The following is a 288,358-nucleotide window of genomic DNA, read 5'->3' on the forward strand; positions in this document are numbered from 1 at the left end:
GCACTTCAACCTCAAGAAATTCCTGTTGCAATTGTTGCAGTAACCAACCGGTAGCAAGAATCCTTTTCCATTGCATTTTCTCATTTACAGAGAAGGTCTCAATATTAATCACTTTCTCAGAGTCCATGTTCATCACAACTCCACCACAAAGTAGGCTTCTCATGGTACCATGTGTCATGGATTACTGGGAAAATGAAATTGCTCTCATGGCCAGTTATACAAATGTCGGAAATAAAATTTCTGACAAGTTAATAAAACTGGTCATATGAGACGATCTCTTATTTCTTTATTGTTATCTTTTATTTTATATTTATTATTATTTTTATTTTACTTCTAATACTCATAAATCTTACACACTACTTTTGTGCCATACTCTTGACTTCAGCCATTTGATGGGCCGATCATGAATACTATTCATATTGATATTGAAATAAGTTGAACCTTTTTCTGCTGTTAAATTGTGCTCCAAGGAACGCTTTTTTATAAGTTGTCTTTCTCTTCCCGCTTGGGATTCTCAAAGCTGCAAGGCAGCAATACAATTGACTCGCATATGTAAATCACACAGAAATTGTGTCATGAAGATAAACTGTAATGAAAGAAAAACCTGCCAGGTCACAAATGAAATTATTTCAAATCATGGTATATGGAGCCAATAATGACCTGACAGAATACTGGAAATGTAATGAGGAGGGCTCCTTCACATATCTCCTCTATAATGTTCAAAGGAAACATGGTCTGAAATCCAAAATTATAGCTGGGTATGCGTAATAAGCATTCACCTCACCAATGAAATGAGGGCTCCTTCACGGATCTAATGTTCAAATGAAACATGGCCCTCAGCAAATCCAAAATGATAGCCGGGTATGCGTAATAAGCATTCACCTCACCAATGAAATGAGGAGGGGTCCTTCACGGATCTACCCCACAATGTTCACATGAAACATGGCCATCAGCAAATCCAAAATGATAGCCGGGTATGCGTAATAGGCGATCACCTCACCAATGACGTGAGGGGGGTCCTTCACGGATCTCCCCCACAATGTTCAAATGAAACATGGCCCTCAGCAAATCCAAAATGATAGCCGGGTATGCGTAATAAGTGTTCACCTCACCAATGAAATGAGGAGGGGTCCTTCACGGATCTCCCCCACAATGTTCAAATGAAACATGGCCCTCAGCAAATCCAAAATGATAGCCGGGTATGCATAATAAGCGTTCACCTCACCAATGAAATGAAGAGGGGTCCTTCACGGATCTCCCTCACAATGTTCAAATGAAACATGGCCCTCAGCTAATCCAAAATGATAGCCGGGTATGCGTAATAAGCGTTCACCTCACCAATGAAATGAAGAGGGGTCCTTCACGGATCTCCCCCACAATGTTCAAATGAAACATGGCCCTCAGCAAATCCAAAATCAGCATTGCTGTGCACTTCCCTCATGTATTTGGCTTCAGATGGATGTCTGTCAGTCACCAATGTCCCTATCTGTATACCACAGGCATGAGAATTTTCAGTTTAAAAACTGAATTCAGTTTTTTTTATAGTCAAAATTTCCGCAACTTTATTTAATTTCAGCCTGTTTTTGGTACTTTTTGCCCAATTTCACGCGCATTTTCAGTTTTTTCAGTTTTTTTTAGGAAAGTGCAGTCTCATGCCTGATACCAGCGTCTTTGATTTTAACAATACTTCGCTTCAAACCCTCTAGTTCCATAGCATTTGCGCTTGTTATCCTTTGTACTCTGAAACAAGATAAGCAATGAACAAACAAAAAATTTATACATTCAGCAAAGTAAAGTAATTAAAACAAGGAAGATGTGATCTAACTTTACCATATGTGTTTAAAGCTTATCCAATGTTTATTGTGATAAATCATTTTCAATGCTTTTGAAAGACTCAAGTTTGTACCTAATTTGAGAACACCATGATAAAGACACATAACTCCTTCTGTATGATCTTTGGGAGTCGTCATTTAGGATATAACACCTTCTGCTGCAAGATAATAAGTGTAAGACATGCTGTTGCAAGTAAACTTACTTGAACCATTTGTAGGTCAATGACCTTTCCTGATCATGTCAACTCCGTTAATGAATATGATCCAAACTTTGCACAGTAATACCCTCTTTATTGTGTTAAAGATGTGGTTCTGCTGTCTGGCCCATACTCTGGTAATGGCTGGTTGCAGATACAGTTTTTAGTGGTCCAAAAATGTATTGTAGCTTATTGCTTCCAAGTTCATATGTCTGAAAATCTTCAACGATTGAGTTGGGCTAGCCCCAGCGTATAACATAGCAGCAGATAGGAGGATATTCCCAGCATAGAGGTTGCCTATTTTTGGCTGGCTATACCAAACTTTCTCATACGTGCACAAGTTGCAAGTATCAATGATTTTCAATTGTGACTCAAATGACTTATGTCTACACTGTTCTACATGATTGATTGATTGATTTTATTTGGTACTATAAGAATAACATACAAATTACACTACATATACAGTATTATTATGACAAAATAAAATATATTGCACATCAAAATTGTATAACGAAATTACAAATCAACACAAGTACCAAGGATAGCCCAAAAAGCCTTGGGAAAAGCTTATTTCCATTGGGGTCCTTTACAAGCAAGAGAAATATAGGAACAAACTGGCATACAAAAACAAGAACAGAGACAACGTGCACAAAAGACATCACACGTTGCACTGCATTTGGGACACACTTTAAATAGGTCCATGAGGCATGACTCGAACACAATGTACTTTGGCTCCATCCGTTTCACGTAAGGAGACATGGCCCTCAACAAATCCAAAATAATAGCTGGGTATCCATAATAGGCATCTTTATCACTGACTTTGGCATCCTAGGGAAAAAGAGGACATTAGTCCTATACCTCAATGCTAATGAAACCTAGGTGCACACCAAACTATATGGCAGCACAGTTTCCATTGAAGAGCAACTGGTGATCTCCATGTTCCAACTGCTGAATTAGTTCTCTTGGGAAACCATGTCTATTTGTCATTACTGTTCCACAAAATATTGTGTCTGTATGTAAATAACAAGTGCTCGCAAAATATGGTAGGCACTAATCTCTATCTCTCAACAAGTTCAATTACATCTCTGCCGCAAGAAGAAGATACCCACCACATGCACAGGTGGTTGCGGATGGATGGGATCCATGGACCAATCATCTGGCAGTCTTTCACTACAACTTCCGTGCCATACTCTTGACTTCAGCCATTTGATGGGCGGATCATGAATACTTTTCATATTGAAATAAGTTGAACCTTTTTCAGCTGATAAATTGTGGTCCAAGGAACGCTTTTTTATAAGTCTTTCTCTTCCAGCTTTTGATTCACAAAGCTGCAAGGCAGCAATACAATTGACGCACTTAAATGAATGACACTCGCGATCGTCCTTATGCGGGAACACTATCAGCTCCCTGTGCGTTGCCTATTCCTAAATCCCCCCCACTTGGATGCCTAATGTTTGGTGCCCCCATGATTTCGCTCCCTGCCATCCCTAGCCCTCTCCCACCTTGTGCATTGCCTATTGCCAAATCCCTCCCACTTAATTGAGTGGGTCTGGGGATGACCTTGTAATGAAACTAGAAATTGTGACATGAATATAAACTGTAATGAAAGAAAAACCTTCCAGGTCACATATGAAATTATTTCAAATCATGGTATATGGAGCCAATAATGACCTGGCAGAGTACAGGAAATGAAATGATGAGGAGTCCTTCAACCAGTGAAATATGCATATGTAAATGTTGCTTTAAACATGTCAAATGAACATGTTTCAATAGATATGACTTATTTACATTTATTTTTTTTTAGTGCCACTACAGATGACCATAATTAGATTGAATACAGTAGTTAATCAATGTTTCAGTTTCTGTTGTCCTGCTAGAATATAACTTCTTAGGAAGCAAAATTCTTCATGTTCAGTGAAGAAACACTGTTGAATGTGTCCCGACACAAAGTATTTGTACGCTTTATTGTTTCATGGGTGTACTGTACTCGCTTGGTCTTTCTATAAAAAAAGATGAAGTGTTTTCAAATTTAAGCAGCAGCCATCTTTCATATGCAGTGCTTAGCCATGAATCTTCAGGAATAGTGTACAGGTCTGGCAGCTTTCCCAATGTCGTTTGCAGCCAAGTTGTCTCGTACCCCTCATGATTCTCGGCACTCATACCAGCAACAATATCTGGTTTCGGCTTCTTTTTCAGACGATTTAGACTTGAATTTGACCCTAACTTTTATGTTTTGTTTGTTGTCAATAGCAGTCAACGTGTATAGCGAAGCAGAGTGCATCGTGACCTCATCCAAGTTTTCTCCTGTTTTGGGTTGTGTAGGTTGTCGCTTTGACCTGCACACAGCAGACAAGTTTTCAATGCTGCCACAGTTATAACATTTTCGACCCACCGCTGCGCGCTGGACCCTCGAATAACTCTCCTCCACACACAAAGCGCTTTTTCTGGCTACTACTACTACGTGTAGATTGTTGTGAATTATTTCCTGCGCGTATCCTATTGATTTGCATGTCGCGTTCCGGTTTTTCAGTCTACAACACGAGCACATGATGTAGACCTACATCTTGTGTTTTTCAGTCTACAACACGAGCACAAGATGTAGACCTACATCTTGTGCTCGTGTTGTAGACAGTTTGTATGCGCGGCCAAGTTCAAGGAATTTTTCCAGCGTAATATCCTTTTCAAATGCTCTTCTGCAGAGCCGTTGCGATGTGCACGTATCGATGAGTTGTGTCAAAACGAATCGCCATTTTGCGCAATCTGGTGCAAAACTGATCCACGCTCTCTTCTTGTCTCTGACTCGTTCGTCGAAAGAGAATAGACTCATATATAATGTTCTTTTTAGGAGAGAAGTGCGCAGTAAGTGCCTCAACTGCTTTCTTATAATCATTGGCATTTCCCGTATCCGGCAAGGTACTAAAAGTTTCCTTCAGCGATTCTCCACCAAAATAGAGTAATAACATACGTTTACGCTTGTTTTCTGTTATGTTAAAACCCACCATTGCAGTTTCAAAAGTTTCCATCCATTTCTCCCATCGGATACCTAACGAGGACACTTCACTAATCACCTCAAATGGAGGTACATGTGGCATCCCCAGTGCCATTATTGTTCATGTAAAAACCCACAGTCCACCAATGAGAATATATACAAGTATCAAGTCCACAAAGGCAAATTTTCCACAGAGATAATTCACGAAGAACTTAAAATGAAGAGCATGAGTTATTAAGATACTCATCGCCATTATGACATGATGAGTAAAGACACAGGAATACAATTCATATGATTAATATGTATTGCCCATAGCATGGTCCTGCATAGTCCAACTGTGCCTACGTGGCAGGGTGTATATAAGAACAGGGGTAAGTTCAAGTTTCAAACCCTTCAGTTCCATAGCATTTGAGCTTGTTATCCTCTGTACTCTGAAACAAGATAAGCAATGAACAAAAAAATTTACACATTTGGCAAAGTAAAGTATTAACAAGGAAGATGTGATCTAACTTTACCATATGTGTATAAAGCTTATTGTGATAAATCATTTTCAGTGCTTTTGAAAGACTCATGCAGTTTGTACCTAATTTGAGAACACCATGATTTAAATGAAGACATAACTCCTTCAGTATGATCTTTGGGAGTCGTCATTTAGGATATAACAGCCTCTGCAAGATAATAAGTGTAAGACATGCTGTTGCAAGTAAACTTACTTGAACCATTTGTAGGTCAATGACCTTTCCTGATGTCAACTCCATTAATGAATATGATCCAAACTTGCACAATGACCAGGGCTCTCCGCCTGGCTATCGCCACCCAAAGTTATGGCCTTATTGTCCCTCTTTATTGTCTTAAAGATGTGGTTCTGCTGTCTGGCCCATACTGTGGTGATGGCTTGTTGCAAATACAGTTTTTAGTGGTCCAAAAATGTATTGTTGCTAATTGCCTCCAAGTTCATATGTCTGAAAATCTTCAACGATTGAGTTGGGCTAGCCCCAGCGTATAAAATGGCAGCAGATAGGAGGGTATTCCCAGCATAGAGGTTGCTGATTTTTGGCTGGCTAGTGGCTATACCAAACTTTCTCATTCATGCAAAAGTAGCAGTGATTTTCAATTGTGACCCAAATGACTTAGGTCGTCTGCACTTTTCTACATCACATGTTACTCTGCATTTGGGACACACTTTAAATGGGTCCATGAGGCACGACTCGAACACAATATGCTTTGGCTCATTCCGTTTCACGTAAGTACCCCACAATGTTCAAAGGAAACATGGCCGTCAACAAATCCAAAATAATAGCTGGGTATCCATAATAGGCATCTTCATCACTGACTTTGGCATCCTAGGGAAAAAGAGGACATTATATGTCATGAGCATGATGTCATAAATTTACGACTTATAAACAAGACAATCAAAGCATGCAATGGATATGTTATTAGTTTTCATGCCTCCTACCAACAGTGTACTGCCACGTTTACTTGAATCTTTTTTTGGCAGATCTTAATGCAGTGCATGTTATTTTGGCAACATGATTGACACATTCCTCTTTATTTACAGGGTGGTCGTCACCAGAGACATTTAAATCTTTTAAATACTTATTACCCCTTTAAGAAGCCAGACATTGATGGCAATAGGGGTCTATATGCCAAACCTCTTGATGAATGGTCACATCTTTTTTCCTCTTTCTTTGCCTTCATGCACTATGTCTTTGGTTAGACACTTTATATCTCTCTTCGCCTTTATATCTCTGTGGCGGTAGTTCAGTCTCTGCAAGGTAATTTATAAAATGTCTATGAAATGCTTGTAATGCTCAAAAGTCTTGAATTTGATAACATGATTAAGTCATTCCCTGTAACATGAAACATTTTACATTTGGATTCATGGCTGGATCTAGGCTTTACAAATTGTTTTATCAATTGTCTTTTTAGTTATAACTGAAGCATGTAGAGATAGCCATATCACTACTGCACTTAGCATACAGAGTGCTGTAAGGGCTGCTTTTGTTTAATTCCTCTAACATTTTGTTAACAATGTTATCGATTGTATCAACAATCATCGAGCATACTGTTCTGTATTAAACTTAAGTCATATCATCACATCCCATAGAACCTTAGCATGTATATTCTAATTAATTAAGACCGGAATACAATCCCTACCTGTCCCTTCTTTATACTACTTTGCAGAAGTAATGTGGTCCCGCCACACATACAAAGACTTTGTAAAGTTGAATTCCTCAAAATAATCCATGGCTGCAGCGGTGGAGTGGAGAGGGTACTCCTCCTCTTCAGCTGTTTCCCAATTGGGTAAGCACAGTTGCTTCATGAACTGGACCTGCCTTGCCCATCTCTTGATGATGGCCTTGCACTCCAAATTGCATCAGGTCTGTGTTACCATATCCAACAGTTCCTGAAGCAACTGGACCTGACAGTCACTGTCTTTTATCTGTATGAAATCTTTGGAAAGGTAGGATTTTAAGTCCCCTCCACACTGCAACTTCTCGGGCTTAGTTTCTTAGCTTCCCCAATCTCCCCATCGTTGTACGCTTTATACACCATCAGCAACTGGTCATAAACACTCTCGTCTAGGCTGGCTAGGTCTACAATCATTTTGTCATTTCCACCCTTCTGTCAAAGGAAAATAAAATCCGACAAATAAAACATTATATCTTATTTTATTGTCTTCATGTCTATGTGTCCATAAATAGCAAGAAGGCATGGTCTGTCCAGAAGAATTGGTTAGAAATGCTTAATAAAAACCATGCCCAGTTGTGTGTCCTCACATAACTGGTAGGATGCAGCATCAATTGATGTTCAAATGATGCTGCTGACATCTCTAGCACTGCAAACCTAATTGTAGGCTGTCTTTAATTTGCCCACAGTGGCAGACTTAAGTATTTTGCTGGATCAAGTTGAAATTTCCACAGCAACACATTTTCCAATTGGGTAAGCACAGTTCCTTCATGAACTGGACCTGCCTTACCTGTATGTCTTTTGATACAGCCTTGCACTCCAGCTTAAATTGCTTTAAGTTCAAACCCACCCATAAAAATTACAACCACCCTTTTGATCCACCCCTTCCTTAATTGCTTTGACATAATGGCACATATTTTTTTCGGCACTCGGTCAGCATTCTTGCCTGCAATGTTGCGTACAATTTGGCGTTCACTATGGCTATCACACCCTCTGGTTTGCTGGTCCCACATAGATGGTGATAGATGAGTAAGGGCTGGCCATCTGACTAGTACAGCATTGGCGTTATACTTATTGGAAGTTTCTGGTACACATGTCATTGGGAAAGTGGTCCCCATGATGGGTCTGACTCTGAATGAATGATAGCTGCAAAAGTATGGGAAAATGGATTTCATTATGATTGAGTTTGGACCATTAGTACGGTACCTGAGTAGACATGTACATGTATTTTACCCAATTAATTTTATAATACATGCAGATGCAACATTGAAAATTGTACGTCATATGTCACTTGGAAAATTTAATAGTTCTTGTTCAAGGGGAGGGTTTGAAATAGGTTGCACCTGCTATGGTATGGTATTGTGACCAAGCTAATTATATGCACCAAAGATGATTAACAAATATTTGGTATTAAAGTAATATTTAGTAGTAGTAGTAGATAAAGAAACAAAGGTGTGAAGGCCAGTGATCAGTGAATGCACTATCCATCCATTCATAAAAATATGCAATAAGTCTATTGAAATGTTCTCTTCATAATAGGAGAATTGTGATGGTTAGTGACGTCAGAAGAGTTGGTCAGAAACTTCTTTAAGGACCAGGTATTTGCTGATACTTTTAACATAATAACTCTTGTTTTATTTCCAAGTAACATTTTATGACCAACAATTGTAAAGGCCCTTTGTCTCAAGATTATGTACGTGTGTCATCCCATACATTTCTTGCACCATCATCATCATGTGCACATGAAGTGATTATTAATATTGAATTATGTAAATTCATGTTAATTTGTTAGACTGACCATTACATCATTGTTAAAGATTACTTACTATTGAATGAAATATTAATATGGAGGTTGGACTTGTACTTACTCTCCAAAATATACGATTGATACTTTTGTAGGAAAGAGACAGTCTTGGTACTTGACACTTTACACATCACAAACTTTAACTCTACTGTGAGAGAAGATAGTTCTGACAATATGTAGCATCTATAATAAACTTCAACCTTTGGATCGACCCCAACCTCTACAGACTGGTACAATGTTCTTATTTCTACCGAGCTAATTCCCGGCGTAAAGTAACCAACGGTCCAAACTAGCAGACCAAACACCCCCAGTTACAGTATGCCTTTGCATAACTTACAAAAAGCTATACGTTTATTTGTGCTGTTAATACTACTACTACTACTGTAATTGTAATATCCGAATGCAATTACTCACAGTCTATGATTAACTTTTTCTTATTTCTCACAAACTATGATTGCTTACCGAGAGGAAGCTTTCATCCAGAATTCTCGCAATCTATAATTAATTATGCCAATGAATGGTCATACCTTTTTACCTCTTTCTTTGCCTTCATCAGGACAAGCTCTGCCCCATTGAAGCCTTTGAAATGTTTCTGCACTATGTCTTTGGTTAGACTCTTAATGTCCCTCTTGTCAACATAGACACATGTGTCCTCCTCACCTTTATAACTCTGTGGCGGTAGTTCAGTCTCTGCAAAGTAACATTGATAAAATGTCTATGAAATGCATCTAATGCTCAAAAGTCGTGAATTTGATAACATGATTAAGTCAGTCCCTGTAACATGAAACATTTTACATTTGAATTCATGGCTTAATCTAGACTTTGAACATATATAGAGATAGCCATAACACCACTGCACTTAGCATACAGAGTGCTGTAAGTTCTGCTTTTGTTTAATTCCTCTAACATTTTCTTAACAATGTTATCTATTGTATCAACAATCATCGAGCATACTGTTTTGTAACTAAAGTCATATCATCACATCCCATACATTGTAGAACCTTGATTTTTAACCATGTTGGCTGGCATGTAGATTATAATTAATTAAGACTGAAATACAATCCCTACCTGTCCCTTCTTTATACTTTGCAGAAGTAATGTGGTCCCCCACACATCATACAAAGATTTTGTAAAGTTGAATCCCTCAAAACAATCCATGGCTGCAGGGGTGGTGTGGAGGAGGTACATGTACTTCTCGTCAGCCATTTCCCAATTGGGTAAGCACAGTTGCTTCATGAACTCTACCTGTCTTACCCATCTCTTGTTGATGGCCTTGCACTCCGCGATAAATTCCTTAAGGTCTGTGTCGCTATCCAACAGTTCCTGAAGCAACTGTACATGGCAGTCAATGTCCTTTATCTGCAAGAACTCTTTGAAATGGTAGGATTTTAAATCCCCACCACACTGCATCTCCTCGGGGCTTAGCATGTTAGTAGCTTAGCTTCCAGAATTTTTCCGTCATTGTATGCTCCATACACCATTTCCAACTGTTCATACACACTCTCGTCTAGGCTGGCTAGGTCTACTATTATCTTGTCATTTCCAAGCTTCTGTCAAAGGAAAATAAAATCCAACAAATAAAACATTTTATCTTATTTTATTGTCTTTATAAAAAGCAAGAAGGCATGGTCTGTCCAGAAGAATTGGTTAGAAATGCTCAATAAACCATGCCCAGTTATGTGTCCTCACATAATTGATAGGATGCAGCATCAATTGATGTTCAAATGTTGCTGTTGATATCTCTAGCACTGCAAATCTCCTTGTAAGCTGTCTTCAATTTGTCCACAGTGGCAGACTTGTTGAAAGAATGGAAGATGGCTTCTGCTACCATCGGTTTGGAGTGGCGATCTTCCTCAGCATGAAGTTGGCACAGCTGGGGGAGGAAACGGCTCCAAAGATATTCACACACATGCGATAATCTTGAAGTTTGTTGTTTAGGTTCCCATTGGGCCACTAAAGATACCTCAACATATCTCTGTCATCTTCTTCCACCCTTACTTGATAGAACATGCTCTGTATATCGGCTAATACAGCTACCGGCTCCCTTCTCCATCTGGTTATGACTCCACTCAGCCTGTTAGTGAGATCTGGACCGCTTAATAGTAGTTTGTACACCACTCTGATTTTCTCAGGCTTGCGTTGTTTAAGTTGAAATTTCCACAGCAACACAGACCTTATGTCCAGAGACTCGGTCTTGGGCTTCTTTTTGGCTCCTCTTCCAAGAAACAGTGCCCCACACTTTCCAGACCAGGATGAGTAGAACCACTGAATGACAATGACCTCTTCCTCCATGTTGACTTCAAGTACCTGTCCAATCAGGGGACTGGATTTACAGAAATGTTTAACATACACTGCTACCATATTACCTTTCTCAAAAACAATATTTATTCTCTAAGTATTTTTAAAACCTTTAACCTTTGGTGACTAAACTCGGTGTGTGTACGATTACATCAGGAGAACTTAAAATCCTAACTCTAAAATTTCAATAATCAAAATACCTTCATAAGAATTCTTCACCTCAGCATCATGAATGTTTTCATCCTCTTTCTGAAGTGGATCCCCAATCACTTCTTCAAAGTTGTCATCTTCATCATGTCCTATGATTGTTAAAGTCATGAATTCTGATTAATTTGTGTAACAGCAATGAGGCATTCAAAATAATATAGCTTGATTATCTATCTGTGAGCCACAGCGACAGCATCTATATTTAACAGAAATTTTATGTGGAAAATTGATCATCTCATAATTCTTCTATTCTTGTTTTTCAGTTTGTCCAAGAAAGTCAGTGGGTTCAAATGGTCTGTGAACACTAGGATGGGGAATGCAGCTGAGCTCAAATAAACTTTTAAAATGTTGAACAGCCAAAGCTAAAATAAATTTCAAAATGTTGAACAGCCAATAATCATTCCAAGACACTTGATCCATTTCAACAGTACTGTAGTTCCTCTGGGGCTTGTTGAATTTTTCTGGACAATAGCCAAAGTTTTCTTGGAGAGAACTTGATATGGGTGTTTCTTTGTACTCTGGTGCACAAGCATTAAACTCACTTGTTGGAAAAGGGATTTTTTTCTTCTGTATAACGTCCCTCATAGATAGTTAATTGACTTTTTAAATGTAATCTTTTCTGTCATTTCTGGTCCACTCAATCTATGTGTCAGTTGGCACCTTCAGGTGTTCAGCAATGTCAGAAAGTTCATAGTGCTCGCTTACAGATGCCACTGCCAATGCAAATTCATTTGCCTGCTCATCATATGTAAGGCTTCAAACACATGTTTGACAAATCCTACCTTGCTTAGGGTTCTTCCGTGGGGTTCCTTCTTCAAAAGATGTCTTTCTTTGTCTTTGTTGCTTTGTTTGGAGATTCTGACCCATTTGTATAACAACGCCTTGGTTTGCCCTTCTCATATTTTGGGAGGCATGCCTTTCTACAGGGCTTTTCAATCATGTAGTTCCTCATTGTAGTATAATTAGCTTCTAGGTACTGCATATACTTAGACTGATATTGAGAAGACTTCCCAAGTAGCTCCTTTTACTTTCTTCATTTCTTTGTTTACTTCATCTAACCTTTTTCTCAAATCTTTCTTATTTACTCAATCTAGGATGCCCTCTGTTTTCCCTTTTACTCCAAAAGGCTTTTCTATAAAGAATGCTTGTTCATTTTGTTTTTGAATCCCTGTATGTTGTGTAGTTTCCTTGTACAATTAGTAGCTTCAACAACTGTTGCATTGAGTGGCATTTTTACATAGACTTTGGACATCCAGGTGTTCTTGCCTTTTGCAAGTTCACATTTGTAAAAGCACCATGATGATTCCCCATCAGGGCACAAATGATGAGGTGATTTGTTGGTGCTCTGAGTCTGACCAAGCTCTGAGTATAGCATTGACAGCTCATTGCCCATTGCCGTATGTCTACATGTTTCCTGATGGCACTAGTGTAGTATGCGGTCAGTTTGTTTATAGCTCCATCAGTCAGTCTCTTGAGAAAGACTTGCCTGTGAAGATTTCCACTGCTTCAGCTGCTGTGCACTTTGATTGTCTTAAAGACCGCTTCATCCGCTGTGCATGTTGATTGTCTTAAAGTCATCTTTTTGCACCTGGGAAAGACTTGCCCATGCAGATTTCCACTGTTACATACCGTAAAATTCCGTCTACAAGCATATATATGCCTCTAAACGAGGTTTTTTTGACACAAGAGACAAGAGCCAGACACTCTCAACAAAACGTTATTTGGAGTTTAAACAACTATATTACTGATAAAGGCGGCTGTACAAACATGTATATTTGTAAGACCAGTCTATTGCAATGTTTTTGAGAAGGGTATTGGCCTTTCATATCTTTCGTTAAAAAAAAACTCGTTTAGAGGCATATATGCTTCTAGACGGAATTCTACGGTATATATCAATTCATCTTAAACATTGTTTATGATGCGAGGTAGAAATAAAGTCTTGAATATACCTGAGAAGTCCTCATTGTCCGCTTGTTTTATATCTGAGAGTTAGGATTCATAATCATAATCGAGCCTAAAGGATATGGAGTGAAGTGTGTCAAGTCTTGATGTCGATCCTTTATTAGTTTATACTGTGAAATTAATATTTCTTTTTAAGTCTCTTATTCCTTGGTCTTCTTTTTCTTGTTCAGTTCTTCCCATGCTTCTACTATGTCCCAGGTGTCGTCATCTGGTTCATACCCTGCCCATCTGACACGATATTCTACCACCCTTTTACGCTTCCTCTTACCCTCTATACCGACTGCATCATACACATCGTCTCCTCTCAGCCTGTTACTAGCAGGCATAAAGGTGCATCTTAATCATCATCCATGTTGGTGTCTGAGTTGGCAGCAGCCTCATTGTTCATGTTGTTGGATATTAGTGGTTGTAAATTGGGTATCTTGGGAATGGTAGGTGTGGTTCTTGTAGTTGGGTTGTTGGACTCCATATTTGCTGTTGGTGGTGTTTCATTATGTGGGGTGCTGGTGTGGCTGCTACTTGAAGTATTGGTGTTGGTGGCATCTGTTAATGTTGCTGGGGGTATATCAGTTGTAGTGTGGGTTGTGTTGGTGCTGGTGCTGGTAGGAGTTGTATGAGACAAGACACACTATATAGTAGAAGTGTTTGCTTGCATTAGCTGCATGAGGTTTTGTGAAAGCACCATTTGGTATGTTTATATATAACTTCTTTTTTTCCCAGCAATCTATGTCAGCTTGATGAAGTGCCTCGATTACAAGCTACAGGTGCATGATGCAGGTGAGCTATGTTGCTACCTATATTAAGCACACAGGATACATGTTTGAGATGATTGATCAGCTTTTTTCCACAATGGACAGAGTCCTGGTCTGCAAATTGACATGGAATGCGAAAGCCTTGTACAGTGGTAAGCTTTCCACTCATCTTGTTGATGTGATGACATTCTCTTTCTTCCGACATTGTGTTTTCTAAGTGGAGCTTTTGGCGCCATGAATCCCTGTCAGATGCATTTCCAATCCCTGTCAGATGCAGTTCACCTCGGAAAAGAAAATGAATCAGAACAGGTGTTTGTTATGTATGTTCTTGAAATATTTAAAAAGGGGTGCTTTTGTGAAAGTGTACTTAAAATGCAAAAAATAGGGGTATTTTTTAAAATAGGCCACAAAGGGGGATTTAACCTGGGTGTGGTAGCAGATAGTTGCCTTATAATTATAGCTTATATAATTATAGCTTTGTTTTCATTACAATGGATATGTATGTTTTCAAATTTCTCATAAATGACAGTGATGCTATGCACATTGGGTTACGCAGCTTTAGAATCATTTCTTTTGTTACCCCAGCAGAAAATTTTCTTTTTTACTTGTTTTATTTATTTGGCAGCACCCCTCTTATTGTATGTTTGATTGCTAAAACATAAAATAAGCATATATGTACATGATAAATTACACTATAAGCTTACCTTGACCAAGAATTGGTAATAAGACATACCAATGCAGGCACGCTTTAATAATGTCATCCCTTCCTGCCCTGCTTCTATCCTTGTTCTTGGCTTGACCAAACTGTTTTTGAGGTACTTGATCTTGGAGCTTACTTCATGCACTGGAAGCCACCCTTGACTTGTTTATAGCCTTTCTATGATCATCTGATACGCCAACTGATTCCTTTTGATTCGGCCATCCAAAATTTGTTACACATCGGCTTCCCGATTTTTGTAGCACCAGCCCATTGCTCTAAAACATCTGGTAATATACTTTTACGATAACTTTCAAATAGTTATGAAATATTTCTAAGTGGCAGCTTGTATGCCCAAGGAGACAACCTGGCCTATCGAAGAGAGCCCAGCTAATCAAATCATATCTTCCGATGCCGTGGTCAGTGGATTAATCACAACTTGTGGGTGTTGGGGACAACTGCCGGAGGTGTTTGAGGATGAGTTGCTGCCGGGGGTGGAGGTTGTACTGTTGGGTGTGATGGGATATCAGGAGGCTCCTGAGGATGGGGTTCTGATGCTGGGGGTAGCTGAGGTTGTGCTGGGGGTTGGAGCTCTGTTTGATAGGCTGGATCTTCATGGATCCAATGGTGCCATTGGTCATTAGCATGTTTTCTTTTTTATCATGCCAAATAGAAGATTGCGGGCAGGTGTACTTCGATAATCAGACAAAACCACACAACCTGTGAGCAAAAGTAAAATATCATAAATTATATCACTATCATATGACTTCAACCTTTTTGCTAAAACCTGGTATAAAGATGTCAATCTAAAATAATTCCTTCATTATTCAGTGTAATTTGTATATACCCTAAAGGACCACCCGTATTTGAAAATGATCTTCTTGATGGCACTAGCCTAGCTTCAAGCTGCTGTACTTTTAAACTTCTCCCCAATACCTTTCCACCACTTGAATTTTGCATGCAAAATTTGTATTCCCTTATCATACACTGCCTTCACATACTCCCGCCTATTTGTGTATATTGCTGCATGTTTAGTTGCAGCGTATCTGATTCAAGCCTGTATAATAATAAAAACAGTACATAGTGTTATCAGTGCAGAATTTATAAAGTTAGCTCTATTACATAAAGCCGTATAAAATTAATGTTTTGGTTCTTGTCCCCTCCCGCCGCATTTTCTGGGACTTTTTATTTTAGATTAGGATTCTTTTAGAAATTTAGTCCTTTGGGATACAAACTTTATACATCAGAACAAGTTTATTAGAGAACAAGGATCACTTCAAAGCCTTGTTGTTTATCTCTCAGAATGTCACATTCGCTTGTAGTGTACCAATTTACCTGAATCCGCATCCCAAAAGCATGGCACATATAGGCCTACCTGTGTCCAAGACTGCTGGACAATTTGTTGAGCTAATGTATCCGTTTTGCATGTTTCATTCTGTAATAAAACAAGAGTAGTAATGCTTATTATAAGCCCAGAGACCTGCCACCTGTCTTTTGGATGGGCAGTTTCTAAAGAGGACTCACTCATGTATAAATAATCGATTGACATCGCTCTGTTCTAATACTTTTGGGCAAGTTTCAGGCTAGTACTTTAACAGAAAATCTTGCCCAATCAGGCAAGTAAAAAGAGTAAATATATTGGAGCCTGCTTCTGAGCCCGCTCATTTTTGCAATCTTGTGACAGATGGATTGTAAAGGAGAGCAAATCTGCCTGTATTAGCCACTTGCAGTTCCGCCATTATGCACTATGTGCGGGAGAGCCTCGAACTGGCAGCATACATGAATGGGAATTGAACCAGTCATATAACATTCTGTGTAAGGTTACGTAATTCTTCCTTTCATGTATGCTGCCAGTTCGAGGCTCTCCCCATATAGTGCATAATGAACCGCAAGTGGCTAATGTACACTCTTTTGTGTCTTTGGTTTACTTCTTATTCTGTTGGGTTTGACTGAAAGTTGTGATTATGATTTTAAACCTGTTCTAAAAGTGAACATACTATGAAAGATGGAACTCAAAGTGATCAAGATTATTTGAATTATTTTTGAGATCCCCAGATTAATAGTACACAGATGCACATGCGCATCTATTAATGAATTATTTGGAACATTTTGTAAGAGTACATGCAACTCCAATGTTCAGTTCAAAAGTTTAAGGAATTGATTCATCTGCCTACATGTACATGACTACATGGTTGGGTCATTAAATTTTTACATTCTGCTCAGGTGTACCCCAATCAGGGTCAGAATTTCGAATGCAGCAGTAGGCCTACTGCTGTTATTCCTGCATGCCTGAACCCAGGGCCTGAACGCCTGAGACCATGCATCTCGTCTCGTCAGATAATCAAAATTATTTTATAGTATTATGATCATGATGATTTGAATTCATGAATTAATTCCACCTACCTCTTTTACTTCCCCTTGAATTGTTACTATTGCCTTCACAGGCGACTTCTTGGCAACGTCGATGTTGCTCATGAGTGGTGCATCTGGTGGATTGACCATGATATTTGCCTCAGGTAGAAACTTGCTCATCAAGTGTTTGATTTTTGCTGCTGCAGTTGGTCCTGCTGGGATGAATTTGCTGGACCGTGTTTTACTAGCGTTATAGTCGTCTTCTGGTGTTCCTCTTTTACTATATAATTTTTGATAATATAATCTTTGTTAATCTTGATTTTGTCGAAGCTATCAGCAAACATGGTCGCTCTGCACACCGCACTGTTGTCCGCTACTGCCAACTGCATGCACTGCTTAATTTTTCCACTCTTGGTATACTCTCTTATCCTTCCCATTGCCAACACCGATACTCGCAAAACGCCGTTGTAGGGTTTGCTTTTGTCTAATGAATCTAAGGTTTGTACCTTTTCTCAAAGTTTCCCTCTAGTCTTGCAGATTGTTCGGTTCGATAATTAAACAACCTCTTCTCTCGGAAGATTTACCTGGTAACGAAATGTGTGCCAGACAACAAATTGCAACGCCTCTAGGAAAGTTGTCAAATTTGATCTTAATCTTCTCTTGTTTTCCTAAAATACAATGAATATTTACAAACTTGTTGTCTTACAAATCAGAATGCTGTGACCGGACGTCTATCGCGAAGGAAGCTAAGATCACAACTGAAGCGATCATGTGATGCGATTGTTTGATAATATGGTTGGTGTTTCCCAAACGCGATGGGGAGGGAGGGGGGTAAATGCTGTTGTGGTACTCGCCTACGATTATTGACTTGTATTAAGTGTTGTATGAAATTTGATGTGGTATTGGCACCATGTGCAACATGGCATTTCCTGGTTAAGCATGAAGATGTCATGTTTGCAAGGGGATCATGAATAAACAAATAGCTGAATTTGCTTTACTGTTGCGATGTCAATTGCTGCATTGGATTACGGGATATAGGTCTGATATCTATTCTTGGAGATTGTGGACTGTTTTCCTGAGACCATTTCATATGAGCAGTAAGTATTTGCATATTGTGAACATACACAGTAAGCATCCATCAATTTGAAAACCTACCTTCAGTCTCAAAATCACTCTGCAATTCTTCTTCTAAGTGTTGGAATCACTTTCAAGAAATTTCTTTCCACAGTATTTGACCTGTTTAGATAAGTCATTTACTTTCAACATCTTTTTCTCTTCTGTATTCATTGTTAATAAGTTAAACATATTCCAAACTTTAGGGTCAAGCTTACCCAACATATCTTCATACTTCACTTTATCCAAATCCAGAAGGTTTTCTTGATGCTTGAAATGAGTTGTTATTCGGTTTGCCTGCTCACGCAAACGCCTATTAATATCAATTGCAGCACAAAATAGAGTAGAGTTTTCCTCGTCAACTGTCACAGTTTCTTCCACTTCTTCTGGATTTGTTTCAGCAAGAAATGTTTGCTGCTTAACACGATTTTTGTACAGAAGTTTATGTAAGACCGGGGTGGGATTAGCATGCTTGTAAATCAATAATTTGCTCTCTTTAGTAGCTGAAGAGCTGTGAATTGTAATAAGTGTATCAAATATTCTTTGAACCCCCCTCAAAATCCATGTTCCTTTTTTTTTAAAACTTCACAAGAAGCATCAGATGCCAATTTCACAACCCGAGTGTTGAAAAACTCGCAAATTTCAACAAACAAAATTGCACAATTATTTTGAAATACATTACAAAGTTTATGACATGTGTCATTTAATGCCATTTCTAAAATAGATTCTGGGTCTGATTATACATCATCATTGTCATCCTTACAATTACCATACTAAATATGCTAAGACATTTGTCAGGGATGTGGGTTTCTTATGGGATACAATATTATAACATCTTGGTCAAAGCAAACTTTGTTCCGTCAACTGCACATTTTCATACACCGAGTTAATTTTGAAATTAGCACTGTCAATATTCAATTCCTTACAAGAAATTGCCTTTTTCTTATATTTTACCCTTAGGCTTTTACTACAAGCAGCACACTCTCGTTTAGTTTCATAAGCATAACTAATGGGTTCTACACAGAGGCACTTTTTCTGGTATGGGAACATGACTGTCAATTGAAAAAACCTCACGAAATTCATCTGGATTACTCACATATTTATGAGAATGAAAGATATTGTTACACTTGTTTATAAAACAAGATGGCTTGGCAGCACGGATACTGGGTTTAGAAATTGGCTTGCCAGCTTTCTTTTCATTGTGTAGCGCTCTTTTACATTTATCACAAATACAACTATTCTCAGGAAATTGTGGGTATGTTTCAACAATAAATTGTTTTAAAGAGCTAGGGCCATCTTCAAGATTACACAAAGGGTGATATTCAACATGAGGTAAATGACACTTTATACAATCACATTTATCTTGAAGGCAAGGGGGAGGAGCAGACTTTCTTCTCGCCGTGGACTGTAATTGAGGGTTCTTTTTAGCTCTTCTTTTGCGTGGGCTTGGGCTGGACGGAGGATATTTGACCGTTTTGTTACTTAAACGGGAGATTTCGGGGACACACCTTCCGCTTCCAAGTTGTCCCCTAAGCCTCTTTTCACCCCAGCGACAGCTCAATAGCCTTCGCAATACAAAGTGTACAACATATAAAAATTCTCACTATGTCACTAATGACCTTTTCATTGATGGGGTTGTGTTGTCCTGAAGAATTGGTGGTTCCCTGTTCAGATGTGGCTGTTTCTGTGGCTGCAGTAGTGGTATCTTGGATGGGTTTCTTACAGCATTTTTGTTGCTTGTGATTATGAAAAAACATAAAAAGATAAGCTCATAAATCTAAGTGTTTAATAAATTCTAAATAGAACTTGCAAATGATCCAGCTGTGGGTGTAACAATTTTCTGTGAAATGGTTAATTTACTTCCTTCTTGTCAACTGGTATTTTTCCACCATGGTCAGATTGATCCACCGAAATCTTTCTTTCTTGGTCGTGGTCTACGACAAGTATGTACGCTATTTGTAATCTGGGGCTGTGGTTGCGGTAGATCTTGTACAGGCACCTACAATACAAATGTTATGGTACAATGTTAACACATGAAATGCACAAATATACGAGTACATGTATGAATTTACAATTTGTTTTAGGGGTTGTTGGCCATTTTTTTCTTACGTACAAAATGTAAGTGGGAGGAGGGGTAAATTTTGTCCATCTTTATCCGTTAAGTCAATTACAACCGGATCTACTTTCGGAGAAGTAACCATAATAACATCTCCTTCGTCATCCAGCTTAGTAACATCATTGACATTATCCCGTATAGTAAGGGAACAAACCAAAAGATCGATGGCGTCCTTTAAACGTAACTGGTTTCGTTTCTCAGCCGACCCCCTCCTTCCCTGCCAGAAACGTAATAATGAAATGTTGAAAATTTTGACATAATACTAATAATGACACCCTTTTTAGACCGATGTTTTGTACAAACGTAATCGAGTATTTTTACCCCCTCCCCCCTACACGAAACTAGTTTCGTTTATAGGACGTCATCGATCTTTTGGTTTGTTCCCTAACATCATCAGCAATGTTTTCTTCGCCCGTCGAATCTATCAAGGCTATGGAGGACGTTGGTACTGCTGGGTCTTGAACACATACTTTTACGGGCTGATAACACCTAAATAAGCGCTGGATGTCTAGTCCAGACTTGTATAGATATTACCAGGTGGTGGTAATGGATTCGTCAACTTCTTTTAATCTCTTACGTAATTCATCGAGCCATAGAGTCTTCAGACGCTTTCGTTCGGCATTGACCCGAGTTTGCAATGTCGCCCAACAGCGTAAGATTCTGTCCGGTTTGCATAGGAGACAAATACTGTGTTGAACCTGTAAAATACACACACAAAAAAAAGACACCATTTGTAACTCATATATAAACATTTGTTATTAACTTACAACAATTTTTTTTTTTAATATCGTTACATTATCTCATACATACCTCGGATGCCTCTGTTACAATACTGCAACCAGGACACATCTCCTTGACAACATCGGGCAGGAGGAAATCGAGCAGACCGACCAGGCATACGACCAATTGTGATCCATGGCAGCAAGTCTGCTTCTAGCAACCATCCCTTCATACTTGAAGCCTCTGCGCTTCAGACTGTACTTGATGAGCATACCATTGAAAGTTTCAAGTGCACCAGTATGGCAGAAGAGGCTCAGCTTAATTCACTCCTTCCAGTAGTCTTTTTATCTTCAAAGATGCTGTTGAGAGCTTTATGCAGAAACAAAGTTGCATTTTTTTACATAGGGATTTCAAGTGCCAGTTAAACAACTTGTGAGACCAAGGTTGGAGGCCTTGCGGCCCAGGCTGGTTAACTTGTGGCCCAGGTTGGACGACTTGTAACCCAGACTGGACAACTTGTGGCCTGGGCTTGAAAGCTTCTTGTTTTGTTTTGCATGTACTAACTGGAAACGTTTCTCTCCAGACTTACCGTTAACTTCTTCACAACTGCCTGTTTTCTTCCCACATTGAAATTGTGATCCATGGCAGCAAGTCTGCTTCTAGCAACCATCCCTTCATACTTGAAGCCTCTGCGCTTCAGACTGTACTTGATGAGCATACCATTGAAAGTTTCAAGTGCACCAGTATGGCAGAAGAGGCTCAGCTTCTTCATTCCTTCCAGTAGTCTTTTTATCTTCAAAGATGCTGTTGAGAGCTTTATGCAGAAACAAAGTTGCATTTTTTTACATAGGGATTTCAAGTGCCAGTTAATTTTCTGTCTGTCTCTGCTTTATTCACCATTGGCATGTCTTGTGGAACGAATGTTACGTGTGACCAACCATGTGTGACTGGCCCGTGGCCTCAAATTCATTCCTCAACTTCCTCATCGCTTTTGGAACAACACCCATCCTTCATGCCAAATCTTTCTACTGGACTATATTTCTATCACCAATATTCACATATATTATGTTAATGTTAACTTATACATTAAAAACGGGTCTATACCGCCCCGGTATACTACTCTTGACTGTTAACTTCTTCACAACTGCCTGTTTTCTTCCCACATTGAAATTGTGATCCATGGCAGCAAGTCTGCTTCTAGCAACCATCCCTTCATACTTAAGCAGCTGTGCTTCAGACTGTACTTGGTGATCGAGCATACCATTGAAAGTTTCAAACGCACCAGTATGGCAGAAGAGGCTCAGCTTCTTCATTCCTTCCAGTAGTCTTTTTTATCTTCAAAGATGCTGTTGAGAGCTTTATGCAGAAACAAAGCTGCATTTTTTTACATAGGGATTTCAAGTGCCAGTTAATTTTCTGTCTGTCTCTGCTTTATTCACCATTGGCATGTCTTGTCGAACGAATGTTACGTGTGACCAACCATGTGTGACTGGCCCGTGGCCTCAAATTCATTCCTCAACTTCCTTATCGCTTTTGGAACAACACCCATCCTTCATGCCAAATCTTTAATTGGCACACCTTCATCACAAGAAAAGCTATTGCCCTTTAGTTGAGATGACGATTAAATCTGCAAACAGGTATAATCACTAGACACACCACACACACTGGAGCTTGTGGACTTTCTCCCCAGGTTCTTTGTCGCAGATCAGTATGTCAAGGAACTCCCTTTCATCTGCTATCTTTGTAATATTGCAAGATGAAGTTGTAGCAAGATTGAGAGCATAAAGTTTAAATTTTATGTTAATGCAGTACGGACAGAGACAGTACCTCCTTCGCAAAAGAGATAACAGTTTCACAGGTCTGGGTCTTAATGTGGAAAACTGGGTAAAACAGATTTTTATTTGAGGGTTTTCTTTCAGGAATAATTTATGCAGATGTAACCGTTGTCTGCATAAAGAATGCTGAAGCATGTTTTGTTGCATATCTCTTATGTGGCATTATCTATGTCTTCCCTTGTTAAAAATTCTCAACAGTTGTACAAGGTAACATTTTTGGCTCCCAATTTTTGGCTTACTCAAAGAGAGTAAGTAGTGCATGATCGTATTGGCAATACGATCATATACCACTTACATTGTACTCTCTTTGAGTTACCAATACAAGTCATGTTTGTGACAATGTTAATGTCATAACAAGTACCTGTTTATAGATTATCTTCATAAATGTCATAGCTCATCTTCAAAGTTGCCCAGTTGGCAAAACCCCACTAACTTTCCTGACCCCTTCTTGTATACCAAATTGCTTTCTATCTTCATCTCATCATGAACAATAACTACAAACTGTTGGTATTCTTCGCGTCCAGCGATGAGTACTTGAGTACCTCTCTGCACATCTGCAAGGCAGCATCACAAGTAAATCGCAATGCACTGGTCAGTCCAGTGGCAAAACCCAACTAACTTTCCTGACCCCTTCTTGTATACCAAATTGCTTTGTATCTTCATATCATCGTGAACAATAACTACAAACTGTTGGTATTCTTTGCATCCAGTGATGATGAGTATCTCTCTGCACATCTGCAAGGCAGCATCACGAGTAAATGATCTTAGGGTTTATTCGTGTGGTAGCTTCAGGACACCAGAGTTACGGATGTTTTGATATGCTTTATGTGATTACATTCAAAGATTAATGCACCAGTTTATTTAATATCACTAGATGCTATCTGATGCCTCGTGTTCATTGCCTGGGTTTGTTCATCCCAAAACGGTCTACCAAATGAGCCAAGTGCAAATTTATTGTTCACTTCTGGCATATTGTCTTTCATTGTTTGCGACAAAGCTTTGGAGAGCTGTGTGTCTCCAACATCCACCCCATCATTCCTAACTGCTTCCTGGAGTTTACTCTCCAAAAGCCGACTTATGCGTTGCTTGCTTAACTTTATCATCTTGGCCATATTTTTTGCCCTTCCCAAAATCTCATTATGCATAAGAGTAGTGAGGGGTGTCCTGCTGTCAGCCCTGGTACATACTTCAGAGGCTTGAGATTCATGACGACTTTTTGTAGTTCTTAAGTTTTAATTGCCACACCTGATAAGTTCTGTTGTCAACATTCCTGTGCAGTCATTGTGATGGATGGTACCATTGACAATTTTTCTATTACAGTTTTAAGCTACCAAAAATGTTGCTTGAAGTAGTGTCTTGATTTACTGGTTTTCACTTGAAAAAGCTTCACCCATATTGTAAAAACAAAGAAAAAATTCAAAAATAGGAAAAACAGTTACTTGTATATGGTGAAAAACAAAGTCCAAAACATGTGACATTTAGCCATTCACCGTTGTAGCACGTCTTGACAATATTTGCGCCATTGTATGTAGTTATGGCTACAATGTACTTGATTCTCCTCTCCCAGATTCCAAAAGTCTAACATGTCTGAACATCACTATCACTAGGTTATCCTCGGTGTGGTCTTCTGGCAGATATCTGGTCCCATGATTTCTTTGCCATAGTACCCAGTCAGCGTCTATCCAGCCCAAGTATGGAGTAAGTCAGTGGCTAGATCACATGTCCAGCGGTGTTGTGTTGTTTTTAGTCCTTTTGCTGAATGTGGACTTGACCGGCACTTGCTACCGTAGTTCTGCAGCCTTCATTAGATATTTAAACCCAGAACACTCCACCAAGTTGTACTTTGCAAGAAAAATGTTCATCACATTTGTGATGGTCTCATACCGCTTCTCTCCAGCCTGCATTTTTCTTCTACTTTCAAACACCGCTGCTAAAGTCTGTGGATACAGGTAATCACTCATAGTTGCGTTGTTTAGTTCCGAAGGTGGGTGAGAATGTTTTGGAGCCAATCATGGCATGTTTTGCTGGATGTGCAGTTCTCAAATTAACCAATAAGTTTGAGATGTTGCCTCCCTTGTTCTTGAACATTTTCAGGCAGACCTGACATTGTGCTGAATCACCAGAGTTCTTTTTAAAGTACGTCCACACTGTACTAGGCATGGTGAACTGCCTATTAATTCCAAAGAGAGTTACCAATGAAGAAAATGATGACGCTGTATAATACAAGTTACTTTGTTTCAACAGGATCAGCATCTATTGTAATTTTTTCCATGAAAATATGTATTCACTGAAATTAGTCTTTGTTATAGGGTGCTTGCACAGATGCATGTTTTCTTAGTTTACCAATTGACACTGTAGTGTCCTTGAATGATTTTCTAATATCGTCATGTTCTTCATTGATATCAGCCATTACTCCAACCTTTACGTTACTCCAAATTTTACGTTCATGCTTGGATCAGTCACATAGATTTTGTTGTTGCTTGGCCTTTCCTTTTTGTGACCTGGGTGCTTTTTTGGCATTTTATGTTTTGTTTTGTCCATATTCTTTATAAAAAAAAAAGGGTCTGAAAGAAGGTGACGATCTGAATTTAGGAGGTGGGCAGAATTGAGGTGAACAACGTAGGGCAATGTGGTGCCTGATGGTTCCATGCCCCACAAAGCTGACATGCAGGTCCAGAATTTTGCTTTGCGTCATTTTCCAGTTCTGCCAAAGTGTCTTGAACCTCTTTCAAAACTTTCACTTTGGCACTTTTGGTATTGATACCGGCATGCAGATGATGAAATACTCGCCACCTTGGATGCTACATCCAGTCATCCTCCGGCATTTCCACTACATGTACATTTATCAAGCACATTCATTCCACTGCATCTTTCAGCTAGGAAAACGGATTTCATTGAGATTAACTAATTTCATACAAGTTTGAACTGATTTTATTTCTCAAAATGTTGTGATTTTGACAAACAACCATAACTTCGCTTCTATGTTGACTATTTTTTATGTCAAGAAGAAGGCAAAAATGCCTTGGATATAATCAGTCACAACTGAATCCATGTTTTATCAGGTATTCCAATATTGCATTTTGAGACAATGATTTATATACAGTTTTTTATTTACACTAAAGCATTTTCCACCTAATGTGGCAGTGACGTCAAAGCGTTGAGGCAGCTGTTTCGCACACGCATCTATGCGGCGTCTTTAAGCATGTGTACGTCAGCGCCTAATGAAATCTGCACTGACGTCACTACCACATCAGGTTGGAAAATGGTTTACATGTAATTGATATGATATGGCAATATGTTGGTTTTTTTCTGTATGTTGCTGTATGGACCATCTAAATGGACAACCAACCATTTATCTACACAGGAATATTGAAGAATGAATTAAATTTGTTGGATTGGTGTTTTTTTAAAATAATTTTTCAAGAACCATATAGCTATTATGTACCTTTCTAAGATTTTGGGGGATATTGCTCCTATCATGTGAAACATTTTTATGGGTATGGAGGCCGATGCAATGGTGTTCTTATTTTAAGCCATAATGTACTTTTCCATCAAATTTTAATTTTGTTTTTCTTTACCCAAAACGCTGAAATAATATTAGTAATAACTGCCAGGAAAGGTTTCTGTCCATTCTAAGCCGAAATAACAAGGTAAAGTTCTTTCTTTAGGTAAAGTGAAAGAAACCCCACTGGCTATTCGCTGTAGAAGTGACGTAAGGCTACCATAGAAATAGATGAATACAATTTTTGACTATGTCGTCCTGCACTACAACGTTCACACGGTACCTATGCATTGAACCATAGATGTCAAAAAAATGCTGATCACTCGCACCTGTAACTAGTGTAAGATTAGTATCTTTGAAGAGAGTGGTATTGTATTCAATCTATGATTGCAGACATACACAGGTGATGAGTGCAACCTGCTTGTAGTGCAGGATGATCTATTCAAAAATTGTATTCATCTATTGCTACAGTAGTTAATCCAATTATTATGTCACTTCTACAGCGAATTGCGACTGTCTAACATGAAGATATGTAGTGGATGACATTATGTCAAAATTGCTATGTTGACCTGACAAACACAACAAATTTGGTTGATTTCATATAGTGTTAATTTAGGACATATGCCAACAAATCAGGATTGAAAAACAAATTTCATATTAAAAGATCTTACATTATGGCTTTTACACTCTTATATAGCACACTTTTAAAGTGATTTACACACTGCAAAGTGGACCACATTGGGTTAAGATCAACAAAAACAAACAGCAGTGCAATAAAGCAAAGCAACTGTAGCCTGACAACAAAAACATTGAATTCAAAGAAAGTACAGCCAGATTTGTTTAGATGTATATACCACTTGGATCACATTCTGTTTACCAGATTATGTAAACAACCAATATACAAACAAAGCAACTGTTACAAAAACACAGTCATCATGTTCAAAGAAAGAAAAGCAATAGATATCAGATGGTGACATACCACATGGACCACAGTTTGTTTTGAAACCGCTTCATTCAATGTAATTTATGATTTCCAATAACTTATTTTTGTTTTAGTTGACTAATGAAATGCTTTCTATGTATTGTATATGTGCAAAATTTGAAATAAAGGATGTGTAAATAGATAAACTGAATGTGGATTTAGTTGCGTTTGTGTCATGCTGTTTCATTCTTTTAGTCAGCTGTATAGACCGTACAGCACTTTGAGATTTGCTATTTATAAATCTCTTTATTACTGTATTATTATTTGAAGTTGATAATGAGGCAAAGTGGTAAAGGTTAAACACTTGTGTCAAATTTATTCAAGGACATCTGAGGTCAAATAATACAGATTAATGGATTTCATGAAATTTGTGAAAATGGTTAGCAATAAAATCATTTTGTTGTGGTCATTTCAAGGTCAAAAGTCATCTGAGGTCAAATACATAAAGATTGAGTGACTTTCATGAAACTTACCACATAGGAGGAATGTTAACTAACCCAGGTAACGAAACACCTGAGATATGGCAGACTATTGTTTGGTTTAAATATTTGTTGCCAAGCGGAACAATTTGAGACCACATACATCAAAATCGGACCACTTGATTTTTTTTTACGCCTGTGGACAATGATGGAGTCCCAAGACTTTGACCTTTATGGTATAACTCAAGAACTGTACACCAGAGATAGGTCAACCTTCACTTTTTCTGAATCCTAAAACCGAGAGGAATACTATTAGATGAGGTTTTCTTTTTATCTACTAGTATATTTTTTATCTACTAGTATTTTTAAATTTGAGACCTGCATTAGCAGCCATTTTGGATATATGCAAATTACCATTTTCTCCCAGTTCCTTTTTTTCTGCATAATGGTGCAGCATATCAAATTCATTGCCTTTTTCGGAAAAGCACAGAAGTTGGCACAGATGTAGCTCTTAATATGCATGCTTAACAAATCTGGAGTAAGGGCCACAAATAATTTCTTTCCAAGATGGTGGAAAAAGGAAGTTTATACAGTGGTCACATTCAAAATATCATATCTTGTTGAAAACCGAACTATTCCTCTAGTCATAAGGATTCAGAAAAATTATAGTTTGACCTATTATAGGGGACACGTTGGCGCAGCGTTACGGGCTCTCTCTTGTAATCCGTGGATTGCAAGTTCGAGCCCTGGCTGTGCCATCGTGTTGTGCTCTTGGGCAAGGTACTTTACCGTACTTGCCTCTCTCTACCCAGTGGTGAAATGGGGAGCTGTTATGAATATTGCCCATTGAGCGCCGCCCAAAGGTATGAGCATGCCTTGGGCATTGTATGGCAGCTGACATTTTCTAAGATAGGCGGAATAAATGTAAAGCGCTCTGGTACATGTGCACATGTGAAAGGCGCTTTATAAATACCAACATTTTATTTTTTTAATTTAATCTAGACGTTCGGTTCTCGAGTTATAAGCAAAGAGGTCAAAGGTCATATTTTGACCTTCAAGGGGTCAAATCATTTAAAATGTTCCTATTTTATATCAAAATGGTCTCAATTTGTTCCTCTTGCAAAAATAATTCAAGTAAAGAATTGCTTTCCCACACTCAAATGTTTCATTATCTAGGTAACAGTAAATTATCAATTCGCAATTCCCCATTGATTCGTGACCTATTTTGCGATGTTACCTATGTAACAAAACATCCTAGATTGTTCAAACTATTCTTTGTTTTTGCAAAAGGAACAATTCGAGATAATTTTGGTTAAAATCTTGAGCACTTTACAGATTTGACCCCTATGGAAGTCAAAATATGACCGTTGACCTTTTTGCTTTTAACTCAGAACCGTACATCACAGATAGGTCAAATATGCTTTTTCTGAATCCTTACTATAGAGGAGTTGGTCTAGTTCACAGCACCCATATTTTTCTTAACTATTTCTTCGTAATCCTTTAAGTCCCTAGTACACAAATTTTGTTGTTCCCGAAACAATCCCATGGGTGGGGGAAAGGTCATTAAACTGTACATGGAACAAAACAAATAATCAAAACAAACAGTACGCTTCGACTATACTTAAAAACACGTATTTATAAATACGCACGTGACCACCTCCACGCTGCCATAACAGTTTGCAAACAGCAAGTCTCGAAGTGACCTTCTTCTAACAGATGGTCTTCCTATACGTTTGAATGCAAAGGCGGTAAACAACACGAGACTGTGCAGCAAGATTTTGTCTATTTTGTTCATCTTTGTGATTATATTATATTTCCGTCGATAAATATTTTTTCCGTCGGCAAATACTTTCAAAATATTGTTTTTGATAACATAAATACAAATTCGGAATCCCCCCATGTGTGATAATTTTGCTATTTTAATACTTAAATTTGATGATATTTATCTGAAGAATTCCTATCCTTTTCAATGGCATGATATGAGTATTTGGTCACGCTTGCTGGTCTTGGTATGTCGTGCCCCTGGGTCACGTGCGTATTTATAAATACTTATTTATAAATATAGTCGTAGGTAGCTGCCAAATGGAACTTGAAATTGCCTATAAACAAAATAATATACAGCAGGAAAGTAGGCTATTAGAACAAATGGAAACCAATCATGCAACAGTAACAAGAAAACACAACAAGGCAAATATCAAAACAAAAACGTAAAAGACAAACCAAGACCGCAACAACAATAAAATACACAAAGAAAGACCTTGTAAAGTATTCGAAATAGTAATTCAAAGAGGGTTGATGTACGGGTATTTTTGTGATTGGTGAATCTAATATGGAAGTAGCAATTTGATATAGGATGGATGTATGCCAAAACAGTAGGAACATCTTTTTAAACCGAATTTCATAATGAGCAATGCGCGTCGCAATTAAGCGGCTAGCGGGGCACCTGGAGTGCCCATAGATGCTCCACGTTTTTGCACTTTTCTTGGCTCTTTTTTGCACTTTTTTGCAGCTTCTAGTAACTTTGGACACCCTTGGCTCTCTTTTCGTCACCTTAATGAGCCACATACGCTGGAAGTGGAACAACGCTAGCCTGGCATTTCCAAAATTCAGCATAAATTATACAAACAAGGGAACAGGCTTACGCATCGTACATTGGAACATGGAAACATTACAAACTAGCGCACGAGATCAAATTAATATCGATTAAGAATAGGCCTAACCATGATATCGATTAAGCATCAAGCCGACAAGAGAGAGGTCTGGGGCCTGGGGGGGCACTCACATTTCCCAGCTATACGGGTATGTGCCGCGGCGACGACCCCCTTTTTCAGAGCCGCTAGCCGTTCCTTAGACCCTCTGAATTCATTGATTGCCCGCTCTGAAGCCCCGAAATTTTTCTAGCCGTTCCATAGACCCTCATATCATCGATTTCCGCTCTCATTGGCATCTTGACAGGCGTGTTTTCTGTCCTACTATTTCAAGCCCAAAAGCTACTTTTGCGAGCCCAAAAGGGAATTTTCCATAAATTTCTTCCCCATTGAAACACATTGTATTAGGAATAAGGTGAACTTTGGGCGGGATTTTGGGCTCCTTTAGTAGTGGCAACACTGGTTTGTTTATAAACAGCACTGCACTGCCCAGTGCCTGCCGCGATGCCGATGCCTTCAGCTGATGAACATTTTGCTAGAAATAAATGATTTTGAGATCTCTTTTGGGAATAAAATTGCCAAATATGAGGAAAAGTACCTCAAATAATTGTGTGCACATCCTTGCAGCTGGCCATAACAGTGAATTAAAAGGTAATTTACGATCTACTGGTCTAGTGGAATGGTGTCAAATTCTGCACACTTCACTCAATCATCTCATGTAGTTCAATGTAGTCAAAATGTTTTTCTTTTCGGCACTGAAAAAAATATTCTTGTGGGTTTGTTTTTATGGTGGGCTTTTATGATTATCAGTAGGCTAATATAGCATAGATTGTAGGTCTGCAGGGCCAAATAGGCCAAAACAGACCTATTTTGATTCAAAGTGAAATCGATTCCTTCAAAAATCTGTGGCAAAAACGCAACAAAATTGAACCCTGGTTTGGCCTGCATGGTTTAGTTGCCGAGATTTTTCAGATTTTGGCGGCTGATCAGTTCCCAAGACCCCCCTTTTGGCCGGTCAAACAGTTCCCAAGACCCCCCTTTTTGACCGGCCGATCAGTTCCCTAGACCCCCCTTTTTGACCTGCCGATCAGTTCCTTAGACCTCAAGTTCGAAACTGGCGGTGGCACACCCCTACCAAAAAAAATATTGAGTGCCCCCCCGGGTCTGGGGTTCAAGTCACCACACAGACAGGTAGGCCAATGTCCGAAATTTTCACTCTGGTTAGGCCTATATATCTGCCTATGCATGTCATGTTTCCATTTGTAAATTCATGTTTAATTGTGCTATGTGCGATGCGTAATTCTTATAATAGTAAAATAAATTAAAGTTTCACATAATTTTGGGAAGCAGTTACAATTTACTTTCAAAAGTGGGTTACCATTTTTTTTTATTAACCACCCTGTATGGTGATGCCCGTTTACAAAACAATCATACACAGTACGACTCGTGACCCGAGCTGGTTCCGCCGGACTAACAGTTAATGCATGTTTTACAAGCAAGCATTATATAGAGTAACAAAATCTTGTCTGCGTCAGAGACAACCAGCTGAGCGAGTTAAATTCTGCCTCAATTGTCACAAGCAAGTAAAATGTGCATGCGACAACAGTATCTATATATCATTTTAAATAGCGCCTTTTCAGTGATGTACTGATCACATTACGCCGGGTCATATATTAACACTATTAATCATTTTTGTCAGTCGGGATTTTCCTACGATTTTGCTGTCATCGCAAACATTGAAAAATATCTTTCAATTTTTTTGCTTACAATAACGAGCAAAATTCTGTGTGTCACTTAAATACCGTATTTCGATAAGTATTTATTTTAGTAGAATCAAACTATAAAACAAGTCAATGGTATCACTGTCACTGATGTTATTTATATAAATAGCCCCGGGTAAATATAACTGTTGCTTATAAGCGCCTCATGCCTATGCCGGTAATGCATCTACCTACCACCGAAATTAGGCTAAGTAAAAAATAAAACATGTTTCACGTCCGGGTTTTCGAAAAAAAGGAGGAAGAGGGGGCTTTTTATTTTCTATTTTTTATCGCAAAATTGGTGTAAATACCCATACTTAGAGCTGTTTTAGCGTACAATCCGTACATACAATAATGCCTGGAAAAAGGAGGAGGCCCTTTTTTATTTGTTGTTCTGAGAGTTACACCCCCTCTAATGATCACAAAACCTTCCTAAAATGTTTCTTGTATCTTAACAAGGCTATAGAAAGCATCCCAACTTCCTAGACATATTTTTTGAAAAGTTATAACTGAATTTCAAAAAATAAAAATTTATTTGAGAAAACCTCAAAAAAGGAAGCGGGAGGGGACGTGAAACATGTTTATTTTTTTATTTGGCCTTACCTGTCTTGCATGCTTGCTTAAAAAGTAAAATAATCCATTGAAGACCCTATAAGTCATTATTAAAGCAAAATGATCATCTACATTATTAGCTATTAATAACCTTGTAGTGTTGTCTACATGCATGCAATCATTATTCTTAGCTTTAAAAAGAAAAGAAAATTATGACTATCCAGGTTTTCAAATAAAAAGAGATATTTTTGTATATATAAATATTATTGTGATGAGGTTAGAAGTTCATGGCTCAATGAAAAGAAGTCTATACAAATATGTTGGTACTATCAGCTGAGGGATATGAGACAAAAGGGGTTGGGGAAGTATGCCCAGTTGTCTCATATGCCTGCTACTATTTTAAAATGTACTCTGTGCAGTGGGAATGACCTTAAGTATGTTAAGGGAAGGTATACATACATATCAATTATGCCTTTAAGCAAAGTGAAGGTATGCATTATCAATTATGCCTTTAAGCAAAATAACCTCCAAATGGCTGCGTCTGGAACAATATTTGTAAGCCAGATATGAATTATTCCAAAAGCAGCCTGAAAGTAGACCAGACAAGATGAATAATGAAACAATAGATGATATGGGCAGCCGCGTGTGTCATTGTATTAATTAAGGATGACATTTTAACAAATGAATGTTTCGAATGTTCTCATTTAAAAATATTATGAACTGCTCAAAACTGTCATAACGTACTTTACGATATTAGTTTTCCGTAAATTGTAGGATTTTACTCTATAATTTTTATTTTTATTAATGCTTTTTAAATCTTAAATTATCACGTATTTAAAAAAAAAAATTAGGTATAAAGTTATACCCACCAGTCTATAGTGTATACCCATTGTTTCATTTTATTAATTCCTTTTGTCCGAATTGCTAACATAAATATACGATTCTATTGTATCAAGAAAGGCTTTGCTTTAAAACATTAACCTTTGCCAACCAGTGTAGTCAGACTCTATCAGATACGTACGTGTCGATCTACCACGCACATAATAAAATATTTTGTCTGTGATATCGGCTATTTTTAAATCGTTTTTTTGCCTTTGTGAAATTTATGATTTAAAATCATATTGTCGATATTTTATGCCTGACGTGACAGTTTCACATTTCCTAAATCATATTGCGTCCATGTATTTTGATCAACTGATTATGCTATGTGCAATTTAATGGGTTAATCCTTATTTTCAGCTGCGGTTTTGCTTAAATATATGCAAGTTGTTTATTCATCCGTTAAAAAATAATAATAATGAATAACTTATATGAACCGCTGATATTCCACTAACGCTAGGTACAAGTACCCATCATTCTATAGTGTATGCATTGTTTCATTTTATTAATAATGAATAACTTGTGCAGCGCTGATATCCAACCACCTTAAAAGACACTGTTAGAAAGATGGGTAATTTTTACACCACAATGTTTGACTATGAACATAATGTTCATTATTATTATTATTATTATTATTATTATTATTATTATTATTATTATTATTATTATTATTATTATTAGTAGTAGTAGTAGTAGAAGTAGTAGTAGTAGTAGTAGTAGTAGTACTATTATTATTTTGCAACGGATGACTAAACAACTTGCATACAATATTTAAGCAAAACCGCAGTTGAAAATAAGCATTAACCCATTAAATTGCGTTGTATTAAATTATATAGCATATATCAGTTGATCAAAATAGAAGGCTACAATATGGTTTAAAGGAAAGGTGAACCTGTCACGTTAGGCATAAAATATCGACTATATGATCGTGATCTTAGTGATGACATTCGTTTGTCGCATGCACAAATATTTGAACAATATCTGTCATAATAATTAAATATTGTACACTCAGCCAGACATATTGGAATGCGGATGATTTTCTTTTAAAAATAGATTAAAGAGGACAGGTCTAGTTTTTTGTATTTGATTCTCGATGTTGCACATTTTATTTACTTTGCAAAAACCAAATAATTCTAAACATTAGCATACTTTATTCATGTTATATAACATGCGATATTCACAGATGCTGACTTTGGACTTTATATAGCGAGTGTTAAAACGCTCTATTTATGGGAACAGTAATTGCAATGTACATATGATGGTAAACGTTCAAATCGGCTAGATCTGCTTTAAAATTTTTAATGCAGTTGCTTTTAGTAGCTTTTAGTGGTGATAAAACTCATACCAAATTCCAGCAGATATAAACATAAATGACGTGTTTTATAATGATTTTAATACGATAACATTAATGAAATGTGGGTGATAGATATTGTTAATATTTTAAGCTGTTAATGCATGCAGTTATACACGTGTAAATATATTTAACACCTGGAGTACCGTTACAACCAACATGCTCCGCAATCAGGTTTAAATATAGATGAGTAAGAAGGTTGCACAATTTTCAATATTTAGGGAAACCACTCACCGGCATTACTAGTATTAGGTTTAAATGTTTCGTATTGAATAACAAACGTTTTAGTAACAACTTCAGTGACTTATTATCGGTTCCAGACTTGATGGACTTAAAGTGCTACACTGTGTGAAACATTCGAATTGTAAAGAGAAAAACAACAACATACCGCAATGTATTAGGCCTACACTGCAAAAACAAGTGTTTATATTTAAACACCATATTGTGTTTATCAGAGCAACACTTAATAAACACATAATTCATGTTAATGGTCTAACAATGTGTTTATTAAGTGTTGCTCTGATAAACACAATATGGTGTTTAAATATAAACACTTGTTTTTGCAGTGTACGATGTGGATAAAAAAAAAGTAGGCCTACTTCTGTTATTTAAAACATGGTTAAATTCTGAATTTGATAGGCAGCTCGCTCTATTGGAATCGGGTTTGCTTGTTATTCCTTTTGTAGAAACCAGAAAAAAGACGAAAACGTTTGTTTAATATTTAATAATCAAGGCAAATTACCAAAGTGTTAATCGAGCCAATTGTATACTTTCATATCCATATTTTTGTTCTCGTTTCAATGGTGGTTCAGGTTTTCTATTACATTTAGACACTATATAGGCCTATTATGTCATGTGACATAGCTTTCATATTTTGTCACATGATGACTTGGTTTGTGAATTACAATCCATAAGAAACTATTTTTAAAACCATTTGTAGATAGTGATTTTCATATTTGGGCAATTCCACGGTAACGGAATTACAATTCAGAGACATTTTTGGCCACAATGTAACATGCTATGGATTAGTCTTAAGGCCTAACTGAGAAGTTTTATCTGCTTAGGTGATACCCCTGCTATCATATCAAAATGAAAAATGGGAAACTTTCTGCATATGGAAGGGTCCAAGACTTAAAGAATGTTGGTAGGTTTTGGTAACGGAATTACGTCAGAAAATTGGGTTTTATTTTGCCTTAACTTTCAATAGAATTTCTAAGAAATCTATCACACATTGACCTCAAGTTGATTCTGGTCTTTATTACCTATGTTATCAACTATATCCTGGCAGGAATTTATTGTGTTATATTCTCACGGATACTCCATACTAAATCGTTTTTCCAAACAGGCCACGGTAACGGAATTACACAAAAATGGTAACGGAATTACTTCTGAAAATTACCTGGATAAATGTTGATTCTTGAAATATCAGATTATTTTAAATGGCTATGTTAACACTTCACATGTTCCCACATTTAATATCAATCATAATAATGTTACATATCATTGATACAGGGGATCAAAACATGTATGTTTGCATTTGCAAAAACAAAATTTTGGGCAGAAAATCACATTTTTGAAAAAAATCAGTAGTAAACGTATTTCAGTATAACTGCAATACCCATCAAATTAAAGATATTGTTCTACTCTATCATTTGATACCAAATTTGTAATTGTGGCACCAGTGTTTTTGGAGATATTAGCAATTTTCACCATTTGGAATTTGCTCTCTCTCATACGGAATTGCCCATTTATACTTGAGTTGTCATGCTCTTTGCGTACATTATTTTCATATAAATTTATTAATTCATCATGTCTGAAGGATAGATTTGTGGATATGGTTGCTTTATTCATTATATTTAAGTTCCTTTGGGAATTTAAAACGGGAAGATATTAATTAAACCAATTTTGTGCATGATCAATTAAGCATGCATGCCGTAAGTATACAGGGTGTGTAATAAAAATTATTGTCATGACACTGATGCACTCAGGTCGTTTTGCAGGAGATATCCACTTTGTACTTAGATCTTTTCATGAAAAGTAAATAAAAACTCATTCCAGGCGAAATTATCCTTGTAAGTTGTAGCTATGGTATCATCTCGAGTGACATGCTAATCATGCATGCCAAATGTAGTCAATATTAATGTAATATTATAAAAGTCCTGATTTCGCATAATGACGAATGCTAATTACCATAATCAACCTTAAAATACCCATGATACTCGATTCGCAGAGTGCGAACAATGGCCCTGGTTCAATTATCTGCCATTCGTCAGCTTGCATAATCTGACTCTCTATTAGTACTTCTAAAGGCCGCTACAGACTCCGAGTATTCAACGTAGAATATTTAATGTAACATATCCACGTTATTTAATCTATTCCCATTCTATTTCCAGTAATGTTAAAGCTCTAACGAATGTTTGATGACGTAAAACCGATAATATGTCACGTATAATATATGGTAGAATATACTATCGATTTTATGTCAAAATTCGTTAGAACTTAAACGTTATTGGAAATATAAGGGAATAGATTAACGTAGATATAGTATGTTACCATGGTTACACAACATATTCTACACCCACTAAAAAGTGTGTGGTGTCCTTTACAGCTTAAAAAAAAACCCAGATGCTTAAGTTGTAAACAGTGGTAACAGTTAAATTAGACTAAGTTGCACGTTGTTACATACATCACATTGAAATAATCAGTGTTGTGTTGTTTTCCTTGTCTCTGTCCAGAAAAAGCCTCGTACTTCTCAGTTGTCTACAGCGCCAGTCGTTTTCCAACAGAAGGAGAAGCCCAGTTAGAACTCATTCCTTTTGACAAAGTACTCTCACAATTCCCCAAAAACGTATACGACACATCCAGAGGTGTGTTCATCTGTCCCAAAAACGGCGCTTATATGTTTAACTTTTCCATGAGACCAGATGCACCACCAATACAGAGTTTCAGCGTGCAGCTCATGAAGGAAGAAGAAGCGCAGGTGAGCTTATATGCTAACCCAACTCCAGATGGACATGCAGGACAGAGTTCGCAGAGTTGTATCCTGAATGTAAGGCAAGGAGAGAAAGTCTGGCTCAGATTGGTTCATGGAGCAATTAGAAGTGATATGAGAGCACCATCTGCGACATTCAGTGGAACATTGCTGAGGCACATTAAGAATATGGAATAGACTACATTGAGATAAGGCTGAAAGACATGGTTCTGTGTTTGTTGAATTCAATTGCATACTTTGGGTGTTTGAATCAAAATGGACCAATGCAAATGAATTGGGAAACAAAAACTATCTGTTAATATCAGGTGTTCATAAAAATGTGTCTAAACTGTGTGAATTAGAACTAATGGTAACTACTTATTACCAAGTGATCAGATACTTCTTGAGTGCGAGTTTTTTTCCTACGGCTAATCAAGTAGTGAATTCCGAGGATGGAAATTGGATGTGTTGGTTTAATACGTCAATGTGAGAACTCGTATATCGTAAAAGGTAACAGATACTTTATGATCCAATAATCATGTTTAACACATTTAATGAACACAAAGTAGTTAAAGAAAGTTTACTTCTCGCTGTTTGTTTGGGACACTCTATACATATGTAACATGTGTAAAGTGTTTCAACCTATAAATGCCCATGGAAACACAAAAATGTTTTAAAACGTTATAAACATGTCATAAACACGTTTTGGTTTGGGTCAAAACGTTTTTGTAACATTTTAAATGTCGGGTTATATAAAGGTCATGAAAACATTTTTAATACGTTTTATATGAAAAAAATATTACACCGGCGTTTTGAAATGTTGTCAAAATGTTATTGCAAACTATTTGTTGGCACATTTGAAAACAAAATTTGGTCAACACTTATAATATGTTTTGCATTTAGCTTTTAAAAATGTTTTCTGAATGTTATTAAAACGTTTATAACTCGACATTTACACGTTTTCTGTAAAACGTTTAGTGATTGCTGGGGATTGATCAGAGTCATGTAATGGTATACCTGTATGGATCCGTTGACCTATTTTCCCATAAGATATACCAATGGTAACAAGCGGTGAATTACCCGTGACGTTTCTCAAGAAGATGTCACCCTCTTGGTCTATTAATAATGCGTATTTTGTCTACTATATAACTTATAAGGCACATAACTTATAAGTTGTTTTCGCAGAGAATATATTCGATATAGAAAACCAAATATCTTATTCATTGTTAACAGTTGTACAAACATTGCAATTGTAAGGAGAAAGTGGTTCACGACAGCACCACTCCTATAAGAGAAGTTGAAAAACGTGAAACGTGTATATACACCTTTTAATGGTCACGTTTTAATATGACATTATCTTGATTATATGAATACATTTATAAGAGGCGATAGTCATATTGTTAATATGGCATAGGGGAAAGTGGGGTAATCCCGGGCACCTTTCGTTAAGGCTACACAGGTGCAAGATTAAATAAAGTTCATCAGTGAAAATCATATCAATGCAAAGTAGGAGTAATGTTCTAACTAGTAACCAGTTTTTAATAACTCAACATCTATAGTTAATAAGTTATAATTATAAAAAAAAAATGGTAAAAAATGATGGGGTAATGCCGGACACGGGGTAATCCCGGACACATGATTGCTGCTAGGAGGGAAAGTGGAGTAGGATGATAATCCCCTAGAATGTATTAGGTACTTCTGTTACCTCAAGCACACAACTATGGGAGCTGTTGTTGTTGTCTATATTTTCGAAATAACAAGTGTCCGGCATTACCCCATCTGTATAGAGACGCATGTGTGTCCGGGATTACCCCTCACGGTCCCGATTTAATTTTTCAGTGCTTGTTCTACTAATCCATTTTTAAGATACCAAATTTCATACATCCAGCTAACAATCAAGTATCAAACATAATTTTCATCCATACTTCATCTGTGTCCCTTGTCGCATTAACTGTCACCCAGCTAATAAATCACTTTTCAGATAAAAAGTCAAAAATGACAATTTCTGTTTTTTTCGTAATTTTCACGAAGAAAGACGATTCCCAAAGCGCTGGTAGTAGTACACGTGAGGTGCACCTTGAGGTAGCTAATACCCTAAGGTAGTATAATAGTGCCACCATTCTCCGTTTAGCTGCAATCGATGTGTCCGGGATTCCCCACAGTCCGGCATTACCCCACTTTCCCATACAATTATGCAGATATTATCACTATGTGATATTCAGGTGTATAGAATATGGTAACACTAAACAATGCATTAATCTAAAAGGTACTTCACTCATACCATGCAAATAAATTGCCACCATTATGTGTATCTAAAAATGTTACAATCCAAAGAAAATAAACTAGGGTTGTCTTTAATAATCCAACTCACGTGTCAGTAGAAAGCAGATATACATACTCGACACAATGGCTTTTATCTCATCCCAAATCATCTATGTTACATCCAAAGATACGGTGATTTACTAGGCTCCAAAAACTGTGTTTAGCCATTGAACACATTTTGTGCATTCACTTTGAAAACAAAATAAGTGAGGGCAAAAATATGTTTAGAAAAGTATAACGCTAAACACTGTTTTTGCAGTGACATGGAAAATTCTTGTTGGTATTTAGCGCAGTGTGATCAATATTGCTTGGTTATGGCTCGATGTATATTAAACCACCAGGTGAATTTTGGTATGTACCAGTAGATTGATTGTCACTTTAAAACAAAAACTCTAAAAACACAAATAAAATAAAATCCTGAACTTTAAAACGGAAATTGCTGGCAATAAATATCAAACAGTCATAATTGGCGGTCATTTCAAATCATCCCCAAGTCAACGAGGTTTAAGAAGGTTCTCTCATTGTTAATTGCTGGTTATGCATACCTATACAAATAACCCACCACTTGAAAAGGATTTAGCAAAATCAAACAAAGACCAGAGCTATTAAAAGTTCTATAGCCATCTAAGGTAGAAGCTTATTATCCACTTCAATAATAGGATTATTGATTGGTGTTGTGACTATCAAAATAAGACAGATGTCGCGCCTGCTTAAGTGACCGATGAATACGACCTTCGTACACATTTTACACCATAACTCAGAATACAATTTAGGGAATTTACGGCTCGTTTGTGCTGCCGGGTCACATATTATGTTAAATTTTCCCTTTTTTAAATATTTTCAAAATTGTAACATTTTTTGAGATATACCCTGTATATGTTATATGTTTATTAAGTACATTAATATGTTTTCATGTAGGTGTTAATCCAGTCGTTTTGTACCGGCCTACGATAGATTTTTTGTAAAAGCGTATAACCTATGCTGTATATTTAAACCAGGGGCCCGATTTCAGTGCAAGTTGTTTATGGAATTGCCATAACATATTTAAATTGTAGATACTGTACGTATTTACTCGACCACCCCATACAAAGAGGTTCGGGAGCTTTATGTTTCTCTTGTTGAAACATGGGTCAGATAGTTATGTTAAGATTACATGAATAGTTCGTTGCTAAAGGTCTTAGCACATTCAGGTTCAATGCCAAGCAGCGTTAAGGTATTTTTACAGCAAGTCTTTATCGGTTGTTGTAAAATATCAAAATACCCTTGGGTGGTTGAAACCGCTAGCTGTTAGTTGTAATAACGCAGAAGCGAAGAGTTACAATTACGCCAATTAGCTTTTGTTGTTAAGGCGACTATCAAGTCTCAGAAATGCATTAGTTAAGGTTATTAATTATTTTAAACTGTTGTGATTTGGTAGTTCACAGCATCTTACGAATGGTAGTGAGCTTTGGCAAAACTGCATTGCTCAATTCATAGCGAGCGTGTAGAAGAATTTAAATATCACAGATATACTTTATAGGTGCTGCGGTTCTTGAGTTACGTTATAAAGAGCGCTGAAACAACAACACTTTTGTAAAATGTACATAACTCATTAACAACAATAAATTAAGCAAGTTTGCAAAGTATACGATTTGTAGAATGGACATTTGCAAAACATCAAGGTGTTTTCAATAATATATTGAACTAGATAATGAAAATCGATTTTTAGGTTGCTTCGACCAACAATACCTCGTCTACCCTTAAAGTGTTGCAACTTCTTAATTATTCATGCATAACATTAAAAATCACACATTTTTTCGAAAGGAAATAATGAAGGAATCTAAATATGATCATAGATTTAGTGTGAAATCTATCATTTTTGAGAAAATCACTAACAACGTTGTTTCCATTTTTTGGAAGAAACTATAAAATTGTTCAAAATTTGGCCTGTTTTTTTGGGTTTTTTTGTGTGCATATCTTGATACCGTTTCTATGTTTGCTGGATATCGGCCATATTTTAGCACCAAATCTGTGTTAATATGTAGACTCCTTTGACTTTTTTTCTTTCGGTATGCTTTGATGCCGTGTCTTGTGTGAAAGATTAAGAAATTACGACACTTTGCATTGATGAGACTGGACAGGTGTAAACATGGTAAAGACAAATTTTAAAAATCTAATCAGCTATTTTCATTCCTATCCTTTTAACTATATTTTTCGATACATCTTGCTTTTTTGTAGATCTATAAGATATTATTGGAAATTCAATATTTCCACGGCAGTAGGTATACGCTATAATCAGAAATTATTTATATGATTGTATTTGTTATGATAAGGATAATGAACTGAGTGCAATGCATTCGTCAAGATAATCGCACGCGCCGTGGAGTTATTGCATTTTGCAATAACTCCATGGCAAGTGCAATTATCTTGACGAATGCATTTGCACGAGTACATTATCCGTCATACACTTTGAGTGTAGGCCTATTAAAACAATAGGCAATATTAATTGCTGCATTCATTATATTAGTTTTAATATTAGGGAAAATATCTTACATTTTAAAAACACCGTCAGGATATTGACCAGCTACGTAGCATTTAACTGGTAAAGAAAATCAATCCCTGTAATCAATGGTATCGATTGCGCCATACGTCATACTTAGGTAACTTATTCACGCATGGTTTAATTGACTTGACTTTATGTTGTGATCATTTAATATTGTGGTTTCGAACACAGAGAGCACTGAACCAGTTGGAAACGATCGATTTAGATGTCAGACTAGTACTACGGTGAATATCAACTGGACTTTATAGTATAATTTGAACTACTTATATTAAAACACACGACATTGGGATTTAACAATGTGTTCAGTATTATCATAGGCCTTCAAACACATGTGTTTGAAGGCCTATGGTATTATAAAGCATGATCATGATATTATGCGCTAGTGTGTGTTTCCGGGCCCGGCTATGTTATTTTAGATATAGGCCTACATGTATTTCATTTGTAAAATGCTGAATATTTTGCAATGGTGTCATCTTGTATAATTATGATCCACCTGTTTTTGGCCCTTTTTAATTAATAGAAGCTCGATTATTCTCATTTGATGTTTGATTTATTTGAGGTCATTAATCATAATTTATGACAATGATATTTGCAAGGGTGCAACTCTACTAGTCTTATTACAAGACTGCCCTATCCCAACCCTAATCCTAAACTCCGTAAACGAGGACTGGACTCAAGTCTAGCGAGTTGCACCTTATTCGGTAATTGTACACTATTATAGAACACCGTTTGTAACTATACCATTTTAACACCACAGAATGTATATTTGTACTTTTTTGTTGGTATATATATCGAACAGACAAATATATAGTTATGTGATCTCTGTGTCTAAAGCGCCACCTAACTCTACTTTATGGTTATGTGAAAGTAGTATTTCTAGTATTTGAGCGTGCACGTATTATATAGAATCTATTGTTTAGCGTGCAGGTTTTAGATAATGCATTGTTTAGCGTGCAGGTTTATATAATTTGGGCTGTGAAGGGTAGTTCGCGAAAATAATGCACGGGAGAAGAATACATAACGATGAATAGAAACGGGCACTAGAAGTGTATATGTATGTAAATGTATGTTATGCCATATCTATCCTTCAAAATTATGTTATTGCATATGGCTTTTATGTACACACGTGGAGTTCCAATTTCCACAAGTAGATAATTTCGATCGCACCAAAACACGTAAACCTCTGCGGATGAAATGTAATATTAAAACCATCTAATCACTTATGTAATGAACGCTGGAGCCACAAAATTTAATAATACACCTATTCGATATTTCCATGTAGTTCCCCGAGACTCTCGTGATACCGCACGTACATGGATATTATAGGCCAGGGACATAGCTGATCGAAACTGAATGCAAATTGCTCGAAGAAGACGAAAATACGATTGATTCAGTTTCGCATCGTGATCCAATCGTATAAACCAGGAACAAGTTGCATATTTGATAGTTCATGATTTGAATAAAAATGTAAGCACTAGACAATAAGCTTTAAAATGATACCAAAATTATATGCATAGCATTTTTTTGGAGCTGGTCAAATATAATTTTGAATATCATTAAGAAGGGTGTTTTTCAACAATCTTTTAGGGTATACGTAAACATTAATGATAGTTTAATTATTCATGCATGTTTTGTTGCTATGATAATGAGGGTGTTTTTCAACAACAAAAAATGAACTCCCTCCTTTAACGTCATGTAGAGTCTGAGTATTTACACCAAACAGTAACTTTATTTTTATACGCTACAATGTACTTTACTTTACACAGCTTCTCTTACTTGAAACTTGTTTGTGAGCACATCACGCAGCCAATAAGTTATTGTATTTTTTCCATAAATAAATCATTTATGAAAATGATTTCATGTGGTCTACATAGTTGTGTTATATTTGTGTGGGTGCATGCAGGGTTGTGATTGTGATCTATGTGGTGGGGGTGTGTACGATGTGGGGTGTGTGCGAGAGGGTGACGTGTTTTTTTTCTCGGGGCCGCTCGATACTATGACACCCTCCCCACCTTATTTTTCTTGTTTGCCTCCTTGGTTCCTTTTTTTAAAGTCCGCACTGAAAGAAATCCCTTTATTATTATTTATACTTTACTGCTGGTGGTTGGCCATTTTCAGCACAAGAGCCCTTATTTTTCAGTCATTACATGTATCTCTGTCTTGGCGTGGGGGTTTGTGTATGTGGGGTGTGTATGTGCATGTATGTAACTTGCTGCAAATCATTATTTAAACATACAATAATGGTTTAAGCTTTGACAAAATATTTTACAAACATGTTTGTTCAAAAATATTTTACTATAACATTTAGACATTATTTATCAAATGTTGTAGTATTTTGACACATAAAACGTTTTAAAAATGTTTTGATCTTTAATATATAAGCCGACATTTATATGTTGTTAAAATCTTCTGAAGCTATTGATAGTTACTAAGTTCATATTTGGCCAGTGACCTAAAGACAGTTAAAGGCTTACACGAAGTACAAGACCGACCTTACAGATTTGCTTTGTCATTTGTAGATATAAAAACGCACTATTATTATGATTTGTATTTTGGTTATCTGAAATATCTATTATCATATTTCTATGAGTGGAATATATTTCTTTAAAACATCTTTTTAAAGATGTAAGCAAAGTATGTTTATTATCACGAAAATTTAAGTGAATGTATATCCTCTTCAAATGAATACACCTTAAATAGGTCAGAGTCCCTTTAAAACCACTCATCTCAAACTAGGCAAGGGAAATAAATTCCCTCTCAAAAACAATGCAGTGTCACTGGATATGGTGCTCGCGGCATGAATTCCTTCATTCTGTATAGGTGAAGATGGAACACGAATGTAATTACAGAACAGACGGAAATTAGTGAACAGGTGACATAACCAACGACTGGTTTGTCAGTGCTTTTTTTTTGGGGGGGGGGGGGGGGGGGGTAATAACTCACGTAACATAGGCATATACATTGCTACATATATGTTTGAATAAAACTTCCCTTTAATATCGTTTATCGTACTATGTACAAAAGCAGAATATTTTAATCTCATGAGGTTTGGCTAAATGAGATTTGAGAGTGAAAATGAAACTGTCACGCGATCTTTCTTAAAATCACACAGTTTTATTCCCATAATGTTTACAATGATTCAGCACGTAATTTATTAAATTTGCATCATGTAGAAACCATACAGGATCCCAGAAACCTGTTTTAATTCCAAAAGTGCCAGTGCCAAAATGGGGTAGGCCTATTCCAGAAAATAAGTGCACTCACCTCCTATTGAGGAGTAACCGCTTTTCAATATAAGAAATGTTTGGATTGCCAGGTTTGTTTTCTGAAAACGACTGGAATTCCGATTTATTGGAAAATGCTTGGAAATACAATTAAATTAATGAAAAATCACGGAATTATCAAAATGAGCCTCTCAAAGTGAAGGTTTTCATTTCCGAACTAGAACTATTTTTTTGCTAGATTGTTTTGCCATTAAAAATCTGGATTTCCAACAATTATGACTGGACAACAAGTCCAGAAATCCAAACTGTTCTATAGGTAAAAAACAACAAAGGGGACGTGCATCTATTTTCTGGAATAACCCATCAATATCATACATGTATCCATAACCATAACAAATTTGAGTAGGATTTTGTACCATGTACAGTACCACGGAATGTTATAGTGATCCTTTGTTTTAAATGATAGTAGTGTTTGTCTACGGCTATTGTTGAGCGTAAATTGAAACTTTGCCATAATGTGTCTTACAAAATTGTTTGCACTTGCCCCTGTGGAAATAGCTTGCTTTCCCCAGGTAAAACTAATATTTTCACGCCCCCTTTTCTAAGCTCAATGGATGGTTCAATCTCCAGATCCTCGTGTCCGGGACGCATAATTTTTTCTGCAACCATAACGGGACGCAAAAATGTTATAACCCATGCATAAGAACACATATGAAAGGGTTAGGGTTAGGGTAAGTGTTAGGCTTAAGTTAGGGTAAGTGTTAGGGTTAGGGTTATGGTTGCATCTCTAACCCTGGACCACTAACCCAAATCTTAACCCTAACCCTAGCGCTATGTGTTGACGAAATAATACATGTACAATTTTTGTCAGAGCTATGCGTTCTTGGATCATATTTAAGTGACAACAATTCTTTTCCGTCTTTCGGAACTTTTAATTAACCCCAGTCTGACCTCTGAATCAGACTCTTCCTACAAAATGGACGGCTCTACGATTGTTATTTGGCTTATTATTATTATCCTAATATCTAAACGCTTTTTAAAAGCAAAACTCTTACCTCCAGGACCAATCGGCTTTCCAGTTATAGGAAATTTTCTTAACATCGCATGGGCGTGCTATCGACAAAAAGTTCAATTTTATGAGCTGCTATCGCAATGGGCAAAACGCTATGGCAGAGTGACAAGCTTTTGGCTCGGCAATCAATTAATTGTAGTTATAAATGACGTGCGATTGGCAAAAAAGGCGTTTACAGGTGATGACATAGCGGACAGACCTGCGAATCCTGCATTTGATAAACTCACGAAGGGCACTGGTAAGTTTTAATAATTTTAAAAGACAGAAAAATAACTTAACTTAATATAGTAGATTTTGTGTTTTTACCAAAAGTTCAATTTTACGGATATTTTATTCCTCAAGTAGAGATTTCTCTATTTACAAGTTTTCACATGGGCTTAGTGCTGATTATATTCTGTAAAGAGGAAAGTTATTCCTTTAGAACAAATCTGAAAAGATTCAAGTTCATCAGGACTGTAATATTCCAAAGTAATTAAGCATTTCTTCTACACAAGTCCAATTGAAACACTTAATATACATGTATATATGAGACGTTTAAGGTCTGCTCAATTTATCAGTCAGATGATGCACTGATCTGCTTGAGTTGTTGCCAGTTGTTGGTATTGACATGATTGATTGAGGTGACCCTCTCATTACCAGAGATCATTACATCATAAAGTTGGCTTAATTTGAATCATACTCCAGTTACTGTCCGTTTTCCTATACACAATACACAGTGCTCTCACCATTGACGCGTGACCCCTACAAATGATGTATGTTGGGAGAATGGACACTTGCCTAGTTAACATCACTGTGTGAAAAATAACCAGCCAATATTTTATTTATTCTCCAAAACTTCTAGCAAATATATTTCTCTAACATGACCTAAAATTACAGCTAGGTTAGATGTTCAGAAATGGTCGCACTTTTGTAAAATATGAGTGAGGGCAAGGCATAGCTAGCCAACTCCCCGTGTTATTTGAATGGAGATTTGACCGAAAATATTGGTATCGGACCGCTCACTTCTGAAGGATGCCACAAAAAACCGGTAAAAGCTACATTTAAATTATTCTAAATAGGTTCTAGAAAATAAAGTTTTGTAACATGTCCTAAATTTTTAGCTAATGTAGGTGTTTGGAGAGGGTCGTACTTTTGTGTTTTAGGAAGGACATGTAAACGACAGATAACACCAAAAATATGAAGAAATTATTTCTAAACCGTGTTAAGTCAAAAATCATTATGTTGCTCATTTTCAAGAATGCTGGTTTACAAAAAGCACGACATTGTCTGATTTCGTGAACAAAGCCACACATAACATTGTTTCCTTTCGTTTCCTTTATAATCGGTTACCCAACTGAAGCTATGAATACCAGCTTTATTGCGATATCGCACATGAAAACAGTCACTTGTGCACAACCAGAGAAGATCCGATTTAATCAGTTGAGCTGTTTCAATGAGTGTTATCTTGGTTTAATAGCTTTTAATGGGGTTAAGTCCTGCAAAGGTCGAGATGAATTCTACTGTAGACATGACTGCATCATGTGTGCCATCAACTCTGTTCAAAGATTACGTGCCCCGCCTCCGGATCCAGATGGATTCCTTGACCCATCAATTAAAGCAGTATACAGACTTTTTATTGTACGTACAATATTGTATGTACAATATGTACGTTATTTAATCTATTGCCATTCTATTTCCAGTACTGTTTAAGTTTTAACGAATGTTTGATGACGTAAAATCGATAATATATTTCTGCTAGATATTGTATGTAACATATTATCGATTTTTCGTCATCAAACATTCGTTAGAACTTAAACATTACTGGAAATAGACTGGCAATAGATTGAATAACGTACATATTGTACATACAATATTGTACGTACAATACTCGGAGTCTGAAGCCCGCTTTAGAGGATAGCGATAGCGATACACGAGATGGGTTAAGGAATCTATGAACAGAGTTGATAGCACATTCAAATTGGTGACGAGAGTGTTACTTCAATCAATACCAACAAGAAGTCAACTTGCAACAACTAAAGCAGATCACATACATCATCTGGCTGATGAAAAGAGCATATCTTAGCTCTTGAAACGTCCCATAAAATAAGTGTTTCAATTAGACTTGTAAAGACGAAATGCTAAATTAATAAATCTGAAAAGAGTTGGATTGATTCAACTTGACATTCTTCCGTTTCTAACATCGATACACTGTTAAGGCTCCAAATTGTCACCTCTTCATTTCATTTCTTGAGATTCTTGATTAACGTGCATGAATCATAAGTTTTTAACACATCGTAGTGTGAGTAACCCCGGTCGTAAAGCCGTTTTAAATATTTAAGCCTCTATATAGCCTATACGATATGTCTACCAATCGTAAATCTGAAGCGGTCTACAGCTTGTCACTTTTTTTCTGCACGTAAAAGTTAAAGGAAAATTTACAAAGGTTCATTTTTTGGTAAAAACGTTAAAATCAGCCCTTTTTGTATGAAAAATTCACAAAATGTCCACTTTTGAGCCCCAGCACACTTAAAAGAATAATTTTGGCCCGGAATTTTGGTTACATTACGAGCCTGAGTAAAATATCGTAAATGAAGGGGAAGTTACGATACTCGATACATCGTAACTTATTATCGATTTTGAGACGAAATTTCATATTAAATTTTAAAGTGAAACACCACGTCCCTTTTTGTGGTTCAAAGCTGAACGAATGTTTCAGTTTGTTTTTGTGAAAAGCGTATAGAAGGCTTAACGGTTTTTGTAGGAAATTAAGTAACATGAATGAAGAAACTGATATTCTTTTCTTTAGGTTTAGCTTTGAGCTCTGGTCCTGCCTGGAGAGAACAACGCAGATTCTCGATAGAAGTATTCGGAAAACTTGGCATAGGAAAATCCTCATTTGAGCATTTGATATCTAGCGAGGTGGAGCATCTGACACGAGAATTTCAAGGCAAGGTCAAGGAGAACATTTCCTTCAACCCACAGGTAAGCCGCATTGTCATCTCACCATCTTGCAGTCGAGACGTGTGTTTTAACAAAAATGTTCAATCTATCTATAGGTTTGTCACCAAATTTGCCAATTATTTGAAGCACCAATTCAGAACACCTGTTTACCAAGATGTCTAAGACTAGTGCCTTTCGCTGCCCTGGTACAGTGGGCACCATAAGTACGGAAAGCCAGTTGGTTGTATTTTGGTTGTCTTAAGGTTGTATAATTATGAAAGGTTACGGGGACGCCAATAACGTTATACTAACGTTAATGTCAGCAACGTTGTGATAACGTTACAATGTTAAATGAACATTGTAGGTGTAGGACAGTTCACTGGGTTACACCAAAGATCCTAAAATTAGGATCTCTGGCTAAACACCTAAAAAGTAAGCACATAAACACAAAGAGTCAGCACATGAGCAGGTCCCGGGGGGGGGGGGTTCTTCGAAAAATTTTCTACGGGGGTGTGCCACGTAGATTTTCGGATGCTGACTTTCTCTATACCTACTTTTGGTATTGGTATCCACTGAAAACCCACCCATTGATATACCAAAATCGCTGAAAAGGTACCCCAAAACCGTGGCACATCTCCGTATACCTTCAACCAGGAAGAACCCCCCCCCCCCCGGGAGCAGGTATTCAGATTCTAAATATTACCATTATGACCATGTTTACTTTCAAATAATATTGTTTAGAAAGTAAACACAGCAAATGTTGAGCAAATATTAGGGGGCTGGCATTTTCTTCGGAAGGGAGGGTCCCAAAAATACTGGGGGGGGGGAATTTTCAGACCAAAAATAATTTTTTTAACACCCAAAATAGGGGGGGTTATAGAATTATTTAGGGCTGGTGACTTAAAATTTTCGCGAAGCTGACCGCGCATTCTTCAACTTCGCAGTCGAAATGTGCGTACAATCTATGCAAAATTTTTACACGCTCCGCGCGCCTTTTTTACACTTACAATAAAAATTTTACCGCGCTCCACACACTTTCTTCACTTTTAAGTTTTGACGCGCTCCGCGCCTTAGTTCCGGCAATGAATAATTTATCTTGAGTCTGTGTAGTTGGAAGGGGGGGGGGGGGGTCATAACATTTTTCGACCCGCGATAGGGGGGTCGTAAAATTTTGCCCGCGATAGGGGGGGGGGGTCATAAAAAAATTGACTCCGGTCACCGACATATTTGGGACCCCCCCCCTTCCGAAGAAAATGCCAGCCCCCTAAACACATACATTTTATTAAATCTCACAGGAATTGTTCACCAAAGCAGTATGTAACGTGATATCGTCCATTGTTCTTGGTCAGCGTTTCTCCTATTCCAATGAAGAATTCAACAATGTGGTCCAAAGGATGCAGAAGAACTTTCATATCATTGGTTCCGGCGGTGCACTTCTCTACGTACCGTTCCTAAAATACACACCAGTGATGTCAAACTTGCTTAATGAATACTCTGAAAATTTGACTAAAAACGTCAGTTTTTTAAAGGCTATAGTGGAAAAACATAAATTTTCCGATGTGGATGACAAGCCAAAGGATTTCATAGATGCGTGGCTGATTGACATTGAGAAGAGGAAAACTGAAGGGACAGACGCCTCGTCACTTTCGGAAAACAATTTGATTGTAACAATTATGGACCTCTTTGCCTCTGGTAAGTTCAATATTGTTTGTTTATTCGCTTGTTTGTGTGTTTCTTTGCATTAAATTATTTTCATTAAATTTACAACTGTAAATGTAAAGAGAATTGGCCATTGCTCATTGAAATGAATCTAGTATATGGACAATGTAGGTGTGCTCTTTCATTTAATGACATACAATTTGACAAATATCGTAAGTATCACTTGAGGTTTTGACCTTTAAAACCTACATTTTGGTCCAAAATTGTGCGTGAATAGGTTGTTTTCAAAAGATTTGCAACATTCGCCTTGCTATAAACATTGAATTGTGTCATCTGTTGACGTAATGAAAAAACAACGTTTTTAGCGGGAAGTGTTAGCTTTCTTTCGATATAAAAAAATATTCTAATTAGATGAAGGGAACACCTGAGGTTTTGACAAAAACCAATCACAGATGCCTATTTTCCACAAGTCACCTGCTAGAAATTCACATAGCTCTTATGATGCTATGCACTCAATCGTGTTGAGTAAACACAGACTATGTTCTCTGCAAGGTACTGCTGCTTGGACGAAATTGTGTGCTCAGGTGTATCGAGGTAGAAACTGCATAGATGCGTTCATATAAGAGATTTGTAGTATTTTACTGATTTCTGTCCCAATTCTGCAAAATCTGGTGTGTTATCACGTAGTTTAGATAACTAATTTACGCCATATTCATATTTAAAGCTCTCCAGAAAACTTTAATTGCAGTTCCATTGTCTATAAATCCAAATTGCATATTTTTTTTATACTAGGAGCAGAAACAACATCCGCATCATTGTCATGGTTCTTCCTCTACATGATCAGATATCCTGAAGTACAAAATAAAATCCAACAAGAAATTGACTCAGTAGTAGGACCAAAACGTCTTCCTCAACTCGCTGACAAACCAAATCTTCCCTACACCGAAGCTACAATATTAGAAGTTATGAGGATCCAAACGGTATCACCTGTAGTTCCACATTCTGCAGCAAGACATACTATTATACACGGTAAGCTCGTGGTTCGTCAAAAAAGTCTTTTAGATTACCTTTTTGCAAGTCGTCTCTGTTTATTTGGGAACTGATCCTGGCTGCTGCGGTTATTTAAGATAATAGTGTGGTTAGGATACAGCGTCTGTATAAGCCCGTATCCCTGATTAGTGCTCTTGATGCTTGCTATTTCAAGTTAAAGAGAGGTCCATGCTTTGAAAATTAGTTTGGTATGGATAATTTACAAAATATGTTGCATTTTACCTTCGGTCCTCAGCACAATTTTATCTTTCAAATTTTAACACGCACAGTGCAAATAACACTATTGTTCTTCTGATTTCAGGTTACCGTATACCAAAGGGTGCTGTAGTTATGAGTAATATTTGGCACATGCTACATGACAGTGAGGTATGGGACGATCCCTATGAATTCATACCAGAAAGATTCCTGGACGAGGATGGGAAACTCGACAATAAAGCGGATGTCATGGTACCATTTGGAATAGGTAAAAGCTAACTACCGTATGACTGATATGGGCATGATGGGTTGATACATGGACAAAAGAATATTTCAAGCATCTATACCTCAGATTATTTGTGACATGCTCATATCGTGTTGCATAGCAATGGGTACAACCACTTTATATTCCCCTTTACAACGACACCACATTTGAAACAATCACTTTTTTCACGGTTGAGTACGCGTCTTGTGAATGTAGTGGGGACTCAAGCAGAATATGCCAAATTGACCATTATTCTGTGATCAAACTACGCTTGTCACTAACCTCAACGGGTGGAAAAATCATACGCACTACAGCAGCCAAGCCCTCCTACTAAGGCTGCTCATCAGCCTGGGCACACGTTGCTGTGTGATGACATTCCATTATTCAACCAAAATTCGTCGCAGGTCATTCAATGTGGTTGCATTGGCTACTCTGGCACGCACAACTCGACCTACATGACCAAGCTGGTCCCACAAGTGTTCAATCGGGTTGAGGTTTGGGCTGATGGCAACTCATTCCATTCCCTCTACTGCCATATTCTGTAGGTAGTCTTTGACTACCTTGGCTCTGTGGGGGAGCGCTGTCATCTTGGAGGATTGAATTAGGTTTTAGATTCTGAAGATATGGGATTGCAGCTTGCTGCACAGAAATAATGTGAATTTGGCACATCTGTTTGAGACACCACTACATTTATAAGACATGTACTCATGCGTGAAAAATGAATTGCTTCAAATGTGGTGTCATTGTAAAGGGGAATAAAGTAGCTAACCATTGATATGCAACACGATATGAACATGTCACAAATAATCTGAGATATAGATGCTTGAAAAAACATGTGTACAGGTTGAGGCCAACTGCTATGGCCAGAGTGGACGCAGGGATCATTTCCACAGTAATTTCCACTTCTACCATATTTGAGTGGCGGCCCGAGAGATTGAGGCCAGTATAGTGTTCTCATACCTAAAATATTTTTGTTAGGGTTACGATATCATGTTTGGGGTGACTACCACTATTCTGAAGTTGCTCTTACCTGTTTATTAATAAGGCTATTGGTATTGTTCTGTTCTTTTCTAGGACAACGATCTTGTCTTGGAGAGCAAATAACAAAGATGCAACTATTTCTATTCATCACCCATCTGATGCATCAGTTGACCTTTGACCTACCCAAGGATTCTCCACCTATTGATATCAGAGGAAGCAGTGGAATCACTAATATACCCCAAGCTTATGAGATATGTACTACAGCTCGACGTTCAAAAGTACCGAAAACGAAGTGAGAAAATGATCGTTAATGCTTATATTTTGGCAATAACGTTCAAGAGGAACAATTTTGATTTACGGACATGATATTCAAACTTACAAAGTGTCCTCAATGTATTTAAGTGGACTCATGATGTTGATTAATTGATTGATTGATTGTTGATTGATTGATCGGTCGATTGATTGATTTTGTGATGGTTGATTAATATGTTGATTGTGTTACGAGCCTTACTGACTTAAGGCCAAAACACCTTTTCCCAAATTCACTTCCGAATGCACAACAAAACACACTGATTAATTAAGTTAACAATATCTAAGTCTTTATAATCAAAAGTAAAATATGATTTGACAATTATACTGTGAGTGAACACAAATACATATAATCAATACAATCAAATACACTGTTTAATAATTCTACTTAGTCTTCTTCTTGGTGATGATTGTAAAGTTCTATTTCTCAACGTTCTTGATAAATATCCTGATTCACTTGCTCTGCGAAGATCACTGTTCAGCGTAATCCACTGTTAAACACTTGCATTTATAATCCTCTGCGTAAAATCCTTTGCGTATAAAATCGTCGCTCAGAAATGGTTCAGAAATGGTGCTGCTTTCTCCACACTTAACTCCTTGCGCTGTTCTCCAAACATTTACTCCTTGCGCCGTTCTCCAAAATGGTGCTATTTTCGCCTTTCACACAATTTCGTTAGAAAGCAGGACTGCGTTGCAGTTGTCCCCCTGTGCCCACTTATATTGACAGATGTGTTGTTTCATAAACCAGAATTCAACAAGTCGACAGAAGAATATATATATTCCTTTCTTGGAAGAGGACGCGCTGTGACGTAAACTAGATCTTCCCCGACACTACTGTCAGGTAGTAGTACCTTGAATACATAAAATATTTATGGTTCGCAATTTCCATTCTCTGAAGGAATTGGACTGTAAGCACATTAGCTAGCCCAGTACAAGCACGGGAAATCCAATATTATAATAGCCAATTGGTATTTTACAACACACGATGTAATCTTAGAAGGTACCAAGAACCATTATAAACATCATGAACATTAACCTTTCACATTACATCACTTCTTGTTGCTCAATTGATTGATTGGAGCAGAACATATTTTGCTCTATCATCCCACCTGTAAAACCTGATGGAAAAAAGAAACATCAATAATGGTCTCGATGGGAAAGGGATCAAGAGCGTTTTCCTCATTTTTTTTACCGCCTTTTTAAGGTCATTTTTTCTCATCGCTCTTTTTAAAATATTATTTACAAAAACACATGTGACATATTACTCCGTATAAGAACAACGACATATTTAATTCGTACCGGCATAACACTTTATAACAAACACATGCAGTTTACAATCTATTAAATACCGCAGATATACATTATATGCAAGATATTTGAAAATTACTTCCATTTAAAAGAAAAAGACAACGAATAATAAAATATTTTTTATAAACTGTAAGAAAATAAACATATATATAAATTTCTTTTTCATATGAAACAAAATGAAAACAGCAAAATGTAGTAAGAAAACAACTGAAAGCAAATTGAGAGAAAAGTATCGTATTGCACTAAGTCTACCGCATTCTATACAATTTTATTTACAATAAGATTTGTAAACGGATATATTGCAAACGATTAATACCTTAGTTAATCAGACCAAAAGTCACACTATGCATTTCATCTTGTCAAAACCAATTATGTTTTACTGACCTGACAGTTTGGACCTTCTTGGCGATGGTCGTCTTCAGAGCGATGTTTCACTTTCTGAGGTGATTACCCCTCTCGTCTCTGTTCATGGTGTCCAGTGCTCTCTTCCAACTGTACCAAGATGGACGAAACTGTTAAGTCAGTAAAACAAGCACAATTGGTTTTGACAAGATGAAATTTACAGTATGAGTTTCTACAAATCTATAACGAGAATAGAATAAAAGTATTAATAATTTTAACACAAATTACATGAATTAACATGTTGAAGTGCATTGCTAAGTTGTAACATGTAAATTATGTTAAATCAATCGCTTGCAACGCCTTTTACACTCCAAAAACCGTATCTAGCCATTGAACACATTTTTGCCTTTACCATCAATGTTCAATGGCTAAAATTGTCCATCAATACTATGCTGTTTAATATTCAAACACGTTTACAAAGGGAAGGCAAGAATGTGTTTAGAAAGGTGCTTCGGCAATGCTAAACACTGTTCATTCGCAGTCGTCTATCATTTCACGTGCGTAATGCATAGATTTAACATGTTAAAGTGTTAACTGTGATAGTTGCTATAGTAAATGATATATCTTTGGTAATCAGCTGATTTGAGCAGATTAGAACAAAGCACTGTACCTATATCGGGGAAGGCAAAATTGAGCAATATTTTGCAAATGTGCTAGTTTGTGCTCTGCCAATATGGCCTGTTTCGCGCCCCCTGGAAATTTTGGCCGATACACATAAAGCAGTTGTCGAGTAGAGTTTCCAATTTGTCTCACAAGTTAAAAATTATTAATGACCATTTACGAAAGTTGCAAAATATGTGCTAATCATCTCCTTTCACCATTTTCTTACCACAAAATTGGGTAGATTTATGTACAATTGCATATGAACGTGTCAGACCATGATCAGACACACATACGGTAAGACGCTTATTCATATAGTGTACTCAAATTTGGTGGATCAGAGCCTAAAGATTTTCCTCCCTTAAGGATTGAACGTCAAAATTACGCTACACGTACATCGCCTACGCACTATAAGAAAATTAATGTGACACTATTATAAGAAAATAATGTGACAAATTTCAGACATTAAGCGGTGATTACACAAAATTTGCCGGATTTGATTCTAAAAATGCATCCCCAGCCGCTTGCACAATGGAGCTAACGGACTGTGAGTGAGGCGGGTCAGAATGGTTGTCACTATGGTTACTGCCATTGTGGATGCTACTGTTCTCTTCTATCTCATTGTCGCCTGAAACATCTGGCTCCTCTTCGTTCATCTAAACAGAAAAATAACAATAAGTATAAATGAATAAAAACAAAGCATGCTTATACTTCATTAATTGCATGGCAATTCAGGGCCGGATTTACTGCAGGGGCCACAATGAAGGGGAAGGGGAAAAATTGTGAGAGGAATAACATTAAATTAAAAACAAAGGAAAAGGAAGTTGGAAAAGGTTGGAATGATCACATTCATTTGGCCTGGATTAAGACACAGTTGTCCTAACTTTACATCAAGTTAGCTTTATTTTGTCCAGGTCAAGTAATGAATTTTAAGGATAGCGTCTTGAAGCAAAAAATTAGGTTACAGTAATATGGGTGGGGTGTAACACTGAAAAACTATAGGAGGTTATCATGTTACCATGCGCAGGGAGCAGCAAAAGGTAAATCTGGCCCTACATGACATGGACAATGAAACTCCGGCAAGGCAACTAATTTATGACATTACCATTGCGTCTTCTCCTTTGTCAAGATCTTTAGATTTTGGTGAGCGGTGTTTTCTGATTGACGGATTACGTAGAAGCATGACAGCAACAAACCATCGATTTCTGGCAACTTTGTTTGGTCCTGTCGACGTGGTCTCTATTTCGGCTTCTGAAAACAATATATAAAATCGACTAGATTGGAAAACAAGACAGATATGTAATAATGTTTCGCTGTTGTTGTTGCTGGTAGTGCTATTATATACTGTTGTTTTGTATTTTAACAAGCTTTCAAATGGAGACTGGATCGGTTTATGTTTTAATTAAGGCATACCGAAGCAATGCTCACGTGCCGGAGTGCCGAACTCTTTTTCCTTTTTTCAGACTCTTTTTCACATTCCCCTGTATTAATTTGTTGTGTGAGGTTTGCCCGAGTCTGTTTTACCTTCCCAGCACTATGTTATGTCGGTACCCATTTATCATGTTTATTTGTACACATGGGTGGAAAGTGACAGCCTTGTCTAAGCACACAGCACGGGGCTGGAACCAACAACCGTTCGATTATGAGTCCGACTCTGAGCCCGTACCGCTACCCCACCGTGCCCTCTATAGGTAATTCAACATCATTAGTCATGAAGTTTCTCACCTTCTGTCTTCAAGATATATCTTTCGTGTCCTCCTGATTTGCTGTTGCTTTGCTGGAGTATGTGACAAAAACTGACCAATACTGGGTGGGTATGTGTGACTTCCAGTAGAAGAAAACCAAGGTATGATCTGTAACCTATAAATGCAAATAAGATAGCAGTCACGTTATTGTGAAAACTTGCTTTCTAGTGAATTGTAATTGTAAAAGTAATTCAAACATTTTTTATGACAAATACATTAATCTGAGTATTCACGACTTTTAAAAGCTTTCACCATCAGGGCTAATGGCTTGATCACAAGTGACTTGGTACACTGCTTTTCTCGCAAAACTTCTTTTTGACATTTCCTGGAAGTGACGAAGTTTTTGTTTTAAGCAGTGGATCGTGTACGTGATCGAGAGAAACCAGACCGTTATCACGGTTGATTGATTTTGCCCCTGTTTTGCGAATGTGGATAGGCTAAAGAAATGGCGTGATAAATGGGTTAAAACATCTCCGAAGAGCTATCGGAACCTGAACAGAAGTCTGCAGACAAGATTTTACCTCATACATTTTTGCTTGCGAGACAGCATGTGCAAAACTAAAGGTAGTAGGTAGCAGGTACGTTAACATCGGCAAAAGCCCCAAATCAAATATTTCTAAGGAAGAAAGAGTTGCGCTATATAGTGAATTAATCAAAAGGCATCATGATCATGGGTGCTAACAAGGAGGAAATATGCACGGTGGTACAGTCGACAAGTGAGTATGAAAGTTAAGGTTAAAGAGGTGCTTTAGCGATTTAGTGTTCAGATTTAAAGAGATTATAGTCTGAGGATAAGATCAACAAACGATCAACAAACGTTCCTATATCCAACAACAGAGAGCACACGTAGAATGCGTTATACCACCAAGATACACAATCCTGTTAATCCTATCAGACCAATAGTAGACTATGGGTCCCGGGTATGCCGTCTCTATTGCATATTCTAGGCTCTCGTAGACACACTCGCTCAGACCAGAGCAAGATCACTTTCCTGGACACTTTAATCGTCCACAAAGAAACGGGTTCACGAAGCTGCTGGTGCACCGCAAGAACACAGATGGACCAGTATCTAAATTTCCAGTCACAGCACGACCTTTGGGTTTTCTGGACACTAATGGATGGGATGGAACAATAAATACAGAAGCAGAAGACAAGAAAGAATAGGAGAATCTTTCGTGTCCTCCTGATTTGCTGTTGCTTTGCTGGAGTATGTGACAAAAACTGACCAATACTGGGTGGGTATGTGTGACTTCCAGTAGAAGAAAACCAAGGTATGATCTGTAAGGCCAAATAAAAAAATAAACATGTTTCACGTCCCCTCCCGCTTCCTTTTTTGAGGTTTCCTCAAATATATTTTTATTTTTTGAAATTCAGTTATAACTTTTCAAAAAATATGTCTAGGAAGTTGGGATGCATTCTATAGCCTTGTTAAGATACAAGAAACACTTTAGGAAGGTTTTGTGATCATTAGAGGGGTGTAACTCTCAGAACAACAAATAAAAAGGGCCTCCTCCTTTTTCCAGGCATTATTGTATACGCTAAAACAGCTCTAAGTATGGGTATTTACACCAATTTTGCGATAAAAAATAGAAAATAAAAAGCCCCCCTCTTCCTCCTTTTTTTCGAAAACCCGGACGTGAAACATGTTTTATTTTTTACTTTGCCTAACCTATAAATGCAAATAAGATAGCAGTCACGTTATTGTGAAAACTTGCTTTCTAGTGAATTGTAATTGTAAAAGTAATATTCAAACATTTTTTATGACAAATACATTAATCTGAGTATTCACGACTTTTAAAAGCTTTCACCATCAGGGCTAATGGCTTGATCACAAGTGACTTGGTCCACTGCTTTTCTCGCAAAACTTCTTTTTGACATTTCCTGGAAGTGACGAAGTTTTTGTTTTAAGCAGTGGATCGTGTACGTGATCGAGAGAAACCAGACCGTTATCACGGTTGATTGCTTTTGCCCCTGTTTTGCGAATGTGGATAGGCTAAAGAAATGGCGTGATAAATGGGTTAAAACATCTCCGAAGAGCTATCGGAACCTGGACAGCAGTCTGCAGACAAGATTTTACCTCATACATTTTTGCTTGCGAGACAGCATGTGCAAAACTAAAGGTAGTAGGTAGCAGGTACGTTAACATCGGCAAAAGCCCCAAATCAGATATTTCTAAGGAAGAAAGAGTTGCGCTATAGTGAATTAATCAAAAGGCATCATGATCATGGGAGCTAACAAGGAGGAAATATGCACGGTGGTACAGTCGACAAGTGAGTATGAAAGTTAAGGTTAAAGAGGTGCTTTAGCGATTTAGTGTTCAGATTTAAAGAGATTATAGTCTGAGGATAAGATCAACAAACGATCAACAAACGTTCCTATATCCAACAACAGAGAGCACACGTAGAATGCGTTATACCACCAAGATACACAATCCTGTTAATCCTATCAGACCAATAGTAGACTATGGGTCCCGGTATAGCATTCAGTTCTACATACTTACAAAGTATCATGTTTTGCATAACTTTGATTTTGCATAAAGAAACACCGCGCGATGTGTGTTGTAAGGGTGCATACTACCAAATTACTGTCCCTCATCATTTATTAGAGTGAGGACATTAGGATAATCATCCCTGAAAACAGAAACATACAGTCATGCAGCGTTCACTTAAGTGTGAAACATGTGTTTGAGCCTGAGGTATACTAGTCTCAGGTTTGAACAAGAACACTAATTTATGCAGGATACACCCCATGCAGCCTACGCCTATATGGTAGCAAACACGGAGAAGCTGAAGGTCACTCTGTATATTTATCTTTAGACAACAGCAGGTCAAGGCTGTTTATGTGTTGTTCGGTATCGGCTTTAGGGGCAGAATGGATACGGTCACTATTATAATATTCTCTACTTTCAAAGAATAATTTATATTGTATGTAGCCTAATACTCCCGGGCTAATACTTTAGGATTGTGGAGACAGATACAGATATTGCTAATTCATTTGTTACATACACTATCCGCTATATTTTGCCTTTTAAAATTTAAAGTTAACAATCATTGTGACATGCGCCCTTATTCACAAACACGAACTGCACGGGGTTTCCCAGCAAAACATGTATTTTTCATAGTGACCGTAAACATGGTAAAGTATGATATTTTGCATATGCAAAACTACATATTTTGCCGAAGTATGTAGTTTTGCATATGCAAAACTACATACTTTTGGAAAGTATGTAATTTTGCATATGCAAAATATCATATTTTGCAAAGGTATGTGGTTTTGCACGCAGCACCGGGTATGCCGTCTCTATTGCATATCCTAGGCTCTCGTAGACACACTCGCTCAGACCAGAGCAAGATCACTTTCCTGGACACTTTAATCGTCCACAAAGAAACGGGTTCACGAAGCTGCTGGTGCACCGCAAGAACACAGATGGACCAGTATCTAAATTTCCAGTCACAGCACGACCTTTGGGGTTTCTGGACACTAATGGATGGGATGGAACAATAAATACAGAAGCAGAAGACAAGAAAGAATAGGAGAACAAGATTAGAACAGCGTTAACGTGGTTACCCATAATGGTCTGAATAGAGTGAAACAGTAAATAAATGACAAATAACCGAAAGAAAGAGAAGGACGACCCGCCGCACGCGATCCATCAGGAAACATAACATCTCCATGGCCACGAGACTTACCAACACGCTAAAATGTCTGCTGATCCATGATCTGAAGGATAAAAAGGGAATTGGGCAGAGCAGTGACCTTGTATGTGTACAATATTATTGTAAAGGTTGCAATAAGGGGAGACTGGAAGACAGTTCGGGACAACGCTCCAAGAACATAATTTAAAAAGAAAGTTCACGAGAGCAATTCCAGAAAAGAATCAATAAGAACAACACAACTCAGCCATTTATACTGACCACATCGTTCAAGAAAATGACATCATAGAATGGGCGTGACAACAATCCTCGACAAGGACTCAAATGCATTCTCTATAAGAATAAGGGAAGCTATATACATTCGCAAAAAGAGGCCAAAGCAATCAACCGGGTTGAAGGTCTGGTTTCTCTCGATCACGTATACAAATCACTGCTAAAAACAAAAACATCGTCATTTACGGGAAATGTCAACAAGACATTTTGCTGGAAAAGCAATGGACCAAGTCACTTGTGATTAAGCCATTACCCTGATGGTGAAAGCTAAGAAAGTCGTGAGTACTCAGATTAATGGATTTGACAAGCAAAAAATGTTTGAATTATGCCGGGCATTCGGATGTCTGTCTGACATGTCTGAGAAAGGTAGTATTTTCAGAAACATGCATTCAATGGGTCGTTCATTTCGGAAACTTTAGGTACATACTAGTAGCTTAAAATATTGGTTTATTTTGGGTTTTTGTTTTTTAATTTAGTCTATTGTCAGGACAGGAAATAATATTACAGAATAAACCTAAATCCGTATAATCCAGTTCATGAAGTGTTGACCAATTATATTCAGATTTACATAAAGGAAAAATCTAATTTTCAGTATCCTTTAATTACAATTACAGTATTCACGCCATCATTTTTCAAGAAATATATACATACTGATTTGACTGAAAATATATAGATAAAACGATGAGGGCATTTTACCACTTACCAGTATCCCAGAGTTCCCAGCCTCTCATAAGAATACATCTATCCATGCGTCCAATGTAAAGTAACCCAAATATCAAGGCTTTGATGATACGCATTAGGCATGAGACTAAACCAATGGTCACATTGAGAAAGAACAGCAAAAATGTTGATACGTGGAAGACACGTCTGTATCAAAATAAAGTTAATATAGTCCTAAGTATTAAAGAAGACAACTAAATACTATCATTTACACAAAGTACATCTTTGTCGTTTCTCCTACCGACGAACACTACATATGTGACCGGACACAATTTGTATTCTGAGTTACAGTGTAAAATGTGCATGAAGGTCGTATTCATATAGGTATCTCAATTCGGTGCGACAAGTATCTCATGAAACACTGTTTAAACCAATCAATAATCATATTGCTGAAGAGGATAATACGCTTCTACATATTTCTATAGAATCCTTAAATAGTTCTTGTCTTTGTTTGCTTTGGCTAAATCCTTTTCAAGTGGTGGATAACAAAGCATTGTATTTTGTCTATGTATTTATAACCAACAATTAACCATGAGAGGACATTTCTGAACCTCGTTGACTTGGGGATGATTTGAAATGACCGCCAATTATGACTGTTTGATATTTCTTACCAGAAATGTGACAAAAGAGACACATGTAGAACCGAAAAAAGGTACAATTTTGTTGAAGGAACAGAGTTCAACAAACCATAACCCCGCTTCTGGATATCGTTTGAAGTCAAATGATATACCATTTTAAAGCTTATGATATCTATTTTCTACACACGAAATAAAACAATATTGACCGGGGACTTTACGGCTGATTCGTGGTGTCCAGTCACATATTATAAACATTTCGTTTTTGCTTAATTGTCAAGACATATCAAGGTATTAACAGCTGATACGATAAATCTGACGGGTTAGTGCCTAGATAGTTGCTAACCTCCTTTTTGAAGCTGACTCGTGATGATCTGGAATGATGTGAGACGGGAGTGCATTCCATGGCTAAAGATGGAATGGAAAATCTCTTTTGCTAGCTTTTGCTGTGCAATCCGTTATTGCATTGGTTGCTCACCCTGGGGTTCACCCGCGCTCAGCAAATCACGTAAGACACTTTTAAAACAGGTTATAGCCCACTCAGAGACGTTTGGTAGTCATCTGCATGTATTTGTCAGTATGCGGGAATACAGAAATAAGGCTTTCATTTTAACTGACTCTTCTGCTGAGTGGCTATGGTGCCACTCGTCATTGGGCGTATTTTGCCTATAAAAAGGGGTATGGATGCAGCCCAGAATGAGGTCTTGTGGGAGCACGGTGGCTTAGTGCAACATCGGACACGTATAATCATAGGGTCGCGGGTTCGAGTCACATCGTGACCATTGTTTTATCCTTGTGGGCAAGGTACTTAATCCCGTTTGCTTAACTTTACCGTTCACCCAGATGTAAATGTGTACCGGTTTACGCTAGGAAGGTAAATAGAACCTCAGTCTATAAATCATACACGGAACGGAGGAGCGTGGCCCCATGTCGCTTCGAAAGAGAGATGGGTAACTCTGACCTGTAAAGCATTAATCTTTGTATCTTAATAATAATATTATATTATTGTGAGAGTTATTGTGTGTCTTTTGGTAATTTTCTTTTCTAAAAAAGTTAGACATGTTGGATCTTTGCGCAAAAACTCATCAAGAAAATAATATCGATGTGCACAATGGGTTATTCCATAGACTTTGGATTTCCAGACTTTTTACTCAGTTGTGATTAATGGAAAACCAGAAATTTAAAGTGCCAAAGGCGAAAACATCCAAAAGAAAGATAGTTCAAATTCGGAAATCCTGAATTTGAGAGTTCATTTCGGACAATCCGTGATTTTTTTATTGCATTTCCAAGCTTTTTTCCAGAAACATTGGCAACTGGAATTCTAGTTATTTTCAGGAAGTGCAGATATTTTGTAATGAAAATTTACTTGTCTATAAGGGGTGCACATTTACTTTCTGGAATACTCCAATGCTCTTTACACTTTCATTACTCTGTCTCATGCATGCTTCAAGTTTCTGGATTTGAAATGATCTGGGAAATTTATAATGAATTATTAAACATTGCTAAATGCGTAGACCAAAAGGAGTAGAGAAAAAAAGGACAGCGAAATACGGGACAAAAAGATTCCTTTTTGGTAGTAGTCATGATACAAGCGGAATATGTTGAATTAAAATTCGTGTATAAATAATTTAACATGTTTCAGTCCCAGGGGGGGGCACTTCAATATGAAATGGATATAGGTGTAGGGCTGGCACTTTCGCACTAAGGGGCATTCGGTGAGAGCAAAATGTGAAAAATATGGGGTCATTGGGTGAGAGCATGATTTTTGGCATTGGGTGAGAGCAAAATGTAAAAAATATGGGGGCATTGGGTGAGAACATGACCTTTTTTTTTAAATGGAATCTTTGGGTGAGAGCCGAAACAGCGCCACAGAAACCTCGAAAATCGAATTTCTAGTTCTAAATGGCTTCAAATTTCTTTGTTTTTTAAAAATAAGTCACAAAATCAGTGATAAATGAAAATTGCTGTTCAAATTGAACTTGTAAGGGTCTTTGGGTGACAGATCAAATGAAAAAAATAGGGGGTCTTTGGGTGACAGAGCATGTGTTCGCAAAAAAATATGGGGTCTTTGGGTGACAGCGATGCTGAAAAAGGGGGTCTTAACAGCCCTACATACGCGTCACCTCCAAAGTTGGAGTGCCCCCCGGGTTTCAGTATAGTTCATAATGTTTCATTTCATAAGTATATCATAAGTAATTCATCATTGTTCCAAACTAATCCTAATCATCCTAATTCTCAAAATCATTATGTTGCTGTCCTTGCGGTTTTTTTAAATGCAAAATTTACAATTTTACAATTTGCTATAAAGAAATGCCTTTTTTTTACATAGGGGCCCTAAAGGAAACCACTGAGAAGAATTATTTTAGTGTTGTTGCTTTTTAGTCACGGTCTTACCTGTTATCTAAGCTTAATATTTCACCTTTTTTCTGTAAGAAAAAAAGTTTGGAAACAAACACTTGCAAGTAGTAGAAAACGTAGCCCACAACAAACGTCAACCTGTCAATATTGAAAAGAGGTAAAAATAGACATTATGAGTAATAATGGCAAGAACGATGGATCCAATCCCATCATGCATTTCGACAATTAACCAGTTTGAATAATTATTATAAGATTCACTGTCATTTGTATGGCGTGGAAATCTGCAGTGTTATAGCGTCAATAAATCGCGTCCAAAATTGCCGAAACACGGCCGGTTCCCCAAATCAAGCTCGGTGTTCCCCCATCAATTGACTCACGCTACGCCACGGCGTGGTTCGAATTCGTTACGAAAAACAAACGTTTAGTGGGGGCACCGGGGGCAACTCCAGTCAGAACTCTTTCCCCACCCACGTTTTCCCCAAAAGAAACTCAAAATGACGAACATTTCTACTTTTTGCTGTAATTGTGCGTAAAATTGTTTGATTTTGCACCCCCCTAAAATGCACTTTGCCTCTCCACCCGCCCGAAATATTCCTGTCGCCGCCACACGTTTCACATCAAGCGAAGTTTACCTGATAGCCTGAATATTTGCGAAATGTGTGATGGGAAGGCATCATTTCTGCAAACAGGTACAAGGTAAGCTTCAACAATTAAGTGTGACGGAATGCAAGTTTTGAATCTATTGTGTTTCTCAAGCCAAATGAAACGCATTTGTGAAGTTAAGGTCGTGGCGAGACCTCATGCATTAAATAAACAACAATGCCTGATATTATACACAGTGGACAAAAAGCGTCCACCCTTTCTCTGTATAGTCAATATTCCTTGAAAATAATTGATATTTATCTTGTATTAGGTTAATCTGGATTGTTCATATACTTATTTGCAGCAATTCATACCAGCTAATCTATTTTTGGTGACATGAGTTTTCGTAGTTTCAAGTTTGCAGGTATTTTTTTAATGAAACTATAACAAAAGATGTATCAACAAACTATAGATTTGCTAGTAAGAATTGCTAATTTCTAATATTTATAAACTATTCTTGAAACATCCCAATAATAATAGGGAAGCACGGTGGCCCAATGTTTAGGGCGCGAGCTTCATAATCGAAAGGTTACGGGTTCGAGCCCCACCACAGCCAGTGTGTTGCGTAGTTTAATTTCCAATTGCTTCACTCCACCCAGGTGTAAAATGGGGGAGCTGCTGGGGGTTATCACAATCTAAGTCGCTGAGAGTACCTGCGCATCAGTTGCGGACTTGGTGAAGCGGAAATGATTCTGATATATCCTAACGGCAGCGGAATAATTGTTGAAGTGTGCTGATAATTAGGTCATGCCTAGCTGAAGCTCACGTTAAATCAAACAACATTTATTTATTTTATTTATTTAAACAAATATGTATCACGAATAACGAATAAATCGTGAATATCAATGATTTATAGAAGACTGAATTAAAAAGACTAGTTTGCGTCTGATGTCAGGGCTAAGGCGTGGCGTGATTGGTTGCTGACCTGCGCAGTACGGCATTTTTGGCCTGGTTGACAGAACGTCATACGCAATCTAGTCTTTCTAATTTGGTCTTCAATTATAGTGTTCGTCTATTTTTAACATCTGCCATTTTTCACGTGACTTAGCAGAATCCAAAATGCAGGCCAAAATGACAAACACCATTTTTATATTTTCAAGTTTAACGTTAAGTTTTCCAGTTATGTTAAAATTGTTGTTATGTTAGTATGTGAGTATTGGAATAGAAGACGGGTGGTAAGGTTTATCGGATTGCAGTCCTGTAAAATTTCCCAACAGTGATAAAATAAATAAAAAATTGTTATTATTATTATTGTTGTTCAAAATCATTTAAGCATCGCTTGATGAGTCATACTGATACAAAGAACATTAACATTTACGTAGGTGTGGCCAATATTGTGTTCCACTTTGTTTAGTGGTACCTTATTCCACACCACATAAAAAAGTAACGTGTCCTTTACGCGGGTTGTTAATGATTTGGCTGTTGTTTCTTTTTTGTTTTATATCTGTTTTGAAGATTATAATTCAGTAAGATGAAGTTCTTAATGGGTATTGCCAGTCTTATTTCTTTTTATCTTGGGGTGCACTTTTGCATCCCATTTTGAAAGTTGTGGTGCAATTTCATCTGACGCAACGCAATTTAAAGTACAGTCTCAGACAATCAACACGCAAAGTTAGTACAATGTGGTATCGCAATTTTACGCACATCTTTTGTATCGCACAAGCGAATTTTGCGATAGGACTTATTTCGAACGTTGGGTATTTCCATATTCGTATAAATATAGCAAGCAATCAGATCATGCTGCAGTTTGGTGACATTGTCATGATGATTAACCTCTTTATTTTGTTTCAACTTGAAGTAAAATATGCAAAATCTCAAATAAAACTCAAACATGATAAACGCACGTTCTTATCTTTGTCTAAACAATTAAAAAAGTAAAGGAGACGAAGCAAATGATTACAAAATATTACAAAGTACATTAACTTTGAAGTTCAGCAGTTTAATATAAAACAATATAAATATTACTCTTTCCAGCAGAATAATATTTGCATAATATATATTTACTTTGAAGTTCAGCAATTTGGGTGGGAGTGTTCATAAATACTTGGGGGAGGGAGTTGGAACCTCCGACATCAAAATTTTTAGACCCCCTAGTATAGGGTGGATTTTGTTATCTCCTTTTTATGGTCTAAAGTATTTTTGACCCCCCCTTCATGTCCTAAAAGAGAGAAAAAAAAATGTTATTAACTCATTTGCTATAAATGACCTTTTGGAGTAATTACTCATTGGAGTTACAGTGTTACATCCAAATATAATGTGCACAAATTTAATTGACTTAAATTATGAGAATACACAATTGAATACCTAACATTCATTTGGAATGTGCATGCCTTGTCGTACATTTTACCCCGTACCTTTTAGGACCCATTTTTTTTATCCCCCTATAAGCATATTTTCCAACCCCCACCAAAGTATTTATGAACACCCGCTTTGTATAAAATATTATATTCTTTCCAGCAGAATAATATTATAATACAATTATATAATGATTGCAAAAACATTGCAAAGTACATTAACTTTGAAGTTCAGCAGTCGAATATAAATATTATGCCTTAGTATTCTTTCCAGTAGAATAATATAATTTTAGTAAAGCACTTGAAAAATCAATGCAATATATTTGTCCAGCTCTGTACATGCACAGCATGACGAGAATATTTGACGGTTTTTGATAAAGATACATAACAATATGAATAGATAATCAACTACAACTTTAGTGCCACATCAAATTGGTACACCGATACTACTGAGTGCATTGTAAAGAGTACAATAATCATGAGAGTGATGATTTACAGTATTTAATCTGATATTAATATTCAAATCATCAGCTGGATATATAATAATATAAACTGTAAGTTTCGAACATAGCAGATTTGAAGGAAAAGATCCATTTTAAAATCAGACCGAAGAGAATTACCAACTGTCTCAAAACTACACACACTGGCCAAAAGTATTGCAGCAACGCTGAAAAAAATTAATTCAGAAACTCTAAGCTGAACATCAATCCAACATCCTGCCGATTTCACATTGCGTATAGATACCAATGTTCTTGACATCTTGACATTTTATGGATTAGGCCTAACAGAATAGTCTCCTAATGTTTCTTCGTCTCTACGTTCAAATGGATTTCCATTATTCCGCCACTGTAAGCTTTGGAATACGCGCACACACCACAAGTGACACCTTCCATCCCATTCGTTGGCCTAATCTTACGTATTTCTTAAATCCTGCTTATTTTATGCAAAGTACATTGCCATCCAGTACAAATGTACGTAAAATAGACAAGACATGAATGTTCAACTTACAGTTTGCCGAATTCTTGTTTTTCTACTTTTGGCTAGTGTGTGTATAATATAAGCTAAACAAGAGTTTATATCAAGCAAGATGATAATGGAGGAGGCGGAGAAGCTTTGTTTATGCCCAGCATTTAGAGAATATTCGACATTTCTAGATTAAGATACAAATAAGACATCTCAAACAAAACAGAATTACTACTGTAACAACTGTTTCAATTACGATAAAATGTTAAACATATTTTACATTCAAGAAGAAGATGATGATGAAGAAAGAGGAGAGAAACCGCAAAAAGAAAAAAGAATGCAGTGATTATCCAGCTCTGTTCATGCTCAACATTAAGAAAATATTCGACACTTCGTGATTACGATACAAAATAGAAATTCTTGATTAAATATGGAAAAATGAGATCAAAGTATAACTTAGGAAGTAAAATATTTTCGCACGTTTTAATAGTTTACTTATTGCAAGCAACAGATTCTATAAATTGACGTAAATTTGGCTTTATTTAAAACAGATTATTCTCAGATTCATTAATTTACCGTAAATATATAAATAAATAATGAAAGCCCCACGGTGAAATACGTTTTCGACATTATTCGCAAAAAGCTAGAAAAGATCGCCAGAAAAGGTTTAAATGTCGGGTTATATAGGGTATAAAACGTGGCATAAGATTCAATAACTAGTTCTTGGAGCCCCGTTTTTGTTCTTGTGTGATAGGCTTAATATACTCTGTTTGTTTGTTGTTGTATTAATTTAGTTCTGTAAGGGGATGGTCAATGCTGGCCTTATTGGCCTTTCGATCATCTCCTCCATAATTGTCTTGTTTTATTTTATTTTTTCGATGTTGAATTTCTTTGTATTTTGTTGTTTTTTATTATGGAAATAAAGATTCATTCATTCATTCATTCATTCATTCATTCATAACATAAAACTTCACCAAGCTGCAAAATATTCTTACATAATGCTATTTAACAAAATAATTTGCAAAAAATGTTTGCAAAAAATATTTTACAATAACTTTAATTTTGACAACATTTTAAAAATCGTTTTCATACAAGACCTTCGTATACCTCGGACATTTAATGTTATTAAAACGTTTTTACCAAAACCAAAACCCAAATTATAACCTGTTTAAAACGTAAACGTTTGCTGGGAAACCATTGATTATATGTAAATCGTATGATATTTCCAAATAATTGTTTTTTCAATTACAACTGAACTTTTCAGATTCATCCAAAAGGACAATTTGCACTTCAAGACAGTCAATATTATGTAGTTTTTACAGTTGCTTATTGATCACTCATTGGACGGATTAAAAATCTTTTAGAACTGTACATTCACCTTGTAAACATCTCAAAAAAGTAACTAACCCCCCTTAAATAATGACCATTATTCAAAAACGGGTGATTGTATTACAAATCTGTAAAATGCGTTGGAAGCAGGATTTATTTCTGCACATTTTGACACCTCATTTGTAGCAATTGAGTAAATATTGACGTCACAGCGTACATTTAAATCAATGTAACCCAAGATTTGAAACTTGAGGTGTCAAAATGCACAGAAATAAATTCTACTTCCAATGCATTTTACAGATTTGTAATACAATAGCTCCTTTTTGAATAATGGCTATTATTCAAGGGGGCTTAGTTATTTTTTTGAGACCTTGCTGACTTTGTGAAATGATGTCAATTTTAAATATACTGATTATCAAGATTAAAATGAATTATACTGATTATAACGATTTACATGAACGCGCTAGAGGCGAGATGATAACAATGAAGCGTTAAAAGCATTGTTCCATCAAAGTACAGGGTGTCCCTGAAAGAACTGTACTACACTACCTTCGGAAACTTTTTAAAATTCTTGGGTATTGTAATGCCTGAAGCATTCAGGATCGAATACTTCATGCATTTGCATAACAAAAGATCTTGCATAAAATTATACTCTCCGAATTTTGAACATTGACCCGTTTCGTTCTTGATTTCTATTTGAATCCGTGGAACGGAATCGAATAGGGCGCGATGATCTGTATCTGTAGTGCCAAACACTGAGTACGACATACATGAGGCGTGTATGTCATATTATTGTCAAATGATTATTTGAATATGTGTGACTCCGTGGAATGGATTTAAAATGGGGTGTCATTTTCAATTGTTCAATTGTCAAAATTAAAAAGATATTATGATAGCTGTTTTGCTTGGTTCAAGCAATAAAATACTCAAAATTAAAGCTTCCGACGGTAGAGCAATTTCAGGGACACCCTGTATTACTTACAACTAATACCTTAACTTTCAGCAGTGTTCAGGTAAAACCAGGTCAAATTGACACCAATGGAATTGGGAAACCCGCGATCGGACTGTATCATAATTATAATTATTATCCTGTCTTGTTGTCTAGAAATTCACTTCGGAATATGCAAAGGCGGTATCCTCACTTTGATCATTGTTAGAAATACCAACGCCTCTCGCAGATGCTTCAGAGAGATCAACATCAGCGTAATTCAATCCTTCCTCATTTCTAGCTTTCGGTCCACCTCCCTCTTTCTTTATATTGACCATCGAGTACGCTAAACCCATATCTTCCATTTCCGACTCCTCCTCAGTGTTTGGAATAGGAACTTGTGAATAATATATTGACTTATCATCTTCATCTTCATACTTCACATTATGTGTTAACCCGCGGCCTTGTCCATTTTGTATGGCACTTTGGTTCGCATACGTGTCCATGTCATCTTCTACAGTTACTGATTTCTTTTTATTGGGCAGTGCATACGTTGGTATTTCATGATCCGCAGTTGTCGTCTTATTATCTGGTTTCGTTGCCAATTTTGGTGCAGCTGATTTTCGCTTGTTCGGCAAGGCATATGTAGGTGCTTCGTCTTGGGTAGACTTTTGTTTGTTTGGCAATGCATATACTGGTATTTCTTTGGAAATATTACATGACTTTGAAGAACTAACGTCAGGTTGCGCATGAAGAAATCCATTATTAATAGCTCCTGATGATATGGTTGCCCCTTCAGAAGGCACAATCGTGTTCCCATTTGTCCTAGTCTGTTTCTTAGGACGATGTTCGTAGCATCGTCTTTTGTAAACGACAACTGCAATAATGACCACAATTATTGTCAATATTAAAAGTCCAGCTCCAATGCCACCGCCAATTACTGAAGCACTGACTTCGCTACTGTCTTCTATTTTTGTGGGAAGTAATGTTGTAGTCTGTATCACAGGCGTTGTCAGAAACATTGAATCGTGTACTATAAGGTTTACCCAATCAGCTATAACTGTCCTGCTTGCTCCATTATGATATAAAAGAGCAAAATCAAAGTCACTGTCACTAACATTAACATCAGGAATTTGAAGCGAATAGCGATGTTCCGCTGTCGCATCATCGTAGCTATCTTCAATCGTAACACCTATGAATCTACCAAATATGTCACCGTTACATGGTAGGTTTGTCACAACACGAGAAGGATTGGCATCTACGGAGCAAAACGTCGATAGTGTTTTCACGCGAACAAACCAAACTATGGGTTCATGCAACACCCCTTTGACTTGACACCGAAATGTTGCTTGTGCTCCAACAGTAACGTTTACATCCTCAAGAGGTTCAACAAGCTGAAGTGCACAAGGCATTTGAACACATTTTGCAATAATAAAGAGTGTTGCTAATAATGATATCGCCATGTCCTGCTTCAATTAATTACCCATTAATATAATTGCTCTACATAGCCTAGTAGTAGTACAGCACTCTGTAACACATATTCAATTCAACGAGTCCATTTTGTAAACTGCTCCAATGACATAAAGTGACAAATAAAATAGGTATGAGGAAGTAAATAGTGTTCGATTATTCGTGAGTATTTTGCAATGCATAGCAACTTAATCCGTTGAACCGTGAATATTATTACGAGGTCAGGACAATAACCATGCTGACTGTATATATATTAAAGCAACGATAAAAAGGTTTTTTAAGTTTTAAAGGAGTATTTCGTGATCCTAGCATCCTCTATTTATGTCATTTTTCATTAGATATTCACGAAAAAACCTATTCCCAAAATTTCAGTTGATTCCGATTTTGCGTTCGCGAGTTATGCATGATTATGTGTATTACACTGCTCCATAGACAATGCGTTGTAATTTCGTTCTGGTGCACCAGAACGAAATTCAAATTTCACGATATCTTTGCTAAACGAATTAATCTGCAAGAAATATTTTGTACATAAATATTATGTAGCCAGAGGTTTCCAGTGATGTAAAAATCTCAACTTTTTTTTGAGAAAAGTGGGGGGATGAGGTTGTGGATCACGAAATGCCCTTTTAATTATATCCTCATCAGACACATACTATACAAGTCCAGACAGTCGAGTGCATTTATTTTTACCTCACCACAAAACGAGTAACTAAATGCGTTATAAGCATTTTTCTAATGACAGTTTGCGTATGGTACAATCGTCACATTTTCGTCAAATCAAATTTAGTGAATTCAGCAAAATAACAATAATAATCGTATTATGTTAGAGGAATTGCTTTTTGAACGTTCTCAAATAGTATGGGCCCAGTGACAAAATCATTTGTATACAGTGTAAACTGGTTATTTTGATTTTATTTGATATGGTTCTTCATGTAGTTTTGACTCTGTAGCTGACCAGGCGTCCGCAAAAATGTCAGTCGCCATACTGCCATATTATGATAATCTACAATCAGTTTGCTTACTTCTTAAACATTTTAAGGACATGGCAGGTGAATCTTCATTGTTCTGGATAAACCATGTTTCTTCCTTCCCAATCGAATGTAATTGAAATACACAGTTATCTGTTTGGATTTATTTATTACTTCTTTAGAAGATGAAACCTGATATGATATCTGGTTTTCATGTATTCCTGTAAACATCATTAGTTTGATATTGGTGAACTTCATATGCTTGAAAATGTTTTGAGATGAAAAGCGTTATAGACAAGGTGAACAAATCCCATATATATATTTTTAAATAATTTTTTTTGCAATCTTGAGCATATCCATGTTTTGAAAGCGACTGCTTTAAAACAAATCCCGCATAATAGTAAACAATATGGAACATGGGTTAAGTCTTGGATTGGGTATATTTGAAAACTCTGGCGTTTTATAGCTTTTACTGAATTCCGATGCCTGCGGGGATAATCAGCTTTAAGTTCAACTTATTTCATTCCTTGAAATAGTAGCCGTTAGTGTATGTATGTTTTCTGGAATGTCTAGCTAAACTTAACTTAACCATAAAAGAGATTTCAAAAAGTTATCATGATAATAGGCCTTTATGTCTCATGCTAAAGGCTCCTTGGCCCCTAAATGAGCTGGTAACATAATGAAAGGCAAACGTCTCGACTTCTCCCCTATATGCAATGCCCCTTGCCGCCCTTCTATTGTTAAAAAAAAAAAAAAAAAACAAAAACAAAAAGCTTTTCAGAAAACGTTATATTGCCGGGTCATATAAAGGGTATGGAACGGTTTAAGAGAGTTCCAAACAATTATTGAATTTGGTGAACAACTTTAAATCTTGGGGGGGCTTAGAACTTGTGACCCTTTATGCAATACTGGAATGAGGAGATGTTTATATTATTCAGGCTAAATTATACTGCTGACAAATAGCTGCATGATACAGAGACGTCCCGTTTTTGTTTTATTTTTTATGCACAGTTTCCACCTCAATACACCTGAGCACACAAATTTGTCCAAGCACAGTGAATCTAGCAATGCACTGTCTCTACACAGTCTGTCTTTACACTACACGGTTGAGGGCAAAGCATCATAAGAGCTGTGTGGGCTTCTAGCTTGTGACTAGTTGTGATTGGTTTTGTCAAAACCTCGATAGCTTCCTCCATCCAATCAGAAATTTTTTTATATTGAACGAAAGCTAACTCTTCCCGCTAAAAACATTTTTTCCTTACGTCAACAGATGACGCAATTCAATGTTAATAGCAAGGCGAATGTGGTAAATCTGTTGAAAACGTCCATTCAAACGTCCAAGTATTACAATAATTTGCAAATTTTATGTCATTAAATCAAAGAACACAATTGTATTGTCTATATACTAGATTCATTGCAATGAGCAATATGGTCAATTCTCTTTAAATTGCAAATCTTGTACAAAAGTTACTATTTTCGCAATGAACAATGTCTTTACTTAAAGAGCGCTTAGAAATTTGTATGAGGATGTGAACAATATGCGTCGACTATGAATACGTATTTATAAATAAGCACGTGACCACCTCAATTCAATTGGGCATTCGGATCTAGCATCTGCAGGATTAAATAATTATTGTTTACGATATAGAAGTAATTGTAGGAAATGAAGAGTCAATATATTTGGCGGTGTTTACATTACTGTTCTCATGAGCAAAACGATATAGCTAGGCCTCATCGATGCAGATGAAATAAAATAAACGCGTCATTCATATTCAAATAGGCTGAATATAAGTTTCATATGTTTGTTGATTCTCTATTGGTTTATTTAACTCCATATAAGTGGAATCCACGTTGTTACCATCTGTTCCCGGCACTGGTCTTGTTCGTGTTCACTGTATTGCTGGCTGCTCCAACTGGATTGTCATTTTGCTTTGTAGCTTCACCTGCGCATTGTTTGTAACATCTTGATTTGTAAAGAACAATTACTGTTCCAATAATTAATACTATAAGACCAGCTGCAATACCACCGACAATTACTGCCGCGCTGACTTTGGTTCTGACGATGGTGATCGTATTTCCACCGACGTCTGATTTGGTGGGGAATAACGTGGTAGTGTCTACTGCAGGAGTTGTCAGAATTGCTTTGTATACCGCAAGGCTTACCCATCCTCCTAACAGTGTCCGACCAATTTGACCATTTGCTAGTGTGGTATCAGATATACAACTGAAAGCAAACGCGTTGTCACTTAAACCCACATTAGAAATCCTAAGCCGAAACTGATGTTCTGAAGTTCCACTGTAGATATCTTCAATTATTATGACACCAACAAATCTGCCAAATACGTCACCATCACATATATTTGGAAGTTCTGATATAGTACGGGTAGGACCGGCATCCATTTCACAGAATGTTGTTCTAGAATCTGTGGTTGATGTATAGCGAATAAACCACTTAATGGTTTCTTGAGACAGGCTTCCTACTGAACACAGAAACGTCGCTTGAGATCCAGCAGTAACGTTTACACATTCAAGAGGTTCCACAAGATAAGGGAGCGCGAAAGGCATTTTGATACATGTTGCAATGATAAGGAGTGTTGCCATTGATGAAATCGCCATGTTCGGCATTAATGTGTTGTTCTAAAGTATCCTATTAGTACATACACAACAAATCTGTAATCAATTCAACGAGTCAATTTCGTAAACTGTTCCAGTGTCATGAAATGACAAATAAAATTGGTATGAGGAATTACGTAAACAGTGATATCGTGAGTATTTTAGCGGGCAGTGGCACAATACTTGATTTGTTGAACCGTGAATAGTAATATGAGGTCAGAACCCGGGGTCAGAACAATAATGTTGATGTATAATATGAATCATCCAGTCGTAGAAACAGATAGTGAATTATGAATAAAATACTTACGAATTGTGCAAATTGTCATCCAATGTCATTGGACTTCATCTGGCAACTGCAAAGATGCTCCTGTGTTGATCGTAATCGGAGACTGGTCACGTGTCAGCCAGCAAGGAATATTGCTTATTGATGAATCCCATGCATGTGAAAGCTGAAATTTCAGGCCCCTCCTTTTATTGAGGGATGGCTTGGACAGCACACAAAAACATCCGGACACCAAATTGATTCGGAGGATGTTACCATACTAGATCGTGAGGAGAGGTGATTTGAACGGGGAGTTCGAGAAGCTATTTGGGAACGAATGGAGAAGCCAACCCTCAACAAACGAGGGGGCCTTAGATTTCAGCTTTCACATGCATGGGATTCATTAATACTCAATATTTCTTGCCGGCTAACACGTGACCAGTCTCCGATTACGATCAATACAGGAGCATCTTTGCAGTTGCCAGTCCCATGTCTAATGAGATTGGATGAAAATGTGCAAAATTCGTAAGTTATTCCAGTATTTTATTCATAATGCACCTTCAGAACAATAATAATTGTGAAACGATATTAAAGTAACGATAAATAGAAACAATCCCTTAAAGTGATATGGCTCGCATCCCTCTAACCGGAATCTTACCCCAAATACTAAGTACGGTAACCCACCATGTGTAACTAGCTTTTTTAATCGCAGTATTCAAAATCATCATTACACGGTATACCAATAGTCTACCCAACAAACACGAAACGTTATACAGAAAACATTTATATGTTGGGTTATAAAAGGGCATAAAATGTTTTAATAACATTCAGAAAATAATTTTTTAAGTTTTTAAAGTGTCGACAAAATATTTTGGGACATTTTTACCAAAAACTGTCTTGCAATAACATTTTGCGAACATTTTTTTAAATGTCTTGGAAACCTTTTATATGAAAAAACAGTACAACAACATATTTTTAAATATGTTGTTGTACTGTTTTTTCATATAAAAGGTTTCCAAGACCTTTATATAACATTTCGTGGTTAATGGTTCTTGTTTTACTAGGCATCCATAGAATAAATTAATGTCAGTTATACATCTGTGCATAATGAGATATGTCATCTTACTTCTTCTAGTAGCTAGACCTGATGGTGACAAATTTCAAAGGCAGCCCAATCTTTAGCGTTCTGAGTAAACCATGTTCCCTCCGCCACCAATCGAAGGTGAATGAAATATAAAGGCATCTTTTGGATTGATTTGTTATTGTTTTAGAAGATGAAATGCAATTCTATACATCACATAAAGGACAAACAATGGGTAACTCATTTCACGCAAACATTGTTATATCTGGTATTAGTCTGTTTCTATAAACATTATTATTTCGATATTGGTTAACTTCATTTGCTGAAAATTTGTTTTACGAAAATGCATGGAAAGCGTAGTAGATTAGGTGAGCAAAACCCAGCGGAGTTTAAATTTGCAGAAGCGCTGTTACGATGATTGCAGGTTAAAATGAGTTTGCAATTCTAATTAATTTCATTCCTTGAAATATTAGCCTTCAATGTATGTTCATAAGTTTTCCGGAATGGCTAGATAAACTTAACTTAACCAAGAGATTTCAAGATGATAATAGGCCTTTATGATAAATATGATAATAAGCCTTTATGTTCTATGCTAAATGCCCGGGCTAAATGCAAAATACGCAAACGTCTATCAAGATGTGGCTACATATTAGCTGCTTGATTGCGCAACCGAGAAATAAAACACGTAGCAAACAGTTACCGTAACTGCCGTAACCATATTTGGGGGTAGCTGGGTGTAAAGATAATAATAAATCTAATAATAAATAAATCTCAAAGGAAAACGTCCCGACGTTTTAATCAAGTTCCAAAAATATATTTAATTTGGTGAAAAAGTCTTGGGGGACTTAGAACTTGTGAACCTTAAGTAACACTGAATTGAGGAGATGTTTATATTATTAAGGCCAAATTATACTGCTGACAAATAGATGCATATTCAAAGACGTCCCGTTTTTGTTATATATTTTTTTTAACCTTTTTGTTTTGTTTTGTTACATCATACTGAGCTTTCCAGGTTAAGGTTAAACATTTTCACTTGTGTTGGAAAAGTTACAAACACAGTTTTATTAACTCTTGATCATTTGAATGCGGCTGTGAGCTAGAATACATAAAACTGTTAGAAAACATGAATTAAAGTTTTAACTTCAACACTACACTATTTTTCGCTCATCTGGAACGTTTTCACTAGTCCGACTAGCGTCTTCAGCAGATGGTGATGCTGTGTTTATATCTTGTCTACGTCATTCTGTCAATCATATGACATCATCTGTGAGAAATATCCCGATTGTAGTTAAAAGTTAAAAGTTAAAGTTAAAACTTTAATTCATTTTATCTACCACTACGTATGAGTATCCACTCGTATATATGTTAGAAAACAGTTGGCATTCCGACCTAGCCTCTGCAGGATAATTATTGTTTACGATAGAAGTAATTGAAATGAAGAGTCATTATTTGACGGAGTTTACATTACTGTTCAATTAAAACCAACAACTGTTCTCAGGAGCAAAACGATGTATTAAAATAAATATGTCATTCAAATTGAAATAGGCTGAATATGAGTTTCATATGTTCGTTGATTCTCCATTGGTTTATTTAGCTCCATATAAGTAGAATCCACGTTGTTACCTTCTGTTCCCGGCACTGGTCTTACATATGGCATGTACGCACTCTCATTTGGTTGAGAAGTCGTGTTCCCGGAGTTGTTGGCTGCTCCAAATGAGTTATCATTTTGATTTGTAGCTTCACCTGCGCATTGTTTGCAACATCTTGATTTATAAAGAACAATTACTGTTGCAATTGCTAATACTATAAGACCAGCTGCAGTACCACCGCCAATTGCTGCCGCGCTGACTTTGCTTTTGACGACGCTGAGAGTATTACCACCGACGTCTGATTTGATGGGGAATAACGTGGTAGTGACTATTGCAGGAATTGTCAGAATTGCTTTGTATACCGTAAGGCTTACAAATCCTCCTAACCATGTCCGACTAACTTGACCATTTTCTAGTAGTGTTTCAGAAAGACACGTGAAAACAAAATTGTTGTCGTTTAAACTCACATCAGGAATTTTAAGCCAATATTGATGTTCCGAAATGTCATTGTTCATATCTTCAATCAAAACACCAACAAATCTATCAAATATTTCACCATCACAAATATTTGGAAGTTCTGATGTAGTACGAGTAGGACCGGCATCTATTTCACAGAATTCTGTGGTTGTTGTAGAATCAGTGGTTGATGTATAGCGAATAAACCACTTAATGGTTTCTTGAGACAGGCCTCTTACTGAACACAGAAACGGCGCTTGAGATCCAGCAGTAACGTTTACATCTTCAAGAGGTTCCACAAGATAAGGGAGTGCGCTACATACATGAAACCATGATATAATTAAAACAACCTCTGAAATTACATATGTCATTATTGTTGCCATAATAAGTTTCCAGTACTAGTGCCAGAACAAATATTACTCCGTGTAATGTCATTAGACAAATCAAACAGTGTGTTATGTTCACATTTAACAACTTACAAGCAAAATCCTTTGAACCATGAAAAAATATTTGAAGGTCAGGTCATTAATAAAAGGAAATAAAGTTCCTGAAATACAAAAAGCGCCAATAGCAACCGTTGCAATTGAAGCAATAAAATTGAGCATAATCTTTCTTTACAAATATATAACACGCCATTTCAGAAGTACATTTAGAATTTTCGATAGTGGGAATTAATGATATTATGCTGCTCTAATTATCTAAGACTATTGTATATGTATTATGATGTAAAGTGTTAGGATCCATGTATAAATCAGGTCAACAGAATTGCATTAGCTGTGTCTTAAAATAAAAACCAAATAAACTATATTCAACCATCAAAAATTATTCTGAAGAAGCCTGTCCCCAAAGGTGAAACACATAAAAGGCAAAATTAACTACTTTGAGCAACTTACAGTTCAGCAAGGGCGTGTCAAAATAAAAGCACTTGCACTAGTGTTGCAGATATTTAGTGAGAAAAAATATGGTACACGACAATAAATAACTGTATAATGAACAAAGAAACAAAAAACAACTTGTTGCAGAGGGTGATCTTACTCATGGGCTAGTAAGATAGAAGGTTGATAACCCAGTTGTACATGGATCAAAATTGAGGTAGTGCTTAATTGAGTGACCAATGAGTTTGTAAGTACAAGTGCGTCACGATATTATATCTAAAATGTATAATAATCGTCGTGACTTTTACACAATGCCGAATAACAGTCTACTATAAACTTCCCGTATATGTAATACCTGTGAAGTGCGGCTGCCTTTTATACATGTTTATATGTGATTCGCCAAACGCGGGTACCGACCATGCAAAATAGGCTTTTTTACGACATAGCATAACTGGGCATTAACAGCAGAGGCAAACAAATCATTTAGAAGCTGCTGACGAGGAAGCACCCAGAAAGCGATTTAACTCCCTGCTGAAGCTGGCCCTTGATCTTATGGCTGGAATTTGGGCAGGTAGAGAATTCCATAATTGGATGTAGATGGTAGAAATGATCTTTCATGGCTGACAAGGTTTGATCTTGAGACTTCCACTGGTAGGTCATAGTATCTCACAGACCGTCGCAACCTGGGGTCATGGACATGGATGTCTGGCATCAGTTGGCATTATAACTCAGGGCAAGGGCGGATCCAGGACTGCTTACCCCCGGGGTGCTTTAAAAAATCGGGAATCGCGTCGCGCTTGCGCGACGTAGGTGTCTGAGGGGATGTGCCCCCCTCAGAAGTAAGAAACTTTTGCAAAATGAAGACGTAATTGAAGCGATTTGGTGGACCATTTTGTCACTATTAGTGTGTAAAATTTTAGTTTGAAAAAGCCGAAAATTTGTGAAATGACGGGGCGTGAGCCTTTTCGTGGACAAGTTTGTCCTATAATTGTTGTATAGGACTATGAATTGTTTTAAACATACATTGGCAAATGTTGAAAGCAGATGCTAAAATGGCTACTTGTTTATGCACTACGCAGGGGGTGTCTGAGTGGGTGTGCCCCCTCAGAAGTAAGAAACTTTTGCAAAATGAAGACCTAATTGAAGCGATTTGGTGGACCATTTTGTCACTATTAGTGTGTAAAATTTTAGTATGAAAAAGCCGAAAATTTGTGAAATAACGGGGAGTTTTTTTCGTGGACAAGTTTTCCCTATAATTGTTGTATGCCTATGCATTGTTTTAAACATAAATTGGCAAATGTTGAAAGCAGAAGCTAAAATGGCTACTTGTTTATGCACTACGCAGGGGGGGGGTCAGAATTAAGAAACTTTTGCAAAATGAAGACCTAATTGAAGCGATTTGGTGGACCATTTTGTCACTATAAGTGTGTTTGAAAAAAAAACCCGAACATTTTTGAAATGACGGCCCGTCCATGAAGCCTTTCGTGGACAAGTTTTCCCTATTATTGTCATCTAGATCTAGTGACTTTGGTGACAAAATGTAATAGGCCCTGCAGATCGGCGGACCTGCAGTAATTTTCACAAGCTTTTGGTATACGAGGACCTGCCTTCGAGCAATGCCTAAAATAATTGCAGACCTATAGGGCCTACTTCCGATCCGATCGACCCGACTGTGTGGTTTTTTAGGCATGGACCTATACTCAATTATGTGTAATTCTCTCCTCCTTTTCCCTTTTCTTTTTCTCCTTTTTTTTTTTAAATCTCTTTTCCCCCTTTCTCTTTTCTTCTCTCATTTCCTCTTTTTTTTTTTGGGAGGTGGGCCCTCTCCCCCTAAACCGCGCCTTCTGTAAAGTTAGGTGCCTAGGGTGTTGGGCAGCGTCCTCTTGCCTTGGGAAATTTTGCATTTCTGAACTCAATTTGCGCGATTTGGTGCATACTTTTTCCTTCTTTTCTTTCTTTCTTCCTTTCTTTCTTTTCTCTCTCTCTCTCCCTCTCTCATTTTTTTTTTGTTGCGATTCATACCCCGGGGTGCTGCAGCCACCAAAGCACCCCCTGGATCCGCGCTTGACTCGGGGCCTCCTTGTAAAACATACGATGGAAGAGGGTGGCTGCTCCAACTGCCCTGTGGTGGCTCAATGGCTTCATAAGTTTCAGCACAGCTAAATTAAATACATCGGCGTGGATCACGGCGTATGAGCTAATGGCATTTTTAAGCGAGTTTCAGTAATATGAAAGGGAAAATGACTTTGTTACATATTATTTTACCCACGAATTCTACAAAATTAATATTTAAGAACAACTATCTATAATTATTCATAGTGCAATACATTAGACCATTTTGTTTACATTCAATTATTACATTCGAGAAAAGTTTTCATCTACTACGCAAAATGCTGTTCAATAAAACAAGGAAACATCCTGAAATTATAGTAGTTATTTCTTTAATCAAAAAAGTAAACAAAATAACATACTACTGAATAATATCTCACACACGTCCGAATATACGGGTTTTCATGCTTTAATACATATTAAACTGCAGATGCGTATCCAAAATTCTCAACTTTAAAGCTGCACTCTTTCTAACATATCCAAGGCATATTAGTATGTATCGACTTATCAAGAAAACAACATCCAATAAGAACAACAAAAACCAAAGAAACACATTGACGTCTATTTTGTGTAAATACCGAAGAAAAAACTTGAAATATTAGTATATAGCTGCCAGAGCAATGCGTATGCTTTCCATCTGAAAGCATGTAGGTACATTCTTTGGGTTTCACAATTGCAATTCTAAAATTTGAACAAAAATACGTTGCTCTTACTGTTAGCTTACAATAAATATCATTAACATGAGTAACGATAACAAACCTTAAAATCAACTAGGCTGTACTACAAAACAGACAATGTTTTGACTAATCATATCACTCCAGTAGATTTCTCCCCATAATGACATTTGCAACTGAGTTGCTGTACATGTATTTGGTACCACTGTTTAGGTATACGATTCTCCATTCATTGATATCACTCAAAGTACAACTGCCATGTCTATGACATCATAATTGATGTCATTTAGGACCTCGGAAGGTTTAGCTAATGATTTCACTTAATTTGTAACATTAAAATAAGCTGATAAAATTATTTAAGCAGATGATTTAATACCTCTTTTTTAAAATCCGTTTTATACATATCATTTAAATGGTGTCACCGAATTTTGGTACAGAGAATACTCAATTATTACCGGTAGTATTTTATAACATGATAACATCCACATAATCATCTTTGTATAATTGGTTACGCCTCGTTATTGGGCTATTCCAGAAAATAGATGCACACCCCCATACAGAGGAGTTCGGATTTCCGGACTTTTTGTCGTGACTGTTGGAAATTCAGATTTTTAAAGTGTCCAAAGGCGAAAAAATAAGAAATCCTCAATTTGAGAGTCCATTTTGAACATTTCCGTGATTTTTTTAAATTGGATTTCCAGGCTTTTCCAAGTGACATTTGCAACTGGTATTTCAGTCGTATTCAGAAAGCAGACTTGGAAATCCAGCCATTTCTTTGATTGAAAAGTTACTCCTCTATAGGGGGTGTGCATTTATTTTCTGGAATAGCCCATTCTGAAGGACCGTTGTTCCGGAGGGTCGTTTTTCCGAAGGGTCGTTATTCTGGAGGGTGGTTATTCCGAAGATTTGTTACTCCGGAGGGTAGTTATTCTGAAGGATCGTTACTTGGAATTTACATCAAGGCTCATTATTCGGAAGGGTCATACTCCGAATTCAAAACAAGGCTAGTTATTCCGAATTTCGGAGTAATGACCCTTCAAAGTAACAAGCCTTCGGAGTAATGACTCTTCAGAGTATTTGCCACCGGCATAATAACCCTTCGGAAATAACGATTTGTTTCCGCACTAAATAAATATCTTGTTAATCTCTGAAGACATGTAATACGACAGTATCTTTTTCGGTTGTTTGATTGATTGTAATGTAAGTTGTTTCTTTCTGGAAGGAAAAATGTAGAACATTTCCACCAACTTGACAAAAGTATTACCAACTTATGTGCATCTTAAAGAAACAAAGTCTTAAGAAGTATAAATTTTGCATAATCTTATTGTATTTTTACATCAGCATATACCGTAGAATTAGCAGGCTGGACAATGATAGCAGCTGATGACGATGTACCTTGTCCACGTGTAAATTCTACGTCAGAGTATGAGAGTCCTTCAGCATTTCTACTTTTGCGCAGATTCCTCTGACGATCTATATCTGATGAACTGCTATCTATATCCGAAGAAGTTTTATCTCCCTGTGAAAACGATGGCAACTCCTCATATTGTGACACTCTTGGCTTTGGTTTCATATTATCGGGTTGAGAAGCAGAAATTCTTTTTTTATCCACTACTGCATATGTTGGGATAGTCTCCGAAGCAGTTTTAGAATTGTGGGAAGACGTCGCATACGAGTCTTGTGAAGACTGGTACCATTGGGAGTGAATCCCCAGTTTTCGATGGCTGTTATAGGGTGAGCGTCAATTTGTGAGGCAGTGTCTGGATTTTTGCATCTGCACAAGATGAAACATACTACAATTACGATTAACACTAACAGAAGAAACCCACCAACTGCTCCAGCGATTATAATAGTTAAGGAGTTTGACTCTGGTAAACCAGTAGTAAAATTGGGAATCTGTTTTGAAGTTTCATCTGTTGCTGATGTCGGCGGAGTAGTAAAATTCATTATCTGGTTTGTTGTTTGATCTGTTGCTAACGTTGCTAGCTTCGTTGTAGCCGGACTTGAACTAGGAGGACCAATGACTGTAAGGGTTACCAAACTGCTTGCAATTTGCATTGGTCCTAGCTGTGGATTATCCGTTGAGGCGCCTTCAACTTCTTGGTAAGCAATGCTGAACAAAAAGTTGCCATCGTGTATTGTCGCATCGTTAATAAGCAAGTGATATGACCTGAGGTTGGGATCTATATCATCTGTAATGTCAGAAACAGTATACAGTCCATGGTTATTTGGAGAGAATCCCGGCGGTATCGGGACCATGCGATTGGTGCCGATAGCTTCCAAAGGGAACGTGACCATAGTTTGTTGGTTTGTTAACTGCCACGATATTGCTATAAAGTTCTCAGTATTAGCAAAATTTAAAGTACACACAAACTCAACGGTTTCGCCGACATTTACTTCTTTGTCCTGAAGATCTGTCACAAGCATAGGCACACCTTCACATACAGTTGATAAGAACATAACACAAAGAAGCATCGTAAAACAAAACTTTAAAAAGAGGAGTAAACCATCCATTGTTAGATTACAGCAAGTGTTCATACCAAATATCAATACATTATTCAATAACTAAGTTCAAGTATAGCTGAATGTCATGGCAAGCAAGACTAGATCATAAGTATTAAGTTCGAAGTTTCCAAACAGGAGTCCAAGTACATATTAAAGTGGTTGCTGTATAGTACATTAAACACAAATCCTGCTTGACGTAGCTGCATATACAGTATATGGTCAATTCCAGCCAAAGCGGGACAAAATTCTCTCTGGGGGCCATTTTGAAAATGTTTTCCTTTTCAATTCCAGACTTATCAAATGAGACGATCATATCTAGTGAATCATCAGGTGGAAGTGCCATCGGATTGAAAAATAACTTTTCTTGCTAGACCAAATAAAGTGTTAAATGCGCATATGCATGTTACCCACGAATTCAAGCCTTTTTCACCCGTTGTACGCCATAAGATTTCATTTTCTTTAATATCTTTCAATATTTTATGTGTGACTCATATACACTAGAAATCGGTGAAGACTTTGAACGTAAAATAGAATTTTATTACATATATCTACAAAGAAATATTTTGGTTATTACAAATTTAAAGAAAGAACCAGGTGTACAGTTAAGATTGTGTCAATTCTTCGAACTCTTTCCCAAGTGGCTGTCATTTAACATTACTGTATTATTTCGAAAGATTAGAATAAATGCTTCATATAAATATAAAGTTAGATTTTGTATCTCGTCGCAGGATGAGGATCTCGGATGGATTCGTGGGTAACAGCGTCTGAAAATAGCATTTCCTAGTATTTTTTTTAAATAAAAATAAAAAATACTTTTCCGCATGTCAATAATTCAGGCTGCAATGGCACTAAAATGAATTTTAATCAAAATACAAACTACATGGAATATTTAAAATGGATCATTATGGCATTTTGGGTATAAAAATTTTGAGAATAATAAATTAATGAAGTTGCCAAATTCAAATAGACAGAGCAAACAGTTTTATAATATTATTTTAGTAAAATCATTCCATATTTTCATGCAGCAATATTCTATTAACTCGTGTTTGACAGTTCCTATGAACTAAAACACTATCAATACATTGTTAACTATAATTTAAGTAGGGATTCGTGGGTAACCAAAATGTTCGTGGGTAACACATATTTGAAGGTATGTATTGGTAGGCGGCAAAATAAAAATATTACAGAAGGTTGGAAACCATCATGCGGTTATTCCTCCATTGTGTTTCAATGATTCCCGTTTCTCTAACCAATTGCATTTACCCAAAAATGGTAATTTAGGATAATCAATCAAAACCTCATGATACAGCTTCAGTATACCTTCAAGAGGACGCTATTAAACAGGACTGTTTTGGAACCTATTTTGCATGTTTTCAAAATGTTAAGATGCATAAGAAACATATAATTTACGAGTAAATCCTTGGATTCGTGGGTAACGCCGAATTCGTGGGTAAAGCTATAAGTACTATAGTACCGTTTGGGGTTTGCGTTTCTTAGGTGCATAAACTGTAAGTACTGTAAAAATTATAGCATATCCATGGCTTGAATATGTGCTGATTTAAACTTAAAATAAACAATCACCTTGTTTTTCAAGGTTAGCATCTATTCGGGATTCGTGGGTAACAAAAGTTTAAATCGTCGTAGATTCTGTTTTAAAGCGGTGAACGTATTTTTACGATTTACAATTTTAAGCGCTTGTCAAACTAAATTCAGTGTCCAAAGTCATTAAATGTTAATTTAAGTTATGGCAATTATATTTGCTGGACTCGTGGGTAACAGTTGATACGTGGGTAACGTCAAATTTGATTTTATGGAATTTTATGGGTAAAACGTATTTGCATAAAATAATCACTTGGACCTCAGAATTATAGAACGAAACTTCGTTTCATGATATAGTCATTTATGGCATATTCACTTAACATTTTTCAGAACGATCATTTTATTTTTGATACGCGGATAACAAAATTATTAGCCAAATTGACTTAATGGCCTCTAGAGTCCACAAACTTTGGTGGAATTCAATCGTTTTACATAATGATGAGAGATCACGCAAACGTCTTTCTAACGGTAATAATTTCATTTTGATTGAAGGACATTCAATGACATATATGGTGCTTTATCTTTGAATTCGTGGGTAACGCCAATTCATTTAAGCCATCATAACTTGTCCCCTGGTATGACTTGCTAGTAAAGGCCTATATGCACAAAGAGAGCACATTGGACGTGACATGATATGCTCCATCAATAACGTGATTTCCTTTATTAATGACATTTTAAAGTGGAAAGTTAACATAGAGAGAATTTTGTCCCGCTTTCGTTGGAATTGACCATATACATATATATACAATCATAAATAATTTGGATTTGTTTGATACTACATAGCTTTACAGAGCTGTTTCGTAAGGGCCAATAGGCCCTCACTCATCAGAAACTTAATGCAGAATGAGGCATAAACTAAAATATACACAACACCAAGCATAAAAGGATTACATAATGTTACATAAAATCATGTCAAGTGCACAAACCATAGAAGTCAATATGCCATAATTTCAAGTGCGCAATACCATAAAATTCAATACAGATTGTCTGAATAGACATCATAAAAAATTGATCACAAAGGAATATAAGTGAGGGATCCACTTCAATATGTCAAGTGGACAGGATCATATAAAAGCCAATGCAAATTGCTTGGTGATTCTGACATTATGGCTAAAAGGAACACAATACACTTGATTGCTCTAAATGATATAAATTGTGGAACCAGGTAGACATCATAATAAGATAAAGAACATTATGACACTTGATCATACACAGAAATGATATTGACTATAAAGGCTTATACACAAATTGCAAACAATCATCAATCAAATGATTAGTGTCTTTCAGAGTATATTGGTTTCAGAGTCAGGCAATTAATTATAATTACAGAGCAAATGTTTTTTGCGATGACGGCAGGTGCTAACGAGTTCATTCCTTTTGTTTAAAGTAGATAGTTCAGGTTTGTAGATTATGAAGTACTTTTCTTCAATACACAAATTGCAACGTTTACTGGAAGTCGAGTAAGATTTTGCTCTGCTCATGATCTTCCACTTGATTGCGAATGGGATGTTGGAATCTTTCAGTGACCATACATACTCACTGAGAGTTGTTGCATTCCTTTTATTTGAGTTCTTAAAAGAAGATGCATGACCTGAATACCGCGACTTGAAAGTGTTTGCTGTAAGCCCAATGTATGTTTCTTCTTTCTTGGTGTCCTGTCTTGTCACAATGGCTTGATACACAACTCCGCTGGTGAGACACTTCTTGTCGAGCGGGCATTCACGATTGGCTCTGCAATTGCAGGCATCCACTGGTTCATCCGTTGTGGGTTCATTATTATTCAGCACAGATTTATTGTGAGATGATATTATTTGGTTGATATTGGGCATACAAGAATAGCTAAGTTTCACAGTGTTCCTATTGAGTAATTTGTGCAGTTGATGATCATGAGGGAAACATTTGTCCAGAAGATTAAAGAACTTTTTGCCGATGTTGGTTGACACATTTTCACTATAAGGTGGATTATACCAAGTAACATTCCGTTTTCTTTTTCTCTTGTTGTCATTGTTATTATCCTTATAATTGGAATGAGCGTCATATTTCAGCTTGTAGTTGTATCCACTAGCGTTGAGGGCATTCTGATATTCTGGCGAAGCATTATTGAATATATTTTCATTAGCTGAGATGCATGATAGTCTTTTGTTTACGCTTTCTGGTATGTTCTTTATAATTGGCGGAGGGTGGTTGCTTTCATTGTGCACGTACAAAGGCGTATTATTGGGTTTCATGTATGGGCCATATGTTCCGGTTGTCAGATTCATCGAGATGTCTAGAAAATCAACATATTTTTTGTTGACTTCTATTGTTATTTTCAGATGGTTTTGGGCAAAGATGCGACATATATTTTTCTTGATAATATCGATTTGCCTAGGTGTCTTCTGGGATACCGCTAAGCCGTCATCTCTGTATAATCCAACATTGATGTCGAGGTGTTGAAGTTGCGACAGGATAAAGAGACCAACGAGCTCGCATGTCTCGGCACCATCAAAACTGCCCATGGTTACATCAAATTGTGACTCGCCGCGTTTGGACCAGGGGGTACCACAGTTGAACAAGGTAGACTGCTTGGTGTGAAGAATGATGTGTTTCTCTTGCTCAGATATATTATCATATTTTGCTGCAAATGCAAGTGCCTTGTTCAACAGATCTTCATTTATCGACGGATAAAAATCACACACATCGAAGCAGATGAAACTGGATTTCTGTTTACAGTTTATGTTGGTGTACCACTGGATTACTTCATCGGTGTTTTTCCACTGGTTGAGTTTAGTTTATGAATTTTATGGTATTGCGCACTTGAAATTATGGCATATTGACTTCTATGGTTTGTGCACTTGACATGATTTTATGTAACATTATGTAATCCTTTTATGCTTGGTGTTGTGTATATTTTAGTTTATGCCTCATTCTGCATTAAGTTTCTGATGAGTGAGGGCCTATTGGCCCTTACGAAACAGCTCTGTAAAGCTATGTAGTATCAAACAAATCCAAATTATTTATGTTTATGCTCCCCTAACGGGTTGAGCACTTTCCTTTTGGATGGTTTCAACTAATCTGAATTTAATTATATATACAATCATGCGATCGAGGAAATGAAAACATTCCAAAACGGTTTCTAAACAAGTTGTGAGTCAACTCCACCATGGCATTAATAAAGCCTCAAAGGTTAGATATTATGGTTCATTAAATATTATATACTATGACGTGCCTCAAGTATAGAAACCATGATTAAAATAAAATTATTATTTGTAACAATAATTTTACATTCAATTGTGTCTATGTTCTTTGTAATTACTCGGTCATGTAATATACGCCTACTAATGGGTTAATGATCTATTGTTGCACATTATCTTTTTAATTTTCACGCGCCACCTTCCCTAATTTTTGTACCTGCATCGGTAAAAAATCAAAACAATTGGTAAATACATTTTTTTAAATTTATTTATTATTATTATTATTATTATTATTATTATTATTATTATTATTATTATTATTATTATTATTATTATTATCATTATCATTTTCTTTAAAAAGTCACGCATGAAATCGAAAGGAATCGGGTCATATAAAGGGTATGAAACGTTTTAATAAAGTTCGAAACATTATTCAATTTGGTGAAAAACTTTATTTTAAGTCTTGGGGGACTTAGAATTTGTGAACCTTAGGTATGGTAATAAATGAGTTATATTATTAAGGGCAAATTAGTGAAATTATACTGCTGACAAATAGCTGAATAGACGTCCCGTTGTTGTTTTATATTTTACATCATGCGTATGCCTCTGGGCATTCCAGGTTAAGATTAAAATTTTAAATGTTTTATACAACTACTGGTGTTGAAAAAGTTACAAACACAGTTTATTAAATCATGATCATGTGAATGATGCTGAGAAATAAAATACGTGCAACTGTAAAGTTAGAAAACCCCTAGAAAACAGTTAGGTATTCGGACCTAGCCTCTGCAGGATAATTATTGTGTACTGTTCTCATGAGCAAAACGATACAGGATTCATCAAAGCAGATGTATTAACATGAATTGGCCAAATTCAAATTCAAATAGGCTGAATATGAGTTTCATATGTTCGTTGATTCTCCATTGGTTTATTTAACTCCATATAAGTAGAATCCACGTTGTTATCTGCTCCAGGCACTGGTCTTACATATGGCATGTACGCAGTCTCACTTGGTTGAGACATTGTGTTCGCTGTATTGCTGGCTGCTCCAACTGGATTGTCATTTTGCTTTGTAGCTTCACCTATGCATTGTTTGCAACATCGTGATTTGAAAAGAACAATTACTGTTGCAATTAGTAATACTATAAGACCAGCTGCAGTGCCACTTCCAATTGCTGCCCCACTGACTTTACCACCGACGTCTGATTTGGTGGGGAATAACGTTGTAGTGTCTCTTGCAGAAGTTGCTGGAAATGCATTGTATACCGTAAGGCTTACCCATGCTGCTAACAGTGTACGACTAAATAAACCATTTGCTAGTGGTGTTTCAGACACACAAGTGAATTCAAACCCATTGTCACTTAAACCTACATCAGAAATGTTAAGCCAAAACTGATGTTCTGAAATTGCATCGTAGATATCTTCAATTATATGACACCAACAAATCTGCCAAATACGTCACCATTACATATATTTGGAAGTTCTGATATAGTACGAGTAGGACTGCCATCTATTTCACAATATTTGTACGACGCTTGTGAATGGTAGCGAATAAACCACTTAATGGTTTCTTGCGACAGGCCTCCTACTGGACACAGATACGTCGCTTGAGATCCAGCAGTAACATTTACATCTTCAAGAGGTTCTACAAGATAAGGTGCGCTAGATACATGAAAACATGTTATAATTAAATATATCATCATTGCTTCCATAATATGTTTCCAGTACTAGTGCCAGAAACATATTACTTCGTGTAATGTCGATCAAAAGACAAATTTGACAGTGCGTTATGTTCATTGACAATCAGTTTGATTTCTCCTCAAGAAGAAAACTAATAGACGTCTATCTTGAGTAAGAAGTAAAGGAAACACTTGAAATTTAAATTGAAACATCTCGTTTGTTCTTGTTTGTAGTCCACAATTACATTAGAGATAAGTGTTAGTGGTGCAGCGGTATTAAAGCTGTCAGAGCAAAGCGTATGCTTTCCATCTGAAAGCATTTGGGTACATTCTTCGGGATTCACAATGATGACAATGGCAATGTCTAAAATTTGAAGAAAAAAATACGTTGCTCTTAGCTTGCATTAACTTAGCTAACATTATTCCGTGATTAATGATAGCAAAAAAGAGACAATACTTTGACTAATGTCTTATCGCGGTTGGCAGTATCATATCGCTCCAGTAGATTTCTCCCCATAATGAACGGCTCAACTGAGTTGTTGTATTTGGTACCGCTGTTTAGGTATAGGATTCTCCATTCATTGGTATAACTCAAAGTACCCGGGAAAGTACCTTAACTATTTCATGTCTGTGACATCATTGTTGATATCAGTATGATCTATGGGGGTTTGGCTAAAACACTATTGATTTTTTCTTAATTTGTAACATAAAACTAAGCTGATACAATTATTTATGCAGATGATTTAATACCCGTATAATCATTTAAATGATAGCCCCTACTTTTGGTACAGATTGTACTCACTGATTACCGACAGTACTTTATAAGAGGCCACATAATCATTTAAGCATTGTCGTCACCCTATCACGCTAATCGACTAAGTATTTCTTTTGTCATTTTAAGAACAAAGTACAAAATGTGGTTCAAGCATGCATCAGTTACGTAATCACCCTAATTATTTCGGATTATTCCTTTTAAGTTGTACCATTATCATTTGTTCTTGTGCAAGGATTGGTAAATGAAAATGTTTAAGGGGGTACTACACCCCTGCCCAATTTTGTGCCTATTTTTGCATTTTTCTCAAAAAATATAGCGCATAGGTGATAAGTAAGATATGTACATTATAGAGCAAGGACTTCAACTACTACACTGGAAATTTTATTTCAACACGGACAACAATTGTGGAAATACAGTCAAAAATGAGGGAAAACCAATATTTGATCATGAATAAATCAATAACTACTTGCCTTGAGTTGTTGAATTTTCTGTGCAGTAGTTGTAGTCCTTACCCCCTATAATATACATATCTTACTTCTCACCAATGCAAAAATAGGCACACAATATGCCAGGGGTGTAGTACCCCCTTAAATGCATGCTTGAACCATATTTTGTACTTTGTTTTCAAAATTACAAAAAACAAAAATCATTGTATAATATTACAGATTTACGTGAATCTTAAAGAAACAAAGTCTTTCCAATATGCACGTGGTTTATGCAAATCTTAAGAAATACAAATTTTGCATAATCTTATTGAATTTTCACTTCAGCATAAACTGTAGAATTTGCCGGTTGGATAATGTTAACAGCTGGTGACGATGTATCTTGTCCACGTGTAAATTCTACGTCAGAGTATGAGAGTCCTTCAGCATTTCTACTTTTGCGCAGATTCCTCTGGCGATCTATATCCGATGAAGTGTTATCTATATCCGAAGAAGTTTTATCTCCCTGTGAAAACGATGGCAACTCCTCATATTGTGAGACTCTTGGCTTTGGTTTCACATCATCGGGTTGAGAGGAAGAAATTCTTTTTTTATCCACTACTGCATATGTAGGGATAGTCTCCGAAGCAGGTTTAGAATTGTGGGACGACGTTGCATACGAGTCTTGTGGAGAACGGGTGCCATTGGGAGTAAATCCAGAGTTTTCGATGGGCATTATAGAGTGAGCGTCACTTTGTGAAGCAGTGTCTGGATTTTTGCACCGGCACAAGATGAAACATACTACAATTACGATTAACACTAACAGAAGAAACCCACCGACTGCTCCAGCGATTATAATAGTTAAGGAGTTTGACTCTGGTAAACCAGTAGTAACATTCGGTGTCTGTTTTGAAGTTTGACCTGTTGCTGATGTCGCCGGAGTAGCAAAATTCGTTATCTGTTTTGTAGTTTTATCTGTTGCTAATGTTGCTGGCTTCATTGTAACTGGACTTGAACTAGAAGGACCAATGACTGTAAGGGTTACCAAACTGCTTACAATTTGCAGTGGTCCAAACTGTGGATTATCCGTTGAGGGGCCTTCAACCTTTTGGTAACCAATGCTGAACAAAAAGTTGCCATCGTGTATTGTCACGTCGGTAATAAGCAAGTGAAAAGATATTATAAGGTTGGAATCCATATCAACTGTAATGTCTGACACACTATAAAGTCCATGGTCTTTTGAAGAGAAAGCAGAATTTATCGGAACCGAGCGATTGGTACCGGCAGCCGCAAACGGAAACACGTTCGTCGCTTGTTGCTTGTCTGTCAACTGCCACGATATTGCGTCACTCCCAGTACTAGTAAAATCAAGAGAACACACAAACTCAACAGTTCCCCCGACGTTAACTTCTTTGTCCTGAAGATCTGTTACAAGCACGGGCACATCTTCACATACAGTTGATAAGAACATACAGCTTAATAGCAGAAACAGAAGAAAACCACCCATTGTCAGAATACAGTAAGCGTTAATATCAAATATCCACACAATTGTCAATGTATAAGTTTTAGTTAGCATGAATGTACATCAAGTAATAAAATTGACTGTCATGCCAAGCAGGATCAAGATCAAATCATAAGAATTTCGCTGGAAGATTCCAAACAGGAGCTCAGGTACATAGTGAAGTATTGTGGTGTATAGTACATTTACAAATCCTGCTTGAGGTAGCTGCATACGATACAATCAAACGATCGAGGAAATGAAAACATTCCAAAACGGTTTCTAAACAAGTTGTGAGTCAACTCCACCATGACATTGACAAAGCCTCAAAGGTTAGATATTATGGTTCATTAAATATTATGTATTATGACGTGCCTCAAGTATAGAAACCGTGATTAAAGTAGAATTATTATTTGTAACAATAATTTTACATGCAATTATGGCTATGTTTTTGTAATTATTCGGTCATTTAATATATACCATGTATACGCCTACTAATGGGTTAATTATTAGAGTCACGCGGTAGCCGTGACCAGCAAGTTTAAAAAAAAAAGACTGATAAAGAAGACTAATAACGGATGCTCCCGCGAGACTATATTTACACCTAACATTAAAACACTTGACTTCTATTGTTCGATGTTATTTTTCGCTGGGTACAAAATGTATCTAAAACCATGCTAAATGTTATTTACAGTCCCAGGTGTAATATCTTGACAACTCATTAATTCCAAAAGGGCCACCAATCCTACAGTCAATCATTGTTCGTAATAAACAAATATTTTTGCTTCCATTTCACGCGGTAATTCATAGCGAAAATTAGTTGCAAATCATACTGATCCAGAATTTTTAGACACTGCTACAGGTCTACCTGGTTATCACCTTCACATTACTTTTTCAGATTCACTTCCAAATATACCCTAGCAGTTTCTGAGATACCCTACATACAAATTCTGAGCGCCATTCGCCAAAAAATCAAGTTTTTCACAATTCTTTTGTTCTTATCGGACGACGCATCCATTTATATAATAAATGCTGTATTTCGACACAGCAATTTACAGCAGAGGCCCGTGGCCTAATGGTTAGGGCGCTTGACTCCAGATACGCTATCCGAGTTCGAAACCCAGTGACCAACTGATTTTTTCAATGTTTTATTAAACAATTTATTGTCATTAATCAAGGATAACATAATTTTAAACATCCAGTGCTATTGTGATATTATTTTTTTTATTAAAGCAAGTTGTTTGATTCTCAAGGAAATTGTTTATTGTGTTAAGGGCCTATTTAAAAACACAGCATAGTGTGATACAACACCATCAAGGATCAAAAGAAATCTGAATAACACAAGAAACTAGATCAGGTATTATAGGGTATGTAATAGCGTTGTTGCGGCTCCCGTATGCTTATGCACCGTAGATTTTGATGAATAGACTGACGGTAAAAGTCAATCAGCTGTATAATTTGAAGTACTCAACCTGCGTGACACACCACGAAGAGCGTGCTGATATCAATCAATAAATCCCATTTGAAATCGAATCCTAAGTATATTAGAGTCACGCGGTAGCCGTGACCAGCAAAAAAAAAAAAAAAAGACTGATAAAGAAGACTAATAACAGATGCTCCCGCGAGACTATATTTACACCTAACATTAAAACACTTGACTTCTATTGTTCGATGTTATTTTTCGCTGGGTACAAAATGTATCTAAAACCATGCTAAATGTTATTTACAGTCCCAGGTGTAATATCTTGACAACTCATTAATTCCAAAAGGGCCACCAATCCTACAGTCAATCATTGTTCGTAATAAACAAATATTTTTGCTTCCATTTCACGCGGTAATTCATAGCGAAAATTAGTTGCAAATCATACTGATCCAGAATTTTTAGACACTGCTACAGGTCTACCTGGTTATCACCTTCACATTACTTTTTCAGATTCACTTCCAAATATACCCTAGCAGTTTCTGAGATACCCTACATACAAATTCTGAGCCCCATTCGCCAAAAAATCAAGTTTTTCACAATTCTTTTGTTCTTATCGGACGACGCATCCATTTATATAATAAATGCTGTATTTCGACACAGCAATTTACAGCAGAGGCCCGTGGCCTAATGGTTAGGGCGCTTGACTCCAGATACGCTATCCCGAGTTCGAAACCCAGTGACCAACTGATTTTTTCAATGTTTTATTAAACAATTTATTGTCATTAATCAAGGATAACATAATTTTAAACATCCAGTGCTATTGTGATATTATTATTTTTATTAAAGCAAGTTGTTTGATTCTCAAGGAAATTGTTTATTGTGTTAAGGGCCTATTTAAAAACACAGCATAGTGTGATACAACACCATCAAGGATCAAAAGAAATCTGAATAACACAAGAAACTAGATCAGGTATTATAGGGTATGTAATAGCGTTGTTGCGGCTCCCGTATGCTTATGCACCGTAGATTTTGATGAATAGACTGACGGTAAAAGTCAATCAGCTGTATAATTTGAAGTACTCAACCTGCGTGACACACCACGAAGAGCGTGCTGATATCAATCAATAAATCCCACTTGAAATCGAATCCTAAGTATATTAGAGTCACGCGGTAGCCGTGACCAGCAAGTTTAAAAAAAAGACTGATAAAGAAGACTAATAACAGATGCTCCCGCGAGACTATATGTGACCCGGCAGCACAAATGAGCCGTAAATTCCCTAAATTGTATTCTGAGTTATGGTGTAAAATGTGTACGAAGGTCGTATTCATCGGTAACTTAAGCTGGCCCGACATCTGACTCATTTTGATAGCCAGGAGCTAATCAATAATCCTATTGTTGAAGTGGATAATAAGCTTCTACCTTAGATGGCTATAGAACTTTTAATAGCTCTGGTCTTTGTTTGCTTTTGCTAAATCCTGTTCAAGTGGTGGGTTACCAGGCATTGTATTTTGTACAGGTATGCATAACCAACAATTAACAATGAGAGAACTAGTCTTTCTTAAACCTCGTTGACTTGGGGATGATTTGAAATGACCGCCAATTATGACTGTTTGATATTTATTGCCAGCAATGTGGAAAAAGACACACATGTAAAAACGTAAAAAGCTATAATTTTGTTGAAGGAGCAAAGTTTAACAAACCATAACCCCGCTTCTGGATATCGTTTGAAGTCAAATGATATACCATTTTAAGTTTATGATGTTTATTTTTAAACACGAAATAAAACAAAATTGACCGGGGAGGAATTTACGGCTCATTCGCCGTGGACGGTCACATATTTACACCTAACATTAAAACACTTGACTTCTATTGTTCGATGTTATTTTTCGCTGGGTACAAAATGTATCTAAAACCATGCTAAATGTTATTTACAGTCCCAGGTGTAATATCTTGACAACTCATTAATTCCAAAAGGGCCACCAATCCTACAGTCAATCATTGTTCGTAATAAACAAATATTTTTGCTTCCATTTCCCACGGTATTTCATAGCGAAAATTAGTGGCAAATCATACCGATTCAGAATTTTTAGACACTGCTACAGGTCTACCTGGTTATCACCTTTCAAACTACTTTGTCAGATTCACTTCCAATTATACCCTAGCAATTTCTGAGATACCGTACATACAAATTCCGAACCCCATTCGCCAAAAAATCACGTTTTTCACAATTCTTTTGTTCTTTTCGGACGACACATCAATTCATATAATAAATATTGTACATCGACATGCTATTTCACAGCCGGCTCCCGTGGTCTAATGGTTAAAGTATTGGATTCCTATTCTGGGGACTCGAGTTCGAAATCCGATGACCAACTTATTTTTTCAATATTTTATTAAACAATAATTTTATTGTCATTAATCAAGGATAACACAATTTTAATCATCCAGTACTATTATGATATTATTTTTTTAAATCAAAGCAAGATGTTTGATTCTCAGGGATATTGTTTATTATATTAAGGGCCTATTTAAAAACAACCTATGTATAGTGCAGCAGCTAGCAGAACAAATAATAAAATAACTATTTTTATTTATTTATTTATTTATTTAAATCCGAATAACACAAGAAACTAGATCAGGTTACCAATATTTTTCTCATGTCCTACCACGGGGAGATTCGCATGATTGGACAATAAAACATGTGATATGTATGAATACTTGTTAAATCGATCTAGAGACCTGTCCCTCTGTCATCTTCAGCTATCGTAAAACTGTATTCCAACATGACTGTCATTTCAATTGTTATACCGTTCCGGTTGGATTATTGCATACACTCTATTCGCTGTCGAAGTGCACGTTATTAACCATTGGTTACTGCTCCAAGCCTGGGCTCATACACCTGTTCCGAATTTTGATATGCCATAGGGTTTGTGTTGTGATCATTTCGATCAGTGGTTCGTAACAAAGAAAGCGTGATCCAGTTGGCCTAGCAACGGTCATATTGTAACGTGCACTACGACAGCGAATAGGTGTGAAAATTTATTGTTCCACTAGTATGGACAAAAACGTATCCAAAAAGAGACAACCAAATATGGAAGACCATTAAAGTCATACGTAAAGACAAATTAGCAAAGCGGCAAAAATACCCAAATGCCTATTGAAAGGAGGGACTGTCCCAACCACAGACACAACTGCAAAAGACCACCAACAACCGCCGCTCAATAGAGACATCCAGCTAGATTGCCCCGCAGGGCTTCAAAAACCACACACCGCGAAGTATAGTTATCCAACAAGCTTAAACTATAAATTAACCCCGATAGAGGGTAGGGCATGAAGAATGAGGGAACTCAAAACCAAAAACCGCTAAAGACCGCCAACAACCGCCGCTTTATAGGGAAATCCAACTAGATCTATAAATCTAAATAACTATCAGCCGCGAAATTTGGATATCCAACTAGATTGCCCCGCAGGGCTACAAAGAACCACACACCGCGAAGTATAGTTATCCAACAAGCTTAAACTATAAATTAACCTCCGATTGAGGGTAGGGCATGAAGAATGAGGGAAATTAAAACTACAAACCGCGAAAGACCGCCAACAACCGCCGCTTAATAGTGAAATCAAACTAGATTGCCCCGCAGGGCTACAAAGAATTATCAACCGCAAAATTTGGATATCCAACTAGAACCAACAAAGAACCACGCACCGCGAAGTATAGTTATCCAAGAAGCTTAAACTATAAATTAACCTCCGATTGAGGGTAGGGCATGAAGAATGAGGGAAATTAAAACTACAAACCGCGAAAGACCGCCAACAACCGCCGCTTAATAGTGAAATCAAACTAGATTGCCCGCAGGCTACAAAGAATTATCAACCGCAAAATTTGGATATCCAACTAGATTGCCCCGCAATCTACAAAAACCACAATGATTAAAACATAATTATCTTGCTAAGTCGTGGCACTTAGACGCTTCCGTAGTATAAGCCTTGCTACATACACGCGCATTTCTCAGTTTCAATTTGAAGTAAATCGGACTGACTCTGTGTCTCGCTGGCATCGTCAACGTTGGGTATGTGTTGTTCATATTTACATTTTCTTAGTTGCCTTGAATAATTGAAGTATCCCTATTACAGTCACGCGGTAGCTGTGACCAGCAAGTTTTAAAAATAAACGGCTGATAGATAAAGTTTTACTAAATTATTTACTCTCATAAATCAAGGATAACATAATTTCAAACATCTATTTTTCGTTTTATTCGTTTTATGGAGTACTTCGTAACCCGATGACTTTCCAAGCTTAGAGCTGCTTGGCTACATTCATAAAAAGAAAGAAAATCCACCAAAAAAACGTTGACAACGTAATGAAAGCAGCAAGTTTAAAAAGCCCCCACCTCGGCTCACTTTTTGAAACTTGGTCCCATTTTGAATATCAACAGCAAATCGGTATTTTAACGTTTAAACAATAGCATCATTGCCATTAACATGCCTACTTGTTATCCGTTTAATTCAATCATTGATCATGAACTTAATGATTATTATAAAACAAAACTTATATAGGATATTGGTCAAGAACAACATAATATTAACCTTTCTGATCGTTCCAGAATGCTAACAACTTAATATCGCATCGGCACATTAAAGATACATAACACTTCTGGAAATGTTTTAAGTTGATAATTATGACAAAGTTTAAATCAGTATATTTTACAAATGGGACCAAGTTTCAAAAAGTGAGCCGAGGTGGGGACTTTTTAAACTTGCTGCTTTCATTACGTTGTCAACGTTTTTTGGTGGATACAATACATAACAATGAGAGGGTTTGTGCATCGATGCATAATAGTAGGTCTAATATTTCAAAGCGGAGCAGACAGAAGCTGTGGAATATTTTGTAAGGGAGAGGTGGGGGGGGGGGGCAATTGTTTTGAGCCTGTTCCGAGACGCGATATGCCGAAGGGATGGGTGCGGGAGGGCGGGTTTTGAAATGCATACATAAAATACCTAAAATCAATTACATTATGAATTATACCCTAAAATTATGAATTTGACCGTAAAATACAATACAATACAATAAAAACAAATTATGAATTTTACCCTAGATTAATGGGGAGGGCCTAGGGTACTTTGTAGTGGTCAGGCGCCCTCTCTATCTCTCTCATCATAATGCTCTCTCTCCCTTTCTTCTCTCTCCCACATATGGCCACAATCCACCCACCGGCCCCGTCTCTCTCATTCCCTCTCACCTCTACTCTCTCCTTACATGTAGGCCTACATCTCGTTTGGACACACAGTCGCAAGTTACTTTCGAAATTAAACGAACATGTAAACACACCCACTTCTCTGGGATTAGGTGAATGACCGCTAAGGTACCTCCTTTGTTAGTATATGCTAATTCTCCTTTGGTAGATACCGTACGTTTGATTGTTCTGGATAAAGGATATGACCGTAACAATGACTACTCGGTACCTTCATTGTTATGTATCACGGGTACCATGGCTACTATGTACCTCCTTTGTTAATATGCTAATTCTCCTTTGTTGGATACCGTACATTTGATTGTTCTGGATAAAGAATATGACCAGAACCATGGCTACTCCGTGCCTTCATTGTTATGTATCACGGGTACCATGGCTACTATGTACCTCCTTTGTTAATATGTTAATTCTCCTTTGTTAGATACCGTACATTTGATTGTTCTGGATAAAGGATATGACCGGAACCATGGCTACTCCGTGCCTTCATTGTTAGTTTCCGTAAAGGATTAGAGAGCGCAAGTCGCTTGTTATGCTCATTCTCTTCATTGTTTGTTACGGAACAGGTTACTCACCTTAGGTAAAAGTTTAAACTCAGTCGCTACGCTATCGCGACGATTGATTGACTTTTATTGAATAAAACCGCTGTTCCAAAGGCGACTGGGTGTAAACCTTTACCTAAGGTGTCTAACATGTACGGTAAAACAATGAAGAGAATTCGCATAACACTGAACGGGCTTGCGCAGCTGAGCAGTCTCTCTAATCCCTTACGCAAATTAACCATATCAGTGGTGGGGTGGGGGAAGTGGGGATGTGTGTGTGTGTGGGGGGCAGTGGCGGCTGCAGACATTTTTCGTGGGTACAAGGGTGGGGAGGGGTCAAAGTGAATTTCAGGGGGTGGGTAGAATCAACCCATTTTGCCCAAAATTGGAGCAAAAGGTCAGTCAGAACCACCGTCAGTCAGAACCACCGTCAGTCCGAATTGTTTAGGGTTCGGGTTAGATTTAGGGTTAGCTTTAACCCTAAAAATTGGGACTGACAGTGGTTCGGACTGCACTGACGGTGTTTCGGTTTGACGGGGTGTAGGCCTACCCAACAAATTAAACTTTGAGGAACCTTTGAGAATGATGCGGACATCTGTGGAGATGAGAGGAGAGGAAAGGCGAAGAAAAGAAAAGAAAAGAAGAAAAGAGACAGAGGACAGGATAGGAGCGGGGCGATTACTTTTCCGTACATCACAATTAGGCCTCATATTTGTAACGCATGTGGTAAAATCAGCAGATTTTTCAGACAATTTTGCTTTGAATATTTCGTGTTTGATTATGAAAAACGGCACAAATTTTCAAATATGTAGGCCCTATATGATGTATGAAAAAATCGCGAGCGGAGCAGGAAAGGCCCGGCCGGGAGACGAGAGGAGGCAGGAAGTGGAAGGAAAGAAAGTTATCAGATTTAGATGATGTTCCCAATTTCATCACTATCACCAAAATACCCTATTTTATAAAAACTCGCCCCGATTCCAACAATAAAAAAAGTTATTATGGGCAATGAGGACGCTAGACCAATTTAAACATCGGTGTCTATCAAACCTTGAAACAGATATAGTGGACAGCACCCACCCAGCTCTATAATTGATGTATGAGCGTGTTTATAGTGGTGTACGGTATTTATACGGTATCCTTATACGCATATGGGATTAGGATGGAATGTGACTTATCCGTTATCTCGCCTGTTTATAGTGGCAACCAATAGCGCTATTCTGAATCCGAGGTGGTTGAACTCTGCGTGTTCGAGGTCACCGCAATGCAATGTGGGAGGCACAAATATTTTCAGTTTCAAATAGTTTGCCGTCGCAACGATACCGATACATTATTGCTACGGTACTGTACCATATTTGTAGGTGATGTATTATTACAGTGATAAATTTGAGCTGGGAGAGTTATACAACCCTGTTCCACTTCCTTGAATAACGGTATCGTTTATCGTATACGGAATGAATATACTGCAATATCCATCGATGTCGAAGGATATCAGTTCCGTATAATAGAGAGGTTGCGATTTCCAAACGTAGACATCGGACGTACGTTGATCTATTCAAAACCACTCTCCTGTATCGAAGCGAGGTCACGTATTTAGCTATTTTTGAAGATATTCCACGTGCAAAATCGACGTAGATACATCGTTGAAAATGCACAAAATTTGTCCATTTCACAATATGTTAAAGACAGTCAAGGATAATGAACATACGAAGGAAAGTCTAATTATTATTATGATCCTTTTTGTTTGTAACAAATCATTATTATAAAGGTACAGCGATGTGTTAAAAATGGACTAAATTTAAACGCAATATTCACACGCAGAGATTGTCTATTGAAATGTGTGTGATACTTTGCGTATAAAAAATTACCTTGCGATTTGACATTTTGGACTCAACGTAGCATTAAAACGTACGTTCCACCATGGTTCCACGTGGAAATAGGCTGATTTTACCTCGAGTCTAGGTAAAGGAAACGTAGAGAACGAGTGTTTCTCTACGAATGTTATAGTCAAAATATCATGTGTTTTTTGTACAGCTGAGGGGTGGTGCAATAACTTTGTGTATCCCCGAGGTGGTGAAGTATTATAGGGGTGGGGGGGTCAAAGATTGGTTGGCAGGTCAAAGGGGGAAGCATTTTTTGCAGGTCAAAAGTTGGGTGGGGGAGGGCAAGGAAAGTTTGGCTCAGATATTTTAGGAACATTAGGAACACGTTCAAATATGCACAATTCCTGATCGGTTATTTATTTATTTATTTATTTATTTATTTATTTATTTATTTATTTATTTATTTATTTATTTATTTACACACAAATTCAAAGTATAGACCTCTGGCAAGGCAACGGTTTACTCGCACCTATAAGATTAGTATTTTTGAAAAGAGCTGTATTGTATTCAATCTATGTTTGCAGACATACACAGGTGATTAGTGCAATCTGCTTGTGTTGGCATGGTTGGGCGATCTATTCAAACATTGTATTCATCTATTGCGATTATTACGTCACTTCTTAACTTATAGAGGCTCTGCATTCTTTTATTGATTGGCTCCAAACAAAGGATTTGAACCGATGTCCTTCACCGTAGTTATGGAGGAGTACAGTTCAACAAAAGCATGATTGCAATCTACCACGACATTTCGGCTAACACACATAAGAAATGCACTACGATAAAATAGGTTGATGAAAACAGTGCAACAGAGCATTAGTGCCCAAAATTGAAAAGCTGTATAATTTATAAACAATATACACTACACATAAAAAAATACTACTACAAGGGATTTTCGACATATAAGAATCCAAACAATCAAGTACCAACATGCACAGTTTTGTCCTTATATCACTTTTGGGTTTATAACAAAATTTAATATTAGGGAAATGAGACTGGGCTAATTTATGTATTACGTAGAGAGGATTAAGATCCCTTTATTGATCCCTGACCCCACCGACTACCCCGGGCTGATTTCATGCAAAACAAATCACCAGATGACTGACTATAGGACATAGCGCCACAACACGAGCGTTGGTAAAGTATGTGGCCTCACTGCAATACATAGCTACGTAAAAACGTACGTGTTAACGTACGTAAAAACGTACGTCCTACGTCTACGTTTGGAAAATCGCAATCTCTCTAATATGTGCGGCAAATAGCGCTATTGGTCTGTTTATAGTGGCGACCAATACCGTATAAGATGTACTTATACTCTAAATACCGGATAATCTGGCTCACTATAACTAGAGCGTGTTTATAGTGAGCCAGATTATGCGGTATTTAGCTGGACTGCCACGCAGTCTATATTTGTTTATGTTTTACTAATCATTGCAAATCTAGACTACGCCGTAGTTTAGCTAAATAACGGAAAGATTGTCTCACTATAAACACGCTCTATGAGGCACAACTTTCAGGGTCACATTAATAAAGACTTCTCGGTAGGATTTATTGATTGATATCAGCCTGCATTCGTGGTGCGTCACGCACGTGGAGCTACTTCAATTTTTACGGCTGATTGACTTTTAACCGTAAGTCCATTCATCAATACCTACGGTACGTATGCATACGGGAGCCGCAACAACGCTAATACGACGTTACTCATTGTTATTCTCATTTAAATATATTTTGTCCTACCACGGACAAATTCGCATGATAATAGGACAATAAAACATGATTGTGATATGTATGAATGGTTGTTGAATCGATTTAGAGACCTGACTCTCTGTCATCTTCAGCTATCGTAGAACATGACAATTGTCGTACCGTCCCGGGAGGTTGATTACAAACACTCTGTAGGTATGGAAAATTGTTCCGCTAGTATGGAAGGCCAGCAGGAAAAAAATCCAAATAACATTTATCAAGCATATGTAGTACGGAAGCGTCTATGTGACACTAGATTGCCCCGCAGGGTTACAAAGAACCACAAACCGCGAAATGTGGATATCCAACTAGATTGCCCCGCAGGGCTATAAAGAACTACACACCGCGAAATATGGATGTCCAACAAGTCTTAACTATAAATTAGCCCTCGATAGAGGGCAAAGCTTGAAGGATAAGGAAAATTATAACCACGAACCGCGAAAGACCTCAAACAACCGCCGCTCAATAGAGATATCCAACTAGATTGCCTGCAGGGGTACAAAGAACCACAAACGGCGAAATTTGGATATCCAACTAGCAGGGCTACAAAGAACCACACATCGCGAAATATGGATATCCAACAAGCTTAAACAAAAAATTAGCCCCGATAGAGGACAGGGCTTGAAAAATAAAGGAATACCACGAACCGCGAAAGACCGCCAACAACCGCCGCTCAATAGAGATATCCAACTAGATTGCCTGCAGGGCTACAAAGAACCACAAACGGCGAAATTTGGATATCCAACTAGATTGCCCCAGGGCTACAAAGAACCACGTACATTTTAGTTATAGGTCTAGCTACATATACTCGTATTTTGTATTGTCATAAATCAAGGATAATATTATTCAAACTTCTATTTTTCGCTTTATTCGTCTTATGTAGTACTTCGTAACCGGATGACTTTTCAAGCTTGGAGCTACTCGGCTTCATTCATAAAAAGAAAGGAAATCTACCAAAAAAACGTTGACAACGTAAAGAAAGCGGCAAGTTTAAAAGCCCCACCTCGGCTCACTTTTTGAAACTTGGTCCCATTTTGAACATCAACAGCAAAATCGGCGTTTTTATTTTATTTAAAAAAAATAAAATACAGCGTTTCCAACCTTTTTAATAATAGCATGACTGGCATTATATGCCTATTTGTTATTTATTTAATTCGATCATTAATCATGAAATTAATATAATAAAACAAAGCATATATATAGGATGTTGGCTTACCATGCAAGAGCAAGATTATAACCTTTCTGATCTTACAAATTAATATCGCATCGGTACATTAAAGACGCATAACACATCTGGAAATGTTTGAAGTTGATAATATTATGATAAAGTTTAAATCAGTCCCAGGAAATCAGTACGTTTTACAAATGGGACCAAGTTTCAAAAAGTGAGCCGACCTTACGTTTGGGTTTTGGAAAGAACCTTCTGTTAAATCATGCATGACTCAATTACAAATCTGTACATCCCTTTCTTCTTGTGTATTGATATTTTGAATAGTGTTTATCTTTCCCTAATAGATAGCGCCCTGATCGATTCTTCCTGCATATCAATATGCTTCATTTACATTACCGGTACATATCGGACAATAATCCCTACCATAACAAACCATGTAAACAATGGTCACCTATATTACAGGTGATATAACAGGTCTATATTATAGGATTAGATTAGTAAACTATGATCTATTTGCAAGTATTATATTGAGCAGGAAAGATGTGATACTATTTTTTGTATAGTAGTCTAGTTGCCGGCGTCAGGTATACATAATAATTTTTTTATGATGATGACATGTATGATGCAAACTCATAGGTGTTGTGCGTTTGGCAATTTGGGAGGGGTGGGGGTTCAAAATGACCCCATAGGATTATAAAATCAAAATTTCAATTGCTCAAATACCTCTTTCAAATATATCAAATTATTTACATAAATAAACAAAAATAAATAAATAAATAAATAAATAAATAAATAAATAAATAAATAAATAAACGAAAAAAACAAACCAATTGTAGCGTAGCATTAAAATCATAAATATAACCATTGCTGGCAGGAGGACTCGAACCAACGATATTGACATTAGCAGTCTGATGCTCTACCATTGAGCTATGACAGCATCTAGTGATGAGGGTCGAGTTTTTAGCTTATTATACAGTGTTTGTCTGTGATAATGCCGCCTCGTGAAATAAATAAATATAAAATCTCAATTTTTAATTTAAATTTATTTGATAGTTTTCTAACCTATATTTTCTTTAGAGCAGGGACAAATATTTCCCTTTTATCCAATTTGACCGCTATATAAGAATCTACTTCTTTTATTACTGATTTAATTCCGCGATTTGTTCCATTAAGCAATATCAATGATTAATGTCACACATCTCCCAACAGATACTTAGTTGGCTTAGTGGTTTTGCACAGCGCTGTTTAACCGGGAGGTACCGAGATCGATTCCCACCTCTGCCTGCAATTTTTTTAAAGACTAGGAAATAATAACCTGACATTCGCCGCTGACATTCGTACTGCAGAAGCGGAGTTATAACTTGTTAAACTTTGCTCCTTCCGTAAAAGGGTACATTATTTTGGCACTACATTATTTCTTTTTTTTTCCTTTTCACATTGCTGGTATTAAATATCAAATGGTCATAATTGGTGGTCACTTCAAATCATCCTCAACTGAACGAGGTTCAGGAATGTCCTCTCATTGTTAATTGTTGGTTAACCCACCACTTGAGAATAAAGGACTATGAATAGGCGCAACAGGATTACCTACGGGATTATCTCAAGGATATAATTATGTTCTCCCTCCTTTTCTTACATCTTCTCTAATATGTGACCGTACAGCACGAATGAGCCGTAAATGTCCTCAATTGTATTCTGAGTTACAGTGTAAAATGGGCATGAAGGTCGTATTCATAGGTACCTCAATTTGGTGCTACGTGTACCTCATTTAATGAGATACACGTAGCACCAAATTGAAATACCTATGAATATGACCTTCATGCCCATTTTACACTGTAACTCAGAATACAATTGAGGACATTTACGTCTCAATCGTGGTCTACGGTCACATCTGTGCTATTGTCAATGGTTATTGTTAAAAGGCAATAAGGTGTGTAAATGCAATATTTCCTCTGAATAGGAAAGACTCTCTACATCGAGTTATGTATGCTGGTGGTTCGCAACACTGTTATTTAAGAGAAGGTATCTTCCAAATCCAAATTCAAATGGAGGTGGGGCTTTTTAAACTTGCTGCTTTCTTTACGTTGTCAACGTTTTTTTGGTAGATCTATTATTGCACACAACCTTTTAAATTTTCACGCGCGACTTTACCTTATTTTTGTACCTGCGTCGGTAAGAGATCAAAACAATTGGTAAATACAACAGAATATTATATTTTTGAAATGTTATTTTGTTTGAGTTTGTCTATCTGATATTGATTGCTCTTTTGTTGTTGCCATTGTATGTTATTATTGTTGTTTCTGATGCTGCTATTGTTGTTATTTTTGTTTTCGTTGTTTCCAGTTGGTTTTAGGGATAATAATAAATTATTATTATTATTATTATTATTATTATTATTATTATATATTATTATTATTATTATTATTATTATTATTATTATTATTATTATTATTATTTTTATTATTATTATTATTATTATTACGTTATAGCAATATTACGTAGGAGATGTTTGTACTTATTTTGATATCACTGGATAGAAGAGACCAATAGCTATACTTCTGTACCAAATATACTGCGCCAAAAAGTATCCTTACACTGGGGAAAAATAATCACAATTTCAAAGTAAATTGCGGTAAAATTGTTGAGTTTTTAATATCTAATCCTGCACATTATGACACCACATTGAATACAATGTGTCATCAAGACGTAAAGTTAGAAGCAATTGAATAGATGAAGGTCCAGTTCTAAAAGTGACAAACTGGCCTATCCAAGGCACGAAAAGATTCCAACAAGCGCAACAACTTGAGACAACACAATTTCGTCAATGAATCTTTATTTAAAGCAGTTTTTATTTCAGTTTTTACTTCCCTGTACTTTTCATAACTTTCATTTTATTTGTCAGCTCTTTTGTTTCTGTTTTCTTTTGTTCCTTTTATTTCAAATTAAAGGCACGCACAAATTAGTCATTCACCACTCTCAAACCATATGTCTAGTCCGTGGAGTTTTGAATAAGTCAAATGCTTGTAACTTTGCTTCCTGAAGTCACATTGGATTCAATGGGGAGTCATAATGTACCGGATTAGATAGCGCATGTAGAAAAAAACAAATTTACCCCAATATGGTTCAGTTTTGAAATTGTGATTATTTTTCCATGTGTAAGGATACCTTGTTGGCGCAGTATATAATGAAATATAACATTTAACAACCACCCTCTTCGTATTCCGTGCATATGGCTCGGTTAAGAGAAAATGCCTCCAAGAGGATCGATGATTGTATCCTTTGGCACAGAGCGTTTTCGGCAATTTTCCTATGGGATTTTCCTAATTTAAAAATCGATTGGGTGCAATCTGGAATTTGTTAGGGGCTGTGCTATAATTATAAGCCCCCGGAGGGGGGGTTAAAATTTCCAAATGGCTCGCCAAAAATCGCTTGCCCCCCCCTCTCGGCTCGCCAAAAATCGCTTGCCCCCCCCTCTCAGCCCACCAAAACTTCTTTGCCCCCCCCCCCTTTGAACATGCCAAATTTTTGGGATCCCAATTTGCAAACCTTAAATGGTATAGATGTACATGTTGCTAGCGCAGCTAGCAGGAAAATTTGCATATTTAAGCGTTTCCGTACTGTTTTCCTAAGCATTTTTAGAGCGTTTAATTAAAAAGGCGCCCCATGAATGTGTGCCAAAACCGCTTGCCCCCCCATCCCGGCTTGCACAAAATTACTTGCCCCTTTCGGCTCGCCAACAAATTTTCTTGCCCCCCCCCAATCTCACCCTCCCCCAGGGCTCATACTTATTGCACAGCCCTTTGTAGCCGGAAGCCTGTGCGCGTCACTTGGTAAAGTAGTGCCTGCATTTTTGCATCTGCACACAACAAAGCACAAGCAGGTGTCAACATTGGGGTGATGATTGTATGGACCTCCTAGCACAATATTGTGGGGATTTATCCCCGCCATCCCCCAGGATCTACGCCTATATGATATCATCACTTTTTGTCAAATTTGTAATACGTAATAGTGCGTGAAGGTCGTAATCGTAGCTACCTCAATTTGGTGCGATAAGTTTCTCATTTGATAGCGTTTAATTGCTGAAGAGGATAATAATCTTCTACCTATTTCTATAGAATCCTTTAAGAGTTCTAGTCTTTGTTTGCTTTGGTTAAATGTTCAAGTGGTGGGTTAAAAAGCATTTTATGTATAACCAACAATTACCAGTGAGAGTACATTCCTGAACCTCATTGATTTGGGGATGATTTGAAATGACCACAAATTATGACTGTATGATATGTTACCAGCAATGTGGAAAAAGAGACACATGTAGAACCGAAAATGTACCATTTTGTGAAGGAGTAGAGTTCAACAAAATGGTACATTTTGTTAGAGTTCAACAAACCACAATCCCGTTTCTGGATATCGTTTAAAGTCAAATGATATACAATTGTAAAGCTTATGATCTATCTATTTTCTAAACACGAAATAAAACAAAATTGACCGGGCCGACTTTACGGCTGTTTCGTAGAGTCCGGTCACATTTAAACGCGCGTTCATGCGTAACTAATAAAAGTAAACTCGTATTCTCTTGTTGATTTTCAAGAGCCACAGGATATTAAAATCCCCGATATTTGTAACAGAACACGTGAACTCAACACTTCCCCTGACATTGACTTCTTTATCCTGATGACCTGTCACAGGAATACCTATGCATGACTCAATTACAAATCTGTACATCCCTTTCTTCTTGTGTATTGATATTTTGAATAGTGTTTATCTTTCCCTAATAGATAGCGCCCTGATCGATTCTTCCTGCATATCAATATGCTTCATTTACATTACCGGTACATATCGGACAATAATCCCTACCATAACAAACCATGTAAACAATGGTCACCTATATTACAGGTGATATAACAGGTCTATATTATAGGATTAGATTAGTAAACTATGATCTATTTGCAAGTATTATATTGAGCAGGAAAGATGTGATACTATTTTTTGTATAGTAGTCTAGTTGCCGGCGTCAGGTATACATAATGTTTTTTTATGATGATGACATGTATGATGCAAACTCATAGGTGTTGTGCGTTTGGCAATTTGGGAGGGGTGGGGGTTCAAAATGACCCCATAGGATTATAAAATCAAAATTTCAATTGCTCAAATACCTCTTTCAAATATATCAAATTATTTACATAAATAAACAAAAATAAATAAATAAATAAATAAATAAATAAATAAATAAATAAATAAATAAACGAAAAAAACAAACCAATTGTAGCGTAGCATTAAAATCATAAATATAACCATTGCTGGCAGGAGGACTCGAACCAACGATATTGACATTAGCAGTCTGATGCTCTACCATTGAGCTATGACAGCATCTAGTGATGAGGGTCGAGTTTTTAGCTTATTATACAGTGTTTGTCTGTGATAATGCCGCCTCGTGAAATAAATAAATATAAAATCTCAATTTTTAATTTAAATTTATTTGATAGTTTTCTAACCTATATTTTCTTTAGAGCAGGGACAAATATTTCCCCTTTTATCCAATTTGACCGCTATATAAGAATCTACTTCTTTTATTACTGATTTAATTCCGCGATTTGTTCCATTAAGCAATAGCAATGATTAATGTCACACATCTCCCAACAGATACTTAGTTGGCTTAGTGGTTTTGCACAGCGCTGTTTAACCGGGAGGTACCGAGATCGATTCCCACCTCTGCCTGCAATTTTTTAAAGACTAGGAAATAATAACTTAACATTCGCCGCTGAAATTCGTACTGCAGAAGCGGAGTTATAACTTGTTAAACTTTGCTCCTTCCGTAAAAGGGTACATTATTTTGGCACTACATTATTTCTTTTTTTTTTCCTTTTCACATTGCTGGTATTAAATATCAAATGGTCATAATTGGTGGTCACTTCAAATCATCCTCAACTGAACGAGGTTCAGGAATGTCCTCTCATTGTTAATTGTTGGTTAACCCACCACTTGAGAATAAAGGACTATGAATAGGCGCAACAGGATTACCTACGGGATTATCTCAAGGATATAATTATGTTCTCCCTCCTTTTCTTACATCTTCTCTAATATGTGACCGTACAGCACGAATGAGCCGTAAATGTCCTCAATTGTATTCTGAGTTACAGTGTAAAATGGGCATGAAGGTCGTATTCATAGGTACCTCAATTTGGTGCTACGTGTACCTCATTTAATGAGATACACGTAGCACCAAATTGAAATACCTATGAATATGACCTTCATGCCCATTTTACACTGTAACTCAGAATACAATTGAGGACATTTACGGCTCATTCGTGGTGTACGGTCACATATGTGCTAGTGTCAATGGTTATTGTTAAAAGGCAATAAGGTGTGTAAATGCAATATTTCCTCTGAATAGGAAAGACTCTCTACATCGAGTTATGTATGCTGGTGGTTCGCAACACTGTTATTTAAGAGAAGGTATCTTCCAAATCCAAATTCAAATGGAGGTGGGGCTTTTTAAACTTGCTGCTTTCTTTACGTTGTCAACGTTTTTTTGGTAGATCTATTATTGCACACAACCTTTTAAATTTTCACGCGCGACTTTACCTTATTTTTGTACCTGCGTCGGTAAGAGATCAAAACAATTGGTAAATACAACAGAATATTATATTTTTGAAATGTTATTTTGTTTGAGTTTGTCTATCTGATATTGATTGCTCTTTTGTTGTTGCCATTGTATGTTATTATTGTTGTTTCTGATGCTGCTATTGTTGTTATTTTTGTTTTCGTTGTTTCCAGTTGGTTTTTAGGGATAATAATAAATTATTATTATTATTATTATTATTATTATTATTATTATTATTATATATTATTATTATTATTATTATTATTATTATTATTATTATTATTATTATTATTTTTATTATTATTATTATTATTATTACGTTATAGCAATATTACGTAGGAGATGTTTGTACTTATTTTGATATCACTGGATAGAAGAGACCAATAGCTATACTTCTGTACCAAATATACTGCGCCAAAAAAGTATCCTTACACTGGGGAAAAATAATCACAATTTCAAAGTAAATTGCGGTAAAATTGTTGAGTTTTTTAATATCTAATCCTGCACATTATGACACCACATTGAATACAATGTGTCATCAAGACGTAAAGTTAGAAGCAATTGAATAGATGAAGGTCCAGTTCTAAAAGTGACAAACTGGCCTATCCAAGGCACGAAAAGATTCCAACAAGCGCAACAACTTGAGACAACACAATTTCGTCAATGAATCTTTATTTAAAGCAGTTTTTATTTCAGTTTTTACTTCCCTGTACTTTTCATAACTTTCATTTTATTTGTCAGCTCTTTTGTTTCTGTTTTCTTTTGTTCCTTTTATTTCAAATTAAAGGCACGCACAAATTAGTCATTCACCACTCTCAAACCATATGTCTAGTCCGTGGAGTTTTGAATAAGTCAAATGCTTGTAACTTTGCTTCTTGAAGTCACATTGGATTCAATGGGGAGTCATAATGTACCGGATTAGATAGCGCATGTAGAAAAAAACAAATTTACCCCAATATGGTTCAGTTTTGAAATTGTGATTATTTTTCCATGTGTAAGGATACCTTGTTGGCGCAGTATATAATGAAATATAACATTTAACAACCACCCTCTTCGTATTCCGTGCATATGGCTCGGTTAAGAGAAAATGCCTCCAAGAGGATCGATGATTGTATCCTTTGGCACAGAGCGTTTTCGGCAATTTTCCTATGGGATTTTCCTAATTTAAAAATCGATTGGGTGCAATCTGGAATTTGTTAGGGGCTGTGCTATAATTATAAGCCCCCCGGAGGGGGGTTAAATTTCCAAATGGCTCGCCAAAATCGCTTGCCCCCCCTCTCGGCTCGCCAAAATCGCTTGCCCCCCCTCTCAGCCCACCAAAACTTCTTTGCCCCCCCCCCCCTTTGAACATGCCAAATTTTTGGGATCCCAATTTGCAAACCTTAAATGGTATAGATGTACATGTTGCTAGCGCAGCTAGCAGGAAAATTTGCATATTTAAGCGTTTCCGTACTGTTTTCCTAAGCATTTTTAGAGCGTTTAATTAAAAAGGCGCCCCATGAATGTGTGCCAAAAACCGCTTGCCCCCCTCTCGGCTTGCCAAAAATTGCTTGTCCCCCCTTTCGGCTCGCCAACAAATTTTCTTGCCCCCCCCCCCCCAATCTTACCCTCCCCCAGGGCTCATAATTATTGCACAGCCCTTTGTAGCAGTAAGCTTGTGCGCGTCACTTTGTAAAGTAGTGCCTGCATGTTTGCATCTGCACACAACAAAGCACAAGCAGGTGTCAACATTGGGGTGATGATTGTATGGACCTCCTAGCACAATATTGTGGGGGATTTATCCCCCGCCATCCCCCGGGATCTACGCCTATATGATATCATCACTTTTTGTCAAATTTGTAATACGTAATAGTGCGTGAAGGTCGTAATCGTAGCTACCTCAATTTGGTGCGATAAGTTTCTCATTTGATAGCGTTTAATTGCTGAAGAGGATAATAATCTTCTACCTATTTCTATAGAATCCTTTAAGAGTTCTAGTCTTTGTTTGCTTTGGTTAAATGTTCAAGTGGTGGGTTAAAAAGCATTTTATGTATAACCAACAATTACCAGTGAGAGTACATTCCTGAACCTCATTGATTTGGGGATGATTTGAAATGACCACAAATTATGACTGTATGATATGTTACCAGCAATGTGGAAAAAGAGACACATGTAGAACCGAAAAATGTACCATTTTGTTGAAGGAGTAGAGTTCAACAAACCACAATCCCGTTTCTGGATATCGTTTAAAGTCAAATGATATACAATTGTAAAGCTTATGATCTATCTATTTTCTAAACACGAAATAAAACAAAATTGACCGGGCCGACTTTACGGCTGTTTCGTAGAGTCCGGTCACATTTAAACGCGCGTTCATGCGTAACTAATAAAAGTAAACTCGTATTCTCTTGTTGATTTTTCAAGAGCCACAGGATATTAAAATCCCCGATATTTGTAACAGAACACGTGAACTCAACACTTCCCCTGACATTGACTTCTTTATCCTGATGACCTGTCACAGGAATACCTTCACACACCGTTAAGAATAACAGAGCATCTCTAATACCTTCATGAACAGAGTGATAAAATATCAACGATGTATATACAACATAAAGTTCGACATATAAAATCAGCCATTGTTAAGTTGCAGTAACGTTCATATCCAATATCGACAAATTGTTCAATATAAGTTTTAAATTAACGCTAATCTCAGCGACAGAATACACCTGATTCCATTTAGCATGTGCAATGACATTTTCTTTAATATGCTCCACCTTCCTTAATTTAATTTTATTTTAAATAGTTATAACATAATGATAGTGTAAATCGTTCATCATTTGGTTTGATAAATTTGATTTTGTTGGGGTCAAATACCTTGAGGTAAATACAAAAATGACAAACAAAATAAAATGTTTGAACATAAGATACTCTTAACAGAAAATCATAATCTTTATAATCCTAATTAAGGCAATATACAGAAAGATATACCAACACGTTGATTAAAGCTATATTGTAACATTTGCTGAGGACATCCTCAATGTTTTCCAGTCGTTTTGAATAAAATCAGATTAATGAAGATTCAAAGGAATCCATGATATTTTTATATAAATAATCATAATCTTCATAATCCTAATCAAGGCAATTATAAATTCCAGAAAAATATGTCAACACGTTGATGCAGTGGGGTTTACAATCTAGTTTATTGCATGTTACACATTATTGCATTGTATTGGCTACATTTGCAGCATAGAGGCAGAACAAAAATCACGTTTCTCCTAGAGTTCAAGAATTATTGTAACTATTAAATGGGTAAGCATTACTAAATTTACTTCAATTACTTCATTTAAAATATGAGCCTTTTACGGTCTTTCTGGTCATAGCCTGATACATTCCTGTATGGTATGTATGCTATAGCACAATTCGGTGCAATATAATGTTATCATTCCCAATCCTGGAATATCGTTTACTTTTCCTCTCTAGATTTTCGCTACTTTGTACATGCACCTGTCACTTACGTATAGATTCAGATAATAACTCATGGAACAATAAAAATGTGACAGGAACAGTTACATTTCTAAAATTTTCATTGGTACTATAGAACTATAGAACTATTGAATATGTTCATATTCATTTGATGATTTGCATAATTGTCGCCATTTTGTGCCAAATGAAACAAATCTCGTTTAAGGGAGGGAGCATGGGGAGTGGCTACAACATGCAGTGCTGTACTATTTTGGACATGGATTAAGCAAGTCCTTTTTAAAACCATAGAGTGTGTCATTTGAAAATTATATTTACATTTCGCTAAAACATTCTTGTATACGTACACATCAAATACCAAAATAAAGTGCACCTAGATCCTATGATTACTTAAATGATGGCACGAAATGTCTTATACTATCTTGATATTATTTTATTTTATTTTATTAGTTCTTATTTTGCCTGGGGAAACCCCATCAGTGCAAGCACTGTTTTTCAGGGGTGCCCAGGGTCAAACAAAATACATCAAAATCTTTTAAAAACACATACATTAAAATTAAATATGGAATACAGATAATAAGATAGAATTGCACATGTATACAACATACTTAATAAAACACTATGTAAAAATACATTTAAATGTATTAGTGTTATGCATGATGGATATAAGTTTCATATGTTCTTTGATTCTCCGTTGGTTTCTTTAACTCCACATAAGTAGAGTCGACGTTGTTACCTTCTGTTCCTGCTACTGGTCTTACGTATGGCATGTACGCACTCTCAGTTGGCTGAGGTGGAGGCACTTCATATACTGTGCTGTTTGCATCATTCGTATCGTCCCTCCTTTCTAAATTAGTGTTTAGATTTTTGCATCTGTACATAACAAAGCATACTACAACTACGATTAGCAATAACACAAGGAACCCACCAACAGCCCCAGCGATTATAAAAGTTAATGGGTTATCTGGTTCTGGTAAACCAGCAGCAGCACCAGTAGTAAAAATCGCTATCTGTTCTTCACTTCGATCTGTTGCTGACGACGCCGTTGATGCCAAATGTACGGATAGCTTCGTTGTAACTGAACTTGGGCTAGATGGACCAATGACTGTAAGGGTTACCAAATTGCTTACAATTTGTAGTGGTCCCAGCTGTGGGTTAGCCGTTGTGCTGCCAAAAATCTGATGATAACCACAGCTGAACAAAACGTTACCATCGTTTATTGTCACGTCGGTAATGGTCAAGTAATATGACATAATATTGGGATCCATATCATCTGCAATGGCAGACACAGTATAAAGACCATGGTTATTTGGAGAGAATCCGGACGGTATTGGAATCGTGCGATTGGTGCCACGAGCATTGAACGGAAACGCGTAACTAGTTTGTCGGTTTGTCATCAGCCACGCTATGACAACGTTCTTAGAATTGGCTAAATCGAAAGAACATACAAACAAAACGGTTCCCCTGGCGTTAACTTCTTTGTCTTGAAGGTCTTTCACAAGCACTGGCATACCAACGACTGTAAGGGTTACCAAACTGCTTACAATTTGCACTGGTCCTAGCTGTGGGTTATCTGTTGTGCCGCCTTCAACCTCTTGGTAACCACAGCCAAACAAAAAGTTACCATCGTTTATTGTCACGTCGGTAATAAACAAGTTATATGACGTTAGGCTGGGATCCATATCATCTGTAATGTCAGACACACTATAAACTCCATGGTTATTTGAAGAGAATGCCGACGGTATCGGAACCACGCGATTGGTGCCGCGAGCCTGGATCGGAAGCACGGCCATAGTTTGTTGGTTTGTTAACTGCCACGTTATTACTTCGCCCTGAGTATTAGTAAAATCAAAAGAACAAACAAACTTAACAGTTCCTTCGGCGTTAACTTCCTTGTCCTGAAGGTCTGTTACAAGCACAGGAACACCTTCGCATACAGTTGTAAACAGCAACCCACCAATTAATACCAATGTAGAACACAATGTCAAATGCTGAACAAAACCACCCATTGTCAGTTTACAGCAAGTGCTCATTTCTAATACATACAAATCTGAAGCAAGAATTCCAGGCTAGCAGTGCTAGCATTAAGGAATATTCTGACTAAAGTATACAATAGAGGATCAGAACATAAAAAGACTCCTGAGATTTTTTGAACAGCATGCAGCAGTATCGCGACCCGCGGACGAGTTACAAGGAAATAAAAGAGATATTCCAAACAAGTGTATGATTTGGTACCTTTCAATATGTGAAATGTACCATGACAACACAAAATGACTACAAACACATTGTTTGCTATTATTTAGCAAAATATTATAATAGGATGTCGATTTTTACCAAAATATTAATATCATAATATTTATATGTATATAGATATTGTTCATGCTCATACTGCTCTATTTATTTAACCACTTTGCTTTAAATTTGTATTTAATTTTTTAAACAAATGTGCTATCTCAGCGATAGAATATACGCCTGATCCCACTGATTTAACTAGGAGTGGGCTATAGATGGCCCATACTTAGTTTTATTTTCTAAACAGTTTATTTTTTGTTCTATATAATCTCGGCATGAAATGACAAAATTTTTGGCAGGGGGTCTGAGAAAAAAGTGTGCAGCGCCCTCTTGTGTCACCACAGTTCTGTCACCATACCTTATCTTTGTAGGTGATTGGATTTGAGTACAAAATCCTTCATAGTACTCCTTTTCTGGCATATTGCTATGATTTTGGTGTCTAAATATATGTAAATGAGCTAAAGATACCTAATTTTGAAAGTTTCATGAAAATCGGACATTCCGTTTTCTTAAAATTGCTATTTCGGACAAAATTGAGCGTGAGGGCGCTTTTCAAGATTTTGCGCAAATTTTCTTCCTTTCGGTATTTTAATGTTTACATCTATGAAGATTGATCTGCTTGAGAAATTTGAGCTTTTTAGCAGAAGCGGTTTGTCCGCAACGCTCATCTGAACGTTCATTTGGATGCCACCATTGGATTGTACATGATAAAAGGTCATTGACCCCCATGTGTTTGTATAGCAGTGTCGAAGGAACATTCAAACGAGTGCTACGGACAAACTAATTGTGATAAAATGCTCAAATTTCATGAGCAGTTTGAACTAATGATCATCTTCATAGCTATTAACTTAAAAACAGAGAATGGACGTTAACTTTCGAAAAATCATGAAAAGCGCCCTCATGCTCAATTTTGACCCAAAATGTCCATTTTTAAGAAAACGCAATGTCCAATTTTCATGCAACTTCCAAAATTAGGTATTTTGAGCTCATTTACATATATTTAGACACCAAAATCATAGCAACATGCCAGAAAAGGACTACTTTGAAGGATTTTGTACTCAAATCCACTCCCTCAACAATGGTAAGGTATGGTGACATAAGAGGGCGCTGCACACTTTTTTCTCGGACACCCATTTCAAATTGAGATAGGGTAAAAGGAATAAATAAAAACTGTTTGGAAAATCATATGACAAAAAAAGTAGTTTTCACCTCTGTATAGCACACTGCTAATTTAACATTGTTCGATGATATGTCCTTATTGTTCACCTTCCTCGCTTAGTTTAGTAAAAAGAAACACAAATAATAATATTATTATAATAATATTAATAGTGTACTATTAATAATTCGTCTGCTTTTGGTCGGTTTTGGCTGTAATTGTTTCTTGTTTCATTGTTTCCTTCTATCAGTTGGTTTGCTAGATTTGAATTTGTTCTGGTCAAATCTTGAACTACATTGAGGTAATTAAAATGACACGAAAATGTTAAACAAACATATGCTACATTTTCACCCAACAATATTATTGACAACAAACATAATTTGTTTTTTTCGTAGCGTATTTTGACATAACACTTGATCATAGTCAACACAGCAAATTAGAAACAAGAATCTGCCATATTAGTTGTAACAAGTTTTTAATCATCTTTAGAATCGTGATACTCTGCATGTTACACATTAAAAATTAAGCCTAGAGTTCAAGAATTATGGAAACTATTGAATGGGTAAGCATTTTTACTTCAATTACCTCATTTAAAATATGAGTTTATAATCGTCAAATTTACAATGTATGACTTAGCTAAGACAACAAAAAGTTACAGCCTTTCTGGTCATAACCTGATACACCCCTAATAGTAAATTTCGGTGCAATATACAGTAAGCAAAAGAATTAAGGTACCAGTTGTGTGCACCCGGTATATCCTAAATAAAGACATATGTGTCAAAATTAAAACAAGCAGTCGACGCATGTACTCTTTAGCTCTGATTTAAGACCTTATTTGTTGAGAATTAAAGAAACGGTGATCCAAAACCTAATGAAGATACGAAATAAAAAGTTGCACTTTTGTGTTCTAATCAATGAAAGCACGGCGCTAGTTTGTTTGTTCGCGAACGCTTGTGTACAAATCAATAGGGCATGCAATATGGCAAACTGCAACTTTTAAATTTGCATCTTCCTAGGGTTTTTGGATCGTCGTGTCTTTATTTCTTAAACAATTTCAACGAATGAGGTCTTAAATTCGAGCTAAAAGATGCAGCTATTGGCTGTTGGTTCCAATTATGACATATCTGCCTTTGTTTAGGATATACAAGGGGTGAACGTTACTGGTACCTTAATTATTTGGTTTACTGTAGTGTATCCTGGAATACCGTTTGCTTTTCCTCTCATGGATTATTGCTACCTTGTACATGCACCTGACACTTGCGCATATAGCTTCAGATGATATATCATGGCACAGCAAAATGAGTCAGGAACAGTTATGTTTTATTAGTACCGTAGAACTTTTGAATATGTTCATAGAATATATTCATTTGATGATTTGAATAATTTTCGCCATTTTCGGCCAAATGAAGAAATCAAACGGAAACCAAATTAGTTGTATCTTACTTCGGTTAATGGGGAGGGATACACAATGTAGTGTTGTTCCATTTTATTTTAATAATTTAATATTTGGGACATGGATTAGAATTTTAGAATCATAGAGTGATTCATTTGAAGAAATGTTTTAGGCAACAATGATATTAACATCATTACGTTCTCTCAGAAATCCTTGAATACGTACACGCTCAAATATACCGAAATGAAGTGCACGTATATTCTTAAAATTAATTAAATGATGTATGGTGTATATGCCAAGAAACGAACTGGCCTTGATAGATCTTGATAGATGTTATGCATGATGGATATGACTTTCATATGTTCTTTGATTCTCCGTTGGTTTCTTTAACTCCATATAAGTAGAGTCGACGTTGTCACCTTCTGTCCCTGGTACTGGTCTTACATATGGCATGTACGCACTCTCAATTGGCTGAGGTGGAGGAACTTCATATACTGTACTATTTGCATCATTCATATCATCCCTTTGTAAGGTAGTGTCTGACTTTTTTAATCTGCACATAACAAAGCATACTACAACTATAATTAACAGTAAAACTAGAAAGCCACCAACTGCTCCAGCGATTATAATAGTTAAGGAGTTTGACTCTGGTAAATCAGTAGTAACATTCGGAATTCGTTTTGAATATTGATCTGTTGCTGATGCCGCCGGAGTACTGAAATTCGTTATCTGTTTTGCAGTTTGATCTGTTGCTAACGATGCTGGATTCATTGTGAGAGGACTTGAACTAGATGGACCAATGATTGTTAGAGATACCACACTGCTTAAAATTTGAAATGGGCCAAATGCTGGGTTATCCGTTGAGCCGCCAATAACTTCGTGGTAACCACAGCTGAACAAAAAGTTGCCATCGTGTATTGTCACGTCGGTAATAAGCAAGTGAAAAGATATTATAAGGTTGGAATCCATATCAACTGTAATGTCTGACACACTATAAAGTCCATGGTCTTTTGAAGAGAAAGCAGAATTTATCGGAACCGAGCGATTGGTACCGGCAGCCGCAAACGGAAACACGTTCGTCGCTTGTTGCTTGTCTGTCAACTGCCACGATATTGCGTAACTCCCAGTACTAGTAAAATCAAGAGAACACACAAACTCAACAGTTCCCCCGACGTTAACTTCTTTGTCATGAAGATCTGTTACAAGCACGGGCACATCTTCACATACAGTTGATAAGAACATACAGCTTAATAGCAGAAACAGAAGAAAACCACCCATTGTCAGAATACAGTAAGCGCTAATATCAAATATCCACACAATTGTCAATATATAAGTTTTAGTTAGCATGAATGTACATCAAGTAATAAAATTGACTGTCATGCCAAGCAGGATCAAGATCAAATCATAAGAATTTCGCTGGAAGATTTCAAACAGGAGCTCAGGTACATAGTGAAGTATTGTGGTGTATAGTACATTTACAAATCCTGCTTGACGTAGCTGCATACGATATACAATCATACGATCGAGGAAATGAAAACATTCCAAAACGGTTTCCAAACAAGTTGTGAGTCAACTCCACCATGACATTGACAAAGCCTCAAAGGTTAGATATTATGGTTCATTAATTATTATATATTATGACGTGCCTCAAGTATAGAAACCGTGATTAAAGTAGAATTATTATCTGTAACAATAATTTTACATGCAATAGAGGTTATCCGTGTTCTATAAGCTGAGTATCCTATCAACGACTGCTATACCTTGTTTAGGACTTTCAAAAGAAGTACCTGCATGTGCAACCATGACTATTTCAAAATAGCCCGCCAAGAGTCATACAGGTAACTCCCAGGTCATGCATTGAATTGTTTTGAATAAGGAATACTACGGGAATCAGCGCCTTTTGTTAGAAGTCACACATGAGTAAAGTGGATAACCTCTATTGTGGCTAAGGTTTTTTTGTAATTATTCGGTTATTTAATATATATATACGCATTTTAATGGGTTAATTATCTGTTATTGCACATTACCTTTTTAATTGTCGCGCGCGACTTTCCCTTAATTTTGTACCTGCGTCGGTAAAAGATCAAAACAATTCATGGTACAAAATAGAATGTTTACATTTTTGAAAGGTTATTTTGTTTGTGTTTGTCTATCTGATATTGTTTGCTCGCTTGTTGTTGCCATTTGTAATTGTGTGTTAAGTGTGTTGTTTTTGATGCTGCGGTTGTTGTTATTTTTGTTTTCGCTGTTTCCAGTTGTTTTTAGGAGTTATTATTAATATTATTATTATTATTATTATTATTATTATTATTATTATTATTATTATTATTTAATATTCTTTAAAAAGTCGAAATACATTAATCTAAAACATCGATAAAATATTTGCAGAATATTTTTTTTCCAAGAAAAGAATTATAATGTTAAACAGATAATTAAAAAGCAAAAATTACATTAGCTGTTAATTACACACCACAGAACTAGAGAAGTGTTACATACAGAAAACTAAACATTTGGTATAGTAAATGTGACATCTTAGGGAACTTATCTTACCTACATGATGTTGTTTCACGCAAAAAGCGGACATTGAGAATATTACATAAAAGGAGGAAGCGGTATATGACAATCAAAATGGACTCAAACACATACAGGGACTAAAGTTTACCAATTGGTACTATTACCCTAGTACTATGAAGAGGAGCTAAGAGGGTTGTACAACCCTCTCTAATCCGGCATAAAACCGCGAGTGTGTACGCCCAAACGACCTAAGCTAGTCGTAGATTCATCCTTTGCACAACTTAAGAGAAATGTACTTTTCATAATTTTCATTTTATTTGTCAGCTCTTTTGTTTCAGTTTTCTTTTGTTCCTTTTGTTTTAATGTAAAGGCGCGCAAAAAATAGCCATTCACTACTCTCAAACCAGATGTCTAGTCCGTGGAGTTTTGAACATGTTGACTAGGTCACTTTTAAAACTGCACCTTCATTTAATCAAATGCTTGTAACTTTGCTTCTTGAAGTCACATTGGATGCAATTTACCCCAATATGATTCAGTTTTGAATGTGTGATTATTTTTCCAAGTGTAAGGATACCTTGTTGGCAGGGCCGAATTTACCATAGGGCCAGATGGGCCCGGGCCCAGGGCCCCCAAATTTTTTGGGCCCCCAAAATTGCCCTGTGCTGAAATACACCATGTTTTGGGCCAAAATAGGGTACAAAAATTGCAAAACTGGCCTGTTATATAGCAAAATTCAGCTTCAATTTGGGCTAAAATAGTCTAAAATTTAAATATTTTCGCGCGCTTCGTGTGCAACTGTCCTAGTAAAGTTTAAAAACTTGGCTACTTGCGTGCACATGCCTTCCTCATGGTGCGTTTGGGGCCTCCAAATTTTGGCCTGGCCCAGGGCCTCCCAAAAGGTAAATCCGGCCCTGCTTGTTGGCGTAGTATATAATGGAATATGACATTTAACAACCACCCTCTTCGTAGTCCGTGCTGCAGCATATGGCTCAGTAGAATAAGGGTTAAGAGAAAATGCCTCCAAGAGGATTAATGTTTGTATCCTTTGGTACAGGCCGTTTTTCGGCAATTTTCCTATGGCATTTTCCTAATTTAAAAATCGATTGGGGGTACTGGAATAAATCTTGAATATGTTATAGCTGTAAGGTTGTGCGCGTCACTTTGTAAAGTAGTGTCTGCATTTTTGCATCTGCACACAACAAAGCACAAACAGGTGTCAACATTGGGGTGATGAATGTATGGACCCCTGGCAAAAATATTTATCCCCCCCCCGGGATCTACGCCTATGTCAAATTTGTAACACGTAATATTGAGATCTTCATCATTTGTAGTGGAGGAAACACACTAAAGTTCATGGTCATGTGTAGAAAATGACATACTTAATATTTGTGGCCGGTCACTACGAATGAGCCGTGAAGTCGGCAAATTGTATTCTGAGTTACAGTGTAAAATGTGCGTGAAGGTCGTATTCGTAGCTACCTTAATTTGGTGCGACAAGTGTCTCATTTGATAGCGTTTAAACCAATCAATAATCTTATTGCTGAAGAGGATAATAATCTTCTACCTATTTCTATAGAATCCTTAAATAGTTCTAGTCTTTGTTTGCTTTGGTTTTAATGTTCAAGTGGTGGGTTAAAAAGCATGGTATTTTGTCTAGGTATGTATAACCAACAATTAACAATGAGAGGACATTCCTGAACCTCATTTGATTTAGGGATGATTTGAAATGACCACAAAATATGACTGTATGATATTTGTTGCCAGCAATGTGGAAAAAGGGACACATGTAGAACCGAAAGAGGTACAATTTTGTTGAAGGAACAGAGTTCAACAAACCACAACCCCGCTTCTGGATATCGTTTAAAGTCAAATGACATACCATTTTAAAGCTTATGATATCTATTTTCTAAACACGAAATAAAACAAAATTGATCTGGCCGACTTTTTACGGCTGATTCGTAGAGTCCGGTCACATTTAAACGCGCGCTCATACGTAACTAATAAGAGTGAACTCGTATTCTCTTGTTGATTTTTCAAGAGCCACAGGATATTAAAATCCCCGATATTTGTAACAGAACACGTGAACTCAACACTTCCCCTGACATTGACTTCTTTATCCTGAAGGTCTGTCACAAGCATTGGCACACCTTCACAAACAGTTAAGAATAACAGAGTGATAAATATCAACGATGTACAACATAAAGTTCGACGGTCACGGATAAAGTCAGCCATTGTTAAGTTGCAGGAAACGTTTATATCCAATATCGACAAATTGTTCAATATAAGTTTAATATTAACGTTATCTAAGACACAGTTAGTTGCATAATATTATGGCCATCATAATTATTATGATCAGATCACAAGAAAGTGCCTAGAATTTTTTCAGCACGCCACCCAGCACGGTGGCGTGGCTTGAGCGGTAAACACAAACCTTATATCTCTAAAAAATGGTAGCTACTGGTACATTACAATAAGGAAAGAGAAAGAATAAATAAATTGACACACAAGTAGTTGGTACATGTTTTATGTTTATAAACAAGTTGTGAGTCTTTACTTTACCATGGCAAAGCCTCAAAGGTTACATATTATGGTTCAGTAACTATTATATTAAGATGTTTCAGTATATAAATAGTGATTAATAAATATAATATTTGTTTTGAAAAACATTGGCATGATCGACGGGAATTTTATATAATAAACATAATTTTTCACCAGGTTCGCCGTCACAAATAAAGGACAAAAGTAGAAAAAGTGATCGCGCCTGGGAATTGAACCCAGGACTTCAGGTTTACAAGACCTGTGCCTTAACCACTTAGCCACGGGAGCTTCGTGATTATGCTGGTTGCAATTCGAACCTATCAGTTGTCACTTAAACTTGTCTCCTCCCCACAAGTAGCCCATAGTAGCTAGGGCCGTAAATTGATTTCTCGCATTTACGGCCCTAGCTATGATATTTTCGCTCAAAAATTCTTGTAGGCCTATACGTACAAGTTCAAATACCAACACGAAGTGCACGCATATTCTTGTATATTCTTATATTTAAATGATGCATGGTGGAGATACAAGAACTGGTCTGGCCTTAAACTATCTTGATAGATGTAATGCATTAAGGATATGGGTTGCATAATATGTTCTTTGATTTTTTCCGTTGGTTTCTTCAACTCCATAATAAGTAGAGTCAACATTGTTACCTTCTGTGCCTGCTACTGGTCTTACATATGGCATGTATGCCCTCTCAGTTGGCAGAGGTGGATATACTTCATATACTGTGCTGTTTGTATCATTCATATCGTCCCCCAAGGCAGTGTTTGGATATTTGAATCGGCACATAACAAAAAATACTACAACCACAATTAAACCTAAAACAAGAATTCTATCAACTGCTCCGGCGATTATAATAGGTAATGATTTTTCTGGCTCATGTATAGCAGTAGCAGCACATGCAGTAACATTCACTATCTGTTTTCACCTTGATCTGTTGCTGGCGCCGTCGTAGACTACCCCGTAGTCCACTTGCCCATTGTGCATACTCTGGATATTGTATTTAAGCTTAAAACTCTGATTTAATTAATGTGTGCACAATTGATAGATTTTCACATCTGATCAGTCACCCTACTCCCTCTGTTTGTTAGCTTCCCAAGTGGACTACTGACATTGCCTTGCGGTTAAGATTTTTAACACGGGACTCTATGGAGAGTTAGGCCAATTTCTGGCCTAACTAAAATTGTCCATGATGTAATGCATCTTTAAATGGATCTGCCTTGTGATTGGTCGCCCATACCTCGCTATGGTTTAAATCGTCTGGGCCCGCGCCATTACCATTAACTACACCGTAAACAACTGTCTGTGGTATATGCGGCGCTTTTGTGTTGACGCGAAAGTTAATCTCGCATCAAACATCTAGCGCGTCCATGCTTAGTACTTGTGGTTAATGGACTGATAAACAAGTATGCTTGACATTGTGTTTTTAGAGAGGGGGGTAAAATTCTGCTTACAATTCAAAGTTCATAGTCGAAATTTCGGGGTTCGCTATCAATAAACTGGTGGATTCCAAAATCAGAATTGTTCAGTATTAAAGTGAGCCGTTATAATTATGCAAGATATAAATGTTGCATTCAATTACTTTTATTGTCACTAATCGTCTGATATTTTTAACTCTTTATGACCATTTTACTATTGAATACTTTAATTTTAATAAACATCAGTATAATTTTGAGTTCAACGAAATGGGTTCATCATGACTAATAATAACATATTTTTAATAAAATTCGACTATGGCATAGTCTAGCGCCGTCGTTGATGCTGAATGTACCGATTTAATAGTTAAATTTTCTGGCTCAGGTATAGCAGTAGCAGCACCAGCAGCACATTCGCTATCTGTTTTCTTCTTTGATTTGTTGCTGACGTCACCGTTGATGCCGAATATGCGGATGGCTTCATTGTAACTGGACTTGAGCTAGATGGACCAATGACTGTAAGGGTTACCACAGTCCGTTGTGCTGCCAATAAACTCTTGGTAACCACAGCTGAACAAAAAGTTACTATTGTTTCTTGTCACGTCGGTAATATGCAAATGATAAGACTTGGGGTTGGGATCCATATCATCTGTAACGTCAGACACACTATCATGACTATACTTTCCACTTGAAGAGAACCCCGATGGAATTGGAACCATGCGATTGGTGCCGACAGCCTCGATCGGGAACTCAGCCATAGTTTGTTGGTTTGTCAACTGCCACGTTATTACTTCGCTCTTAGTATTAGTAAAATCAAAAGAACACCCAAACTCAACGGTTTCCCCGACGTTAACTTCCTTATCCTTAAGGTCTGTCACAAGCACAGGAAGACATTTACATACAGTTGAGAACAACATACATGTACCAATTAATACCAGTGTAGAAAATAATGTGAAATGCTGAACAAATCCACCCATTGTCAGTTTTCATTTCAATTCAGTACAATACAATATAATACAATACAATACAATACAATACAATACAATACAGATTTGAAGTAGAAGTAAGAATTTAGAAGAGCACTTCTATCATATTAAATGTTCCAAGCGATAGGTGTTTAGAACATGAAAAGACTGCTTAGATTTTTAAACAGGAGTTTAAGTACATAGTGACCCGTTGACCAGCAACGAGGAAATAAAACATTATTCCAAATTTACGTGTGATTTGGTACCATGATTTATCTCAAAAGACCTTATTTGTTATGAATCAGCCGGGGAATTCAGCAAAATACTAGAATTGAATGTAGGTTTTTACCAACATTGAATATAATACATGTTGCTTTTTATTCATGCCAGTTCTTTATACTGCTCTAATTTTTGACATCGGCTATAAATGTGCAAGAGACAGATGCGCTATCTCAGCGACAGAATACACTTGATTCCATTTGCATGTGCAATGACATTTTCTTTAATATGTTCCACCCTCCTTCCTTAATTTAATTGATAAAAAATAGTAATAACATAATAATAGTGTAAATTGTTCATCTGCTGTGCATCCTGTTTTATTCTTTGCTTCTTTCGTTTGGTTTGATAAATTTGGTTTTGTTGGGGTCAAATACCTTGAGGTAAATGCAAAATCAACATTCGGTGCAATAATAGTGTTATCTTTCCCAATTCTGGAATACCATTTACTTTCTCACTGGGATTTTCGCTACTCTGTACATGCATCTGTTACTTACGCATAACTTCAGATAATAATTCATGGAGCAATAAAAATGTGACAGGAACAGTACATTTATAACCCTTACTGAACTAAATCTCACTGAATCTCACTATGAAAATCGCTGCTCGTGCACGCATTGCACGTGACTTGATGACGCAATCAGCCTAAGCCATATATGCCCAGGGAATCGTTGGCCGGGCCAACGTCACCTGTGTGGCTACACGCTGGGGATCCTCTGCGTGGCATGCGAGGGGTCCGAGGTTCGAATCCCGGGGGTGCAAAGTGACTTCTTTCTTCATCTTCTCTCCTTTTTCGTTTCTTCTTTCCCTTCCGATAGCAAAAATCCCTTGTGTTCAGTTAGGGTTATGTAGCGTGTTTTTCCTAGATATAGGCCAAAATAACCCTTACTGAACTAAATCTCACTGAATCTCACTATGAAAATCGCTGCTCGTGCACGCATTGCACGTGACTTGATGACGCAATCAGCCTAAGCCATATATGCCCAGGGAATCGTTGGCCGGGCCAACGTCACCTGTGTGGCTACACGCTGGGGATCCTCTGCGTGGCATGCGAGGGGTCCGAGGTTCGAATCCCGGGGGTGCAAAGTGACTTCTTTCTTCATCTTCTCTCCTTTTTCGTTTCTTCTTTCCCTTCCGATAGCAAAAATCCCTTGTGTTCAGTTAGGGTTAACCTTTTCATTAGTACCATAGAACTGAGAACTGCTGAATATGTTCATATGCATTTGATGATTTGCATAATTGTCCGCATTTTATGCCAAATGAAACAAAACTCCAAAAACTCCAAAAACGGGGGTACAATATGCAGTCAGTGCTGTACTATTTTGGACATGGCACCTTTGTTTGCCATGGACATTTTATTGTGAAATGTCATTGTACAAGGAATACATAAAAAATTTTCCACATAGCCCCCGAATGAAAAGTATTTAATTATCTTTGTAATCACTCAAAAAGCATTTTGTGTGAATTTTACATCCGAACTAGAGGCTATTAAATTTTTACGAGCCTTTTTATTTTACATGTAAAGCCTATGGAGGTGACGATTAGAAATGGACGGCAATATTGAAAAAACCCTCATTTTGGGCCATTTTAGACACTAAAATGCCCATAAAAAAAGAATAGCCTCTAGTCCGGATGTAAAATTCACACACAATGCTACCTGAGTGAGTACAAACATAATTAAATCAATTTCATTCGGGGGCTATAGCAAAAACAAAAAATGTCCTATACCCTCATGGTTATGAAACAAAGGTGATGGATTAAGCAAGTCTTTTTTAGAACCATAAAGTGATTCATTTGAAAATAGTGTGTTAGGCTACAATAATATTTACATTTCACTTAAACATTTTTGTATACGTACACATCAATACCAAAATGAAGTGTACGTAGATCCTATGATTACTTAAATGATGGCACAAAACGAACTGGTCTTATACTATCTTGATAGGTGTTATGCATGATGGATATGGGTTGCATATGTTCTTTGATTATCCGTTGGTTTCTTTAACTCCATATAAGTAGAGTCGACATTGTTACCTTCTGTTCCTGCTACTGGTCTTACATACGGCATGTACGCACTCTCAGATGGCTGAGGTGGAGGAACTTCATACACTGTGCTGTTCGCATCATTTGTAACGTACCTTTGTAAGGTTGGGTCTGGATTTTTGAATCTGCACATAATAAAGCATACTATGACTATGATTAACGCTAAAACAAGAAACCCACCAACTGCTCCAGCGATTATAATAGTTAGGGAGTTTGGCTCTGGTAAACCAGTAGTAACATTCGGCGTCTGTTTTGAAGTTTGATCTGTTGCTGATGTCGCCGGAGTACTAAAACTTGTTATCTGTTTTGTAGTTTGATCTGTTGCTGACGTCGCTGGCTTCATTGAACTAGATGGACCAATAACTGTAAGAGATACCACACTGCTTACAATTTGCAGTGATCCTAGCTGTGGTTTGTCCGTCGAGTCGCCGATAACCTCTTGGTAACCACAGCCGAATAGAAAGTTTCCATCGTTTATTGTCACGTCGGTAATAAGTAAGTTGTAAGACATTATGTTGGGATCCATATTATCTGTAACGACAGACACAGTATAAACTCCATGGTTATTTGAAGAAAATGTCGATGGTATCGGAATTACGCGATTGGTGCCGCCAGCGTGGATCGGATACACGACCATAGTTTGTTGGTTTGTCAACTTCCATGCTATTACTTCGTTCTGAGAATTAGTAAAATCAAAAGAACACACGATTTCAACGGTTTCCCCGACGTTAACTTCCTTGTCCTGAAGGTCTGTTACAAGCATAGGTACACCTTCACATACACTTGTGAACAGCAGCCCACCAATTAATACCAATGTAGAACATAATGTCAAATGCTGATCAAAACTACCCATTGTCAGGTTACAGCAAGCGCTAATTTCCAATACAATACATCTGAAGTAAGAATAACAGGCTAGTACTGCTAGTATTATGGAATATTCTGACTAAAGTATTAAATAGGGGATCAGACATAAAAATAGTCTGCTGAGATTTTTCAAACAGCAGTTCAAGTACATCGCGACTCGTTGAAGAGTAACGAGGAAATAAACCATATATTCCAAACAAGTGTGTACTTTGGTACCTTTCAATATGTGAAATGTACCATGATAATTAACAATGCCTTCAAAGCATTGTTTGTTATTATTCAGCAAACTATTATACTAGAATGTCGACTTTGCTTTTACCAACATTTATAATGTTTATAAAACATAGTACATGTAGATATTGTTCGTAACAATTATTCTTTCATACTGCTCTAATTATATGTTTAATGACTTGAGCATTAAATGCTTGAAGGTATTTTATTTGTTTTTTGAAAGATGAGATATTTCACCGACAAGGTCGCTTTAATATTATGTACCATTCACTTTGAAGCTATTTCTCAACCTTATTTCCTCCTCGCTTAGTTTAAGGGTAGACGAGGTATTGTTGGTCGAAGCAACCTAAAAATCGATTTTCATTATCCAGATCAATATATTATTGAAAATTAACACCTTGATGTTTTGAAAAAGTTCATTCTACAAATCGTATACTTTGCAAACTTGCTTTATTTATTGTTGTTAATGAGTTATGTACGTTTTACAAAAGTGTTGTTGTTTCAGCCCTCTTTACAACGTAACTCAAGAACCGCAGCACCTATAAAAGTATATCTGTGATATTTTAATTCTTCTACACGCTCGCTATGAATTGAGCGATGCAGTTTTTGCCAAAGCTCACTACCATTCGTAAGATGCTGTGAACTACCAAATCACAACAGTTTAAAATAATTAATAACCTTAAAGCAATAATGTACGATCTTACAACTTGAAATTGCTTATTTTTTCAAACTTGATGTTTTGGCATATTTGTAATGTTTACACATGTCCCAATCCATACCTAAATGGAACCAGCCAAATTCAGTATAATTATTTGTCACTGTGTGAATAGAGCAATTTTGACATTATATGTCATACAACACACTCCACGTTAATTGGCCAAAATAGCATGTGGGTTTCTTTCACTTTACATTTTGGCTTATAATAGATTGAAATCTTTCTTGACAATTATTTCTAACATTATTTCAGCATTTTGAGTAAAGAATAAAAATAAAATTGGTTGGAAATCATATGTTATGGCTTTAATAGCAAGAAAAAAGTACAATAATAGCATTGCACTATATCGTTCGTCTGTTTTGTTGTTGTTTCTCTGTTATGGCTTTTCTTTTTGTTTCATTGTTTGCTTCTTTCCTTTGGTGTGCAACATATGATTTTGTCGTGGTCAAATCTTATATTACACCTTGAAGTAGATAATGACAAGCAAATGTTTTAAACATACACAGACTACACATTTGACATGAAGCGGCATGATTTTTCAAATAGTCTTCCAATGTAACCCATAGTACAAATATGTGCAATAATTATCTTTCCTAATCCTAGAATATCCTTTACTTTTTCTCATGCATTATTTCTATTTTGTATATACACCTGGCACTTTCGAATAGCTTCAGATAATAACGCATGGCACAATAAAAATGTGACAGGAACAGTTACGTTTTATTTTCATTAGTACCATATAACAGTTGAATAAAATATATTCATTGATGATTTGAATAGTTTTCGCCATTTTTGCCAAATGTTTCAATGATCAAAATTAATTACATTTATTTCGGTATAGTGCTGTACTATTTTGGACAATAGACAAGTCATTTTTTTAACAGAATCATAGAGTGAGTCATTTGAAAAAGAAATTTATGCAACAATGATATTTTACATCATTATTTTTGCTCAAAAATTCTTGTATACGTACATGTTCAAATTCCAAAACGAATTGCACGTATAATGGACATGATGGAGATGCTACGAAATGAGCTGGTTTTGAACTAATTTTATCTTGATAGTTGTTATGCATGATGGATATGGGTTTCGTAAGTGCTTTGATTCTCCGTTGGTTTCTTTAACTCCATGTAAGTAGAGTCGACGTTGTTACCTTCTGTTCCTGCTACTGGTCTTACGTATGGCATGTACGCACTCTCAGTTGGCTGAGGTGGAGGAACTTCATATACTGTGCTGTTTGCATCATTCGTATCGTACCTTTGTAAGCTAGTGTTTGGAATTTTTAATCTGCACATAACAAAGCATACTATGACTATGATTAACACTAAAACAAGAAACCCACCAACAGCTCCAGCGATTATAATAGTCAATGAGTTTGACTCTGGTAAATCACTAGTAACATTCGGAATCCGTTTTGAAATTAGATCTGTTGCTGATGTCGTCGGAGTACTAAACTTTATTATCTGCTTTTCAGTTTGATCTGTTGCTGACGTCGCTGGCTTCATCGAACTAGATGGACCAATGACTGTAAGGGTTACAAATCTGCTTACAATTTGCAGTGGTCCTAGCCGTGGATCATCTGTTGTGTCGCCTTCAACCTCTTGGTAACCACAGCTAAACAGAAAGTTACTATCGCTTATTGTCAAATCGGTAATAAGCAAGTGATAAGACACGAGGTTGGGATCCATATCATCTGTAACGTCAGACACAATATAAAGTCCATGTTCATTTGAAGAGAACCCCGATGGTATTGGAATATTGCGATTTCTGCCGCTAGCATCGAAAGGGAACTCGGTCATAGTTTGTTTGTCTGTTAGCTGCCACGTTATAATTTCTTCCCCCAAACGAATAAAATCAAAAGAACACACAAACTCAACGGTCTCCCCGACGTTAACTTCTTTGTCCTGAAGATCTGTCAAAAGCACAGGCACACCTTCACATACAGTTGAGGAGAATATACCACAAATTGCCAATGCACAGCACAATTTTAAAAGCATAACAAAGTCGTCCATTGTCAGATTTCGTCATTTCACTCATTGCAGCAAGTGTACATGTTCAATTTCAAACATCCAATATAAAGTTCAAGTTGAATAAAGGGGTGTCAAAAGAGATTCTGACCACACTAACGCCAAGCAAGATAAGATAATTTAGAGGTGGCTTGAGCATTTTAAATTGGCAAAAAGTGGTACTACTTGATACATGCACCGACGAGGAATATATACCAAATATTTCAAATAGGTATTCAAGTGGAACTACATTCTCATGGTACACTTAAAGCTTTGTATTATGTCAACATTAACAATACAGGTTGTAGGTTATCCATTATACTTCATTGAATATGGCACTTCCCTGATTATTGGTTATTCTGTTACTTTGTATTAAGGGGGTATAATACACTGATTTTCATCAGTACCCCTCTTCTTTTTTTTTCTTGCAAATTTATGAAATACATAAATATGGTCATCACCTCCTGTCGTAAACTTATGAAATACCTCTACCTACAAAGTACTTTTAAATCATTTTAGTATATCATTTTTGCCCTATATACTTTTTTGTTTACCTGTTACTATGAGATTATAGTAACTCAGTATGTGTGCCTCACTCATAACAAAACATAATTTATTCTATTAAAGTAGTACTTGAATAGAATAAATTATATCCTTTGTTATACCATCTTCAGACTTTGATTAACTAGGCATGCTATATCTCTTCCTCAATGAATTATTGTATAGCAAATTTAATACTATATAGCCTCTATCATGTGTTGTTTGGAAAAGAGATTTCTAAGGTTATAGGTCATCATAGGTCAGGTTAGTAGGACATCTGGTTGAGGTCAAATTAAGGCATCCATTTTGAATACATGTGATATATCAATATTTGGTCTAGTTTGTCTTTTTACTGGATATATAATGCTATGATGGACAGAATAATTTTTCTTGGGAATGGATGTAAATGGTGAGTACAATTTAAGTTGTCTAATTGAAATGGATTGGACAAACCAAAGGTACAATTGGTACCAGAATCACAAAAATGAAGCTTACGAAAAACTACCTAATCTGATGGTATAGGTGAAGAGAAATGTAATGTTTTTCAACATAACTGTAGTTTGGTTGTGGAAACTTTTTACCTATGGCTTAATTAGGTTTCAGTGAAATAATGCCGCTAGTTAAAAATACAAAATATAGCTTAACATTAAAAATAGAAGCATTTTAACCAGTTCGTTTGTTGATAGGTGTGGAGCACGGAAAATCACCAAGTTCATGAAGTAACCAAGAACCACTTATTCCTATTTTACATATCAACATTATTTCTCTAATGCGTTAGCAACATGTATCCAAAATTTTAACGAAATCCGTTGATAGTAAGCTTTCCAAAATTAAGTAAATTGAAAACATCAGTGATGTACCACCTTTTGGCTTCTACCTGTAAAAGCATGTAAGCTACATTGATACCGATGCCACCAATAGAACGAGAAGATTTGCCTCTTCATTTTGCATACTACTTTGTCCAATTTTTTCTTGCAAAAAAAATGCAATGGGTGTAGTACCCCCTTAAAGGTATAATGGAAAAAAATAACAAAATAAGAGATAGCAGTTAGAAATAAATATAACTGTACCTTGTCTTTTGACAAATCACAATTTGTTAACATGAAAAAAACCCTTGCAGTTAAAATGTGTAATTATTCACAATATTATCGAGACGAATTGAGTGACTGTGCTCATGTCAGTTTTGATATCCAACGGGTGTACTTTTGAATTATGAAAGCTATACAAAATAAAAAATCCTTTAAAAGGAATAGGGCGGGCAAATGAAAAATTGTCAAGAGAAATGAAAGAGAATGAGTAAGTCTTCACAATTAAAAACAGTTAATATGACACAACATCGATTTCCAATGGGGGAATAACACAAAACGTATAAACAAAGTTAAAAGAGTTTTTAACTTTATACGTTTGTTATTCCCCCATTGGAGGTTGTGTCATATTTTGCCTGATTTTAATCTTATCTATTGCTTATCCTTTGTTCTCTGCTGGTCAGTTGGAACAGATTTTCCATGTTTTTATATTAACCCTTCACATCATAACAGAAGACGTTTTATGTTAACATTTTATATAAAACATTGTTATAAAACTTTTGTAGATAATAGTTATTTAAAACATTTTCGTAATCATACCTAGAGGTTTTTTTATCATCAGATAGAAAGACTTCTGCTCATCTTCTCTGGTGAGACAACAGGGCTGGGGTATCTTTCCATATCAAAGTTTAAAAATCTGTCATATCAATTTCCTCAATATGTTGTTTTGATACAACTTATGAGGGGAAAAGTTTGATTTTACAATATTTCGATATTATTTTTTAACTTTGTAACTTTATTATGATTAACATAATTGTATTTCAAAGCGTCAAACTATATCATTATTTTGTCCCAACAAAAATAATCCAGGGAATAAAATATTCATTCATATGTTTATTTATTTTATTCAACCTGGGCCATTTCTACTGGTGCACATGCATTCTAATAATTTGTCTATAATACCTTATACAAGCATCAGCAAGCACTATTTGTCACAAGATTTGAAAAGTAAATAGCCTATCACTGAACACAATGCACACACAAGCTGTAAGTACATGCCGAAGCTGTCAGTACAGTATAAAATGATATACATGACCTTCACGATGCTATTAATTTAGCCCAAAGATTAGGAAAACTAGCAAAACTGGTGAACTGGCACTGTTCAAATAAAAATTAGTTCTATTACTTAAATAATTATTTTTGTTATTTCTTTTAATACAAACACATTACTGCCTATGACGACTTTATCGTATTACTATTTACTTACATATCAAAATCAAGTAATAATTACAAACCTCGCCGTAAACTATCACCTCTGTGGGTGTTGTTTGGGATATAACCGGCACGAATATTTTCTCAACACTGCGGCATGTGAAAAAGTAGGTCAATAGTCAGAGAATATAGGGCGGGTGCGGCACGCCGCACCCGCCCAAAGATATGTGATAAAGATCTCAAGTGGATTTGTTCGGATCGATAATACTCATAATACTACACGTTGATTTTGTAAAATGTCGGATCTATTCATCTGTATGAAAACTCCAAGATCAGACAAGAATTGCTGAACTTGTACACAATTACCATGCTAGGAAAACGTTGAATTCAAAGTATTGAAATGCATGAGGTGCCGCGCTAAAACAGATTATATAAGGCAGATAATGCTGGTATGTTCAGGTAGAGGTTGACTTATTTGGTATTACGTTCGTCTTAAAGGAAGTCTCCGGCAATCACAACATTATGCCTTATATGTTTGGAAAATTATTATCAAGCACGAATCCCATGGGTTTATTTTAAACAAACTCATATTTACCATAAAAACGAATGAAAATAGTCGTTTCGCATCAAATTTCCCGGTGACGAAACTGTCTGGGGCAATGACGTCTCAGTAATACAATGAAGACTGGTGAATGTTGAGCTCAAAATAACCATGATATCATTGGCCTAAACAATATCGGCGCGCTGATGAGAGACGACTGTTTTTATTCGTTTCTTACGAGTTTGTTTTAAGTAAAAGCATGTGATTCGTGGTTGATAATTATTTTTAATAAGGCATACATTAATGTCGTGATTGCCAAAGACTTCCTTTAGCTTTCGTTTCAAGATTAATCTTGTATTATACATGTACATGTTGTAACTTTAGGGAAGATATAGTTAAATAGCAATGTAAATTAGCATTAGTATATTATTTGTTTGTGTCTTGATCTTCAGAAATATTTTAAATGTCGTTTGCTTTTGCGCTATTTTATTCGCATTCAAATTGGTCATGCATTACGAATCAAAGGATGCAAAATTCACTGGACAATGGGATTTTACATAAAATAACAAAATAAAACTATAAGGGTTCTAAAGGGTTCAACGGCTGTCCTCCAGGGGAAAACTTTTCAGGTTCTCCAAAGAACCATTAAAGGTTCTCCAACGGGTCTCTTAGAACCCCTATTTGTGACCTTTATTTCCCCATGGGACAAACAGTTCTTTTTTTTTCTAAGAGTGTACTATCAAGATAACTTACCAGTAGTCTTCTAAGAATTCCGTGAAGTAGGTGCTTCTTCCTTTTATAAATGGCTGAACTACACAAGACATTATCAGAAACACGAGTGCCCACAATACCATCTGAATTAAGATAAATCCTGCAAAGCAACATATACCAAAATAACGTTATTACCAATGTGACAACATCAAGCAGTAGTATCTTGACTGTATGTACCAAAGTGGTCAGCGACTTTCTGTAAAACCGGAATGAATATATAATTGCGTTATATTAATTATATCAGGGGTGAAAGTCCAATTTTGACAATAGAGACATTGCGATGTTCCAAACGCAGCACGTGGAACGTACGTTTTACATACGTTAATACGGTGTTAAATATTGCTAGTCTCGGTTCCAAACTGGATTGTGCTCATTCGTCACGAAGGAGAACAAGTCAGCTCGTATGAAGACTATAATATTTGATCTAATCTAATCTTGGTCGATAGAGGGCATAGTGGTGGAAAAAAATAACAGTAAGCTGAGTCTCTTGCCTAATTCAAACAGGCCGCTTTTGATTTTGACCTACATGCTGATTAAACTTAATTGCTTTTTTGTGCTTGCCCAAAAACATATATTTTGGTAGATATAAGATCACTGCATCCATACATCATTACATTACTTTCAAAATGAGACTTTTTCGTCCTGAAAATTGGGCGCGTTGCATGGACTTAGACATGAGGTAAAATCAGCATATTTCAACGTAGCATCTGCGTTTTATTCTACGTTGCATGGAATCCAAAATGGGATACCGCAATGTCATTTTTGTACACAAAGTATCACACACATTTCAATGGGCAATCTCTGCGTATGAATATTGCGTTTAAATTTAGTCCATTTTTAACATCGAGTTTGTTATTAATCGTCCTGGCCAGGTTAATTTTAAAAAATCTGATTTTTTTTTGCATATTTGTTTAAGCCTACATGTCCCAACGTCCGCCTAATTGGAATCAGTCAATTTGGTTGTGTTTGTGGGACAATAGGACAATTTTTCCTGGTAATACTTCTTTAACAGCGTGACAATGACCAGAATGGTCCTAAAATGGGCTGAGAATGAAAGAAATTGCGTATATTATCTTGACTACAAAAACAAAACAAAACAAAAACAAAACAAAAACAAAAAACAACAACAAACAAACCCTGAATTCAGCCAAAAGCATGAAAACTTACATCCCTGATAAACCTGTTGCATTTTTACCAGCTGTAATCCCCTATGGAACATGTGGAATGGAAACCGCTTACTTTACATTCTGGTAATTCTGATCGTCATTATATTATCGGTTTATGATTTTGGGACAGAAATGATGACATCAACATTGTACTGAGCATGCTGAAGATCGAGGTCCACATAACATAGTTAAAATGGGATCTTCTTCTTCTTGCGTATAGACCTATACAACATACACCAAAGTGCAGTTATACTTGGCTGCAGAATTGTAGTCTACAGATAATAATAAATCTGCCAGGGATCGCTACTTGAACGCTTCTGCAATGACCCACCGAGTGTAGTAAGAATAGAGACTAAAGGACTCAATTAGGAGTGATTCCTATGAAAGGGAAGGTTAATTATGTGGAAAACGTACGTACCCCAAATACAATAGGCGATTTGATACCCTGAGTATCGAAGGTTGGCAACCTGCAAGAACATAATGTAAATTGTAAGCGTCACTTTATTCATCTTTAACGTAATAAATGGAGTTCTTGATACGTAGTATTAAAAGGAGATATAAATATAACGTACATTTCAATTAATCTTTCGGTTTCATAGAAAGGATGTAAAAAAGCTCTACAGGCAATTATTTTGTCAAAGAGAATTTCAAGTTTACCACAAGAGTAGCGAAAGACAGTTCTTCAGGTGGATAAAATGACCGGTCTCCTTTCCACAGCCTCATTGTATTGTCTCTATAATGGGGAAGCAATACAGAAACATTATTTAACCAATATATTTATCATACTAAAACCGTGTTTAAGGTCGAAGCTTTATTTACAATTCCTTTTCCCAATGGTCCAAGCTCCATTCAACTGTAGCTTTCACCCAGGTTCCTCTTTGAGCAAGAAATTTCCCTTTGCATTGGATGGACGTTGAACTATAAACAACGGATATCGTTTGTCTTGGTCCAACATAGAGAGTTTTTAGCCCGGGAATTTAGCAGCCTGATACCTTTAACTGAACAAATCGATAGAAAGATCCCTTACGAAAATGCAAGCAATGAAAAATGTGTGCGGAAGCATGCAGCACGCGTGCGGCAGTGTGCAGCACACGTGCAGATGTGTGCAGCATGCAAGCAAGGCCTGCTGGTAGCGTGTTCGTGCGTGCGAACCAGCTGTGTGCATGCAGGCACCGCACACAAATATCCACCGCGCACACAATTTGCTTGCAGAACCTGCGTGCAGACTACCAATCTGTACGCAAATTACGTGCAGACTACACTTGTGTGCGGACTGCAGGACTGCATGCAAATTGCACGCATCTTGCATGCAGCACGCATATTGCTGCATGCATGCAGGATTTCCAGATCACAAAGTTAGAATGCTGCACGCATACAGGGTTTCCAGAAGCAGTAAAGGTAAAATGCTGCATGCATGCAGGATTTTCAATGACTAATTCACCTTTACACAACTGACATCAAGTCACAATTTGGCAATGATCTAGAAGTGAAAATATTTAAATGTTTACAATGAATAAATAAGTTAGCCTTAGGACCAAAATTTTCGAAGTATTTAACCTTCAGACCAAGATTTTTGGCAGACCAAGAGGGAGGGGGGGCAAGCAATTTTGGCAGGCCAACAGGGGAGGGGGCAAGCATTTTTGGCAGGTCTAGAGGGAGGGCAAGCAAATTTCGTATTTTGATAGTTGGCATTTCAACTTTGGGCCAATGTTGGAATGCCATTCCTGTTTTGATAGTTTGGCATTGAAACACTGGGCCAATGTTGGAATTCCATTCCTGTTTCGAAAGTTGATATTGCAACATTGGGCCAATGTTGGAATTCCATTCCTGTTTCAATAGTAGGCATTGCATCAATGGCCCAATGTTGGAATGCCATTTCTTTTTCGATAGTTGGCATTGCAACATTGGGCCAATGTTGGTATGCCATTCATGAATCAACAGTTAATTGGCACTGCAAAAATCAAAACAAAATTCAACATTTTTATAGTGAATGTTATCAATATTCACAGTAAATTTGATCAATATTCATAAAATGATGCACTTTGGCCGGTTTATAGTCATCAAAATATTGCTTATATTAACTTAAAACACTTAATCAAATGTGTATACCCCAATAGCTCAAATGGTAAAGCATCAGACTCCCATGCAGAAGGTCCCAGGTTCAAAATCAGGTAGGTTAAGTTAGATAAGTGACTTGTATAAAATTAAGCTAGGCAATTTTGGTTCATTGTGAAATGGATAGCCAGGTTATGTAAGACTAATTGTAAGGACAGTATACACTGTTAACCATTATTTTGATTTTTTTTCATGATTTTGTCTCGCATATATATGGCCAGTACGTGCTGCACGCATGCAGTGCACGCTAATGGATTTGCATGCTGCATGCAAACTGCACACGCTCATGACCTGCACGCATGCAGCAAGCATCTGCACGCTTCCCTGCATGCGTGCCTCGTTCCAAATATACGCATCCGCACACTACCAACTGCACGCGTGCTGCTTGCATGCTGCATGCGTTCAAAAACTGCGTGCCATTTTCGTAAGGGATTCTAATGGAGTAAAGTAGCATCCATGTATTCCCTTATTTATAGATTTGTATGAGTTTAGTCTGATTGATTAGTAATTGCGGTACTTACCTATAGACAACTATCATATGGATTATGAAGGAAACCATGATTCCCAAGGATACATAACATGTAATCCAAAACGTATCTGCAAATAAGAAAAACGTCCCCTCCAACGTTCAGGTCAAAACACCAAGAAATAACGAAATGAGACATAGTACTGAGTGAAATAGCCATATGAAATCATAGTTTATATTCTGAAGTGGTCCTTCCGACCAACTCTTCCGACCACACAATTAGTCTACGCTGCGCGGCTTTGTTTCGTAAACTTGTTTTACAGAACTGATCAAGGACCAAATCTTTGAACAAGCTCAATTGGAATGTTGATTTCAACATATAATTTCCTTTTTGAACAATCCCGATCATGTAGCCTCTACGAATCATTCTTGGGAATCAATCAGAAGGACTCAAAAGTCATTCGTGAAGACTACCAGGTGGCACACAGAAGCTATTTGGATCCGCAGAAAACGACATGGAACTCTAAACAAGGACGAGGGGGCCTACCCATTTAACAATATCTGTGACCAACTCATCACGCCCTCTAAGGCAGTTGCAGTAGACCATAAAAGGAATCAGTCAGATGCTATGGGTTGCCAGTCTGATGAAACCACTAGTGTAGTGATGAAACGTCACTAAAATGTTAGTGATTAAAGTGCCATTTTTTGGAATTTGTCAAAAAGAACAAAATTAACTGTTGATCAAGTCTTAATTGTATTTTCTCCACCTTTAAATTTGATATCTTTGCAAAGTCATGCATTATATGAAAGACTTTCCCAGCAAACACAAAAACGTTTTAAAAACGTTTTAAATAAGTTATATTTTGGCTTTTGGTTTAGGTAAAAAACGTTTTAATAACATTAAAATGTCGGGTTATATAAAGCTCATGATAATGTTTTAAAACGTTTTGTATGAAAACACACTACAACAATATTTTTAAATGTTGTCAAAAATGTTATTGTAAACTATTTTTGCAAACATTTTTGCCAAATATTTTGTCAATACTTAAATAACATTATGTTAAAATATTTGAACCCAGCAAACACAGAAATGTTCTTAAAATGACATTCTATTTAGAATGTTTTGTATCAAGTTTTCAAGAATGTTTTTGGAATGTTATCAAAACGTTTTATACCCTTTATATAACCCGACATTTAAACGTTTTCTGTAACACATTTTGTTTGCTGAGCAGTAGATTATCAAAAATGTTTTTAAGGTTATGAAACCGTTTTATACTCTTAATATACCCTTTATATAACCGACATTTAAACGTTTTCTGACAACCTTTTATAACCTTTTGCGAATGATGTCGAAAACGTTTTGCGTTTACTGGGTTTATATGAAATATATCCTTGTTTGACGCACTTTCGAATCTGAATACGGTAATGTATTATTCATAAGCTAAATACTTACTAATCTACACACTTACCTTTGCCGGAATTGAGTGCACGGTGTATGATTCCGAACGTTTCGGTATTATTTGTAACCTCAAACCCCTTCTCTAAAGGACCGTCATAGGCAAATACGTGAATCAATGTTGAAAATATATAGTCTATGCCAAACATGTAGGCTAGACTGACCTATGAATATAAAAGAGCATGTAATGAATGACATTTCACGAAAAACCAGCTACGTCCGTCGGCAGAAGCAAGACCCCTGAACCTCAATTATTATATACGATTCGGTACTTATACCATCTGCTGTCAGCCATGACGCCAAAGATTGGTGAGAATATGGAACATTATTTTGCTTATCCTGGCATTGCCAATTTTCTTCGAAGGCGCGATGTAAGATTAGGATAAAAATATACCTCGCAATAACGTTGGGACCCGTTCCCAAGGTGTTCATCAGACATTCCTCACCGATTACCATCACGTGACCAAATCAGCCTCCGCAAAGTCTGATCAGGAAAGTGTAAAACATGATCTCTCCTGTTTCTCTTTCTCTCTCCCCTAACCCCCCTTACACATACTCCCACATCCTCCCTCTCATTCTCATTTTTGGTGCAATAAATAACTTGAATAAAAGTCAACTGGCCTTTATATCGGAAGTCATATAGCTTCAATCGATTACCCCGTATGCGACGCGATATGTTTATGAATTAGATGTGTGCATCACTCGAATGTATATTCTTTTGTAATCTCGGGAGGAAATATTTCGATGGTCTATATTTTTTCACAGGAACATAATCCAAGGATTATTCGAACATCTACACCACGCTTTCAAATATAGATTGACTAGTTCGATTTCTCTGCTCGTAAATATTGCACTGCGTAAATTTAAACACTTCTTTTGTATACATTGATCAGGGTAACTTCAAACCAATTGATTCTGCGGTCACATGATTATATAACAAACTGAAATGAAAACAGAAACTGCTTTCTACAAGTTTTAAGTTTCTAACAAAGAGTACAGACAAAGATATTGGTAATGACGTCAGTCAAGAGCTTAGGCAGGACCAAAATCAAAACCAATCCTAATAATCTTAACTTGATACGACCGATTATCATAGCAACTTAGATTATTGGAATACAATTTTTAAGCGGAAATGAAATCAGTGATGTCTTTTTTAATCACAATATCTTACCTCATATAGAGCAAGGGCACTAACCGCTATCGTCACCACAAAACGTCTGGAATACTTAAAGCCTGAATGAAATGCAAACAATTATTATTAAATGTCATTTATTGCATTTTGTTTTCGTCTAATTGTCCTATTGAAAATAATTCAAAAAATGCCAATGCATGTAATGTTTTATTTCATTTGTATTTTACTCGCTATTTACTGTCTTATAAACACACCAAAAAGTAAGTTACCCACTTAATGAATGACCGGGTTGGTATGCCAAATTTGTTAAAGGTATTGGAAGCAGAATATATTTTTCGAATTATGACACATTATTTGTTGCAATGGTCCAAATATTGATGTCTCAGTATACATTTAAATAAACTAATCTAAGATTTGAAAGTAGCAGTAAAAAACTATTGCCTGGTATTCAGTATTCCATGGAAGGAAATTGTTTTAGATCTCATTGGGTTATTCTTATTGTTTCGTGAATTTAGCATGTTTAGGGAAGGCCAAAACTGCGATAATCAATCAAATTTGGCTGGTGTTGGCAACACCAACCACACTGAAATTTCGAATCTAACGTTACCACTGAAATGACAACTTGTTGGTCATACCTTGTTGGTCAGAAAAACAATTTAAATCTTCATGTTTCAATTTGACATTAAGGTAGTATGAACGGCTACGGTGTCATGCTCAGATTTGGTTGACCACTAATGTAAATAATGACAATTGCTATTGATTATCACATGTTGTAATCCACTCCAAATGCATAAAACGAATAGAAAAATCCAATGAGAGCCGAACAGATTTCCTTTCATGGATAATACATACAAGGCAATAGCATTTTGCTGCAACTTTTTAAATCTTGGGTTTCGTTCATTCAACAGTCTATAATATCGAATTGTTTCGATTAAACAATTCATTGATGTTTGCACTGGGTAGTAGCCATTACTGCCAGTAGACAGGAAGTCTAGAAAGTTGACCTCGACGATGTGGGAGGTCTTCCTGTGCTTTTGAATGGGACAGCAGTAACCTTGACCAATTTTTAGACCAAAATTTTGGATTTTTCAGATTTTTTTTCTAAGTTTTTGAGAGCATAACAAGACTATCCATCGATGGATTTTTATTTCCGTCGGTAAATATTTTTAAAATTAAGTTTTTCATAACATATTAAAAAGGCAGAGACCACTGCTGTATAATAATTAGCTAGATAAGTTTTGAGTAATCTTGATGAAAATTATCAAAAAAGTGCCTATTTTTGTGTGTGTACGGTCCTTCACCTGTCTGTCACTTGGTAGTCTTGTAACATGTCTAATGGCGCTGCCCATGGCCACTCGATGAATTGTTTAATTCGAATTAATCAATTCGATATTATAGACTGTTCAAATGTACAATGCGACATCAGTATTGGGACCATTGCAACAAGTGAGAGGTCATAAAGCGCAGAAATTGCATATGCGATTGCATATCCCAAATTTGGCATACAATAAACCGTTTTGGAATAATGGTTATTCCCTTATTCATTAAGGGGTAGTTACTTTTTGATGCGTTTATATTGTTATACCAAATTTATGTATAGCTACTACCCTTTATGTTCACTACATTTTGTACCTAATTCCATTGATGATTCGCTTATTTCAATTAAAACCTCAACAAAAACAGATCGATCGACAAATTACCAAAAATAACAAACCTGGTTTTGATTGGTAAAACAATGCCCTTACTTTCGATCGAAAGGTTTGCTTTTGATGGCTGTAAGAATAAAATCAAACAATACAAAATTGTCAGTAGTAACCAATGGTCGATTTATAACCACGTTAATAGTTGCCAGTCGTCGTAAGAAATAACCATCGTAAGTTGAAGCCCATTGTTATCGTGTAAATCCCATGGAACTGGAAGAGTAAGGACGATTGGGACTTACGGTGGATTCAAGACTTATACGATGCGTCGTAAGTAACTCTTTACGAAATAGATATCATATAATTCAAAAAATAAAAATATGTATGGATATTTTGGTGTACATGAGCCTTTGCATCAGAAGCTTCATTATGTAAAATTCAAATAATTACTAAATAAATTATAAACTTATTTTATAGCTTCAAATTCTTCCAATCATATAGGATTTCACCTGACAGGCTGGCAACTACAAAGGTGGTCCGGTATTCGCCAGCGAAGTGGTTACGTAACTCCCTGGTAACTGGATCAAGCACCTTTTAGAATTGATAGTACATGCCATAGACTTTGTGTTGCGATCATTTCGATCGTGGTGTAGAACTCAAAAGCGTGATCCAGTTGACATGGTGATAATCGGATTACACGTAACACATCGCTGGCGAATTGATCATAGTCGGAGAATGATCACCTTATGGTCAGATGCAGTCCGATGAGATTTTATACCCTATGGGAAATGTAATAATGTAAAAAAGTTGTAGCTTGGATGAAATTAACCCCCCAAAAAAAAAAAAAAAAAAGAAATTACCGGAATAAAGCAGCTACTGAAGCTAGAGTAACATGTATACAGCTCCAATTTGACCCGTCCCTTCAAAATATAATTTGTGAGATACTTACATTGGTGGAGTTAACAGATATGTCACCCGATCATAGTAGTGCGTTTTCCTGAAATCTCTTGGTGGGGCTATGTGTAGAGTGGCAGACATAGTCTGTACAGATATGAAAAAAACCCACCAAAATACCATAAACATTTTTGAAGTAATAACACACAAGGAGATACAGAGCGCTTAGGCACAGGCAGGTTTTGGCGCGTATCATGTGCGTAACAGTGTGAATATCCAAACAGCACCAGAACGGATTGGAAGTCTGTTATTTTACCCTGCTCTTTTCGGAGAGTTAATTTAAATACTTTATAAGAAGTGGCTTTCTGTACAAAGGACCGACCCTTTTGACGGACAGTGGACCCGCATAATTGCCCAATTCCAATGTACCACGATAAATACCGAATGATTTAAAGTCTATACCTATACTAGTAGTAGCAATTAGCAATTGAATATATGAATACAAAACCCACCCAAGTCCATACGTTGGCTAAATTGAGTTAACCATGGGAAATTGTTGCTATGCATAAGCCTGTCATATGTATGAAAGAACAACTCATATTCATCCTCTGTGTCTATTGAGCATGTGAAAAATAGCATGTATGAAAGAACCACCCAATTCCATTATTTGAGTCTTGTAACATATTGATTGAAATCCAGTATATATAAAAGTCCACTTGTAACACATTCATTGCTAGAGAGTGACTTTTGAAAAAAAGGGTTTAATAAAGGAAATTGTGTGGTTTATATTACATGGCAGAATGCTTATCAACATTATACATACATGTGTGCTTTATTTTGTATTATCTTACTAGTGGTAATCTCATTCTAACATTGTTGTCTTTGTATATGATTCAAAAAACCACCCAAGTCCAAAATTTAAAATGAACCCCACGAAGTCCCTGAAATGCTAATCGTCATACATAATACAGGTTAATCCACTCATTTGCACGTAAAACTTACCATATTGACCAGGTAAATCTAACTGAAGGAATTAAAATGATACACATGTTTTTCTCTCAAAATCACTTCCCATGGACTTGGGTGGGTTTTGTATTCATGTATTCAATAAATTGTGCAACACTCTTTCCATCAAATCATGCTGTACCTTGAAATATATTTGGCTTGGACTTGTGAGCATACAATTATCTTCTCTTTTTGACTTGTCCATTCGCCTCTGTTCCTCCATGATGCACAGCCCAGGCAGAGGTGAGAGCCCCGAGTTTAATTGTAGCTTTTATATGTGTCAACATCTATGGGACATCAATGATACATGTTTTTGAGGGATTTAATTTTGGTTTTCCCGAATCGCCTTCTTACCTTTGCCTTACACATTTTGTAAGTGCAGAGCAGAATACCAACGAAGAACCGTAACAATAAGAACCAGAGACATACGTAGATTGGCAAGATGTAAATTGAACCTGAGGTAGAGATATTCTAAAATAAAGAAACAATTTAAGAATGTTGTTAAACTTGGTTAATATGTACCAATTAAACAGTGTACTTCGGTTATATTTATAAATGCGCTTTTATAAATACGCACGTGACCCATGGGCGCGACATACCAAGACCAGCAAGCGTGACCAAAAAGGGATAGGAATTCTGTAGAAAAAAATCATCAAATTTAAGTACTAATTTAATTGCAAAAGTATTACACATTTTGCAATTCCGAATCTGTAATATGTTATCAAAAACAACATTTTGAAAGTATTTGACGACGGAAATTTTTTTTTACTAATTTTGCTACACAGTAGTCTCATGTTGTTCCGCCTTTGCATTCAAATGTATAGGAAGACCACTCGCTATGTAGAAGTCACTTCGAGACTTACTGTCTGTTAAGCTGTTATAGCAGCGCGGAGGTGATCACGTGCGTATTTATAAAAGCGCATTTATAAATACAACCGAAGTACGCTGTTAAATAATATAACTTTACTTTGGCGTCATAATTTTATTCAGAATAATTATATACTTATAAATGTTAAACAGTTCAGATTGATGCAATGCGGAGCAAATTTACCCCCTGTTCTCCGTTACAAGTGTTAGTTGGACGCCATTACTCTATTCTATAACCATCATGCCCATCATGCATTGTAGGGCCTGGTCAAGTCAGTTTATTTATTAGCCACTTGTATAAATTATATCATAAACATTAATCATTGTTTTGATAGCCGTTTTTAAAGTAATAACTTCAATGCTCTTCTGTATCATTTATCACATATGCATAATCTAAAGGGGTGTCCATATCATGGTGGCAATGTAATCATAATAAACATCTCAAAAAAGTAACCAACCCCCTTAAATAATGGCCATTATTCAAAAAGGGGCTATTGTATTACAAATCTGTAAAATGCGTTGGAAGCAGAATGTATTCCTGCACATTTTGACACATCATTTGATACGATAGCCCAGAAAACAATAAAACATCGGTCAATTTAATGTAGTGAGGTCCACATTTGAAAGTTGCACAACAAAACAAAAACTCTCTGATATCATTACACAGATTTCCTTCCATTACACTGAATGCAAAATCAATAGAATTTACTGCAACTTTCAAATCTTAAGTTACATTGATTTAAATGTACACTGTGACGTCAATTAGTCAATTGCTACAAATGAGGTGTCAAAATGTGCAGAAATTAATTCTGCTTCGAACGCATTTTACAGATTTGTAATACAATCACCCGTTTTTGAATAATAGTCATTATTTAAGGGGGTTAGTTAGTTTTTTTTGAGATGTTTAGATGCATCAGAATACCTACCGGGCTTGAGAATAAGGGACACTCAATCAGTCCATATGTGTAAATAAATGTCCTGTTGGTAAATGGAAAATAAAGAAGAAAGTAAGTTTCATCCAGACCAAAGTGAAAGATAATATTATTCTTAATTACATTTAGTATTTTATCTAATTTCCTTGTACGGCTTAAAGTAATTTAATTGTGTATCGTATTATCTGTAATATAAACACATCCCAAAAAGAAAGTATCCAGTTTGATTTTGGTCCATAAATCAAAGATGGGGTCTTAAATCAAGACCTACCAAAAGTACGGCACAGATGAATTTATTCCGCACAGTTTGATACCTCATTTGTCCAAATCGATGCAGAATTGATGACACAATGACCTTCTTAAATACAATCACCTCAATTTTAAAAGTTGCAGTAATCCCTATTGATGTGGTTTCCTGATTCTCAAGATTCTTCATAAAGGTACACAATAACAGAGACGGTATAAGACTGCTTCATGTGTTTTATTCAATACAGATGCTCTTTTACTTCTTCCTCAATGTTTTACCATTCACTCTTCACAGTTAATATCTGGTATGTCCTCCTGCTGCATCAATGACTGCCAGCCAGACATGCTTTTAGCGAGACGTCTGATGCGCCCTGGCCTTGATCTATCGCTGCCCATATTGAGTAGCAGGACCAAATCAATAGAAATTTACTGCAACTTTTAAAATTGAGGCGATTGCATTCAAAAGATCATTGTGTCATCAATTCTGCATCGATTTAGACAAATGAGGTATCAAAATGTGCGAAATAAATTTATCTGTAACATACTTTTGGTAGGTCTTGATTTAAGACCCCATCTTTGACTTATGGACCAAAATCAAACTGGATACTTTCTTTTTGGGATGCGTTTAGTTAATCTAGTATTGAAATTATCACGGTAATTTTTTCGCATATTCTTGATCACAAAACGGGCTTTTTTTGGTTTTTGTTAGGGTAAATGAGAGGGGGGGGGGGGGTGGGTTGTGTATTGACATTTTGCGGTATATTTTGTTGTTGTTGTTGTTATTTTGAAACTTTTTGTTGTTGTTAGGGCGTTCTTAATACAGGCCATCCGGCCTTCCGAGAACCTCCTCATTCAATGTATGTGTTCAATTGTTGTGCTGTTATATTTTATATTTGAATGAAATAAAAATAAAGATGAATGAATGAATGTATGTTTGATGTGATTATTCATTACTTTTTCTAACAAATCATTGTATAATGTTCAATTCTAGACCTGGATAATACCAAGAGTTATCACACTATTAAAATACACATATATTTTATAGCTATTGTTAACGTAGATTCTAGTTTCTATGTCAAATTATTCATCTTTTTCTGCTTTATTGTGGTAATTTTTATTCAATAAATTGCACATTTGTGTGCAAATTGAGGGCGCTATTCACATACATTTTCATTGAAATCTTTTCAAATATACTAATCTTACAGTGCGAGTGATCAACATAATATAGTTCAATGCAGAGGTACCACGTGAACGTACTAGTGAAGTGCGATATATTCAAAAATTGTTTTAACCTATTGCTATGGTAGTTAATCCGATTACGTCACTTCTACAGCGAATACCGCTAGTTCGCGGATAATTCAATACGTTTAATACATACCAGCTGCAGGTGTATAAAAAGCCGATTATCTGTCCAAGGAATACATAGGATGTAGTCAAGCATATGAATAACGGGTAATATATGAAACATATCTCGATCACGTTGATGATCAGAATGATGAATTCAACAGTCCCTGTAATAAAAACAAAAACAATTGACGGAGACGTAGGTATGTGATCAGAATAACAAAATTCAGTCCTATAATCTATAATTATCTTGGAAATCCTCATATGGCTCATTTGACACTCGTATTACAACATGTTATGGAAAATTCATGTTGCTATTTAAGAAAAAAAGAGGTTTTAATAGTAGGGCACTTGCGGCCTTGATGTGTCTTTAGGACGGGGGCCGTAAAACATCAAGGCCGCAAGCCCGGCAGGACTGAGGCCGGAAACTCCCATATTGAGGACTTGCAACTAATCGAGTTACAATATTAAATGGCCCGCAGATCAATAAGTAGCCTTCAGTTATCGACACTCGTCACTTTGTTTTTGCCTTTTTTCTTTGTACCCTTTTTTCCTACCTCCTTTTACCTTTTTTACCACTTAATTTCCCCCATTCGTCGGGCCCTACCCTATTTCGGGGGCTAATGTATAGTTTAAGCTTGATCGCTATAAGTTTTTGAGCGTTAATTGTTTCTTGTAGCCCAGCATTGCGGGGTAACCTTGAACAATATTGTTTTTGAGCGTTATTGTTTTTTTACATCCAATACTCGTCACTTTGTTTTTGCCTTTTTTCTTTGTACCCTTTTTTCCTACCTCCTTTTTCCTTTTTTTACCACTTAATTTCCCCATTCGTCGGGCCCTAATGTATAGTTTAAGCTTGATCGCTATAAGTTTTTGAGCGTTAATTGTTTCTTGTAGCCCAGCACTGCGGGGTAACCTTGAACAATATTGTTTTTGAGCGTTATTGTTTTTTTACATCCAATAACCTCCCAACTTCCTCATACCTCATTAGCAAAATTTTACTTATCAAATTACTTGTTTAGATATTTTATTGTGTCAAATATTTCTCAGTAATATGCATTAAATTTATACATATAACATGAGATGCTGTCCTCCAGAGAAAGAAAGAATACTCTTGCATGATTCTAAACATGAGATGCTGAACAGTATCCGATGTATTGATAAATTAGGAAGTGAGCTGTGATCTATGAATTTAATACAACAATGTGTTTACAAAGTTGAACACATGGAATCAGACAACTTTAGCAAAAGTCTTCTAACCTCTGTCAAGTGGAACGCGGAATTGAGAGCCATTCTTGAAGAGCAACGAGTGAATAGTGACGGTATTGTCATTTTGAGTGGCAGAGGATTCATATTGCAATGGATTTACAAAGTTAGAACGGGGCATTATTTCGTCTGGAACACTGAGTGCAACAGAACTTTATAATTAAGATTGCAACATGCTGGATAAGTAAAATTCACAAATCTGCGTATTTTATTGATTATAAATGATTGTATGTATTCATGTTTATGATGAAAAAATATTGTCCTATTATCATGATTAGACTCTACTTTTCATTAAAAATTTAAATTTGTTAACTTATACAAACAGTGTGTTGTTGTTGTGCATTCGTGTAAGAATAAGTGTGTTTTGACCTTGAGTCTTTCCGACTCGTAACAATTGTTTTTTTATAATCACTTACCGTGAACTATACTGGGGGTGGAAGATATATCTGGATCTATAGGCCATTCTCCAAAGAATAGTCCCATTATGGCCACGATACAAGTACAAAAGGCACAGGAAAACGCAATCCGAAGATCATAGGCGTCCACTAAATTTACGGGACTGTGGTGGTTAAAATACAAAATAAACATTATATCAACATTTTAGGTACTCAAAAGCAAAGTAGCCTAAGTCTTCATCGGAATGCAATTTGGTTTTTTTTATAATTCCGTCGAAATTAAAGCGCTCCACAGACTCCGAGTATTAGACGTACAATATTGTATGTACAATATGTACGTTATTTAATCTATTGCCATTATATTTCCAGTAATGTTTAAGTTCTAACGAATGTTTGAAGACGTCAAATCGATAATATGTTACGTACTATATCTGGTAGAAATATAATATCGATTTTACGTCTTCAAACATTCGTTAGAACTTAAACATTACTGGAAATAGAATGGCAATAGATTAAATAACGTATTACATACAATATTGTACGTACAATAAAAAGTCTGAATACTGCTTAAGTGTTAATCAGTTTTATTGCAGAAGGTTTTAGCTGTTTACTTTAAAATATTGATTGGTGAGCTGATCAATCAACTTACTATGCAACCCCAGGTCGTCCATTCCACAATCGGAGACATAGTCGTTTCCTTTGTTGCATGAAGGCGAAAATAAGTACAGTCAAAAACTGAAAATGAATTACAGCAATATAAAAATATCAATTTTGCTAATGAGAAACAAGAGATTTTCGTCTCAAATGTATAATAGTTTTGTACTTGTCAGCCCAACATCATTATGTTTTGTTACATATTATCCAGCTAGAACGAAGCAGATTTGGAGTACGCCAAAGTGTGCATCTTTGCGCAAAATGGGATTATGTACTCTTCTGGTTTATTAAACAACACATCTGTCAATGTAAGTGGAAATAAGATCAAGAACTGCTCCTGAACTGAGAAAGTGAGTGAATGATAAAAGCAGTATCATTTTGAATATTGTCATCTTTGAGAGGATTATGAACGCACAGGATATGCAATATGGCTGGAACATATAATACTTCAGAGACACTTATCAGCAATAAGAACGAGACTTTTGGTCAAGTATTCACTATAAAGATTGCATCAATTAAGATCCTGAAGTAGTGAATGTTGTCCTACATATTTTACACATTAAGAGTTTTCCAATCATACCATACTTTTCATTAAATAAATTAAATAAACTTTTTATCAGTTAACTCACCACAGGACCAAGATTGTAGCCAAGCCACTCGTTTACACCAAATGTTGGGTTTAGGCACTTGTTGGTCATATTTAGAGCAGCTTCTCTGCAAATGGAATGTAGAAACATTTTTGTACTAGGTTTACTGAATACAACTGTGAGAAACAAGTAACAAAGGACTGTTACATACTGCAGTTAATGTCCGTTTTCCTATACACAATACACAGTGCTCTCACAATTGACGCGTGACCTTACAAATAGTGTATGTTAGAAGTAATAGGCAATTGCCTAGTTAACGTCACTGTGTAAAAAATAACCGGCCAATATTTAAAGTATTCTCTGAAATTCTAGAAAATATAGTTTTGTAACATGTCCTAAATTTTTAGCTAATTTAGGTGTTTGGAAATAGTCGCACTTTGGTGTTTTAGTGTATGTTATAGGTAATAGGACATTGCCTATTTAACGTCACTGTGTGAAAAATAACCGGCTAATATTTAAAGTATTCTCTGAAATTCTAGAAAAATAGTTTTGTAACATGTCCTAAATTTTTAGCTAATTTAGGTGTTTGGAAATAGTCGCACTTTTGTGTTTTAGGAAGGATATATAAACGACAGATAACACCAAAAAATATGAAGAAATTATTTTCAAACCGTGTTAAGTCTGCAACCATATATGCTTCTCATTTTCAAGAATGCTGGTTAACAATAAGCAGACCATTGTCTCATTTCGTAAACAAAAGCCTACACATTATTGTATACCTTGCGTTTGCTTTATAATCGTTCACCCAACTGAAACTTTAATACCAGCTCATTGCTCATTGCACAGGTAAAACAGACACATGTGTTGTGAGGATTTAACCAGAGAAGATCTGATTTAACCAGTTGAGCTGTTTTCAATGAGTGTTATCTTGGTTTAATGGCTTTTAATGAGGTTTAAGACCTGCTAAGGTCGTGGTGAATTCTACTGTAGACATGACTGCATCATGAAAACCATACAAAAATATGGGCTCCAATGGGCCCTCTCAAGTTCTCAGTTTTGCTATGCCAGGCGTAGCCAGGTTTTCGGAAGGAGAAGAGGGGGGGGGGCACAAACTCAAGAATCAAGAATCAAGAAATCCGGAGGGAACAGACCAATCAATTTGAAGGAAGGATCACATCCCAGATTTGGGCAACATAGTTATATGTTTCTTCACCCTGCACAAGCAGTACACACGACCTCTATTTTTTCACCATCAGGGCACGTTGTGAACCGACGGTCCATGATGAGGTGGGGGGGGGGGGACACCGCCACCTCCGCCCTCACTTGCTACGGCACTGCTGGTATAATGAAAATCCACTGCTCTATTATTTACAGAGAAATAACCACCAAGAAAAAGGTTAAAATGAAGCAGCAACATTCAGTCAAGCACAAAATATCTTAAGAACGTTTCAGCCCCTATTTTTAATTGGTCAAAACGCTTCAATAAACAGAAAAGGTTGCATTATACAAAGATCATAAAACCGTTTAAAACACTTTGGATTAAAAAAAAAAAACAATGCTAAAATAATCATCGACAATGTTGACAAAATGTTTCTGGAGAACGTTTTTTTTTTCAGTGCAGCGCCATTTTCACATCACGTAAGTCTGATTGCAGGCATTTCACGCGTTAAATATTAATAATAGGGACGATTTATGGTATCTGTTATTCGGCAGTATGCGAAAATCATGACAAAAAAGAGAAAGTTTACAGAAAAATAAGCCCCATCGGCATTGGAACTTCCGGTTTTTGAGTTTTGGGACGCTTTGACCTCTGACATATCGGGAAATTGCTCAACTTATTACTCATTCAATTATTATTGTAAAAATGTTACCATTAACAATATTTTAAATAATTAATATAATGTAATATTCATAATTTTAAACAATTTTTATTCTAGTAAAAATAAATTTTAAACAGTATTTTGTACGCACAAAAATCAATTTTCCTGATAGGTCAGAGGGCAAAAACTGCCCAACAATGCATTTCAAATTTCAATGCCTATTTGGCTTATATTAGAGGAGCTAGTGGCACTTAGTTTTTATTATAAACAAAACGTGCAGCGTAGAAAGGACTTTTTCAGAGGGGGAGGAGGGCGGGACAATGCAACTTTCAGGGGGGTTACGAAAACTTGTCAAATACGGTATGGGCTAAGGAGCACAAAAAAAAATCTTAAATATTAAGGCGGCCAGTATCCCACAGTGGGCAGAAGACTTCTCACAGGATGGGCCTGTGAAGCTTCCCCCTTGCCTACGCTACTAAAAACGCAAGTTCTTTGCAGAGTATAGGCTAATCTAGAAATAAAATGCTTCTACGGTCTACCTATCATACTGTACATGTTGTACAGATAAATTATCAAGCTTTATATATTTTCCCTGCCTACTCGATGCTGTACTTTTGACCTGCATGGGCATCTCTCATCAATTTACCGTCTTCAGATATTTTGACATGGAGGCAATTTACGCAGGGATAGATGAGGACATCAGCAAACACCAGTTTGGCTTTCTGGCGACATAAAATCATGCAGCTACTTTATGCATATGCTTATAACTAGCGGATGGAGATGGACTGCACTTGATAAACCTCTATTCTAAAATAATTTACGAAAATGCTCCATTATTTCCCATCAAACACGACTACTCATATTCCAGAAAAAGTGCAGCGGTAATTTTTTTTAGACTGAAAAAATATTAAAATGTATTGCCAAAAGAAGCAAATGTAAATCGTTATCATTTTATATGATATAGTTATACATGTAGTTCTAACTGGTAACGAAAGTCAGATTTTAATATTTGGTCAGGTTTTGGAAATATGGGCCCAAAACACGCATTTTAAAGGCGTTTTTGTATGCTGTATCATAATTGTAAGAAAACATGCAAAATTGCAGGTTTTTGGCCCATTTTCCCTCAAATTACAAAAATATTAAAATTTGACTTGTTTTGTCAGTTAGAACTAACTTAAAGATTGGGATTTAGCCATGTTTCCTTTGGCAAAACAGGATAACATTTTTTAAAGTTCCAAATAATTAGTGCTGTATTTTTCTGAAATCATGAGATTTATTTAAAAACTAATCTATTTATAAGTATTTCCTATAGGCCTATATAACCAGAGAAGATGTATAATACATTTATTACATTTTCTCTGCTATAACATTATCGCAAGCGTTGATAGCCTCTAGCAAATAAACTATCAACACTGCAAAAACGAATGTTTATATTTAAACACTTTACCATATAGTGTGTATAGATCAACACTTAATAAACACATAATTGGTGTTCATGAACAACACTGCCAAAACAGTGTTTAGAAATCGGGGACATATTGGTGTTTAGAAAGTGAAATATTAAGTATTTACCATGTTTATACATTTTAATGTTTAGATCATAAACACATTTCATATGGTTATGTGTTTCGATGCTTATGATATCTTATAAAGTGTTTGACAAAACATTTAAATTTCAAAACACTACCGGTAATCTGTCCTCGATTTCTAAACATTCCTTTTGCAGTGAATAATTCAGCATGTTATAATATAAGTAGTGTCAATAAACATGTATAGATAAACACTATTAGGCCTAGGTGTTTATTAAACGTTGCTCTAAATACACTCTGTCGTGTTTAAACATAAACATTTTTTTTGCAGTATAATAAAAGTAAACATGAATGGCGCATTTTGTAGCTACACAGCCACATGGCTACACGTGTATTGCTCTGAATCATACAATCATCTATATAGTTCTTTTTGCTATAAAATCTCTTACCCAGCAAATACAAAAAAAATATTCTTAAAACGTGTGAAGGTCATGAAAACGTTTATAAAACGTTATTGTTAAATATTTTGGCAAACATTTTTGCAAAAATACATAAATAACATTCTGTTTAGAATGTTTTGGATCAAGTTTTCAAAAATGTTTTTTTGAATGTTATTAAAACGTTTTTATAACCTCTATATTCAAATTATATAACCCGATATTTAAACGTTTTGTGTAAAACGTTTTGTATTTGCTGGGTACATACTGCGTTTGCATGCAAAAGTTGCAAATTTATCTACAGCATTTTGATATTTCAAAATTTTACAATAACCATACCTTAACTTTCTGTCATGTGAGAGTTACCAAATACCAATGATATGAGAGAATGAATTGAAAAATGATATGAAAATGAAATGGGCAAGCTATACTGCAAATACTGAGTGCTTATAGATGATTTATTTTTAATATATTTAATTAAGTTTGGATATTCAAGTCAAGCTTCTCCCTTTTAAAGGGATTTTTATTCTTATAAAGCGACCGTGACGAAAAAAGGAAACCTTGATAGGCCTACTCGAAACAAGTTATGAGGGTGGTCGAGTGCAGATCCGTCGGAACACGCTTTTCAATACGGAATAAATGCTAACCTCATTGTGACATCATCCAAGCAGCATGTTCATTTCCCATGCATTGACAAAGCGTTTTCCGACGGATCTGAAAGAGCGCGTTATCCGACGGATCTGCAGTCGACCATTCTGGACCTGTCGGCAGTGTTGGAATATTATTTAGTCTTTGGACATGGAAGATACATTAAATGCAGTGAAAGGGTGATTAAAGGCATGCTTGAAATGATGCATTTTATAGAAAACATGTATGGTTTAATTTTCACTTAAATCATCATCATGTTTATGTCAAGAACCACGAGACCAATAAAATTATGTCTTTGTATTATTCGGGTTTTTTTTTTCGTTGTTTGGCAAACCCGAAATTCGAGAAACTGATATATAAAAATTCCTTTAAAAAGGAATTGGCAGGCAACAGTACAATGTACCACCTTAAGCTAAGTCGCTGTCCTATTTTTTTTTATACCTAGTACCACCTTAACACCTTAATTTGAACCATCACATTTCAAACACTATTTATAATATTTCAAAATTAAATTCAGATAATTTTTTCTGCATGGGTCACTCATCATTCACAACTTGAGATGTTTCGGTGATGCCCACAGATGCTAAATGTTCAAGTAGTCTTGCTCGAGGCAATTCCTGATTTCCAGAATGATGCATGCATGTGCGTCAAAACCAGCAAAATTGTACGTACATAGGCTTTTTACTTCTTTCGTTTTTTTCCCATGAGCGTAAATAGTTCGATTACCCGGTTCGATTATTTTCTCTAGTTTGCTGCAGGTTTCGTTGGTTTGCTCCTGAGACTAGAATATTGGCTTGGAAAATTCTCAGGGGAAATCATTATTCATCATTATGCGATAGCCTTCTTTGCTTATTTGTTTGTTTATGTATTTGCATGTGAATGTGTCAACTGTGTATGGGGGGTGGGGGTATTCGCGTATACGTATCTGACATAAAAGCCCCCGCGATATGCCATAAGCCTACATTTACCCGGGGTTGTTACATGACTCATCAAACCTCTGACTCATTCCTTATGGGGATTATGTAGGCTATGTCCCTCAGGTGCGATTTCAAAACTTTAAGCTATAAAACGCTCAAGTGTGCAACTTTCCCTAGATCATGTAGATGGGGACCCAACCTCAGCATACCCACTAGCACTTTGAATGTTGGGACAAAATTGTATGCCAATGATCAAATAATCATAACCAACATAAATATCCGCACAAAACCACAATTCATTTTTTGTTTGTTTGTGTGTTTTTTTAATGGGCCAAACATTTTTCCGCTGGAATTCGATTTCGACATGTTCGAAGCACGCACATGAGCAAAAATGAGATCATTTCCAAACGCCAGTTGCCAGCATAGGCCCATACCCCCGGAGGGGGTCCTCCCTGGTTGAAGGTATAGCCCTATACAGGGATGTGCCACGGTTTTCAGTGGAGGCAAAAGTGCCCCTAAAAGCGCCCAATTAGGATAAAATTGGGTGCTTTCGGCCCGGGGCTTTCGGGGTGTTTTTGTACCGGGGCCAGCAAAGCTGGCCACGGTACTTATTAATTGGATCAAGTTTGTTGTTGTTTCTATTAACTTTCTGTTTGATAGTTTATGAATAAAACAGAAAATATTGTCAAAAAATGATCAAGTTGTCATAGCAAATAGAAATACCAAAATTGGTGTGTGAAGAAAGCAGAAGTTTTGTGTTGATTTTGCATGACTAAGGTAAAATCAGTATTATATTTTAGGAACTTTCTTTCTAAATTGAAAATTGGGCAAATTCGCTGGTCCTCTTACCATGCACATTGACCTTATTAGAGTATAAAGTGCAGGGGACAATAAAATACTCAGTAAATGTGTCAGTGTGTGGTCATCATGTCATATATAGTGCTTTTCAAGCAGGGTCAAGGTTATCTAGCTGCGATCTTGCTATAGGTTAATGAAAATGTTTTGATGTCATTACACATCTATTCCAGAAAACTTAAACATGAAAATTAATTGGCAGTTGGTGGGAGATAGAGAATAATTGGCAGGACACTGGTTCTACATTTAGGAGTTTCACATGATAATAATAATATGTTAGGATAGAAGAGGGTGTATGTTATGCCCTTAATCAAAAGTCTGGTATCAAAAGCTATTTGCACACATGATAAACAATTACCTTCTTTTGGATAAGTTGATTAACTTCATATATTTTTGTCTATAATATTATGATGATATACAGAAAAATCAGAAATCAGTAAAATGTAGCTTTGGTGCAGATGTAAAAATCAGAAATCAGTAAAATGTAGCTTTGGTGCAGATGTAACGAATTATGTTCCTACGTATATCACTAGTCTTTAACCATGCTATAAACAATAGCATTGGGTTTCAGTATGTGTAGGCCTATAATATATTTGTTGTTTATATATTCCAAAAATAATTATTCTTGATATAGTGTTTAACATGTGTTTAAATTTTCAAACCAGATTGTTATGAATTAATCTATACTAAAAGATGCGAATGTTGTTTGCTTTTACAAATTTCATTTGTGCAAACACAATTATACTATATATAGACAGTGTGAGAGTGAATACAAAACAGAGTGTAACATAAACTATGGGCAAAATCGCCAATTAATTAGCTTCCGAAATTCTTGAGGATACTTTGGTATAGGGATCACATTTGGTACCAAATGTTTGGAATCTATTCCATCTTTTTTCAAATTTATGTAACAACGTAAAGACTGATGTTGAAAGAATAGCAACAAATTGTTTATAATTAGTGCTTTTGTTCATTATATAATATGCTATTCTGTTTCTCTTATCAAGTCTATTTGCTTTATAATGTTTTTAAATATGTGTACTATAATTAATTTGTATTGGTTGTATTATGCCTAATAGATTATGTACTTTTGTGTAGTTTTTGCATAATGTATTTGTCAGGTTAGTTATCTGTTCAGCGCATTGAGGCCTGGCATAATGCGCTATATAAATTGCTTTATTTATTTATTTATTTATTTATTTAAATGGAACTTGGCTCAAAATGTTTCAAACAACCACAATCTTTACACTTAAAAATTATTTTTACTGTATATTTATATTTTAAAAAAGAAAATGGTTGTTACTCAATGTAATCTACTTTTTGTTATATAATCTTCACATGAAATCATTCCTGTCCCGGTACATCCCTTTTTAAAGGGTTTTTTATTTGTGAAAAATTGGTTTACTGATGGGTGGCAAAAACTCCCCCAAACAGCAAAAAGTATAGGTATAAGTCATCAGCATCCGAAAGTCTGCGTGGCCGGCACATCCTCGTATTTTTTTTCGAAGACCCCCCTCCCGGCCCATACCCAAGAGACTAAGTTGATAGTATATTGCTAATATTATATATTTTTCCATTAAAGGTATTAAAGTAAATTAAAGTTTAAACTCTGATGATGATGGCAGTAAAAAATGGATGGAAGATTAGACTTACCCTTCAAGAAGCGATAGCAAAATAGACAATGCCCCCAACGGATCCTCAGTAGGACCAACATCGAGGTAGTCTGCAAGTTGCTGCTTCTGAGCGTAGGTAAGGTTAGCTTCAACAAAAGCATCCTGGAGGTCGTCTACATCCCAACCTGGTGGAAGATCGCCGACAATGTCCTGAAGGAAATCTGGAGCAGACTCTAGCAATGGTGACGTCATAATCACTGTGGAGGAACAGGTGTGAGGTAGGCCTATATTTTATAAAGTTCAACTTTATTGCATTAACTTTTAAACATCCATGCAATACTTCAAGCTTTTCGAAGCTTTCGAAGATCATGTGGGTTGGAGTTTGCGGTTCGTCCGGCATATGAACTAGAAAAAGAGTTTAAAAAAAATGGAAATGCCCCTTTCTTTAAAAGAAGGGAAATGCCCAGCCCCTTAATAAAAAAAATCGAATACCATTTATTGAGGAACAGGGGAGAGGGGTACACGCCTCCTTCAAAACCAGTGTGCCCCTTTTATTTAAAATGCCCATGCCCTTGAATTAGCTTGACGTACAAAAAAATGCTTGTTCCTCATGGTGAACAAGTATAATTCAACAAATTATTGTTCACATTCAACAGAGCCAGACTGTACAAACATTGATCACCAAAGACAACAAAATTAGTAAAGCGTTGTAAAAAAGGTCATTTGATTCAAGTGGCATGAAGAATATAATTGCGTTTTCAACATGTTCAATACTTTAGTACGACTATATCATTGACAGATTTCGCCCGCAACTTGGGGAACAGAACCACAAGAAAGTGGTGCCGGTGGTCCACTTTTTTTCTTCTTTTTTTTAAAGATGTGAATATAGGTTAAGGTTTAGGGGGCTATCATTTTCTTTGGAAGGGTGGGGGTCCAAATTTTAAAAAAACCGGCGTCAATAAAATTGCGACCCCCTCTATTTCGGCAACAAAAGCTTTCACCACCGCCTTACCCCCTAAATAGGCTAAAATTGTTTTGAAATCAGTCTTTTGGAAGGAATAAAATAAACACCCTATCTGTGGTCATCTTGTGACTCCCTATATTTTGGTCATTAAAAATGTTATGACCCCCCTATTTTTCTTTCCAAAAATTTATGACCCCCTTTCCGAAGAAAATAATAGCCCCTTAGGCCATTATATAGCGAGAGAACATTAATTGTAATATGAGTCTCAGTTAGATTTTAATACCCCTCCTGCCCTATGAGCAATAGCAATGAAATTTAGTAAAGTAGGCCGTTACGTTGTGGTCCTGTTCCTCAAATTGCGGACGAAATCTACCCACCGTCCATATGCGAATTAATGCAACAGTATGCTATGTGTAGCGGACCAACTCATCCAAAGTTATATGTATTTTATCATTATATATTATTCTTTGCACCGGTATCATGCATGAGTAAAAAGATAATATAAATCTAATCTGATAGGCCTATATATTATTATTATTATTTTCCCATATCATTTAAATACTATTGCCAACGGGATTGCCAATAGCTCGTGGATGTACCGTACCGTCTCCCAATTTCAAATATCTTGCATTACACGTTTATATAACGGGTGCCAAACGGGTGCCAAACAAGTAGGCCCTATAGGCTATTTCTATGGCCAAAAATACAACCAATTAATTATTCCATAAAAACTAATTTTGAATACAAACAGAGGAAGAGGCTTACGCATCATACACTGGAACATGGAAACATTCAAACATTACAACTAGCGCACGAGATCAAATTAATGATGCTTAGGCCTAATCGTTATTCTTAAGGCCTATATCAATATAGGCCTACAGGGGAAAGAAGAATTACGCATCGCACACTAGCACATTTAAACATGAATTTACAAATGGAAACATAACATGCATAGGCAGATATACCAGAGAAAAAACTCCGGACATAGGCCTACCTGCCTGTGCGGGGACTTGAACCCCAGACCTCTCGCTTGTCGGGCGAGCGCTCTAACCACTGAGGTACACAGACTGTCCCTGATACTAGTAAACAGGACTCAAGTCTGGTACTTATGGATATGAGCAGTCAAGGGTGAACAGTACAAACAACACATTACACACCAGTGTACGAGATCAATTAACGATGCTTAATAATAATAATTTTGAATATTTACTATTACTAATTAGTCTAACGCAAATACAATGTTGTCCTTTTGACTACACACGATATCATATGAATCTATGCCGATTTAGGTCTATTATATCAATATCAATTTTTTAAATTTTAGAAAATTAGTTGATGTCCATCTTGCACGCAATGTTAATTAGGTTATCATTTTGATTTTTTACCACGTTCAATTTCATTGTGAATGATACTGAAGCGCGTTCATTATACAATGATGTTCAGAGCTGATGCTACGAAAAGGGTCTCAAAAGTAGGTCAGCATAGAGATATACCTGGGCTATAATATAACATGCATATATCATGATAATCATTGCCATGTCCCCATAGCAACTATTTACAACTGTCGTTTTTAATATTATTTAGAAAGCATCATTGCTATTTAGTTGTTCTTCAATGCTATATATACATGCATAATGATTTACATTGCCCAGTGTTGAGCGTAAACTGATATATTTTACAATATAATTTGACATTCTGCCTTTTGTATTGCTGCGGTTTTACTGGCAATGGCAGTGTAAATTCAAATGCATCTGACAACATCAACGTCAATGAAATTTGCGTTTATTTTCACGTACATATACATGATTACCAATAATACAACAAAATGCACAATGATTTTTAGGATTTGCTTACCTCAATTCGGCAATAGCTGATGACTCTCTATTTCACATCAATGTTAAATAGCTTTAAATCTTATCCGAATAATGTAAAGCCGTAATTGTGACCAGTGCAGCTAGTGTGTACTATTCCCGTATTTTGAATTTTGAATCTCGTGAATAAGATTTAAAATGTGATTTCTAGCTTTTTCTGATCAAATGATTTTGAATCATATTCACCATTCAATTGTCAATGTTTAGATAAGTAAAGGTCATCAATTTGACAATCGAGTATAACACTTTCTCCTTCATTACATTCGATGAATAATTACATAGGAACGGCGCGAAGTCTAAATATTTACAATCTTACATTTTCGGGTCAGTAGCAGCTGTCAGTTTGTTTGATGGGTGGGTCAAAAAGAACTGCGCCATCATCGAATATATATATTTACATTTGCGAGTGAGAAGTTCTTTTAAAGAGTGCGCAATTGCATATACGGGTGATTCAGGGAATGTTGTAAGGGATTTGATAGTGAAAAATGATGGCCAAAGTAATGTTCTTTTTTAAACACAATATTGTAGTCTTTTACACACTTTCACAACTCAACTCTGTAAATTATATGAATTCCCGCTAAAAAGTTGTTCATCTTTAATATTGAAAATCGCTCTGGACTCAAGTAGCCTAGGCCTACTATGTTCTGATCAGACTTTATAAAGGAGGATTTCGTGCTCCTTGCATCCTCTTTTTATGCCATTTTTCAGTAGATATCCACGAAAAAAGCTTATTCCCAAAATTTCAGTTGATTCCGATTTTGCGTTTGCATGCATGATTATGTGTGTTACACTGCTCCATAGGCCACTGTTGTAATTTCGTTCTGGTATACCGGAACGAAATTCAAATTTGGCGATATTTTTGCTAAACGAATTAATCTGCAAGAAATACTTGGTACATAAACATTATGTAGCCAGAGGTATTTTTTGAGAAAAGTGGGGGGGGGGCAAATGATCCGCCTAAAAGACGCTCCAAGCAGTTATAATATATATATCAAACCCAAATAGGTCAAAAGTCAGGGTCTACAATTTTAGGGTCTACAAGGGTAACGAACTGAATTAAAACGTGTGTCCGATTTCAATGTAAACATCTCAAAAAAAGTAACTAACCCCCCTTCAATAATGGTCATTATTCAAAAAGGGGCTATTGTATTTAATACAAATCTGTAAAATGCAGACAGCTCATCTAAAAGGGACACTTCATGATCAACAGCCTTATCATCCAAAAACAGTTATGATTTTATACCATTAGAAACGAAGACTACATAATGTTCGTATGCACAACCTTTCTTGCAGATTCGGTCGTATGTAAAAGACACCGTCCGATTTGTAATTTCTAAATATATGCCGACAGACAGGAATTAAAACACAGAATGCAATGTCCGAATCAACTGAAATTTTAGAAAAAGCTTTCCTTTCTTTTTTTGTGTGTATAAATTTTTGAACCATAGCATGAAAAGAGGATGCTAAAATCATAAAATGATCCTTTAATTAGGGATGGTAGTTCTATTGGCCACCAAACAACATGTTTTAGTACAGGTAGTTTACACATGCAAAACTAGCAATAAAATAAAACATTTGAACAATTGAGTACATTTTATTTTTTTATTATAAACCAATGAAATAAAGAAAACATGATTTCGAAAAATATGTAGACACTTCAAAGACCACAAAGTGCATGGTCTGAATGTATACTACTACAACTAAATTTGTCCCTGGACAGCACAACCTCGAATGTGCATTTTCACTGTGACCTACATGTAGTAATAGGGAACAGTAACACAATGTCAAATTTGACCGTATTTTCATTTTGCATGGGACATAAAACTTACTTAAAGGTCTAACATCGTTGGCCAGGCCAACTGGCCAGTTTTGTGCAGTAACTAAATACCATAAATTAAAAATGTTTATGCTATAGGATTTGGGTATAGGTAACCTATCACAATGTTCTTTGGTTTTATGTCACTTCAAAATAACAAGATTGTTAAATTGGATGTTTTGTCATTGTTACCAACAATATATTTACTAAATAGGTCAGTGAAGATGCACATAGGATGTTCTTCCTGCCCAGGGACGTAATACATACCATAAATGATTTTCTACATCTATTTGCATATATAATAACTAATAAGAACATATTATTTAATGGAGTCAAGCATTCTGATTATTGTAATACCAATATATCTTTTTTCCCATTTTAATCTTGATTGTTTGATGTAAATTTAAATTCCAAGAAGTAAACAATAGGCACAAGAAGTAAATACATGTACTAAAACCGAAATACTAATTTCCCTGATAGCCACCTCCTGTGCATAAATGAATATACCAAACCTTACTGTACATCATGTCAGGTCCTAAACAATGAATTACATAAAGGATGTTGAAAAACAAAACAAAACAAGAAAAGATCATATATCATGTATATTGCTTAAATTTTAAGCTATACATTAACTATTCCCTTGTCATACTTTAATCAAAATATATTGCAAAATGATTATCAAATTCCCATTATGATACATTAGATTTATATTGGGTGTATTCACTATAGATAATTGTTTATTTAATGTTAAGAATATAACAAATCTTTAGGGCAAAAATGGAAACAACAAATAGTATAACTTCCTTTCAGCTTCATGGTTATAGGGAAAAGTATAGAAATAATGACATACTCCATTTATTTTATTTACATGCACCTGAAACTTTACACATATGTGACATGATCAAGGGGAATGAGTCACATGTCGGCAATTTTCAATTAGAAGTTTTTTACATCATTTTCTGGCAGTTTATAAATGCTACATTTTGATGCAAACCCGTCAAAATCGGACATCTGGTTACCAAGTTATGAGCAATTCATCAATGGCTGAAAACAATATAAAACAAAAGAATTTGAACACTGTTTTTGCCAATATCTCGAAAACAATATTAGCGACATCCGACTCATTCCTCTTGATCATGTCACATATATGTAATGAATGGTAAGTCACCAGGAAGTTACCATGTGCAATCGTGCATGTAATTTGGTATTTTGTGAGTTCTGTTGCCCATGTGGAAATGGTATTTTGAACCATGAATCTGAGCATGTACCATGTATAATTACATACCATAGAATACCCTCTATACTCGATATATCGATATATATGCTTCTAAATTAGTGTTTTTTGACGAATGGCAAACACCTTCCAAAAAACATTATTTGGAGTTTGAGCAACTATATTACTGATACGGATACATGTATTATTGTAAGACCAATAATCCAATATATTGTAATGTTTTTGTGGAGGGTGTCTGCCTTTTGCCTCTTTCATGATAGGTTGGTAACTTTTAACTGCAGAAAGGACCATGTGACCAAATGCCAAGCTTTCATAGAGCTGTTTTGGTAGCAAATTGTCTAATAATAATTAATATCATTTCTGATTTGAACTTAACCCCACCGGTCAAATTGGCAAGAAAGAGTAATTTACAGTATATACGATTTTTCCATTTTTTTCTTCTTCAATGAGATGAATAGCAGATTAGAATGAACTATTCCTGTAAGAACTTGCATCATGTCTTATACAAGTCACAAACAACAGGCAATTAGAAAGGTAAATGGCTTTGCATTGCAAACCATGAAATCCCCCTCCTTTGGTACTATACAAGGGGCTGTTTATAGTCTCTGCGATTCATCTCAATAAAGAAGGAAAGAAATGTATTCATGGCATTGGATGAATTGATATTTCCATCTCCTACTCCAACTCATAAAGAACATAATAGTCTAAAATCCTAACTAATACATGAATTATACTGTACACAGTTATGGAAAAATACAAATTTCATAAAAAGTTTAGACTGTCTTGAATGTTAATTGTTGTTCAAGTTCATCTACATTTTTCTACAATGATAATAAAGAAAGGAACAGAGCCATATCACAAATATTTTATACCAGTGATATGCCCTTTATTGTCCATAATTAGTATTCCTGATTATATATAAGCGATTCCAATCGAATGTACATGTAGAGTATAAGTACAGCCAGCTGTGATGCCATTTGTCATCATTAGCACATCCATTTGAAGCACCAAAGCAATCAGCGATAAGGTTTATCATGAGTTTTATCTTCCAAAGTTAAACTTGTTGGGTATGATCACAGACATCATAATCCCCCAGTAAAATAGGTGTGATTACCGTTTTTGCAGTATTTCAGATTTAAGGCTTCTGAAAGTTGATTGTAGTGCTGTCGTCGGCACCATTTTTTAATGTCGACATGTCGATATAATTCATATACCGACGTCGACAGTGTGTCAACATAAAAAATTCTTTAAAAAAAATGTTTTTTGTTTTTTTTTAAATTTTCAAAAAGCAATTTTGGCCAGAAAAGCAAGTTATAGGCCCAAAATGACTTGTTATTCATGGTTGGAAACCAGAGAAATACTGCTACTCAAAAAAACAAAAAAATGCCATTTTTTTTACTAGCAGTATTTCTCTGGTTTCCAACCTTGAATAACAAGTCATTTTGGGCCTATAATTTGCTTTTCTGGCCAAAAATATTTTTGAAAATTAAAAAAAAATGCCGATGTCGACATTATGTCGACATAAGCCATGTCGACGACGGCACTAGTTGATTGTGAGTTTCCGTTGCCTGCACATGTCACCCTTTTTATGCCGCATCAAGTCTTTTTGTAGAAATAATTCATTATTTAGGATTCTGTTGAAAGTTTGGAATATTCAGTCTTTTTTTTTCTTTCTATTTTTTAGGGTCTTGTGTAAACAACCTTCTGCATAATGGTCAATACTATAATAAGCTACACTGTCCTGACATTATTATCATGTTTTGTTGGAAATATACCATTACAAAAAGGTACTGTATTAAATAGTGAATGTTTAAAAAATAATGAAAGAGTCGTCTAGATAATCACTTGATATAAAACATGCGTCAGGAAACTCAATATCAACTTTCATTAGATAATGCAGTTATGCTAACATGTACTGTTTGCAGGCTTGCAGCAGAATGAACTTTTATTTTAATCATGAGCCCAATACAAAGCTTAACGCCTCAGCCAGTCCAAGAAAGCTCCCAATCGAAACACTTACGCAAATCATGGAAATTGATTTAGATTTATCATTAACGTGTACCGGGTCTCTTCAAGTAAGATTCTCCACAGCTAACCATACATTATAGGCTTTTGTAAAAACTTGTTCTTCATATTTTGTACAGGACATAAAAAGAGTAGAGACATATGTATGTAAGTTTTCATGAAAATCACAGTCTTCATAATTTTGTACAGGACACACTGGTATGGAATATTTCACACATATGAGTAGTCATGACATATCACAGGTTGATCATGACCACACCTATGTGTGAACCCTTTTCAGTTCAGAGTATATTTGTCTTCAGGCCATTTACCCAACAATGTGTGTAGCAATAGATCCGTGTTATAGTTTCTTTGTATGTACAGTGTTTGACATTATTCCTTTGCTAACCGATACGTGAGGTGCCTGTTCTCTTGCTGGTGTGCACTCAGAGTTGGATTTGCGGCTATTTGGATGCACCACCTGCAGCACCTGCTTCTTTCTTGTCGGCTGCTTTCTGCTGTTTTAATCTCATTACTTCTGCATCCCTGCAACAGATTAGATATACACAAAACAAATCATAAGTGGTTGGAAACTTCACAATTTCTACCCAAGGTTATAATTTTATGTCACCTTGCAAGAATCCATTTGAATTCTGGCAACAGCATTTTATGTGAATCTTCAGATTTACTTAGTACTTTAGTGGCTCAAAATTCCACAAGAATCTTTTTGGATTCATGCAAAACGGTTTAGGAGAATCTCTTCGACAAACATTTCTGGGCATGCTACCTAAAGATGAGCGATGCATGTAATCCCTGTCCCAAACAACCTGATGGTCGACACAGGGTGTCGGCCTGACACCCTGCCCTGCCGTTTTCTCTTTTATTGCCCCAATTGTAAAATGACCTGATTACAGTTTTCCTTCCCGACACAGCAGAATCCATTTGCAATGTGGACCAAAACCATCCACAAAAAAATCCACATTGGGAGCCTTTTCATGGTCTCTACGACTGAGATGTTTCCATAGCAACAGCCAACAATGAATCAATACACACCTGTGTCTCCTATCATCCAGTGACTTTCCTTTGTTCCCTCCTTTGCCTTCAGCTGCAGTCTTCTTGGCCAGTTCCTGCTTCTTTTTCATGTTCTTTTCACGGGCTTTTTCTCTCTGGTTTCCACCTGAATAAGAATTCATAATGACACTTTATGTTACAATTTACTCAACTTTGAAACATGCGGAATTAGTTAAGAGAATTTTCACCTAAGGCAAGCCCAAGGCTCGAACCCTCGTCAATCGTATCTCCCGGCCGGCAGCACAACGCCTTAACCACTCGGCCATCTCGCCCATTTAAACAAGTCAGCAAGTTTGCATTCACGTAATTTGTTAATTGACAATTTTAATATTTACATAAATCTTTAAAATCTCATCAGGAATCTGAAAGGAAATATTTAGTCAAATATTTGCATCAAACTGTGATGTAATGCCATGCAATATCAGCAGTTGGGGGCTTTGTAAAATTGTATTTCTCTCCCAAAAAGTTCCTATATCATGGTCGGGAATCCTTCAATTAAGTTCAGTAATTTAATTTCAGAATTTAATTGAAGAATTTCTTCTCGCCCCCATACACTGCTTAGCACATGCAGATATACATGTATGTGCGACGTCCGTGATTCGGAAGTAACGTAAAGCTGTTGGTCCCGTGTTCAGGAGGATTCATCCCTGTGCACGTTAAAGTGTCAAAGCTATTCAAAAAGAGAAGGGGGATCATCCCCGGTTCTGATATCTGCACTCAACCCTCTAGGTTCAAGAGGACAAGATGGGTGCAATACAACTGTACATAGGTTGTCTACCCATAAAATCCTGTAGAATGTAGAATGAAGGGTTACGGACGTCGGAAAGTGCATTCATGAACGAGTAAATATGTGTGATCTGTGTGCTAAACCCTGGTTGTCATGTCAATAAATTTTGATAACTTACTTGTTTTTTATATAACTTCACTGCACTTGTGATTTTGTGAAGTTCACACACATACTCACACTCAGACTCCAAGTTCACACACACCCCCACAGACTCCACAATCAGATTATTTTGTGTTTGAAAATGTAAATGTACTGAAAAGAGTTACTGTTCCCCGCTCTATTTGCTCCTCACTGTCGTGGATCCACTGGGATAAAGTGTACTACATGATAGATTTATCGATCTTCTTCTTCTTTTGGTTAAGTCGGTAAATAAAGTGCACTATGATATTAGAGTTGGGCGACTATCACTTTTTTCCTAGTCGACAGCAAATAGTCGCGACTACGACTATAGTCGCGACTATCTGTGGTTAAAATTGGACTGAAAAATCGGGTGAAAGATTGGTGGCAATTAGTATTTATAATTATAATGCATGATTACAGGACCCGTGATTGCTGGCATTTGCATCACAGTTTGCTACACAAACCAGCACTGTTGCGATACAAATTGCTACACTGTATCGCACATTTGCGATGCAAATATTTGACTGTAAAATGCTGTAATATAGGCCTAACTTTTCTGTTCAATTAAATTCACTGGCCACTTTCCAGCAACAGCACAAGAAACTTCATATAATTTCTCAAACCTTCAATATTCCAATAGCGATCTTCGTTCGTTTCCATGTTTTGCTGTGCATGAAAATATGTAAACATGCCGGTACGGCAGTGCATATTTTCCATGGTATGCTCATGAACGTGTTGCATCGTGCATGTACGATTAATTTTCACCTCCGACCTACGTCACCTGACCTCATCTAGACTACTGCATTTGTCCCTACAGGGGTGGCATTGCAACATTACGACTGTTTGTCAGCTAATTTGTTTATTTTCCTGTTGCTTTCTAAATATTCTGTTACCACAATAAGCATAGCTTTTTGAAATTACGTGAAAAGTACTTCTAATCTAATAATATTTTCCTAAATTTTCCCTTTTGGAAAACACTTCTCGGAAGTTCTCGAATCTCGCTGTTTCTTTCCAAAGTTAAAATAATCTCATACCTTCAGTAGTTGGTACAAACACCCAACCTGGGTCTGTACATGCACGCTATGACGCTGCTACACCTGTTATCGCTGCATAAATTATAATCATAATGAGATGTTCGACAGTTCTAAGTAATTTGAGTTTTTGACGGCTTTTATCTTGTGGGAAAGTAGTTCGACAACAAGTCAATAACACCAATTTAATGATGATTTATGGACTTTATGATTACTTGTTGGTTAGTGTTACTATTGGTAAGACAATGACTAACATTTTTTCACATTTTTCGCAGTTTATACATGTATGTTAGTATTTGGTTGGTTTTGGTGCGAATAATTGGCACTTTTAAAGTAATTTTTTAACCCCAAAATATACTTGCATTAGTCGACTTTTGGTTTTCAATAGTCGTAGTTGCGACTAACGACTATTGGCGACTTAGTCGCCCAACTCTATATGATATGTGTGCATATCACACCAACTGAAATGAACATGCAATAAGCCATGGTATTGGTACCACATGCATGCATGTACTAGGTAACCCAGGCAAACCTTAGTTAACACATTTGCTAGTCAGCCAAATTCGCCGACAATGTCAGTGCATTTTTACATAGAAATTTAAAACAAGTGCCCGAAGAAAGAAACCTGACATAAATATGTTTTCTATACTTCACTTGACCCAAATATGTGATTTTTTATGGTGATAAGTCACCCGCACATGGAATTTTAGAGGGATTTGGATAGCAGTTCCATTAAAAAAAAGCTGCTATCCCTGCTATCATAATGAGACTTAATGCTTAAGATCTAGAAACACCGCCGAAATGCCGTTTTGGGGAATTTTGCTAGCTGAAACTTTTTGATGAAAGTCAATCTTTGACAAGATGTAACTTTGCTACGGAAAGTGCTATGAAAAAATGGTTTTCAGTTTTGGCTTTGTTTACTCAAGGGCTTTAATTTGATATATGAAATGATGCAGTTTGATGGCAAATTTGAATTCACCTAGCATACCTACATGTAGTGATGTACGGTAAGCTTACCAACAGTACATCTGATATTATAGTGTTACAATTTATTTTGTGTCAACAAATTTGAGACAAGCAGATAATAGATCATACTTACGAGTCATAATGAATACACTGCCTGGACCCTTTCCTGACGAATCAACAAATTTAAGTGGTTTTCCCCACCAAATATTTTGTCAACGTAGCCAGTTTATCAACACAGGAAGTTCATGAACTCATTTATGGTGTTGCCTGAATAGTTAGCCCAAATCGCCCAAATCGCCGATCAATCACCGAAAAGTCACCCAATTTTTTATTTAACCATTGTTTTTTCCTCTAACAGCCAGAAAGCACCGAAAATTGTAGAAACTATTGTCAAAAATCTTCTTTTTACCATATTCACCATTATGGCAGAGAAATTATTGAAAGCCCGGTCAGAAGTCTCGACAAAATCTTTATAAAAGTCGCCCAATTATAACGCGAGTCGATAAACTGTGTCCGTGGTTAGAAACTGTGTCCGTGGTTAGAAAACCGTGATGATATTTTTGACATTATGCACCAAAGGGATTATCACCATAAGAAAGCAATCAAGTGTACAAACAGTTGTAATGATCATTGGAATAAATATAAGGAATTAAGAAACAAGGTAAATATATTAATGAAAGATGCTAAAAGAGAGTATTATACCAAAGAGATTAATAATGCTGCTGGTGATTGCAAGAAAATGTGGAAAACTTTGAAAGAACTACATACTTCCAAATAAAAAAGGTCAAGTAACCACTCTTCCAACAACATTCAAGGATGATATTGATTTGGCGAACGAATTAAACGTTCATTTCACCAACATAGGTACAACTGATGTTACTAATGATATTTGTATGGAGTCAACTGATAAGAAAATTAATGTTGATAGTAAGTTTACATTCAGTGAAATAAGTGTTGATCAAGTTATTAATGAATTAAATGATATTTCACAGAATAAGGCTAGTGGTATAGATAATATATGTACCAAGTTATTGAAGTATGCCACGAATGAAATTGCTCCTGTGTTGTGTAATATTTTTAACTTATGTATTAAACAAGGTAAAGTTCCTACTGATCTCAAAATTGCCAAGGTTTCCCCAATTTTCAAGAGTGGTGATAAAGATGATTTTTCAAATTATAGGCCCATCTCCATTCTTCCGGTTTGTTCAAAGATTTTGGAAAAGCTCGTTCATAAGCAACTGTATAAATATGTTACTGATAATAATATTTTATATACTGCTCAATCTGGTTTAAGAAAACACCACTCCACATGCACAGCTCTTATTAAAACAATTGATAAATGGAACATGGAAATAGATAATGGAAATTATATTGGTGCTGTTTTTGTTGATCTCAGCAAAGCATTTGACATGGTAAATCATGAATTTCTTGTGCACAAATTACAGTCACTTGGTATTTCAGGAGTTGAAGGTAGCTGGTTCAAATCTTATCTTGAAAATCGAACACAGCATGTATTGGTTAATGGCAAAATTTCAAATCCAAATTTAATTAGATCCGGAGTTCCACAAGGATCTATTCTTGGTCCCTTACTTTTTCTGATTTTTATAAATGACATGCCAAATTATTTAAACAACTCAATTATTGACATGTATGCTGATGATACTTTAATCTACGTTTGTCATAAAGATGTCACTACTATTGAAAATCTTCTAAACGATGACCTTATGTCATTAAATAATTGGCTTGATGATAACCATATGAAAGCAAATGTAAACAAAACAAAGGTAATGTTGCTGGGTACGTCATTTAAAACAAGACAAATTAGTGATTTTAATGTAACTATGAATGATATCGTGCTTGAAAATGTAAATTCGTTTAAGTATCTTGGTGTTTCTATTGATTCAAACTTAAAATGGAATGATCATGTTAACAACGTTTGCCGAAAGGTATGTAATGGCCTTGGTATCATGAGGAGAATTAAGCCATTTGTACCAAAGAGTTCCCTTATTACAATTTATAACACATTGGTACTTCCTCACTTTGATTATGGAATGGTTGTCTGGAGTAGTTGTACTGAAACTAATATAAATAGGCTTCAAAAACTCCAGAATACTGCCATGAGAATTATTTTATGTATGCCATTCCGTACACACATCAAAGATATGTTAATGACTTTAGGCTTCATGGATATTCGTAGTAGAATTTTATATAATAATGGGTGTATGACAAAGTTTTGAATAATATGGCACCTGTTTACCTTAATGATTTATTTCATGCAGTTAGTTCTATCCATGCTGTACATACACGAACAAGCAAATCTGGAAATCTTTACAAGCCTAGTTTTAATACTTATTATGGTAAAAGTACGTTTCAATATCAAGGATGTATCACATGGAATCTTATTTCAAAGGATATCCGAGATGCAAAATCATTCTCGTCTTTTAAAACAGCTTTTAAAAAAGATCTGAAATTATGTTAATGTATCTTGCCATTTATGAGTCATCATCTTGCTCTGCATTCTTAAATTATGTTTACAATTGCAATAGGTTTTTAGCATTTCAATGTATATTTCTTATGTATTTTCTAATGTGTTTTTTTTTATCAATTATCCTATTTATGTATATATATATATATCTTTTATGTCTTTTACATCAGCATGTCTCTTGATATTATGGTTTTTATGGTTCGATTATATGTTTATGTCAATATTTATATTCTTATACAATTCTTATGAAGTTTCTAATGATTTTATCAAATATTCAATAATGTATATATATATATCTTTTATGTCTTTTACGTCAACGTGTCTCTTAATCATGGTTTTATGGATGGATTATGTGTTTATGTAAATATTTATTTTCTTTTAACATGTAAAATTGTATTTTATACGTTAAGCAGGGCCCTGCTGAAAATCAATTTTTATTGAGCAGGTTACCCTGTTGAAATATTGTGAAATAAATAAATAATAAATAAATACCATAGGGTCTTGTATTCCAAGTTTTTTTGTAGTTTATGAATAAAGAGATTAGATGACGTCACATTATATCGCGAACGGATCTGCATGATATAAATTTAGATTTTTTTTTTTTTTTTGGGGGGTGGGCGACTTTGGGCTTTATGATAAAAAAATGCAAAGTTTCTCCAATTGTTTAAGGGCGGTAAGGAAGGCATATGCAGTCTCACGGAGGTCTTTCGCGGCAAAACAACTGGTTCGAAAAATCAGTGCAATTCTAATAGGGCCTTAGGTCACTGTCACCCCTGGGCAATTCGAGATATTTCAAGGTCAAAGTTTATACGTTGGTCGAAATTAAAACCAAAGAACAAACCTATTTCAAATTATTCCTGTCATTATAAGGATACAGAAAAAATTAATGAAGAAAGTGTTAATTTTTTGTACATGGCCCATGGCTTTCCGTGCGGATTCATCACATGATTAAACAAGAAATGTCTTTAAAAAGACAACGCCATGGATGAAGATCACGTTTCATAATTTTACATTGACAAGTACTTGGAATGCGAGTAATTTTTTGTGTGTAGCACATGCACAACCGGGTGGGAAATATCGCTACCACCAATGACATAGGCCCTATACTAGGTAATTCTCAAGAACTTTCATGTTGAAAGCCAGATCTACACTAATTCATACTTATAACAAAGGGATCAATGGAAATCACATCCACCGAGTTTCGCAACAATCCAACAATCTATATTCAGACGACCTTAAGAATGTTTGCTGCAGTGAGGGTGATCATAAACAATTCATGACAATCATAGGGCCTGCACTTTGGCTCGACATTTGAAAGGGGTGTGAATTCATTTTTGGATACGCCCCTATTATAATTAGGTAATACTCGAACACATTCCCTATATGTATATACATGTACCACATGTAGTAAATCTGTCTGCTTTATCTGTATTGTGCCTTTCTTAAGCAAATAGTTAAACACGATTTCATCAAACATTATAACAATAGCTCTTTTACAGTGTGCAATCATCCCGGGCAATAATTGGGCAATAATAGAGGATGTGCGTGAAATTATTGATTAGCTCCATACAAAGGATTTGAACCGGTGTCCTTCACCGTAATCATGGCGCAATGCAGTGCATTCAATCAAACGTTGTCGTCAACCTATTTGATCCTATAGTGCATTTGTTATGTGTGTGAGACGAGCTGTCGCGGTAGATTGCAATAGCTTGTAATCATGCTTTTGTTGAATGAATTTGAGTACTCCGCCATATTTACGGTATGAACGTCATAATCTAGGTGATTATTTGCATTGGATGTCTTGAATACGCTGGCGAAGTTGTGTAATAATCGGATTAATGCTATAACAGTAGGTGAATACAAGTTTTGAATATATCGCGTTGCAAAGCCCCATTTAGTGATCCCAGCGAAAGTGAAAAAAAAAATCAAATTGTTACTTTTATAAAATTTTTTTATGAAAAAAATGGCAAAAAACCCAAGAAAACGGCAGTATCGACGAAGTTGAAGCCCCATTCAAATAGGCCTACATGTAGCTAATTTATATATACTGTCAGTATATAAATTAAATCAGTTCAATTCACGCCGAGTGTCCTTGACAGGTTTGACTCTGCTTCAGCGGTCATGAAAGAATTCAAAAGATAACCTCTGCCCCAACAATCCCAAGCAATGGTCTGAAACTGTTCTTCGGATGATGATAGTCATAATGATCAAAAGATTATTACTGACTATATCATTGTACAAAATCTGAATTTTGATGATTTTTACGATCGTCCAGATGAAAAAATCACTGAATGGGCCGTTAGTTCCTCCACTCCTTACCCTGGCAATATGAATCAAAGAAAAATAAAGAAAAAAGTAAATAAAACAAGAGAAAAAAAAAGACAACGAAAAAGAAACAATAAAAGAAAAACAAATATGAAAAGTTCGAACAATATTTGGTTTATAAAATTAATGTGACCGTGATGAGGCTCGAACTCACCACCTTCCGATTTAAAGTTCGAAGTGTACCAAATTCTGACGCCTTACCAAGTGAGCTGTGCTCCTGAGATACGAAATAAAAATAAAATAATACACTGTATACCTGCTTGTGTCGGTAATTGATTTGCTCAAATTCCATAATGGTACAGTGCAACAGAGCAAAAATACCCAAAATTTAAAAGCTATATAATTTATGAACAATATACACTACACATAAAAATACTAATACAAGGGAATTTCAACATAAGAATCCAAACAATTAAGTACCAACATGCACAGCTTTGTCCTTATATCACATTTGGGTTTTAACAAAATGTTATCAAACCTCTACTGTGATTGGCAGCTGCACAAGGCATCTCTTTGATAGCTGATAATGGCCATCCATTCAGCAAGTGGCTACTAACTGACCTTGACAGGCTTGAATGAGCACTGTCATCTGCTCCCGGGGGGGTCACTCCCATTGTGGCCTGTACACCATCCGCGATAATGATAACGCGTAAAAAGGGTCGTTTTTCGTGGTAGGCACGATACGCGCGTATCGCGTTTAGGGTGTCAAAAATATGAAAAATTGGAAAAAAGGGTAGCAAAATTGCAATTTCTAAATACTCGGAAATGAAATTTAGGGTATGAAATTTGATGTTAGGAATGAAATCCCTGTTTAGGGTGTCGTTTTAGCCCATACTGCAGTTACTGTCCGTTTTCCTATACACAATACACAGTGCTCTCACCATTGACGCGTGACCCCTACAAATGATGTATGTTGGGAGAATGTACACTTGCCTAGTTAACATCACTGTGTGAAAAATAACCAGCCAATATTTTATGTATTCGCCAAGACTTCTAGCAAATATATTTCTCGAACATGGCCTAGAAGTACAGCTAGGTTAGATGTTCAGAAATGGTCGTACTTTTGTAAAATATGAGTGAGGGCAAGGCATAGCTAGCCAACTCCCCGTGTTATTTGAATGGAGATTTGACCGAAAATATTGGTATCGGACCGCTCACTTCTGAAGGATGCCACAAAAAACCGGTAAAAGCTACATTTAAATTATTCTAAATAGGTTCTAGAAAATAAAGTTTTGTAACATGTCCTAAATTTTTAGCTAATTTAGGTGTTTGGAGAGGGTCGTACTTTTGTGTTTTAGGAAGGACATGTAAACGACAGATAACACCAAAAATATGAAGAAATTATTTCTAAACCGTGTTAAGTCAAAAATCATTATGTTGCTCATTTTCAAGAATGCTGGTTTACAAAAAGCACGACATTGTCTGATTTCGTGAACAAAGCCACACATAACATTGTTTCCTTTCATCGAGATCGGAAGAGCTGAAGCTATGAATACCATGCTTTATTGCGATATCGCACATGAAAACAGTCACTTGTGCACAACCAGAGAAGATCAGATTTAATCAGTTGAGCTGTTTCAATGAGTGTTATCTTGGTTTAATAGCTTTTAATGGGGTTAAGTCCTGCAAAGGTCGAGATGAATTCTACTGTAGACATGACTGCATCATGCAAGGGTTAAATCCTTGTTTAGGGTGCTTTTCAAAAGTTGATTATCGCGGATGGTGTACAGGCCACAATGGGAGTGACCCCCCGGGCATCTGCTACAAAAACATCACACTCTAGGACCTGGTCGCCTATATTAATTTACTAGTCAACATTTGCATAGGAACCGCATAGTCGGAGGCAAGGTTCATTATTGATTGGCGATTATATACGTATTTATTACTAATAGACAAGTAATATATGTGACGTGTCATGTCAAAAGGAGACACTTTTGGGCAGGTTATCAATTATGAGGTTTTTACATATGTTAAATACAGAGATATTTTGCTCTACATCGCCGTTTTCCCCAATGAAATCGGACATTCCTAAGCGAAGATATTGAATTCGCAAGTTATGGTATTATAAAATTGGAAATTGAGATATCGGCCTTTAAAAATATTGTTGACAATGTTGAGAATAGGAATTACCTTGAAAAATGTCTCAGAAAATACAAGATGCCAGTTATATCCCGGTCTGATACTATCAGACAATATTTTAAACATTAATAACATCACAAATTCGCAACAAACCCAAATTGTGAAAAAAGCACCTGCGGGCAGATTTTTGGCTATTTCTCCATTTATGATCCTGCCCAAAAGTGTCTCCTTTTGACATGACACGTCACATATATATATATCGTGTGTTTGCGATTTATTCCGTAATCAATAAGTATGATGAACAAACGCATTTCTGGCAGAAGCACTCACAGCGCAGTGGTATTCGATCTCGACTGTTAAATAAAAGGTTGTGGGTTCGAACCCTGGTAGAATTTTAATTGGAATAAATTTGTTTTTCTTTTGTTAAGGGATCTAGAATGAGCGTTAATTGCGTTTCGATATTATTTTTTGAGGACATGAGAGCACCTCAGACCTATCGAATTGCATTCTGAATACGAAGCATGTCTTTTTCTGATATCAAATAATTTTCATTTTTTGAAAATCACAATATAATACAAATTTTATGACAAATTATAAAAATTTAATATTTTTCAAATTTTTGACATATAACAGTCCTCGAAGTAAATTATATAAATCTAATGATATATTCTTAAAGTGTATGTAGCTGGGAGGAAAAGCCGACGGTCAATTGAAAATTTTGACCTTTCATATTGAAGATATGGATTTTTTTCCCAAAAGACCTTTTTTTTGGCGTTTTGGGAAAAAATCCATATCTCCAATACGAAAGGTCAAAATTTTCAATTGATCGTCGGCTTTTCATCCCACCTACATACACTTTAAGTATAAATCATCAGATTTGTAAAGTTTACTTCGAGTACTGTTAAATATCAAAAATATCAATTTTAATGATTTGCCATAAAATGTGTATTAAATTGCGAATTTCAAAAATCAAAATTATTTGATATCAGAAGGACATTCTTCGTATTCAGAATGCAATTCGATATGTCTGATGTGCTCTAATGTCCCAAAATAAATACTGTCCAAACGTTCATACCCCAGCCCTTAAGTAAGAGGTAATAATTATGGCAATAAATCCGCCGTATAAAACTGAACACAGCTCAATCCAGCCTTATATAGGCCTATATCATGTAAATGTATTATGTGATGCAAATGTTGACTAGGAAAAAAAATATCGCGACCTGGTCACTATATAATGCTACAGGGAGCACAGTACTTTGACAATGGAGTGAAAGACTATTATTATTGATTAGGCGCGGATTCTAAAAGTACAGCTCCTATGCGTGTGTAGCAAAAAATTGGAATAGAATGTTTGGAATCATGTAACTAAAATACTAAATGCATTTTGCAAAATGTGCTCTTACCAATTTATAAAGCATTTCATTAGCTTTAATTTGACATATTGTTTGACATGTTTGGAATAATGGTAAGTCATTAAATAAAATATTTATTAATTAATCAATTATGTCAATTACTAAAAAAATTAATGCAAATATGCATATTTTCTCTGACAGAATTGTAGGATTTGACAAGAGCCATCTTTCTTGTAAGTTTGATTCTTATAACATACCGGTATCGTATTGCGTCCCGTTATAGTTGCAGAAAAATACGCGTGCAGGACACACATACGCACCCCCCCCCACACACACACCCAGAGGATCGTACCGCTTTACAATCGTATAACATTCATTGGCGCTAGTAGTAGTAAATTCCAATTTTCTTTGCTTTACCTCACTTGTTCTGCTCAAAATTAAAAGGGACATATCTGACAGTAAAAGCTTACATTTTATGGAAATTATGTTTAAATTTGCTTAAACAGCACAAAACAGATAAAGCAGACTAATGTACTATACATAGGCCTATACATGTATGGTATGCCAGGGACTGTTTAAGAATATATCATTAGATTTATGATATTTACTTCGAGGACTGTTATATATCAAAAATGTGAAAAATATCAAATTTTAATAATTTGTCATAAAATTTGTATTATATCGTGAATTCCAAACAATGAAATTTATTTGATATCAGAAAGACATTCTTCGTATTCAGAATGCGTTTTCTTTGTCTTTTTTTTTCTTTTCTTGTTTTATTTATTTTTCTTTGATTTATATTGCCAGGGTAATTAGGAGAGTAGGGAACTAAAGGCCCATTCAGTGATTTTTTGATTTGTTTTTCATCCCGACGATCGTAAAAATCATCAAAATTCAGATTTTGGATACTAGACTGCGGAACTCAGTCTTCAATGATTTTTATAGTTTTTATATTTTGACCACTGAAGCATAGTCGAACCTGTCAAGGACACTCGGCGTGAATTGAAAGACCATGTCACTCGCCACAAAAGAATGTCAAAGGTCATAAAAGGCCTATGGCTGATTTTGTACGTTTCGTGCTTGTCATAGATGTGCTAACATAGCTTCCTAGTGTAGTGGTTCAGCCGAAAGCCGTGTGTCTAAGACAAAAAAAATAATGCATTTACGTGAGTCTGTAATTTATATACCGGTACTGACAGTATATAAATTAGCTACATGTATTTGAATGGGGCTTCAACTTCGTCAATACTGTCGTTTTCCTGTTTTGTTTTTTTGCCATTTGTTTTTCATTAAAAAATTTATACACGTAACAATTTGATTTTTTTTTCACTTTCGCTGGGATCACTGAATGGGACTTTGTAGCGCGGATTATTCAAAACTTGTTTTTACCTACTGCTATATAGTATTAATCCGATTATTACATAACTTTGCCAGCGTATTCAAGACATAGGTTATGTAAGGGATAAACTGTACATGGGTATAGGGTATAGAGGCCCTGCATGCTTTTATCGATTGGCTCCAAACAAAGGATTTGAACCGGTGTCCTTCACCGTAATCACGGCGCAGTCCATTCAATCAAATTTCGTCAGTGTGCGAGACGAACGATGTATAAATCTGGAGGTCACATCATCACTTATCATGCTTATTGTAAAAAGTTTGTCCAATGCATATATTGTGTGTATTGTTCCCGGGTATTGTCAATGCAGTCAAGCAAACAGGTATTATATTTTGAAAAGGCCGCTATAGTATATTCACAGGGGTGTCTTGAATGGCCAATCATATGGGACATAATCAAATTGCAGTGACTGCTTCCTTTGTTACCACATGTCAGTCATCTTGTGATTATTGGACCATGTAAACCTGCAAAAAACGAGCCAAAGTGCAGGCCCTATGCCAAATATCCATTCGCCAGCAAAGTGGTTACATAACTCCCTGGTAACTGGATCACGCACCTTTGACATTGGTTGGTACTACATGCTATAGACTTTGTGTTGCGATCATTTCCATCATGGTGCAGAACTCAAAATTGTGATCCAGTTGACATAGTCAAATCGGACTACACGTAACACTTCGCGGCGAATCAGTAACTGTTAACTTTGATATGACCATGATGGTTTTAGTGCTTAATTGTGATTACGTTTAATGACACGACCTTGAACATTCTAAAAATCCAATCATATACTTAGTCGACCTCAGATAACCTTTAACAATTTGGCGCAGACTTGTCAGTGATCGACAATACACCTCGGATGACTTTGACTTGACCTTCAACATTTTTGCGCTTTATACACCCATCATGTCCATAACAATTTAACTCTTACAACTTCCTGTCAACTTTCTAATTCATAACTCTAAACTTTTGTATGTTTGCTTTTTTTTTGGTCTTAATACTAGTACAAAACTGAAACAAGAAGAGCCTTTAAAAAAAAACAGTTCACAGATCAGGTGTGGGCCTATAGTAATGTTCTAACTTTAATCCATATCTAATTTATAATGCATTGATCTTACAATAAATTAGTGATTTGAGGCATAATGATACCAACATCCTGGCTCTGGCTTATATAACTCGCCAGCAAGGAACTTGTTGAAATACAAGCTTTTACAATCAATACCACTATCACAGGCCAGCCTATTCAATTACCATGCAGATATAGCCTTGACCCAATAATTAGGGTTCCAATTAACATTACTGGGTAGACAGAGTAGATAAAAGGAACAAAGTTTTTGAGTTGGCAGTGTTCAAAAGTAGAATTTAATGTCATTTGTCAAATACTATATCCTAAAAACTTTATTTGTGAACGGATTTTCATTGTTGGCAAAACAAAATGTATGTTTAATATATTAATTATTTCATTAATAGCAATTTTCTTAGTTTTCATCCATAAATAATCACAGAGTATTATCTGTTTACAAAATAAATGAAGGAAATACCTATTGCTAACTTGGTAAAATGCATACTCGTAGCCCAATCTTGTAGATCATAGCACCCAGTTTGGGTTTGTAGTTTCGAAATATTGCAAATAAACATTAGTTCTTTCAAATATGAAACGCTAAACCCCAAATCTAGAACAAACAATCATTATATTCATGATATTTGGAAAGATATAGCAAGCTTTCCATGATAGAGATTCGACCCAAAATAAATTAGCGTGGTGAAGTTGGCTCGAGATTAGAGATTAGAGATTAGACATTGAATAATTCTATACGTTAAATATAAAGGTTTTGAAATTCCTTATTTTCATGAATTTCGTACGGTGTCTGATCTCCGCCAAACTCCCCCTTTTATAATTCATATCCCCAAATTTTAGTTTTCCCCCTTTTTGCGAAATGCTTTCCCCCTTTTCTAATATTTTCCCCTTTTTAACTTTCCCCGTTTTCAAATAGTTTCCCCTTTTCGACCTACCCCTTTTCAAATAGTTTCCCCCTTTTCGACTTTCCCCCTTTTCAAATAGTTTCCCCCTTTTCGACTTTCCCCCTTTTCATATAGTTTCCCCCTTTTCGAATCACCCCTTTTCAAATAGTTTCCCCGTTTTCGAATTACCCCCTTTACAAATAGTTTCCCCGTTTTCGAATTACCCCCTTTACAAATAATACCCCTTTTTACCCCCTTTTCAAATAGTTTCCCCCTTTTCGACTTTCCCCCTTTTCATATAGTTTCCCCCTTTTCCCCTTTTCGAATCCCCCCTTTTCAAATAGTTTCCCCGTTTTCGAATTACCCCTTTACAAATAACACCCCTTTTCAAATAGTTTCCCCCCTTTTCAAGTAGTTTTTTCAAATAGTTTCCCCTTTTCGACTTTCCCCCTTTTCATATAGTTTCCCCTTTTCAAATAGTTTCCCCTTTTTAATTTCCCCCTTTTCAAATAGTTTCCCCGTTTTCGAATTACCCCTTTACAAATAATACCCTTTTTATTTTCACCCATTTTGTAAATAGTTCCCCTTTTACAAATAATCCCCTTTTAACTTTCCTCCCGCTTTTCACAAATAGGTTCCCATTTTAAATAGTTTCTCCCTTTTTAAAATAATACTCCCTTTTTGTTTTTAATACTCCCTTTTGTTTGGGTACTCCCCTGTTTTCCGTGCGTAGGCTTTGCCAGTAAGCCTGGACCCTGGAGAGTACCGTGCACTCACTAGAGCTCATTCCGCTACATCCATTATTGGAAAGGCGTTCTACATGAATTTGGATACCAACGTAGGTAGATTTATAGCCTGTTGTGCAAGCGCCCGCTAAATTCAATGGGTTAGGGATCCGTCAACTTTTATGTACGTTTATAGAGGGGCTGTACAAAGAGCAAATCCGATATGATTGATAAACCAAATAATGTTCAGAATGTTAAACGGGTGAAATGGCATGCATAAATATTTATGCTGGTCAAATTCATAGCAATGATGTTTGAAAGTATGTGAAGAACTTGTCTATAAACAGGGATATGTTAGAGACAACAAACAACTGGCTGCCATTGTTACAGAAGCCTAGATAGGCCTACTAAGAATTGTTTGTGCTATATATTCAAAAGGTTTTTTTTAAAGTTAGCACCAAAGTTTAAAACAAGCGGTCTTAACAGTGAAATGACAATAAAAGCATACATTTATAAAACGGGCCTGGACAAAATGGGCATTGCATATTTATGACAAGTGTGGCTGTGTGATTTTATGCAACTTTATTTTTAAGCCAGTTCCGAGTAATTTTCGCTATTCTTTGTCAACAATTCCGTTAACAATAAAAATGTGCTTTCTAATCAAAGGCTCTATGGCATATATTCAATTGACCAGACAAATGAACCAGGGACTTCGGTCAGTGGTGCACGCTTCAAAAATCCAAAAAGAATTAGTAGGCCCTGTATGTTAGATGAAGAATTAAGTAGCAATTAAGCCTAGTCTTTTTTAAAAGTCGAGACAAGTCCAAAATAATAACGATTAATAAGGCAATCTAATTGATTCGAATTCCAATCTCCTGGCCTTTTCCTGGGTCTATATTTAGTTGCATGATATAATTCAGATTATGATTTTTCTTAAATGTAGATCTATATCCTATAGAATTAGAATTCATAAATTACATAATAAGTATCATTTTATTCATTTTATTTAGCTCAAGAATTTGTATCAGACAATCACGTGCTTTCAACGTGTAGGCTGGACCTATTTCAATATCGAAGTACATGTATGCACGATCGAAGCATGAAGGCTGGCACTATAGATGGTCGGTGCCTACTGGTAAAGCCTACGCATCGTCAAACGGGGAATAAAAAAAGGAGTAAAAATTTAAGAAGGAGAAACTATTTTAATGGGGATATCTGTTTTAAAATGGTATTATGTAAAAGGTGAAAAGAAAATTCGAAAAGGGGAAACTATATGAAAAGGGGGAAATTCGAAAAGGGGATACTATATGAAAAGGGGAAATTGAAAAGGGGTTCTATGAAAAGGGGAAATTCGAAAAGGGGGAAACTATATGAAAAGGGGGAAATTCGAAAAGGGGGAACTATAAAAGGGGGAAATTTGAAAAGGGGGTTCTATGAAAAGGGGGAAATTCGAAAAGGGGGGAAACTATGAAAAGGGGGAAATTGAAAAGGGGAAACTATATGAAAAGGGGGAAATTGAAAAGGGGAAACATGAAAAGGGGAAATTCGAAAAGGGGAAAACTATATGAAAAGGGGAAATTCGAAAAGGGGGGAAACTATATGAAAAGGGGGAAATTGAAAAGGGGAACTATTTGAAAATGGGGAAAGTCGAAAAGGGGGAACTATTTGAAAAGGAGAAAGTCGAAAAGGGGAACTATTTGAAAAGGGGAAAGTTAAAAGGGAAAATATTTGAAAAAGGGGAAAGCATTTCGCAAAAGGGGGAAAACTGAAAATTTGGGGAGATGAATTATAAAAGGGGGAGTTTGGCGGAGATCAGACACCGTAATTTCGACCTAAAAACAACTTTTATGTATAGTTCAAGTCTTCTATAGTTTTTTGACACTATTTTTGGACATTTGAAAATTTTGGCCAAAATACTCAAAATTTTGTACCTTCGTTATCTGGCCAAATGTCGACCTAAAAACAACTGTTATGTATAGCTTTAGTCTTCTTAAGTCTTTTGACACCATTTTGGAGCATTCAAAAAATTTGGCCAAAAATGTCAAAATTTTGTATCTTCGTTATTTGGCCAAATTTCTACCTAAAAACAACTCTTATGTATAGTTCAAGTCTTCTATAGTTTTTTGACACTATTTTTGGACATTTGACAATTTTGGCCACAATACTCCAAATTTTGTATCTTCGTTATCTGGCCAAATTTCGACCTAAAACAACTGTTATGTATAGCTTAAGTCTTCTTAAGTCTTTTGACAACATTTTGGAGCATTCAAAAAATTTGGCCAAAAATGTCAAAATGTTGTATCTTCGTTATTTGGCCAAATTTCTACCTAAAAACAACTCTTAGGCCCTATGTATAGTTCAAGTCTTCTACATTTTTTTGACACCATTTTTGGACATCCGAAATTTTTGACCAAAACACTCAAAATTTTGTATCTTCGTTATCTGGCCAAATTTCGACCTAAAAACAACTGTTAGGCCTATGTATAGTTTAAGTCTTCTTAAGTCTTTTGACACAATTTTTGGACATCCGAAAATTTTGGCCAAAATACTCACAATTTTGTATCTTCGTTATCTGGCCAAATTTCGGCCTAAAAACAACTGTTATGTATAGTTTAAGTCTTCTACATTTTTTGACACCATTTTTGGACATCCGAAAATTTTGGGCAAAATACTCAAAATTGTGTATCTTCGTTATCTGGCCAAATTTCGACCTAAAACAACCGTTATGTATAGTTTAAGTCTTCTTAAGTCTTTTGACACCATTTTTGGACATCCGACCTGTAAGTGAATGCTACCAAAGTATTCTAACAATACTTTGATGGGTCAATATAATAGCTGACAATTTAATATAGGCCTAGTCAGTGTAGTGAACAGGGAATTTTGCATAGGGCCAATGATATTTGAACGTTTCTGAAATTCTTAGGGAGCAATCATGTACACCCTGCACGATCCGACGAATAAGGGGGGGGGTGACAGCAGTGGCGGCGGAAGCATTAAAATGAGGGGGGGGGTCAGGACAAGTGTGTTTCTATTTTACTAGGCCCTTCAATTTTGCACGCGGCCAAAAAAAAAATCAATTTCAGCCTGCTTTTTTTATAGTCCAAAATGAAGGTGTGTTTTGCTATTTGATGGGCCAGTGCGCGCTTTTCTATTGAATTTTGGGTATAGAAATGATTGTTTTTACTTCGAAAATCACCGTGCTGGGCCCAAATAGGGTAAAAGTGGACAATTTTGCGCTTCGCTTTGTTTTTTATTGTTATCAATCGTTTCCCGTCCCGAATTAGGAACAAATCTTAATTGAAAATATTATTCAATATAAAAAAAAGTTTGAAATCTCTCATTCCAAACATAATGCAACATATGTCATTTGGCAGCCTACATTCCGCAAGGAGTAACCCATAGTAAAATCAGTCTTATTGAGTCTACAAAACAATCTATTTTTCAACCCATTTAGATTGGTTCCTCATTCCTTTCATCTCAAGTTTTAGCACTTCGAAAATCACCGTGCTGGGCCCAAATAGGGTAAAAGTGGACAATTTTGCGCTTCGCTTTGAAGCTCTTTGAACAATCCCATCAAATAGCAAAACACACCTTCATTTCGGGCTAAAAAAATGAAGTTTTTCGCCAGCAGTCCACGCACAACAAAAAGTGCCAGTAAAACCAGAACAAAATATACTCTTCACCGACCCCCCCCCCCCCAAATTTTAATGCTTCCGCCGCCACTGATTCCAATAAATGGATGGTTTATTAAGGTCGCTGTGTACTCTCAGACATGCATGTAGTAAAAGTGCCATAACTTTGTAATTGTTCACGCAAGACATATAAAAGTATACATTTTTATAAAGGCAAGACATCAATGAATCTCAATATAAATACAGATTTGGTGTAAAAACAATTATGAAGAAAATTAAAAAAAAGGGAATTTTTGGCAATTTTTGTTCGGTACATCATAACAAAAAAAACACTCTTTCCAAAATGGTTTTTTTTTTTTTCTTAATCTTGAGGCACCATTCCAAAAACTTTTGTTGTTTTTGATATTGGCCTTATTTTTTGAGATATATAATATATAGGCCTACTGGTTTGCATAAACATGCTTATCTTATGAGCTATTTAAAAAATGTTTTAGTATCATGAATATCATTTCCTCGACCTGTCCTTTGATTTAAAATGGTACATTATAATGGGGGGGGTAAATAGTTTTGTACTACAATATTAGGTGGGATCAAAAAAAAGTTTTGGGTCCACAAGGAGGGGGGTTAAAAAAATGTAACATGAAAAATATTTTGCAGCCCCCCTCCCCCCGCGCTGCGCTACAAATGTATAACTTGAGCAACCTCGAGCTTGTCTACGTCACCTGATTAATTATTCATAGTGCTGCTCCGGGTTGGAATACAAGGATTATCCAAACAATCTGGCAACCCTTGATTTTCCCGGGATTTTCGCTGTTTTGTTCAGTTTGTGGGACACGGTTTCGACTTTATTTTTGCAGGTTACTGATCAATCGCGTTGTTATAATGTCCTCCAAATTCAAGTCAAAGGCAAGGCTGTCTAGTAGTGACTCAGATTCAGAACCTGAATATAAGGTTAGTATTGAACATTTGCATTCTTGATAACGGAGGTACAGCTCAGTTCAAAATTCGGAAGCCACGCCGTCATGAAATACATGTACCATCATGTTTCCAAGCAGACATAGACTGTAGTCAGAATAATCAGACCCAGAACAAAATATTAATTTCTGACATGATCGTGTACTGGGTCTGAACTGTTTCCATATGAAATCTTGATGGCAAATTGGACAATAGAAGCACATGGTTCTACGTGACAGCTTTTCAGGTTACGTGAATCACGCTATTGTGGACCATCCTTCTGATACTTGAGTGTTTGGACAAGCGGAACGGTTTTTGTCTACCTCTCTGTTTGTAAACAAACCAGGAGGTCGAAATAAATCCTCCTCGCCGAATCTGAAAGTCAGCGTAATATAGTACGGCACTGCATAGACTGTAAGGTACTAATTTCGAGGAGCATAACAAACACCAAATTGGTGTCATAACAAACACCAAATTGGTGTCGTATGACCTGACATGCATGCATTCTTTTGTCGAGAGTTGACATGGTCTTTCAATTTGTGCCGAGTGTCCTTGCCCTTGCCCTGGCAGACTTGTTGACTATGCTTCAGTGACAGTGTAGGTATGCCAGGTGAATTCAAATTTGCCATCAAACTGCATCATTTTATAACAAATTAAAGCCCTTGAGTAAAGAAAGCCAACACTGAAAACCTTTTTCATAGCACTTTCCGTAGCAAAGTTACATCTTGTCAAAGATTGACTTTCATAAAAAAGATTCTCCTAGCAAAATTCCCCAAAACAGCATTTACGGGGTGTTTCTAGATCTTAGTCTCATGACGATAGCACCTTTTTTAATGGAACTGCTATCAAAATCTCTCTGAAATTCCATGTGCTAGTCTCTCATCACCAAAAAAAATCATATATTTGGGTCAAGTGAAGTATAGACAACATATTTATGAAGGTTTCCTTCTTAAAAAGCTTCTTTTTAATTTCAATGTAAATTTGTATCAATGCCGGTTTAGGCCATTTTGACTGACTAACAAATGTGTTAACCGAGGTTTCCCTGTGATACCTAGACAGTGGTAATACATGTAGATAACCTCTGCCCCACTAATCCCCAGCTATTGTCTGAAATTGCTCCTCGGAAAATATATTATAACATACAACTCAGTCCCTCAAATGATAGTCATATAACGACCAAAAGATAAATGACTGACTATCATTGAGGACTGAGTTCCGCAGTCTACTTTCCAAGCATGCAAACAAGCCATTGCTCAAGTGTCAAATCTGACCCTTAAAATATTTTCTTTGAATAAATGCGATATCTTTACATATTTGTTGTTTTTTAATTAGATAAGGTGCCATCATACATGCATATTGCATATCAACATTATTTTTTAGACCAGGCTTGCTCAAATAGATTTGTTGAAGCGCCACATAAAATAAAATAAAAATACAACGCGCCACTTGACTCAATGGCTACGAAGCAGCCATCGCGGTGCTTTAGCACCACCAGGGAGAGTCAGGGGGGTGTCCTCTCTGAAGCTATCGATTTTTTGAAACTTGAGGTGCAAATAATCTCCAGTGATGCTCCTGTGTGGGTGTTCTCAGGAGCAAAATTCAACGTGGTAACAAGTCTGTGAGTGAGTGTGACCCCCTGACCCAGTGTTGAAAAATATGATCTGATGACAATAAAAATTAAAGACACCCTTTTTCATTATTTTACCTGACTTTATCCTCGACTGATCCAATCAACATATTCCCCCGCTGACAATATTCCCCAGAATAAAGCCTCCTGTCTCAATTCACTTGTGCACACTACTGGTCTTGTCAACTTCCATTCCATTAAGAACATTTTTTTCTCTTATCTCATTTCTTGAAATATATTACAGCCAAAAGAAAAGAAGCAAAAGAAAGAGAAGAAACCAGAAAAAGCACAGAAGAGCGGTGGTGAGGATGATCACATGTATGCAGTGAGTATAATAATGTGTGGATGTTTGTAGGGCATTGATATTGTGTTAACTTTGATTAGAATTGAATCACTTTGTAGACACACACATTACCATACCAATACATGTATGATGTATCATCAGGGATGTAGCTACAGTGGGCGGTGGTGGGCTGTAGTTTTGGAGCCCACCACTCAGCTGCAATTTTAGTACCGGAGCCCACCACTCATAAAATTGTACAGTTTTATTGGATTAGTCAAAAATTTGGTCCATTTTGGCAAACTATTGCCAAATATGCAAGATTTTCATTAAATGCAGTTACGCAGCCCACCACTAAAACTATCCTAGCTACATGTACAACCCTGTGTATTATATTCAAATCCACTTTAAAATAAGCACTTTCTAGTTCTACCAGTACCAAATTGTAATTTTTTTTGAGTGTCGACTTTATAAGTGCTCCGTCTTCAATACAGCGGTACAACTAAATTCCATCGAATGACTGAATCAAAATATTATAATTTATAAGTATCCCTGACAGGAGAGCACAGGGCACTAATTAGGTTCAATAGGGTATGTTTATCTAGACTAAGTACTGGCATATTTTGAACACGTACAGTGCTGGCATAGTGGCATGTTTGAGCTCCATGTGTAGAATGTATTGCCAATTGAATAATAAGGTACTGCTACTAACTACTACCTAACTGCTACCTGTAGCACATGCACTGTTGCTCAAACCCTTTTAAGATATGGTCAATGCTAAAATAATAAGGATGGCAATTGAACTCTATATGAGGCTTAAGCACAGCTATGTTCATTGTTTGGATATGACTGGCATTATGGCATGATAAGATTTTCAGTTTCCATAGAAAGAGCATGCTTGTTGGACTGTTGTTAGCAACTCGAAACCATGCAAAAAGGATAAATAGCCATTTTGATTGGTCCTTGTTTATGATGTTTACCTGCTATCTACAAGTCATAAAGATGTTCATGACAGAATCAAAAGTATGTACTAAATATATTTATAACACTATTTTAGTCAAATTTTAACATTATTTTGTATTTTGTTTGTGATCATATTATTTTTTATTTAGCTCTCAGCAACAAGATTTATTAACGTGAGGGAATTCAGAGGCAAAGTGCTAGTGGACATTAGAGAGTACTACAATAATTCTGATGGGGACCTAAAACCGGGCAAAAAAGGTATCTTCAAGTTCTAGTACATATAGAATATGTGACATGATCCAGTCCATGATGCCAAAGGTGGCATATTTATAATTGAGATAAAGATAAAAATATGTAGTAAAAAATCAATAAAATGCATAATAAAAATAGACATCAAAAAACTTAAGAACTCTAGAACCAAGTATTGTTTTCAGTGTATGATAGCCCAATGTTTATAATCATAGCAACTAAATTTTTTTAATGCCTCCTTTGGCCCCCATGGAGGAGATTGTGTCACATATATTTTATGTATCCATGTCATGTATTGCATTCTACTAATAAATGACACCTAGGATATGGTTATCATTTGAAGTAAGTGATGAAGGATTATACTGGATTATATGTAAGTAGGTAATGGCCTAATGGGGCAATGCAAACTGCGCAAGAACATATAAACAATGGTGAACAATTAAGGTTACGGAGGGTGAAAATTCCACTCAACTTGTCTTTTGTTTTTTAATTTTTATTTATGAAGTATATGTATATATTAAACATCTCAGAGATGTAGATTGAAAAAATTGTATCAACAAAGTATTTTTTTAATTATTTTTGTGTACATCAATATTTGCTCTAGATATCCCACAGCACTAATTCTTTTTTAAAGACAGTTCTTGTTTTAAGGGGACACTACACTAAATCCTTCCGCATTTGGTATAACTCATGGAAGAAAGAGAAGGTGTGAGGGGTTATCATTTTCTTTGGAAGGGGGAATCCCAAATATACATGGGGGGCCCGTGGGTTAGATTTTAAAAGGTATGCCAACATTTCCTGTCATCCTCCCCTGGCCCTGCTCTCGGGCAGCCTAACTTTGCCAATGTGGAAACTTTAAATGGCCTAGATATTATGATGCAGATTTGAATGTTTCTGTAGTGTTTCCTAAGCTTTATAAAGATGCACTGTAAATGTTTGCCAAAAACTGCTCCCCCCTCCCCCATTCTACCATCCCCCAGGACTCATAATTATTATGCACCTAATATTGTATTTTCACATGCATTTCAATGGGACATTTATTTAGTGATGTGCCCCCTTATAGTGATTATTATTCCAGTGCATGAACTGGCAACCCTATCATTTTCATTTGATTGCTAAAATCACTGAAGCATATGCACAGTGGAGCATGAGTATTCAACCAGCACTATACTAGACAAAATCAATAAAATAAGTACTATCACCTTGGCCCTGGCAACACTAACTAGCATTGTAAACAAGTTAGCACATGGTTTGAACATGATAATAGATAGTGTGGAAGTTTTGGCAGAAATTTGTCAATTTCTGCAAGTTTTGTGAAAATCAATTGATACTTCCCATGCAGTAAGGATTATCAGTAGTAATACAGGAGCACTGCACCTGGAATATTATGGGATTGTGAATTGATACTGTGAAATAGCAGAAAATGTGAGTACTTGAAACTAAATGTGTGGATATCTCAGAACTCCATTTTGGACCATTTGGCCTGATATGCTGAGATGAAATAAATTATTTTTAATGTTTCCCGTAGCTGATTCATAAAATTTTGATATGCATGTGTTAGCTGATACTTCAAACAAATAATGTAGGGAATAATTGTGTCAATATATTGGCACACTAAATTAATATTGTTGTTGCAAAAAAGACGACATTTACCCCATCATTTTCATTGACATTCTGTGAACATGTAAGCTTACTGTTTTAAATCAGGAGGACCTATCGAAAGAATAAATAGGTACATTATTTCATTGGTTTGTTTGTAACACATATGCGAAATCGCAATGAAATCGGACCCTCTCCCCATATTTTCCTGGCCTCTTTCCCAAAAAACCTCATGCTCATGAAATTGAACACAAATTGAAACACTTACAAAGTACATTTGTGTATGAGCTATGACGTTAAAAGTATTACAATAATAATCATTAGAGTGTCAACTTTAAGATGAAGTATGATTTTAGGCCTGCCATGTTTATTTTTGAAAAACAAAATATTTTAGGTGGCTACGTGCAGCCAATTTGCCTACACAAAAGTTCAAAATACTGTATAACCTTAAGAGGTTGTAGCGAGCATTTGTGTCTACCTTTCGTCTCTTTCATCAAAATAACCCTCATTTATAGGCATTTATGCTTGTTACAGTATATTGATATAATTTGTTATATTCTCCTTATTTTCAGGTATCAGCTTAACAGCGGACCAATGGAGGAAACTAGTTGACAAAGTAGAGGAAGTTAATGAAAGCATCTCCGAGATCAGCTAAACATGCAGTACATGTATTTCAACATTGTACTGTTAAAACAAATTTCTCCCAGGTTTTGACTTTTGAGAATGGTTTTTTTAGTTGAAATCCATACACCCCCTATGGAAGATATTACTTTAATCTCCCACACAGAGGGTGTAGATTTCAGTGAAGACACCAATAATTATACATTTTCCACAGGGGGTGTGTATTTCAACTGAAATAGCCCAGTATCAGATGAGCTGCACATCACTCTCCTGAGGATTTTTAGGAGAGCTATCAGGGGAGTGATTCAAATTGAACATTATTGACTCTTAAAAATATAGTTCAGCTCTACATCACTCTCCTGAAATTGCAGAGTGATTGCTGTTGCTCACCTCAAAAATCAATGCCTCTTCTATACGTTGTATGCAGAGTAAGACAAGTTGTAATTATGGATGTTAGTAGTCAATTGCCTAAAAACTTTGACCAAAAGATGTGGCTTTGTAGCATTTGGATAAGCTTTTTAATGATGGATGTATTTAAGATCAGGGTTTCAACATGTTCTTCTTTAGGCAGTTGCAGGCCTTGTTTTAAGTATGCCTGGACCAGGAGCTAAAATGAGCTCCTGGTCCCAAAGATGGCCTGTTTCTATTCTATATCAAGATTAGCTCTGACAAAGCTATCTGTTATGTACTCTATATAGACAGCAAGTCTGTTGAAATCTGTAACTTGTTGCCATATAATTTGCAAACATTTCAATTGACTGATGGTGGAGATTGTTTTTTCCATGTGACAGAGATTCTGATATGTTAAAAAAGGATAATGGGAACAAAGAAATACAGATATGCCAGATATCTGAGATAAAAAATACCAGTAAAAAGTGAAACTAATTTGAGCTTTATAGATCAGAATAAGTCACCTAAGTCCTTATAGAATCTCTTTCTTGTATTATGGGATAAATAATAACCTCCTCCATCAGGTAAGATCAGGTAAAAAATTTGTTCTTTCAGATAAAATTGTACCCAATGAATTATATCCCAAATTTAACAACTTAAGGTTAGGTTGCCAGGTCAATTAATGACATTCAACTAAAACGAAAGTCAATGCTGTCTTGGATATTTTGTGACCATTCCACCATACTGTAAAACAACTTAATTTCGCTAGCAATTTAATGTTGCTAATTTCACCAGTACCTTCAATTGCTAAATTAAATTGCCGCTAAATAGTTCATTTATAATGGTTTTACATAGCAAGAGGATGCAAATTCATGAATTGAAATTGCATCAAAAAGATGACTTCTTGCCAATTCGCCAAATTAAGTTGCTGTGAAATTAGTGTTTTACAGTATTTATATAAGTATTAAAGTGGCAGAATCTACAATATTTTGAATGGTTTAAATCTTATAAAAAATTGTGAACATATTAGGGCTGTCGTCGACAAGGCATTTGTCAACAATGTTGTCGACAAGACACTTTTTCCCAACAGTCGACAATACTAGTCAAATTGTCGACAAGCAAGAAGGAAAAAAAGAGTTTACTAGGCATGTAGCAGCATGATCCAGAATCATACAACCATTGTGATGGATGAACAAGTTACAGAAAGTTTTAACTTCATACTTTGTTTTTAATTTTGTTTTGTGACAATCACAGTCTTTTGGTTGTTGGGACTGATTTGTTGTCCTTGTAGACAATGTGTCGACATCGGGATTGATTTTTTTGCCGACGACAGCCCTAGAACATATATATGTTTTTATTGCATAACTGTTTGAAAACAAGAGTTGTAAGGATGTGGCCACGATCACTGTGATAATAAATCAAAATACAGACCAAAAATATATTTTCATAGGGAAGCCTGGAAAAATGTGGAAATGAAGAATATAGCTTCCAGGAAATTCTTGACATTTTTAGGGAAAAATTTTGTTTCCATTATTACATAAGAAATAGTGGGAAATAGTGCTAAATTTTAGTTTTACATATGGATCTTTCTTCCTTAGTTCATAAGTGTTCAGATATATAATTGCAATCAGGCTTTCAATAACACTACCTAGGGGAGAGCTTATGTCATACCGCTGAAAATGGGTGTGTTGCCTATGGGGGTCAACGATAAGTAAGGGGTTTGTTAGCGAACTCAAAACTAGTGCAAATAGCACAAATGTACACAAAAGAGCGTTTGTGTGTAAGCACTGACAAGTTGAGTTCTCTGTATGCTCAGATGAGTGATGTCGCCAAGTCCCAATGCTGTACCAGCGTCAGCTGAATTCAAATATGCTTAGAGGGCACAGAAATTCCAATGTGTTATTAATAAATCTATGGCTTATGGAAACGAGCCTTTGTTGTACTGAGCCCTCAATATGTCTTTAATAAGCAGCATATTTGGTAATTTAAGTTGGTACATTTGTTTGTCATGTTTTGAATGTTAGTCATTTCACTTGTTTTGTAAAAACTTGACAGTAAACTATATTGTAAGAACTATAAACATGTTTATTATTGATCGCTGAGTAATACGCTAGGTAAAAGTTGTGTTTGATATGTGCATGTAAATGTTATATAATGATTTTAAAACATTTAAGATGATTATGTTAAGTTTATTGGTGTAATTACCACATATTGATGAATACTCATGAAAACAAACTGTCCGCAACATTGTCCTTTATATTATAAAACTACAGAGGGCAGTGATACCAATATATTTATTTTTAAAGTAAATTTTGCCATGGTCGCCTAGAAGGGTATGTAGGGACAGTTTATTGTAGTTTAGTATTCAGTACTTTGAGGAAATCACAACAATTATGTAATTCATATTTAGATTTGAAAAAAATTAGATACATGACACATATCATTATATTTACTAGTCTCAGATTAAACGAAGGGTACCCTATTTACCATTTGATTTGGATATTTAAGTGTTTTACTTAATTTTCACCCGGGCAAGTCTGGGACAAAATAAATAAAATAATAAAATATCTTAAGTTAACAATAAGTATGATGCCACTTGCCTAATGTAAGTTTAAGAAATACTACGTTGCATAACTTTCATTATAATTTTTAAAAATAAAATGTAATTACATGTATCAAAGAATCTTGCAATGCAGAAGTTATGGCACCAAATATGGAAACAAATAAATAGTGAGCAAATCTAAGATTATCCCTGCAAATATTTTGCATTCATCATGTTTTCTTATGCGAGATTCCTTGTTCATGTGTTTGCACAGTGAACTACAGAGGCAGATGCAGATACATACAGAGTGTTCATGTATTTACTTCACCTAATGTGACACATATTTAATTGTGATTTTAGCTCAGTATGATATTAGATTAACTTTTCTATCAAGCAAAATCAGATTGTTATGCAGCAAAAACCCATGCGGAACTTTTTATATAAAAAATAAAGTTGAAAATGTTTCAAAAGCGATCTTGAGTATCTTTTCCGTTATTTCCATTGTTTTGGTAGACTCATTCAAACTGTAATATTATGAAATATGGATGATGTTTGCATGTAGACTAAAAACATTTTGGTTGTTGTAAGTGCGTCAAAATAACAAGTCAGGCGAGTCTTAAGTTATCATGACCACTACCATCATATTCCACAATTTCAAGATGTTTATGCACATGCTTTTACCAATCCTTGAGATTCAAAGCTAGAGATTTGTGCTAAATTCAATTTCAAATTATAGAAAAATGTCAAACAATATGATAACTGTAAACTTATTTTTCAAATGTTCCAGTACATAATCATTTCTTTTGTCTCGTAAATGTTGTCTTAAGGCATTTTATGCATCGACAAGTTTTATGGATTTTACAAATGATTAAAGAAGGCGAAATTTAATGCGCTCATATGTCTAAAAAATTCTGAAACTGATGAATTACTGAAATTCCCAATTGGTGGGTCCCAAGAACGTTTATACCGAACTAAATTAGGGTTGAGCAAAGTTGCATCTGGCAAAACAGTATAATATTACTCAATGAAAAAATGCAGTGTCTTTTTGTAATTAAAGGTGTGAGTAGCTGCAACTGTTGTGTATGGCACGTTCTGGTGCAGGCATCGTCGCATGTTTTATCAGTCCTGTTACTCAAATACATCTACTGCCCTCTGTAAATAACATCACAATAATTCATCATCGTGATTCTGGCAACCCCCATATTTTGCAAAGAGTATTATTGTCTGCAGATTTAACACCACCCAAAAACCCAATCGGGTCCGACCTAAATGGCTGGTACAAAAATACAGTGTTGATTTAATAGAAAAGAAGGTTTGAAAAGAATGCTGGTATGCCTGTTTTTGTTATAACTGTACTTTTGTGGATGGTTTTCACAACATTTAAGCATAAAAAGATTACACTTGCTGGAATTTTAGGCACGTTTTCGGATCTACACCACCAGATGATGTATCTTCATATAAATGCATCGTGCTGTAAGATTGATAGGGTTTACATAATTTTCAATGCACCACCGCGAAAAATCGAGCTGCTTACCTCCCAAAAAATTGTTGGTTATGGTAGAAGATAAGTATTAGGTATGGTGTTTTGAATGAACCAGTGAGTTTTTTAAAACTCCAGAAAACGATGAATTCATCTGTACACATAAAAGAATGAGAATAATTAGCTTTAAACTAAGAAACGGTGTGCATTACCATTGTTCTTTTTTTCGTTACTGATTTGCTGCTGTTATTTTACCCACCTGTCACATGTAACATTTGCTCAGCTTTGTAACGATTGCATGCTGGAATCGTTGCTTGTAGCTGTTGACGCCCTTTGCAATTACACCTGAAATATTGTTAACACCTGAAACCAAATAAAGCGAGACATACTCTTTGATATACGTAAAGTGGTATGAACTACATAATTTTAGAGTTCTGAAATGTTCCTTCTAGAGCGCCATCTACTAGTATGCCATTAAATTTCTGTATCTTTCAGGTGCGGTGCTTGTAAGTTCTCTATGCCTTACATTGTTTAATTATGTGCCTATAGGCCTAAATATAATGTTGCTTCATTGGGAACATACTTATCACATCCATACAAAGTAACGACGAACGTTAACTTCAAATAGTAACTGACTTTCCAACCCGTGGAAAATCATCTGTATTCCCTAACCTATCAAGTAGGCCTATCATGTTCGCTATACATCAGTGTTTATATCAAATGCAATGCGACAATGTTCTTGGTGACTCGCGGGAATAATTAGTTTGAAACATTGAAATTCACGTAATTATGCATTATGTTCGTGCAATTTTACCTTTCATGTTTAGCAGTCGTTACATTGCGATGCATTCTGATCACTTACGCAGAAGCATTAAAATTTTAAACATATAGATAGACCTAGACGAAATCTAGGCAACCGGGTTATATTAATGTTCATGAGGAATGTTGCGAGTTGTTTTTCCAAGGGTATAATACATTAAAGACAGGCATTTGGCAGATGTTAAACACATTGTCAAGGGTATCCGTTTTGAAGCCAGAAAATATTTCTTATTGTCTTTTTATTGGTTTGTTTGTGTTTATTAATAAATCACTTTTTATGCTAAGAACTATAGAATCAAGCAGTTGGTGCAGTTGACAATACCTTGCATAAATACATCTTCATTGCACACGAATTCCCGATGTAAATATTAACATGATTAATGGAAGTGTTTCACGGGGCCTCACCTTCCCAACAAAGATTAGAAATAATGTCTGGAAAAGAGAATGCGGTTTCTGAACCCGAAAATGAAAAGCGAGGCGTACATGATCTTTGATAGTTCTGTTGATATAAATAGTTATCAAAGTGATATGAGGAGGAGTTCTGGCATTTTCTTTCAAGTGCGCCAACTACATGTACGAGTATTGCTCTTGTTTCAAGTTCCCTGATCTTGAGGTTAAGTGTGCATGCAATTGCATGAATTATGTGTCTATCTGTTGTAGCATCAGGAATAAAAGTGAAGGATAAGTCATTCAAATTGTCATTTGGTATTTTTGAATGACAAATTTGGCAAAAAATAAAGAAAACAGCAGTACTGACGAAGTTGAATCCCCATTCAAATACATGTACTGACAGTATCTAAATTACAGATTCGTGTAATATGTCTTATTTTGTCTTAAATACACGGCTTTCGGCTGAACCACTCGCAGGCTATGTTAGCACATCTATGGCAATTACAAACCCAACAAACACAAAACGTTTTTAAAACGTTTTGAACAGGTTATATTTGGGGCTTTTGGTTTTGGTAAAACCGTTTCAATAACATTAAATGTCGGGTTATATAAAGGTCATAAAAACGTTTTAATACGTTTAGTATGAAAACACACTACAAAAATACTTTTAAGTGTTTTCAAAATGTTATTGAAAAATATTTTCTGCAAATATTTTGTCAACACTTAAATAACGTTATGTTAGAATGCTTGCAGTAAGTTGTCAAAAATATATAGGAATGTTATGAAAATGTTTTATACCCTTTATATAACCCGAAATTTAGACATTTTCTGGCAACCTTCTATAACCATTTGCGAATGATGTCGAAAACGTTTTGTGTTTGCTGGGAAGGTACCAAAATCTGAATTTTGATGATTTTTACGATCGTACGGATGGGCAAATCACTGAATTAAGTGGTTCACGGGGCCTCAACTTCCCAACAAAGATTAGAAATAATGTCTGGAAAAGAGAATGCGGTTTCTGAACCCGAAAATGAAAAGCGAGGCGTACATGATCTTTGGTAGTTATGTTGTTATAAATAGTTGACAAAGTGATATCATGAGGAGTTCTGGAATTTTTCTTTCAAGTGCGCCAACTACATGTACGAGTATTGCTCTTGTTTCAAGTTCCCTGATCTTGAGGTTAAGTGTTCTTGCAACTTCTCTCTATACTTTGCAATTGCATGAATTATGTATGTGTCTATACTGTTGTAGCATCAGGAATACGTGTACTTATCAATTCCATATAAACATCTCAAAAAAAGTAACTAATGACCATTATTCAAAAACGGGTGATTGTATTACAAATCTGTAAAATGCGTTTGAAGCAAAATTTATTTCTGTACATTTTGACACCTCATTTGTAGCAATTGACTAAATATTGACGTCACAGCGTACATTTAAATCAATGTAGCCCAAGATTTGAAAGTTGCAGTAAATTCTATTGATTTTGCATTCAGTGTAATGGAAGGAATTCTGTGTAATGATATTTGAATGTTTTTGTGTTGTAAAAATGTGTATGTAAGTGCAACTTTCAAATCTGGACCTCACTACATTAAATTGACCGGTGTTTTATTGTTTTCTGGGCTATCGTATCAAATGAGGTGTCAAAATACGCAGAAATAAATGCTGCTTCCAACGCATTTTACAGATTTGTAATACAATAGCCCCTTTTTGAATAATGGCCATTATTTAAGGGGGGTTAGTTACTTTTTTGAGATGTTTTATCATGTTTACATGTAGCTACAATCAAGGAAATGACACATTCCGGCACACTAGACATATATAGTACATGTATGTCCTTTCCTCCGCAATGCTGGCTCTGCATCCAGTCGCCCCAATACTGACTGATGCCGGGGACTGAAGGGGCTGAATGGGGGAAGGGAAGGTGGTGTTTGTATTTCTCATTAGACATAAATATATTTGTATCTCACTAAACTATCAGAGCGGCATTGATGAGTTCCAATATATTTTCAAAATGTGCCAACTATTTTTTTCAATGATTGTAGGTTGTTACTTTCAAAGTGAAAATACCACCCGAAGGTAATATCCTTACTCGGGTATTCGTATTCCTTAACCTATATATCATGTTTCGTTTTAAAAGCAACTAGACAATGTTCTCTCAGTGGGGTTCATTCGTTTTAAAAGACGGAAGTTCATGTAATTGTTCATTATGTTCATGACCCAAATTTTTATTTCCTTTGTTTAGCACTTTGTACATTAATGTGCATTATCACTTACGCGGATGCATTTCGACATGTTCAAAATGCTTTTAAAGAAAGACGCTATTATGAATGTCGAATATTGAGTTGTCTTCCGCGTTTAAAGATATTAATTTTGCCCAACATATTGCAGAAAAATGGTAGAAATTTAGCAGAAGATACCAGCTCAAAATATCTGAAGCGTGAGGGTCAAAAAATATCTGAAGAGTGAGGGTCACATCTGGGAATGGGTCTTTCTTGGTGGAGATGATCATAGGTTTGGTTTTGGATGCATTTCCCGGGATGCATTTGCAGTGAGATGATTAAGAGAGTGTTCGAACTGTTGTGTCATTAGGAAAATGTCTATTCACATTCACTTAGTTACGGAATTAAGATAAATCAAAATACGAACCGAATTTCCAACCCAAAGAAAATCATCCATATTCTCTAATATATCATATTTGTTATACAAAAGACTAGCTCTAGGAAACATTCTTTCAAAACGCTTAAGTTCGATCACGTAAATATTCAAAATGATCCAGGGTTTCCTTCGAATTTGAGAAGTCGATGCATCAATTTGCACTATCACATCACCTTTAACGCGGAAGCATTAAAGGTAAACATTTTCAAATGTTAACATAGAAGATTGCAAATTAAGCCACATTAATGGCAATGCTAATGTCGTTCATAAGTAATTTTCCACGGGTTTCTAAACGTAATTTGCAATTAAAGTTGAACAAATCATCAAATGCATCTGTTTGTTTTGCATCCAGGAAAAAATTTAATCATTGGGTAATTGATCCTTTTGTTTGTTTGTTTGTTTGTCTTGTGTTTAATTCATACCCCCACCTGTCTTATTTTTAAGTTAGATCCAGAAACATCTGTTGTTGCACTTACATTATAAATAATGTCACAGGATTTCCCTGTTAAAAGTGCCTCGTGACAAAGACATTGGGACCTACATGTAACTACTTAGCTCTACTTCCCAACAACAAGCAAATAGCTGGGAAAGCTATAGAGCAGGATGTTTCTAAATCTGAAACAAATAAACTTGAGTTGTGCTCTTTGATATAAGTAGTAAGTAGTAACAGAAGCTAACAGACTGATATGAGGAGTTCTGAAATTTTCTTTCAAGTGCGCAATATCTACGAGGTTAAGTGAAGTGTGCTTACAATTTTTCTCTGCCTTGCACGAGTACGTGTATATGTTACTGTTTCGTCAGGAATACATGTATATACTTAGGAAATCCAGTTGCTTAGAATCAATGGAAAATAATGCTGGCATATTTCCGGCATCTAAATGTAAATCGCCACCCATATCTCTTAATTCTTTTAACATGCTTGACATTAGCTTCTGAAGTCTCTCCAATAGGAAAAAATGTGCAGTGATTTATAGTGCGCTACGCACAAGCACAACGCCTAGACGTTGATCCACAAGCCTCAGCACACTTTACAGGTTGCTTTACAGGTTGTCGCTGACCACTATGGTCCACATCATTCCATAAACCATTTAACAACACATCGCCCTAGACATTCCACAAATAACCTTCGCAACCAGGATCAGCTCCCCGGGATTCGTACGGGTCCCGGTACGGGTTAGAACGAGACAAATTAGCAGTGAGTTCCTTGTCCAGGGGAATTTTAAGCTAACTCAGGGCAAGGGGAAGGAGAAATGTTTGTGCTTCTCATCAGATATATACCCAACAAACACAAAATGTTTTACAGAAAAGTAAATGTCGGGTTATATAAAGGGTATGAAGCCATGAAAACATTTTTAACAAACTTGATGCAAAACCGTCTAACATAATGTTATTAAGTGTTGACAAAATATTGCACAAAAAAGTTTGCCAAAAATATTTAGCAATTTAAACATTTCGACAACCATGACATCAACTTTTTAAATGTTACAGTTTTTTTTCATATTAAATTTTTTTAAACATTTTCATAAACTTTATATAAGCCGAAAACCAAAACACGGTTATGGCACATTTATAACATTTTAAAAACATTTTTCTGTTTGTTGAATAGTTATAACTATAGCAGACCGACATTATTGAAGAGCGCCAAAAGGGTATCAATAATTTGTCAAAGATAGGTTATAGCTTACAACGTCAAAATACCAACTGACTCTTTACAACCCGAAGAAATCATCCGTATCTGGGTATCCGTAATAACCTAAATATCATGTTTAGTTATAAAGCAACGAAACAATGTTCTCCCAGTGGGTTTCATTCATTTTAAAACACTGAAGTTCATGTAATTATTCATCATGTTCATGACCCAAATTTTTCTTTTTATTCTTATAGCAGTCGGTACATTACTGTGCATTTATATATCAATTAAGCGGAAGCATTTTGGTATGTTCAAAATGTTTTTACACATTTCCGGCATCTAAATGTAAATCGCCACCCATCTCCCTTAATTCTTTTAACATGCTTGACATTAGCTTTTGAAGTCTCCCCAATATAAGGAAGGCAAGGGGGAAGGAGGACTTTTTTGTGCTTTTCATCAGATATATACCCAACAAACACAAAATGTTTTACAGAAAAGAAAATGCCGGGTTATATAAAGGGTATGAAGCCATGAAAACATTTGTTTAAAAATTTGATGCGAAACCGTCGTTAACAAATAACAAATGTTATTAAGTGTTGACAAAATATTGCATTAAAAAGTTTGCCATAAAATACTTAGCAAAAACATTTCGACAACGACAACAACTTTTTAAATGTTTTTTTTTTCATATTAATTTTTAAAAACATTTTCATAACCTGTATATAAGCTGAAAACCAAAACACGGTTATGGCACATTTATCACATTTTAAAAACATTTTTTCTGTTTGCTGACTAGTTATAACTATAGCAGACCGACATTATCATGATTATTGAAGAGCGCCCGCGAAAGTGTATCAATAATTTGTCAAAGATAGGTTATAGCTTACAACGTCAAAATACCAAGTGACTCTATACAACCCGAAGAAATCATCCGTATCTGGGTATCCGTAATGACCTAATATCATGTTTCGTTATAAAAGCAAAGAAACAATGTTCCCTCAGTGGGATTCATTCATTTTAAAACACTGAAGTTCATGTAATTATTTATCATGTTCATGACCAAATTTTTCTTTTCATTCTTATAGCAGTCGGTACATTACTGTGCATTTATATGATCAATTTAGCGGAAGCATTTTGGTATGTTCAAAATGTTTTTACAGATATACAATTGTAAATAAGAATGTTGAGTTGTCTTCCACATTTTTATGTTATAAATTTTCACGTGCTTATAATACCAGATGTTGTCCTACGCATTGTCAAGTGTGTCTCTTTTGCAGTCTGAAAACATTGATTGAAAGGGGAATAGGGAAGACAACGGGAAGGGGGATGTTCGTACTTTGCATGTTGATTTAATATCTTCAACGTCAATAATACCACTGACGATATAATTATGCAACCCGAAGAAATCATTCTTACTCGGGCATCCGCATTCGATAGTATCATGTTTCGTTATAAAAGCAACAAGACAATTTTCTCTTAGTGGGAATCATTCGTTTTATTTATCATGTTCATGACCTAAATTTTTCTTTCCATTGTTTAGCAGTCAGTACATTACTGTGTATTCCTCGTCAAATATCGAAGCATTTTGATATGTTCAAAATTCTTTCAGTGTGGGGAAAACAGGTAGAATTCTCGCTTCAAGTTTTACCCTGAAAGGTGCACACTGAAGAAATAATTTGGAATGATCGGCAACAAAATCGGAAAATTCTAAAACAATTTACCGTGGATGACCTTGAACATTAAAATGACAATGTAAGATTGCCCCGGGAAGATTGCAGATATGGAAAATACCTTTATGCTCCATGTGACTATAGAGAAATAAGTTGGTGCGTTTGATAGGAACATATTTGTCTGTTTTTGACCCCTCGTTCAAGAACAAAATGGTAAGATTGGACTATAACATAAACAATTTGTAATTCCTTGCATGAATCGTAACTGACACAAATTCCCGATTACAATGTTGATGGAAGCGCTTCATCACCGTGACACTGAGATCTCCACTTCCCTAACATTGATTGAAGGGGATTTGAAATGTTAGTTGAAAAGGAGAACGATGTTCGTTCACCTCGAACAATGTAGTAAAGCTGTATAATGTGAAGTTCCAATTTTCTGTCAAGTCACTCAAGTGTAGTAAATATTATGCCCCTTATTATATTTATGCCCCTGACTATAGTTAGTATAGACTACTACTTAATTTCAAATCCAAATTCCAATTAACTTACCAACCCGAAGAAAATTAGATGTATATTTTTTTTATAACCTGTTGTGTTTAGATCATCGCGTGTAAAAAGAACTGGGTTGACGATCCTTGCAAAAACCATTGTAAATTAGGGTATTTATCAAGCTGCAGCATGTATCAAAGGACTCCGTTTTACAGTCAGAAAATATTTCATAAGATAGACACGTGATATCTTAATGAGTTTGATAGAATACCGAATATCGATTTGCTTCTTTCATGTATGCCGATCTCTTTTGCGAATTATCAAGCTATAATCACATTAAGTAATTGATATGCTGCCTGCTGGCTCTCTACCGTTCCCCTGTCCTCAAATTCAATTGAATTTATTCGTAACACGAATAGAGGTTATCCGCTTCACTCATGCGTGACTTCTAACAAAAGGCACTGATTCCCGTAGTATTCCTCATTCAAACCAATTCAATGAACGACCTCGGAGTTACCTGCTTCGACTTTGGCGGGCTATTTTGAAACAGTTATGGTTGCACATGAAGGTACTTCTTTTGAAAGTCCTAAACAAGGTATAGCAGTCGCTGATAGGATACGCAACTTATAGAACACGGATAACCTGTATTTAACAAAGAGGCGAATCGTTATTTGGCATTTTGTCAAAATAAAGACCATCAATATTTAAAGAGGAATTGGTACGTTTTTTCCGTCCTGTAGGGAATCCCCCGAGCGAATCCCTTTGTTAGTATAGTTTGTATACCTTTCTCGAATCAGTAATTTAGATATTGTTGGGTTTTTTTTTATTGTAGCTCTAAATATAACGATGAGAAGTATGTAACAGTATACATTTTCAGAAAGGAAACGACGATAGGAATCCAACTAGCAGAACAAATCCCTACAAAAATTTACAGTTTTTGAGAAATTTGATTTGACTTATATATATATTAACGGACTCGAGGAAGTCATGTAGATAGTGCGTCAGTAGAATACAACAAACGAACACCTAGTACGATAGGTCTACTTTAAATTGCCACAATACACGATCTTTTAAAATAAATTTACTGATTTGTTGATATTATACACATGTTCCTACTTAATATGCTTACAGCTAATTGGAATAAAGCAAATTTGTTGTGTTTGTTGGAGAACAGAACAATTTTTTTACAATTACGGTAATTACATTAATAAATCCAACACACTGCTGCAGGTTAAGCCGTTAAAATAGTAAGTGTTTTTTTTTTTCATTTTACCGTATAAAACCTTCCTGATCGTTATTGCTTCATGTAATATCTATTTTTTTTAAAATAAATGTTGTAAAAGAAACGAACTAAATAATTGGCTGTAGGCCCAAAGATGTTTCAGTAACTAGAAAGTTAAAATGATTATTTTAATTTCAAAACTAATATAAAACATTTGTTTTATGGTTCAACATGTTCAAGCTTTCAACCTCTGTATCAACTGACTTGCAATATCATTCCAAGTAATATGGATATTGACATTGTTATGTTCTAGTCTACACGAAATGTGCTGGTACAATTTTGATGAAAAAACTCTTCAAAATAAAGCTAAAAGATACTTAAACCTGGGCCTCGTTCAAGAGCAAAATGTTAAGATTGGACTATAACATGTAGAATCAAGCTGTCGGAACCATTTGTAATTCCTGACATGAAACGTATAAACTGACACATATTCCCGATTACAATGTTGATGGAAGCGCTTCATCACCGTGACATTGAGACCTCCACTTCCCTAACATTGATTGAAGGGGATTTGAAATGTTAGCTGAAAAGGAGAACGATGTTCGTTCACCTCGAACAACGTAACAAAGCTGTATTCATTAAAGAATGAATTTGGAGAAAACCTGATAATTACAAACACTCGCTGAGCAGCAAGACCTTCCCTCTAAGCTTTTAATCCGATAAGCTGATTATCTATTTGTTTTCATGAATTGGAAGACATTCTTTGATGTATTACTGAGCTCAATCATCTGAAATTACTGGAGCGTGAGCCACCCAGGCTGGTGGCTCAGCATAGTATTTTATTAACAGAAGGTTTTCTCCAAATTCGTTTCCTAATGAGTATGTGTTATTTTCTGTCAAGTTACTCAAGTGTAGTAAATATCATGCCCTTATTATTAATATAAGGGTATAATTTTCATATTGGCGTGTACTTTAGTTATTACTTTCTACCTTAAAATAACAACTGATGAGTACTGCATTATCAGAAATATATTTACAACACTTATTTAGTTAGTAGATTATAAGTTTACTTAATTAAATTATAAGTTTACTTAATTCAAAATTAGATGTATATAATGTTTTTAATAACCTATTATAATATGTTTATTGACATTGTTATGTTCTAGTCTACGAAGTGTGCAGGTTACAATTTTGATGAAAACACTCTTCAAAATAAAGCTAAAAGATACTTAAACCTGGGCCTCGTTCAAGAGCAAAATGTTAAGATTGGACTATAACATGTAGAATCAAGCTGTCGGAACCATTTGTAATTCCTGACATGAAACGTAACTGACACATATTCCCGATTACAATGTTGATGGAAGCGCTACATCACCGTGACACTGAGATCTCCACTTCCATAACATTGATTGAAGGGGATTTGAAATGTTAGTTGAAAAGGCGAACGATGTTCGTTCACCTCGAACAACGTAACAAAGCTGTATTCATTAAAGAATGAATTTGGAGAAAACCTGATAATTACAAACACTCGCTGAGCAGCAAGACTTCCCTCTAAGCTTTTAATCCGATAAGCTGATTATCTATTTGTTTTCATGAATTGGAAGACATTCTTTGATGTATTACTGAGCTCAATCATCTGAAATTATTGGAGCGTGAGCCACCCAGGCTGGTGGCTCAGCATAGTATTTTATTAACAGAAGGTTTTCTCCAAATTCGTTTCCTAATGAGTATGTGTTATTTTCTGTCAAGTTACTCAAGTGTAGTAAATATCATGGCCCTTATTATTAATATAAGGGTATAATTTTCATATTGGCGTGTACTTTAGTTATTACTTTCTACCTTAAAATAACAACTGATGAGTACTGCATTATCAGAAATATATTTACAACACTTATTTAGTTAGTAGATTATAAGTTTACTTAATTAAATTATAAGTTTACTGAATTCAAAATTAGATGTATATAATGTTTTTAATAACCTATTATAATATGGATATTGACATTGTTATGTTCTAGTCTACGAAGTGTGCAGGTTACAATTTTGATGAAAACACTCTTCAAAATAAAGCTAAAAGATACTTAAACCTGGGCCTCGTTCAAGAGCAAAATGTTAAGATTGGACTATAACATGTAGAATCAAGCTGTCGGAACAATTTGTAATTCCTGACATGAAACGTAACTGACACATATTCCCGATTACGATGTTGATGGAAGCGCTTCATCACCGTGACACTGAGATCTCCACTTCCATAACATTGATTGAAGGGGATTTGAAATGTTAGTTGAAAAGGCGAACGATGTTCGTTCACCTCGAACAATGTAGCAAAGCGGTATATGTGAAGTTCCAATTTTCTGTCAAATGGAGTAAATATTATGCCCCTTTAATATAATTTTCATGTTGCAGTGGTGGTAATTACGTTCTATCTTAAAATAACAACTAATGAGTACTGCATTATCAGGAATATACTTATAACACCCATTTAGTTAGTAGCCTAATTTCAAATCCAAATTCCAATTAACTTACCAACCCGATGAAAATTATATATATATTATTTTAGTTACCTGTTGTGTTTAGATCATCGCGCGTAAAAAGAAATGGGTTATGCGACGCTACACGAATTGTTTGATGAAAGAGGTGCCGGTGTGATGATGACGTTATTCAATGTTATTACTGTTTGTTCAATTAGATTTTCATATTTTTAAGATATTTGAAAAAATAAAAAATTGTGGTCAAAGTCATCAAAGAAAAGTGTTAGTACAGCCTTAGACCCAACGTGATTTATAATTTTCAAATTCCAAAGTTTAATTTGAAACCCCATTTCTTTTCAGCGATATTTTTATTAAAAGCCGTAGAACGTCGGGTACCATAATTTTTTTAATCAACCCATTTAGTGCAATGGGGACGAATGTCATAATAATCAGATGCGTTGAGATAGTATTCATTCGACCATCCGCATTGTGCAGCAAAATAGCTATATTTGCCAGTAATTCGTGTTGAAACCCCAATGTTGAAACATTACGTTATTATAAAAATGTGAAGATGAACTAAGGTTTTCAGAATATGACCAGCTTCTTTAAATACATTCCTTGCATATTTATTAACGTATTTATTTATTTATTTATTTATTTATTTATTTATTTATTTATTTATTTATTTATTTATTTATTTATTATTTATTTATTTATTTATTTATTTCTATCGGCAGTAGATAGCTACTTCAGCACCTTTATCAGCAGTAGATAGCTATTTCATCAACCTTTATCAGCAATAGATAGCTACTTATTCAACCTTTATCAGCAGTAGATAGCTACTTTATCAACACCTTCATCAGCAGTAGATAGGTACATCATTCAACACCTTTATCAGCAGTAGATAGCTATTTCATCAACCTTTATCAGCAATAGATAGCTACTTATTCAACCTTTATCAGCAGTAGATAGCTACTTTATCAACACCTTCATCAGCAGTAGATAGCTACATCATTCAACACCTTTATCAGCAGTAGATAGCTACTTATTCAACCTTTATCAGCATATACCATGTTGCGGGAAAACACTGCGAAGATAAGATTAGTGTCGGTAATACGAATTGATTCATCTAATTGGCTGATAAAACGTTGAAAAAAGAACACGTTTTTAGACAAAGTGGAATGATCTTTTCAGATTATTTTCAGATTTTTGCAAGCTTTCTTTGATTTTTTTTAAAGGTCATTTAGCTTCTTCGAGAAAAAGAAAAGCCCCGAACGACATGGAAATTCCAGTCCATCCGACTGCTAAAAAGGTTTTTTTTGTCGACTTATAGACAGATTCAACAATTGAAAATTCAATTTGGTTCTCAAAATATTATATATTAAGCAATGATAAGCAGACGATCTTAACCGCTCCCATAAAATACAACAAATGCAGATATCACTGCAAGGTCAGTTCGTTTAATATTATTAGCATTACATCATGTACATTGACCATACTGACGGTACATGCACTTAAGCAAATAATTTGAGTCAGAAATCTTTTGGTATAATTTATATACATAAAATTATTATTAAAATAGGAAATTTTAAAATCCGGCTTTAAAATAGGCAAGATGGCCGAAGGCGTAGTTTGGGTTTATTTTTGGCTTCGTTACCATGGTTACTCTTGCTGTTTCAGGTAAGTATTGATTTTTTGTACTTGTACTGCAATAAAAGGCAAGACAAAATACACTTTTAAAACATGTTTGTTTTAATCTTTCAGTGCTTTATTGGGGAAAACAGAAAATCACGGAAATCCTCCAATTTGTAACACGAATTTTAAATTATGTAACACGGAGAAATCATGACTTGAGCCTTGACCTTGCTGCATAATTTATTTGGATATACGGAATATCTTGTGTCCGAAATTATCATTACGTTCATTTTAATCAACAGCGCATATAACCACATATATTGGAACATTGTGATTTAACGCTTCATACTGCATATATAATTCAGCATTAGCAGGCTGCCATCGCATCGTGTTAACTGGGCTTTACTGAATATTTTTTCCGAAAATCTGTTGGTAAGTTTTACTATTAATACAAAAAGCCCAATCAGATATTGTAACAGCAACGATTAGATATACGCCAATGATGAACGTACATTCATTGTTGTTGTAGTATTGTCTTCATTGTTACGCCTTGGTATGTTTTCACCGTGCTGAACTTGATTTTCGTTGTTGTCGGATATTCATCGCAATAAGGTGCCAGATTGTAACTATCTAAATTATCCTGACAAATATCCAATTAGCTTCAGCTATTAAGGGATGGGGTATGAACGTTTGGACAGTATTTATTGTGGGACATTAGAGCACATCAGACATATCGAATTACATTCTGAATACGAAGAATGTCCTTCTGATATCAAATAATTTTGATTTTTTGAAATTCGCAATGTAATACACATTTTATGACAAATCATTAAAAATTGATATTTTTGATATTTAACAGTACTCGAAGTAAACTTTATAAATCTGATGATTTATACTTGAAGTGTATGTAGGTGGGATGAAAAGCCGACGATCAATTGAAAATTTTGACCTTTCGTATTGAAGATGTGGATTTTTTCCCAAAACACCAAAAATAATTAGGTCTTTTGGGGAAAAAAATCCATATCTTCAATATGAAAGGTCAACATTTTCAATTGATCGTCGGCTTTTCCTCCCAGCTACATACACTTTAAGAATATATCATTAGATTTATACAATTTACTTCAATAATTTGTCATAAAATTTGTATTATATCGTGAATTTCAAAAAATGAAATTTATTTGATATCAGAAAGACATTCTGCGTATTCAGAATGCAATTTGATATGTCTGACATGCTCTCATGTCCCACAAAAAATACTGTCGAAACGCTTAAAACGCTCATTCCAGATCCCTTAAGCTATTTAGATATTTAAGATATTTGGATATTATTAAAGGATATTATGGATAATTTGGATAATAGTTGCACCTATTGATATTTTAGATATTTGGATATTTTAGATAATTTGGATATTATCAAGGCTATTATAGATATTTATTTAATTCATTTGGATATTTTAGATAATTTGGATATTATTATGGCTAATTAGGATAATGTGGATATTTTATATATTTTAGATATTATTATGGCTAATTAGGATAATTTGGATATTTCAGTTATTTGGATATTTTAGATAATTTGGATATTATTATGGCTATTTTGGATAATTTGGATATTTTAGATATTTTGGATATTATTATGGCTAATAAGGATAATTGTGGATATTTCAGATATTTGGATATTTTAGATAATTTGGATATTATTATGGCTAATTAGGATAATTGGGATATTTTAGACATTTTGGATATTATTATGGCTAATTAGGATAATTAGGACATTTCAGATATTTGGATCTTTTAGATAATTTGAATATTATTATGCCTCATTAGGATAATTTGGATATTTCAGATATTTGGATATTTTAGATATTATTATGGCTAATTAGGATAATTTGGATATTTTAGATATTTTGGATAATATTATGGCTAATTAGGATAATTTGGATATTTCAGGTTCATTAGGTATTTTGATATTTTAGATAATTTGGATATTATTATGGCTAATTAGGATAATTTGAATATTTTAGATATTTTGGATATTATTATGGCTAATTAGGATAATTTGGATATTTCAGATATTTTGATATTTTCGATAATTTGGATATTATTATGGCTAATTAGGATAATTTGGATATTTTGGATAATATTATGGCTAATTAGGATAATTAGGATATTTTAGATATTTTGGACATTATTATGGCTAATTAGGATAATTTGGATATTTCAGATATTTGAATAGTTTAGATAATTTGGATATTATTATGGCTAATTAGGATATTTTCGATAAGTTGGATATTATTAAGGTTAATTAGGATAATTTGGATATTTTATATAATTAGGATATTATTCAGGCTATTATTAAGCCTAATTAGGATAATTTGGATATCATTCGCATATTATTACGTCTAATTAGGATAATTTGGATATTTCAGATATTTGGATAGTTTAGATAATTTGGATATTATTATGGCTAATTAGGATAATTAGGATATTTCAGATATTTGGATATTTTAGATCATATTATTATGGCTAATTAGGATAATTAGGATATTTTAGATAAGTTGGATATTATTAAGGCTAATTAGGATAATTTGGATATTTCAGATATTTGAATATTTTAGATATTATTATGGCTAATTAGGATAATTAGGATATATTAGATAAGTTGGATATTATTAAGGCTAACTAGGATACCTTGAATATTTTATATAATTAGGATATTATTCAGGCTATTATTAAGGCTAATTAGGATAATTTGGATATCGTTCGCATATTATTAGGCCTAATTAGGATAATATGAATATTTCATATATTTGGATATTTTAGATAATTTGGATAATATTATGGCTAATTAGGACAATTAGGATATTTTGAGTAAGTTTGATACTATTAAGGCTACAAGGCTAATTATGATAATTTGGATATTTCATATAAGGGATAATTTGGATATTTTAGATTATTAAGATATTATTAAGGCTAATTAGGATAATTTGTATATTTTAGATTATTTGGATATTATTAGGACTAATTAGGATAATTAGGATATTTCAGATATTTGGATGTTGTAGATAATTTGGATATTATCAAGACTAGGATAATTTGGATATTTTAGATAATTAGGATATTATTATGGCTAATTAAGATAATTTGAATATTTTAGATCATTAGAATATTATGGCTAATTAGGATAATTTGGATATTTTAGATTATTTGGATATTATTAGGCTTAATTAGGATAATTTGGATATTTCAGATATTTGGATATTTTAGATAATTGGATATTATCATGGCTAATTTGGATATTTTAGTTAATTAGGATATTATCAAGGCTAATTAGGATAATTTGGATATTTTACATCATTAGGATATTATATTGGGTAATGAGGATAATTTGTAAATTTTAGACATTTGGATATTATTAAGGCTAATTAGGATAATTTTGATATCTTACATCATTTGGATATTATTAGACCTGATTAGGATAATTTGGATATTTTAGATAATTGGTATATTATCAAGGCTAATGATTACGGGTACGAGTCCCAAGCCATCGATCAGTACGGGTACGGGGGCCAGTCCATGATTACGGGTACGGGTCCCAAGCTATCGATTAGTACGGGTACGGGTCCCAGTCCATGAGTACGGGTACGGGTACGGGTCCCAAGCCATCGATCAGTACGGGCATGGGTCCCAGTCCATGAGTACGGGTACGGGTCCGAAATCAAAATAGGGCATGGGTACGGGTAGGGGGTCCGAAGCCATGGGGACGAGTACGGGTACGGGTACGGAAATTAAGACTAGAGTACGGGTACGAGTACGGGTACGGGACGGTACTATAAGTCTGTGCTATGTACCATATATCATGATATCACACGGCTAAGAACCAGTAAGATTGCAGGACATGATGCAGTCATGTCTACAGTAGAATTTACCACGACCTTTGCAGGACTTAAACCCCATTAAAAGCTATTAAACCAAGATAACACTCATTGAAAACAGCTCAACTGATTAAATCATATCTTCTCTGGTTAAATCCACACAACATATGTTTCTGCTTTACATGTACAATGGAGCAATGAGCTGGTATTATAGTTTCAGTTGGGTGAACGATTATATTTATTTATTTATTTATTTATTTATTTCTTATTTAACCTGGGGTGACCAATCAAAGCACTGGCACTGTTCTCCCTTGGTTCCCAGAACAATTCTGTGTGGGCTTTTGTTTACGAAATGAGACAATACTCTGCTTATTGTTAACCAGCGTTCTTGAAAATGAGAAGTATGGTGGTTTGCAGACTTAACACGGTTTGGAAATAATTTCTTCATATTTTTTGGTGTTATCTGTCGTTTACATATCCTTCCTAAAACACCAAAGTACGAATATTTCCAAACACCTAAATTAGCTAAAAAGGACATGTTACAAAACTATATTTTCTAGAATATCAGAAGAGTACTTTTAATATTGGCCGGTAATTTTTCACACAGCGATGTTAACTAGGCAATGTACTATTACCTATAACATACACTAAAACACCAAAGTACGAATATTTCCAAACATCTAAATTAGCTAAAAATTTAGGGCATGTTACAAAACTATATTTTCTAGAATTTTAGAAGAGTACTTTTAATATTGGCCGGTTATTTTTCACACAGCGACGTTAACTAGGCAATTACCCATACTTCTAACATACGCTATTTGTAGAGGTTACGCGTCAATGGTAAGAGCACTGTGTATTGTGTATAGGAAAACGGACAGTAACTGCAGTATGAACTTTCTCAAGTGTTTAAGAATTAACTTTCTTTCATTGTTCAATTCAGGTAGCATGGGAAAACGTGAAACTGTCCACCATGACGCGTCAAGATCTGCAGTGCCAAATGACTTCAAATTCAAATCAATATGTCTATTAACCCTACTGGTGGTTACTTCTTATGCTATCCTATGGTTAACAGGGACACAGAAGATGGTATGTGATTTTTAACAAATATGACAAAAGGTGTCAGGGTTGTGTGTGAACATGTAGAAAGGATATTGAACACAGTGTCGTAGCGTCATAGGGGCACTGGGGGTACGTGCCCCTCCCCAATCGATCGCAAAAATGAGAAAATCGCCAAAAACGGTCTGTGCCCCCAATCAGACCCAGTGCCCCCAATAATGGTTGGTGCCCCCCCCCCCCCAATATGATGCTGACCCACGCTACGCCGGATAAAATAATCCGTGGAGATGCAGTCCGTCACTTACACCAATGCAACTAAGGGGTTTGTCGTTTCCACGGAAGCAGGGTTAGCGGTGACCTGCTGAGTCTAGGGGCCCAAATTGGCAAATAAAGGGGTCCAGGTATCTAATTCTACACAGACGTACAAAACTGCCAAGTCAAGGAATCCTGGACCTCAAGACCCCTTAAAACGCTACCCCTGCCCAAGAGAAAAAGAAAAAGTTTTTGTCGTAGGGTGGGCAAATTTCCCAACACCTTACATTTTGTATCCCGATTTAGTCTACTTCATAGCCCCTTTTGGAAATTCATACTTCAATTCATCTCACAATGGATGACGTCACGATTCACGGCCTAGAGAAAAGGCGCCCTATTGTAGGAGTTCATAGGGTAAATGTTAAAGGTTTAGCAGATTGGGTCACCCAAGCACTTATGTTCACGTGTTATGTTGTAATACCGGTAGGTAAAAACATTTGATTTGTTAAAATGTTCCCGATTCCCAAATTACTATATATAAGTATATTAATTGATTAACTATTCTTTGGTAAATCTATCCAAAGTAACGGTGACTTTTGAGATATCTATACGGATCACATTTAAACGTATCTTCCGTGATTATAACTGTCAAATATATTGCGCATGTCAGAGGTGCTCTTAGACTATCCAATGGAAACCTAACAAGCAAATACCATGTGTTAATAATAACAAAATGGCGGAATGTGTATCTTCGGTCGAACAATAGCGTAACCTTAGGTCCCGACATTGTGAATATGTTTATATCGACAAAGACGAAGTCTTAGCTTAGGTTTCTACCGAAATGTTAATGTATATTCTTATTTATTTCAGACAATGCCACCTCGACTTCCCAATGTTAAAGCAAGATTTTTGACTCATCCTTTAAATACAACGACAACCGATATGCCTTACACATCTGATCATACAACGGCGGCACAATCGACTACTAAAGAACAATTGACCTCATTTGAACAAGTCACGGATCCCAGTACTTTTTACAGCATACTCAATTATAAGGAAAACTACACTCTTTGTGATGCAATTGAAATTACTGTCCAACTTCGGACGTCTGAGAACCAAACACAATCTTTTGGAGGTGATTTTATTTGGGTCTGGGTCTATGATGCTGCCCAAAGAGCAAGTTCAACAGCTGATGAAATAATCGATAATCGTAATGGAACTTTTACTGCAAAAGTAACCTTAAGATGGACAGGGCAAACAATGGTAGGCGTAAGTCTCGTGCATTCACGCGAGATAGTATCTCGTCTACGTCACTTCCGGGAAACATATCCAGCTCGCTATTCGTACAAGGGAAATTTTACAGGGCCAACACAAAATAAATCAGTGCAACAATCCTGTCATGTTTCAAAGGAAATGTATGTACCTGTTCGGCAGAGATATAAGAATATGACATTTTGTGATTATTCAGATTCGAAGACTGGCTTTCCATGGTTTTGTGTTAAACCTCAAGGAGTAGGTTGCGACAAGTATATACTTCATTCCAGTGGTGGATCGGCAACAGAGTTTCATAAGACATTCACCTCAGCTGACTTTGTCAAAATTACCTCAGGTTGGTATTAGTCAAATGATTGCTCTCTGCACACGGGACCGGATGGCCTAACGCCCCCCCTCCCTTCAATACCCAATTGTAAAATGTACCACGGGAGAGTACATGGAAGTATGAAGTTAATCTATTGATGTTACAAATTAAATCCCGACTTTCGTTCGTCAAAGTCAATATCCCTGTAAGTTTGTACCGCGGAATTGATCCCGGGCTTCATTCTACCCCTTTTACGAAATGTTCAATTCAAAATAATGGCAATGAATTTTGTTATAAAATTGGCACAAAATGCTATTTGAGCCATACTGATTTATTCAGCGTGATAAACATGATAAATGAGCTAAAGAGATCGACATACAGGACTTGAACGGTGCAGTGCCGCGATGTCTTATCCCTATCCTTAAATTCAAGAGAATCTATGGGTAACCACTGGTAACACAAAGTGATGAATCGCTACTCGTCATTCTGCGAAACTCATAACGAATAATATAATGTAAGAAATAGTTCATAAGCATTATACATGTTATAAGAGGGACTGTACAAATGCAGTTTTGTATGAATTGTGTGTACATGGACTTTCAAAAAATTCAATTTCACTCTGAAACAAATGTTAAATTTTAATACACCCTGACCTTTGATGTCATAATTAAGCATTCGTTCACTTTTGAATCAAACACAATAATTATATTGTCCATTTGTATAACAAACAATCACAGGTTATGAATTTAGTTCCCCTCTTATTTTCCCCCATCCACAGACCATCACCGATCACACCGCTTAATACGTCACATGCAGACTTCATGGTTGAACCTGATTTCGGTAGGTTTGAATTGAGTATAACCATGATAACCACAACCTTGTATTGTTTTCTGAGGGCCAAAGAGAGAACAAGAAATATGTAAGGGGTAAAATACGTAGGCTACTTGCCTAAAATGTGTAATTTCTAATTTGGAGTGGGTAAATTACCAAAATTGGGAGGGGATATCTCATACCCCCTGTCGCCGCCACTGATAACATACCCCCACCCCGCCCTCCCCCGTCGCCGCCACTGATAATACAGGGTGAGTCAAAAAAGTGCAATAGAGAAAAGAATCCATTTTTATTTAAGAACCGATTTGAACCTTTTAGGTTTTAAAACATTTTATAAATGATTATATCCATTAGTGACCTTTTGTGAAAAAAACCAAGGAATTAGCATTTACCGTTTTGTTTTTATGACACATTTTATAGCGATACCCAATTTTAATGTTTGTCCAAGAAGCGTCTAAAATTTGAACCTCAGCCCACTCTGTGTATGGTAGATTTGGAACAACTGCTATTTTCTTAACCTCATTGGCATTGAAATTAAATGGATCACCCAAATTGTTATTGTCCTTGGTCTTATTTAAGGAAAAGAAACATTATTTGTTGTTATTTTCATTTTACCTTTACTTTAAAGATGTTTATTCTCTATCAAAAACATACACATTTGTAGGCGGATTTTTTAAATGTCGAAATGAAATGCGCGCAAATTGAAGTGGAGTGAATTATAAAACATCCAGTAGTTGGACATATTGGGATTTAAAAAACTGGAGTTGGAGTCGAGTGAGGTATGAAGGACTTAGAAGTAATGTTAGAAAGTTTGTTTGAACAGAAAAAAGAAATTGAAATAACGCAAAAATCAACCTTATTATAAAGGTAAAGTCAGTTTCAGAGCTGGTGCCTTTATTGTGCATTGTGTGTTCTCATTCAAAATACATGGTACCTCATGGACAAATAATGAAATTGGGTATGGTAGCAAAAGGACTCATAAAAATTAAACGGTAGATGTGATTGACTTCATTTTTTCACAACAGGTGACTATTGAGTGTGGCATTTATAGAAACTTTCAATAATTGGAAATTTAAACGTGGTTCTTACACAAATATCGATTCTTTGCTCTATTGCACTTTTTTTTACTCACCCTGTATAATGTTATGCCTATCCACCAATATATGTTTACTGCACTGATTTTGGCCCTTTCCTAGTATGAACAAAAACATAAAGGCCGCAAGCCCGGCAGGGATGAGGCCGGAAACTCCCATAACTAGTTTTACGAATTAGAAATTGAAAAAAAATTAGCAATGTTGCTTTATCGTATCACACATTAGTTTGCACGCCAAAATAAATACATACCTAAGTTTTATTTCAAACAAAATCATCAGAACTCATTTTCTTACTTTCAATATATTTAATATCCTAGGTGAAACCAACATGACTTCGGCAACTTGTCTAAGCTACGAACGTCCTTTGTGTACACCTGGACTAGCTCCACGACATTCTAAATATGCACCAGGCTTCTATCATCACGACACTTGGATTTCGCATATCTGTCAGAACAGACATTTCACAACTCCTGATGTCATCAAATGTTTACAAAACCAAACTCTACATTTTATTGGTGATTCAACCCTAAGACAATGGTACGAATACTTAGCAAGATATATTTTAAAAGATAATGTGCAAGAAACAAAAGGTCCTAATACAAAATTTGGACCACATGTGGCAATTGATAAAGCAAATAACATCAGTATTTACTTCAACTTTCATGGTTATCCCATCGCTTTACGCAATCTTGATGTCAAACAAATTCATTACGTATATGAGCAATTGGATTCGTTGACAAACTTGGATAATACTATAATATGCCTTTGTCTTTGGGCACACTTTACAGGCACTAACTTACAGTACTACAGAAACCGTTTGCAATCTATAAAGGACGCGATAGAACGATTAAGACAAAGAAATTCACATGTGCGTGTTTTAATTAAATCTGCAAACACCAGAGGACACAGCTCTGATTTTGATCGGAGTAACTGGTATTCATGGGAGGTACACAATGTAATGAGGCAATTTTTCTCAAGATTTGCAGGTATCACAGTCATAGATGTCTGGGATATGACAATTGGACACAGAACAGGCTACAATCTACATCCTACCAGAGGCATTATTTCGCAAGAAATGGACATGTTTTTATCATTTCTTTGTCCGGTTGAATGAAAATGTAATTGTAAGAACGCTGCTCTTCAAACTTCTTCAGTCACATACCGGCGTAGTTGTGTTTGAAATTAGAGATTAAGCTTAAAGATTGGTGAACCGGTTGACAGCCACATCCTCACTTAATCCAATAAAATTGAGATTTTTACATTAGAAGAAAGCTCATATTTATCTTAATCAAGGTATAATGTGAGGCCTGAAATATTATGTAAATGTAAAAGAGTAATAATGAGAGAATTTGACTCCAAAGAGTGTCTATGGTTTGGTCAGATCGTAACCGGCGGGCCTTATAACATCGCGGATTAATATCAATATTTTTTATTTGGAGAATTGTCTTGAATCAGCCAAAAGTATTACAACTCATTAATTGAAGTCCTATACTTTGTCTACTTTCTTTACTGCACGTAGCTTTAAATAAGCTTATTTAAAGCTACGTGCAGCCGTTTGACTAAAAATGTTGTTATCACATGGTTGGGTCTTTACCTGCGCATGACATAGTGCAATTTATCCTCTGTCACAAATAGTATGTTGTTTGTTTTGTAAGTGAAAATATCTGTAGCAGGCCTATATCAGCAATAAAATGGTATATAGGTGCTAAGTACAATGCAAAAACAGCAACTGAGCAGTGTTTAGCAATTAAACATTACTGTGCAATCTAAACACGTCCAATTACTAAACATCTCCATGTTGATGTTTAAGTTCTAAACACACCGTGTCTTTACATAAAACACTACTCATTCATGCCGTTGTGGTGCTAAACACCGCCAGTCCTAAACATTAATTTGAATAAATTGCCGATAATGCCTAGCCTGTTTATTCTCTAAATAACAAAACGTTTCACATCTAAACACCAAACATTTAATATCTAAACACCGAACGTTTAATATCTAAACACCAAGGGTTTCAGTGCTAAACATCTAAACAACTGGCAAGTGTTTAGCCATAGGACAGATTCTTGCAAGAATTAACAGTTTTTGAGAAAATCTCAAAATTTTATTTGACTTTACTGACTCGAGGAATGCATTTTACTTTGCATTGGTCTGCTTTAAAATGCAAAAATACACGATCTTTTAAAATAGATTTCACTATAGTTTGTTTGGAATCTGATTTGATGCTATTATACCCATGTTCCTACTTACTATGCTTACAGCTAATTGGAATAAGGCAAATTTGTTGTGTTTGTTAGAAAACAGAACAATATTCTACTATTATCGTAATTACATTAATAAATCCAACACACACCTGCAGGTTAAGGCTAAATTTATATTCCATCGCTGAGCGACAAGCGATTGGTATTTGACCAATGAAATGGCGCGCTCTTCCCAACGCAACAAAAATCACTCTACCTCATTGGCTAAAAATATTCGCTATCACTCAGCGATGTAGTATAAGTTCAGCTGAAGCCGTTACGATAGTAAATGTGGTTCTTTTGTTTTACCATAAAACCTTCCTGATCGTTATTGCTAATATTAATAACTTTTGCAAAAAGGAACCAGAAATTTGACAGATATCGTAAATGACTGTAGGCTTAAAGATGTTGCGGTAACTAGAAAGTTAAAATAATGATTTTAATTTCAAAACTATAAGACATTTGTTTTATGGTTCAAGCTTTCAACCTCTGTATAAGCTGACTTGCAATATCATTTCAAGTAATATGGATATTGACATTGTTATGCTCTAATCTCCGAAGTGTGCTGGCACAATTTTGATGATCAAAATGTGTCATAACACGTGAATACGGAGTGTCCTTACTAATTAATTATATTTTAACTATCATCTTATGTTTGTGTCCTGAGATGTCTATCAAATTATTTTATTTCACGGGAGGGGGGAATGACTCTTATTAGGTAGTTAACAGCTGAGTTAGCATTGTTTTATTCACAATTTGGCTAGTTTAGTCAGTCATGTGTGTTGATACTCGTTACTCTGGGCTTGTTGGGCTTGATATTGGTTATTGGATTGGCAGGTCCCCGCTAGATGGGAGCGTTCACCATAACAGGAATAATTACTGAACAGGTAGAATCATTGAAAAGGTATATTTTATTTTTCTAAACCTGTCTCTTCTTACACTTTCTTTTTTAGTTTCTTTTGCTTAGCTTGTGATGTTGTTTATACAACAAACATATTTTTCCCGTATTTATTACGTCCTCTCATATAGCGTGTCTGCGGACGTGTTCACCCGTTATCATAATCCCGTGACCCGTCCATATGTACCTTTTTGTCCTTTATTTTCCTTCTTTCCGTATTATCATGTCCACTGGTCTCTGGCTCGCAGTCGCGTGGCTCTGCGCCGTTTACGCGCCCATTGGCGTAGTGCGCGTTACGCACGAGGCGCCGACGCGCTGCCGGCCAGCTGCAGTGACGCGTAGGCCGACAACCGATTTTCATAACAAAAAACCCGTTTTACCCATATTTTCACTGTTTTTGCAGCCAATTCTTGACCGTTTTCAACCAAATAAAGTTTAAACACGTTCCCGTATATTCCTCGATCTCCCGTATGAATTTGGCGACATTTGGATCGAAACTGACGGAGCCTTTATAGTGATACATACATACATAGATACAACATTCCCCTATTTATAGTAAGACTAGCGGGATACCCGCGCTTCTCGCGGGTCCCCGCTAGATGAGTAAATGGGAGCGTTCACTATATAAACAGGAAGAATTACTGAACATGTAGAATCATTGAAAAGGTACATTTTGATGCTTGTGATTTCCCGTTTTCCATCTTATTTATTTAATTCTGTTGTAATTATTTTAGCTTTTTTCCTTACATTTCGTGATTAGTTTCTTTCTTCCCTTCTTTCTTTTGTGCCCATTTTCATTTAGTTACTTTAACCCGTATACCGGTACTCGTACTCGTGTTCACCCGTTATCATAGCCCCTTAATCCGTCCATGTACCTTTTTGTCCTCTTTTTCCTTCTTTCCGTATTATCATGTCCACTGGTCTCTGGCTTGCAAGTTGCGTGGCTCTGCGCCATTTACGCGCTTGATGGCGTAGTGCGCATTACGCACGCGACGCCGACGCGCTGCCTGCCAGCTACAGTGACGCAAAGGCTGCCAACCGATTTTCATAACAAAAACCCCCGTTTTTACCCATATTTTCACTGTTTTTGCAGCCAATTCTTGACCGTTTTCAACCAAATAAAGTGTGAATTTGGCGACATTTGAATCCAAACTGACGGAGCCTTTCAATCTTCATACTAACACACAAACATACAACATTCCCCTATTTATAGTAAGATAATGTGACTGCTTTTGAGACATGCATAAATGGATACCAAAATGTTCTAAACTCCTCAAAAAAGTTTGGAAACTTTCCAAAACGGCTATATATCAGTAATTACGATATTTGAAATCTATTTCCATATTGTTTCATATCAATACAAACATCCCAGCAAACACAAAACGTTTTCGACATCATTCGCAAAAGGTTATAAAAGGTTATCAGAAACGTTTAAATGTCGGGTTATACATGTATAAAGGGTATATTAAGGTTGGTCTGAACCCTGGAAATATGGAAAGGTTCTAAAAGGTTGCCAGATAACGTTTAAATGTCGGGTTATATAAAGGGTATATTAAGAGTATAAAACGTTTTCATAACATTAAAAATCATTTTTTGATAATCTACTTCTCATCAAACAAAAAATGTTTTTTTCAAAACGTTTAAATTTCTGGTTATATAAAGGGTATAAAAACTTTTTAATAACATTCCAAAAACATTTTTAAAAACTTGATACAAAACATTCTAAACAGAATGTTATTTTGGGATTGAAAAAATATTTTGCGAAAAATGTTTGCCCAAAATATTTGCAATAACGTTTAAAAAACGTTTTCATACCCTTTATATAACCCGACATTCAAATGTTATTAAAACGTTTTGAAAAATTTTAAGAACATTTCTGTGTTTGCTGGGTGCAAATATTATTAACATTATGTTATTTAAGTATTGACAAAATAGTTGGCAAAAATGTTTGCGATAATAGTTTACAATAACATTTTTGAAAACATTTAAAAAATATTGTTGTAGTGTGTTTTCATACAAAACGATTTAAAACGTTTTCATGACCTTTATATAACCCGACATTTTAATGTTATTAAAACGTTTTTATGTAAACCAATTGCCAAAATATAACTTATTAAAAACGTTTTTAAAAGGTTTTTGTGTTTGCTGGGATTGTTCTTTCTTGTCAAAAATGACACCAAATTTGTGACCATAACTTATTCCATGCTTGAGCAACTGTCTTTGAAAGACAAGCAGGTCTCAAAAAATGTGCCAAATCTGTAAACATGAGTAAGCCACTTACCTAAAATCAGTAACGAGTAGAGAAACTTTATGTGTTCTCAACAGCAATGCATCTTCTTCTCATGCTTCTTATCAATCTGGCCACACGCTCCTGAGGGTTGGCTTCCCACTCTTCAAGCAAGATCTGTCTTAAACCAGCCAAGGTGGTTTGATTCTGAGGTATGCCAGCCTCAAGCTGGCCAATACTTGCTTGAGCCTTATCTAGATCTGATAATCGAACCATGGTTGATTAGAACTTTCTTGCAAATGACCACTATGAAGAAGTGACCAGCAAGAGAGATTGACTTGCGTTGATCAATTCATTTCGATCCACCTGTAGAACCGTTACTCCCTTCCTAGCACTTTTCATTCAAAATGATATACTGAAAACAACTTTTCATTCATTCTTTTATTTATTCATTAACCCTTTCATTCATTCATTCAAAGTAATGAGATGAGCGCAGACAATGGTCATTTTGGCAAAGAAAGTTACTCAGCCGTGGAATAATTGTGTCACAGAAAAGAATAACGTTTGCACTGATATGAAACAATATGTGACGTGTCATGTCAAAAGGAGACACTTTTGGGCAGGATCGTAAATGGAGAAACAGCCAAAAATCTACCCGTGGTGATTTTTTCACAATTTGGGTTTCTTGCGAATTTGTGATGTTATTAATGTTAAAAATATTGGCCAATAGTTTCAGACCGGAATATAACTGGCATCTTGTATTTTTTGAGACATTTTTCAAGGTAATTCCTACTCTCAACATTGTCAATAATATTTTTAAAGGCTGATATCTCAATTTCCAATTTTATAATACCATAACTTACGAACTCAATATTTTCGCTTAGGAATGTCCGATTTCATTGGGGAAAACGGCGTTGTGGAGCAAAATATCTCTATATTTAAGATATGTAAAAACCTCAAAATTGATAACCTGCCCAAAAGTGTCTCCTTTTGACATGACACGTCACATATGGAGATAGATTTCAAAAATTTCTGTTACACATCCGTTTCCAAACTTTTTTTGAGGAGTTTATATACGATTAATGTTGTTTTTGCAAGGAAATGAAACACCACAATTTAAATTAAACGAGCGAGTACTTCTTTTGCGTCACACAGTAATCAAAGTGTAATTTGGAGCTGTGCTGTTTAATAGCTCATAATAGGTTACAGTGATCTTTTCAATCAAACTCAATAAATGGACGGACTTTCCATCCAATTAAGTTTTTATACACACATATTTAGATATCCAAACAACAAGAGAAAATATACAGCTATGCTTGGGAGCTGCAATTCTAACTTTAATGAGTTTTAGGTATCACCCGATACAGTACGCTACCCCTTCGGCAACACATTGATTTGAACTACATGTATAACCATTTCAATGCTATATACAGGGATTTTATTTTATGTCATATATATATTATCTTAACAAAATAAGGGGAATAAAATGTATTAGTTATTAAAAATAATCATAGTTAAACGATAAATCTACGTGAAATACACAATGACTAGTAGTACTAACATGCTCACAATTTGTTTAATTCATTTTATAGTACAAGTTCAAACTTTGTGAAAAATTCAGAGATTACCTGATGTAGTAGCTGGTTGCAAAACATTATGAGGTAAATCTCGGTGCTTTCAGGGCCTTGTGTTTTAGTAACGACGAGTCTTGTAAACGTCAAAGATCGCCTCGAGATGGTAAGAGAACGCTGAGAAAATATTTCGGTGGATCAGCCAATTGTGAAATCAAGAGGTCTGACGTGAATGGTGTCTTGGTAAAATTATAAGTGAAGTTAGTTCTCCAGTTCTAGTAATTTCGGCTTCCAAAGGTAATATGCTGTCACAGTTGTGTATGGGTTGACTTCAGATTTCAGAATAATGCTGTGCTATTGCATTTTAACTGTTTCTATCGCAAAATTTACATTGTTTCTAAAATTATTTTGAATAACACGCACTTTTTACTTGGAAAAGATTTGGAGTAAATGCACCAAACTCAACAGGATAATCCCTCTTATATCATTCTGATGGTTTTAACACAGTTTCAAGTTGACATGGGCAGGGTATGATCTTAGTAATGAAATAATTAGTATTCCCTCGTCATATTCGGGATTGGCGTGGAGCAGAACTGGAGTCTTACACAATTCTGATAATTCTTCTAAAGACTTCATTGTGTTAACAGTCCCACATAATGTCGAACTGCTTTCAGATAGCATATTTTAAGCAAATACAACACCATGAACCAGATCAATGAAATTAAGTTTCACCAAAATAATGAATAATGAAGGACCTCGTCCTTATTTTAGGTGTCCAATTGGAAAGTAACGATCAATTTTCCGTTATTCTCCACCCTAGTACTACGAAGGTGGGTGTATACGCTTTCTAAGGCTTGTCATCCGATATATACAAACACGCATGCGCTTGCCCCAAACAACTTAAGCTAATCGTAGATCCATTCTTGGCATGCTTGGCGCTCTTTTAGTGACAACAATTTTCAGCCGGACCACCAAGAATGACGGGGGGGAGTGAAGCTCGCCCCAGATTTTTACAGCAAATTCCTCGATTTTCATTATTGCAAGAGATAATTAAAATGGTAGTTAAGTTAAAATAATCATATTTAAATCGCCGAAAAATAATTTTGCTTATTATAAATTACATACTTCCCTTCAATTTATGACGCTCACATTATGACATCCTTGAGACATTATGGAGAACATCCGTACTTAGTTTGGTAGCATTGGACAAAGAAGACCCTTAGCTATATATTAGTACCGAATGTAATATTATGTCGTTTAATATAGAAAATTAGGGGCCCCTCCCTTCCCGGCTCTACGAAGGTTAATTCTTTCGCCCGCATACTTCTACTTATTCTCACGAGTTTAATAAAAAAATGGGGTTTCTATGTCACATTTTATACAAATATCGCAGAGAGTATAAAACGTTGACAGTATTGGTGGCGACATATCTTCAAAAATAGTAGAATTTAATATGTTGACATCGTTCGATCAATTTTGGAACCACAAACTTGTGTGAGTTGTGAAAAAATTATAGCCTAACGACTATGTAAAAAATATTCAAACAGTAACTCATTAGCAGTACCTCTGAGTAATACTAAAATTGAGAAGATGTCATATTTGGAACAGAAATGATCTCTTAGTTTCCGCAGGTTGAAGAATATTACAGTCTGATTACGGTGCTTTGTCATTGTATTTCATTCACGTCAACGGAAGCATCATACTCCTTAATCTACTTGTATCGTGTTTGTATATTATGATTATAGCATAAACTATCAGAGCGAGTTCTAATAATTTATGAATGTTTCTTTCTTTTTACTTTAAATTGCATTAAGTGCTTATCGGAAATGAGCTCGTGTGATATATTTGGAAGCGTCGTGTTTTTAGTATTGTATCGGGTATGTTAAAAATTTATTATTTGGGACATGTTTTCTGTAGCAATAAGATGTTTTGTAACAATTAAGTCAGAATAGTTGAGTTTAAACATTTTACATGACAGAAAACCTTCGTCAAGGTGAATGATACTCATTGTGTTTTTATTTTCATTGGAAATATATACTGCCACTTCCAAATGTCAATGAAGTTACCAGTATCGTTTCCTGTTCTTTTCAATACTTAATTTGATGTGGATCCAATATTGAACACTGTTGTTTGATGGCACGTAAACTGTAGTCATTTTTAAGAAAAGGTGAACAATGATGGCGCTATTTATTAAATCTTGTTTGCATCTTTACAAGGGATAGACACTTGTATAATGACATTAAAACATCAGAAAAAGACTAACAAATGGCAAGAATGTTTTTAAATTTTTTTAAATCATAAAATGTAAGGAATAACTCATATCATTTGGCTAATTTAAATTTAAAATGTATATAAATACGCCCTCAATTTGCACATAAATGTGCAGTTTCATCATCATCATCATCATCATCATCAGTTGGCTGCGGCGCAGGCGACTACAAGCTTTCTCCAACTATTGTAATATTGGGCAAGCGAAACAATTTTGTTTGGCGGCAGCATATAGAATAAAAATGACCACAAAAAAGTAGAACAAAATGAATAATTTGATATAGAAACAAGAATCTATGTTAAAATATCTATGAAATATATGTGTATAATTATTAGTGTGATACATATCAATTTCTAAGCGCTCTTTAGCAAAGTCATAGTTCATTAAATTTACAACCGTATGTCAAAACAGGCGAAAATAGTAACTTTTTGCAAAATATTTGCAATTTAAAGAGAATTGACCATTGCTCATTCTAATGACGCTAGTATATGTACAATATAAGCGTGCTTTTTCATTTAATGACATAAAACTTGAAAAATATTGTAAGGATCACTTGAGGTTTTGACTTTTAAAACCTGCATTTTGGTCAAAATGTGCTTGGATAGGTAGTTTCAACAGATTTACCTTATTCGCCTTGCTATAACATTGAATTGCGTTCTCTGTTGACCTAATGACGATAAGAGTTTTTAGGGGGACGTGTAAGCTTTCGTTTGATATACTAGTATTAAAAAAAAATTCTGATTGGATGAATGGAACAATTGAGGTTCGACAAAAACCAACCACAGAGGCCCATTTTCCAGCTAGAAGCTCCACAACTCTTACGATGCTATGCACTCAACCGTGTAGTGTAACCAAAGAACTGTATATAGAGAATTCACTGCTTGCTTGGAAGCTCTTGGACGAAAATGTGTTCTTAGGTGTATCGAGGTGGAAACTGTGCATAGATAGTTTATAAGATAATCTGATTAATAGAGCGAAAAAATAGTGTAGTGTTGAAGTTAAACTCTTTAATCATTTTATCTACCACTACGTATGAATATCAACTCGTATATAAGATAATCGTTTTTGCATAGAAACTTTTGCATACGACTGTTTTGGTATTGTTCAGGTCTAGAATTGAACATCATATAATGTTTTGATAGAAAAATTAATAATTGATTATATCAAACAACCGTATGATTTTGGTGGCAGCCATTCATTACCAACTAAATCTTTGGTGCGGGTTGAATCGCCCAAGAATTTGTAACAAAGATATTATTCCTGTGTGGGAAGTTGAGAACAAACACATTTATGTAGAGTTTAATTCTGGTATTTCAATTCCCGTTGATATGAGAGTCACAGTGTCACATAATAATGTGCATTTGAATGCCCATACAATACTGTATGAAAATTAAATGTTAACCCACTTAAGACAAATTTGGACTTATAAAATCCAAAACCAAAATTCTGTCATCGTGGCTAGCCCGGAGCCTGAGCCCGGAGGGGGTTCTCACTGGTTGAAGGCATACGGGGATATGCCACGGTTTAGTTTTGGGGTACATTTTCAGCGATTTGGTATATATCGATGGGTGAGTTTTCAGTGGAGACCAATGCGCCCAATTGGGCGCACTTGGTAGTAAAAGTGCTCCGAAAAGCACCCAATTAGGACAAATTAGGGTGCTTTTTGAGTGGTTTTTTTGTAAAAAATTGGTATACTGATGGATGGCAAAAACAGCAAAAAGTAGGTATACAGAAAGTCATCCTCTGGCACATCCCCGTACAAACTTTTTCGAAGATCCCTCCGGGATAGTCAGCTAATGGACTTCCTACTGATACCAACATCGTTAATTTGATGTTATGATGTGGAGATTATTTGTTGATCCGACCATTATCCTAGTGGAACCATATTGAACTGGTGTCATAGTTGCAGTATTTATGTGAGTTCGCCAGTCTTCTATCTCTATTTTAATCATTTGTTCTGTAAGATACACACCTACGTGCAATGAGAAACAAGTTTTGGTATTGATATGGTAATATCGTATGTATTGTATTTCCAAACATGTGGTCACTTCATTTCCGCATCGTAATGATTGAAACTGCAACATACTATATCTTTATAGATATCTCCATGGCCATTGCTATTTGAACCATGCAAACTGCTTCAGGTGATTATGCTTCATCACATATGACTTTCACTACACACACAACACATTTCAAACGTGTTTCTGCAAGAACGGCTGAAACAATATTCGGAGCGTTTGTTCTTGTTTAAATGCTGTGTTAACGTATAGACGAATCCAACGAGGCAAGTCATGGTCAGGATCTGTAAGATACACACCTACGTGCAATGAGAAACAAGTTTTGGTATTGATATGGTAATATCGTAATGTATTGTATTTCCAAACATGTGGTCACTTCATTTCCGCATCGTAATGATTGAAACTGCAACATACTATATCTTTATAGATATCTCCATGGCCATTGCTATTTGAACCATGCAAACTGCTTCAGGTGATTATGCTTCATCACATATGACTTTCACTACACACACAACACATTTCAAACGTGTTTCTGCAAGAACGGCTGAAACAATATTCGGAGCGTTTGTTCTTGTTTAAATGCTGTGTTAACGTATAGACGAATCCAACGAGGCAAGTCATGGTCAGGATTTGGTCGGTCATGACGGGTCCCCGCATGCACCAAACTGGTGTAGTGACTGCCCAATTGGGCGGATTAAAGCCGCTTAAAATTCGATGTTAGATTCCTTTGTGTTGTACACTGTCATTATTCTTTTGTCTACGTGTAACACAGGTGATAGAATGCAGTTTAAAATACTCTCCAAGGCCGCATTATTTCACATTTTAGGTGAGATGGAGCCGACGGGGACCCAACTTTGGCAGCCATTGAGGTGCAGGAATGCGTGAAATTGGATTCGTCTATATTCCAAACGTTAATGATAAAGACGTAAATGGTCGGTTCTTTTTTCCCTTTAAGGAGGCTGTGTACTCTCAGACATGCATGTAGTAAAAGTGTCATAACTTTGCAAATATTCACGCAAGACATAATTATAATATATATTTTTTAAAGCAAGATATCAATAAACCTTAATATAAATACAGATTAGGAGTAAAAACAACAATTATGAAGAAAATCACAAAAGAGCGAGTTTTTGGCAATATTTGTTAGGTACATCATAACAAAAAAACACTCTTTCCAAAATAATTTGTTTTGTTTTTATCGCAATCTTGAGGCTCCATTCCAAAACGTTTTTTAAATTTTTTTGATATTGGCCTTATTTTTTGAGATATTGACCATATAAGGCATCAAATTGAACTTTTTCAATATAGAGTTTTGGAATTAAATCTAATACTGGAACTTACTTTTTTTGCAACTATTGGGACGTTGCGTCTGGAACCACCAGACTTCATCAGGCAACTGACCCGTTGGACTGGTCACGTGATAGACGGCTAGGTATCGACCCGATGGCCCGGTCCCATGCATGAGATAAGTGATGGTTGCTCAATGCGTTCCCAAATGGCTTCTTTTATGCCTCTCCTATGCCATTGTTCCTCCTTATCAAGAATAACGACTTCCTCGTTCTTAATAGAGTGTCCAGTGTCCTTTAAATGAAGGTAAACAGCAGAGTTTTGCGCTTCATTGGTACTTGGTCTCCTATGTTGACCAATACGGGTTTTTAACGCCTGTTTGTGTTCTCCAACATAAGCCGCTGAGCAATCAGTGTCACCACACACAACCCCATACACTAAGTTTGAGCGTTTGTTTTTCGGTTGCTTGTCCTTTACATTCACAAGTTTCCCGCGGAGCGTGTTAACTGGTTTGAAGGATGTTGAAATTCCGAAGGATTTGAAGTGGTTCTTCACGCGTTCCGAGATTCCCGAAATATATGGTATAGTAACGCGGGCTCTGTTGGTTTGACCACTAGCGCCTCCGGTCTTTGGCTCCTTACTCTTGGTGGCTTTGAGAAAGGCCCAGTCCGGATAACCACAGTTATTAAGGGCTGTTTTGATGTGGTCCTTTTCCTCGGGAACTTGTTCAGAGTCACTTATGATGGTATCAGCTCTATATTGGAGAGTTCGAATTACTCCTAACTTGTGTAAGAGTGGATGGTGGGAACCAAACTGAAGATAATGGTCAGTATGTGTGGGTTTCCTATACACCTTCGATGTCAGGGTACCATCGCTTTGTACAGATACCAAACAATCGAGGAACGCGAGGGTATTGTCTTTGCACAGTTCTTGAGTGCATTTTATGTTGTCATCCACGCTATTGATGAAGTCTGGTGGTTCCAGACGCAACGTCGCAATAGTTGCAAAAAAAGTAAGTTCCAGTATTAGATTTAATTCCAAAACTCTGTTTGAAACTACTTGATGACTAAGAACATTCACTCATTTATACCTCAATATCATCATGATCACGTTTGCTGCAATGTTTACGAAGGACAATAACATGAGCATGAGGAAAGACCCAAAGCAATATCATTAGAATAGCTATTGCAACTTAATGAGAACAATTGTCTAGGAACTCCCACAATACGGAGCACGTGACCAATTCACTCCCCGCAAAAAGTTTTCAAAAAAAAATTAGGCCTAAAGTCTTTCAGAGAGTGCACTTATCTTATCTCATCTTATCGGATCTAATCTCATCTCATCTCATCCCATCTCATCTCATCTCATCTCATCGTATCGTATCAGAGAAAGCACTTATCTTATTTTATTATTCATCTTTATATGATATGTTGTGTAATTGATGCATTCTTTTGATTTCTCTTAATGCATTCTTTTGATTTCTCTTGATAAACTTGATGCTATCATTGATTTACATGACTTTGTACAGCCCCCATCCCTAGTAAAAGTGGCACAATTGTGATTTTACCCTTTCGTTGTTAAGTAAGCATATCTCGAGATTAAAACAAGCAAGTTGAACAGACTAAACGGCATTTGAGAGCTAAGACAATGCCCTTGACGCCGATGTAAGCATTATGTCACAAAGGTATTTTCTAATTGCCACAGAGGGCGCTTTTTACTTGCACAATTGTTTTTGAGACAGGCTGTACTACTAATTTTCGTTTTAGAAAGTGCATTCATCTTATCTTATCTTATCTTATCTTATCTTATCTTATCTTATCTTATCTTATCTTGTCTTGTCGTATCTTATCTCATCTCATCTCACCTCGTCTCAGTCACCGTATCTCATCTCGTCTCATCGTATCTTGTCTTAACTTACCGTATCTTATTTTATCTTATCTTATCTTATCTTTCATTTATAAACTACTAGTTTTCGTACATAATGTCCCACCCGTCTTTGTAACTCGTGTGATCTCCCATTTCGGTCAATGTAAAAAAGTAACTGCATGCACTAAGGTGAAACAAAACACTGTTGTCTGCTGATTCCATGAAAACAAAGAACACAAAGGCAGGTGCGTTTTTGTATGTTGTGAAAAGCAGAGTTATTTATTAAATGCGAACAGTTGTCAAGTTCAATACAATTTGGAGTGCTTTCCTCGTAATGTCATTAAGTGCTGACGTCAGACATCTATATATATAGGCTCCTAAGGTATTTTCAAATTACTATGGTTAGGGTTTCAGCATCACAAAAAAAATCATGTCAAAATGTATGTATACTTTACAAACTTTTTTAATGTATATATACTGTATATAATTTCTGGTTTTTGATAAAATTTTATTCGTTACTGCTCATATCTGAGCTACATGTAGAATGGAAGGTTGGCAACAGTTAAAGGTAGATAGTAAGAGTTTTCATATTTTGCTTCCTATCTTACATTGAATTGAGGCTTACCATTAATCAGTAGGGAGGCCAGGCAGCCAAAAAGTGCTCTATTGATTTCCTATGACATATGTTTCAAATGGACGTACAAATCGTCTGGAGAATCTATTCTGCTATGTTGTCAAATTTGTAATCCGCTAGTTCTTTTCAATGTCCATGATAAAGGTCACGCTTTTTAAGGATTTTTCTCATTTTTAAAACCCCTAAATGACATTTTAGCTCCCCATTTCTTTGAAACTAAATGGAGTACAAACTTCGCAACACTTTTTTGTGACCTATATGGTGTTTGACCTATGACCTGTTTGATTGATATGGGGCATTTTGGGAAAATGTACCATTTTTCATAATTTTTAGCAATTTCTTGCTTTGTATAACACTTTATATTGATATGCAACTCAGGCTGCTTTAATTTTGGAGAATTCAATGAGAAGACATTTTCCATGGCAACAACCATTTATACCCATTTTTTGTACATTTTACTGAGAAATTTGCTCTTAAATCTTGAATATTGACTTTTTAGCAATACCAAGACGTTGTCAAAAATGGATTATTACGTGAATATTTAGTTTGGCATTCAAGTATAATAAAGAAAACACCCGAATACAGCTGTGAGGGAAAAGATAAAGATTGTCTATACGCTGTAGATCGTGTAGGCGGTATACTTAACTTCTCATCACGTGTGTTGCTGAAAGAATAATAGAAGGTAAAGATGTTTTACCTAAGAGACAATGTTTATCTTCAAGCTAAATACACTTGTCATGGCACATAGCATCCTGCCCAAATCCTCTCGCATAACAGCTTTGCCAAATAAATCCCTTAGCCAAATCTGTATTTGGAATTCACTCTAAAGGTACATTGCCAGTGATATACTACATATTTACATAAATTTGTTATTGAAAAGTCCCATTCACAACTTTTACATTGTAAGTTAGATCTCAATAAACCCTTGCCACAAACGTAAGCAAAATATAGATTTCATGGCTTACATGTTATTTCCGTTAACCAAATCCTATACTGATGACCAGGTTAGTTGCTCTACAAATGATGCCACATTGTAAAAAGCTAACACCGAATGTGTGAGGTTACTACAATATATTCTGAAGACAGATTTTGCAGTTTTCTTAAATTCAGAGTAGCACGGTTTTTTTATTTTATTTTTTAAAATAATTGTTTTAAGGCAACGATCGTTGACTCTGCATTTTGCACCGAAAGAAGAAACAAGCGTGAAGGTTTGTATGACTGCTTAAAATAGGTTTTAAAAATGTAAAATGAAGACTCATTTCTCGGGGAAGCACTCATACATGTTACCATACGGATACTCCGAAAGACCCCTATCGTTTCAAAGCTCCAAAACAGAGCACTGAAAGCCTTTGATTTTGATAATTTTAGCTCTAAAGACCCCTAAATTGCTCATTCCTCATATTTCTGGTTTTTTAGGCTATACAGATAGCCAAGATTCGCACCCGGGATTCGCTACTCCTTTCACACAACGAGTATATGAACTTTTCATAAGCCGGTACCCATTTGATGGCGTGCCTTGCCAAAGGATACAACACGTTGGCTTTGATGTAATTACTAACACCGCTGAACAAGTCACTGTGCTCCTTACGGCAAGTCGGTTGGGAGGGAGGCGCGACCTAGCTTTGTTTGCAATCAAATATGGATAGATGTAAAGATGACACTCGAGAAGAAAGATATATCGATTCTATAAAGGAGGTAACAAGGCTTAATTTTAAGGGATTAAATTGCCCTATATCTATGATTTTTCTCGTTTTGGTATATTTTCGGTTTTAACTCAAAACTACAAAGCCAATGGAAATACGATAGACCGTTGGACCTGCCTTAATAATGACAATAAAGCAATATATCAGATCAAAATGTTGTACTTTTTAGCAATACCAAGAAGTTGTCAAAAACGTGGATATTACGATTTGAAATTACTTGTACTCTAGGTCGGTAAACAATAAAAAATTAAACACCAAAACATAGTTGTAAAGATAACATTGTCTTTATTCTGTAAATTATGTAGGAGGTATAGGCTATACTAAACTTCACATCACGACTGTCACCAACAGATTACAGAAGGTGAAGGAGCTATCCCTAACAGAAGTAGCTATCTTCACGCTAAATAAACTTATTATGGTACAAAACTTCCTTGCCAATTTTCTCGCCTAACAGCTGTGTCAATGAAATCCTGTAGCTAAATCTGTATTTGAAATACATTGCGTCTGTAGATTGTGTAGGCGGTATACTTAACTTCTCATCACGTGTGCTGCTAACAGAATATAGAAGTTAAGGTGTTATACCTAAGAGAGAATGTTTATCTTCAAGCTAAATACACTTGTCATGGCACATAGCATCCTGCCCAAATCCTCTCGCACAAAAGCTATGGCAAATAAATCCCTTAGCCAAATCTGTATTTGGAATTCACTCTAAAGGTACATTACCAGTGATATACTACATATTTACATAAATTTGTTTTTGAAAAGTCCCATTCACAACTTTTACATTGTAAGCTAGACCTCAATAAACTCTTGCCAAAACGTAAGCAAAATATAGATTTCATGGCTTACATGTTATTTCCGTTAACTAAATCCTATATTGATGACCAGGTTAGTTGCTCTACAAATGATGTTACATTGTAAAATTGTAAAAAGCGAAAACCACATTGTCTATATTCCGTAAATTGTGTAGGAGCTATACTAAACTTCTCATCACGACTGTCGCCAACAGATTACAGAAGGTGCAGGTGCTATCCCTAAGAGAAGTAGCTATCACGCTAAATAAACGTGTTATGGTACATACTAAACTTCCTTGCCAATCCTCTCGCATAAGAGCTTTGTTAATTAAATCCCTTAGCCAAATCGGTATTTGAAATACATTGCCTCTCACTTACTGCTTGCGTAAAACCTTAAGTAACCCCTGCAAAAGTATTACAAAAAACCCACCAAAACAGCATGTGGATTGCTATAGATTTTGCGGGTTTCCTTTTCCTTCTCCAGTTATTTTGTTGATCCATATAAAACATCGAAAGGTTTGGCTACAAAATGATACTCTTATAAATGCATCTATGCATTGTTTCCACCTCGAAACACCTGAGTACACAAATTTGTCCAAGTACAGCGAGTCTAGCATGCATTGTCTCTACCCAGTCGTACTTTTTAGCAATACCAAGACGTTATTAAAAATGGATTATTACGTGAATATTTTGGCATTCAAGTTTAATAAAGAATACAGCTGTAAGGGAAAAGATAACATTGTCTATACGCTGTAGATCGTGTAGGCGGTATACTTAACTTCTCATCACGTGTGTTGCTGAAAGAATAATAGAAGGTAAAGATGTTTTACCTAAGAGACAATGTTTATCTTCAAGCTAAATACACTTGTCATGGCACATATCATTCTGCCCAAATCCTCTCGCATAACAGCTTTGCCAAATAAATCCCTTAGCCAAATCTGTATTTGGAATTCACTCTAAAGGTACATTGCCAGTGATATACTACTTATTTACATAAATTTGTTATTGAAAAGTCCCATTCACAACTTTTACATTGTAAGTAAGATCTCAATAAACCCTTGCCAAAAACGTAAGCAAAATATAGATTTCATGGCTTACATGTTATTTCCGTTAACCAAATCCTATACTGATGACCAGGTTAGTTGCTCTATAAACAGTGGACTTCGGGTACATATATAAATGCGCATTTATAAATGCGCACGTGACATCTACAAGTCGCCATACCATGTTCAACGATGTAAGGTACCCGGATGTGCACAAATTCCACACGCAAAAGTATAGACGAAAATGACAGGTTACAAGGAAAATAGGTTTTGCAAAATAGTGGCATTGATTGCAAAGGGCAAAATAATTTGACCCGAAACATAAACTCTTATTTGGATTTTCCATTACGGAAAAAAAATTTATGACGGAAAAGCTAGATATAGCTGATTTAAAAAGTTATATTTCATTATTTCCGTGCTAAATGGGCGTGACAATTGGCCATATTGATGACGAAATGTGATTCGTACTGGCATTAACCCTAACCCGCCTGAATACTACAAAATACTACTTGATATATGCGCTGTTCGTGCATGCATCCCACGTGGTGTGATGACGCAATCGCCCCAAGTGATATATAGGCACGGTTTCACTGGCCAGCGAAGCCCAAGACCCGTGGCAAAGTGTCGCCGACCGAGTGCTTGGCATGCGAGGGGTCTCGGGTTCGAATCCCACCCAGAGCAAACAACTTCTTTCCTTCTTTTCTCTCTTTATTCTTTCCTTCTTTCCCAACCGTCGCCGAAAAGCCCTTAGGGGGTTAGGGTTAGGTTACCACTATCGAAACTCAGTATAGGCTTCCTTAACCCTAACCCGCCTGAATACTACAAAATACTACTTGATATATGCGCTGTTCGTGCATGCATCCCACGTGGTGTGATGACGCAATCGCCCCAAGTGATATATAGGCACGGTTTCGCTGGCCAGCGAAGCCCAAGACCCGTGGCAAAGTGTCGCCGACCGAGTGCTTGGCATGCGAGGGGTCTCGGGTTCGAATCCCACCCAGAGCAAACAACGTCTTTCCTTCTTTTCTCTCTTTATTCTTTCCTTCTTTCCCTTCCCGTCGCCGAAAAGCCCTTAGGGGGTTAGGGTTAAGGTCAGAACTGGGTAGCTGCCGATGATGTTATTTGATAATGTTTGCACGTAGGGAACTTAGGGGCTGTCATTTTCTTCGGAAGGAAGGGGTCATGGATTTATTTATTTGGGGTCAAGATAAGTTCCCCCCCCCCCCCCGTAGCGCCGCCAATGAACATAACTCTGACCCTAATTTTAACTCTAATTATAACGTAAATTGAGGAAACTATAACTTTAGCCCTTTTCGGTATAATAACCCTCTCAAACTAATAGGCTAGATGTCCGCGCCCGACCTCCTCAATTCTAACTTACTCATTCGCTCGCAAATGGACAAAAAACAAATTCAAAATGTGTTTTTAAGCACCTTTTTGTGTCCCCCATGCTAAATCGGTAATCTGTACACCCTTTGTCACCCTTTGACGTACAATTTAGAGTATAAAAACGTAGATGACTGTACATGATCTAATCATCCCGGCTGGAAGATGTTGAGGAAGACTCGTATACTATACATCACGCTCATACGTTATATGACAATATGACGTACAATCACGTATGTGATGCATGGTTTGAGGTTTATTCAGCTAGTAAGTTAGATCTCGCCATACACATTATTGTCATGGTATATTGTAATTGTATACGTCAATTTTGTTCAGTTTGATTCAACCGGCTTATAAAGTTTTACTTTACACGGAAGGGGAAAGTTAGCAAAAAACCAATTAATTTAGTGTAAAAAGGGGGGAGGGTGGTTTTGGGGGAGGGGGGACAAATAATATTTATAAAAATTTTAAATAACCCAAAAAATCACAAAAATCTGTAAATAAATTTCAATTTCAGAAAATACAAAAAAGAATTGTCCTGATATTTCCGAAATTTGGGGTCGGCATTCATTTGTTTTTTTCCCAATTTGTTCAAAAAAGAACAGGGTTTTCGTTTTTCGTCGCATAAATAAATAAATAAATAAATAAATAAATAAATAAATAAATAAATAAATAAATAAATAAACAAATAAATAAATAAATAAATAAATAAATAAATAAATAAATAAATAAATAAATAAACAAAATAAATAAAAATAAATAAACATTAGTTATGTTTGTGCATGGGGGTGCTGTGCAATAATCATGATCCTTTGATATCCATGATTTATCCTTGCAAATTTATAGCATCGAACCTCCAGCCAATGTTCTTTGCCAGTGCTAGCCACGAAACAAGGTCACAACTGTAGCCACTCCTTCAATGGTCGCCATTTCAGTGATTGACAGTGATGTAATGCAAATATGGCGCTGGCCATCTGGTCACGTGCGCATTTATAAAAGCGCATTTATATATACAACCGAAGTCTACTGATAAATGATGCCACATTGTAAAAAGCTAACACCGCATGCAGGGTGAGGTTTCCCCAATTCTGTGGACAGATTTTGCGGTTTTCTTAAATTCAGAGTAGCACGGTTTTTTTGTTGTTATTTTTTGTCTCCAACTGTCGCCAACAGATTGTAGAAGGTGAAGGTGCTATCCCTAAGAGAAGTAGCTATCATGCTAAATAAACGTGTTATGGTACATATTAAACTTCCTTGCCAATCCTCTCGCATAAGAGCTTTGTCAATTAAATCGATATTTGAAATGCATTGCCTCTCACTTACTGCTTGAGTAAAACCTTAAGTAACCCCTGCAAAAATATTACAAAATAAACCACCAAAACAGCATGTGGATTGCTATAGATTTTGCGGGTTTCCTTGTCCTTCTCCAGTTATTTTGTTGATCCATATAAAACATCGAAAGGTTTGGCTACAAAATGATACTCTTATAAATGCATCTATGCATAGTTTCCACCTCGAAACACCTGAGTACACACATTTGTCCAAGTACAGCGAGTCTAGCAATGCATTGTCTCTACCCAGTCGTACTTTTTATCTTAGGCGGAGTAGAGATTCAGGCTCAAAACGGCAAAAGGGTGCCTTGAGAAGAGTTCAACCAGCAGCCAGTGATCAAAATCAGGGAGTCATGAGACCTGAGATGCAACCTTGATGACATCATACTCTGTAATGAGGCATTACTGCATGGTAGGAAACCCGAGAAATGGCCATTTCTCAATCTCATCTCAATTCCAAAAAGCGGTGATCTCAGAGAGGGCAGGAATTACAGAGGCATCTGCTTATCATCCATAGTAGCAAAGACCTACAACAGACTACTACTCAACAGAATTCGTCCCTTCCTGGATCCTGTACTACGAATGAACCAAAATGGCTTCCGCCCTGGAAGGTCTACAGTGTCACAAATACTGGCCTTGAGAAGAAATATTGAAGAGATAAACAACAACAATCTGCAAGAAGCACTGGTCTTCATCGATTTTAAAACGGCATTTGACACCATCCATCGAAGGAAAATGCTAGACATTCTAAGATCATTATGGAGTACCAGAGAAACTCGTGGCGGCTATTGGAAACACCTATGAGAACACTGTTGCCCATGTTACCACACCAGATGAAATCACCGACGACTTCGTAATTCAGGCAGGAGTACTGCAGGGGACACACTTGCACCATTTCTATTTGTAACTGTCCTCGACTATGCTCTCAGGAAAGCACTATATGGGACTGAAGATCGTCTAGGGCTCACACTAAAACAAGGAAAAGTCGGAGGATAGGCCCGCAAACAATTATTACAGACCTCGACTTCGCTGACGACATAGCACTATTGGCCGACAGTCTCAGTGATGCCGAAGAGCTACTCTATCTTGTTGAGACTGCAGCACTAACAGTCGGTCTCAGCATGAACGCCAAGAAAACCAAGGCAATGGTTTGCAATATAGCCGCATCCTCAATCCAAACACTTGATGGAAACGAGCTTGAAGTAGTTGACGATTTCAAATACCTCGGGGCTTGGATTGGCAGCAGTGAAAAGGATTTTACTTCAGGAAAGCCCAGGCATGGAAGGTCTGTAACAGCATGAACAAGATATGGAAGAGCAGCCTGCCTAGAAATCTCAAAACCAAGCTATTCACCACCACGTTTAGGAAGGCGCTTGATGGTTGTTACACAAGACTACTGAAAAAGGCACTTAATGTTACCTAGCAGTCGCACACCACCAATAAGGAGCTGTACGGCAATCTCTCCCCAATTTCCAAAAGGCTGAAAGCTAAAAGGATGAGATTTGCTGGACACTGTGCCAGAAGTGAAACAGAGGCAGCTCCCAGAGTTTTGCTGTGGCAGTCTACGCATGGTAAAAGATCAAGAGGACAACCACGGAAAGATTACATTAAGCAACTAATCGAGGACACTGGGATAGAGAGACAAGACATTAGGAACTGCATGCAGAACAGAGTCGTGTGGCGAGCCATCAGCGGAGTCCGACTAGACAAGTCGACATAAGCAAAGTAAGCAAGCATTACTTGAATCATATTGCTACTTTTTGTATCGATCACGAGCTCGCGGTGGTATAAAAATAACTGCAGCCTTGAGAATCGACTACGATTTCGCCGCGACCTTTGTATTTACTCTGGCATTGTGTTTATTTTCATTATTTGAAAATGAATCTTTGTTATTTATTTGCACAAAAGTAAAAGACACCGAAAAGGTGGAGCCTCATACTACAACAGTTTCCGAGTCTATTGCACATCGACTATGTCACAATTTTTTCACTACAATATCACTCTGTATAATTATGTGTATCTTTAGTTAGAGACCCGTTCTCCCGTTTTTCGTGCAATATTGATATGTAATAAGGGTATACTTATAATTTTTGTGTAACTGTTTCATAATGCTTCTTTTTATGATGTATATGAGTTTGTAAGACCCTGTTCATCTTGTTTTGTATTGTAGGTTTGATGAAGGACAGATATACAAACTTCTCATACGAGTTGCTAACAGATTACAGATGGCAAAGGTGTTTCCACAAAAAAGAGAATTATTTTTACGTTCAAGCTAAATGCACTTGTCATGGCACATATAGCATCCTTACAAATCCTCTCTCATAACAGCTTTGCCAATTAAATCCCTTGGCCAAACCAGTATTTGAAATTCATTATTTTCCAGTGATTTACTACTTCAATCTGCTTTACTTTAGGTATTTTACATTTTGTAATTGAAAACTGTGTAAAATCCGATTCACTAACCTTATATGGAAAGTGAAATCTCCAGAAACCCTTACCAAAAACCTCAAGTTGGCGACGCTAAAGATTTTGTGGCTTTACTGGAATTTGGAATTATTTTGTTGAAATACCCTTTTGCCAAATCCTATATTGACGACTAGGTTGTCGTTGCTCTACTAAATACTCTATGCTACATAGTTAATAACTAACACCGCATAGTCAGGTTTCTCATATCCTGTGGAAAGCTATAGATTTTGCGATTTTCTTAAATTCTAAGTAGTAGTATTCTAAATATGGCCGTTTTAAGGCAACGCTTGGTGACTCGGTATATACAGGATTCTGAGACAGAAAGCTGGATCGACAAAATATTTATAATCTTGGAGGGAGGGAGGAGGCATAAAAGATCAACGTTGTATGGATGGGTGCATCACATTCTGATATCAATTCGAGTTATTGTTACATAAATATTACCACACAACTAATCTTATTTACCTCCTATGCCTGATATTTGTCAAGATTATGTCATAATCACACTTTGTGTGCGCAAATTTTACTTTATTTCACAATAGAAGGTATCTTGGTTAAGCCCATTGAAATTGTATCAACATCATGCAACAAAAACAATGTCCAAACGTTTCAAGGTTGGTCCCAACTGGCACGCCAGGATCAGACATTGGATGGTATGCTATAAAGGCAATATTACTCTGAGCAATACGAGTTAGAATATACAGATTACATAAAAGTGCCCTGAGTATGCATGAGGTTATCGAACATTTTCAAAGAAATTATGATATATATTGGACCCGTTTCGTCTAACCAATTTATTATTAATAACCATACCCAAACGTTGTGATGGTCGCAGTACGTCACATCTGGGCTCAGTGTTCTAAAAATCCAAATCCTATCGCATCGAACGCGTTTCAATATCTACAAGGCACTCTTGCAGTTGTTTCCTACGGATTACGCTTCCAAACAGGCTTAACACAGTTGATGATTCTAGCTAGGTTGGAGGCTATTATTTAGTTATAGTACTATTCCAATTTAGTCACAAGAGAAATGAGGCATGCCTCTATGTCTCCTAATGTTCTGCTTCTAACCCTCCAATGATATTCCATCAAGTCGGGACTAGAACGATACATGACTGCCATAAGCTATTACTTTTATGCTACTGATACTTTTACCTAAGTAATCTGAACTGTCAATCTTCAATATACTTATACTCTTTCCATAGACCGTGCTCTTTGAATCTCAATCTTCATTCGATTCGTATATGTAATCAATTCAAATCCTAACGCGATACCAGTGGCGTGTCGGGGGGGTGCTGAAGCCCCCCGCACTTTATTAAATATCATTGTTAAATCAGCCGGGTTTTTTTGGCGATTTTAGCCATTAAGCCCACCGCATAAACTCTGAAAGCCGTATTTAGGTTATACTTGACACACTGAAATTTAGCTTTCTGTCTGAACTGGCAACATTACCGGGGGAATGGGTGCATATTTGAAGTACCCGTGTCAGAGTGTTCCAATAATTTTGTCCGGGATTGCAGTTTGCCGTGGTTTTTAGTTGAGGCTGTAAAATTTGAAAATGTATATTTCGAAATTTTAATACCATTTAGATGAATTTAAAAAAAATTTAAGGAAAAAGTTGTCTATTATAATTGTTCTACCTCAAAATTTCAAGTCCCTGGTTTACATTTAAGATTAGAAATTAAGTATTTTGGGCATGTGGAAAAGATGATAGTACATCTTGTGTGAAACCCTCGCTAAGTGAACATTTTACGAATTAATTAAAATGTCTCCATGTTTAATGATTAGAGGTACTATCAGCTACGTTCTGCGTATACAAGATCGCCAAATTCAGCCTCGTGCGTGCGTCTAGGAAACTTTGTTCTAGAAGAGTTTATCATTTGATCTCCATATACTGATGCATTTACTTTCTTTCAGTATTATTATAGACAAAGTATGAAAAATGAAACTTGCAAAAACAACATTACTTTTGCAAATGCTACAATCATTCGCAAAGGACTTGCTTGTTAATCGGTGATTCCACTTTAAACTATATTGCCAAATACGCCAAATATTTAAGTTATGTCTCAATGACTTGAAACGCACTGCTATTTGTACAAGTGTTTGGCAAACCTATTTTTTCTGAAACGGACGGAGGCATAATACCAAATCAAACATTAAAAGATGATTGAAAAAATGCACTGAGTACCACTGAATTTCCTACTTTGTTAGGTTACCATGGAAATAGGAGTACTTGATGACCATCTTCACTTCAGTCACTGTGTAAACGACATATTAGATGTCGCTTCAGACGCTGTTGAAATACTCATGTGCTCTGGATATTGAATGTCAATGTCCATTTCCTAAGAATGCATACATGTCTTATATACAGAGAAGCAATTCATAGTCGTTACCCAAAGGGCTAGAGCAAATATTGTACCGTCCAAAACGCATTATCATGACGCAAGTCTTACAAAATTGGGTTGTTGTTGTCGATTTCCTACGGGAAGATCATTCGAAACAAACAAACATTTTGACGTTTGTAGAATATGATGTAAATTACGGATACAAGTCAAGCAGTTAATGAAACGCGAATATATATTGAGTATATGTTTTGTATAGGTGCGAAAGGCATTCCGATGGATGTTCTCAGTCATAAGGACGCATTTAGTTTAGTTTAGTTATACCAATGATGTGGCATCAGAATTAAACAAACAACCATCACAACTAACACGTAGTTTAGCTAGTTCTCGCTTATTTAGGATTCGAAGCGTCGGATGGATCCCCTTGAGAATCGCTCGTATACACAAAACATTTGTACAACAATAATAGACATTGTTAACTTTAATATGTCAATAACGTAATATATTTAATCATTGTTAATCCTATTGCTAATTGTGATCGCAGTACGCGTAACTGAAGACAGACGTGAAGTTGTAAACAGGTTTCGAACATTGAGTTTCTAGTCGGTTGTAAATGACTTCAAATTTATTTGTGCAATTGCCAGCCGATGACTGATCTCTTGGGTATACTCGCATCTGGTATTAATGATAGATGTTAGAAACTCAAAACTCAAAACTCTGCACCTCTTCAATGACATTGCCACCAAGTGAGAAGTTCTCTCCTTGCATGGTCTTTCTTTTCGTTTGATATAGCCATGAATTTAGTTTTCTTAGCGTTCATCATTAGTCCCATCTTTTCGCTTGCTGTATTCAATGCTCTCAGAAGGTCCAGTATAGCTCTTTCCTGCTGCCACACACCAAACTGGTGTCATCTCCGTACCTCAAATTTGTAATTCGCCGACTACCAATCTTCACTAATTGAAGACCTGAGCGCAAGAAGACCGTAAGTCCACTTGGCCCCTCAACATATATACACTAAAGTTGCGTATAGTTTCGTATAGTTTGGTAATGTTTTATACATGTTCAGGGGCTAAAACAAATCTTCACAACCTTTCATGATGTTTTCACCCTGGAACATTTATTAAACATTATAAAACCTTAAGAAACTATACGTAACTTTAGTGTTTACATGTTGAGGGGCCAAGTGGACTTACGGTCTTCTTGCGCTCAGGTCTTCAATTATTCTTTCAGCGTAGATGTTGAAAAGCTGAAGGGATAAGATGCAACCGTGGCTAACACCTCTTTCAATTTTGAACCACTCAGTATCTCTCCTTCTGCTAGGTCTGGCAGCCGAGCCCTGTCTTAATAAAGTTTGCTGATCAGATCCATTCAACCACTTGGTTTAAAATCCTGCTGCTTTGTTCCTGGGCAATCTCATTCTTCAGCTACTTTGTCATCATGGCCTCCGGTTGATTTTTTCAAAAGCACTTTGCTGGCGTAGCTAATGAGCCGCCTAGAATAAAAACTTTACCCCAGTCGCTGGGGCATTCCAATTGCCTCGTCAGACAATTTTCAAATTATGTTGCAATAATATAAGTCTAAATATAATGTCATTAAGCTTCATTATAGCATATGGGTATTATGTATTCATACATTGTTGACTTTAAAGCACGTGTGTAACTAATCTGATTTTTCCATATTTGTAATGTTACACATGTCCAACTTACCTTATTGGACTCATCCAAATTCACAGCTCGTGTAGCACAACAGGGCATTCACCTTCAAACAACGGTCACATATAAAAAGAGTGTACTTTCACAATGATTAATGATATTATTTTGGCATTTTTATGTCACAAATGAATTGTAGCTATAACTTAACTGGATACATTAAAAACAATTCCTTGAATTGATAAGTAAATTTTATTAGAATTATAATTATAATTAGACATATTATTTAACTTCACTTTAATGAAACCAAACTGCGCAAAACATGTAATATGACACTTACTCTAGAGCTCCTTTGCACTGATTACCTCACTTGAGTTGGTATCGGGTTCAAAACCATTGTTATCCATTCTCTGTCTACCGGAATTAAACTGCCCTTAATATCATTTTAAGAGAGCGATTATCGCCGCGTTCAAAGCTTGAACTGTGCTTTAGAACCTAAAGTACTTTAGACTAAATAGAACAAGTAGTCGCAGATGAGCTCAGATGACTCAAAGAGGTTACCATGATTTGAGCGTTTTACCCATACTTCACAGCTTCAACGTTGTCAGGTGCGTGGATAAGTCATGGTATGTGATAAAACTACATTCAACTTCTTTTTCATAAACGTTGTTATTACAATGAACCGGTAATTTACTAGTGCAAATTAAGACAAGTCTGCACCATTTAATAAGTAAATCGATGCTTACTGTAGGATGGTAATATGATTACGTATGTACAAAGTATGAGTGATTGAGTGTGCTAAACAAATTGAGAGTCAGAGCGTACTGTGAAAAGATATGACAGACAATATGTAAGTCGTAATAGTAATGGTCGAACCATTTCACGGTGGCAACTTTTTTTCACGTTATTATATCCAATAATAATTTAAAGCTACAAATTGTGACATGAAATGGAATAATGCCCCCCCAAAAAAGAATGCCTGCAATCATTCTGAAACCATACAATTCTTTATATATGTGACGTAGTATGTCAAAAGGAGGTACTTCAAAAAACCAGCCAGGTGTGTGTTTTGTGGAATTTGATTTTTTTTTGGCAAATGGTTTCTGAAAGTTTCTGACAAAAATTTCATCTGCAATTTTTAGATCTAAACTTTCATCACTGAACACAGAATTCGTGGCAAATGATATATAAGAGCTAACCTATCCAAACACTGTATCATTGATTGCGATGAACAATATTAATTCAGATCAGATCAGAATTAGCATCCGAGACAAACCATTTACACATAAACGTGCTTTCGAAAAGGATTTAATATTGTATTTATTATACAAATAACCAAATTCCATGGCCCACATAACCGTGTGCATCAATCGGGAACTTATCTTCCCAATTTTTCGTGAAGAAGGCCGCTCTTTATATATATCAATGAACATTAAAAGAGTTTGCTGTACTTCGATGGTTTGGAAACGCATAGTCTCCTCCGCAGCCATTGCGGTTACGCGTAACCAAACCAGGAGACTTCTATATATTAATAAATATACGTCATCAGTCTGTTGCATTGGAGCTCAATATTTCGCTGATGATGGATGCTGATAAGGACAGTACGAGCCAGCATTTTACTAACACAATTTGTCTTTTTTTCAGGAGAAATACGTCAACAAGTGTCAAATGGTAATGTTATAATTATTTTCTTTGAATGGAGTTAAACTTGTTTTTTGCAATAGATATGCCCCTGTAGTTATTTTTAATTCATTTTTACGCTTCATTACAAAACTACATCATTATATTTCTTGACTGCTATCGTTTTGAATTATTTCAGTATGTGAAGACATTTGATTTATTGCATGATTCATTAGAGGTTCTATTACAATTAAATACAATATATATTCTGTGACATATGCGACAAAATATAAATTGCTTCAACAATTATTACTTGTATTTTCTCTTGAAAAAGCAACAGCAAGCAATTCTCGAGGGAATCCATCCGACGCTTCGACTCCTAAATAAGTTAGCACTAGCTAAATTACGTGGTAGTTGTGATTTTTGACCAATTTTAATTTAGTTATTCTTTACATACAATGCTGAAATAGTAGGAAGGGTTTCTATTTTAAACTGAATTAACAAGGTAAAGTGCAAGAAACACCACCAGCTTATTTGGCTGTTTAGAGACAAATAGTATTTTAGGACCATCTAAGGAACCAAAAATATTGGCGTGGGTTGGTTTTGGGATGCAAAGCCATTGGTGATACTTCCCTGCGATCAAAGTCGGTGCCTCAGTAGCGCGCGATGGGGCGCGAATTGACGGGGTCTATAAACAGATATGTCACTTATCACACACAGACGCTTCTGCCTCGTGGAGGCCAAATAGACCAAATGGACCAAATATAGATCATTATCCCAGCAAACACACAAAGTTTAACAGAAAAGGTTTAATTGTCAGGTTATATTAAGGGTATGGGTTAAAGAATGTTCTTTAACTAAAATGTTTGCCCTAAATACAGCCTGTCTCAAAAAGAAAAGGGGAAATCGTCATCTTTGGCAATTGGAAAATACTGTTGTCACATGATGCTTACATCAACGTCAAGGGAGCAGTCCTAGCATTCAAATACCGCTGGTTTCATTCATTTTGGTTTCGGCAATCCAGAGATCTGCCTCACTAAACACAAATGTATGAAAACCCTTTTGTGCCACTTTTTAGAAAACTGAATACAATGCTATCATGGTTATTTCCAAATACCTGTACAGTACAGTTAATAAAAGAACATCTCCAGATTGAAACAAGCGAATTGAACAGAACAAACGGAATTTGCAAGCTAAGACTTCGCCCTTGACGTTGATGTAACCATCATGTCACAAAAGTATTTTCTAATTGCCAAAGAGGGTGCTTTTTACTTGCACAATTTTTTTGAGGCACGCTGTATTTTACAATAACGTTTTAAAAATATTTTTTATGTTATATGTATGTTGATTGATGTTTTATGTAAAAATGTTATTAAAATGTTTTGAATAAACGTTTTAAGAACATTTTTGTATTTACTGGGATGACATCAGTTATCAACATCGAAAAGTGAGCGTGATTCATGTTCACCTCGTTTTACTTTTTTATATACCAAATACAGTAAGCTTATACCTATCTAACCCGACCCTTATTTCCGAGGCCTCATTTGCGACGTTCTTTAATAGTACTTTGAGTCTGCTGTGCACAGATATACGATCCATAACAACCTACTATTAGTTATTGTTTACTTCAAATCTGAAGCTTTCAAACCGATTAATTTCATAGGCAGGTAGACAATAACTTCAGACATTTTTCCAGATCTATTTACTATTTTACACAAATTATGACATTAAAGAATATTAACCCCCTTCTTAGTTTCATTAAAGCTCGTCGTAATCTTCTCTCCGGTATCACACAAATAATATGAAATGTGAGGCTTTTTTTTGTTATCCTATACTAGTAGTCTATACTTCATTTGCACTTCAAGTTGTCTGAAACAAATCTTAAATAAATAACAAAACGTATATGAAAGATTAATATTCCCCTAACTTACAGCAATATGGTAAATATTGATATCATATTCGATAGAAATATGTTTGGAATAGATATGAAGACCTGAGTGCACAAAGACCGTAAGTCCACTTGGCCCCTCAACATGTATACACTCAAGTTGCGTATAGTTTCGTATAGTTTTGTAATGTTTTATACATGTTCAGGGGCCAAAACAAATCTTTCACAACCTTTCATGATGTTTTCACCCCGGAACATGTATAAAAACATTATAAAACCCTAAGAAACTATACGTACGTCGTACCTTTAGTGTATACATGTTGAGGGGCCAAGTGGACTTACGGTCTTCTTGCGCTCAGGTCTTCATATGCTCTAAGCATAGTGCCAGAGGAATGTTGCTAATAAAGAGTCGCTAGTTTATCACCAAGAATGATTGACTTGCTAATATGCCCCTGTTTCAACATCTGCTTCTATCGAGGAAAATGCGATACCTTGAATCTATAGACTTGGTTGATTGGCAATTTAAGATCAATTATTCATAACTTTACGCTTTCATATTCGCATTTAAAAATACATTCATAGTAATGAGTTCAAGTCTACATCCGGGTTAGTGGTTCTGAAAATAATATGAAGATTTATTGTACAACAATCTTAAAAATGTTAAAAGTTTAAATGTGATGCGTTTCTAAGTAAAAGACACCGAGACCGTTGAATTTTAATTTTAATTTAAGACCTTTGGGCACACATGTTTTAATATATATGCATAAGAATGAAGGAGATGCCAGGATTATCATTTGATCATAGTATATAGTAGATAAGTTAGTTTGCTACATTTCGCACCTGGATGAACCTTGGTAGAACATACAACATTGTGATGCGAAGTATTGACATTTAAATTAATTACAAAAAGAACTTGACAAGAATGGTCTATCACAGGGAAGCGTGCTTGCACCACTACTCTTCAACATCTACACAAATGACCAACCAAGAAGTGAATGTACATGCAGCTTCATCTATGTAGATGGCTTTGGTGTAGTTGTCCAAGACAGTGACTTCAGTGCTGCTGAAGAAAGACTCACAAATGCACTCAGCTTAAGTCTGGCTTTAAGTCTGTGCAAGAAACAACATTGTCAGCAAACTTACTGGAACAAGATAGGATGCAGATACTCTACGCTCAACTGCCTTTAGTCCTTTGCTACTCATCTGCAGAGTATACATGCCCAGTTTGGGAAAAATCAGCCCATGCTAAGAAGCCATCGACTCCACCTGCCGTCTCATCACTGTATGTCTTAGACCAACATCAACAGACAGCATATACATACTATGTGGTATAGCGCCGCCAGAGATCCGTAGTAGTGCAGCAAGGAGTAGAGAACGTCATCGCCAGACAACAAATGAGCAACATCCTCTATTCGGCCATGAACCTGCAAAGACTCGGCTGAAGCTGACAAGTGCAAGAAGTGCACAAGCTGAAGGTACCAGAGCTGCCTAATGTAAATTGGATTGTAAATCTTCCACAAACAACATACATATATTAATTTTGATTTTGATTTAAACTTTTGATCCAAACACAAAGAATTAATTCCTATATACCTCGGAATTTTTAGATGGTACTCCATCTTTCATCAGCGAGTGAGTGACTGTATCTGGTCGTGATTTTCTTGACCTTTGACCTGATAACAGACTTGTAGACTCCTGAAAGTTTGAACCGGCCCCCGTCTTTGTTGAGAGATGGATGGTTGGCTTTGATGTGAACAGCTTCTTTAACTCCACGTTGGAACCACCTGCTGTCTCTGTCGAGTATGCGGACTTTATTCAAACTTTCAGGAGTCTACGAGTCTGTTATCAGGTCAAAGGTCAAGAAAATCACGACCTGATACAGTCACTCACTCGCTGATGAAAGATGGAGTAGCCTACCATCTGAAAATTCCGAGGTAGGAATTAATTCTTTGTGTTTGGATCAAAAGTTTAAATCAAAATCATGATTTATACCAACACAGATGAACTTTCATGAACGTATACATGTATTTTGTTGCCTCAAACTGGGCTGAATGTATCAACATACTGAGAGCTGGTACTAGCCGATGTAAAGTGACTCTCAAAAAGTGAGATAAACACCGAAGATGTGACCTGCATATGTGCCATATGTGGAACTGTGAACTACAAACCATGGAGCACCTATTGTGGTGTCCTCTATTGCAAAGCTGAAACACAATATCTAGTGTGTGTGGACATGATAAGGAGAAGAAGAAGCAGCATACATTATATTTATACAATTTGGGTCATACCTTTCTAATTCTGCAAGTTGACATCGCTATCAAGTGGAAAAACTATATAGTGTTTCTTGTAAGATCCACAGTATATCCTGCAGCAAACTAGACTTCTCCGTAGTCCACTTGCCATTGTGCATATTCAGAATTACCTTTGCATTTAAAACTCCGATTGTGTGCACAATTGATAGATTTTCCTGATCTATCCAGTCACCGTACGCCCTCTGTTAGCTTGATACCCAAGTGGACTACTGACATTCGATTGCGGTCAAAATGCTTAACACAGGCCCCTATGGCAAGAATGTCGAATTTTTGGCCTACTAAGAACTAAGAATAGCATGATGTAATGCATTTTCATATAAATTAACCAATTGTGATGCAGCATTTGTGTAGGCGGGGCCTTACCATTTTCCCGATAGTAATCAATTTCAGTTGCATAATTGTGACCTCATTTTATGCTGTTCCCGTGGTGTTTGGCTCTCTTGCGGTAAAACTTCAAAGTTTGTTTATATGTGGTGAACCAGTCAAATACGTTCATACACGTGTCGTGTGTGTACACATAATGTACAATGTACGTGTGTGGATAAATCCTGATCGGGTAAATAACTTCAAAAGTGTGTCTCTACCGGCTAAAAATATACCTAAATTAATTTATAAACATAATTATTTAGCTCCGCTGTTTAGAGACGGACCATGACATGGCCAACATCACCCGAGACTTCTTCAGGGAATTCTGCTGATGAGGCCGGGTGCGATACAAAAAACTGCGATTCATCATGCATTCTCACTAGGATTTGAAAATTGTAAACTGGCTCAGAAGAAGTCCTTCATCATTCCATGGCTGGTAAAGACGTTTTCGACATTCTACCCAGATTTTTAGCAGGAGGGGTGGGGGTGGCTGACAAAATGGAATTTGTTGATGACCCATTCTGGGAGGCGGTTCCCCCTTTAGGTCAGAAAATGTTGCCAAAAATACCTAGTTTTCTGGATTTTAATGACATTTTTCACTCACCTGAAATTGTTGGGGGGGGGGGGAGGGACCGGGGATGAAGTGAAGAGTATTCTAGCCCCCCCGGTTCCTAAGCTACCAACTAGATATAATATGGGAAATATATTTTATACCAAAGCAGCACCGTTTGCTAGGACTTTTTGTCGGGTGGGAAATCCCAGACTAGAAGAAGCACACAATTTGAGTTTACCTTGGGAAGCAAAATATGAACGCATTTACATCGATAGTTCTAGCCAGGGACAATATTGTCTTCAAGGAAAGAAATTATTCGCGACACATGGAGAACGATTGTGCGGAATATTAAATTATTGTGGTAATAATTATTTTAAAGATAAATATTTCATAATAATGGGAAAATTAGTTCATGCCTCTCTTAATCCGTCTATATTTGTAGCTATTTTAGAATTTCGGATGACTATTTACCTGATAGACATTATTTTGATATGGCCTTTGTAGCCAGTGATAGGGACTATACATCTTCTTTGAGCGTTACGTAGCTAGCTAGGTTTGGCTGCATGAAGGCCCGGACAAAACGGCACACAAAACGAGGCTATTTCCGTCTTTCGGCATGCCATTAAATATCAAAAGCACCTGAAGTAACTAGTGCTAATTAGGGGGCCGGCATTTTCTTCCCAATTAACAAAACATTCGCGTCAATAAAATTGCGACCCTCCTATTTCGGCAACAAAATTTTATCCCCCCCCCCCCCCACCAATACACCTTAGCCCTTAAACAGACTAAAATTGTATTGAAATCAGTCTTTTGAATCAAAAATAAACAAACTATCTCATCAAATATTTTATCACCCCCCTATTATTCTTTCCAAAAATCTATGACCCCCCCTTCCGAAAAAAAAAAAAAAAAGCCAGCCCCTAAAATAACAGAAAAGTCAACATTGTGTTGTGATGTGATCTTGCCGGCCTATTTTTAAAAATAATGTCCTGTCTCATGCCAATATTTTGCACTCAGTTGTGGGTTTGTGCACTACACAAGTGAGGTTCGTCATACCTGTAAACAGGCCAAGATAGATGCTATATGCAAATTAGGGGTATTTTCTCCTGCTGATCGATTTTGGCAAATAAATTGCTGCACTTTCCCACGGGGATGACAAATAGTTGGCGTTGTATAATTTGACTTTTCCCATACAGGTATTTCTTATTTATTGGGTTATTATTCGATATTTATCACAGTAAATACTAAATATAAATCTTGATCGATTTGTACCACCGTTGATTTTTCTTTAAATAAATTGTATTATCTTTTGCCAAATACAAGAACCCCTGTACAATTATGGACGAGACGGAAACTATTCGCTGTTTCTGATTGGTCAAGGGGTGGAGCCAGTTTTATTCTCATCGTAGCGTCACTGACTTAACCGCAATCGTTTGTCCATAGTCGTATTTCTCCAAAATCATGAAAATAAAACAGACTGCTAGAAAATCACTGGTAGGCATGAAGGGAGCCCTCTTTCAAAAAATATTAAAAAACAAAAGTAAGGCAGGACACAAATGATCATTTAGAATGCCTACATCTAGGGCAACTAGATTTGCTTATAGACTATTTATTACATTATATTATCGAGATTGATAACATAGGCCTATTTCTAAATTTCTCAAAATTCGACTATGGCATAGTCTAGCAGCAAACCAATAACATTGAGAATCTAATGAATTGGAATTTCACCGAAAATCTTATTGATATAACTAGCGTCCTTCGTTACGAAGGGTCGCGCTATTCTTGGAAAATAGGCAATTTCCGATCGTATACGAGACGTGTCGAAACCAGTTTTTATTCATAAATTTCTTCAGTTTATTTGTACCATTTGACCTTTGATAGCAAAATTATCTAATTTATTTGATATTCGTGATTAGTCTGCATTAGCAGTGCCATTAATTATGGCTATGCTAATGGAGAACGAAGGCGGAGTATTTTTTATTTTTTGATCAAATTTGCTAGATTCGAGTCAGATCATTGCAAGACTCGCGTCATGTCAAGTCTTTGGGCTTCAGACTCGAGTCAAGTCTAGTCATTTGGGATTTGACTCGAATCAAATTGAGTCATTTCAGCATGTAACTCGAGTCAGGTCAAATCATTGCCCTCAAGGACTCGAGTGAAGTCACTACAAAAAGGTGTTACACACTATTCTTTCTGTATATAGGATCGACGGCTTCGAAGTACGGATTTATTGATTCATTTACCCCATTCTAATGTACCACGGGTTGAGCAGAAGGCTAAATTTAATGTACAGGTTGAGCAGAAGCCTAAATTTAATGTACAGGTTTTGCCAATTAAACTTTTCCCCAGTCAACACGCGGGCACGCAAGTTATATTGTGTCACGTTTTCCTTTTTAAATAAGTCCTTGCCATTTCCTCCTAAGCGTTCACGACACGCTTCCGTGTATACACCGTATATTATCATATACGTATTTGGAATATATATTCATCTAGAACAAATATTTTGAAGTACGTCTGATTGTTTGTATCTGGAACGAAAGTGACACTCTGTTCTGATAACCCCATCTTCAAATCAGACACAGTGTAAACAACATATTAAAGGAGTATTTCGTGATCCTAGCATCCTCTATTTATGGCATTTTTCAGTAGATATCCACGAAAAAAGCTTATTCCTAAAATTTCAGTTGATTCTGCTCCATAGACGTTGTGTTGTAATTTCGTTCAAATTTCACGATATCTTTGCTAAATAAATTAATCTGCAAGAAATTTTTTGTACATAAACATTATGTAGCCAGGGGTTTCCAGTGATACAAAAATCTCAACTTTTATGAGAAAAATGGGATGAGGCTGTGGATCACGAAATGCCCTTTTAAATGTCGCTTCAAACACTGTTAAATTACTCATGCGCTCTGATTTGTTGTATGTCAAGAAACGCCTTCCATCTCAAGTTCAACAGAATTTTCTAACTCATCTCATTTGTTTGATGATTCGTCGCACGATCAAACTATAAACTTAGTTCGACTTATATCAACTTTTATTTATTAATATGAATGTTTACATAATGAAATCATGCGGGGGCTATCAAAGAAGAGTGTTGCTCCAGATACAAACAAAGTATTAAGAAAACCACAAACATTTGAGTTGGTTAGTAGATGGATGGAACTAATAATTTTGTTCGTTCTTTAACTCTCGACCTATCGATACAAATTTGTATTGAAACTTTGAAGGGGAGGGCTGGTTGTTGTTGAAACACAATTTTTCTATATTAAACGTCATATAACAGTTATATATGTCTATATCCAGTGATGACAGTATTTTGTTTGTGCACCCTCTCAAGATTGGGACAAAATTAAGCTATTCTGGTTATGTACAAGAGAATAGGTCGAAATATTTTTAGAGTTAAAATTCCACAATTGTGTAAGCAAATAAAAATAACAGATTTTACACTATAGTAGATAGCTATAGTAGGCGTTACCAAACTTCTTGTTATTCCTTTTTGACGGTCGGTCTTAGCCCCAGGGTAAGGTGGTGAGTAGACTACCCCGTAGTCCACTTGCCCATTGTGCATACTCTGGATATTGTATTTAAGCTTAAAACTCTCATTTAATTAATGTGTGCACAATTGATAGATTTTCACATATGATCTTTTCAGTCACCCTACTCCCTCTCTTTGTTAGCTTCCCAAGGGTTCGCTATCAATAAACTGGTAGATTCGAAAATCAGAATTGTTCAGTATTAAAGTGAGCCGTTATAATTATGCAAGATAATGTTGCATTCAATTACTTTTATTGTCACTAATCATCTGATATTTTTAACTCTTTATGACCATTTTACTATTGAATACTTTAATTATAATAAACATCCGTATAATTTTGAGTTCAACGAAATGGGTTCATCATGACTAATAATAACATATTTTTAATAAAATTCGACTATGGCATAGTCTAGGTGGTGAGTTAAATTTTATATCACTAAAATTGAAAGCAAAGGGTATGTTTACGATTAGTTATTTAGTTGTAATTACTAGCGTTTCAGTGTACCAGATGGAAAACTTTAGGGGGAGCGGTAGTACGACGGGGTTTAAGCTTGAATTTAGGCATCACATCCAATATGCTTCTATAGACCTACCGGTGCCCGGTTAGGTACCGGTAACTCTTAACATCACTCCCTGGAGATATAATAAATTGTATCAAGCAAAATTAACAGTTTTAACATAGTGTTATTGTTTTTCATTTAAATAAAAAATAAATGCACTGTACAACTGTTCAGGGTACGATAAAAAGTACCATCGGTACCTCTACGGGCACCGATAGTGCTATAGGACCAAAAATGATGTCGTGCCTTACTTTGAAACATAGCCTTGTATTCTGTTCTGCCATTTAGCAGACTCTTTTACTTAAATCGTATATTGTAGAACTATTAAGTAGATCAAATTTAGTCTTGCGTCTATAGGAAATTTGACTCTAGAAGAATTTATCATTTGATCTTCCTATACATTGTCAGTTCTACTATATGATATAAATTCATGCAGTAGCAAACTTCATGGCAGTATGACACGAATTGCTTTTAGTATTATTATAAGTTCTAAAAATATAGAAGGTAACTTTACTTTTGAAAATACGACAGGCTTTAATGGGAGTACGTTTAAAGGTTCTTTGTTGGAAGAAAGAAAATGATTCTTTGTTTGAAGAAAGGAAATAAGGAAAGATTTGAAAAAGTGTGATTTAGCTTTAACCTGTATTGCAAAAGAATCCCAAATATTTAAGTCTCAATGACTTGAAGCACGCTGTCATCCTTTGTATAAGTATTTGGTAAACCTATTTCTACCGGGCGGAGGCATATGCCAATTCAAACATCAATGATTAAAAAATGCACCGAGTGCCACTGAATTTCCTCCTTTGTTTAGTTACCATGGCACCAGGAGTAGTTGATGCCCATCTTCAGTTCAGTCACTATGTAAACGACGTTATTTATGTTGTTTCAGACGCTGTTCAATTACTCATGCGCCCTCGTTGTTGAAAGTCATAAAAATGAAGTTACCTGTCTTATAAACAGAAAACCAATATACAGAACGCTTGGTTAATGATCTAAGTTACTGCAAGATGCAAATCAAGTGTGAATACACATTGAGTAAATGCTTTTCGTAGGTGCGAAAGGTCTTTCAATATTTTCCTATGGACGCATCTACTTCAGTTTAGCATTTATCATGTTTATTCCGAATCACAACCAAAGTAGGGCAGTTCCGTAGTTGGGGACGTACATTTCAGAGGCTTTGAGGACCCAGTTCTCCCAACTTATGGAGGCATATGGATTTTGAACACTTATATTAGGAGTATCTCTTATAGAAGTATAAAACCTGAAAATTTAATTCCAATCCCATTCTCGGTTTGCATGACAGGTCACAATTAAAAACACCCCGTTGCGAACGTACTCGCAGAAAGTGTAGTTTTTGAGGTACACGTGCATGCTTCAGTCATAATTACACTGAAGTGTACAGATCTTTGATATAAACTAATACAGTTTTATTTGCATGAGGGACCAAGCTGAAGAAACACAGCAAAGACAAAAATCTATTTTTATATCTTACAGGTTAAAATTACTCGGTTTCAACTGTTACGGACGAATATTTTTTGTGTTGCGGACGTATGTTCTGATTTTTGTCAATTGCTACATCCGCAACGAGTTCCGGATGTTATTTCTAAATATTGAACATAGATTCATACAAGGAAACATTTTCAAAACAAAGTATTTATACTAAATTTTGAAAATGTGCCAAATTAATTTGATAAAAAAAACAAAAAGAAATGGTACAGGGTAGTTGAAAGTGGTATTTTTGGAAATGTACGTCCGCAACGTGCCATTTTTCATATTTGCCCATATCTTCAAAAAAATATATGTTAGATGAAATTCAATAGTAGATCAGTAAACTCCATTCTATATCCTTTGATATGAGACATCAAGTTATTTGGACGATTTTAAAATTTTGACAATTTTGGAAAGTGTGTGACAAAATTCAGGAATTGCCCATTAACAAACAACCATCGCAACTAAAAACACAAAGTTCTTACTTAAATATTTTGGATTCTAAGCGTCGGATGCATCGTTTTTAAGCAAATGTTGAATTCATGTACGGAGATGATTTATAATTTTTTCAAGGTTCTTAAAGACGAAACCCCGTAAGAGCAGTTCTTCTGGGGATTGATCCAAACCTGCCTGGTTATCAAATTAATAAGTGGCAAGGTTATCTCTGAATTTGACAGGTGCTAATTGAGTTTTTAATGTTATTGCAGCACTTAGCATCTGTCAAATTCAGAGATAAACTTGTCACTGATTAATTTGATAACCAGGCATGTTTTTTTGTGTGTGATTATTCATTCCCTGTACTTTAGTCTGGTGGGGGGGGAAATCCTACAAAATGTCGACCTGACTCCTTCACAAAACTATCCGGACAGCAGAAACTAATATGTATAAAGATAAAACACAGTACTGCTTACATTAGGGCCTATACTAAAATTATTTCACATGTGATACTAAAAAGATTAACAAAGGGTAACCAATTAACCAGTGCAGAGACTTCGCCATAGTCGCCATTTTTCGAGAACATATTTTACTACAACTTATATGCTGCTTTTAATATATTTCAAGATATTTTTAATTTCTTGTTTAAAAGTTTTTAAATCCGGGTATTTTCATATCATCTTTGCTCTATAGATTTTGCCATAGTCATTATAAGGGTTAAAGAACCAAAACAAACATAATTGGTTCACTCCAGAAGAACTGCTCTGGCGAGGCTTCCTCTTTAAATGTCTAAAGTAGGATACACACGACATTTTACCACGTTATAGTTATCGTTATCTCTTATTATATTATGATGTACTTTAATTGTTTTTTATTTATTGTTTGATGAAGATGCAATTGTCAATGAAATAATTCAAAATGATAGTAACGAAATAATTATAATTATGCAGTTTTATAATGATCTGTAAAAATGAAGTTTAGTTATCCTTTGGTTGATTATCATTCTCGGCTAATACCCATACCGTACATATCTTTGATGCTTAAAGTATTATATTTAAAAGTAACAGAGGATTAGTTCTAGATCTGTAACTAGAGGTGTTTGCACTCAAATATTGCGACAAATAAAGCTGACATATAAGAGGAACGGCATGGGTTATATCAAAGGCTTGATACGAGGGGCAGTCAGTATGTTTTAAGAGTTGACTCGTGACGTCATTTGTGGATCGTTTTCATGGCATTTCTCAATGATTACATAAACACTGTACCTTTGTCTTTCAAACAACACATGTAAAAATTATATCACACATATGATTACGTAACAGCATTAGCATAAAATCAATGGTCTAGAGTCACCTGGTGAAATTGAGTCGTTTTTGTTAAGGGAAATAAGAGGCTGAAATGAGGTATTGTTGTATTTTCTATATTTTCTCAAGAATAAAAGAATGGAGAATGCTGCCGTTTAGAACAGTAATAGAACACAAACTACCAATTCATTAAACCATGTTTGTTGGGCTGTAAAGGTTTTAGTTTATTTAAAATGCGTGGTCAAAAATGTCTTATTTTTTTTTTTTTTTTTGCTTTTCTTTCTTTAAAAATCTTGATATTGCCAAAAATAGCAAACGTGGAAATTTAATTTTTTTTGCCAGTTCTGTTGACTAATCTGCAAACATTTAAACGGGAGTCTCCCTAGAAAATATTTGAATCCGTGATTAAAATATAACTGTTATTCTACCATTGTTACATTTATACAAAAAGTAGTGGTACAAAAGAGAGGCCATCGTTTGAATGAGAAATTTATTTTTAAAACTTTTCTGTTCATTTCGGGTTGAGATCATCCATAAAAATTCATATGAATATTTAAAATACAATTTTCATTGAATTTTAGGCCCTATTTACATGGAATTTTGCTATTTTCGTGCATTTCTACCATGTTGTATCGGTCATCCCACCTACGCATGCGCAGATTGTTGTTTGATTTGCACCAGTTATCATCGCACTGAGTACTAGCTCTCACACGTGACCAGTCATTATATTTTAGTCTGTTTCATTTTTGAGATAATTGATGTAATTTGTAATAACTGCTTTTTCATATTCGCCATTTTTGCACAATAATTTCGCTTCCATTCAAGCCCTAAAGTTGTTGAAGTTTCCAGACGTCCTATTACTATCAAAGTTTAATGGCAAGTCTCATATTTTACCAAATGCAAACTGAGGACCTAGTGTTTATTCCTGCCCAAAACTAGCCATATGCACTTTGTACTTTTGCTGTTCTAGGACATTGTAAACACGTGTTTTTTCTGTAATTTAAAAGGCCCACCTTTTTGCGTGATTTGGCAGTGTCGCTAGACTATTGATGTTATGCTAATGCTGTTACGTAATCATGTGTATGATATAATTTTTACATGTGTTGTTTGAAAGACAAAGGTACAGTGTTTATGTAATCATTGAGAAATGCCATGAAAACAATCCACAAATGACGTCACGAGTCAACTCTTAAAACATACTGACTGCCCCTCGTATAATGAGTCACATTTCCGCTGATGTACGTTATTTTTCTCGAGAGGGGTTAATGTCCAAAATATTCATTTTCATATATTAGTGACCATAACTCAAGAACAAAACCTAGAAATAGTTCTCAAATGGAAGATACGAGCTATGCGCTCCGAAATACACCACTTAAATGTTTTAAATATCAAAGCATACACTATTATATGGTTGGTATCCACGCTGGAATTTGGGCCTCAATACAGCTAAATTGTTGGTGAATCCAACTGCGATGTAAGAAAATACATTATGTCACTATTTGTTTTATGTGAAAATTGACACACACAAAATATTAAGTACATTCTCCTCAGTCATTAATTTGTATTCACAAACATCATATAGTGTTTAGTGAAATAGTTCCAGTGCTTCAGAAAAAAACCCTGTCTAGCTATCTCTCTCATAATCCTCGAATCATGATACAAAAGTCTTGTAAATCTAAACCGTCAATAAGAACACACCTTGTAACGGAATAAGGTACACTGAACTCATGTGGCTCACTGAATGTAGCAATCGAATCAAAAACTGAGTCTATTTGGTGTCAGTTTGTCGCAAAATTGATCCAAAAAGACAGCACCTGAAAGATGTTGATTCGTGATTTGCACATGAAATACAATAAGGACTCGCTTTACATATGTGATCTATGAAGACCTTTATCGGGAATAAGAGGTTTGTTTTGCAATTTTTATATAACAACAAACTTCCATGGGAGCGATTCGTCTATATTTTCGTTCTGCCATTATTTTCGCGTAGATACTGTGAAAGATGTACTTCAGTTTTTAAACTAGCAATAAACATGGATTGCGGGTTGGAAAAAAAAAAAAAAAAGTTTACATCTAAACAGTTGAATGAACAAAACCTTCTAAAAAAGAAATGAAATGTGTCTACAATAAAAAAAATTATCTTGTTCCGAACATTTATTTGTTTACTACAAAACAGCTTTGACAAAATCTTAAAATATTGAATACATCTTGCATTTAAACACTATGACAGTTTCAAAGTTGCATTTTGATACTTCAGTTTCGTTTCTTCATGGCAGGACACATAAATGCCACAGTTAATAGTATGTCAAACACTTCGTCTGTTTATGTTACACTTACTAGTATGTTGTTCCAATACACAAATAAATATATCATATGATTTATTCCTTTTTGGCAAATGTTATAGTTTGAACATTACACATGATGACATGAATGGTCTGGTGAATTCAGAAGACAGGCTTTGAATAACCAGCCAAAGCTTGTCTGTTTGTTTACCCAGGTTGGTCCGTGAGGGACACATGCTAATCCATGGGAAAGCCATGGACCGTTCCAAGCTCATACTATAAATAAAAATTCCTTTAAAAAAGGAATGGGGTGCCCAATGTGAGCTTGGACGTGATATGGTGAATTCCATGGCATGGTGTTTAGATTTGATATTATAATGATCTACTCAGGGAAGAGTAGAAGATGATCGAATGCAAATGTGTTTGATTGGGGAAGGTGTACCACAGGACCGTTTTGGATGAAATAAATTGAATTGGAATGAAGCTGTCGTGTCAATTTGTGATTATGTGGGGTGGGGGAGTTCTGTTTTTGGGGCATATTGTAGTGATGATATTGCTTCTACTGGATAGCCAGTGTAGGCTAATAAAATGCATGCTGGCCTAGATAGCTTTGATAAACAAAGCAAGAAATGGAAGAAAATAGCAAGGAAAATAAGAAAGAGTGAAGGCCACTCCCAAACACAATTGTACAATTTTACTCTTAGCCCTTACTTCGTGGGAAACTGAAATTCAAATCTCAAGCCCCGATGCAAAGGCTTGTCATACACGGTGTACCATAAATGCACTAGACATGAGAAACAGCAAGTTTTGATGGATAGCACTAATTTGAAATGCAAAGTCTTCATCTGAGAGTAAATGATTATTTTACATGAATAATAAACAAACAAACACACCATGTTTACTATGAAAATGGGAAAAATAGTTCAAGAAAAAAAGCGTTGATTTCAAAATTTGTTGGGTTGGTCGATTGAGGCCACTATATACTTTTTTGCCTAACTTATACAAATCATTTAATCAAAATACCTTTTTGACTGCAGTCAAAAAGGGTTTGTAATGCACTAGATATGCAAGTCATTTCCGATAAACGTAAGAGAAATTAGGGCTAATCCAGAAATCAACTGTACCCCCTAAAGAAGATGTGTCATTTTGGACTTAAATAAATGGAAATACGAATGGTGATTATAATTATACATGTAGTGTCCACAAAGCCAGGGCTGATAGTCAGGGCGCGGAGTATATCACTCAACCATTTTTGTCCCAAAATACCTAAACATTTATATTGATGGTTTTTTTGGGTGAAAATGTATATCTTCAATAAATGATCAGCTATCAGCAAAATGATCAGCTTCCCAGCTATACATACACTTTAAGTACATATTATAAAATTTACTTCGATGGCAGTTACATATCAAAAATATCAATTTTTAATAATTGCCATAAAATTTGTATTATATCGGGAATTTAAACAACTCATCCTTCCAATGAATAGAGTAGCTATGATCACCGTGAGCAAGTATCTCCTTTTCATAAACTTTTCATTATCACTAGCGTGTACAAAGAAGGAGAAAGGATGAATCGGATGAAGATTTAATGCATAACACTTTCAGTGAACCCTCTATTTTAACAGTTCCCTGCATGGACGTATCCAGGATGCAATCATTTGTATGTTTAAAAACATTCAAGATTAATCTTGGACATCCAAGGTTGTAGGGTGTCTCGTCTCAAGTTGAGAGTAACGCCATGTTGGATTTCGTGACATATTTGAATCGGTGCGTTTATGCGGTTGAGTTACCAGTTTATGGACATATCGACCTTCTTACGTGTGTGCATACACCCGCGGGATTAGGTTAGCGCGCGATTCGAATCTGCCACTGCGAAATCCAACATGGCGCTACTTACAACTTCAAACAAGACACACTATAGAAATATAATCATATGCGTGTTTGGGCATCAATTCTTTTCTCATATCTCCTGTGTGGACTACATTCTAACATAAATCGTTCATTAAGTCAGAAAGACAAAACAAATACTGCTCATTTATCATATGAGTTTACAAGGAGACTAGACTATTTGACATCAGTTATCAACATCAAACAAATGAGCGTAATTCATGTTTGACACTTTTTACTTAAAAATATATCATTACAGTAAGGTATACCAATCCAGTCCAATCCCGCCAGGTCTTTTATTTTGTGGTGTTTTATTTACGACATCTTTATTTAGTAGCCATTAATTAGTGCCGAGCATTGAAGTATTGACTCTATTCATTACACCGGATATACTGTTCACTGATGTACAATAGAAAACAACTTGTATTTTGTATATTTTTATTTGTTTATTTCAAATCTCAAGTACTCAAACTGATTAGTTTCGTAGACAGCGAGACACTAATTTCAGATATCAGTTCAGATCTACTTACTATTTTTACATAGAAGATGGCATTAAGAATTGAAATCTGTTTTTGAAAACCGGTATCATCTTTTTATTAAATCCGTTTTAATCTACTCGTCTTCGACATAAGATAAATACTATGAAATTCGACGATGTCTCTGATATCCTGTACTTCTTGGCACTTCAAAATCGTCTGAAGTAATCATAAATAAATAACGAAACGTATTTACAACCAAAATAAAACTTATGATTAATAGTTCTTGTAACTTAGAGCGGTATAGTAAATCGTGATGTTCGTCTTTGTCGCTAGATCTCCAAGATCTATGTTAGTCATGAACGATCCTATATTCCATCTACCTGCCAGGTTACACAAAGTCTAACCTCAATTTTTGGTCAAATACATACGTGTGAAGAGTAACTCAGGGAAAACCATGCAGACTGGATCTCCCTCAGGGAATGGACTAAATGAAATGATGTTATTGAAAGTCGAATGTCGTCCCCAGTTTAACAGATGATTTAGTTAATTGACACTAAAAAGTGGCGTATATTTCTTTTGCAGGGGGAGGAATGCCGGAGGATGGAGCGTGATGTGATATCTACTCTCTAAATGTGAAAGAGTGAAAAATCACTCAAAAGAGTGAAATCTCACTCTTTCAAAGAGCCATCTGAGTGACAACTCTTTTAGAGTGAAGCTCACTCTCAAGAAAGAGTGAAAAAATTCACTCCGGAAAAGAGTGAATCAGAAAAGAGCATTTATTTATTTATTTATTTATTTATTCATTTAGGCCTATTTTATATATAAGAATATCACAGCAGTTCATAACAGCTACTATGTGCTTTAAATTGTTGTGAGGCTAGGCCCCAGGTTAGGGTAGGGCCCGGTCTAGGAATATTGAACTGGTCTAAAGCTTAAGCACATACACAATGTGTCGAACTTCAGTGTGGGATGAATGATGAAACACTATGGATTTAGTGAAGCTAATAGTCAAACTGTTCAATGGTGAGTACACTATAACACTTGGCAAATACCATGTTTACGGTCACAGTCTGGAGAAGCGTGATGCGGCGTAATCTACATAAGCTTACATATGCGTACATGTAAACCGGCACTGGGCCGGTAACAAACTGCTCACATATGACTTAAGCTTACTGCCGCCGTTGTCTCCAGACCAAGTGTATACTTGCTACGAGTTATGACATACACATAAATGTAATCACTATTGAGTATGCTGTCTATTTCTTCATCAAACACGCTTTCTTTTTGCCATTCATTCACACACTGTTCGCCATTTTGTTACACAAGTTCAACAAACATCGGCCGATTTTCGGCGCTTCTGATTGGCTGACAGTTCACTCCAAGAAAGAGTGAGATTTTGCGCCACTTTTGAGCGAGTGAGGTTCACTCGAAATCGCGAGTGAAATTATGTGTACTGTTTTCACTCTTTTAGAGCTAAAACCCACTCTTTTAGAGCTAACTTAAATTCACTCTGAAATTCAGAGTGGTTTTTCACTCTTTTACATTTAGAGAGTATGACGCAGAGGCAGAGTTTACCTATGTACAGTAAGCCATAGAATTAAGGTACCAGTTAAAGGCTTAATGTACGATTTCCTTCACATTTTAAATTTGTCATTATATACTCAAAATGCTGAAATAATACTAGTAATAATGATCGGGAACGGTTTCTATCCATTTTGAGCTGAAATAACGAGGTAACGTGAAAGAAATACTGCTTGTTATTTTGGCCGTTTAACACGCAGTTCTATGGGCGGACATAAAGTCATAATTTCTTGAATTATGACTTTATGTCGAACTTTGCTCTGTTTACCTACAAACACAACAAATTTGGCTGATTCCATTAAGGTGCAAGTTGTGACATGCGTAAACATTACAAATATGCCAAAAAATCAGGTTTGAAAAAAATTAACCAAATTCATATTATAAGATCGTACATTATGACTTTAAAAAGTTCACCCCATGTATATTCTAAACAAAGACAGGTATGTCATAATTGGAACCAACAGCCAATAGCTGAATCTTTTAGCTCGAATTTTTTGAAATGGTTCAAAAAATAAAGCCATGACGATCCAAAAACCCAAGGTAGATGCCAATTTAAAACTTGCAGTTTGATCCATTGCAAGCCCCATTGATCTGTACACGAAGCGTTCGCGAACAAGGATTTAGCACCGTGCTTCCATTGATTAGCACGTTGAAACTAGCGTCGTGCTTTCATTGATTAGAACCCAAAAGTGCAACTTTTGATTTAATTTTATCATTAGGTTTTAGATCACCGCTTCTTTAATTCTCAACCAATTTCAACAAATAACGTCTTAAATCAGAGCTAAAGAGTACAGGTATTGGCTGCTTGTTTTAATTTTTGACATATTTGTCTTTATTTAGGATATACAGGGGTTAACACAACTGGTACCTTAATTATTTGACTTACTGTATCTATAGGATAATCCTACGAAAATGTGGCCGTCCCCACCTTATCCCTGAAAAATTTCGGTGGGGCACTGTGCCCCCCTGCCAGTCCCCCCTAAAATTAATTTGAGTGTAAATATCAGCGTTTTATAGTTTGCCGGAGAAAAACTTTGGGATAAGTGGCTCATATAAGTATTGCAATTATCTACGACTTATCGCCCCAAGCAACCATTAAAATTTATTCGATATTATGTAATTTTGAGAATGATTTCAACCAAAATGTGAGCTTTATAGTATCTTAATATCGTGTCACAAATCGTACCTATGATTATTGGATACATTAAAAGGAAGGCAAAATTCAGTTCTTTTCTTGAATTTTCACCACCGTTTATCGACCACATCATAACACTGTATGCGGAACCATGGTAGTAAATGTCACGCAAACTGAATTTTGATTTGAGGAAATCCCTTTTAATCCGATTTGTATGTCATGCGATAGAATACACTAAATAAAACCAGACTGGGTAGAACATGTAATATAAGACCTATTCTAGAGCGTTTTTGCATAAATTATTTCATATGAATTGGTATTTCTATATTTATATGTATACAGGAATTTACACTCTTCTTAACGGCTCTGGTAAGGGTGTTTGGACAGTATTTTTGTGGGACATGAGAGAACATCAGACATATCGAATTGCATTCTGAATACGAGGAATGTCCTTCTGATATCAAACTGTGTAGACTCTCATTCATCTGGGTATGTTGATATTAAGATTCCGAATCATTCCTCGTCGATTGTCATCAATACCGGAAGTGTCCGGTACTCAAGGTCATTTGCATCACAACCCAGTTGAAGACTGAAGGTTTTAGTCGCAACGTCGGTTCGTCCGTCAAAATAGGTATGTCTGGTTGACCAGATTTAAATTAAATCTTAATTCCTTCTGATATCATATTGATGTTTTGAACTTTGCAATATAATACAAATTTCATGACAAATTGTTAAAATTTGTTTATTTTTTTTATTTTTTGAGATTTAACGGTCCTCGAATTAAACTTTATAAATCTAATGATATATTCTTAAAGTGTAAATAGCTTGGATAGATATGGATATAGATTTTTCCAAAAAAAAACCCACCTAAACTTGTTTGGTGTTTTGTGGGAAAATCCATATTTTTAATACGAAAGGTCAAAATTTTCAATTGATCGTCGGCTTTCCACCTTTAAGTACATATCCGTATTAATTCAAAGACTGTTAAATGTCAAAAATATAAATTTTTAATCATTTGCAATAAAATGTGTATTACATCGCTGATTTCAAAAAGGTCAAAATTATTTGATATCAGTAGGACATTCTTTGTATTCAAAATGCAATTCTCATGTCTCATGTCCCACAAAAATACTGTCCAAAATCCCTTACCTGTCCAAAATCCCTTACCTGTCATAAGAGATATCATCACGTTCAAAGCGTTAACTGTGCTTAAGAATCTGACTAAACAGAGGTTCCATTGGTTTGAGTTTTTAACCTATACTTAACAGTGCTGCTTCATCTTTGTCACTGAGATGCGGGAATTTGATTGATGAAAGATTTAATGGAGTACAACTCATGGTAAAACTACATTCCACTTAATTGTACTAAAATTAGGTGTCAATGTACAATGTAAACTGTCTATGATTGTTGCGAGCGCGCTTGACATGCTTGAGAATGGAGCGAAGATTAGTACAGACGTTCGATGGAACCTACGTTAATTATGTGGCACAAATACGTAACAGCATGAAAGTTTAATTTTGAGAAGACTTTAATATGCAATGATGCCTCGTAACACACTAACACTGATGGGCGATGACGGACTAAATAATACACTAAATTACGAGTTATATTTAATATGTTTGTTTATTTTCTTATACTGTTTATTCTTCCTTCAAAGCCTATTCGGATATTCGTCAAACACATTGAAAGGTCGGTGAACATTGGATTGCACCATTGGAAAGTACCTGTTTACTGGTGGTCGGCCAGGCATGTGCAGTAGGTGCTGGCTTTGCAACATTTTGTTGCTTGAAAGGGGTTGAGGGGTCAAAATGGAAGGTGCCCAGTGGGCACATTTGAGCAATTAAAGAAATATGAGGTGAAATGTTACACAGGGTTCACAATTCAAAAATACAGGGTGCCCCCTCCCCCCAAAAAAGAACCCCCATTACGGTCTCATTTTCTCCTATTTTTGACAATTTAATCTAAAATATTTCAATCGGTTCACAACTTTTGAAGATATGCTCTTTTATAGAAATGTACCCGTTTTTCACTGGCCACGCAGGTTTGGCTACTTCAAAGGTTGAAAAGGAGTACACGTACCATGCATGTAGTATCAAGCATTCCAAATGATAACTTTATAATAAAGAACTTTAATTTGGGAATGAGCTTTACCGGTGTGCCTATGGGCTATGGATTGTGTTAAGTGTCATAAAACTTGTCGGCAAAATGGATGTGGGTTGAGACTTCTCTTGCTATACTTGCAATTAAAACTTTTTCTTGGATATGTATGCTTTTTTGTTTTATTATGTTTCTTACTTTCTTACTTTGTTGTTTCTTGCTTTCTTTCTTCGATAACGGTGAGCTTGCTGCGCTGCTTTGCTCTCCACCTGTTGCCTCCTTGACGAATACAGTCTCAACCCACATCCATTTTGCCGACAAGTTTTATGACACTTAACACAATCCATAGCCCATAGGCACACCGGTAAAGCTCATTCCCAAAATAAAGTTCGTTATTATAAAGTTATCATTTGGAATGCTTGATACTACATGCATGGTACGTGTACTCCTGTATTTCAGCCCAGTTCTTCATTGCATCAATTGCATTGCATACCCTCCTTGTACGCCGTATACTTGCGAATGCAGCAGTAATACGGTTGCGAAGATGTTGGAGGCTAGCTGGTGATCCTCGCTCATAGCGAATGCGTTCCAAAGCCTAATTCTTTCGTTTTAATCTTGGATGTAGCCAAACCCCATCCGTGAACAAAGTGAAAAACGGATACATTTCTTAAACAGGGCATATCTTCAAAATTGTGAGCCGATTGAAATAATTGTTTTGGTTTATTAAAGCTAACGATTTAAGGTTTCTTTACATACCAAAATACATTTGATCAACGCTTCAGAAATAGGAGAAAAAGAGGGCGCAATGTATAATAAAACTTTGACCTACCTACGCACCGGAGTAATAGCGAAAAGGTCAAAGGTTGAAATGTGGACTCAACTTGGTCAAACACAGAAAATTTGTCAGATTTTGATAAAAAGGATCTCAAAATCTTTATCTTGTTATAATGATTTTAAAAAGAAGAAATATAGATTTCAATACGTGCAACATTTCATTACCTTGGTAACGCGGAAAAATAACGGTAACGAAACATCGTAAGTAGTGCAAAAATGTTTCAACAAAGAAATATGAGGGATTAACTAATGTAAGTCTTATCACAGGTCTGGAATAATATTCGTTAAAAAAAACTTAAGCTTATTTAACATGACAGAAGCTAACATGATTACTATCTCTACCATTTACTAACCGCTCCTGTATACAAACCGCTCCAATTTACTCAACTAGCAGGTTCTCAAGAAGTAAAGTTACAAGCAATTGGCGCAAAAAGATTCCAACAAGCGAAACAAAGAGACAACACAGTTTCTTCAATGAAGCGTTATTTAAAGCAGTTTTATTTCAATTTTACTTCTCTGTACTTTTCATAACTTTCATTTCATTTGTCAGTTTTTTTGTTTCAGTTTTCTTTTGTTCCTTTTGTTTTAGATGAAGCCAAACGCATAAATTAGCCATTCACCACTCTCAAACCAGGTGTCTAGTCTGTGGAGTTTTGAATAGGCCAGTTTGTCACTTTTAAAACTGGACCTTCGTCTAATCAAATGCTTGTAACTTTGCTTCGTGAAGTCACATTGGATTCAATGTGGTGTCATAATGTGCAGGATTAAATAGTGCACCTATTAAAAACAAATTTACCCCAATATTGTTCAGTTTGGAAATTGTGATTATTTTACCAAATGTAAGGATACTTTATTGGCGCAGTATATGTTTAAGAAAGGTTGATCACTCACACCTGTAAGATTAGTATCTTTGAAAAGAGCGGTATTGTATTCAGTCTATGTTTGCTGACATACACAGGTGATTAGTGCAATCTGCTTCTAGTGCAGAGCGATCTACTCAAAAATTGTATTCCTCTGTTGCTACGGTGATGTACAATCCACAACCTCCAAGTATTTTATTGTTTGCCTCAAATGCCAAGCTCTTGCTTACATAATGTCATAAGCAGGCAGACAATAACATCAGTCCAGATCGATTTGCTATTCTAATACTGAAGATAACATTAAGAATCGAAAGATGATTTTAAAAAGCATCTTCATTCTTTTCATTAAAATTCGTTTTTAACTTCTTTATGAAATGCGATGATGTCTCTGATATCCAAATATACTTCCTTTGCACTTACAAAATGTCTGCAAAAAATCTTAAATAAATAATGAAACTTATATACAACTTAAATTGAAATGAATGATATGGTAAATATTAATATCAAATTAGATAGAAACATGTTTGGTATAGATATGTTCTTAGCGTTAAAGGAATGTCGTTAATAAAGAGTCAGTAGTTTATCACCCGGAACGATTGACTTGTAAATATGACCCTGTTTAACCATATATTTCTCTGGAGAAAAATACGATACCTTAACTCGGTTGTTGAGCATACAATATTAAAATTTTTTTTAAATTAATAATTCATCAAATCACACTTTCATATCCGCTTTAAAAAAGTCTGTATGCAAAATACATTCAAAGTGAGTTGAAACAAGCAATCGTCTGGTGGTTCATAAATAATATGAAGATTTATAATAGCTTCGGATATTAGCAATGTTGCATGTTAAGATAAACACATTCTTAACGTTAAAGTTTAAACGTGACGCGTTTTGAATGTTAGAAATATATATATGCCAGAAGCATTGCTGATTAAATTTGCAATTGTGCTTATTTTAAAGACCTTTGGGCACAAATGTTTAAATGTATGCGTAAGAATCAAAGTGATATAAAGATTATGAATTCACCATGTTCACAGATAAATTAGTTTGCTACCCTGAGTGAACCATTGGTAGACTATATTGTAATGTGAAGTTATCATGCCGGTTACATTGGAATTTAACAACTTTACCACCAGTGTACTTGGGTAGCTCTACTGTTGTAACAAGGACATTATTCAAATTGTCGGTATTCGATCCATGTCTACATACATGTTCTTGTTAATATTATTATTATTTATATGTTATATTAAATCATAAATAAGAATACGACAGGATACGATGGATCCACTATTCACCAATTTGGCCCAAAGTTATGGTCCAGTCCCATTAGACCATTGAACTAAATAAACACGTCAATAAAGAGAGAGAAAGTCAGTACTTGTTTGGGTTTCTAATACAATGAATGGAAGTAATATAATTTATATATAAGTCTCTGGAGAATTATATAAGCCACACAATATAAAATGCTTAACTTAAAAACAGTCGGAATAATCAACAAATTAACGACTAAATGAAACTTGCTTCAATCATTGACACACGCTGGACGCCACTCGCATCAGGTGAGTGGAATATAATTTATTCTATGGAACGCGGTACAGTTTTCCAGTTCAATGGTTTAGAGAAAGTAGTCAAATGACCAATCACACTCAGCTACACTCAGCACAGGGTTGCTCACTATGCAGCCTGGCCGCCCAAGATTAAAACTACCAGTGTTGTTGGCCAAACAAAACCACCTTGTGTATTCTCCTTTTCAGATATAGAAAATGTAGTGCTTACATAAGAACATCCCAGCAAACACAAAACGTTTTCGACATCATTCGCAAAAGGTTATAAAAGGTTGCCAGAAAACGTTTAAATGTCGGGTTATATAAAGGGTATATTAAGAGTATAAAACGTTTTCATAACCTTAACAAACATTTTTTGATAATCTACTGCTCAGCAAACAAAAATGTTTTACAGAAAACGTTTAAATGTCGGGTTATATAAAGGGTATAAAAACGTTTTAATAACATTCCAAAAGCATTCTTGAAAACTTGATACAAAATATTCTAAACATAATGTTATTTTGGGGTTGAACAAATATTTTGCGTAAAATGTTTGCCCAAAATATTTTCAATAACGTTTTAAAAACATTTTCATGACCTTTATATAACCCGACATTTAAATGTTATTAAAAGGTTATGGAAAAACATTTTAAAAACATTTCTGTGTTTGCTGGGTTCAAATATTTTAACACAATGTTATTTAAGTATTGACACAATATTTGGCAAAAATGTTTGCAAAAATAGTTTACAATAACATTTTTTGAAAACAATTTAAAATGTTGTTGTAGTGTGTTTTCATACAAAACGTTTTAAAACGTTGTCATGACCTTTATATAACCCGACATTTTAATGTTATTAAAACGTTTTTACCTTAACCAAAAGCCAAAATATAACTTATTTAAAACGTTTTTAAAACGTTTTTGTGTTTGCTTGGATATTTGGCATATCTAACTTTACTAAATCTATATGTAACTGAATTAGCCATGAGAAAATACTGTTTAAATTCCTATACCTTTTACACGTTCACAAACTATAAAATTACATATAGTTTTGATCAGGACATAGAGAGAAGTAGAGAATATAGCAGATATATGTCGCTGCTAATTGAAACAGCTTCCTTTAAGCAAGTACCATGCATGATATGCATACATCTACATCTTCAACATTAGAAAGACGAATATCATAGCACTCACATTACATCCTGAATTTAAATTTTGCAAAGGAATGTAAACTCTACAGTGTTTTTCCTGAAGTACTATTTCTTGTGCGACTTTCCTTTCTCAAGGTGTAATTAGTGATTATCATGTTCCATAAATCAAATAATGTTTAGGAAGTCAGAGCTGTCAATTTCATAAATTTATCGTTATTTTGGATAAGCTATTAAATTGTATTGCAACTGTTTAGATCGGATATTCCTTTTCTTTTTTCTTTCAGTTCTTAAATGATAAGTGATCAATCAATACTCGCAATTCCTAATTCAGAAAGAACATTAATATACCATAGTAGAAAGCAATTAAAACTGTTAAAATTTTATATTAACTCACAGATTTCCTCATTTATCTGATCAATTTGCATAATTCTTTACTTCAGATCAATTAAGCCACAGTTAACAAGTGCCAAGTCCTAAATCGAAAAACATTTCAAGTATTGATTCTAATGAACATGTGATACAAGTACACATTAATTCGATACAAACTGAACATTTAATACTAACTGAACTTATACAGGATGTAAAAACCCGATGGAGAGAAAATTATGAACAAGAAAAAAAAAAGATTTATAATGCGCTATGCACAGATAGCAAGGGGCAAACAAAAGAAAACATTACACTGCAAAAACGTCGGTGTTAAAAGTAACACCGAGGGTGTTGATTTTAACACCGGGGTGGTGCTCTGAGAGGTCCACACTTTTCGGTGTTAATGAAACACTGCTAAGTGTCATTTTGACACTACGAAGTGTTATTTTGACACTGTGTCCTGGTGTTAATTTGATCCTTTTTCCGGTGTTAATTTCATATTCAACACCGCTGGGTGTTGATTTGATCCTTTTGCCTGAATTTCTTATATTCAACACTACTGTGGTGTAAATTCAACACCACTGGGTGTTGATGAAACATATTTAACACTGCGGCGGTGTTCTGAGAGGTCCACACTCTTTGGTGTAGAAGTGACACTGGTACGGGTGTTGAAATTATCATCTTTAATCATTTTTAACATCTTAATCAATGAGCGTGAATTGTTTCTGCTGATTCTGTTGGTTTCCTCCCAAATAATAGATCACTTAGATCTACAAAAAAGTCCATCTAGTGCACATTTAAGATTTTGTATTGACACCACCGTGGTGTTAATCTAACAATCTAACATCGTAAATTAACACCAGAAGCTTCAACACCAGCTCGGTGTTGCATATTCAACACCGGAGTTTTTGCAGTGTAGAAAAGTATTTAAAAATTTCAAAAAGTAATAAGCAAACGTGCTAGTCTGGGATCCTACACAATTTTTAATCAAAGTACGATGGCCTGTCGATTAATTACAATTAACGAAACTTGTTTTTGTTAATTGGTATTAGTCCCGGTATCGACGATGAGGGCGTGTGCACTGGCCGTCGACGTCACAATTTGACTACGGAATAGTTTTGATGGCCATTAAACTTTTTGAATTCCCTTTTCCCGTTTAAAATTTATTTGTTTTTTCGTTTTAAATGTATTTCCCTAAAGGTTTATTTTCTTCTACAGTATTGAATGTCTTGTATATAATGCTATTTATGCTCCTACGGAGATATGGGAATGCCGTTTGACTACTCCATAGTCTGAATTATGTATTTACTTTTCAATCGTTTAATGTTTTTTTTTAATGATTGCATTAAAAAATCAAATCCTTATATACGTCGTATCATTCTGAAGTTATTATTGAACAAACACACCCGCGCCATACTTGACAAATATCTACTCTTAAAAACAAGTAAAACAAGTTAGCTCCGGAAACAATCAACCTCCCTTACATTATGTTGACATACCTATAACACCCACTTTTGTATTGGCTATACTCTACTTTCTTGTTTACTTAGTTTGTGTTTTCTTCATTTGTTGTCGAATTGTCAGATTGAAATATAAATGTATTAATAGCTCTGCGCAGTTTTATCCAACCAAGTTGCTTAATTATGTAAAGCTGTATCGGAGAAGACATTATGGGTTCGAGTCAACAAAACATGATTCAGATGTTTTGCCGACACAGCGTTTTATTATTAGTCACACCCGTTTGTTCACGAAATACGAAAAAAAAAAAATATCCACGGTCTCGAGCCGTGCCGTACGGCACCAGACCGTATATATTGTCTTGTATTTCGTGAGAACAAACAGGGGTAACGATTTTTATGAACATAAATTATCTTTCAACTTGTTCGTAAACTTTGCTGAAGGAATTTAGTTTGATAATCTTACTGAAAAGTAGGCCAGTTTCTTTCTTGCAGTGCAACCATGAATAGTGGCCGTGGCCGCTGGGAGATCTTAGGCCGTCGGTATAGGTAAGCCTTTGTCAAACTGGGTCAACAATCAACAACAATTTTGTGTAAACTGCATGAAGAAACAAAGTACATATTTCTCCCAATGTACTTTGCCTGTTTTTACATAAGTTAATAGATAAACGTACAGTGACAATTTTTTTCACCCCCTATGGTTGTGATGGCATGTAAAACTGTGCCATTTTCAAATACATTTAAACAATGATGGCGATATTTGTCTTAAATCTCTTTACAAAGGTTAGACACTTGTATAATGGTGTTATAACATGATAAAAAGACCAACAAGTTGGAAGGAAATTTTCCAAATCCTTTTTATCATGACATTTGTAAGGAACAACTCATATTATTTGGCTAATTTGAATTTAAAATATATGTAAATAGCGCCCTCAATTTTCACACAAATGTACAGTTTATAGAATGAAAATTGCCACAAAAAAGCAGAAAAAGATAAATAATTTGGTTTATTTTTTTTATTGCATTATGAAGGTTTGAATTACACTTTATATTATTGATATACAGGTCTTCTTTAATTTTAAGCTATTAGGTAAAATTCAAAGAATAGACAGTTTCCATGGAAAGGGACATTTACACCCATTTTCTTTAATTGAACTGGGAAATTAGCTCTATTTTACAAGGGATATTTGCTTTAAAATCAGCATTAAATGCCGTTGCCATGGAAACTGCATTTTCTTTAAATATTCCCAATAGCTTAAAATTAAAGAAGCATTGTTTATCAATAAAATTAAGTGCAATTCAAACTTTTGTAATGCAAGAAATTGCTAGAAAAATGGTCAATTTTTGGCCAAAATTACCAAAATCACTAAAAACATACATTTTATGCCTATGAACTTCATGAGTCCATAGGTCAAAAACCATAGGTCACAGAAAAATGTTGTGATTGACATTTTTTGATCCAGACATCCATGTCAGTAAATTGATACACTTTCCAAGACACATATGTCATTCTTCACAAAGTTTCCCATGTAAAAATTAAATTTTTTTGGTCAAACTGAACACAAATTCACAAATAGTGGCATTTTTACCCATATATTAAATGTATTGGATTAAACGATAATTTTTTTTGACATATTTTAAATATCCTGCACACCAAATATGAAGTTTCTACTCCATTTAGTTTTCAAGCTATTTTTATGGAAAATATAATAAAAATCTTTAAATAGCTTCACGCGCGGGTTATGACGCGCGGGTTACAGATTTGGCAACATGGCAGAAAAGATTCTCCAGACTATTCTGAACATTTTAATATATAATGTGTCCATTTAAAACGTTTATCCTACGAAATAGAGCACTTTTGCCTATGTGGCTTCCTTACTGTGTACCATAAACTTATACTTCAAGAAATGGTTTCCAACTCCATCCCCAATGCCAAGAGAGAATTCTACGCCACTGATCAAATGATATGGTTTTGGCATCAACAGGCTAATATCCCAACTCAATGTAAATTAATAGATTTACATTTATATAAAAAAAAACATATTACGTTTAGAAACCCTACTTTTGTAGTGATGTTAGTGGTTTATCAGCTATGTAGTATTTATTTGCGTAAATAATGACTCATTGAGACCTTATATAACATGAACCGTACATCTGAAGCAAATATAATGAAAGACAAAGATAAAAAGACTAGTTTGCGTCTGACGTCGTGTCAACCGGACCAACAATGCTGCACTGCGCAGGTCAGCAACCAATCACGTCGCGCCTTCCCCTGACGTCAGACGCAAACTAGTCTTTTTAATTCGGTCTTCAATAATAACACGTGTAATATCTATATTATACCCTGTCACGCAGTGCCCTAAAATCTAACTGTCACCTATATTTCACCATCATCGTCTTAAATTATTTAACTTTATAAAAAATTTATAGAATGCCAACATTGGTATGTACCTTTGCGATCATCTCATTTCCTGAGCCTCATAAACAAGATTCGAACTGAATAATTTAGTATTTGTATCAAATTCTTAAAGAAAATAAGCTACAAGTACTAGGTTAAAACTGTGTTTTTCTAATCTAGTTTTGCTTAATGTTTTGTATGCTTTAACCACATTTGAAAGTAAACTAAATACTAGAAATCGCATGCAAATATAGTGCAAGCGCAAGCATGTCCTACCTCTACGAATCTAGAGGTAAACAAAACACAAAATAACAGTACCCTTGACATCAACCCTTGTCGCCCTTGTCTTATAAAGGGGGGGGGGGGGCTTTAACTCCCAACAGATATATCCCCTGTACACCAAAACGCTAATAATTATCGTGGCTCAAAATTACAAGGGAAAATACTCAAAGGTAAAATATCCAGATAATACACAAGAGAGAAACAATTGTAGACAATAGAAATAAACTTTATTTCATGAACTTATGCATTTATAAATCTGACAAACTCTCGTCGGACAACACAGTGCTGTACATTGAGACATGTTGACTTACCCAATTCAGAGCTGAAGGCGACTGCCCAAAATACGCGGTCAAAATTGGGGTAATGGGAAGACCATCTCTTGCACTCATTTGAAGCTAATTATTTTTGTTGGAATGTAATGATTTGTACCTAAATATTTTGAAAGGGTGTTCTATAAAAATTCGTCATATTTACTTTACACTCTTAACAATATTTTACTCAACTTGAGTAAAAAGGTCACAACTCAACAAAAGTAAACAATTACTCAAATTAAGTAAATGGTACCCCACATTGAGCTCATATTGATAAATAATATCTTTGAATGTTGGGTATTATTTCCTCCGTTTGAGTAATTTTTATTCATTTTATTGAGTTGCGTCCTTTTTACTCAAGTTGAGTAAAATATATATAAGAGTGTAAGTTTCAGACTCGCTGAAGTAATATCCAGTTCCAAATGTATAAATGTCCGGCGAAGTTCATTGTAGACTTGAAGACAGGAGGACCGCCATACTACTCCCAATTCAACTGAGCAGCTATGGTCAGATGACAGGAACTGTACTGGTTACCTGTATAGCTTAGCTATTGACAGGAGGCTTGGAGGCGTTGGATTACTCATGTCGAAACACGTCTTCAGGTGTCTGCAAGTAGTCAGCAAAAGAATCCCAATAGTAACGTTCTTTGGAGATCCGGAGTTACCATCTGCACAATCATGTATGCTCCAACAGAATGCTCCTCCATCTCAGACAAAATTCTTTTCTGGTCGATCATTTGGATCAGTAAAGCGATCTGGGAGATTTCAACTTCAGAATTAGGCTTGACAACCATACTTCTCATCCAGCAGTCATAGGACGCAGCTGTTTCTTTGAAACCACCAATGATAATGGCAAACGATTAGTTCAAATGAGCTAGGAGAACAACCTACGTATACTGCACAAATGATATTTCCCCAGCCTCTGGACATGGACTCATCCCACAGGCTCAAAACACCAAGTTGACCACATCTTAATTAATAACAGCAAGTGTGTCAGTTCTCTGCATTCAATCATGTCGAACTAGACTCAGATCATCGCATTGTCAGCAGTAGACTAGTCAACAGTCTCAGAATCAGCAAAGGAAAGCCATGTATATAGGTGGCCAAATGTCAACCATTTCAGGACGGTATGACAGCTTTGAAACTGTCGTTAAACCAATGTGTCAGCAATGCCTCTGTCCATGCCGTGACCGACACGTAGCCTCTTGTGGAACGTGTAAGAAGTCGACAGGTTATTAAAGTTTCTGCGGCACATACTCCGCAACCCAGATGACAAAGTTGTTAAATTGTATGCGCGTTATACACCACAACATGGGAATATATCTCTGGCCACGATCGCAAAAGTTGGGAGAAACTTGTAGCCGTCTATTCCGTCTACAGCCAACTGATGATGCTAGCCATTACTTGTCACAAAACAGGTCAGAAAAGTTGGTCAAAATCCTTGAAACAGTTTTTCTTTGAGGCATGGTACATTAAAAGAGGCTCCAAATTTTATCGAGTTTGACAAAGGGTTACTTACTAGCATTCCAAGTGGATTCACATATAATGATGCAGGACATTGCTAAAACATGTCACCATCTCATGTTAAGCCTCCTCTCATGCGAGCATTACAAACCTGCAGGTTTAGTATATTTGACAGTTACTATGTTTTACGCATTAGAGAAAAGAAGTTATCCTGCTACCGGCACAGGTGTAACTCACAATGGAGATTAATGGCACGAATGTTAAAGGTAAATAACATTTCAGTGCTATAATAAACTGAAACAACCAAATTGCTAATTTTGTATGGATCTCACTGTTTTAAACTGAATAACTGAAGAGGCTTCGTCAATTTTGATGGCCCACTTAAGTTGACATAGAAATTAGTCACTAATGAAAGGTACCCAAGTCAAGCACAAGGTTGGAGGCAATCTTGAGGTTCAAAGTTTATCCTGGTTTTTCACCAAATCAAAAGCAACAGGGTAGTCTGACGAATATCCCGTTTTTGAAGAGGCGCTTCTCAGTTGGGGTTAAATACTTGACATGGTTCTGGTTCGACCTACTTGTAGATGATATTGATCCTTGGTAGAAAAAAACCCAGTTACTATAAAGTTACTATTAAGTGTAAGGTTACATTTACGCATTACACACACCCACTCACCCATGTATAGTAAGATCCTAACAGAAAACTGGTAGTCATAACAATCCGTTTGAGATCTTGTGTTATGTGTCTTAGTTTTAGCGTCTTGTTGTCTTTGTTTATACTATTTGCATGGGCGTAGCCAGTGGGAGCCGGGAGGGGAGGACTTCCATCAGAGGGATAAAACGGGGACGGCAAAGAGTAACGTTTCCCTAAAATGACTTTTAAAAGGGACACAAAAATTGACAAATGGGGATGAAAATTGGTAAATTCCTAGCTACACTATACTGACTGTCTGATTGATTTTCAAACTGGGATTTGTTTTTTTGTAAACATTTGTTCGGCAATTTAATTGTATTCCCAAGAAACATAAATTGAGGTGCAAATAAGAGTTTATGCTGAACGTATATTAACCTATTCATAAAATTATTCCCATGCATTCTCATTTTTATTTTTTACGTTCTTTTTACGAAATCTTACGAAATCTTATCAAATCACATCGTCCAGCTTTAAACTTAATTATTGCATGCAATTTTATGTTTTTGATCAAAACAGGCGCAGGCTGACGTAACCAGTCAAAAACACCTGTTCAACTTCAACAGTTGATAATGTTCTTAATACGGTATATAGGTCACAATACCTAAATTATGTCACTATAACTATTCTAAAGGAATTTTCAACAAATGGCACAAAAGTATAAGCAGACATCTATAGCGTTAAATCACTCAATTCTGTCTCTCAAATATTGATTATATCCTCGTATATAGGCCACGTGTCACTTTACTCTAAAGAAATTTTTCATTTTTCTGTCAAGTTTTGTTCACAATTTAGCTTTAAGGCTATTTCTT

General features: G+C 36.0%; 7 protein-coding genes and 1 long non-coding RNA gene across 8 annotated transcripts; 4 read left to right on the forward strand and 4 right to left on the reverse strand.

The window, feature by feature from the left end:
• The first annotated feature begins 36,246 nt into the window (after positions 1-36,246).
• LOC140170857 (complement C1q tumor necrosis factor-related protein 4-like) lies at positions 36,247-38,326 on the forward strand. Its single transcript, XM_072194069.1, has 2 exons — positions 36,247-36,301; positions 37,893-38,326. The coding sequence occupies exons 1-2, from the start codon at positions 36,247-36,249 to the stop codon at positions 38,324-38,326; spliced, it is 489 nt and encodes a 162-aa protein (XP_072050170.1).
• Positions 38,327-47,023: 8,697 nt separating this feature from the next.
• LOC140172186 (cytochrome P450 2U1-like) lies at positions 47,024-54,758 on the forward strand. The gene is made up of 6 exons (XM_072195509.1): positions 47,024-47,526; positions 50,074-50,249; positions 51,503-51,899; positions 52,659-52,895; positions 53,218-53,379; positions 54,451-54,758. Exons 1-6 carry the CDS (start codon positions 47,193-47,195, stop codon positions 54,651-54,653), a joined length of 1,509 nt encoding a protein of 502 aa, XP_072051610.1. The 5' UTR covers positions 47,024-47,192; the 3' UTR covers positions 54,654-54,758.
• A 1,504-nt stretch (positions 54,759-56,262) lies between these two features.
• On the reverse strand, positions 56,263-140,859 carry LOC140171502 (stimulated by retinoic acid gene 6 protein-like). Its single transcript, XM_072194772.1, has 6 exons — positions 140,747-140,859; positions 66,337-66,438; positions 63,351-63,514; positions 58,702-58,836; positions 58,082-58,227; positions 56,263-57,632 (listed from the first exon to the last, which is right to left on the reverse strand). The coding sequence occupies exons 1-6, from the start codon at positions 140,845-140,847 to the stop codon at positions 57,453-57,455; spliced, it is 828 nt and encodes a 275-aa protein (XP_072050873.1). The 5' UTR covers positions 140,848-140,859; the 3' UTR covers positions 56,263-57,452.
• Positions 140,860-141,769: 910 nt separating this feature from the next.
• On the reverse strand, positions 141,770-151,101 carry LOC140170859 (stimulated by retinoic acid gene 6 protein-like). The gene is made up of 9 exons (XM_072194070.1): positions 150,993-151,101; positions 149,689-149,780; positions 148,814-148,872; positions 147,139-147,200; positions 145,981-146,131; positions 144,567-144,642; positions 142,588-142,663; positions 142,345-142,397; positions 141,770-141,842 (listed from the first exon to the last, which is right to left on the reverse strand). The coding sequence occupies exons 1-9, from the start codon at positions 151,005-151,007 to the stop codon at positions 141,770-141,772; spliced, it is 657 nt and encodes a 218-aa protein (XP_072050171.1). The 5' UTR covers positions 151,008-151,101.
• A 3,991-nt stretch (positions 151,102-155,092) lies between these two features.
• Positions 155,093-168,479, reverse strand: LOC140170860 (uncharacterized). Its single transcript, XM_072194071.1, has 6 exons — positions 167,567-168,479; positions 164,789-165,005; positions 156,972-157,056; positions 156,338-156,423; positions 155,710-155,852; positions 155,093-155,211 (listed from the first exon to the last, which is right to left on the reverse strand). The coding sequence occupies exons 2-6, from the start codon at positions 164,998-165,000 to the stop codon at positions 155,093-155,095; spliced, it is 645 nt and encodes a 214-aa protein (XP_072050172.1). The 5' UTR covers positions 165,001-165,005; positions 167,567-168,479.
• Positions 168,480-169,171: 692 nt separating this feature from the next.
• On the reverse strand, positions 169,172-176,888 carry LOC140171503 (uncharacterized). The gene is made up of 3 exons (XR_011861610.1): positions 176,746-176,888; positions 173,691-173,814; positions 169,172-173,183 (listed from the first exon to the last, which is right to left on the reverse strand). It is a non-coding gene; the product is annotated as an uncharacterized lncRNA (long non-coding RNA).
• Positions 176,889-193,343: 16,455 nt separating this feature from the next.
• On the forward strand, positions 193,344-202,274 carry LOC140171504 (activated RNA polymerase II transcriptional coactivator p15-like). Its single transcript, XM_072194773.1, has 4 exons — positions 193,344-193,513; positions 195,388-195,468; positions 196,536-196,644; positions 198,807-202,274. Exons 1-4 carry the CDS (start codon positions 193,445-193,447, stop codon positions 198,887-198,889), a joined length of 342 nt encoding a protein of 113 aa, XP_072050874.1. The 5' UTR covers positions 193,344-193,444; the 3' UTR covers positions 198,890-202,274.
• Positions 202,275-216,274: 14,000 nt separating this feature from the next.
• Positions 216,275-227,059, forward strand: LOC140170861 (NXPE family member 3-like). Its single transcript, XM_072194072.1, has 5 exons — positions 216,275-216,296; positions 221,066-221,211; positions 222,304-223,042; positions 223,763-223,852; positions 225,255-227,059. Exons 1-5 carry the CDS (start codon positions 216,275-216,277, stop codon positions 226,049-226,051), a joined length of 1,794 nt encoding a protein of 597 aa, XP_072050173.1. The 3' UTR covers positions 226,052-227,059.
• Positions 227,060-288,358: the final 61,299 nt, after the last annotated feature.

The sequence above is a fragment of the Amphiura filiformis genome, chromosome 15, assembly GCF_039555335.1.
Source record: "Amphiura filiformis chromosome 15, Afil_fr2py, whole genome shotgun sequence".
Taxonomy (NCBI): domain Eukaryota; kingdom Metazoa; phylum Echinodermata; class Ophiuroidea; order Amphilepidida; family Amphiuridae; genus Amphiura; species Amphiura filiformis.

Bases quoted from the DNA above. Each gene is read 5' to 3' on its own strand.
- LOC140171504 (XM_072194773.1), top strand. From the start codon at position 193,445: ATGTCCTCCAAATTCAAGTCAAAGGCAAGGCTGTCTAGTAGTGACTCA. The intron at 195,469-196,535 runs GTGAGTATAATA...TTTTTTATTTAG, and splicing joins AGGATGATCACATGTATGCA to CTCTCAGCAACAAGATTTAT. The intron at 196,645-198,806 runs GTATCTTCAAGT...CCTTATTTTCAG, and splicing joins CCTAAAACCGGGCAAAAAAG to GTATCAGCTTAACAGCGGAC.
- LOC140170861 (XM_072194072.1), top strand. From the start codon at position 216,275: ATGGTTACTCTTGCTGTTTCAG. The intron at 221,212-222,303 runs GTATGTGATTTT...TATTTATTTCAG, and splicing joins TAACAGGGACACAGAAGATG to ACAATGCCACCTCGACTTCC. The intron at 223,043-223,762 runs GTTGGTATTAGT...TTATGAATTTAG, and splicing joins CTTTGTCAAAATTACCTCAG to TTCCCCTCTTATTTTCCCCC.
- LOC140170860 (XM_072194071.1), bottom strand. From the start codon at position 165,000: ATGACGTCACCATTGCTAGAGTCTGCTCCAGATTTCCTTCAGGACATT. The intron at 156,424-156,971 runs GTGAGTTAACTG...ATTCATTTTCAG, and splicing joins GCTACAATCTTGGTCCTGTG to TTTTTGACTGTACTTATTTT. The intron at 155,853-156,337 runs GTAAGTTGATTG...TAACCACCACAG, and splicing joins GGACGACCTGGGGTTGCATA to TCCCGTAAATTTAGTGGACG.
- LOC140170859 (XM_072194070.1), bottom strand. The intron at 148,873-149,688 runs GTAAGTATCTCA...TTATTCTTACAG, and splicing joins TATCTGTTAACTCCACCAAT to CCATCAAAAGCAAACCTTTC. The intron at 146,132-147,138 runs GTAAGATATTGT...TTATATTCATAG, and splicing joins GTGCCCTTGCTCTATATGAG to GTCAGTCTAGCCTACATGTT.
- LOC140172186 (XM_072195509.1), top strand. From the start codon at position 47,193: ATGGACGGCTCTACGATTGTTATTTGGCTTATTATTATTATCCTAATA. The intron at 47,527-50,073 runs GTAAGTTTTAAT...TCTTTTCTTTAG, and splicing joins TAAACTCACGAAGGGCACTG to GTTTAGCTTTGAGCTCTGGT. The intron at 52,896-53,217 runs GTAAGCTCGTGG...TTCTGATTTCAG, and splicing joins AAGACATACTATTATACACG to GTTACCGTATACCAAAGGGT.
- LOC140170857 (XM_072194069.1), top strand. From the start codon at position 36,247: ATGAAAAATGGGAAACTTTCTGCATATGGAAGGGTCCAAGACTTAAAG. The intron at 36,302-37,892 runs GTAGGTTTTGGT...GTCTCTGTCCAG, and splicing joins CCAAGACTTAAAGAATGTTG to AAAAAGCCTCGTACTTCTCA.
- LOC140171502 (XM_072194772.1), bottom strand. From the start codon at position 140,847: ATGGTATTGTGGGCACTCGTGTTTCTGATAATGTCTTGTGTAGTTCAG. The intron at 66,439-140,746 runs GTAAGTTATCTT...CAATATTGACAG, and splicing joins GAATTCTTAGAAGACTACTG to GTTGACGTTTGTTGTGGGCT. The intron at 58,837-63,350 runs GTAAGTGGTAAA...TTGCATTTATAG, and splicing joins CTGGGAACTCTGGGATACTG to GTTACAGATCATACCTTGGT.